Source organism: Trachypithecus francoisi, unplaced genomic scaffold (genome assembly GCF_009764315.1).
Source record: "Trachypithecus francoisi isolate TF-2019V2 unplaced genomic scaffold, Tfra_2.0 Lachesis_group3, whole genome shotgun sequence".
Taxonomy (NCBI): domain Eukaryota; kingdom Metazoa; phylum Chordata; class Mammalia; order Primates; family Cercopithecidae; genus Trachypithecus; species Trachypithecus francoisi.
The window spans coordinates 54,169,528-54,416,849 of record NW_022681468.1 but is presented as its reverse complement, the minus strand read 5'-3'; the positions used below and the strand labels follow the sequence as shown (position 1 = coordinate 54,416,849).

Here is a 247,322-nt window from a genome sequence, read left to right as displayed (position 1 = left end):
TTTTCCTTTTCTTTTTTTCTTTTCTTTCTTTCTTTCTTTCTTTCTTTTTTTTTTTTTTTTTTTTTTTTGAGATGGAGTCTCGCTCTCTCTCCCAGTCTGGAGTGCTGTGGCGAGATCTCCGCTCACTGCAAGCTCCGCCTCCCGGGTTCACGCCATTCTCCTGCCTCAGCCTCTCCCCAGGCGCCCGCCCCCTCGCCCAGCTAATTTTTTGTATTTTTAGTACAAACGGGGTTTCACCGTGTTAGCCAGGATGGTCTCGATCTCCTGACCTCGTGATCCGCCCGTTTCAGTCTCCCAAAGTGCTGGGATTACAGGCGTGAGCCACCGCGCCCCGCCAAGTTTTCTAGAAAAATCTTAGTATACCGATATTAATATGTTTTGCTTTTTATATTGAACCAAAGTTGATTATTTTGAATTCATACATGGTGGTGGGGAGGAGGTGATGGGTTAATTGATTCAGACCAAATGTGACCCTCACCATACAAGTGAAAGTTCAAATCTCATAGGTCTGACAAAATTTCCTGAATCCTTATCTTCCCAGATTCTGAAGTTTGGACTTGAGCCTTTGGGGCAGAGACTGAATCGGGCCTTATGCAACTCTTGCAATACCGATGACCTGCAAAGGAAAGTATTTATAGAAGAGATGAGCATGAGAATTTGGATCTGGATGGGGCCAGAAATACCCTGAATTAAGAGTGGGAAGGGGGGCCCATCAAAATCATTGATCTTAAAAATAAGTAAGGCCTGTGGGGTAAAATTTGAAATAAAGCAGAAAGATAAGTTTCTTTGATAATTATATAACTTTAAAAAGTGTTTATCAGCTTTGAATACCCCCAAGATGGTCACAGCATTAAGCCAGTTATGGGTCATTCGCACATAGGTGTGAAATTAGTCACTCAGCTTTAACAGCTGGATGAAAAAATAGGGTAGCGCCTGGGATGAGGGAATGCCAGGTCTGAGTAGGTCTTCCTCCCAAAAAGGTCTCTGAGCAGGAGAAGGCATCATAATGTCTGGGCACTGGGGAGTGAATAATTAGGGGGCACACAAGAAGGGATGAAAGACACCAAAAGCAAGCTCACTCGGTTTCTTAGTTTTGCTTAAGACAGTTTCAAATAGATGGCTCCCAGCTCCACTGCCTACTTTCCTGTACTAAATTCTTGTTGGAAACTCAGGGTAATGATGAACTAATGGACACATTATTTTCTTGATTCGCTATCCAGTCGATGAGCCTGCACCCCCAACTTGAACATTTCTCTAGGCAGAAAAATCATGAACTGTAGAATGCTCAGTATATAGAATATGGGGAAGAACCATACATCTCCATGTTAAAAAGAACATGATGGAACCAGGTGATTTAGGGTGCTCCATAGACCCAGTATTAAATGACAATAAATTACATTGCAAGACAGTTATTCCCCTTTCACTTTTCTTTAAGTCTTTCTGGAAAGTCTTTTGTGTCAACATGTTAGCATTTTTTAATCTATATATTTTTTAGTTTTTTTTATTTTTTATTTTTTTTGAGATGGAGTCTTGTTCTCTCTCCCAGGCTGGACTGCAGTGGCCTGATCTCAGCTCACTGCAAGCTCCGCCTCCCGGGTTTACGCCATTCTCCTGCCTCAGCCTCCCGAGTAGCTGGGACTACAGGCGCCTGCCACCTCGCCCGGCTAGTTTTTTTTTGTAATTTTTAGTAGAGACGAGGTTTCACCGTGTTAGCCAGGATGGTCTCGATCTCCTGACCTCGTGATCCGCCCGTCTCGGCCTCCCAAAGTGCTGGGATTACAGGCTTGAGCCACCATGCCCGCCCGAACAGAATGCAGGTCCAGACTCTAAACTTTCTTAAAGTTTTAGCATCTAACTAGAATTTAATACAATTATCTTCCATTTATGGTAAATGATACTTTTTCAGTTGACATTCTGATATAAATTTTGTTTCATCTGCTTGTTTTGTGCTAGTCTAGGACACTGAGGCCTTGAGAGGGTAAGTTACTTGACTAAGAAAATTACTATCTTTAAAAACCTTTCCTTTAGCCTCTCTTGACCAGAAAGAACCAGAAACTATGGATCCCTGAAAAAGTATCAGATTTCAGTGGCTCACATGTTTATAGCAGCCTTACTCACAATGGCCTATATTATTCCTGCTTCTCATCCACTGCTTCCCCATGGCTGCTGTAACGAAGTGGCATTTGTAGATAGCTGAACAAACTGTCCAGAATTCGCAGACAAGTGTAAATTTCCCACTGTTGGAAATACAAAAGAACATGAGAAAGTAGTGTGTTAGTTTGGGTCTTCAGAGAAGCAGAGGCTAAAGTGCGATTAAACATGTAATAGTTTTTATTGGGGTAAATACTTGTGGGAGGGAAAAATAGAGAGTGCTAGCCAGAGACAGCATTAGACTGTGATGCAAGTGTGACCCTGAGTGAAGGGGAGAGAGATGGAAGGGTAGAAGGGCATATCTCAGACAGCCCTGTAGTCCCAGGAAGATCCAGCAGTGCCACTGGGCAGTTCTGGAGCACATCCGCTGTCAGGAGACCATGGTACTCTGCTCAGTCACTGGTGAGAGCATTCCCCAGGAGGCATGGCCTTTGCAGGGCTATCTGGAGCCCCGGGTCGGTTATGCTTCCTGAAGCTTGGGGTGTCTGTGAGGTCCTTTCTAGTGACCACCACAGAAAGAGATGAGATAAACAAATATAGGTTAATATCCACTATGTTTCAAAGCAGGGCCTATTGTGGTGGCATACCACTTTCAGATTCATCAAAATGGCTACTAGCATTTTCCAAGGGCTCAGGCAAGGCTCGTAATGTGCATTACCTCATTTAATCTTCTCGTCAGCTCTGTGGGACAAGTTCTGTTTTTCTTTCCATTTCACAGATGAGGAAATCGAGGCTTAGAGAAGGTGAGTAGCTTGCTCAAGATCACCTCAGTAAGTGATGGAAGAGGTTTTCAAGTCCCTTAATGTTGTTTCTCCTCCCCGAAACAGGATTTGTGATCTGTTAAGTAAACCTCTGCCTCCCAGGTTCAAGTGATTCTCCTGCCCCAGCCTCTCGATTAGCTGGGATTACAGGTGTGTGCCACCATGCCTGGCTAATTTTTTGTATTTTTAGTAGAGATGGGGTTTCACCATGTTGGTCAGTCTGGTCTGAAACTCCTGACCTCAGGTAATTCACCCGCCTCGGCCTCCCAAAGTACTGGGATTATAGGCGTGAGCCACCATGCCTGGCCTGTTTTGTACTGTTTATTGGTTTTTGACCTTCTTCTAATCGGTTCTGCAATCCAGGGAAATGCCAGAGGTCCACAGTGGCCCCACGGAGAGGTCACTTACACTTTGTAGAGGGGTGGTGTAAAAAATGGGCTGAGCTTTACACTCAATGAGGGAATTTGAGTACACTGCACTCAGCATATTTAATGTATGAATCTGTTAACCAAGGTTGTTATCTAGGCTTCACTGTTTCAAATATTTAGAAAGATGACTGAGAACCCAGATTTATTTTACTTTTGAATTCCCTTAGTGTCTGCAGAAAATGTAGCCGACTGCATTGCCATCCCTATAACTGGCTGTGACAGTGACCATTTACTCGTTACCTGAGTATATTTGGCTTGTCTTGAAACAAGTGGATGTTCCTGACACTTTCAGGTCCTGTCATATTTGATTTGCTCATTGATCCAGTAGTTTGAATTCTTAGGCATAGTCCAGTGGGAGTTCCTGAACAGATGGAAATACTTCCAGCCTATTTACTTCCTCTCCCTCAAATCACTGACAGTCTTCATATGCCTATTGTAGAATATGCTGAGATTGGAGAATCACTTACTGCCTTGATTTCAACTTCTGCAAAGTAAGGACAAAGCTCTCTGTCCTTCTCACTCTGTAAAATGGCTAAGCTCGGCTGGGTGCAGTGGCACATTCCTGTAATCCCAGCACTTTGGGAGGCCAAAGCAGGCGAATCATGAGGTCAGGAGTTCGAGACCAGCCTGGCCAACATGGTGAAACCCCATCTCTACTACAAATACAAAAAGTTCATTGGGCATAGTGGTGGGTGCCTGTAATCCCAGCTACTCGGGAGGCTGGAGAATCGCTTGAACCCTGGAGGCGGAGGTTGCAGTGAGCCGAGATCGCACCACTGTACTCCAGCCCAGGCGATAGAGTAAGACTCCGTCTCAAAAAAAAAAAAAAAAAAGATGGTTAAGCTCAAAAAGATATGAGTGGAGAAGGTGGAGAAGTGCCAGGAAATGGAAAAAGCATTATTAAGATGGAAACTTCTGGGTTGGGATTATGTTTTGACATATTAACTAGTGTTTTGATTTTCTCCTGATAGTTTACTTTTTCACTATCTCCCTCCCACTTGAGGTGCTTATAATCTCTGAGGAAGATGTGAGCCTTCCTGGTTTTGAACTCCAAGTTAACATTCAGGAGACACATTAAGCAGTAATGGGAAGATGACATGGAGGCGTGGGGAGTAGAGACATCATTGGTCTTGGAGTCAGGATCCTGGAGCTGGCTTCCTCGATCAGGTAGCAGAAATCCCAGGCCGGCTGAGTATCTGAGAAGTGCGCAGGACTTTGCTCTGCTTCCTGAGAAGAGCCCAACGAGGAAGTGATTGCCTGGAGGGTCTCAGTAGTCAGGTCTTGGATAAGGTGCACAAAGGCTCCTCATCCCCGGGGAGGCACAGGGCAGCTATTGGCCGAATCCCCAGCGCTGAAGACTGATTCAGAGAACACCCAAGGGAGAGGTATCAAGGCTAGAGGCTTCCCTCCACCGGCTCCTGCCACCAGGGCCTTAGCACAGGGAACCCCTGCTGAGGGGTCCTCAGTTGAATAGACTGGTTGACTGAATTTGAGATCAAATTTCTTCCCTGGAGGAATGAGACCTTACATTAGAAGTTAAACTGAAACTGATACAGGCTAGGGCAAGGTGGCTCACAGCTGTAGTCCCAGCACTTTGGGAGGCTGAGGCCGGAGGATTGCTTGAGGCCAGGAGTTTGAGACCACCCTTGGCAACATGGCAAAACCCCATCTCTACTAAAAATACAAAAATTAGCTGGGTGTTTTGGTGCACGCCTGTAGTCCTAGCTATTTGGGAAGCTGAGGCATGAGAATTGCTTGAATCTGGGAGGCAGAGATTGTAGTGAGCCGAGACGGTGCCACTGCACTCACTCTAGCCTGGCAACAGAACAAGACTCTGCCTCAAAACAAAACAAAAAAGATGTTAAACTAATACAAAAAAAAAAATAAAGCTGCATTCCTTGCACATCTGAGCTTATACATTGTTTGTATTTGCTTTGCCCACTGGAGTTATTACTAATGCAATAAGACATGTTCCAGAAAAAGCTTTCACCTTTTTTTTTTTTTTTTTTGAGATGGAGTTTTGCTGTTGTCGCCCAGGCTGTAGTGCAATGGCACGATCTCGGCTCACTACAACCTCTGCCTCCCGGGTTCAAGTGATTCTCCTGCCTCAGCCTCCTGAGTAGCTGGGATTACAGGCACATGCCGTCACACCCAGCTAATTTTTGTATTTTTAGTAGAGATGGGGTTTCACCATGTTGGCCAGGCTAGTCTTGAACTCCTGACCTCAGATTATCCACCCACCTCAGCCTCCCAAAGTGCTGAGATTACAGGTGTGAGCCACCGTGCCTGGCCAAGCTTTCACCTCTGTATGGGAACAAATGAGGAGAGTAATTCTGCACAATTTTGCAAAGCGATATGAACAAATCCTGACCAAGGAAAGGAAGTGCAAAGTGTGCTAAGCACAGGGTTTCAGCAGATAACCATGATGCAATGTGCACAAGGGACAGCCTCTTTGCTGCCTTGTCTCAGGGCCTTTGTCATGCAAACTCTCCACTGAGCCCACATTTTGATGTGCCCTTTGTACATGATTGATTAATTGCAGGCGTTAAGTATATAAAACATATAGACTTCTATAAAAATATTATTGATTTTTAGAGTTTTGTTCTCTTATGGGGGTAAACCTAAGGAATCACAGACCCCAAGTTCTCAGATGCCAAATACTTGAACTTCTCTAAGCTGTTTATCCATCGTTAAAGTTCTAACTAGTAAGATGCTTAGATAGTGAAGGATAACATGTGTTAGCTTAAAATATACAGAAATACAGGAAGAAAATAAGTTTCCTTTCACTTAATATTTCCTAGGATGGACGCTGGGAGTCTGATGATATACTGAAGGCCGATCTCATATACAAATGAGGGCTTTTCTTTTTGCAGTTCTTGTTGTATTAAATAGATTATAGTTCATTGACATAGCTTTGCATAGCATAACCTACCTCTGTTTTTCAAATTCAATGTTTCTAATTTATTGATTTGTTAGGAAAATATTTGTTAAGTACCTACTATGAGTCCAGCATTGTGCTGGACACTTACAGTGAACTAAATTGACTGTAGAATAACAAAACACCTTGTCTTCCCAGGATCCTATCTTCTGAGAACCACCCTCTTCTCTTTATCTTCCTGCTTCTGGTCTTACCTTTAAGTACAAGCCCATATACTTACTGTGGGAATGGCTGTTTTACACCCTGACCCAGTTTTTACAACCATGACTATAAGACTCCTGTGGCGTCATGAAAGAAGAACTGGGTATTAGCCAACTTGGAATATCAACAATGTGATCATTGAATGGGTACTCACTGTATCCAAGGTACTGTGCTCGCTGCTAATGGTACAAAAAATTCAGTTCATGGCATCTGCCTTACCCAGACCTTTAAACTAGCTCAAGGCACCATATTTGCATGAAGTTACAAGGCAGACTATGCTAAAGAAAACACAAGTAGCCCAGATCTTAGATGGTAGCTGAGGTCACAGGAAGAAAAGAACGTCTTGCATTTGTCTAGAAGCCAAATGATAACAGCCATTTCTCTATCTTCCTAGAAGTTCCATTTCCTTCTCCACCTTATTGAATGATAGTTTCTCAGTCGTGGAGTCATCATACATTTCCAGCTTAAGATGAAAATGTAAAGTTTCTCCCCACTCAGAATTTTCATTTTATGTTTTTTAGGGAGTCGATGTGTGACCTGCAGAGACAGACTGATACCAGCAGGTGGAGGAATTCACCATTTGAACACATCACGGGCTAGTGAATGGTTCAGCAGGATGTGACTGCAATTTTAATCACTGCTTCATTTCCCTTTCTTTGTTCCAGATATTTATGCAGCAAAAACCTGTGAGAAGATGAGCCATAATCTGAAGAAGATAAATAAAAATGGATTATTTTTATCACTCTAGACAGCATAAACAGATGGCATTTTCTCCATTTTAAAATCTCAGATGTAAATACATTGAAATCTAAAGAAAAAAATTATTCTGATAGATTGGAGAAATTTAAAAATTATAAAAAAGTATGGAGTTTCAACATTCTTATGATAGATTTAAAGAACACTCAAAGTTTGATGTGCTAGAGACTTGGGCCTCCCAGTGAACTATGAGCTTACAGGATTAGGGTCGTGAAGTAGAGGGAGCTGCGCTGGGGTCCAGCACAGGGTTTCAGGCCTGTCTGGGCACATCTATGAACTGGTGAGACAGGCCTGGGTGAACTCTCTGTGCGTAGGGGAGGTGGAGCCATCTGGGAAAGATGTCAGGTCACACCCACTGCTGGGATTTAGATGTATGTGGGCATGTTTAGCAAGCTGTGAGCGCTGAGGAGCTTCCTGGGTGAGAACTCACCCTAAGGGCAGGAGTCTGCTGATTCACTTCACCCAGGAAGAAGCCTTAGTTGTCTTCCTGGGAGGAGTAAGTCTGACTATGGCATGGTAGCAGTTTCTGGATTCTGTTCCCTGGTCCAGCTACCTAGAAGCCTGTATACCCTGTGGATGTAGAGGGCTGTCAGCAAACCCTGAATTTTCTCACCAAGCTTTATAGAAAATACTCAGACTCAGAAACAGTGTCATACCTTCTAACTGGAAGAAGTGAGTCATTCTTTTGTATCTTAGAGGAGGATCTGGATGAACTGTGATGACCAGTGGGGCAGGGCGTAGCCAGCAGGACTGGGAGCAGCACATGGAGACACCTCCTGGAGACTCCCAGAAATACAGGACATTATATGCCAGGGTTGGAGGTTTGGTGAGACAAATGGGAGTGAGAACTGCTGGCATTTGCGTTGGAGTTAATGGAATGCCCTCTGATTCAAAGGCTCAGGGGAACTGGAGAAGTATGCATCTGTCTTTCACACATATGCACCACACACACACATCTCACATCTCATACATGTGTGCATATGTGTGTGTGTGTTGTGTGTGTGTGTGTATATATATGTTAGGTTATCAGAGTTGTCAAATATTTACTAAAAGAACTTTAATAAATGATGTCTTTTTATGTGTAAGCTCTTTGTAAACCCTCTTTTTTGGAGAGGGTAATTTTTTCTATCAGTAAAACAAACTTTTTTTTTTTTTTTTGGAGACAGTGTCTTGCTCTGTCACCCAGGCTGGAGTGCTGTGACCGGATCTCAGCTCATTGCAAGCTCCGCCTCCCGGGTTTATGCCATTCTCCTGCCTCAGCCTCCAGAGTAGCTGGGACTGCAGGTGCCAGCCACCTCGCCCGGCTAGTTTTTTTGTATTTTTTTAGTAAAGACGGGGTTTCACCGTGTGAGCCAGGATGGTCTCGATCTCCTGACCTCGTGATCCGCCCATCTCGGCCTAGGGATTACAGGCTTGAGCCACCGCGCCCGGCCTAACATATTTATTAAAATGTGTGGAAATCTTAAGTTTGCGTCGCAGTGAATTTCTCCAAATGGGAGACTCATGTTCCGCAGCTAGACTGAGCTACAGAACATTATGAGCAGCTCAGAAGCCCCTCCTGTGCCTGCTTCCTGTCACTCTCTCTCCTAAGGGTAATTGCTACCCTGATTTCCAATATGGCAGATTATTTTTTCCAGCTTTAGACTTTGTATAAATGAAATTATACAGTATGTCTCTATTGGTCTGACTTCATTTACTCAACATTGTATCTGTAAGTTTCATTTATGTTCTTGCCAAATTTCTTATGTTTCCATCATTGTGTAGTATTCCATTATATGAATGTAGCACAATTTTTTTTTTTTTTTGAGACGGAGTCTCGCTCTGTTGCCGAGGCTGGAGTGCCCTGGCACGATCTCGGCTCATTTCATTCTCTGCCTCCTGGGTTCAAGTGATTCTCTTACCTCAGCCTCCTGAGTAGCTGGGACTACAGGCGCCTGCCGCCATGCCCGGCTAATTTTTTATATTTTTGGTAGAGACGGGGTTTCACCGTGTTAGCCAAGATGGTCTCAACCTCCTGACCTCGTGATCTGCCTGTCTCGACCTCCCAAAGCACAATTTTATATATCCATTTTGCTGCTGATAGACATTTGGGTTGCACCCAGTTTGTGGTTATTATGAACAAAGCTGCCATAAACATATTTGTATGTGTTTTGTTTTGTTTCAAGACAGTCTCATTCTTTTGCCCAGGCTAGAGTACAGTGGTGTGATCTCAGCTCACTGCAACCTCCACCTCCCGGGTTCAAGCAATTCTCATGCCTGAGATTCCTCAGTAACTGAGATTATAGGCATGCACCACCACACCCAGCTAATTTTTTTGTATTTTTAGTGACAATGGGGTTTTACTGAATTGCCCAGGCTGGTCTTGAACTCCTGGGCTCAAGCAATCCACCCACCTTGGCCTCCCAAAGTGGCATGAGCTACCGTGCCCGGCCTGTATATGTTCTTTATTGCATGCATATCCTCATTTCTGTTGGAAATATAACTGCTAGATGTGACATATAAGTTTTAATGCATTTTCTTCTGTATGTGAAAAATGTTGTTTGGGTACAGATGTACCGTTCTTTGGAAGTAAAGTATTTGAAGCAATGAAGAAAGCAAATTTGACTAGAAATCCAGAAAGAAAGAGTTGACATTATTTAGAGTAGCTGGGTACTGATAATTTTATTTATGTATTTATGTTATTTATTAATGTCCAATCTTGATTAGTTATCATAAGTTATAATAAGTGGTAACAAGGTAAACCATTTCATTGCTCATGCCAGATTGAAAAACTTGCAGCGTAGTTTTGTACTGCTATCTAGAATCTTTTTAGAATGCCTCATCCTGCAAACTAATTATTAATATTAACCCCAGGACAATAGGCTTGGAAAGTAATTTTTAATTAAAAAAAATTCTTCCTATCTGTGCAGATGGTTAAAAGCTGATTGTGGCACTCATAGTTTGTAGCATTTACCACCAGAAACCAGGAAAAATCAGTGAATCTTCTAATTTTTTATTTTTAGCTAGTAAGTTGGCAAATTTATTGTAAGCATTGACTACTGTGTTTCATGAGCTTAAGCTATGAAGACTGTATGAAAAGGAGCAACACTAAGTCTGAGTCGTAAGAAACAAATGCTTTGTGATGTGGGCCTCACTCAGAATGTCTGTGGCTAAAAATATCCCTGCGGGGGTCAAAGTTATCCAGTGGATCTTGGATCAACCCTGCGGATTGGGCATCTAATCTACAGGAGCATCGTTTGGCAGATTTCTTGGAAACTACTATTTGTTTTATTTATTTTCTAATAATAAAAATAGAATGTGTTTATTCTAGAAAATTTGGAAAACGTGTACAAATAGAAATAAAAATTGTACGTAGTAACGTCATCCTTTGTTAATATTTTGGAGTTTTTCAGTTTTAAAAGTGCCTTTCTTTTTTTTCCGTAACATAGCTCATTTGTTCAACCCATATGTTTCTGAGAACTTCTTGTGTATAGATGGCAAAACTGAACAGAACCAGAAATTCTGCAATCCTTTATAGGATCTCCAAGACCATAACTTATACAACAGAATCCAGAACAACTCTAAGGTCAGTGGTGGTGATGGAGAAGCTGCAGAGGGGGGATCTCTGGGTGACTGTAACAAAAAAGTGCTAACATAGCAGCCCTGAGACAGCAGACCTTAGAAAGGCCTACTTGCAAGGTTGACCCATGGCCAGCATCTGGGAACTTGGCTTTCAGGAGTCTTCCTACCATTCTGAGATTGATAAGGATGGTTTACTGTGCCTAGACTATTTATACAAACCATATGGTTTATGCAGAATACCATTGTCTTGCTGGAAGTCTGAAATTTTATATGTGCTAGGCAGAGGGTTTCTATGACCAGTCCCCAGTAAAAACCGTAGGCTCTAAATCTAATGAGCTTCTCTAGTAGAGAGCACTTTGCATATGTTGCCACATGTTGTTGCTGGAGGAGTTAAGTGCATCCTGTGCCATTTTACTGGGAGGACCCTGGAAGCTTATGTCTGATTTCCTTTGAGCTTTGCCCCATGTGCTGATTTTGCTTTGTATTGAATTTTGCTTTTGCTGGTTTTGTTTTGTATCCTCTCACTGCAAGAAACTGTAACTGTGAATACATTTACTTCTGAGTCCTTTGAGTCCTTCTAGCAAATCATCAAACATGAGGGTGGTCTTGGGGGCCCTTGAAACAATGACCCACTAGGAAATTAAGTTGTCAGATGAGTCATTACCTCTACTTTAACAAAGGCTGATAAAGTAAACTTTTTTAGGATAAAGTTGGGCATACAACTCTGAGTAGAAGAAACATTAAAGGAAATGTGTTGTTTGGGCATTGGTTTATTCACAATCAACTCTGCCCATATTGGCTTACTCTCCAATCCCCAAATCGCTTACTCTCAATCATACAAGCACTTCTCACTTAAGACTGACATTAGTTTAGGCTGGGCGCAGTGGCTCACGCCTGTAATCCCAGCACTTTGGGAGGCCAAGGCTGGCAGATCATGAGGTCAGGAGTTCAAGACCAGCCTGGCCAACATGGGGAAACCCCGTCTCTACTAAAAATACAAAAATTAGCTGGACGTGGTGGTGGGCACCTGTAATCCTAGCTACTCAGGAGGCTGAGGCAGGAGAATCACTTGAACCCAGGAGGCGGAGATTGCAGTGAGCCGAGATTGCGCCACTGTACTCCAACCTGGGTGACAGAGCGAGATTCCATCTAAAAATAAATAAATAAAATTTAAAAAGACTGACATTGGTCTATATAAATTAAGGAAGCCCTTTCAAAAACTTGGCAGGGAGGGAGGTAATAGAACAGAATAATCTCACAGAGCAGGAAATGCCTTCAAACTGGATATCAGACATCATTGCAGCAAAAGTGCATTAGACAAACACTGTCCAAGGGAATTCGTTATTGGCTGTTTCTTTCCTTGGGTCTTATTCTGCTTCCATGTTTCTGGTGACCATTGTTTTGGAGCAGAATGGCTTTTACCATGTCCTATTGTCTTGAGAACTCCAACTGCAATCTCTGAGCTTGTCAGGAGCAAAAAGGAGTCTCTTAAAATGAAACCAACCAGGCCCAGCGCAGTGGCTCATGCCTGTAATCCCAGCACTTTGGGAGGCATAAGTGAGTGGTTCGCTTGAGCCCAGGAGTTCGAGACTAGCCTGGCCAACATGGTGAAACTCTGTCTCTACTAAATATACAAAAAAAATTAGCTTGGTGTGGTGGTGGATGCCTATAATCCCAGTTACTCGGGAGGTTGAGGTATCAGAATCACTTGTACCCGGGGGGCAGAGGTTGCAATGAGCCGAGATCGCACCACTGCACTCCAGCCTGGGTGACAGAGCAAGACTCTGTCTCAAAAAAAAAAAAAAAAAAAAAAAAAAAAGAAAAGAAAAGAAAAAAGAAAGAGAAAAGAGTAAAGAAAACAACCGGCCCCCATTCCCAGATGCTATCTGCACAAAGTTGAAATACTGCACAGAACAATTTAGTTCCACATTCTCTCAGTCATCTCTGCTGGGCTGGGCTAGGGTTTTCCTTTTGCATAATCAGAGGTTCCATGAAAGCATTTTAACAACAAAATCGGGTGGGGAGAAGAAAATAAGCAGTTTTTCTCCGAAAACACCCTTCTAGTGTCTTCAATGCAGCAATGGCTGGAGCTTAAAAATTCCCATCCTTCTAGCCATCTTACTCTCAGCTCCCTCTCTTTTGTTCTGCTACACTGAGAAGCATAATTTTTGTTCTCAAGAATGTGAACAAAATGCCCTGAACATGGCTGGCCTTTGAAGATCTTGCATTTCAGCCCTCAGATGCAGCATCACCTCCGCAGCATGGTGCATCCACTGCCTCCAGCTGTGGTGTCACTGAGAGGGACGGTCTTCACAGGATATGAAAAGAGAAGGCAGGGTGCCCTCTTAGCTGCAGCAGATATTCTCATAGCTGCCTGTGTATTATTTTGTGCAGGCTTACATTTCTGAGCTGGCTTCTGATACTGGAGTGACCCAAGCTCCCTTTTCTCTCCTTCCCAGGTGACCATGCTTCTCTGTCCCAGAGGGTGCAGCCTGTTTATTTCAACAAATTTCCTTTGCATCTTGGCCACAGTTGTGTTTCTCAGTCCAGCCTCCTTTATGCTGACATTGACTAAATGCTTTTTAGGCACTAGTAGGGACATAAGTGACTTTATTTTAAATGCTAGTCTGCTGACTAACCCCATGTCTGGGAATACCTCCAAAATGAATAGGTGATGTATTACTGTTTATGTAGGAACACTTATTCATTGTAAGTTTCCCCCAAAACAACCCTTGATAATGTTGCAGAAATCATAGGCTGTGATGCTCATAGCCACCTACACATTCCTTCTAGAGTACAGATACTTTTCCCTCAAGAAACACATCCTGGGTCTGGGCGGTTGCAGTGCAGAGATCTACCTGTCTTGTAGCCAGCTGCCTAAGACCAAGCTTCTGTTTATAAGTTCCCCCCAATAAATCAATTTATTTTATTTTTATTTTTTGAGACAGAGTCTCACTTCATCACCCAGGCTGGAGAGCAGTGGTGCGATCTCAGCTCACTGCCACCTCTGCCTCCTGGGTCCAAGCGATTCTCCTGCTTCAGCCTTCTGAGTAGCTGGGACTGCAGGCATGTGCCATCATGCCCGGCTAATTTTTTTATCTTTATAGAGTTGGGTTTCCTCATGTTGGCCAGGCTGGTCTCAAACTCCTGACCTCAAGTGATCCACCCACCTCGGCCTCCCAAAGTGCTGGGATCACAGGCATGAGCCACCATAACCAGTCCCCAGTAAATCACTTTATATCAACAGACTGAATTTGTCTGCCTCATTCTTTGGTGTCTTGGCTCCTTCGGCATTTGGGGTCCACTTTGCATTTATGACCCTTTCATATATGCACTGTCAAATGGTTGACAGGATTTCTAATGCTATTGAAACTTTTAAATTTTAAGAAGCTCTTATGGGTTTCTTAGTGAGAAGTTGTAAGAAATTGTATTAGAGATTATTACCTTGATCAGCAATGACTTGAACATTGAAGACTGGGAAATTTAATTGAGGAAACAGAAGAGATTGAGCTGAGGATGGCTCTGGAGGTGTGGGGTGAGTTGTAGTATCGGAAGCTTTCCACACTTCTGATACTGTATTCCTGGTGAGAATTGTTGGGCACAGAAAGTAAAGTGAGGGAGTGCCAGAGAGGCACCCGGCTTACTTGGGAGCTTTGCCTGAGGTTGGCCTTGTTCACTGTCCTCCAGGACATTTGGTGGGGACTAAGACCCTACCGAGAAGAGTCTCTTTTATACCATCTTGGTGATCCTCTGGGAGGATCACCAGGGCCAGGGCCAGCTTGCAGGGAGGCCAGTTCTCTATCAAAATTTCTCCAGGTCCTGGATATAAACCATTTCAATGTATTCCAGAAAATGGGGGAGAAAGGCTGATTTCCCTCTCCTCCAAAGCCACTCTTTGATCTCAGTTGATAACATCTTCTTTAAGCCATACATGCCAGCGTAGTGAGCAGATGGAGCTGAGAAACATTGCTCAGTATTAAGTATTAGAGGTGTGTGCATGGGCGGTTGTGGTTGGTTTGTTCATGTGCACATGGAACAGCTTACAGGGAACAATAGGTGCATGGAGTCATATGGAAGAGGACATGGTCTCTGCCTCCAGGTAATGCATATTCACAAAAAGGACTGCTAAACAAAATTTAAAACTTGAAAATCATTCAAATCTATGTTTGAGGATCCACAAAACACACATAAGACTGGAAGTCTAAATTGTTACTCCAAATCCCAAGTGGAACAACTTTGCATATGAGGACGGAAGGGAGTTGAGCAGCTCGCTGGGGAATGTGTGGATTTGTGCTTCTCTGCTATGTGGAAAGTATGGTTAAGAGTGAAGGCCCCAGGGCTGGGCATGGTGGCTCACTCCCGTAATCTCAGCACTCTGGGAGGCCGAGGTGGGCGGATCACCTGAGGTCAGGAGTTCGAGACCAGCCTGGCCAGCATGGCGAAACCCTGTCTCTACTAAAAATACAAAAATTAGTAGGGCATGGTGGCAGGTGTCTGTGGTCCCAGCTACTTGGTAGGCTGAGGCAGGAGAACTGCTTGACCCTGGGAGGCAGAGGTTGCAGTGAGCTGAGATCGTGCCACTGCACTCCAGCCTGGGCCATAGAGTAAGACTCTGTCTCAAAAAAAAAAAAAAAAAAAAAAGTGAAGGCCCTAGAACCAACATGTAAGGGTTTAAATCCCAGCTGTCAGTTACCAGCTGTGTGGCCTTGGGCAAATACAGAAACGTTAATTGCTATAGTTTCCTAATTTTTACAATGGGGGATAACAGTAATCCAACTACATGACGCTGCTGTATAAATTAAATGAGTTAATAAATATGAAATGCTTCAAATAGTGCCTGACACACTGAGCACTTCCATAACAGTGGCAGTTACTATTATTATCTGCCCTAAGAAGTATCGGTGGGAAGTATATTCAAGGACTATAAATCTTTTTAAGTTACTCAAAATCAAAACCCGTTGTAAATAATTTTAGCTCTCCACATCCTCACTGTGAACGTAATAGCAACGTATGTTTAATTATATACTGACCATTCTCCATTGCAAGGATAAACTTAACAGCTTAAACAAAAGGAATCTCCGTGAGCTCCTCCTGCACTAGACGCAGCATATTTTCTAACTTACTCCTCACAACCACCTTAGGATGTAGATATTATTATCTCCAATTTATGATAAACTAAAACTATTGTTTAAGGTTAATTAACTTGTCTCAGCTCACATCTAGTAAGTGATTGGTCTGGGCTGGGAACTGGGGTTTTGTGACCCCAGAGTCCACGAGACAGATTTTCAGGTGAATAAGATTCAAAGAATTAAAAAAATTTTAAAACCAGTTGTGTGGATCTTTATGTCAGAAAAAAATTCCCAGCTCAGTTTCTGGTAGCTTAGAGGCAATAATTTCTTGTGTTCGTTGCTTGGGAAAGATGTGTCAAGTACAATTGGCTGTGGTCCCAGTTTCTACTGAGTTGTGGAAGCTATGTTGTTTTTTGAGCTAGATCAGTTGTGAGCGTTTGACATTCTGAGACATAAAGTCAACATAGTAGAGAACCTCCCCCTCACTGTTTATTCTCTGCTACCATTGTAAATGTCTCCCAGCTTTCTGCCATTTCCAAAACATTTACTTTTGTTTAAAAAAAAAAATCCCAGAAATTAAAGGCCCAGACTAAACAGCATTCATTCATTTAAAACATGACATAGGCCGGGCGCGGTGGCTCAAGCCTGTAATCCTAGCACTTTGGGAGGCCGAGACGGGCGGATCACGAGGTCAGGAGATCGAGACCATCCTGACTAACACGGTGAAACCCCGTCTCTACTAAAAACTACAAAAAACTAGCCGGGCGAGGTGGCGGCGCCTGTAGTCCCAGCTACTCGGGAGGCTGAGGCAGGAGAATGGCGTGAACCCGGGAGGCAGAGCTTGCAGTGAGCTGAGATCCGGCCACAGCACTCCAGCCTGGGTGACAGCGCGAGATTCCGTCTCAAAAAAAAAAAATAAATAAATAAAACATGACATAGATATAACCTGTCACTTTACTTTGCTTAAACCCGATGGCTTCCTGCTACACTTGGAACAAGCCCAAATACTTCATCATGGTGCAGGGGACCTTGCTCATTTTGCTGCCAAGCATCCATCCCTACTTTTCTAGATATAGCACTCAAATTGGGTTCAGTGGCTGGAATTCTAAGCGGTGATGTCCTGCCCTCCCTCAGCTAGGAGGCAGACCCAGGACCCAAGCAAAATCAGACACCATCTTTCTGGAATTAAATCTTGAGCAGCGAGACAATAAAATGAGGATGAGCTGGAGCTTTTGCGCTCCCTTGGCAGTCTCTGATGAGACCCCATGTTCATCAGTTCCCACTCCCTTGATCCCCAGAGCTGCCCTGGTTCCCATCGTTCTGAGCTACCCCATGTCTTCCTCACATATTCCTTCTATGCCTTTAGGTCAGCCACAGTCAGGTTGGGTGTTTTTGTAGCTAAAGATCCCTACCTGGCACCCCTGCCTGGCAGGGCCTCCCTGCGATGGTCCCTCAGTGTCTGTGGGGGCATTGGTTCCAGGAACTCCTGAGATACTAAAATTCACAGATACTCAAGTCCCTGATATAAAATGGTGTAGCATTTGCATATAACCTCAGCAGGCTGGGCTCTCCACCCTCCTTTCTCTCACTGCACCTCACTCTCACTAACTCTTTGACTTACTGGGCTTGTTCCCGCCTCAAGGCCTTTACCCTTTTCCTTGGTCCTGGCTTCTTCAACCCAAATATCACCCCTTTAGAGAGGTAATGGCTGACTTTTCCATATCTCTCTATCTCATAGCCTGTTGGATTTCCTGTGTTGTATTTATTAATACTTAAAAAGATCTTGATCTTTGTTTATTTATTACTTGTATTTCCCTATTAGAATATCAGCTGTAAAAACATAGGGACCTTGTCTATTTTGTTCGCTGGTATTCCTAGTAATAGCATTGTTATAACAGTATTTAGCACTTAATAGGTGCTCATTAAATATTAATTGAATGAATGAGTGTGTTGTCTGTGGTACATCCTATATGTAGCAATCATATCTCATACAACCTACAGGTTAAGAGCCTATGTCTGGGAGTCAGACTGTTTGGGTTCAAATCCTGGCTGTCATACTTGTGTACTGTGTGACTTTGGGCAGTTGCTTAACCTCTTGTGCTTCAGTTTCTTCATTTCTAAAATGGTAATAATAAAAATGCGTAAGTAAGATGAAGAGTAAGTAAGATGAATCACTAAAAGCCCATGGTACATTGCCTGGAAAACAATAAGATTCAATATTTGACAACTTATTAGAGCACAGTCATCTCTCTGTATCCATGAAGCCTTGGTTTCAGGACCTCCCTGGGATACCAAAATTCACAGATAGTTAGGTCTCTGATATAAAATGGTATAGCATTTGCATATAACATATGCAGATCCTCCTATATACTTTGAATCTCTAGATTACTTATAATACCTAATGCAATGTAAATGCTTTGTAAATAGTAGTTATGCTGTATTGCTTTTATTTGTATTATTTTTCTTGTTTTTTTATTTCCTTCTCAGTATTTTCAACCCAAGCTTGTTTGAATGCACCCATGTGCAACCTGCGGATATGATGAGTGATTGGATTTCTCAATTGTAAGAAGTTCTAGTTAGAGATTGTACGATGCTCCACTGGTTTAATAATAGCTCTTTTGACAGGGTGCCGTGGCTCACACCTGTAATCCCAGCACTTTGGGAGGCCGAGGCAGGCAGACCACTTGAGGTCAAGAGTTCAAGACCAGCCTGGCCAACATGGTGAAACCCCATCTCCTAAAAATAAAAAACTTAGCCTGGCATGGTGGCACGCACCTGTAGTCCCAGCTCCTCAGGAGGCTGAGGCAGGAGAATTGCTTGAACCTGGGAGTTGGAGGTTGCAGTGAGCCAAGATCACACCACTACACTTCAGCCTGAGCAACAAGAGCGAAGCTCCTCAAAAAAAAAAAAAAAAAGTAGCTCTTTTGGAGAAAACCAAAGCCAAGTTCAATATTTAATGTATACCACTTTGAAAAACTCTACTTACAATAGCATGCATTATCTGCCAAAATACATGCCCCTTTGCTCTTCAGACTAACAAACACAATTGGGGACCCAAATACTTCTCTGTCAAGCAGGGCCACTGTCAGTTATATGTAATGTAATGATTACCCTTGCACGAGATCTGGACCTTGTTATCATATTTGTGAGGCTGCAGAATAATTTAAAGAACGCAGTGGGATTATGTGTGTTGTTTTTTCTTTTCTTTTCTTTTTTTTTTTGCATTTCTCTTTTGGCTATTTTGTTTGTATTGCTACTGTTAACTGAATTATAAATAATAGGAAGTAAAGAGCTTCTGGGAAGTAGCTGGAAGCTTTTGACAAATTTAGACATCTGAATGATAGTTCTTGACATATCAGTTGGCCCCAAAAACTTTTCCTGGATTTCAAAAATTTGTGATTTGTTGTCAGCATCTTGACAATTTTATTAATTATATTATCCAGTGTATAACTATTATTTCAATTGTATATTATCCAGTGAATAATTATTAATTTTATGCATGTACAATATATTTTTTCATTTCTATACTGCATTAAAATGGAATCTTTTAAAAGACCTTTTAAGTGATAATTAAGATGTGAATTTAAGTTTATCAGCTATCAAAGGAAATAACTCAACAGAAGTTAACAGAATGATGCAATTGTTAGCTGGTGTAATGCCTCTGTGACACAGCTAAATTTCTACTCTGCCCTAACACTGCTTTAATAAACAGGATGGGCCGGGCGCGGTGGCTCAAGCCTGTAATCCCAGCACTTTGGGAGGCCGAGACGGGCGGATCACGAGGTCAGGAGATCGAGACCATCCTGGCTAACACGGTGAAACCCCGTCTCTACTAAAAAATACAAAAAAAACTAGCCGGGCGAGGTGGTGGGCGCCTGTAGTCCCAGCTACTCGGGAGGCTGAGGCAGGAGAATGGCGTAAACCCGGGAGGCGGAGCTTGCAGTGAGCTGAGATCTGGCCACTGCACTCCAGCCCGGGCGACAGAGCGAGACTTCGTCTCCAAAAAAAAAAAAGAAACAGGATGCATGCAATAAAAAGTTCCCTTTGTAACCAGAACAGTTGAGACTGGTTAGAACCAAAATAGCTGAGCAAATGACTTCAAAAAGAACTCAGGCTTCATTATAATCTCATTTCCATGCTAAATGACACTCTGACCAGCACCATAACAGTGGACAATTGCTAGGACAATGACCAGAAGAAGTTATAAAAGGACAAAAAAGAAGGAAGGAACTCCAGTTCTGGGAAGTTCACTGGCCATTTCCAGAAAAGACCTGAATCTTCCTCTTTTCATTTTTCTTTTTCTTTCTTTCTTTTTTTTTTTTGAGACAGAGTATTGCTGTGTTGCCCAGGCTGGAGTGCAGTGGCTCCATCTCGGCTCACTGCAACCTCCTTCTCCTAGCTTCAAGTGATTCTTCTGCCCCAGCCCCCAGAGTAGCTGGGATTCCAGGTGCGCACCACCATGCCCGGCTAATTTTGTATTTTTAGTAGAGATGGGGTTTCACCATATTGGCCAGGCTGGTCTCAAACTCCTGACCTCGTGATCCATCTGCCTCGGCCTCCCAAAGTGCTGGGATTACAGGTGTGAGCCACCATGCCCGGTCCCTCTTTTCATTTTTAATGTCCATCCTCTTTGTTAGAGAAACTTTATTTTCACCCCTCACCCCTCACTAGACAAGAAGTTGATTTGTGAGCCATGCTTCCACTTCTTAATTCCAGGGCCATCGAATAAAGTCTGCTCTACTTGACAATTTTATTTTTGTGTATTGGCTTCATGACACTGAACATGGGAAGCTTCACATTTTGGGGCATCAACTTTGTTGGTTATAAGATGATGTCCCTCATCTTATTGTTTTTCCGAATGTGTAAGCAATAACAACTTTGCTGAGTATACACTACTCGCTCATTCCTTACCTCTGGGCTTTCAGCCCTAGGCACACATTCGAATCACCTTACAAAATTCCAGATTCTCAGGTTGCATCTTAGACCAATTAAATTAGTAACCTGGCATCAGTATTCTTAAAGTTCCCTAGATGATTTCAGTGTGCAAGGGAGGCTGAGAACCACCACTCTATCAATGGCTGATGAGTTTCTTTTGACATATGTTTTAAGATGTTTCTTGATTTGTGAGATGTTAAGGTGTAAAAAACAAAACAAAACAAAACAAAAAGGCTGCTGGACCTGGTGGTTCACGCCTTTAATCCCAGCATTTTGGAAGCCTGAGGTAGGAAGATTCCTTGAGACGAGGAGTTCAAGACCAGACTGGGCAACATAGCAAGATTCCATCCCCACAAAAAATTTTAAAAATTAGCCAGTAGTGGTGTGTGCCTGTATGTGCCAGGTATGTGCCTGTAGTCCCAGCTACTCAAGAGGCTGAGTCAGGAGGATGCCTTGAGCCCAGAAGTTTGAGGCTGCAGTGAACTATGATCATGCCACAGTGCCCCAGCCTGAGTGACAATGTGAGACCCTGTCTCTCAAAAGAAAAACACAAAACACAACGCTTGCATCTGAGAAATAAGAAAATTGTAATTGCTATTATTATTCTAGCTCTAGAAGGAGTCAGACCATGAAAAACATCAGATTGGGTCAGGTCAATTTTGTGGGACAACTGACGTTCCTTAGTTGTTCTCCTTTTACAGTGTCTTTGACATTGTTTACTAGGAACGTACCCCAGTTATTATAAAGCTTCCTTTGGTTACTGCCAGACACCCGGCAAGAGCTTAGAAATGAAGCTTGATGCCTAAAGGAAAAAAAAAAAAAAGGTAAAAAAGGGAAACAAAACAAAACAAAAAGCATGGTGTGTGATGCATGTGAATCGCCTGGTCACTGGGTGCACCTGTGTATCCTGTACTCTATTGGGCCCCTGATTTCACATCCCAAGTCCCCTTGGAGTTTGAGACCAGCCTGACCAACATGGAGACAATCCATCTCTATTAAAAATACAAAATTAGCTGGGCTTGGTGGCACATGCCTGTAGTCCCAGCTACTCGAGAGGCTGAGGCAGGAGAATCGCTTGAACCCCGGAGGCAGAGGTTGCAGTGAACCCAGATCGTGCCATTGCACTCCAGCCTGGGCAACAAGAATGAAACTGCATCTCAAAATAAAAAAGAAAAAAGGGGGGGGAAAAAAAGACTCAGTGTTTCATCTGATTCCTCGGGATTCTCTCTTTCCCCATCCCTAAGCAAGGAGGGCAGGTGCTCAGATTCTCTTAATATCAAAGCAAAGTGTCCCCTTAACTAGGATGATAGCTAGCTTAGCATCAGCATATGTGTTAATTCTTGGCATGCCTTGAAATCTTGAAGAAGTAGAATTTGATAGTGGCATGAAGGTTTGGCTGGACCTCAGAAATTTTAAAGACTGAGTGATTTCTTTCCTATAAAGAAATTTGTGGTTTTCTGCTAGTATATCAGGTCTTAGTACAACACTACACCTAGATAAAGCTTGCATATTCTTCAGAGCCTCTTATTTCTGCCAAAATGCCAACGATAAAATCAACCTCGTGAGAAGCTACAATTAACCTTCATCTAGTCATCATTTCAAGCCTGCCCAACCAATAAGCCTGCAGACTTAATTCTTTACATCTGACAGAAACTGTGCCCGCCAGGCAATTAGGAAAATATATTGCGATCACATATGAAAATCAGCATTACAAAAGGAACAATTAGGATCCTCATTTACTGCAGGTGATTTGGTCATTATAAACTAAACTACTAGGTTGAAAATGCAGTTCAGAAACAGAGAGTAGAGTAGTTCATATTTAATATCTCCATCTTTCCTTAAAAATTGTTTGTTAAATGGCAGCCTAACAGTAAATCAATAAAGTCCATAAATCTTTGGTACTAGAAGTGGGTTTAGATAAGATAAAGATGGGTCCATTTAATTAGGGAAGAAAACAGAAGACTATGAGGTATGAACAAGGATAATACAGGAGGGTTTAGAATATAAAATATAAGTTGGAGAGGAGCTTTAGAAAATTGAGAAGCTTATTGCATCTGGACAGGTTTAGGGAAATAGGAGCAGACTATTATGGGTAATTTGAGGGAGGCTGGAAGTAGAGAACTCATTAGACTCCCAGTCTCACATGGCCCCACAGTGACCGCATTACAACACAGTCCTGGCGAAGGGTGGCATCCTGCCTGATGGGGCCTGAGACAGCACTCCTGCACTGTCCATACACTTTGCTTCCCGCTGAGTGATACTTGAGTGTTGTCATGGAATTTTTCTTTTTGTATTAAGACATAATTTACATGTCATGTAATTCACCTTCTTAAAGTATATATTTCAGTGGTTTTTAGTAGAGTCACAAGATTATGCAACCACCACCACTATCTGATTCTGTACTGGAAATTTGATAAAATGTTGATCCTTTTTCTTTTTTCCCAGTGGTCCCCACATCTGTTTCTGTAGTTTCTCTTCACACAGCTATGGTAGGGTGAAGAAGTAACAAACTGAAAGGCCTACACTGAGGTTTCTGTATATCTATTTAGGTGCTTTTTTTGTTCACTCATATTCAGTACTCCAAATTCTGTGTTTATCCAAAAAGTTGGTTCTTCAGATAAACACATTTAGGTAGCCTCAGTTGTATGTGATGTATTATGCCAGATCCAAGCTTCCCTAAACACCAGACTTAGTGGAAATGGCTAGCACATATTTTGAGAAATACATACAGGTGTCTTTAGAGTGTTCATATAAATAATAAGGTCGTGTGACCAGAGAATTTGTTTATTATCGTTCCCTTGATTCATAGTCAGAAACCTGGATTCAATAGCAAGCCCTCCTTTCTTCTCAGTGAGTTGAGTAGATAGGCAAAAGATTAATGCCCACAATAGAGGGAGGAATAAAGGGACCTCATCTCTAGAAAATAAAATGATTTCTTGCAAATCACTTAATCACTCCTATAAGGAAATATGGGGAATCGGAAGTTCCATTAACTTTAGTACCATGAGAAGAGTAAAACATAACTAATGTATTCCATTAGGTAGTAAACAGAAGAGCAGAAAACCAGAAGAGAGATAGAGTGATGAGACCAACAGAGGAAGAAGAAAAAAGTATCATGGTAGAGTGGAAATGATGGTGTCAGCGGCCCACCTGGAGCCACTGCTGCAAAGGCTCTGGCTGCAGGGGCAAGGTGAGCCTGGGGCTGTGTGCTCGATGGAGCCAATAGGGGCCGGGAACAGGCGAGAGCCCTGCTCCCTACTGAGTTGGCAGGGCAAAAGCCCCATGCTACCAGGCGCAGCTACAGCAACCCAGCCATAACTCTGGACCTGGGCATCCCTGTGCGCTTGGGAGCCTGGGAAACTCCCCTCTCTCCATAGGCTTAGAAGTACCTGCTCCTTCTCCCTGGCCTCTCCTTGCTCCTGGTGCCCACTCTGGGCTGGAGCAAAGCTGTGGTCAAGCCCGGGTGCTGTTGGAACCGCCCCCAGGTGTGTGCGTGCTCAGGACAGCACTGTCACACCAGCCTTCTGACGCCTCAGCCCCCTCTGGACTTTGGGTGCTGATGAGCATGGGAGGGAGGCTGAGGTGGAGCTGAAGACAGCTCAGTGCAGGCTTGCAGGCAACCCTCAGCACGAACTTCCTGGGTACTGTGGAAGGCATGTTGATGGCGGCAGGAGACAGTCATGCTCCTGGACAGAAAAGGGCAGGTCCCCAGTGAAACTGCTACCTTTAAGCAAGGGATGGCCTCAAGCCTAGGGGCCAGGCTGCCAGTTCTGGGGCAAGTCCGTGGCCCAGAGTAAGAACTGATGATGCTTTTTCCAGGCCCATCCATTGCTGCCTATGGATCAATCAGTACACACTTCCTTCCTTCTGAGCCCATAAAAACTCTGGGCTCAGCCAGACGTTGACACTACCAGCAGAAAGGAGTTACCCACTCTGGGTCTCCTCTCTGCTGGGATCTGCACAAACATCAAGGTCACCTGTCTGTGGAGGGAGCTACCCACTTCAGGTCTCCTGAGAGCTGTTCTGTCACTCAGTGAAGCTCCTCTCTGCCTTGCTCACCTCCAGTTGTCCATGTACCTCATTCTTCCTGGATACAGGACAAGAACTTGGGACCTGCTGAATGGTGACACTGAAAGAGCTGTAACACAAACAGGGCTGAAACCCTCAGCCACCACCCTCAGCTTGCCATGTTGCAGGTGATGAGAAGGAGCGAAGAGGTGTGGCTCTTCTGGGAGCCCATACTTAGGGGCTCCTGGAGCCAGGGCTGTGACACCCTCTTTGGGGCTCTGTGGTTCCTGGTGTCTCCAAGCTTCTGGATGCCACCACATACCCTTCAGCCAGATGCGTGTTCCTGCAGTGGAAGTTGTGTGCAGTACATCTGGTCCAGCCATAGCCTCTTACAGAGCCAACACCTGTGCCAGAGCTTGGAGCTGCCTGCTCTCCCGCAGCAATCAGCATGCCTGGCTGTGCGTAGTGGCCAGACCCAAAGTTCACTTGCCCACACATCCCTTGCCATTCTGTGGCTGACTCACCCTTGGCAGGTGTGGGATCCAGGCCGGTAGTGTGAGCCGAGTGCAACCTGCCAGGTTGAGTGGGCAGAACGAGCCCAGCAGGTGCAGGCAGTACTCAGACAGAAGGCGCTGCCAGCCACAGAGGTTTTTGGCTGGTGAAGTGACACCCCAAGGATTCCATGACAGAAAGAGGAATGTGCAGAAACTGGAATGAACAGAGAGCAGTAGCAGCTACCAACTGTGTACTATTCTACTCTGTGAGGTTATAACTCAGACCATATATTTGTAGGTAATGTTTTACCTTTAATCAAGAAACAAAGCGTTCTTTTTAGTGGCTATCAATGTTAGGTAGATGAATAATGTTGTAATTATTTAAAAACAATGGTATTGTTTCACCATTCAAAGAAATGTTAAAGGAGCTAGGTTTGAAAGTTAGTGAAACTCTGTTTTGCAGTGCTATAAAACTGCAAGCCAAATTTGTGGCTTTTTAAAAATAAAGTAAGCCAGGCACGTTGGCTCACACCTGTAATCCCAGCACTTTGGGAGGCTGAGACGGGCAGATCACAAGGTCAAGAGATCAAGACCATCCTGGCCGACATGGTGAAACCCTATCTCTACTAAAAATACAGAAAAATTAGCTCGGCGTGGTGGCGTGTGCCTGTAGTCCCAGCTACTTGGGAGGCTGAGGCAGGAGAATTGCTTGAACCTGGGAGGGGAGATTGCAGTGAGCCAAGATTGTGCCACTGCACTCCAGCCTGGTGACAGAGCGAGATTCCATCTAAAAAAAAAAAAAAAAAAAAGAAGTAAATCCCCAATGTTTGGAGGCAGACCCCAAACATCTCCACTGGACATTTCACATGAGGTTAAATTTCAGATGAGTAAAACCAAAAAGCAGTGCCACATGCCCAAGGAAACAGGAGAAAGAACACAAGCCCCCCAGAGCTCTGGGGGCCTTTTCAATGAGACTGTGCTGAAGAAACATCGCTCTGACAAAGGTGAACTGTCATCCCCAGTAGAAAAAAAACTAAGACATTCTAGAGACATTTTGTTCTCTCATAAAAATCATTTATTGGCACACCAGAAATGACAATTTTTTCTAGTATAGTAGTTGTATGCATCTGTAATTGCAATTCAGTGTAAACTACATGTTACAAGTCACTAGAAATCTAATTAGCAGGATGAATTTAATAAAGAACAAGAGGAACTATGAGTCTACCACGGCCCAGCCATCGAGTCTCATTGGAGAGTAAATCAAATATCAAACTAGTGTTGTCCTGCAACAGTTTTTCTGTAGCCACAAGAAAAACCAAGACGCACATAAACAGGATAGCACCCATTCCATAAATTAGGTACACTTAACTAGAAAAAGATTGTAAGTGATAGAAATAATCTAAATAAAGTAAGCACAAAAGTAAATAATTAGCTATTTACATATATTCCTTTTTGCCAAAATTTTGTTAGCTTTCCCATCCTATCTCTTCCCTTCTATTTGTTATTCTTGTTTTTTCATGGTGAATTTCTTGGCTCACTGAAAAATATTTAGACAACTAATTAGAACTTCTTTCTGGGTCCTACCTTTCCTAAAACTTCATGTCAAACTAACGAATTTCAAGGGTAACCTATGTAAGTCTATCTCTATATAGAAGTAAGATGCATTATTATTCTGCTATCAGTCATAGTAATGACATACAATCCCACGTTTTTCCAAACATTATTTGGACTACTCCAGAAAATCAGGCTGTGAATGGCAGCAGAGTGGATGGATTTTTCATTCATAACAGGCACAGGTAGTCTAATGGAGACAAGCATGTTTATCCTGAGAATGTGAATGCTGTGGACTGCAACTCAAGATCCCCCATTACTGAGAATGGGTCCTTTGCCCTCTGGTCACTATTTTTTTCAACTATCAATTTTTAAGGCGTGGTATCATAGCAGCATCAGCAAATAAGAATGCTGACATCATTTCTACCAAGAAGGGCTCTGTGATGAGTGGCAGCAGGTACCATAATTAAATAGCGCAGCTGAAAAGGCATTGAGTTGGTACATTTCTGGTGCTATGCCCAGAATGTGTGGATTTTTAGCATCATTCTAGGAAGCCTGAAAGTTCTTGCCCATGAGCCTCTTTGACCCTTGCCCATTTCCCTTCTAGTACATATGACAATTTGTAATTATTTTATTTTTGCTTTCTCTCCTACTGGAATATAAGCTCTGAAGGGCAGAGACTATGCCTGTCTGTTCACCACTGTGTCCCCACAGTGTCTAGAACATAATGTTCTAGTGTCTTGAACAGTGCCTGGTCAATAGTAGGTTCTCAATTAAAAGCTTGTATTAAATAAACGAACCAAATCATTGAGTCCCCTGGTTTGCCTGTGTCTTAGAGACTTTCCAATTTTATACAATGGCCAGGGTTTCTGGCCTATCCTAATTACAGGGCCATCCTAATGATCCCACCCTGATGTGAACCTGTGTAGCAGATATTTTTGTGCTTCAATGAGTAGTAAAACTTCTCGGTGATAGATTCACTCTCCCAAAGCTGAGTTCTGCAGATCTAATGCTACAGGAGAGGTAACAGGGCAAGAACATTTTAGGAGGTAAGCTGTATGCTACAAATTCAGCTCATTCTTTTCTACCTCCCCCTATAACCTCATTGTTTGATAGAAAGCTTAAGAAAAAAAGTTAGCAGGAGAATTTTCTCCTGGCAGTGCATGTCCAGTAAGTCACCAAAAACCTGATCAGAAAAGAAAGAAAATATAACTCACCTACATAAAAAATTAAGTTAAATAAAAGCAAAATCTGGGAGTGGGAACCAAGTGACGTGGTGGACTGTCTAGGTCTTTTGTTGGTTAGAATTGTTGGACATGGAAGCGGAAGCAGGCATGACAGCAGAGGAGAGGTTGAAAGGGAAAAAGGCAGAGCTGTGGGTGTGAAGACTGCAGAGGACCAGCTTTTCTCTCCTCCTTCTCCCGCTCCTGCCAACTCTGCACCCCACCACGACTGGCTGAGCTCCTTGCTGTGGCTCTCGCAGGCGGAGGTAAGAACAGGCAGCTGGCGCCTCCACGGCACATCCTTAGGCTATTGATGCTCTGCTGGAGTAGAAGTCGGGGACTGGGAGCCCGGTGTGCAGCGTGACCTGGGGAATGAGACTGTGAGTCCTGAGATGCATCATGCATCCCCCTGTCCTTTTACACAGTGCACCGTGGGTGTGTCCCTAACTCAAAAAGTGTTCTGTTTGCTTCTCTTTAAACATCTAGGCTAGTAGGCATTAAAGGGAATTCAAGAAGAATCCTGCCTATGGTAACAGGCTGCTCACCATGGCGGGCTCTCAAATCCTGATGACATTTGATTATATGGTTCTCAGTCACCTGCCTCTTTTAAAGGATGCTGGGGAGATTGTGTTCCTTACAACTGAAGACATAAGCTGGGTTTTCAGGTAGCAGAGCCTGCTGGCCACACAACAGTGACCACTGCCAAATCCATGGATAGAGGACAGATTTGCGGAGACAGCCTTCCCTTCTTACTTGTCCACTAGTTATTCCAATTAGGGCAAACATTTCTTTCTGGGGTTGCACCGATGATTGCCAGTTGTGAAAAAACATGACATTATACTATTTCACCAATTTCTGTATATCCTCAAACCTCAGTGGATAGCTATGGATAAAACCAGAACCATTTCATGCAGTTCTTGTCCCTGTCTTCTCCAGCCCAAGAGTCTTTATCAATAGATAATCAAAAGGTCCTGAAAACCCCTGAAGAGCATCTAGTATAAAATTCTTTGAAAGGGAAATGGCTAATGTAAAAATCCCTGAATGAGGTTTTTCTGAGACTCGCTTCTAGGGTAATTTATGGTTTTTCTTAAAGTGTAGAGTCTGAACTCTGAAAGATTAGATTCCAGCCTTCCAGAAAACCCCATCTCCTTGCAGGAAGAGAGAAGGGCAGGGGCGCTAGTTTGCCATCAGTGTTACTGCACATACTGAAACACAACAACGAATTTTTATAAATAGTTTCCAAGGCTGGTTCTGGGTAGGGCAAAAGTCATCTGTAGTGTTGTAATTCTCAAGCCCTATCTTAAGACAACCATTTGTGGAATGAGGCTCATAGTTGCTAATTAGAGGCCCAGCTCAGGAGGGAAGTGAAACCCTAAGTTCTGACAGCGGCTGGCAGGGCACAGCTCTTCCTCCATGCATGGCTCCGGTCCCCCTCTGGCCCCAGGTCAAGAGTCTCTCCACCATTCCTTGCCCAGGCAAGGACCCTCATGCCTTAGAAACTGTGCACAGGCTGTTCCCTCTGTCTGGAAGGCTCTACGCAACTCACTCCCTCACTCCTTTAAGGCTCAGCTCACGGGTAATTGCAATAAGCCCCACCTACACTGACCATCCTATTTAAGACTGCGGCTGCCCTCCCCAACCCCAGCTCTCATGAACCTTTTACCCTACCATTGGTCTTTTCTCCACTGCACTAATCACCTTCCAACACACCATCTGATTAACATTTGTAATTATGCTGACTTTTTATTGTCTATCTCCTATCACTAGGATGTAAGTCTATGAAAGCAAGATTTTTATCTGTTTTTTTTTTTCACTGATGTATCCCAAACACTTATAACTGTGCCTGGCACATTAAAGGCATTCTATAGATATTTCCTGAATGAATGAGAAGCTGTTGTTTTATTCTATAATAAATAACAATTAACTAACTTGTAGGTAGGGACTATGTTTTCTACCCCTTAGGACCTAACAGAGCCAAATAAGAGTGCAGAGAAGATGCTCAGATTTTCAGATAATGATACTAAAGCATCAGTCTTACACCCTCACCTCTTCTCAGGCACTCCTGGAGCTTTGTTAAGTCATTCCATTTGTTTTCATGCCAGTTGGTTAAAGGCTTTCATATCTACTTAGAGGTGGAACTAGAGCTACAGGGATGATCATTAGCCAACCATGAAGAGAACTCCAGTTTCCTACGTGCTATTAACTACTCTGTGTCCAAGTATAAAGAAGATGATTATGCTTGGCGTGGAATAATAGCAGTTGTCAAGGCTGATCCCTTTCTCTCCTCCTCTCCTTCATGTCTTGGTCTGGGCCTTACGCTGTCAGGTTCCCTCTTTCCGGTTGGATTGAACGGCCCTGGGCGTCCTTTGAACCGGCAGCCAGCAACAGCTGTTTAACTTCAGGGGCAGGGTGCTTACCTGCACGTTCCTGTTCAGGCTGACCGCAGGGAAGAACAGGCCCTCCACGTTATCAAATGCTATGGGACCTTGTTGTTCATCGTTGATAAAAAATGTCAAGTTTTTTCTATTTAAGTCGAGGAGGACCCCAATTGTGGCCCCTTTTGTGATCCCTCCCTCAGTTCTGTAGGAAAAGAAAAAAAATTGGGGTTCACTTGCTTGTGGTCACTCTAGAAGCTCCCCGCTTTTGTGTGGTGAAACCAGTGTCTTGCAACCTGTTTATAATCATCACTACCCCAAAACCTTTTCCCTAATCATCCCTCGCACATAAATTTTAATATTGCAGATATACTGTATACCTGTTGGTACTGTGTGTATATCTGTGCTTTATATATAAAAAGAGTATGATTTTTTTGCTCCCTCCCGCCACCATCAATTTTCACTTCCTAGGGAGAGATATCCGCCCTTGTGAGTTGCTCTGCTGTTGCTGAGAGTGAACTCATTCATTAGGGTCTCTACTACTGAGTCACAGCAGTAGAAAACCGAACATTAAAGACCAGGAAAAAGTCGCCTTTGGGCTATCAGAGCTCTGACTCTAGGAAATGTTGCACACTTTGTATAAATGGTGTAAATTAAATATCATTCAGTACAAAGTGACTTAATTTGAAAGTCAAAATAAAGAAGCACTTTGGTTGCACCTAAACCACATGCATGAGAAATTGGATTTGGGGCCTTACGTTATCCATTAAACAGAAAAACTCATTCCAGAAGGATAGTAATTTTTTCGCTTGTTGCATTTGAATTAAGAACTTAGAGGCTGTCTGTGAAATGACAGCGCTGAAGAAGAGGCTTCTTCTCTGTACAGTGAAATAATTATACTCTGAGATGTAGTGATTTTAAGGAACCTGCATACAAATACCATTTTACAAAGAATTGTGTCTTATGCTTCAATTGATGGTTTCACAAAATGCCATTAAACATGGATGATCAGATTTGTCTTTTCTGTTTTTTTGAGATCTAGCTATATTGAACTTCATTCTCATCTCAGCAGAGCACAGGAATTTGTGTCATTCATTTCCTCTTGCATGCAGGATACAGACTGTACATAGTCATTAAAAGACAGGTTACAAATTGCCTCTTGTTAATTCACAGGTTTAACAATGAAAGCACAAGTGACAAGCAGTTTGCATGCAAGCAGATGTGTTTAGCATTAAGAATGTTTTTCTCTGCATAGTTTGATGGTTATGTCATTATTCACTCCTGCACTTCAAAATAAAGATGCTAAAAGGGAAAAAGTAAGTGTGGCATTTGGGTGATAGCACTGGAAATCTATTGACAGAGAGTTCCCCAAAATGCCAATCACTGAAGATAACCACTTATCTACATCCAGTAGGATTTGCTTTCATGGTGAAATGGTGTGTGTGTTCACTTCAAGTGACAGCGAATAATACACATTTGAATGCTATAGAAACTATCCAAGGGAAAAGAGGCTTTAGGAGTCTACAGGCTGGAGAAGGGTCAGTGATGAGCATACAGAAAAAGATAAAACAGTGGAGTCCAATTATCCTACCACTGTCTGACTTGCTTTCCCTTTGATCTGGTTGAACACTACTGTTATTATTTTTTTTTTTCAGAGACACTAATGAGAATGTATCTTGGAGCATAAGGTGGACCAGGGTCCACAGTAGAAATTTCTCTGCCTAGGAAATTTGTGAAAAATACATTTGAAGAACACAATCAAATGAGAAAGGAAATCCATTATAGTATGTGTTCAATTATAATGATCTATATTTTGGTGGTAGAAGAAAACCTCAAGGAGATTACTATCTTTCCTTTCCTTAGCAAACTGGGTGCTCTGAATTAACACAGTAATGAGAGTTCTCTTTAAAGTAAAAAGTCATTCAAATTGGCATCCATAAGCTTTAGTTTAATGAGTCGTAATAAGAACAATGGCTACTATTTTCAGGTGCTTCCAATGTAAGGCATTTTCACATATTTCATTTAGTCTTCAGAAGATTCCCACATGGAAAAATTTTATTATACTAATTTGATGGATTTGGAAACTGAGGTTCAAAAAAACGAAGTAATTTGTCCAAAAGTGCTTTTCTGATAAGTTGTAGGTCTGCCTGTTTCAGCATCCTGTATAGTTTTCTTATAATGAATATCTATTGGGATTCTTAGTTTCCAGCCACGGGTGAAATACAGTAATGAAGGGAGTAGGAAAGTACTCAAGTCTCTATCATTATACAAAAAGTAAACCACCAGCATGGACTCAGCTGAGGCTCATAGATTGCCTGTGCTACTTAATGTAGACCACCTGCTTGATTTCCTTAATATGGTCTATGTAATAGGTTTTTGAACTGGGGCTCTCACTCCTGATCAGAAGCCAACGTGAAGAAGGCTTGGTTTGGGGGCTGCAGGGTACCTGTTGGTGTGCGAGTTGTTGTGCATGAACCAGCTCCGGTTATTGTCCACATACATTGCCCAAGCTTTGTCGTCCTTTCCTAACATCACATCCTTCATCACGTCCATGCGAGCCACGCCAAAGGCAGGATCAGGGTGGTTGTCATAGCGATCCACCGTGAGCTCCCAGTAGTGGACGCCCTTGGAGAAGCCAGTCTTCCCTAGCACCACCCGGTCATCATAGCTACTGCAGGTCACCGTCAGGTTGTCATTGGAGAGGATGATGTCCGAGTGCGCCGAGCCAGGGTCGAAAGCAAACCAGGCCACTGGGAACAACAGAAGGGAATCAGGTTATTAAGACAGACCCAACAAGCTTAGCACCATAACATACTCCTGGGCGGGTGAGGAGCGTTGTGTAGCGTTTTCATGCTGCCATGCAGGAAGGAGGCGTCCAGGGCCAGGGCAGACAGGGGCACGTCCTGGGAGTTGGTACTCTCTGCACCAGAAGCAGACGGAGGACACACGACCGATTCAGCAGGGGTTACCTGGCTCAGACTGCACTCCCAACCAGGTGATCCGGGAGTGAAGTGGCATCGATTTTGGAAGGTGCAAGTCCCTTCACCTGGTGACTGGCAGAACAGTGCACCAGAGACATAAAGGGAGAGGGGATGCGCTAAGATGCCTGTGTAACCCCTGAGGCGGGGAGGCTAGGAGCTAGAGTCCTAGATGGAGGAGGGATAAAACACATGGAGTGAAATCAGGAAATATCCCTTCGGCAGAAGTGCTAACATCTAGTTGCTTTGAAGTTTTCCTTGGCTCTAGTGAAAGCTCACAAGCTGCGAAGCTATAAGCAACATAAACTAATTTTCGTAAGTGATTGTGACTCTATGTAGGACAGGTTGCTGTCTGCATAACTTAAAAAACACAGTTTGCGTGCTACTCCTGAAACTAACACGTCAGAAATTTTGCTGGAGCAGTAGGTATTTCGGACATTAGGTGCAGATAGAATGATGTCTTTGTACACATTGTTATGCCCCAAGTTCTAAATGCCACCTATACATATCACACTCGAGAGATGTCATTGCTGATTTATTGAATCTGTGAGACACCTCACATGCACTTTGATCTTTGCTATTGGGTAACAGAATAAGGTTATTCCATACCTGCCAACAGCTTTTTAATGTCAACTGTTGTCATTCCAAGTGAAAGGCATGGGGGAGAGAGATAGGAAGTAAAATTGACATGGATAAGAAAACGTGTCTCTCCTGAAAGACTAGTACCCCAGAAGGACTCAATTTAAAACGTCACATATACTAAACAGGTGCTCTCTGACTTGTACCTTTACCCACATTTAGTGCTCATAAAGAGTGCTTTGCATTGATGTATGAGAAAACCGGGGGAAAAGTAAGCTTTGAGGCATCACATTAAAAACTACAGGCATCTTTTCCATTTTTTTAAAGAGTTTGAGAAACTGCTATAATAGGGTTAGAATGACAACTAGACAATTTTATTGATATAAGACAAGCTGCCGCCATTTATTTTGTGAAGGAAATTGAGCACATCAATCACGTAAGTAAAAGATAACAATTACAATAGGTATACTTGCCTAATTGAGAGTAAGGTGCAGATTGTGTCTCAAAATTGCATCCTACAAAGAGATACTACACATCAACGCTATGAAACAACAACCAGGTTGATAAAAATTACTTGTATACACTTAAAAAGCACCAGTTGAATATAGATACCAGAGGCCTGATCCATGAAAAAACAAAGCCCTTTTTATATTACTTTACTTTGTTGGGTAAAAAACTGCCTCTCTGCTCTTCTAAAATGAAAAGCACATCCTTTTACCATTTAATAAATCCTTCTCCAGTTGATCCTGAACTCTGTAGCTGAATTTTTCATCTTTCCAAGTTCAATCTTTTCCTCTAAAGTTTCCACAGTAAGAAGGCTGGCTGTTTTAAAAATGAGGAAAATGTGCTTAATTGAAATGGAGAAATCACTGGATTTTGATAAAACTCTGCTCTCACTATTCTATGCACTTCTGACTCTGGTTATGCCAAAGGTCTTCATTGTGACTTGAGCCCAAATTAAATATAACTAAATGTGTAATGTAATCCATTTGTTAATATATACATTTTATTATTAATACTTATTAATAATGATATGACAAATGTGTTAAAACTGCCTCCTCGGCCTCGTAGAAGAGAGGATCCTTCTCACCTGAGGGAGAGGAGGAGGGCTGGTAGAAGTGGGTGTGGTCTCAGAGATATATTAGAATCCCCTGTGGAACCTTTTCAACCATCTCCCTTCCCTAAGATTTGGATACCTGTACCCCATGAGAAACTGTATTGGGTGGGGGAAGACTGCCTAGTCTTAAAATGTTCAAAGCTGTGTGATCTACAATTTCCAGTGGTGTCGAGGACTGATCTAGAAAACGTGGTTTTGATGAACACTGGGGGATAAAGGAAGGATCATTTATTTTTCTATTTAGTAAGGCTTTTATATGCTAATTCCTAAAACATTTGCAGGATAATGTGCTGACTTAAAAGAATTTTACAAGAATTAAAAAAGCAACTTATATAAAAAAGGACTAATGGTTGAGTTAAAAACAAAATACAAAAATTATGATCTTACTTTCGGTTAGTGTGTTTTTCCTCTGGGATGAATTCACATGGAAGAGAATCATTTCCTCCCATCTCATGGCTGATTTTTATGTTTCGTTTCTATCAATTATCACTTCAATTCCTATTCATGTGTTAAAGCACAGTGAGTATGGAACACCTGGAGTTTTAAAACCGACTCTCATATTCAACGTTGGAAATAAGTTTGTAGAATCTGAATTAGGGCTTTAAAAACTTTTAAATGAATCATGCCTTGTGCAACTCTTTTTTTCAAAACAAATATTCTGAAATCTTTTCACACTATTTTAAATACACTATCATACATTTAAGATTCAACAATACAACCAGAATAATGCTCTTAAATACACCCATCAAATATCCCAAAACTCACATTTCATTTTATTCTTGAGACAATATACATTACAAAGACTGTAACAATATTTCAGTACATTAGACACAAGGGAAAAGAGTTTCATAACAAAGCATGTTGGGAAGCCATAGTGCACAGAAAAACAATAAGAGACATAAAAGCACAAAGAAAAATGTCATTTTAAAGAGAGCTTGAAGTCCCTGCATCCTTTTTGCACTGTCATGCTGTGGCCTTCTTCATTCCAGAATGTGGGATGAGCAAAAAGAATAAAATAAAAAACAAAAGAAACCTTTGGAAATGTGAAATGTGCATCATGTGTATCCATGATTACAATATAGTCCTGAAGAGATCAAATAGGTCTGCATCTTAGATATTTTTTTTTTTTTTTGAGACGGAGTCTCGCTCTATCTCCCGGGCTGGAGTGCAGTGGCCGGATCTCAGCTCACTGCAAGCTCCGCCTCCCGGGTTTACGCCATTCTCCTGCCTCAGCCTCCCGAGTAGCTGGGACTACAGGCGCCCGCCACCTCGCCCGGCTAGTTTTTTGTAGTTTTTAGTAGAGACGGGGTTTCACCGTGTTCGCCAGGATGGTCTCGATCTCCTGACCTCGTGATCCGCCCGTCTCGGCCTCCCAAAGTGCTGGGATTACAGGCTTGAGCCACCGCGCCCGGCCGCATCTTAGATATTTTAAGATTCTACTTGCTAGGCAGTGTTCGCTACAAAGGAACACAAGTCTAGCTTTGCTGAAATCAGCCTTAGGCTCTGTCACAACTGGCTTGGCTGTGGGAAACTTCCAGGAGGCCAGACTTTTTGATTACTCAGATCTTTGGTCATTAGGCATTAGGAGTTAAGGGTTTCTAATTCAGCCAGCAGTGATCCCACCCCGTTGCTAGGAAAACACTCAGCCAGGAGCCCCACTGTCCCAGCAGTGAGCACAGGCTTTTGCAGAAAATGCTTTCACTTTCTGCTCTCTGGATTGCCTGCTTTATAGGATGCTTTCTGCTGTTGGTGTGTTTTTACTTTTATTTTACTTTGTCAATAAAGATCTCTTGAGTCTATGTTTAATCAGACCACTCCAGGCTGGATGCACTGATCCAGTCTCCCAGACACCGCTGGTTTCCTGGATACAGAAGGGCTGCAAACATTACTGCCACGGCCTCCACTCAGCCAGCACCTGTGCCGTGCTATGACACAGCATGTGATGACAGAGCGGGTTATCCATGGTGGTACCAGCTTGTGCAAAAAAGAGTAACTTCACTCATGACTTTCTGATGCCGTTATACATAGACCACAGCTCCATGGTTGCTCCTTGCACCACACAAACAAGAACACCACAAAGCTCCACCATCCCGAAGCTCCTCATACCGGAAGCAGGCCACAGACACAGAGACTAGCTCATCCCCCTCACCACACACATGAATGGCAAGAACAAAACACGCGTTTCAGAGATGCCTTCAAGGCACAGAGATCAAGGGGAAAGGTCTGAGGAGCTCAGCTCACCCGGTGCATTGAGAGACTGTAAAGAGGAATGCAAGCTCAGCTGATGGGGTGAGGATCGGAAATCAAAGTAGGATCTCCCGGGGAAGCTGGGTTGTAGATTAAGGGTGGAGGAGAAAGGACTCATTCTACGGAGCGGCAATCTTTCCGAAGGCACTGGAAAAGGGAGGGTCTGTTCTTCTGAATCTGTGTCTAAATGTAAGATCAATGCAAACTAGAGATCAGAAGTCTGCTATGTCCCCGTGCATGGTTCCCCAAGACCTGCCTTAACAATGCATTCATACAAAGCCTCATCTTTCCCACAGGGTGCCACACTCAGGCATTTACAAAGCCAATGTGCCTGGGGGCAGGGAGGGAAATTTTGGCAGATCAGGACCCAAGACCAGAGGACACCTTCAACATCATAGGCGATTGTTGTCATTTTCTCCCAATTTTTAGTGGTAGAAAATTGGAAGGTTTCCTTTTAATTAAATAAAATATTTTTAGTGAATGTACAAAATGTAAAGGCAAATTTTACCTATTGATGACCAAGAGGATATTATTTTACCTTCAGTTGTCCTGGGAGTTACTACCTATTCAACAATGGCCTCTTAAAAGGTTTCTATTTAAGAGATGGTGATTTTTTACAAACTGTTGCCTGTTCCATATTTTCCCCTTTCTCTCCTAATGTGTATTTTTCTATTAGATGGATGAGCTGCTTTTTCTACACTAGCACACTCCAGACTCTGTCTTCAAATAGGGGAGGAAATGTGGGGTGGTCTAAGAAAGACAGGGCTGAACAAGTAAGCAGGGAAGAAGCCTTACCTTCGTTTCTGAATTATGATCAGACTCTAGGGATGTCACTTGACCATCTTTGTTTCTCTAATGATAAACAGACTGTAGGCAGTGGTGAGGTGCATTGGTGGCAAAATGTCTGTTTCTGTTCAGATGGTCAGGTTTGGCCTGAGGATCATTATTATATCAGACTAAAGACTTAACAATTATTTGATCCGGTTTTAGAAGGGCATGAGTTAGTTTCTCTAAATTATTAAAATTGCTCCTTTCTATTTTGTCAAACAATAGCTGGTTCTATGCATGGTGTGGTCTAGTCAGAGGTGGATCTTTCACCAATTGAAGCCTTCTTAACATTCAGTCTAATAGCAATAATTTAGGAAATACAGATGGTAGGAAGGTAATATTCCATGTCCAAAATCACAAAGGAACTTTCTTCTCATTGAAATAATAATTTCGTTTTTGTGACCAGAGGGTATTTCTGTGAATGTTTTTCTGGTTTGAATCAGTTACCAGCAATTCTTTGCTGGACATACACTTCTATCAAAATGCTACTCTGCATGTTCAAGCAAAAATAACCAGAGTGTGTATGTGTGTAGAACATGATCCTATGTGAAGAACTCAGAACAAGGGCGATGGCAAGTTTTAATTTAATACCTCCAAGAGTCAGCCTCTGCACTCACAACACTAAAGTTAGCTTTTCAGGCTTTAGACTTATCTGTGGGGGGATGACTTTTAAAAAATAAAAGTATAAACCAGATCTCCGAGAAAAGGAATTGCTATTTATGGAGTTAAGACTTTGTGTTTCCACTAAGTATACATTTAAGTTTTCTTCTAACTAAACTTCGTACGGGTTGAATGACTTAATATCATGTATTATCATTTCTTTCTTCAGATATGATAAATCAAAAATTATTTGTTATAATCATCTTAAGGGGAAATTAGCCTTTGAGTGTAATAGAAAAATTCAAAATACAACACCCAAGCGCCACAAACCGGCATGGGCTTCTTTTAAGGAGCTAAGGCATTTACAACCATATTTATGTCAATGCAAGATTTTATCTATCTATTTATTTATTTATTTATTATGCATTATTTATTATTTTTTGAGACAGGGTCTCACTCTGTTGTCCAGGCAGGAATGCAATGCCACGATCTCAGCTCATTGCAACCTCTGCTTCCTGGATCAAGTGATTCTTCAACCTCAGCCTCCAGAGTAGCAGGGACTACAGGCGTGAGCCATCATACTCAGCTAATTTTTCTAGTTTTTGTAGAAATGGGGTTTTACCATGTTGTCCAGGCTGGTCTTGAACTCCTGAGTTCAAAGCGATCTGCTTGCCTCGGCCTCCCAAAGTGCTGAGATTATGGGCGTGAGCTACCACACCCGGCCTAAAAAATTTTTTTATTAACAAGAATTTGCTTGGAAATGTATTTTTCACTAGGTGTGACAGTCAATTCATTATATTGAAAATATTTTTTGCTTCAAAATTAATGGAAAGGACATATAAAATAAGATGAATTTCAGAGTGTACTGAATTCCCAAGCAGTTATCTGAAAACCAGTGAAGAGATGTTTACTGAACGCAGACCTTGGGGAGTGTGTCCAATCCCATCATAAATTGTACTCACCTTTTCTATTCTCAGCACCAAGAAGAACTTAGAGTAGGTGATGGCACCCCTTTGTAGGGTGGGGAGTGAGGGTAGCTATGGTTACTAATCACGGGATTAGTAACTTGACACTAAGATGGTTATGGCTCTTCCTATCCTTCCATTTGGATCCACTGTTTACTGATGACCCAATTTTCCTTGACTCCTCTCACTCTTGAATTATGCCCTCTAATCAGGCAAGTTTATTTAACATCCATATTGTACAACCATTTCATTTTTGTTTTTGAGTTTTTTCCCCATCTATGACCTCCCATTCCCTACCAGCTGGGCTTTTACCGTATTTTCTCTAAGTAGCTCTTAACAGCAACAAAAAATCCTACCTTGCAATGAGAACTTTCCAAATGAATTACAAGAGAGATACACTTTCCAACTGATCCCAGCTTGATTAAACAAGCAATTCTCCCCTCATACCCTTCCCCATGGGCGTGTAGTGCACACGCTGGGTCAGCTGCCTATAAGTCATCTATACCACTTCACATTACCTTAGATTTCAGAGTCTTAGAGAGAAGACACTTAACATCAGAGGAGCTGCCATCAAGCTTTCCCCTGAAGTTCCCTGGGATGAGGAACTCATTGCTTCCAGCCAGCTCCCTCTAGTTGGCAGTTACTGCTTATATTGATCTAGACATACCTCTTTGGGAGCTCCACTCTCCAATTGTAGCGTTACTATCTGGGGCCACATGGAACAGATCACTAGTTCTTCAAGTATTTGAGGCCAGTCACCAATCCTCTTTAAATCTTCCCTTTTCTGGGCTAAATAGAGTCAATGTCCAACCATTTCACTATGTATGGATTCCAAATCCTTTACTCTCCTGGTCATGCCCTCTGGACATGTTCAAAGGCATGAATCAAAGACAATATGACAACATTGAGAAGAGTATTGCCACTCCCTGGTTTAGCCAAATCACACTTAACTCACATTGAATGTGCACACACCTACTTAAGTGTGTATTCTGTGTTATGCCCATGGGATGCAGGAAGAATGCACACACTACTTCCTCACCTCCCCTTCAAAACACAACTATCACAATATGGAGAAGGCTTCTCAGCCATTCATATTCTATTAGTAAAGACAAAGAGGAATGAGGTTGTCATTTTTTTCCACAATACATGATACAAAGCTATGTTTCAGGTCACAGCTAATATGCAGGATAGTAATTATTATTAATTTTTAACTTTATAGTTCACTAGAGAAAAATGAGGAGCTCCTGAAGAGACTGTTAATATCACACCATGTTTCATCACATGCAGGGATCCCGTGTGGTTGCCGAGCTTTGCTGAGTGAAAGCAGTTCAGCAGGAAAGAGCAATAGAAAACAGTATGTCAGTGGCTGAATGTGGTGACTCTAGGCATAACTATAACTCTAGGATGGGACTGTGTTCATAACGAATACGTATCAAGATATGCTTTCCATCAACTCTGTCAATGACCATCGTTTTCCTCTTGCTCTTTCCTGGACTTCTCTCCCTTCCCCGCTAGGACTGGCTGGAGTCTGGAGTTAAGGTCTAGATAAGGGCAGAGACCTCTGCTTAAAAAAAGCAATCAAGAATCAACAAAGCAAAGATTGGCTGGGGCCCACTTGTATTATTGACTGAGAATATCTAGGTGATGTATTCCTGTTTGGCCACCATATATTTCTTTTGTTTCTTTATTTCTTTGTTAGAGACAGGGTCTCATTTGGTCACCCAGGCTAGAATGTAGTGGTGTTGATCATAGCTCACTGCAGCCTTGAACTCCTAGACCCAAGGGATCCTCCTCCCTCAGACTCCTGAGTAGCTGGAACTACAGGTGCATGCCACTGCACCTGGCCAATTTTAAATTTTTGTGTAGAGATGAGGTCTTTTTATGTTTCCCAGGCTGGTCTCAAATGACTGGCCTCAGGCAGTCCTCCCACCTCAGCCTCCCTAAAGTGTTGAGATTACAGGCATGAGCCATGGCACCCAGCCCGTATATTTCTTCTATTTGTTCATTAGCCAATGCTATTGAACACCTATCATGTGCCTGACAGTGTAGCAGAATTGAGCAGTTGGGAAACATAAAGTTGGCAGGAGACTCAACCATAAGAAAAATAATAATTTAGAGAAAATCAGTGTTATATATTATTGATTGCTTTTTACACTTCTGGGGGTGGAATTTCTTGACTGACTCCAAGTACAGAGTACTAAAGATTTTTGCAGATGTTGTAGAAGATTTGAAAAGGCAGTCTTTGGGGTGTTATTTTTGGAATCTAAAGAGGAAAAGCAAATAGATTGTGGTTCCTTATGATAGTGTATACTAATCCAGCATCCTTTGTATCTGGGAGAAGTCTGGGTTGTCCTCCTGTCTGGCAGTGAACAACTTTGTAATTTAAGCAGTCCTTGAGCCCAGGTCCAATAAGATGGTTGTATTTTGGAGCACAGTAAGGCAAGACATGTCACTAAGAATTGTACAGTGTTAAAAGATGAGTTTCAACTCAATTATAAACCAGCTATAAAATAATTTGCTTTTGTTGGGAAGATTTTAAAAGAGACAAAGAAATGAAGAATTAGGCTGTTTTTGTAAAGGGTCTTATAAGCAGCCAAAGTCACAATTATGTCCAACTGGTACATGATTTATAATAAAGGGTGGTATTTTAAGCTTTCTTAAGTGTGGCATTAATTGCAATTGAGAAGTGAGAAACAAATCTGTTTTGAAAACCATCTTTTAGAAGAATGAAACAGCCTTTGCCACCCCAAGGACAGCTGCATACGTCGTCACCAGGTTCTCCATTCCAATTTAGAATACAATGGCATTATTTATAAGGAACTATCATGAGGAGAACTGAAAATTCCTGTATTTCAATGAGATACAGAGGATTCCAAAGGACTAAACTGCTTTCTAGAGTATCAGTTGCAAAGCACACTTCCCAGAATCAAAAACGGGGTTCTGAATCTAATTCAGTCCTATGGAAAAGTGCAAGAAATTCCCTGGGATATCATGCATGTGTCAAAATTTAAAAGAACAAAGTATCTCTCTTTTCTGGGCTCTGAAACCTATCATTATGCCTCTCACCTTGGATTTTGTAAAATTTACCCAAATATGGTCAGGTATGGTTACCTACCTTGAGAACTTTGTCCTGGAAATGCATATTCTTCTAACTATTTTTGGAGAGGCCCAGATGCTCTGGGTCAGGAAAAGCAGAGACAGAAAACCATCTTTCAGTAGACCAGATACATTTCCTTATATGATCCTTTATCAATCATTTTCTATTAGTGTTGAATTTTCAGTATCATAGGCATAACTTTAAGACTCATTATGACCCTTGGAGGAGGCAGGAGGTATCTAATGCTGCTTCATAGCATTTTCTGAAACAACTTTCAACAGTAATTTTAGAGAGAGAAGCCACAGAGGTACTAATTGTAAAGACTCAGAGGTCCTCAGCGGTAAGTCCATGGTTTTAGAGATGACAAAACTGAAGTTCAGAGAGGCTAAGGGACATATCCAAGTTATACCACGGCTGTGGAGGGATACAACAGAGACTCAGGTAGGATCAATTCCTGGCGGATAAAATTTTGGGGTGATAAGACTACTGCTGCTCCTTTGTAACCCAGAAATATACAAAAGGTAAAGTTTATGCCACTGGCCCTAGAGCACATTCCTGTGGTCTCAGTGGGGATCACGGTTTGTGTAGAGGACCTAATAAACCTCAACTGTGTTAAGGATAAATCTTTTCTTCTCTAAACAGAGTGGTTAGTTTATGTAGTGGTTAGGGATTGGAAAGGCACACACATCACTGTCCTCCTTGTAATTTTGGCCAGAGGGATTAGATGGGCTGAGGTGTTGCCTGTTAGTTACTCTTCTGACAGGTTCTTTGTTGCTCACAAGGTCACAGCATTTCTGGAGGTCTCAGCACATCAGGGTGCAGTACTTATGCTGGATCAAAATCACTATTAAATATGGGCAAAGGAGCTGGGCACGGTGGCTCATGCCTGTAATCACAGCACTTTGGGAGGCCAAGGCATGAGGATCGCTTGAGGCCAGGAGTTTGAGACCAGGCTGGGCAACATAGTGAGACCCTGTCTCTATGGAAAAAGAAAAAAAAAAAAGCCAGGTGTGGTGGCGTGCCTATAGAGCCAGTTACTTGGGAGGCTGAGGCAGGAGGATCACTTGAGCCCAGGAGGTCAAGGTTACAGTGAGCTATGATCATGCCACTGCACTTCAGCTGGGTGACAGAGTGAGACTCTGTCTCTGGAAAGATAAATGAATGAATGAATAAATAAATAAATAATTGCAAAAAGAGTCTGGACAGATGCATCTGAGGCCAATTTGCATTCAGACAAATGGAAGCATACATAATTCTTTTTTTTTTTTTTTTTTTGAGATGGAGTCTCGCTCTGTCCCCCTGGCTGGAGTGCAGTGGTGCGATCTCGGCTCACTGCAAGCTCCGCCTCCCGGGATCATGCCATTCTCCTGCCTCAGCCTCCTGAGTAGCTGGGACTACAGGCGCCTGCCACCGCGCCCGGCTAATTTTTTGTATTTTTAGTAGAGACAGGGTTTCACTGTGGTCTCGATCTCCCGACCTTGTGATCTGCCCTCCTCGGCCTCCCAAAGTGCTGGGATTACAGGCTGGAAGCATAATTCTATATTCTGTCTGCACAATTAAATCTTTTCTGGTGCACAGAAGAAGGAGCCACCACACTGAAAGGGGCAGTGTGATGCTGAGAGTCTAATCGGGGAGAAAGACATTTTAATCTTTATGAGTAACATTGTCTAGGCCCACTTTTTAGAAAGCAGTTTTTAAGATGTAGTTTCAAGAATCCCAACCTATTTGTCATTAGATAAAACAATCCTGAAAAATGCTGAGTAGATGGCTTGAGAGCCAGCCTTCTTTTCTCGAATTATTGCTGATTACCTTCTCCCCACTTTCCCTCCCAGTTAGGACAGGCAGGGCTGGAAAGCTTCTGTGAATAAACGGCTCTGTGATGTCAACCCAAGCAGGGCTCTGAGTGCCAGACCTCATTTGGTAGTAACTTTCAAAGGCTTCAGAGATGTAGCTCTGATATTCCTTTTCCTTCCTGGGCAAATCTTGTCACTGCTAGCCAAGAGCATCCACTGGTACCAGTGGGGGAAGGGCCTCTCTAGGTGACCTGCTCACCTGGGATGGGAGGGAGCTGGAGGAAATTTCTGCAAAGACATGAAAATGGGCACAGGACCTGATAAAGAGCTTGGATATGATGCTAGAAATAAAGGCCACTCCCACATCTTCTTAAAGCTGGAATGCTACTCTTTTCAACAAAACTTTTTTTATTTTTTTGAGATGGAGTTTCACTTTTGTTGCCCAGGCTGGAGTGGAATGGTGTGATCTTGGCTCACCACAACCTTTGCCTCCCAGGTTCAAGCGATTCTCCTGCCTCAGCCTCCCAAGTAGCTGGGATTATAGGTGCCCACCACCACACCCAGCTAATTTTGTATTTTTAGTAGAGATGGGGTTTCTCCATGTTGGTTAGGCTGGTCTCGAACTCACCTCAGGAGATCCGCCCAACATGACTGCAAGTAGTAAAGTCCTGCTTCTAGCTGGGATTTCTGGATGAGCACTTGAGGCAGCTACACAGTGCTGCTTCATTTTGACAAGGTGTTTTCAGTCACCTTGCAGACAGACTTTGGATAGTTTTCCCTCTCTTTCTTTCCATTTGGATGAGTGCAAATAGCACTTTTCTAATGTTAGCATCACAGCGGACTGTGCTGAGCACTGGGGGCTTAAAGTCCTGGATCTAACATATTATTATATTTAATCTCTCAGCAGCTCAGTTTCCCATAAGTAGAGAAAGATGACAATAATAATACCTTCCTCATAAAGAAAGTACTAAGAATAATGGGCCATCTAAAAATGTTCACATCCGAATCCCCAGAACCTGTGAATATGTTATTATCCATGGCAAAGGGGACATTGCAGAGGTGATTACACTAAGGATCTTGAGATGGAGGGATTATACTGGATTATCCAGGTGGGCCCAAGGTAATCACAAGGGTCCTTATCAAAGGCAGGTAGGGGCTACATGGTGGCTCATGCCTGTTATCCCAGTACTTCGGGAGGCCAAGTGAGGAGGATCACTTGAGGCCAGGAGTTTGAGACCAACCCGGGCAACACAGCAAGACCCCACATCTACAGAAAATTTTAAAAATTAGCCAGACTTGGTGGCACATGCCTGTAGTCCTAACTACTCAGGAGGCTGAGATGGGAAGATCCCTTGAGCCCAGGTGTAGGAGGCTGTAGTGAGCTATGATTGTGCCACTGCACTGCAGCCTGGGTGACAGAGTGTGAACTTGTCTCAAAAAAGAAGGAAGGTAGAAAGGTAAGAAAGAGATTGGAAGATGCTACATGTCTGGCTTTGTAGCCACAAAGTCTATCTAAATAGACTAAATAGATAGACTTTGTCCTACAAAGTCAGATGTCTAGCCCCTACCTAAATAGACTTTGTAGGCAGAATCTATTTAGATAGGAAGAGGGAAACTAGAGAAAAATAAACAGAAAATGTTCTATCCTGTTCTCAACCCTGTATGATTTTTTAAAACAGGAGTACAGCTTGTCTCACACATAGCATAAACCTCAGAACTCTGTGTATTAAGATGGTCTTGTTGTATAATGTTTTCAACAGATGCTCTTTTGCAGATGGTTTCGAAGACTGTGGCACAGCCATGATGGCTATTAGATGAATTAATTTAAAGATATACATGGCCAAGTTTTGGGGCTTGAGGGCCTTATTTTAAAATTTCATTAAAATTCTTAATTGCTTACAGTTATATTTCATCTTAAGTCAGTGTAATTTGGTTTAGATATGCAACTTGCATTTTTTCCATGGGTGTCTTTGATACATCTCCAGGAACTTTGCTTTCAGAGAACTAACCACAGTTGAACTCATATAATAATACATTCTCCTTTCCTTTTCTCTCTCTCTCTCTCTCTTTTTTTTAAGATGGGGGTCTCACTATGTTGCCCAGGCTAGATTCAAACTCCTGGGCTCACAGGTTTCTCCCGTCTCAACCTCCCAAGTATCTGGGATTACAGGCATGAGCTATGGCACCTGACTCCTTTGCTTTTCTCTTAATAGTACGTTCTTTATAATTTCCATGGAATTTAATTTTTATTGTTTTCCTAATTCTCCTATAAAAGTTTTATCTTCCTGCTAATCCTTTTTCCCTTTTTTTTTTTTGGTGTTTATCACAATGTGTAAGAATGGAACTATTTATACATTTATTTCTCTAAGGCTTGTCTCTTTTTCTAGCTTGTAAACTCTGGGACAGCAGGGATAACATCTGTTCAACACTCTATACCCACAGCCTAGTGCACAGTGGTCACTTATCAAGCACTGCCCAATAAATAGACAGATAAATTTGCTTTTGAAGAAAAAAACCAATCAGAATTTATAGTAATGTAGACATTTGACCTCCCCTGCATAATGTTGCCTTTAGATCCATAGATTTTGTGAAAGCTCACAGAGTACAGAGTATAAATGATGAGCAATTTAAACCTCAGACTAAATGCATGTGATTACAAGTCAGACTTGTTACTGCATATGAGATTTTACCCTTCTGTGATACAGAATTTTTGTTTTGAAGTTTGAAAAGGGATTAACTCTTGCTAAGAAGAAGGTGACAGATTTTGTTACACTAGAAAGCCAGAATGCACCACCCCACCACCCCCAATACCAGCAAAGAAAAAAACAATCTCTAAAGCAAACCTTTCTGGAAACTGTAGGAAATAAGATTAATAAAGTGCAGTGAATGTACCAAAACTCTGTTAATAGCATTTTTCTCACTGATTTCTAAAAAGCAAACGAAAAAGAGATAATTATTTAATCCTATAGGCTTTCTCTATTGTTACAGATCGATCAAATCTTTTCTTTTTTTTAAAAAAATAAGCTATTCACTATGTTTTTTCTTGCTTTCTAAATCTTGTCTCACTGGATGTATTAGAATGAGGGAGAAACAAATAGAACAAACCAAAGTTATGGAGAAAGTATGTGTGTGAACTTTATTTCATTATGAGAAAATTACTTCTGTGCAGTAACAGAGAATACTGATATCTATATGATGATAGGCTTTTCTTTGTATTCAGATACATACCTTATATTTGTACACAATATATAAAATTCATGGAGGAAATTAATTTCTACAGTACAGTTTCTTTGTTGGAAGAGAACTTGTTCCGTTTGTTTCATCTAGAAAATGACCCCCAGTTCTGTGACTGTGGTACCAAGGATCGCAGTTCCAATCCTGTAATTTATTAAATTAGACACCATAATCTTATGAACATTAAGATAAACTGAGGCGCTACATCCTCCTGCAGGATGAAACGAGAGACATAAGTGCTCAGGCTGTTATGCTAATAACTGATTTTTAGCAGAATAGTATGATTCCCATGATGTATTATGAATAGAAATAGTTTTCCCGTAGATCTGATAACACATATTAGCAACATTGCTACAAATTTCTCTCTGCTCTGCAGGCATGCACTTCACTCTTCAATCAAACCACCTTGTACACACATGGGAAATGAGGCCATCACCAGCAAGGGCCTTCTGCATTGCATCTAGGAAAGACTCTTGGAGGGCTTTAGCAGTTAGCATGGTATTTTGAGAAAAGAGGCAACTGCTCTCAAACTGATAGGTCTTCCCTGAGAGAAGTTGCTAAAATGATAATTCTAAGGGAAGCTGTAGCTGCCACATCACTGTACTCCAAACAGGAACAGGTCATGTGGGCATTTTCCCTCAGCATATCCTTCTCTTGGAATAGCATCATTCAGACTGACAACTGCTCCCCAAAGCACTGTTTTCATGGCTAGGGGCCTTTCATCCTTGCTGTGGGATTTGAAATTGTGCTTGTTTTTAACCATGTGAAGCATTTTAGGGTGACTGGCACATGTTGAGGTTTGTAGGAAGTGGGAAAAAACACCACCATAGTTCTTTTAGCTAACATCTTGAACTTGAACAAAATCAACTTAATTAGTTCTGCGGAGGGAAGTTATGGAGAATCCTGGTGAGGTGGGGGGTGACTTCTTTGATTAAAATGACACCCCAAAGTGCCAGAATGCTTTGGCACCAGCCACAAATACCTCTTTGTAGGTTTAATTTCATGTGTCTTGCTTACTCTTAACATGAAAATGTTAAAAGCCTCAGAGGTTGTATCTGGTCATCAAATTCAAGCCTCTCATCTGAGACACATTACATGTCTCTGATGACCAAAATATTTAAAGTATAGCTAAGAAGCAAAAGTTCTCTAGAGATGAACTTTGTGCGGTGGCTCTAGGCAGCCTAGCCAAGACTGGAGGGGCTGGCAAAGATGAAAATGGCGGGTAATGCAAAGTCGTTGGTCTCTTCCTGTTTGGTGCCACAGGAAGTCTCAATCCTAGTGCTGACGGCCTCAGTTTTGGGTATGAAACGGAGGCGGTCTAATTGGGTAAGCCAGGAGCGGCCAACAGACTCTCTCTGAACAGCTCTAGCACCCCACACCCATTTGAAACACATTCAGTCATACAAATCCACAGCTGGAAAGAACCTAGGTCCCACCCTCAGAACAAGCAAGTACTACAGAGTAATCTAGAATAATCTGGGCAAAACTGGCACATGATGTGTATCGGTGGAGAATGGGAGCCTGCTCTAGAGCCTAGATACATTCGTCTTACACACGGGGGGCACATTCAGGCCTTCATTTTTCAGCTTCTTCAACTGCAGCTTAGTTAGAGTGTTATCAAAGGAAGCCGCCGGCCCAAGCCATTTGAACTGCCGATGTGGAATCTTTGGTTTGATCACATCCACATACCATAGGCTCTCTAAAGGCAGGAGAGGAACAGCGGCTCTGTGCAGAATGCAGAGCAAGTCATGGAAACACTGCAGGAATGTGGGCAGTGGTGGGGTTACCTCCGGGCTTGCCAGCCACTTTAGATGCCACGCAGTTCTCGCTCTGAGGGATACTGCTGAAGGGCCTTACCCTCAGACGTTTGGAGGACCAGGGTCTTGCTGTACGGGCTGACTCCTGTTTTGTTGAAGGCCTTGACCCGAGCGTTGTATGTGCTGTTGAAGTGAAGACCATCCACAGTGCACATCGTCTCCTTCCCCACATACACCTCCTGAGAGTCAGCAAAGAACAGGACAGCACTTAGCCTGCACCCTTTGGAGGGGCGAAGGAGGCAGTGTCGCTCAGTGGTTAGGAACAAGAGCTCTGGTGTCATTCTAATCTGGATTTGAATCCTGTGAGATATTGGGCCATTTAATTTATCCTTTTAGCCTCAGTTTCCTAATCTGTAAAATGAGATAATAATATCCACCTTATGAGGTTGGTGTGAGGATTACTTAATGTTGTATATGCAGATTAGCATCATGCCTTCTATTTAGCATGGGCCAGGCAGCTAAAGAATGGTAGTTATTAGCAGCTTGGGCTTAAAAAAAATAAAACTGAGAGTTTATAGTTCAGATTACACTTATTAACTTGGCATTGATACAGTATATGACCCCTACTGAGCTCCTTATCCATCTGTATGGTTTGTAAAAAACATGTTTGAAACCATGAAAACAGGAAGGTGGTCTCTACCCTATGTTTAGAACTCCTCTGATGACTTCAGAACTGTCACAAAGATTACACTCCAAGCCACAGGGGGACAGATTTTCATCACAGTACAGAGGGAAGGGGGAGGAAACAGGGAAAGGAGGAAGAATGACATTTCAAAGGCTTAAAATAAATCCTAGCATAACGTGTCTTTAGCATAGGTTAGGCATTTGCCTCCCTCTTCAGCTGTACACACTGCAAAATTATGCTGATGTAATGAATAAAAATAATTTGCATTCAAAGCACAGCCTTAAAATGGCAACTCTCTGGTAGGATACTAAGAAGACCGGGGTCTTGGATCGCCCATCAATTCATTACTCCTGCTGGAATAACAAAAATCAGAATATTATGCCCTCTCATTCCGTGCATCTCAAACTTTACGTGCATATGAATCACCTGAGGATCTTGTAAAAATGCAGTTGCTGATCCAGTAGGTGTCTGGGATTTTGCATTTTTAACAAGTTCCCAGGTGAAAGCAATGCTGCTGGGGGAGGACCGCACTTTGAGTGAAGAAAAAGTCAAGACAAAATAAGAGAATTAATTTATTTAAAGAATTGGGAAAACCAGGAGAGTTACTTTCCCAGGAGAAAAAAAAAAAAGATAATAAATGGCAAAGAAACGCCCTGAAAATGACACAGGAACTGAAAAGGCAAAGTCAGGAATGAGAAACTGACAAATAGACAGGATTTTACACACATACAACACACACTGCAAAAGACATGAAATGGAACCTGAGGCCCTTATCTTGGAAAGAAAGAAATTAGATTTTATCATGCCAATAAATCAACATATATGTAAATAAGGCTTCTCTATCAAAAGAGAAAACCTTTGTCCTTGAGAATTGTAGAAGACACGGTCCCTGCTCTCAAGTACTTAAACCTAGTGGGGATCAAAAACACATCCAGGAAAAGGGGCCCTTGAGAGGCTTTACTCTTGAAAGCTAGTGGCCCAGGTTTGGCCATTGGTGACCAGAAGAAAGCCTCATCCTCACGGGCCTGAGGTTTTTTTAGATAGGGGTCTCCCCTTCTTCAGTGCAGGAACTGGCCTCAGTCCCCAGAAGGGCTGCTCCCTTGGGAAGCTCCAAGCATCAGAACTTCCAGGCAAGACGAGGGTGGAGAGGATGGAAAGTAGGGTGGCAGGGAAAGGATGCATGAGAATGAAGCTCTGTATGAGAGAGAAGCAGACACATGCCAACAGGTGGTGGCACATGAATCATCAACCTGGAGGTACCACAGCCGTGTCTTACCAGGAGGCCATTCTGTCCTGCCTTCAGAGGGCAGCATGAGCTTCTCAATGGGGATAGGGCTCCCTTGCCTTGGGAAGGTAGCGATCTTCTGGTACCAGTTCTATCTGGTGAAAGGCCCAGAATAAAACTATAGAACTGGGAAAACCTTTGCTAGAAAGGCTTCTTAGAATAGAGAAGCTGTAACAGGAGATCATGTCAATTAAGAGGAATGCCAATCAAAGACATTAGAAGCTGTGGATTGTAGAAATAAACCTTGGACCATGGTTAATTATATTATTAGCAATAAGCAATGATGGTAATAATAATAGCTAATAATGCACGCTTGCCATGTTCTAGGCAGCCTGCTAGGAATTTTGTATGAATTATCTAATGGACTCTTAGCAACAAGGCATGAGATTCACGCTATTGTTATCATCCCTCTCATTAATAAATGAGGACCTGAAGACTCAAAGCGGTGATAATTAGGCATTGTCCACGTAGCTAGCGTGGAGGAGACCAACTTGAATGCAGGCAGTCTGACTCCAGTACTGCATGTCCTGTCTCTTAAGAAGGGTAGGGCAGTTTCAGAGACTGCTCCATCCACCTTCATGGTAGAGGGAGAAAGCAGGCTTCAGGTATGGCCTGTCCCCGCGAGAGACAGGGAAGCCTGAGACTCCCTGGCAGGTCCTCTGACAGAGTCACTGGTTTGGGTTAACAAGTACGTAGTGGGCTCTCTACTGACCCGGAACTGACCACCGTTGCCATCATCCAGCTCCAGAATGTATCCATCGGCAGGCACCGTGGACAGGGGTGGCTGTTTCCAGGACAATGTAGCGCTGTTGTTGTGGGTACAACATTCCTCCAGCTGTAGGATAGGGGTTGCTGGGACTGGAGAGGAAGCTAAACAGAAATTAGTATAACTGGCTTCTGTTAAGCTGCAGATATTCCAGTATCTTAGAATGACAAACATCCCCCTGATAAACACATGGTTAGAAGTAGCCAGCCTGGGGTGCACGAGGGAGCTGAACAGGATCCTTCACAGAGTCCCCAGGAGTCAGACTGGCTCCTGATTTGCGGTTAGGTCATTTCTTAAGCGCACAGTGGCCCTTCCCACCTTCATTGTGGCTGTTGGAGGGGAGACAGGCCGATTCACAGAACTGCTCTGTTCTCATCCCCTTGAGCACTGAAGACATTATCGCTAAAGGAAATGTTTACATGGAGGCTGGGTTTCCAGTCCAACTCACTAAAACCTATTTAACTCATAATGTGCCTGAAGCTGTGCTAATTATTTTATCATAAAACTTATTCTGAGATTCAAACCCAAGTTAATAAACCAGAGACTGCCTATTCTGAGAAACAGCTCTGAAACCACTACATTTCCAATATTCTATCATTTTTTTAAAACCAGTGATTCTACTCTAGCTCTTGTGCACAAAAGTAGCTACAACAGTGGATTTTTGAAAATTTGGTTCCCAGAGAGATCACAGTGATCTCTCCATTTCAAAACTTCTGAGGAACCTGACGTCATTATCTCAAGGTAGCTATACCTCAAAAACAGCACTAGGTCAAGTCGACTCATTTGCAGGTATAGTACGCCCTTTGTGGACCTGGTATGTGGACTAGGGGCCTGGGGCATGACGAGGAGGCTCAAGATGCCTTTGCAGCTGCGTGAGAGTCTGTCATGCTGTTACGAGTCATAACAGCCCCCTCCACATGTTATACTGTGACTCTTTTCTAGTACTTAAAACTGCAAATTAGTTGAGCCTTCAGACACACATAGAAATATTAGTTACTGAATAATCCCAGTTCTTCATATATAAACTTAATATATGCAGTTGGGAACCATGGTTTATTTTTATTTTTATTTATTTTATTTTATTTTTTTATTTATTTTGAGACAGAGTCTTGCTCTATTGCCCAGGCTGGAGGACAGTGGCGAGATCTCAGCTCACTGTAAGCTCCGCCTCCTGGGTTCACACCATTCTCCTGTCTCAGCCTCCTGGGTAGCTGGGACTACAGGCGCCCGCCACCATGCCTGGCAAATGTTTTTGTGTGTGTGTGTGTGGTGTGTGTGTGTGTGTGTGTATTTTTAGTAGAGACAGGGTTTCACTGTGTTAGCCTCAATCTCCTGACCTCGTGGTCTCAATCTCCTGACCTCGTGATCCACCCGCCTCAGCCTCCCAAAGTGCTGGGATTACAGGCGTGAGCCACTGCGCCTGGCTGGGAGCCATGTTTTTACTAACTGTTTAAAATTTTTTTTTCAGCACCAAAACATTGATTTATTATTGTTATTATGTTAGCACTTTAATAACAGGAGAGAACAGCTTGGACCATATCCAGGGACATTTAGATGAACAAATGTTCATCATGGAACACCTGGTATGCTGTATCAAAATTGGACTCTGTGTCTTGTGCACTGAATTAAATCTATGTCTTGTCAGTCATCCCAACCAAAACAGTGTTTAATTTTACAGCAGTTTAGAAAACAGGTTCTATGGTAGATAACCTAGAAAACAAAAGCAGTGACTGTAACATATGAAATGCAAAGGTGAAGCTGATCAGTTGTCTTATACTTAAGAAAAGACTGTAGGCATTACAATAAAATCATGTCTGAGCTACTAAATTAAACATAGCTAAATCAAAATTCGTGCCTGTTAAAACTGCAGGCAATCGGTTTAGGAGAAGAAATCATGTTTTAAGTTTCAATGGCACAGGATTTGGGTGAAATCTCATCAAAGAGCTACAGCTACTGCAGGCTTAGAAGCCCCAGAAATCCAGATTTGGAGGAAAGGAAGTAAATTCATTGTCTTGCTCACTAAATAAACTACAGGACTGGTTGGAAAGAGATGGACACAGAAGATGTAACTCCTTTTAATGAGAGTATCTAAATATAAATAGGCATCACCCAGGAGTTGTAACTACAGGATTAATTTTAGGTCGTTTTAACTACTAGGGACTTTCCTTTTTATTTAAAATTTGTTTCCTTTATTAAAATGCATTTTTAACATAGTTACTATGGAAGAAAAATGTAACAGGTTTAGGGAAACCATTCTTCAAAGGGCTTATGGAGACATGAATGATTCCCCCTGGGGGGTATTTATTCTTAACTGTCCTTATTAGTTAGTGCCCACCATGAAACAATTCCTTATGCTCTTATTTCATTAGCTCCATATTAGTCTTTCTTTTTCCCTTTGTTCATGTTTCAGGCAAGTCTACATTTCATCAATTACAAAAATCAAAGAATAAGATCACAGATGGTTTCAACTTAAATCATGCAAATGCTTACAACGTCTCTGATAAGAAACTCAAATGTACCTGTGTAGCCATAGGTATAATTAAAAGAGTAACTGAAATACATGATGTCATGTGTAATTAAAACATCAGAACTTAATTTATAAGTCCTTGGTGGATACAGTTTAAAAGACCAAAAGGATATAAAAAAAGGCTAGACTCAATAATCTTCAGATCTTGATATTGTCCCAGATTTAGACAAATTAGCAAATGGACAAAAAGGCAAAGGGAGTGGAGAGGAAAAAAAAAACACAGAACTAACCCAGAGATATTTGCATCTGTCTAAATTTATTCCTCCATGTGCTGAGAATTAGTTTTCCCTTTTCCTTATTTACCCCCAGTGATGCGGTACATAAAAGGTAAATGTGCTAAAATTACAGCCTCATTAGCAGAGACTCAGGCTGACATTCTAGAAAAATATATTTTATAGTGGGTGTTATGTTATCCTATTTAACTTCATTAGGCACAAAATAAATGGTCTACTAGAAATCCAAAGTACTTTCCAATTAATCTATCTTTTATGATTCGGAAAAGGATAGCGTTACAGTTTCTGCACTAAAATCTAAGGAAGAGCATTGTATTTTACTGAAACTCCTGTTATTGGGGCTTTCCTAGCTATCTTGATTTTTACACTTTCATGATCATTCTGGGGCAGCTGTTGTTCTTTCCTTAAGAATGAATTTCTCCTGTCCTGATCAGGGTTCTAGCATTTATCCTTCTTTTAGCCTGTAAAATCAAGCTTTAGGCTAAAAATTCTCCTCTTAAAATACAAGGGGGCAGCTATTCTTACTAACTTCCTTGAAGAGGTCTGGCAGAGCTGTGGTTCAAAATTAAATTTTCCAGCATCATCTTCTTATACCAATGTTTTCAAATGTCTTCCCTTTTTAAGGCCACTCTATTTCAAATTCTATCTCACGTTTTGTTTAATTTTTTTTCACGAATCCTTCAGATTGTGATCACTCACAACCATCCAGAATTCCTCTGTGAAAGTACACAGGAGTGTGGCGGGGAGAAGTGAGAAGAGAAGCTGGGCTCCCGACCTCAACAGGGAACACTAATCATCAGGGATGCTTTCAAGCACTTTACTGAATGCTAGAGAGTGTGGTGAGAGGTTTACAGGTATTCACTCATTTAATTTTCACAACAATCCTATAAAGAAGATATTGCTACTATCTTTATTGTGCAGCTGAGGAAATGGAAGCACAGTAAGGTTTTATAGCTAGTAAGTGGCAGGACTGGCACCTGAAACCAAGCAGCCTGGCTCTGGAGGCTGTGTGCTTAGCACTGCATCATACTGCCCCTCTCCAGTCTGGTGTCTAGAAATAGTGTACTGGAGGAAAGTCTCCACGACTAATTCCCAAAGTTTCTTTCTGTTTCCTATAATGTGAACAATAAAGATTCCCCAAATAAAGATTCTACCTTCACAACTATGGTGGTTGAGAATGCAATTTTACTGCGTTATCTTCTCTGAAGGCTCATTTGTAGACTGTCATTCCCCTTTACGTGGCTGAACAATACAAATGGCATCTGAGAAAAGTTAGACTTTAGAACAACTACAAGCTGTTTCTGGAAAGCTATTATCCGGACACTGTTAAAGATAACCCTGACCGCATGTTTTGAGTCCACGCATTTCAGGCTATCAGCATAAACAGATTACCTGCAAGCGTGTCTGCTCATTCCTTCCCTGCTAACCCTCTGGCAGCTTTCCCCCTATGATTTATAGGAGACTCTATTCAGATCACACTGTCCTTGCCCATGACCTTGGTGCATACTCAGGGCTTATATTCAACTTGTGTCAATAAAAATAAATACACCCGGTCGGGTGCGGTGGCTCAAGCCTGTAATCCCAGCACTTTGGGAGGCCGAGACGGGTGGATCACGAGGTCAGGAGATCCAGACCATCCTGGCTAACACGGTGAAACCCCGTCTCTACTAAAAAATACAAAAAACTAGCCGGGCGTGGTGGTGAGCACCTGTAGTCCCAGCTGCTCGGGAGGCTGAGGCAGGAGAATGGCGTGAACCCGGGAGGCGGAGCTTGCGGTGAGCCGAGATCCGGTCACTGCACTCCAGCCTGGGCGACAGAGCGAGACTCCATCTCAAAAAAAAATAAAAATAAAAATAAATAAATAAATAAATAAATAAATAAATAAAAAATAAATAAACAAGGCCGGGCGCGGTGGCTCAAGCCTGTAATCCCAGCACTTTGGGAGGCCGAGACGGGCGGATCACGAGGTCAGGAGATCGAGACCATCCTGGCTAACACGGTGAAACCTCGTCTCTACTAAAAAATACAAAAAACTAGCCGGGCGAGGTGGCGGGCGCCTGTAGTCCCAGCTACTCGGGAGGCTGAGGCAGGAGAATGGCATAAACCCGGGAGGCGGAGCTTGCAGTGAGCTGAGATCTGGCCACTGCACTCCAGCCTGGGTGACAGAGCGAGACTCCGTCAAAAAAAAAAAAAAAAAAATACACCCTTATGTGAGTAGAGACACTTAAAGGGATTAACAGCCAGTGGTCTATGTGCTAAAAAGGCTTGGTGAACTGTTAGGTCATTGTTTCATCCTGGTTCAGAATGAACAAACTGGCATTTCATTTCAGTACCATGACTCATGAATTTTGGGATTCTTTGTGTACTTAGACAATTTTGGGTTAATATTTATTGGGGGAGGAAGTAGGTATCTGAAATCTATTCCCAACCAAACAGTAAAGCCCTTGGCTGAATAGGAAGAGACTTAAAATTTCCTTCCTATAACCTGGAAAAGAGCTGATTATACAACCTTAGAATTAAGTGGAAAATGTTTTTTAAATTATTCTCTAATAAAAATAGAAGACAAAGCTTAATATGTTGTTTTCTATAAAAGAAAAGTCTAAAAGATCAAACGCCACTTCCAGTATTCTGGAAGGAGGGTAAGATGATTTTCTAATCAAAACAAAACCAGAAAATGTGCCATTACAATTTAGGGATATTTGAAAAAAGGTACCAAATAGATCTCCATTGCTTGAGGGTGGTGTGGAATCAGAATGGGCCAGTTAAATCCTTAGCTAACAAGAGAGTAAAACTTTAGATAGTGCATTCTTGCTGAATAGCAGCTGGTCTGAATGTAAATATGTAAAAGCCAACTGTAAACCTACTTTCTTTGGTATCAACAACAACAATGGCAACAACAATGGCATCTATGACGAGCTTTTGAAACCAGAGATGTTTGATAAAATTCTGAGTCAAGAAGTAAACAGATATTTTAGTTATCATTTTGAGTCAGATCTTTAAATGCATACTTTAAGTGAATTTGAAAATATTTTAACTTCCTCCTGTAATCAACTTAGTACAATTAGAAAATACATATTGAATTACACGTATTGTTAGTTTCACAAAGGACAGATTACTTTAACACGACTCCAAATGCTACGGTCTTTGAGGTGCAGTTTCTTGACATATTTTTTACTGACAAGTTGTGAAAGTGCAGTTTATTACACTGACTAAGAATATCTTTAAAAAATGAAAAGATTAACACCACAACAGGAAGAGTTGTGTATATATTAACAGATATTACAGAGGCCAATAGAAGTCTGAACTCCAGCCAATCAAGTTCTATTGTGTCATGACCTTTGGCTTTTTTTTCCATCACAAGCATCTGACAGATGAAAATTATTCAGCTTCTAAAGAAGACTAGGCTCTCACTGAATTAGTTAAACTCAATGAGCACAAAGCAAAGCATATAAATTAACCAGGCAGAGTGATAATAATCAGAAGTAAATTAAATTAGACAAAGTGTTAAAAAGAAAATGAAAATGGAAGACTATAATCCAGAATTATACCAAATGGCCTGTTAGGTTAACTTCATGAATCATTGTTCTGGTTGTTGTGTGGTTTCAGATGGATTTGTGCTGGGAGGGTGTTCCGTGTTTTGGCCCTGAGAGTACTTGGTATTCTCTGCTGTGTGTGCAGACTTGAACAGACTGGACAAACAGCCTTGTCCCTCTTACTTTTGTGTGCAGTCCTAAGTGGCCAAGTGACAGTGCTTTAGAAATGTGGTCTGTGATGCAGAGAGCATGAACTCGCAGTTCCCATACCCTGTGAAGGGCCTGTTCACTCCAGCTCAATCTTTACCATCCTGCCAACTGGCCTGGACTCCACCGTGGGCAGATGGACATGACTCAGGAGGGCAATGAATGGGGGAGGAGAGAGTTTTGACAGCTGATTAAAGCATTTCAAAGCCCTGAGGCTTTTACCCTCTAACTGCCCCCTCCTCCTGCCCCCTCACCAAGGCTAATTGGGTTAGCTCATTTTTTCCTCTACCACCAAAAGTCTTTCTATTGCTCTTTTGTGACATATTTTTTCCTCCAAGCTACTTGTGACATACCTTTCAGTGATTTTTATCTCACTGAAAGAATTGAGAACAGAGAGGCTGATCCAGGGGGATTTATCTGGGCTCTATATTTTATTAAGGATGGGTTTATTTTACAGGCTACCACATTGGTATTAAAAATATATTTTTTTAAACAGCAAGAAAGAATTGCTGCAACAAAAATGTAGATTTGTTAATATTAAGAGATGAATTCACTTATTCCTTGAAGAAGCTGCTCAGTGTGGCGCCAGCTTTACAGCACAAACTAGAAGTTGTAGGAGCTGGTTCTCTACCCATGCTCCCCTGACTTTGAATCCTGGCCTTGCCACTCACCAGCTGTGTGAGCTCAGACAGGTAACCCAGTCTTCCTGTGCCCCAGTTTCTTCAACTGTCTACTAGGGTTACGAGAATAAAATGAGCTATACGTAAAACACTTCGGAGAATGTCTGGTTTGGTTAGCACTCAATAAATGTTAAACATTTTTCTTACTGTAACAAAGCATACTTATTTCCAATCTATGCACTACTTCAAAAATTTATGAAGGCATCTTCCCAAAGCAATACATATTAAACCCCAAAAAAGGAGAAAGTTCAAAATAAAAGAGAGCAAAAATCCATTAAAAGGCTGAGAGACGTACACGTACCAAGTACAGGAACACATTTAACTGCCTGATGTGGACCCTAAGTAGACAGCCCTAAAACTTACTGATTTATATAATCTCTCTTTGATAAAAGGATGCAGGTATATTTTTCTTAAGAAATAGAACTTTTAAAGCACTGAATGCTAAGAGTCATTTACTATGTGGATGCTTAAATCAGGAGTTGCAAAGAGCAAATCAATTTCAATTTAAAAAATCAGCAAATGACAAAACTATAGAGATGGAGAAAAGATTAGGAGTTTCCAGAGATTAGAGGTGGTGGAGGGGAGGGGTATGACTTTCAAGGTGTGACAGGAGGGAGATCTTTGTGGTGATGAAATAGTTCTGTATCCCGATGCAGTGGTGATTATATGAATCTGTACATAGGATAAGATGGCATAGAACTATACACACACACTTTTCAGTCTCAACTTCCTGGCTTTGATATTATGTTATAGCTACAAGATGTAACCATCAACGGAAGCTGGGTAGAGGGTGAATAAAACTTCTTACTATTTTTGTAACTTCTTGTGTATTTCAAAACAAAAAGTTAAAAAGAAATATTTTTCAAATGGGTATTACTTACACTGCCATAAAAATGCTGTTGCATGGTTGGCTTGATTTGTTATTTTTCTTTGAAAGAGTTGTTTACCTTAAAATATTTTCAGCTCCCACCCAAAATCTCAAAGAGATCTTGCCATATCCCTTAATCATATAATCTAATTTTAAAGTTTATATCAAATTTCCATTTTCCTTCCAGGCTTGCATTTTTCTGCCAGTATTGGCAGGCTAACTGTGATCCTCTCAAATTCCCACTGATCCATGCTCAACCATTTGCTTACTATCTCATCCATGTGGAAGCAGTCACTTCAATTCTGGACTCCTCTGATTTATATCAATATTTCTGGATTCCTTTCTGTACCAAGATTTTATTTATGTATCGTGATGATCTCTTTCTCTCTCTGCCTTCCTCTTTTCATGTCAGCTGTTCTCTGGTGCTGAACACTTGAAATCTCTAAGACTCTCAAAGAGGCAAGCATTGAATTGATCTGAATTTATCCAGCTTGCTGAAAGGTAGGTCACACATTTATAAAGAGACATTTTCATTACATAAGTTAGGAGCCACTCCAGATTCTTGTAACATTAGCCAAAGGGGTACTGATCCTGCTTCAAGCACCAGCATCCACTCAGGATGTTGCTCTCTGATTTGGGCGATGCAAGGACATACCTTTCACCTGCACGAAGTCGAGCTGGTGGATGGATTGCAGCAGAGGGCTGTTGTCCAGACTCAAGTCAAAGTCCGTGGTCATCCTTGGAGTGAGTGTGCCTTTACCCCACTGATCCTCAGTCAGGTGCACTCTCCTTATGAGGGCGTCAGAAATCTAATCAGATAAAAAAGACCACAGCCTAAGAAATACACCACCACACTCGAAACACAACACTGCCCCTTGGCTCTCCAGGAGCGTTACTCCCAAAATGCCTTGAGAACTCATACCCTGACTGCTTCAGTGCAGTTGGTGAGGAACACCCCATTAGGACTAGGGTGACTCATAATTTATCAAGCAAATCTGAATACTTTTGTGAGTCAGGGGGCACTGTAAGAAATTAGAAGGTGTTAACTGATTTAATAGACAAATCTGAATATATGATCATGCTATTTATGGTAGATTTACTAAATGCCAACAATTTTAAAGGATGATATGTTGGAAACTAGTTAATTTCTATTAGAATCAGTAGCTCAACCCTTCTAATTTAAAGTGTGAGTATCCTATCAAGACTTGGAAATGAATTTCATAAAATAGTTTAGTGAGGGTGCAGATGGAATTTCTCACAATTTAAGCACATCATCTTCATGTGATTATCACTGTATTCTTTGGTAGAAAGCTCTTTCATTTCTTATATTCAATCTCTCTCTGTCACTCTTGGCCAGTTTAGTAGAGTATGACTTGGACGAGATCTACATGTTCCTTAACAAAACGTTGCTTATCATTGGGATCAAACCTTCAGTAAAATCCAGCTTACACCATAGCATCTCACTAAAACAATTAACACTGAAGAATGAGAAATCTCTGCATTTGAGAAATCACTGACTTTCTGGCCAGTAGAAGGTGTCAAGAAGGTAGACATCTTACAAACTTAGACACTTAGACATCTGACAAAACCGTCCAAGAGATATTAATGAATAAGGACCGAATTCTTGGGCAAGGCAATAACTCCACTTTAAAAGAACTTACAGATAATTATGTTTTCATGATTAAACACAAGAATAAAAAAAAAAAAAGAAAAAAAAGCCCATGCACCTCTCAAACTTGTAGTACATGGTAGCAGTGACTTCTGGGAAGTCAGTGGAGTTTATTTAGCAGGCACTTCCATGTACACTGCAGTGTGAAGGTAGGTTCTGTTACTGAGAGACCCAGGCCCAGCCAGGCTGTTGGAAGTCTGACTTAAGCATCCTAGACTATGTCCTATGGGACATTTAGAATCTGAAGCAGAAACTAGTTAACTCTTACCTGCAAAAAGCCACTAGGATCATTTTCCTTAATCACCTCCAAGCAGTACTCCATGAGACCTGTGGTCTGGCGCAATTTCACTGTGCAGTGAGAGATCTGATCTCGAACCACCTAGGATTAAAAAGACAACATAGCGGTCCAAGATGGCAGAGGGTAGAAGAGAAGCAAACTGGACCATTGGAAAGCTTCTTCAAACCAGAATCCATTCCATCCTGGAATGGAACTAAATTTATGAGAATATTTTCTGGGAATGTCTGCTGTGGATAAGGACTCTGGAAGACAGATGGGATAAGATTCTCAAAGGAAATTGGTAACAGGACCCATCAGAAGGGAAGGCAGGTAGATTTTGGAACCCTAGATCTGGTGACCTTGGTGCATCAACGAACACCTTCCAAAGGTCCCCCTGCCCTGCGCTTTTCTGTGAAGCTGACTCTCCCGTGCGGTTTGCTGGGGGTCTGTGGAGGAGCTATAGCTCCCCAAGATGTGGCTGCAGCTGTGCTTGGTGACACTGTCCACCTTCAGTGCCCTCTACGTTACTTTTAAAGAGCAGACATCACCATCTGAACCCAATTCCTTTCCCTTCCTGCCCCTCCACACAGCCAATTGTTCTGCATCTTTTTCCCTGCGTGGTTGGTGTGGGGACCTGGAGGGCCAAGGTGGAGCTTGGGAGAGATAATGAGCTAATGACAAGCTGGAGAAAGAAGACGGATGCATAATTAAGTTTTAAGAATAACCCACTGAAACCACTGCCTCTTTCAGAGGGCAATTGTAAAGGCTGCTCATTTGCCAAGCTGAGTCTGCTTTAACCTAAATAGGCATCTTTCTGAGCAAGCGGTTTCTGCTTCTAAGAAGCTGTCTGTGCTTAGCGATGAATGCATGACATTCCTTGAAAAGTTTTTTTCTTCAGAGGCATTTGTCATATGTGTCCGCTGCTCGGTAACCCAAATCTTGAATGCCTATATAGTTTTTTTTTATTTCCAAAGATGGGGTCCTGCCATGTTGCCCAAGCTGGTCTTGAATTCCTGGGCTCAAGCAATCCTCCTACCTTAGCCTCCAAGTAGCTGGGACTACACTGCACCTATCTTTGAATGGTTGTCGAAGTGTAAAATTGAAGAAGGGTTTTCCAGGAGCCATAATTACTCACATCCTCAATATTTAAACTACTTTGCAAAAGCCTAAAAAATATCTAGTATTTTGGATTGTATGGATAATAGCCAAAAGAGAATCTAATAATAATTATTTAAAAATGTTTCTTGTTCCTTCTTTTCATTTTTGGTTATAAATTTATTTTCCATTAAAGATTATTTCATCCACTTTCCAAAACAAACAGGAAATAGATGAGAAAAAGCAAATACTCTTATCATTCTAACATAAATTTTTAAAGTACTTTGACATTTCTTTTTAGTTTTTCTCTGGAATCAGACTTATCGTTGCAGTCATTGTATATGACAATTTTATCTTCCCTTTCCCCCAATTTAATACTGTAACACAGGCATTTTTCATGTTGCCACCATCAATGGTTACAAAAATATCCCATTGAATGGATGATCTTAATTTGCTTAATCATTCCTGTTCTCTTATTATTGGACATTTAATTTCTATCTAATATTTTGACAACTCATTCATTCATTATTTCTGATTTTTTTGTTCCTAATGTTTTACCATGGCAAAATATACACAGCATGACATTTTCCACTGTAACCACTTTCAAGTATGTAATTCTGTGGCATTAAGTACTTTCACACTATTGTGGAACTATCACCAACATCCATCTCCAGAACTTTTTCATCTTCCCAAATTGAAACTCTGAACCCATTAAGCAACATCCCCATTTCCCCTTCCTCCCAGCCCCTGGCAACCACCATTCTACTTCCTTTCTCTATGAATTTCACTATGCTAAGAACCCCTTACATAAGTGCAATCATATAATATTTGTCCTTTTGTGACTGGCTTATTTCACTTAGCATGATGTCTTTGAGATTCAACCATGTTGTAGCATGTGTCAAAATTTTCATCTTAAGAGCAAATAGCACTTCGATGTATGTATACCATATTTTCTTTATCCATTCACCCATTGATGAACACTTTTGGCTACTGTGAATAAAGTTATTATAAACACGAGTGTACAACTATCTTTGTAAATCTCTGCTTTCACTTCTTTGTGGTATTATACCCCGAGGTGGAGTTGCTGGATCATGTGGTAATGCTATGTTTAAGTTTTTGAGGAATCACCATACCGTTTTCCATGGCAGCTGTACCATTTTACATTCCCACAGCAACGCACAAGGATTTCAATTCTCCACATCCTCACACACCTTTATTATTTTCTGATTTTTTAAAAATACAGCCACCGTAAATGTGTAAAGTGGTATCTCATTGTGGTTTCGATTTGCATTTCCCTAATGACTGGTGATGCTGAGCATCTTTTCATATATTTATTGGCCATTTGTGTAGCCTCGCTGCTAATCAGGTCTTTGTACATTTTAAAAATTGGGTGTTGTTGTTGTTGAGTTGTAGGAGTTCTTTATATATTCTGGATATCAATCTCTTATCAGATATATGATTTTCAAATATTTCTTACTGTTGTGTGGGTTGCCTTTCCACTGCTTGTGTCCTGTGAGACATAAATATTTCCAACTTACTTATATTTTGTTTCCTTTGCTTTTGGTGTCATATCTGAGAAATCATTGCCAATTCCAGTGTCCCAAAGGTTTCCCCCTGTGTTTTCTCCCAAGAGTTTATAGTTTTAGGTTTTGTATTTAGTTCTTTGATCTACTATGAAGTAATTTTTGGATATGGAGTTAAGTAAGTGTCTAACTTCATTTTTTTTTTTTTTTTTGCATGTGGATATCCAATTTTCCCCACACCACTTATTAAAAACACTGCCTTTTTCCCATTGGCACCCTTGTGAAAAATTATTTGAGCCAGTATGTAAGAGTTTATTTCTGGATTCTATTCTATTATAGTGGGTCTATATATGTGTCTTTAGCCAGCATCCACTATTTTGATCATTGCAGCTTTATAATAAGTTTTGAAGTTAGGAAATGTAAGAACTTCAAGTTTGTCCTTTTTCAAGATTGTTTTGGCTATTTACATCGCCCAATTTTCTGATAGATGATTTGTTACTGCTTTTTAACTTTTAATAATAATTAAAAAGGAAAATAAAATGTAGGATTTAAAATCTCTTTATTGTCACTGGTGAAAGGAACCAACTTTGATGGAAAGATTATTTTTGTGAGTTTTGGGGGGATCAAATTTAAAATTCACTAGTTGATTTATTTTCTTCTGACATCCAGTATGCCTGACAACCACCACCACCATGGTCTGGGCTCAATAAATACAAATTATTTTATTTTTTTATTCAGAAAATAACAGGAAGATTAGGCTTCCATTTCTTGGGGAGGAAAACCCCACAAGTAAAACACTTAAAAATTAAAGAGAGGTGACCTACAGCTAATATGCTATTCCCCTCTGCTGTATGAGGCTGAACTAACTTGTTTCCAGGATGACATTTTTATATTTTGGTAGCCAGTGTATTGGTGCTGCTAGGTAGCAGATACCTCCACAGCCATCATTTCATTATCCAAATGACATCTGCCCTTGACTACTGCCCTGGAAGTCTGAATAACAAGGACAGATCGAATATGAGCACTATAACCCAGAGTCAGTCTGCTTTTGAGATAAAATAGACTGAATGGTTGTGTTTCCTTTCCAGAGGATTCAGTTCAATGATGTATTAATGTACTGAAATACATTACTCAGTCCTTATAAAATTCCATGTTTGCTTCTATAAATTTCCGTATCAAGTATGGTTTATTGGGTGCTGAAGGAGCTATCTCAGTGTTGGGGCTCTCTGCTGACTCTTAAGAAGCTTAATTGTTACACTGCCAAAGAGCCGGGGAGTTTCAGCAGGGGTTTGCCCTTGGCTCCTGCATTCTATGACTCAAGCTCCTTGGAAGGACTCAATATTCTTGAGTTCCTGGCTCTCAACCCCTCACTCTTGCTACAGTTGATTTTGGTCCACCTTTTTACATTTTAATCAACCATTCACAATGATCACAATAGCCTGTGATAAAATCACTGCTAAAAATTGAACTATGGGGTTCCCAAAGAAGCATTTTGGGTGCCCTGTAATTAACTTAGAGTTTCTGAATTAATTTAGCAAGATTTCCCACATTATAGAAATCAGCCGGATTATCTTAAATCAGATCTTTTAAGAGTATAAATACTTTCTCTCTAGCTGTCTTTATCAACTCTCTTACTTGCTACTTTCTTCAACCTGCGTTATTCATATCACATTTTGTGATCATTTATTTCTACATTGAGTTTTTCATAGAAAATGATTCCTGGAAGCCAGGCCACCTCACTGTTGTCTTTAAATGACACATTTCTGTGCTTTGGCTCTGACGTGCCAGCGAACCCCTTGGCATCATGTGTGCAGCGGGCTGGATTCAAGAGGTCCTTTTTTCAGGGACAGAGCAAGTTGCAGAAATGACACAAATAGGGCCTGGGAGAACAGTTTTCCCGTTTTCATCTGCACTAAAGCCTAAACCAGCTCCCAAAGGGCAGTGAATTAATCTGTAGTCCACAGTTTCAGAGAAGGCTTTTAAAATTTTATCAGCAGAGCCACCATCTGTTCTGGATGGCAAATGCCTATTGATCATTTGAACAGTTTTATTTTGTTAAGTGGCAAATTTATAAGGTCATTTCTTGGGTCAGGATATGACACTGATACTTATTTGTTAAAGGAGAGTCTGAAGGACTGTTGTGTCCCTTTGAATTCTCAGACATTGTCAGTAGCACAGAGCAACCCAGGAGAGAGTATACAACAAGTTTTGTCCTGCCTGTCCACAATTACATTCCCATCACTAACAGACCAATCTCCTTCTTCCAGGCAGTTCATGTGACACAACCAGAAGCAAGACCTGAGGTTAATTAAGGGGAATTTCATTCTTAACCCAATCATAACCTTCCTCCACCTCCATATACCTCTCCATTTTACATGTGGTTCTTTTAACATTTTTTTTATTTATCCTTTTTAAGTAAATGCTTTTTTCTTTCTTTCTTTTCTTTTCTTTCTTTTTTTTTTTTTTTTTTTTTTTTTTGAGATAGGGTCTCACTCTGTCACCCAGGCTGGAGTGCAGTGGCACACTCACAGTATACCACAGCCTCAACCTCCTGGGCTCAAGTGATCCTCCCACCTCAGTCTCCCTAGTAGCTGGGACTACAGGCACATACCATCACACCTGGCTAATGTGTATATTTTTGGTAGATATGGGGTTTTGCCATGTCATCCAGGCTGCTCTTGGGCTCAAGTGATCCTCTCGCCTTGGCCCCCCAAAGTGTTGGGATTACAGGCGTGAGCCACCGCACCTGGCCAATGCTTTTTCCTATAGTACTCTCTCTCATCATAGGTTTTGTTGGGATATCACTAATGAACTACAGCCTAAGTAAACACTAACATTCTTTCTCTATTTCAAAAAGTTCTTTCCTAAATATAAGCTATGCCTTCCCATTATAGTTTAAAACAATTTCCCCTAAGCATAAGGTAATCCTTTAATCCTTTTTGTTTAAGGTCCGGTACAGTTGTCTTCTCAGTATCTGTGGGGGATTGATTCCACGATTCCCTGAGGATGCCAAAATCCGCAGATGCTCAAGTCCCCGATATAAAATGGCATAGTATTGGCATATAACCTATGCATATCCTTCTCTACACTTTAACTCATCTCTAGATTATTTGTAATACCTAATACAATGTAAATAGGTATTATATTGTATTGTTTAGGGCAGGGGTCCCCGATCCCTGGGCCGTGGACTGGCACTGGTCTGTGGCCTGTTAGGAACTGGACTGCACAGCAGGAGGTGAGTGGCGGGCCACCTCCTTTCAGATCAGCAGCGGCATTAGATTCTCATAGGAGCAGGAACCCTACTGTGAACTGTGCATGCAAGGGATCTAGGTTGCCCACTCCTTATGAGAATCTAATGCCTAATGATCTGAGGTGAAACAGTTTCATCCCAAACCATTCCCCCCACCCCCCACCCCCTTGCAGCTCTCTCTCTAATAATATTAATAATAATATCATATTATTAATAACATTGTTAATTAACACAATATTAATTATATTATTACTAATAACATAACATTAATGATACTATGCCATTTTATATCAGGGACTTGAGTATCTGTGGATTTTGGTATCTGCAGGGAATCGTGGAATCAATCCCCTACAGATACTGAGGAGACAATTGTACTCCATGGAAGACAATTGTCTTCCATGAAACTGGTCCCTAGTGCTGAAGAGGTTGGGAACCACTGGTTTAAGGAATAATAAGGAAAAGTCTGTACATGTTCAGGAGAGACTTTTGTTTTCAAATATTTTCAATCCATTGTTGGTTGAATTCATGGATGCAAAATTCATGGATATGGAGGGCTGACTGTACTTTTAAGATGCAAGCTTGAAGAGTTTGTTCTCCATGGGTCCTTTTGATCAGGAGGGAGTTTCTATGTGTCCTGTCGTGTCCTAAAGCATGATGACCAACTGATGCTTTGAATTAACTGTGTGAATTAAAGGTGAAGTGCTTTGGCTATTAGATCTTTCCAGTAAAATAAAGAATTCTCCTGTTTTTTTCCAAGAGTAGAACATTATCTACCATATCATTGTCACATTCACTAAAACTTTTAACTTAAGAAAGAGCATCGTAAATTTCTCACATGCCACCACTCTTCCCCATAGTTTAAGGCAAATATTTTCCCCATTCTCTGGAAACCACCTTCTATACTAATGTTACTAATTTACCCACACTGGCAACTCATCATTTCAAAGGCAAGTCTGAGGCTTTGAGTTTTTAATCAAGAAAAGGATCATTTAGGCCTTTAAATAAAACACACACCTGTTTTTAGGAATTCTTGAGGTTTTTAACAGTAAAGCTGTGAAATTTCTGTTCTAGAAGTGTGAATATCACCAATGCTTTATCAATAAACACGGAGTGGAATATGCAAAGTATGCTCTTAATGTATAGAATACTGTATCCCCGTACAGAGAAGTTAATGAAAGAAGAAATTCAAGACATTGGGAGAGAGAAGCTATTGGGCAGTCCCAACCACACAGGAGAACATTTACCACTGACGGCGGGTTGCAATAAGAGTGAAGCAGTATGATGTGTTGTAGGATGTGAAGTGTAGCAAGGTATAGTGGATTACTCCATCCTCCTCAAAGTATGAGTTAGGTGCCTTCTGGAGGTAAGAGGTGTCACCTGCATCTAGGTTGAGGCAAAGAGTACTAAGGAAGTTCTGAGACTGACTTTGGTTGGCATTGCCAAAGTGAGTAGGGAGCTGTTCAGGGGTGTGACCCCTAACTGAGAGGAACTCCAGCTGTGTGTGTGGGGCTTCCTCGTGATTCCATGGGTAGCCTGGGCACCCTATCCCATACAGTCTCTCTTGTGATTTTTGCTCCTACATGGTGGGAAGCAGAGAACTGCAAAATAATGCCAAATGAAACTCTGAAAGGAATTCATCATTCATGATGGGCTTGTAATCAATCATAATTGTGGTTAAATAATTAGAATTAGTTTCTACAGACTTCTGCTGAGGGCAACTGAAGGCTTCAAGTTCTTCCAGTGTGCCTAATTTTTCCAAATGTCTTCATTGTAATGGAATAACTGAGTTATTTGCCATTAGTTTTACAGGGATTGAGGTAGTTCTTGGCTTGAATTAGTTCCTTTTTCTTTCTAGTAATGACTGTAGCCAGTCAAATGGCATATATTTTTAATTTTTTTGTGAGCTGGAATTGCCTGCCTGCCTGCCTTCCTGCCTTCCTGCTTTCCTTCTTTCTTTCCTTCCTTCCTTCCTTCCTTCCTTCCTTCCTCCTTCCTTCCTTCCTTCCTCCTTCCTTCCTTCCTTCCTTCCTTCCTTCCTTCCTTCCTTCCTTCCTCCCTCCCTCTCTCTTTCCCTCCCTCCCTTTTTTCTTTCCCTCTTTCTTTCCTTCTTTCCTTCCTCCCTCCCCCTTTCCCTTCCTTTCCTTCCTTTTCCTTTCCTTTCTTCCTTTCTCTCTCTCTCTTTCTTTCTTTCTGTCTCTTTCTCTCTTTCTTTCTTCTCTCTCATCTGAATCAAAGGATTATTTGCCTGTTATAAAACAATGACAAAATAGCTGCAGTAAGCAGTTCATATGCCAATAATATCCATAATGTAAATTTGTGTTCTTAATATGCAATATAATTAATTTTTGGCAAACATAAAGGGATCATAACAGGCAATACATGGTAAATAATAACAAAGATAATGGTGAAAATAATGATAATTATTCTAACAAAATGCAAAGGTTACACTAGGCCTCAAAATCAAGCATTCTACAGATAACTACAATTGGCACATGGAGGTCCTCAGTAAATATTAATATGAAGACTGTGTAACATGATAAGCTTTATCATCAGCCCTCAGCATCCTTGCTGAATAATTTTGTTGGTATGTTATATTTACCAACCGCATATGGTAACTGAAAACGAGAAATTTTCCCCAGAATCATTTGGAATAACTGTAACATTTTTTTCTTTCAGAGGATCTTAGAGTTCAAAGGTAATCAAGAAAATACATATCGCCTTTTACTGTTCAATGTGTGAATTCATTCTAAAATATTAGACAGCACACATTTAAGACAATTTCAGAGTTACGTCAAATTGTGAATGTTACATAAACAAAAATAATTTCTAGATATGTCTTTGGGCTTATCAAGAGAAAGTGGCATATGTAAAGTTTCTGAAGAAAGCACAGATCTCATTAATGGCACAATTTAGTTTAAGTGTTGTCATAAATCCCCTGCGAGGAGCACAGACAGGAAATTTAAGGCTTTCTTCAGCTACAGCAGACCTGGGAAGGATGTTAACACAATGGACAGACCAAGACAAAACACCCGGGGGTCCAGTGTGCGCTGCTGACTGTTGGAATATTGCCCAAGTAGCTCCAAATAAGAGTTAGTAATATTTTTCTTGGAAGCTCGAAAACACTTCTTCCCTCAGTAGCTTTCTGACATTTGCGTTAGTTCACCACATTCGGAAAACAGATATTTGGTTCCCAGCATTTTATCAAACCACAGAGTAGGATTAACTATAATTTATATTTCAAACAGTTTTCCTCAAACATGTCCACATCTGCATATGTCTCAGAAGCTGCTTTGCTTTTTTTAGCTCACCAAACTTTGTGAACTATTTTATACAATGATCAATTATGAATTCATGCCACTAAAGAATCTCCCAGATTCACGGATAATAACACCAGTGTATGGGCTAATTCTAGACTATGAACTATGGTATCATAGAAAACAAGCCCCTGGAAACAATTCTTCAGTGTGTTGAATGAAACCATATTTCCAGTCATTCTCTCTCGATCACAACATAATAGTTAATATACATTAAAGATTGTGCTAAGTGCTTTGCAATGCCCTGTGAGGTACCACTTCTGGCCTTATTTTACAGACAGAGGAAATAAATTTTTGAGTCACAGACTTGCTCAAGGTGAGAAACCTAGTAAGTGAGAAAGTGTGTCCTCTCACCCCAGCCTCTATGACACAGAACATGGGCTCTTCACCACTCAGTTCCGTCTTACTTCAGAACCAGAACTATTAAATCTGTTCAAGCAATCAGTGCTTTCAGAGAGGGACATGAGTAGATTATAAAGAATGTGTAAATACACACTCACTTTCCAGCATCCCCTGTTTTTTGGATTGCTCTAGGAGAGAGTTGCCAGAAAAATACACACACAACTCCTCTCTTTGTCAGCAAAAAGCAGGCCCTCAGAGAACTCAGCCAAAGGGAAGCGGAAGAACATAAGATTACCCCTGCAGGACAGTGAGTGACGGGTTAGCCAACAAAGATAGAAAGAAGTACTGTGCTTGGCAAGTGATGTCTATAAAAGGCCAGTCTTTTCTCACAAACCTGAGTAGCAACAAAAGTGACAAGAAAGGGAAAAGGCAGTGGGGGGAGAAGGAGAGCGAGCGAGCCGTGGAGGCCTGTATCAGTGGTCATGACGGTGTGAGTGGCACTGGTGGCTGTTTTTGGAAGCAATGACAGATATAATCAGCTGAAAACAGCAGAGAAACAAATCACTCGTGACAGAAGACAGAACAGCTTTGCTGCTGTGGGGGACAGCCAGCCACCTGTCTCTGGTTTCTGCAGTCCTTTGAGGTCTGGGCAGGAAACTCCAGCCTGGGCAGGGTGGAATGAGGGCAGGCAGCTGCCTCTGCTCAGCAACCCCCAAATGCATCCGCATGCCCTGCCGGGGCAGCCCAGCCACTACAGATGGACCATCAGAGGAGGGAAGAGGACATAGTCACACGATGTGGCATCCCAGCGATGCGTGAAAGCCATTCCTGGGCAATGACATCTACAGCCACAACACAGTCCTTAACTGATTTTCTCACAGTCCTGTTCTGCAGAGGCAGCATAGAGCAGGAGGGCAAGCGGGCTTCTCATGCCTTCTGCCATTCTTTGATAGGGATAAATGATGCATTCTCAATCATCAAAAAATTCCCCCTTCCCTTCAGATTGCTGCCTTTATGTCTCTCCCATATAGAAAAGCTGGAGTTGCCCTACCATCACCATGTGACTGTCACAAACTGTTCACCATATTCTTTTAAAAAGTACCGGGAAGTGTTTGCAATGTTTCAAAAAAGGTATTTCCATTAAGAAAAAAGTTAAAATGTTATGGCTAGGTACTTAAACAGTTGGTCCACTATTTAGTGGGGCAAACTGTTCAGTTTCATTTGTGGTTTTATTTTATACAGTTCTATGTGATTCAAATGATATTTTGAGGACTGCTACAACAATAAAAGTTATGGGTTTCTGAAGGGTGCTCAAATTGAAGGGCTATAGTGACAGTTTTTTAGCCATGTTAGGCCAGGTGCTGGATACAGAAAACATCCATTGGTCCTCAGGCCTAACCGGATGGACCAAGACCACAGTGCACATGTGCTAATCACCCTCTTCTTCCCTGACAGCTTTGCCGATTCCTGCAGGTAGGAATGTAAGTGGTCATTAACACACACTTCCTGTAATTTGGACTGCTCAGGTGCCAGCTCTTGAGGTACTCTGTGACCATTTTAGCTGCAAGTAGTTTTGCCCTGTCACAACTTCTGTGACATTGGGCACCTCTCTCCTGGAAACCCACTCTCTACCTGTGTTGGGGTCAGCTGTGGGTATAACTTATCTCTTCCATTGAACTGTAAACCCCATAAGGGCAGGACTCCTTCTGAGCCACCTTCATTTCCCTCCCTCCTCCTGCTCCCCTGCCCAGCACTGTGAGCATATAGTCAGACCTCATTTCCCCCTTCATCCTAAGCCATGCCAACACTGCATACTACATACCCACCACCCGCCAATAGCCACTCTGAGGCCTGCTGGCCACATGTGTGGGCCTCAGCTGATTGTCTACTGCTGGACCCCCTCTGGTTTGCTCTTCTCATCCACTCATCTTTCCTCTCACATCTTGTTGCCCTGCACCAATGGGGCGATAGATGGAATATTAGATGTCTCCTGGAGGACCAGTCCTGCCAATAGGGTCCCATTCTTATAGCCAATTGATTCCACCATGTCATGACAAAATTCTGTGCAGCTTCCAACTGTAAAGTTCACTTGAGAAGTTAAGACAAATCATGTTGATTTTCTAGAAAGTACAGATTCTATTTCTCAATTCAAAAGTACGTTTTTGCCTCTGTATGGCCACTCTATCTAAAATTTCCACCCCCATCCCCAGTACTCACTATCCTCTTACTCTACTTTTAAAATTGTTCTTAGCACTTTTTGGCTAATGTACTCCACATTTTACCTACTTATTGCTATGGTTTGAATATATCCTCCAAAACCCATGTTGAAATGTAATTGCCATTATAAAAGTATTAAGAGGTGGAGCCTTTAAGGAGTGATTAGGACATGAGGCCCCTGCCTTCATGAATGGATGAATGCTATTATCTTGGGAGAGGGTTAATTATCATGGGAGTGGGCTCCCACTAAAAGGTTGAAGTTTGGCCCTTATTCTCTTGTTTCCCATGCTCGCCTGTCCTTCTGCCTTATGCTATGGCATGATGCAGCATGAAGGCCCTCACCAGAAGCCAACACCATGCTTTTGGACTTCCCAGCCTCCAGAACCAAGAGCTAAATATAATTCAATTATTTATAATCACCCAGTCTGTGGGATTCTGTTATACCAACATAAAATGGAGGAAGACATTTATTTATTATTTATCCCTCCTGATAGAATGTAAGTTGCATAAAGGCAAGAATTTTGATTTATTTATTATTCCTATGTCCACAGCAGTTCCTGGCTGAGAAAAGTCACTCAACAAACATTATTTGGGTAAATGAAGGAGTAGGTAGTGAAGGAAGGGATGTGTCTGCTCCTTTCTGGCCAGACCACTGGCTCCCCAAGGCTGTGGGCATCCTCTCCTCCTGTCTATGGGAAGGAATTCTCCCAGCCTGTCCATCATGCCTCCCGGGAGCCTGGCTTGTTGGCTTTATGCTCTTCCCATGATGCAGGACTTACCTTCAGCTTGTGCTCATGCTCCTTGTTGACGCGGGCCAGCAGCTGGGCTTTTCTTCTGTTGAGGGCATCGATGAGGGCATCGCATTGGGCCACCAGACAGGCTTCAAACTCCACACTGTTCTCCTGTGTAATAGAGCACATTTCTCAACTGCAAGGTGCTGGGTGCCTCAGGCTGCCAGAGAAAACAGAGCTCCCCCATCCTGCTGAAGGGAATGAAAAGGAACTCTGTCCACAATGCACATTTGGAAATTTTAAAAAAATAACTGGATAAACTTTATTCTACACTGGTCATGTTTTGCTTTAAATTTAGATTAAAAGGATAAATATTTATTGCTTAAATTTATCAAAAGGAAATCATCTCCACAATTTGAATTATATTAAGTAAAACAAAGTTTAGTTTACAGAGTTGTGGATGAATGCTTTTGAAGGCCACATATGTCCAGCTATGTATGGTGGAAGCTGGCATTCAAAAAGGCAATGAGGAGGGAGTGGGGCATTGCTGAGGCATGAGAAATCATTAAATTCAAAGCAATAAAGAAGAAAAAGGATGGCACTGGTCTTCAATGTTAACAATAATCCAATGAGAACATAAGTTTATAAGATACTAGTGTAACGGGTAAAAGTACTTGCCCCTTTCATTAAGGAAAGCAAATAGTAGGCAGACAAAAACAATCAATGTGTGTAACAGGGATCACCCTGCCATAAAAATCAGATATGACCCAACACCTTGCAGGGGAAAGGCAACTTCATGCTAAATGAATTATAGCTTCCCTTTGATGTTTAAATTAAATGCTGGATATAACATTTTTATTTGATTTAAATCTGTACATGCCATAAACATTTATTTCAAGCAATTCTTTCAATGAGTTATACTCTGTTATTAAGGATAAGCCTTTCAATGAGTAACATATGCAATTGTGATTCTTAAACCATGATCTGAAAAAAAAGTAATTTACAGTAAATGAAAGCTAAATACTCACATATACATTAGTAGTACTTAAAAAAGCACCACCCAGTTGAGGAAACTGTAAACTTTTGGGGGCTGGCAAGGAAGGCACAATTTTAATTTATTTAAGGCACAAATTTTAATTTATTACCAAAGTCATAAAGAACTGTGTCTCTTTATATAATAATCAACTGGTAGGCATTTAGTAATTGTTTTCAAATGCAAGGTCTTCATGTAAAGAATGTGTTAGTAATTGCTTGAGCAATGCTAAATTTTGGCTTTCACAGCAATTGCTTTTGAACTCTCAGAGAAGGCCCTTGGAAAACATCATTTAAGAGCTCTCTGTGCCACATGAAGGGTAATATTGGAGGGTGGGGTGAGGGGAAATCTTCCCCTTGTAAGCTCTGTCACTGATTTAGAGCAGAAAGAAAGCTTTGCTCTGATGAAGAGGCCCGGGCAGAGGCAAGCCTGGGGCTGCACATTTTATGCCAGCAGAGTAAAGAAAGAACTGATTGATAAACTCTATTGCTTTGGAAAACAGAAGGAAGTATACAAAACTGCTAGGCTGTTAGGGAATCAAAAGTTTAACATGGGCATGTGTGCCAAAAAAAGGCAAAGAAATCAGTGTATAATTCTTTGAAAGGGTGGCTTACATTTAAAAATCCATTTCTGCCTTGACATGGTTAAATATGAACTTAGTCAACTTACTGGAGGCCAGAGCTGAGGTTATTTCTGTGAGGCAAACCTCAAAACATAAGAATGCTAAACAGTACACAGGGTCATTATTTTAGTGTCTCATACAGTCTATAGATTTTCTCCTTCAGCTATAGTGGAGAATTTATGAGCTCTTAAATGCTGGTTGAACTGCTGGTCATTGTGTCTAGATAAAGCAATCTGAAATTAGAGTTGCCAGGGGATCATGGTTGAAAAATATTTAAATGTCTAAGCAGAGGAGAAGCATTATTGTGTGTCAGGGAAGAAGAAAAGAAGAAAGAAAGGCAGAAAGGGAGGAAGAAAAAAGAGGAAGAAGGAACAAGGGAGGAATGAAAAAGAAAACAAAGGCAGGCAGGAAGGAAATAAAGGAAGGAAGAAAAGAGAAAACTGTGACCTGTTACCATTAAGTGATACAATTATTACAAGGTGTTTTGGAAACCTACAGGGCGTTACAAACTCAGCAATAAGGATCCTGAATTTACAAAGAAATAGGCCTCTTTCTGAATATTCAGTAGTAGAGAATTAGGACCTCAGTGTGGAAGACAGGAACCAGTTGGAAAATCAGGCTGTGTTTCCGGGTTATTGGCAAAAAGTAACTACCTTAAGAAAGGGTATCTTTGAAGCTGATCTCTACGTGTGTTTGTATGTAAAGAACAACAACAACAACAAAGTAGGAATTTTCCCACAACACATAAAAGTCAAAGAGGAGAAGGAAACTCTCCCGCCACACAGTTATATATTAACCCACGGGTTTCCTTGTGTCCCAGGTAACACCCGTACCTGGATCTGCTGAACCATGTTGCGGAGTTGTACCAGAAACTCCTTGGCTTCTTTGGCCCTGTCTGACAGTCCGTTCAGCGCCTGGGAGAGCTGGCTCTGCAAAGACAAAGAAGGAAGCCATGAAGCTGTAATCACAGGAAGCAGCAACAAGGCCACACAGGTGTTTTCAGTGAGACTCAAAACTGGAGAGTCATCAACCTCCTCAGATTCCTCTTATCTGAGGTTAGACCTTTTTGCTGGCATTTGTACGGGTAGATTCCGGTGTCCAAACTCCCTGGGCTCCTGAGTAGTTTCTCCTTGGAAGCAGTGAACACTTCTGGCCACAGCAGTCAAAAGCCCTCACCAGCCAATATCAACCTAGAATTTCTTCATCTCCTTCACTGATTAACTAAGCAATCATTTATTGAATACATATTATTTGCTAAGGACTAAAAAAGCAAAACAAAATAGTGAGTCAGATGATCTAATTCTTATCAACGTTACTTAGCACCAAGGGCTATTGGTCTGGGATTAGGGCAGAAAGAATGAAGACAGTCAATAACAGGATGAAGGAAGGGGTAGATATTGGTGTGATCCTCTGTGACCACTTAAATATAATCACAAATTCAAAGGGCAGGACGACATTCCACTCCCGCCTCATCCACGTCCTCTTCCTTCTCCCAAGTACAGCCCTGCTGCCCTAGCACATTTGTGTCCTTTCCACACTAGCCTCCTACACCAAGGCTTACTCACTTTCTTTCTTCCCACACCACCCCATCCATATGAGGAGGCAGTTCTGCTGGGTTGGCAAGGTGTCCAGGTAGGTACTTGCTCTTCCAGCCTCCTCATCTGTTGGGGTGGTGGTGGTACACAATCCTAATGGATGAGACCTAGGTGAAGTCTGCTGGGGACTGAAGAGGTCTAGGAAAGCTTTTGTGTTTCTGCTGATACGGAACCACTGTGATTGATGCAGCCTCTCCCCTGTGGTTCCTGACTTTAGGATGGATGTGATGTCTTCTGGCTCACATGAGGAGAAGGCCAATAAGGTATGGGTGGAGGGATGGGAGGGGAAGGAACCGGGTTCTGATGGCATCTTTGAGCAGCTGAGCCAGCACCTGAAACCTTCACCACTAGCTTTCTTGTTATGCGAGAACAATTAACTCCTATGTAAGTCACTGTTCTGGAGTTTTCTATTGCTAGCAGGAATTTATATCAAGTATCACTGTACTTGATACAAATTCCTTCCCCTCCTAGCAGTCTGGGTCTACCCTTCCGTACCTCAGGTACAAAGACAGACTCCCTTTCCTGCACTGCCTTCTTTGCAAACTAAAGCCTATTCTCCTTGCCAACACAATGATTCATCTACCCTTTCCTTTCTGTAAAAGGACAGAACCTTAAAATTATATCTCTTGGTGCCGTGAATGCTTTTCTCTTATATTTGTCTTTTAAATACAAAGTTGGACACTGACTGTCTAAAAATATGCACACCAAATGCTTGGTTGAGGCAATGTGGGATGGTAGAAAGAACATAGGCTTTGAAAGGTTGCAGATTCTCGCTCTGTCCCCTACTAAGTGTGACCTTGAGAAAGTTACCTTTGTCTGAATTACTCCAGTGGAAAAGGTGGAAAGAATTGTAATACTTTGTAGTTGGGTTATGGTGAGGGTTGAATGCATTAATCAATGTGAAAGCTCCTGCTAGTTAAAGGAATAATTCTGAATTCAGAAATGCCGCCAGTTACTGGCTGTTCAACTCTTTATACATAGTTTTACCTCATCCATAAAATGAGAGGAAGATTACTATTCTTGGGTTTTGTGGGCATTGCATAAGATACTATATCTAAAACCCAGAACCCTACTACCCTACTGGTGCACAATGCATGATGCTTGCTGATTGTTAACTCTTTTTTTTTTTTTTTTTTTTTTTTTTTGAGACAGAGTCTCACTCTCTCACCCAGGCTGAAGTGCAATTGTGCGATCTTGGCTCACTGCAATCTCTGCCTCCCAGGTTCAAGCAATTCTCCTACCTCAGCCTCCCGAATAGCTGGGATTACAGCAGTGCACCACCACACCGAGTGAATTTTTGTATTTTTAGTAGAGATGGGGTTTCTCCATGTTGGCCAGGCTGGTCTCGAACTCCTGACCTCAGGTGATCCGCCCATCTCGACCTCCCAAAATGCTGGGATTACAGGTGTGAACCACCGCGCCTGACCAGCTGTTAACTCTTATTTGCTTTCTTCATTCTTGCTCACACAAACACCTGCTGACTGGGGGGATTCACAGGACAGATTCCTGGAACATGGTCTGTTGGAGAACATTTTTGATCACCTGTACTTGGCTCTGTGTATTCAGGCTCCAAGAGGCAAGACCAACACAACTAAGATAAAGCTCAAAGTGAGCCTACAACTGCAAAATTCTTTATGATTGGGTCTCAGCTACAACACTATTTGGAGTAAAAGTTTCTTCTCAATAACTATTAATATTTCCAGGAGCCCAAGGGATAAAAGAGGGAAAAAAGGTCTCATTTGGAAGAGCAGGCAATAACATGAGATACATATTTTAAAGAAAAAATTTTTGTCATTGTTACTTTAGAACTCATATCTTTTTTTTTTCCTGAATGAGTAAAAGTTTGCTGGACTACCATAGTTTTCTTCCTCTTTTTATTATAACCTATGTTTAGTAACCACACTTAGATGTTTCAGTACAGAAGCAAAATTGACTTGGTTACACAGAAGCAAAGCTGCCTGGCATCTTGTATTCCAACCTTGCAATTAATTGTGTCTATATAAGTCAGACTTGATACCCATAAAGATTTTTTGACCAGGTGCTGCTGTATACTTAGAAAATCAATTATTCCTAGTAGTAGACAAAGAGTTCTGGTCCCATTTAGTCCCAGGATTTTATATGACAAAGCAATAAGTGAACTGCAAAAATCCATTTATTTCCAATTTCCTCTTTGTGTTTATGTTCAGTCCCAAGAATGCCTTCTACTTGGCTGTTGATTGTTCTGGTATTTGATAAACAATTGCATTATAAGACAAAGATCTATAAATCATTCTCTTAAGCTTTGTCCACTTATAGAAATTGAAGAGACAATGAAAAATCCTGGAAGACTATCAGTAGAAAGTGCTCTTATTGTAAGGATTTATATGCACATTGTTTTTATAGGATGGTATTTTGATCACATTTATAAGCTCCATCTGATGTAGAAGAACATTATTATTGACTGATTTTTTTTCCCAGATGCATTTAAATTCCTACTCTGTGCTAACAAAGATGTTCTGTATTCAGGACCACAGAGCAGTGCTGGAAATTTATGACCAGAACGATGAAGATGCAAATATGTAGTACGTGTTTTCATTATGGCATCTTTGGCGGTACAAGCAGTCATTTAAGGGAGAAAGGTACAGTTCTAAAGCTGTTTATAATGCCTAAGCAGTGACATTCAGATGTCTTGGATATTCGTTTTCTAGGTTACTGAAAAGGTGTCACGATCTGAAGGTGAGTGAGAGGAGGAAAATGACGCAGCTGAAGCCCTGATCTCGTCAAGTTGTTCTCGGCCGGGAGGATGCTGAGGATCACCGAGGTCTCCCAGAAAGATGACAAGTTGTTCAAGCCTGAAGGAGAGAAACAAAGAACTCTGCCTCCTCCTTCCCTCCTTGTGTGGCTTTCACTCTCAGCTTCCACCCTGACCCGGGCTCCCCTTGTCTCCCCAGGAGGGAGAGATCAGGCACTTACCCTGGGAGAGACTGTGGAGGATGTTTCAGGACCTACTTCTTACTCTCAGCAAATGGGTAATGCAATTCAATCCATCCCGCCCAACGCCTCACTTGCCCAAGCTGCTGAGCATGCTCAGGCAGAAGACAGTGTCTTCTTTCCATTTCCCACTGTAAACATTCTTCACCTGGCCTTTTCCCCTCAGTTCACCACGAATATTGGATAGAGATAACCTGGGACAAATGAAAAGAAGCTTTCTGGCTGTCTGGGATCTGAAGTTACAGGCTCAGGATGGGTCGAAGAGGGTCACTCGAAGAGTTGGTACAAAACAGATGAGGCAGCAAACAAGCACCGGCAGCTTGATGGCCCAGAAAACGACCCAGCTGCCTCCCTGGGCGTGGGGCACCTTCTGGTGCTGTTTCACAGTGCATGCCATTCAGGCACTGCAACACCGCTGGGCCCAGGAGCCAAAGCCCACTCCCGCTCCTTCCCAGGTTCAAAGGTAAACACAACACTCAGGAAAAAAGTGACCATTGATGTAGTGGGACTTTGAGGGAAGGCTGCCCAGGAGAATACCAGTTTTTCTAATGAAATATTGATCTCTGAGTCACATTACTCAGTGATTACTCATTGCCGGTTACTCAGTACATTACTGACATGGCACAATTAAAAAGTGTAAGAAAGAAATTCTAATAATTCTAATACATTGCTCATTTCTTATGAGCCAGAAACTCCGATGGGTGCTTTCAATGCAATCCCAATCACCTCCCTGTCATTTTGCAGAGGTACCAAGAGGTATCTACCCCTGAGTGAAGGTTTCACCATTCACTTACGGAACAGCTGGAACACAAACCCTCATGTGATGGCAAACTCACGCTCTTTGCTCCAGCCTCCCAAAAAAAGAGAATTCTCTCACCCTCACAGGCCAAAACAATTGTCTAATTGTTTAATCCATGGTGAGAGCATGTACAACCAGAGAAGGTGAGTGGATGACTATGATTGATTATGAGGGAGTCTGATTATGCTTAGCAGCCAGATAATATGTAAATTACAGCATGACTAGTTAACCTATGAAACGTTCAACTTTTTTCCTGCATGAAGTTTTCTGGTGAATTTGAAAAAGTCCCCTGACTAAGAGAGGAGTCTCATGGAGAAGGGAAAAAGCTTTGAATTCAGGTCCACTGTCAACTTTTTCAACTACTGGCCTAAGATCTTGGGCAGAAATTGGGTGAAGTGGGAATGAACTAAAGGAAGGAGACCTCACAGAGTGACTGGTACTTGGGGAACCATCAAGCTGAGCTGCCCAAGGGGCCTGATTCCCATTCTAGGAAAAATTTCTATTCCTCCTGCCTGCACCTTTAGTGCCTGCAAGAATGGATCTCTTCTCTGGTTTCTCTGGTGCTGGAAGATCCTGGATATATCCCAACCCCAGTTCACTACAGTCAGATGGACAGGAGTCCTCCAAGACCAGCTGGTCTGGAGATGTCAACTTATCTCTAAGCCCAGCAAAGAGCTGGGGCAGTGAACAGGCTATGATCTGCAAAAGAGTAGGTGGGCCTGGGAATGGAAGCATACAGTATAGGGACAAAAGGTGTGTGTGTGTATGAGTGTGCATATGCATGTGAGTGTGTGAAAGTCTATCTGTATGTGGGTAAGAATGTGAGTTTATGAGTGTATAAGTGTGTAAGAATGTGTATGCATATGTATGTGATTGTATGTGAGATACGCCATCAGTGGAGTATGGTGAGGCTCTTGGCTTTGGGCAAGGCTGGTATCAGAGGAATCTTATGGGTAGGGATTTGCTCCATTAAACTGCTGCTTATTGTTAATTGGTTGTAAGAAAGATTCAAGGCCGGCCGCGGTGGCTCATGCTTGTAATCCCAGCACTTTGGGAGGCAGAGACAAGCGGATCATTTGAGGCCAGGGGTTCAAGATCAGCCTGGCCAACATGGTGAAACCTTGTCTCTACTAAAAATACAAAAAATTATCCAGGCGTGGTGGCAGGCGCCTGTAATTCCAGCTACTCAGTAGGCCTAGGCTTGAGACTCACTTGAACCTGAGAGGCGGAAGTTGCAGTCAGCTGAGATTGCACCATTGCACTCCAGCCTGGGGAACAAGAATGAGACTGCTTCAAAAAAAAGAAAGGAAGGAAGGAAAGAAGATTCTATCCTTGACCAAGTTATAGCCAGGGTCCTCTGAGCCCTCTTCTCACCTAGGCCTCAACCTTGGCCTATAAAGACTTGAAGAAACACTAACACAGTTTCTAACAGCTCAAGGCTGAATTGCTAAGATGACCCCAGCCTCCCTTAAAGTACCTGCCTGAGAAAATCCAAGGCTGCCGAAAGAATTTGATGTCGTTCCATTGAACACCTGAAGAAAGGGACTCTATCTGCCAGTCTCTGTGAGGGGGTAGGGGTCTAACTTCAATAAGCACATGTTAGCAAACCCAGATGGATTTCATACAGACCAATTTTCTCCTTCCTCATTTTTGGAATTTTTTCACTTCTGTGACTCTGAGCCCCTGCCCAATCCCTTTCCTATTCCCTCATTCCTCTGTTAAAGTGCCCAGTTACCTCTGTACAAATCGAAGTTGAGTTCAGTTCACGATGTACTCTTTTCCCTGTTGCAACAGTATACTGATTAAAATCTGTCTTTTTGAGGCATTAAAATCTGTCCTTACCACTTTAACTAGTGCCCAGCTAGTTAGTGACAGTTGCTACCCCTGCCTCTGACCTAGGGAGAACGGGGCAATCTCTGGGCAATGAGCTGACCCTTAAGGAGGCAAAGGTTACCTTGAAGGATAAGTGAGGGAGCACATCACTAAGGATGCAGATTCCTCTGCCTAAGCCAGCACATCGCTCATACACTAAACAAATCTCACCATTTTTATTGTGAACCTGACTCTATGAGCTGTGTGGAGGGTAGAAAGGAGGAGGACTCTGCTTTTATTCCAACACGCTATTACATAGAATCCCCTCTCCCATTCTTCATTGTTAGACTTGCATGCCCAAGCACAGAAAAATTCACACCAAAAGCTAATGCATAGTGACATTTACCTCCTTTATAATAACAATTTAAGTGTAAACATACTGTGTCATTCTTTGAACCATAAAAAAATGTATCAGACATGCCATTATTCCATCAGATAGTAGCAACTGAGCCAGACAGAGCAATGGGGACCAACATGGCATTGGAATTAATAGGATAGACTTCAAAGTCAGATGGACTTGAGTTTCAATGGTGGCATTTCACTAGTTGTGTGATCATGGACCTATTACCTAACCGTAGTGAATACTGTGGTGCTCTACCCAGAATATTCTCTCAAAGACTATGCATCCTTCTCCCAGCTGCAGGGAATATCAGCTGTTGATAGATTACACTAGGAATTGCTCTTGGCCACAGGGAACTAACTGCCTTACTCAAAGCTACGTCCCTTTCTGGGGATGTCCCATGGCGAGTGAATGGCTGGGGCCCCCTTGCTTCAATTTTGGGACAACCCTGAAGAACCATCCCAGATCTAGAACTTCTAGTTGGATTGGTTGAGGTCATTGCAGGTTAGCTTTAGCCTCAGTTCAATCCTGGCTTCCTCACTTCCCGGTGACTCTACCAAGAGCACTCAACAACTAACCATCTCTCAAGAGTCTGTGTCCAGGGAACCCAATCTAAAATATTAAGTTTCAGTTTCCTGATCTGCAACATGGGGATAATAACAGAACCTACATCATAGGACTACCATGAGGATTACATGAAATCACATATATAAAGTTCTGCACAATGTCTAGCATATTGTTACAATTCAATAAGTAGTACAGGTTGAATATCCCTGTGTTGAAAATCCAAAATATGAAACATTTCAATGAACATTTCCTTTGAGCGTCTTGTCAGCGCTCAAAAAGTTGGGAATTTTGGAGCACTTCAGATTTTAGATTTTTGGATTAGTGATCTTCCACTGGTAAGTAAAATGTAAATATACCAGAATCTGCAAAACTCAAAATCTGAAACACTACTGGTCCTAATCATTTTGGATAAGAGATACTCAACCAATGTTACTTTTATTTATTTATTTTTTGAGATGGAGTCTTGCTCTCTCGCCCAGGCTGGAGTGCAGTGGTATGATCTCAGCTCACTGCAACCTCCGCCTCCCAGGTTCAAGCAATTCTCCTGCCTCAGCCTCCTGAGAAGCTGGGACTACAGGTGTGCACCACCACACCCAGCTAATTTTTGTATTTTTAGTAGAGACAAGGTTTCACCATATTGGTCATGCTGGTCTTGAACTCCTGACCTTGTGATCTGCCTGCCTCAGCCCCCCAAAGGGCTGGGATAACAGGTGTGAGCCACTGTACCTGGCCCAATGATATTTTTATAGTAAGAATAAAGTTAAAATATACATACATAAATCACTAAAACACTCTTGTCATACCACGTCTTGACTTAGGGTTTGGTCAACTACAATTATTCAAACAGTGAGGTAGACTGTAGTATTGTTCAGAACAATGTTCCCTGGCCCCATTTTGTCACATGATTTGCAGTGCCTCCTGCAGATGGAGCATGTGTCCCTACCCCCTTGTCATCCTTGGCCATATGGCTTGCTTTTTAGCCTAAAGAGGCACTGTGATTTTCTGCTAGCTCTTTTGCTCTTCCTCTTTGTCACAAGAATCAGTGGTGTGCTGATAAACCAGCTCTCAAAAAACAAAAATCAAAACAAATTTTTATTTGTAGAAATCATCTATTTATTTTAGAATATTATAGATCCAGCAGATAAATAATAAGCAAGAATACAGGTTATCTGAATAATCCAATTAACAAGTTCAGTTGTATTTATATGAATGTGTTCCAAAGGTTTATATTATGCATATTCTCTTTATATTATATATAGAAGAGAATATACCCCTTGAATGTTTACCAAAAGCTATCATACCTTGAATGTTTACCAAAAGCTATCATATACATGTATCTGTCCACAAAATAAGTATAAATGCTAAAGAATAGAGATTCTGTGAACTAGATGCTCTGACCATAATCTATTAAAACTGGTAATCCATGACTTTCTGAATTGTTTTCCAGTTTTTGGCTTCTCAGGCTTCTTGGTGGTAAAGTCCACCTTGATTACAAACAGTCATCAACAGTGAGAAAATCCACATTTGTTTAACACACACTTAGATAGCACTCTATGTGCCAGGACCACTTCTAAGTGCTTCACAAATAAACCCAGTGGGAATTTAGACCTTAATTAGGAAAAAAACAACAAGAAGTTTTTGAAAAAGGGTCCCTTCTCCCCCACATACTGATAATTTTAAGAGGTAAAATTTTAAACATGAGATTCCATTCTTTGCTTATCAGATTACAAAAACAAAATACAAATGAAAATATTTAGAGTGACACACAGGAAAGAAGTACTCTCATCACTTTCAGCAGGAGTGTGCATTGGATTGACCACTCAGAGGGGCATTTTGGGATTTTTAAAAATCCTCTATTTTGAAAGTTTAATGCAGTTTCACCTTGGGAAACAGGAAGAATCAAGAATGTTTGCAAATCTTTACTACATAATTTCATTTCAACTCTTTGCAACAAGAAGGAAACAAATTATTCTAAAATAGGAGATTAATTAAATAAATTATAGAGACCTATACAGTGACTTACACTACAGTTTAGCAGTTAATAGCATGGATTCTGGCCCCAAACTACCTAGGTCTGAATCTCCGCTGTGTTTCTCAACAGATTTGTGACTTTGGACCACTTAACTTTCCTTTCCTTAACTTTCCTTGTCCTATTCTATCACCTATAAAAATTTTGAATAATAATAGTACCCATCTTGCTGGATTGTATATGTATAAAGCCTGGCAGGCCGTCCTGGCATGTAGTAAGTGTTATCTGAGTATTATATAGCTATTGAAAAGGGGTAGTAACGTATTTAGTAATATGGGAAAATATTTATAACACATTAAGTGAAAAGAACAGATTTCAAGATAGCAATAGATATATGACATGACTCAAATTTTGTTGCCATATGTTATATAGAGACATGCATTATCTCCATATAAATGTATAAGATATTTCAAAGGATACACATTAAGGGTTAATTATCAAGGCTATTTGTAGTGTATCTCTGGTGAAATTGAGGGCTTTTTTTCTTCTTTTTAAGGTTCTTTTGATTTTCTGATTTTTCTGAAATGAGAATGTTCTGCTTGTGAAATAAAGAATAAAAAGTCATTTCTTAAATAAAAAAGCCTTATTGACTATACAGATCTAAGTGGAAACTTGAGGGGTGAATAAGTCTATCCTTTCTTAGCACTTTGAAGAGTGCAGTAAAATCATTTTACATGAAAAGTATCTGATTTTTCACTTTAATACACACATTTCTAATAGCGTGTTTTAAATTATTTAGTGAAAAAACACTACTTGTAGAACTGAAATTTTCTATCTAGAGAACTGAAAATAATTGGATCTCAAAACTGTTTTTCTTATCTTAAAACTGTTCCCTGGTAGTTTCAGATAAAGGAGAAAGCTATACCACCTGGAAGAACATGGTGGCCCAGAGTGGATGTGAAGGCATCCAGAGAGATGTGTAGAGAAAACAGCTTTCTAGAAAAAGGACTCATAGAGTGCTGGTTAGGGCTCCTCAAAAAGAGAGGGTAGCATGTGCAAAAAGGAGATCTATTCTGTAGTCCATCTCTGGAATGTAAAATCTAATATTTACACAAAGGCTTAGCCCAAGGAAGGCATATTTTTGATCCTCAGTTGTAAATTCTTGGTAACTGCCTAACAACGCACATAAAATGGTTTAGAATACCCACAGAAAAGCATGCCCTCTGACAGAGCCTTGCGCAGAGTGGTAGTGACTTCACAGCCTGTATCTTTGCCACTGTATTAAAGTTTCATGCCTTCAATCACAATTGCTTGCAAGAATTCTATTGCTTCCAGCACTCCAGGTAAAAGCCAGAGACTTGGCAAATCAATATTCCCCCAATAAATGATGAATATTGTGTGAGGCAATAGTTCCTTTTTGCCATGCCCTAAGGCAAAAGGTGGCTCTTCCATCTCATTGCAGTAAAAACCTGCCATGTTGATGAGCCAGCCCACAGCACAAAAGAGCCAACATCTCTTCCATGTTAGCAATGTCATGATGGTAGCATAAAATCAACTATGTATTTACACCATAGACATTGGCAAACATTACAAATAAAAATTTGTTTTTGCTTTTTTGAGAGCCAGTTTGTCAGCACACCACTGTATATACTTCATGCTTGTCTGATCCGCCTTATTTTGTTATTGTCTGTTTTGTTTTGTTTTAGGCTTTTAGCAGCTTGAAGCCATAGATTTTAGTTTCTGTCTCTAGTGATAAGTGGAAAAGGGGAATGGGGAAAGGGGCTTTACTGGCCCAACCAGAAGCAGAAACTAAGAACCCATGCCAGTATTCCCTTCCTTGGACACCCCTAAATCATCTCTGGATTACTTATAATACCTAATACAATGTAAGTACTATGTAAATAATTGCTATACTATACTATTTAGGGAATAACGACAAAGAAAAAAGTCTTGACATGATCAGTACAGGCTCAATTATTTTTTTCTCAAGTATTTTCGATCCAGTGTTGGTTGAATCTATCTATGCAGAACCGATGCATACAGAGGACTGACTGTGTATCCTCTCTCTCACTCTCTGGTATACCTTTGCCCATCATTTATTTTAAAACTAGATTTGTTTTTAACTTAATCTGACAGTTTTTCCCCTTATCACAGGGAAATTTGGACTATCTACATTTATTGTGTTAACTGACGTAGTTGGCTTTACTCCATCCACATTGTATATATTCCTAGTTGTAATAAATCATTTTTTTCTTTTTACCTTTTACAGATTTATCATATTTCCTTTAAAAGCTTAATCCCAAATCACCAGTTAATTTGGATATTTTGCTATGCTTCTCCATTTTGCAAACTGTTACCTTACTATCTTTCATCCCATGTAAACCAAGATTTGTCCCTGATTAAGTCAAAATTAAATAACTTTGATTCCCCATCACCTCATTACATTCCTCAAAATGCTTTACTTACTATTTACTATCTCTTGGAAATTAAGAAGCACCATTCTAAATAACTCCGAGATCAAATAGGAAATTAAATTTATAAATTATCTAGATATTAATACAGACAGCCACTTTATAAAAACATATTGCTTTTTAATATGATTGTGTAGGTCAGCTAGGAAACCCAAGCACTCTTTGTAACTTGGTTCTCACTAGGAATACTACTCTTAGATGGAACTTGGAAAAACAGGAAAAAATATTTCCCTTTTCCTTATCCTGCATGCATGACCTAAACCCCTGATAAAACAAAAACAAAAACAGAAAACCTCCCAACCTCTCATACACTTTAAAAGTTAACTCACAATGGTGATCAGATCAGAAAGGAAAGAGGGGGCTTTTTTTTGCACTTAAGTGCATACATCCAGGATGGCTCTGGTGGACTGTTGTGAAGTTCTGAATGTCCAATAATTTTAGGGTGTCTTTATTCCAGTATTAAGTTATAAATTTCATTTGGAAATTATTAATTAATAATGAAATTTATAACTTAACACTGGAACAAAGACACAGAGTCTCTTTGGCTATTTAAAAAAATTTTTTTCAAGAACATGAAAGCAACTCCTGTATCTAAGATTAAAGTCACAAGTTGCCTTTAAACTTTACTGGAAGGTGAATACAACCAGCAGCGTTACCATCTATTCCTTAGCCTGCAGGATGCCTCGGGAGGGTAAAAGCCGTACTTGTTACACGTACACCATTCAGCAGCATTAGTACATGTTCACTTCAAGGGAGCACCTGTGGCTCAGCTGAGAGTCAGGCTCACTGAGAGTCACTGAGAGTCAGGCTCAGCCAATGGAATCAGGGTGACGGGGTTCAATCACCCGCATGTGAATTCTGCTTCTTGATGCTGTAGACAAAATAATGGTCCCCTAGAATGTCCATGCCCGAATCCCCAGTACCGGTGATTTTGCAGATGAGATTAAAGTTATAGACCTTGAGATGGAGAGATTATCCTGGATTATCTAGGCGGGCCCAATTTAATGACATGAGTCCTTAAAAGCAGAGGAACTTTCCTGACTGTGGTCCAAGGGAGATGTGATGACAGAAGAGGGATCAGAGAGAAGCGACATTGCTAGTTTTGAAAATGGAAGGAAATGGATTTTCCTTTAAAGCATCCGGAAAGGAACTCAGCTCTGTTTGTTAGACTTCTGATCTATAGGAGTGTAAAATCTATGTTGTTTTAAGTTGCTAAGTTTTTGGTACTGTTTCATGGCAGCAATAGAAACCTAACACACCTGAGAAGGCAGTCGGGTAAGAGCTGAATGCTTACCACCTTTGGCGGTGGTCGGATTGCTTCACTTGATATTTTGTAAACCTGTTCTGAATATGCATCTCCTGGTCTCCTTTTGAGTTAGAGAGAGGAAAGCCTTAGAGGAAAGGCAAAATGACCACAAAGAATAAAAAGAATCTGGTCCACTGCAACAATGTGAACACATTTCAAGGTTAAGAAACAAGAATGGGGTATTCAGTCTTCTCATCCACATGTGAAGTATGTAAAGCATCTGACCACCTGATAAACTAGGAATTCTGTGAGACTGAGCTGGTTCAACAGCCCTTCCTGCCAATCACCAAGAGTGAAGCTTCTCTATCAGTCTGGAATAAACTACTAAGTTTTAGTAACGTCTTAAAAGTAGGGACAGGGAGGAGATTTTAAGTTTCTTCAGAGAAAGTGGCTATTGTTCAGTTCAGAAGCCTAAAGTGATGTATGTTTTGGATACTAAAGTGGTTCATTCCAGCTTAACTGTTCGGATCATCAGCTAATGTCTTCCCTGAAATATCAGCTTATTCAAACTTTTACTTACATTAGAAAAAACTACAGTTTTCTCAAAGGCAAGGGGTCATTAGAAATGACTAGGAAATGTTAATCATGAGATCTGAATTTAGAAGGCCTTACCAGGCCTTTACAACACCGATGCAAAGATTGGCACAGCTTCTTAAAAACAAAGGGGGCACAAGTGAGAGACCACTACCCAGTAGTGGACTGACAATTTGGAGTGCTGGTGAGGACATGGAACATCTGGAGCCTCACATGTTGCTAGTGAGAGAGTTAAAATGGTAAAACCAATTGGGAAAACTGGCTCTTCCCAATAAAGTTAAACATATCCCAACTCTATATGATAGCATATGTCCACAAAAGACTTGCATACAATGTTCATAATAGTTTTATTTATAATAGCCCCAAGCTGGAAACAGCTCAGATGTCTACCAACAGTAACATGCATAAATAAACCGTGTGTATTCATGCAATTCAATACTGCTCAGCAACAAAAAAGTGTGGAAGCTAATGATACATGCAAAACGTGAATGTTTTTCGCGGTGGCTCAAGCCTGTAATCCCAGCACTTTGGGAGGCTGAGACAGGCGGATCACGAGGTCAGGAGATCGAGACCATCCTGACTAACATGGTGAAACCCCGTCTCTACTAAAAAATGCAAAAAACTAGCCGGGCGAGGTGGCGGGCGCCTGTAGTCCCAGCTACTCCGGAGGCTGAGGCAGGAGAATGGTGTAAACCCGGGAGGCGGAGCTTGCAGTGAGCCAAGATCCGGTCACTGCACTCCAGCCTGGGCGACAGAGCAAGACTCCGCCTCAAAAAAAAAAAAAAAATAAAATAAAATAAAAACACTATGTTGAGCAAAAGAAGTCACACAGCCAAATAGTACATGCTGTATTTAAATGAAGTTCAAGAACAGTTTCATGGCGATGGAAGTCAGGAAAGTGGTGACCTTTGGAGGCAGCAGGTTGACTGGCAAGTGTCATGAAGGGATTCTCTGAGGTATGGAATGGCCTATCTCTTGATCTGAGCGGTGGTTACATGAATAATTTTTTTTAAGTTTATGTAACTGTAAACCTCAGAATTGTGTATTTTATTATAAATTATATTTTTAAATAAACTTTTAAATATGTAACAGGATCAAGTATACGAGGATAAAGTCTCTTTATTAAGACCTCAACTGTGTAAGAAAAAGTAAATATTTCCTCGGATGGTTTTATATTTTCAGTTGGACCTCTGAATTTAAACACATATCCACAAAATCCTGAAGCCACTTATAACTGACCAATAGAAATAGTTGACTGAATTTTTAAAATATTTGATACTGGGACGCCTCACTCAGAGGCTATTACTGCATTTGCTGAAGACTCTACCGTCTCTCATGCCCCTCTCCTCTGGTTATGTTGTCAGCTTTTCTTCTATTGCCTGTACCCGGCAGCACCCGACATCTAGTCCTATGATAACTGCTCACTCTGGTCTCTGTGCCCTCCCACCATAACACAATTTTATCTACGCCTACTTTGAGAAGTGGCAGTTCCTCAGAGGGAGTAGGAGTGACTGGAGCCCTAAAGTGAGGGATTGGACAACATGTACCCTCTGCTCATACTTTCACCCACTCTGAGAAGTGTCCTGCTTTTTAGAAAGGTTCAAACGCCATAAGGCTTGTAGTACACATCTCCCCTTTCTAGTCAACTTACGATGCCATAAGTTTTTAAGAACTTGTTAGTAGATGTGCGTGGTTACTTTGATTAAGAGTTTGAGAAGCGTGTAATCCTTTCATATTAATGATGAACCACAGATTCCTTCTCTGATAGTACTAAGGTTACATTTACAAAGCCTGAATTTAAATGACCCTTGACTCTTCTGCTTACTACCACTGCTTCAATTATTCTGAAAATAAAATACAATCTTATTCTAATATCTGATCATTTTCACTGGCAAAAGAGAAACTCCCTGAGAGATCTCAAATAGCTTCTATAATAGATTTAGGTTTTTTCATACCTAGTGTTGAAAGGCTTATTAGGATTCAGTATTTATAGGTCAATTTCCTTCCACTACAAAATTAGTAATGACTGTCAATATTATTCAGAAAAAAGAATTTAAGCCACATCTGATTTCTTTTCACTCTTTCCCTCAGCATCGTTGTCAATCCATTTCCACGCAGTGAATTGCAGCTCCAGCCTAGTGAAAATAGGAATGGTTTCCATGACAACAGTTTTCTCTCTGCTAGTTAGAATCTAAGATTTGACTCCCATGAAAATAAATCTCACCATGGGAATTAGTTGATTTTGTAAACGACAAAATAACTGTGAAATCATTTCCAAAGAAAAGGCTGTGATAAGCTTGCACATGCAAGGGCGGGTTACACAAGGTGATTGCTGAAGCTGCCGCTAACATCACACACCCAGAACAAAGTGCAGGGAAATGCCTGCTTTGAGCTGCAGCCCACTCTGCTCCTCACCCAAGTGTGAGCCCACAGCCTGGCCCTCTTATGAATGTCAATGATGTTTCAATCCCAGGTGTAGGGAATAGGTTTTAAAGCCTCTCATAGCAAATGACAAGGATTAACCCCCAACTGCCTTTCGTCTGATTTCCAGCGACATTAGTTCCTTGAAAAGATGACATTCCCAGAGCAGTTCTTAAGGCAGCCAGTATGGTATGAATTTAATTTCTCATTATTTATTTCTCCGTTAAGATTAGGTGCTGCTATTGTACAATAACACTTGTTTCTCTTTACTGTTATTTCTTCTTCTTAGTAATCTGTCTTATTTTATTGCTTAAAAATACATAGAACCATTTTGTCTTAAAAAATTTTAAAGCCTAATATGATGTTAAGTCTTTCAAATAATGTTTAATAAATATGTTTTCCCAATAACATTTATATAAAGAATAATGCCTACTTGTAAGAAAAAATTGCTATCAATCTAGTGGTATAAAATTAATAAACTGAATTCCATGTAACCTTGTATCCCCGAATCCATTAAGCCAAGGTTTTCTTCTGAACAATGTGGCTCACTCTGGAGCAGGAAGCTCTGTCGGAGAGAGGTGGCGTCCTCAGCACAGGTCTGAGAGGGGGATGAGTGCACAGTTTTCAATAAGGATGTGAATATTCAAGACCATGATGCAGACCCTCTGCAAAATGCAAACTTGATAGCTAAATCAACTCCCTCACTCCAGCATGATGATGCATTATGCTAAGTGAGCTGGTTTTTCAAAGCCGTTGCAAGTATGTGACAGAAATCCCTCAAGACCCAGCCTGTCATTGTCCCTACCCAACAGAAGATAGTTATGGCGAAATCTGGTAAAGCCTGCATCTCCGTTTTGTGTGCTTCCCTTGTGCCCTTAGCCTATCCTCTGGTGCCAGTCCCCTCTTCCTTCCTCCTCTCAAAGCTTAGGAAGGATCTGAAACCTGTCACTTAAGAATGATTGGCCAAATACCCCATTCTCCTTCCAGGGAAATTCATTCACATTAAAATTTTAGCTAAACCAAAGATTTCCATTTTAAATCTTCTATTTCTAGTTGTAAAGTGAAATACTTTGTCTGTAGTTAAAGAAGTAATTTTCCTTAATGCTGAGAAGAGTGGGAACAGTTTTGGTCAGGAAAGGGGACCTTAAAATGACATTAATTTTACCCTGATGGTTACAAAGGTAAACCCGATGTTATCTTTTTAAGATGAAGCCTCTCTTTTTCCATCCCTTACATTGAACATCTTCCTTGGGGCAAGAGCATCCCTCTAAGGTCACTGGAGGCTTAGTCCTATTTGCAGGTAGGGGTGGAGGAACTGGTGTCCCTTCTTCATGAGCTTTGCCCAGGACCCCAAGACTAACCTACTCTGGTACAGACCTGCCTCCTGGCAGTTCCTCTTATTGCAGATCCATTCTCAGCCTTCTCTGGGTAAACACAACCTCCCCTGCCTCCTTTAATCTTCGTTGTACTCTGTTCTAGGAATATAGGTATATAAATATACACATATACATACATGTCTCTACATATCTATTCCTAGCATAAAATGTTATCCAAGCTGGTGGTTAATAATGTTCATAGCATAACTTGCTTGTAAGAGGTCCTAAAATGTATACATAATATATCTTATAGTGTTTTTTCCTCTGAATTTCTAAGAATGGTGTTACTGGAGTGCTTCGGTTTTGTGACAATCATCTTCCCAAATGTCTTATACTTAGAATATCACCTTTTCCTCATTTCTGTCATATAGTTTGAATGACAGAACCCAGATATGCTAATGGCCAATTAACTGGAGTTACGTATAAAAAGAGGAGAAGAAGAAGGAAAAATGGGGAAGGAAAGAAAGCCCAGAGTGTATAGACTTTATGGCCTTGTGAGCAGAGGGTAGCTGAGACATGGAGCTGGAGGAAGGAGTTTCCAAAGGGGGTTGGCAGGGAATAGTGGGAACAATGGAAGGAAGAGAAAGGTCAAGAGATACATAGAGAATGGAGAACAAATTGGAATCAAGTATTAGGCCAGCTGGGGTAGTGCTGAAATGCCTGTTGGCCCCATAAACACACTTGAGCAGTTCTATCTAAGGCCTGTCTGTGGCCCAGAAAGCTAATTAGTGTGTCCTCACCTAGGGCCAACTCTGAGGGACTAGGGGAGAGTGATGCCACAGAAGTTTACATAAAATTTGAACAGGAAATCAAATATTAGGATTCATGACCTAGAGAACTTTTATCCCTTTTTATGGGATATGCATAAAGTTAACAGAACTCTGCAGCTCACTAATTATATGAATACTTTTTAGTTCTCTAGCAGCAGAATGAAACTGAGAAGAGGTGGTAGCTGAGATATATGTCAATGTAGGAATTTTCCAGAACTTCCTTTCCAAAGGCATAGGGCAGTGTTCTAACTTTGGTCCTGTTTGGTTTAACATTTTTATTTTAATGCAGTATAGAAAGCTTAAAGCTCAAGAGGCCAAATACATGTGCATATATTTAAATTATTATCATAATATTAAATCTGGTCATATTGATTCTTACTGAATCAATGCATATATTTAAGTTAAATGACATATTTAGGATCCAAAGAGATTCTGGTAGATTGCAGCAATGGTCTAAACTGAATCAGCTTACATGTTCTGTCCTTGAGGAAATTAAATTAAAAAATTTTTAAATTTGTTTTTAATTTTTTAAAAAATTAAAAAATATTTAATCTTTAAAAATTTAAAAAATCTGCACAACATGTGATTTTACAGAAACATGTAAGAAGATTTAGTGATTTCAGACAGCAGATTCAACAGGGGTCCACAGAGTGATATGGATGCAGAAAACAATGAGGTTGCACTGATGAAGGAAATATCCTTTGGAAGGGTCAACAACCCAAATTGTTCCAGGGGCTACCAAGTGCCTTCTAAATATCCAGGAAGAAAGGCTTCTCTTCTTCCATCCTAACCCATCCTATATTATTCCAAGCAGCAATGTACCTAGCTAAAAATAATTTCTGAACCTCCTCTGCAGCTAGGATTAGCCACTGAGATGTAGCTGAGGTTTTTGAGAGGGGTTTCTGAGAAAGTTCTTTAAAGGAAACTAACTCAGATGGGTGGTGTTGGTGCCATTTTGCCCTTTCCCCCATTTTGTTCTTTCTACTGTCTGGGTCATGGCCTTAACGACTGGAACTCAAGCAGCCATTTTGAACCATGAAGCAACTTAGAGTGGAAACTTCAGGCCAAGGATGGCGGACCAGAAAGAAGTAACCTAAGTCCTGAATGACAGTGCAGCCACTGTATGCTGACTGCCTTTCTTTGTATTTATATTATGTGAGTGAAGAATAAATCTTGATTTTAAGCCAACTTTGTTTTGTTATATGGCTAAACCTAATCTAACTTGTATGAGAGGCCAGTAAAAAAATGAGTGACATGGGCTAGATAAATAACTGTCACTACCACCACTCCCTATCATCTCCACTAAGTGAGAGTTTCTGTTGGTAGTCATTTTTGTTTTGTTTTGTTTTGTTTCTTTTAAGAAAGAACAATCCAGGCTATCCTAACATTAGCCTAATATTATAGCTGTAGTATATAGGGTTGGTGAGGATGGTGTTGAACTAGAAAGTGTATTTGTCTAAGAGGGCAGTTGGTTCTCAACTTCTGTTGATTATCATGTGAAAATATGGAAAAAAATTTAAATACTGCATAGTCTGACATTGTTGGGAGCTGTTCAAGACTCATCTGTGGGCTTGCTTCAGTCTGCAAGCCACCAGCAGCTCAGCTGGTGAGACTCCTTCCCCTGTGAGCATCACGTCTGGTCTTGGTGATCCTCCTCTGAGAGGAACTGAGAGATATGGGACAGAGTGAGATATCAGAGTCATCTCTAAATATTTGAAGAACACAAAATTTATCTTGTGTGTCCCTCAGACACATAAAACAATCTTTCTTATGACAAGACAGATTTCATTTTAGTGTAAAATAGAACTTTCACCTTTTAGAGCTACCAGGATGGACTGCCTGAAGAGGGGCTGAGTCACCTGACCCTGGAGGTTAGGGACAGGATGTCAAGTTTCAGCTGGAGCATTGTAGAGGGCATTTAAGACCTCACTGGTGTGGGTTACCTGGAAGGTCCCTTCCAACTGGATGTCCTATGATTCAAGGAACAATGTAGCAAAAATCCACATTGGTAAAGAGTAAATGTGAGGTTATTGTCATTATTGCTGCATTGTTTGCTTTGTCTTTTAATACCTTCATTAAAAGTGAAAGGGCAGATCTAGTAATTTGGATGTTTGTCAGAAAAAGGAAATTCAATGTCCCTGATCAGATTCTTCTGTGAGCTTGATTCTAACAAATAGGTCCATTATTTGTAATAAATAATTTTTTTCATTCACCTTTCTTTGGTCATTAAAGGCAGACCCCAATTCAAGTGCCAAGAAGCAACAGTATGCGCAAGGAGGCATGTTCATGGATTGTTTGTAATGGTGAAGAAAATCCACTTCAATTCCATCAACAGAAAAAAAAAAAGATAATAAATTGGAGAATACCCAAACAGCAGTTACAACAAATGAACCAGTGCAACACACAATGACATAATGTATAATACTTGAAAATATAAAGTTCATTGGAAAAAAAAAGCAAATTGCAATATGATAGAGAGGTAAAAATGCAGGCTTTGGAATGACCACATTTTAGAAATGGAGGAGACAGTTTAGTAGTAGCCAGGGATTAGGGATGGGGACAGTGGTGATGAGGTGGGGGCTGGACCAGGTTGGGTGGGCTAGAGAGAAGTAGGTGTGGTTACAATAGGGAAATACAAGGGATACTTATGGGGTTGGGCCTAGTTATCACCTTGACTGTGTGGTGGCTACACAAACTTACACAGGTGATAGAATCGTTTTGAACTCTCTCTCAACACACACATGCAAATGGGTACAAGGAAAATTGGGAAATGGGAATAAAATCAGTGTACTTTATCACTGTCAGTATCCGGCAATACTGTCATACTGTACTATGGTTTTGCAAAACGCTACCACTGGGAGAAACTGGGAAAAGTGTTGAAGGGATTTCTGTACATTAATTCTTACAATGGCATATGAATATACAGTCATCTGAATTCAAAAAGAAAGAAACACCACTTCAAATGTGAAAAGCCTGGAAAATATTCTTGGTCTTCCATTCTATAACAGAGAATTTAAAAAATTTCATTCTCACAGAAAAACAAGGTGAATTTCATTAATAAAATGACTTTAAAAGTCAAGGATAAAGAATGCAGACTTTGGAACCAGACTTCTGAAACTAAATTCTGGCTTTCCCATGTATTACCCGTGAAACCTTGGGCAAATTAAAAACTCTATACCTTTGTTTCCTTCTTAGTAAAATGGAACAACAATTTAGGACCCACATCATGGAGTTGTGAGGATTAACTGGCTCAATATATGTACGATGTTTTCAACAGTGCTTGGCACATCTTAAATGCCAGGAAAACCGTTGGCTCTTATTATATGAACATTATAAAGTTTGACACAGGTGATACTAGAATATGGAAACATGTATGTATAGTAAGACTATAAAGAAATGCATAGGAGTGATAAATATAAACTCAAGATAGAGTCACCTCTGAGGATGGGGACCGGGAGTGTCATTTGTCTTCACAGTGTATTGTTTCTCAAGTCCTGTGATGGTATGTGCCTCTGCTTGAGCTGGGGTTGGCACTTGTGTTTACTCTGAAGGTCCTATGTGGCTTTAAGTCTCTGGGCCTTTTCACATTCAGTCTCTTTTTTCCTAGAATTCCCTTTCTCTGTCTTCCCAGCAACTCCAATGTCATCTTTCAGGTCCTAGCTCAAGCATTACCTCCTCTGAAACTCTGCCCTTGACTTGCCCTGCCCCAGGTAAGACAGTCAGTTATCATGCTGACAGCATCTTCATCCACCTGGGCCACAGCATTCATTCCACCATGGCTGTTTCCCACTGGAGCTCCTTGAGGACAAGGACAGGTGTGTTGACCCATAGGTGACTTTTGAGGAATGAACACAGAGCTTAGAAAACCATTCAGTGCAGTGAGGACACTGTAGGACTGATTTGTTCCCAGAGATATTATAAAGTTAGAAACCAAGAGAGGACACTCTGCAGCAAGTTATTTGACTTACCTCTGATGCAAATGTTCATGATGCACCTAACACTTGCAAGGCAGTGATCCAGACTCTGCAGTACAAAGATAAGTAGGATAAGGGCACATATTCAAGGGAGGTTTGGTCTAGTGCAGGAAAGAAATGCATGTAACAATTTGTATCAAGTAAAAAAAAATGGCCAATGAAGAAGTGCCCACCCAATGCTATGGGCAATGCATCTTAGAAAACAAGAACAAAGCTTTCAATTGGGGGAACACACAACTTTTGACACAAATTTATACCTCATTCACATTAAAAGAACAATCCATTTTTAGTATATATATTCTCATATAGTTTATATTTTTAGAAATCTCCTTAGCAGTGAGCTGAGATTGCACCACTGCACTCCAGCCTGGGCGACACTGTGAGACCCTGTCTCAAAAAAAAAAAAAAAAAAAAAAAAAATTCCCTTACCAAATCTGTTAAGTGCATAGTGAATGCCCTCATTTAGGTACCTAAAAGTAATGTTTTTGTCTCTAATTAATAGCTTGCTCCAAGGTGCCATTTCTTAAATTTTACTCATGCAAGACTGTTCCTAATGTTAGAACAATGAATATACAGCTACACCAAGTTAAACCCCCACTGTCTGAAAGTGCAGAGGTTTTCAAGGTTAAACAGTTTCCTAGAAGCTTCGGGAAAACTCAGTGCATAGGCAATCTCTGCCTTGTGAATGTCTATCTGTATAGGCTTTAGAGGCTGTGCTGATACCATGCAGCTCTGTCCCTGAGACCAGTCCTGACAGTTCTCAGCTTACAGACCCTGTGGATAGGAGTCACATTCACTGTGACGGTCTAAGAAAAGACAGTGAGCATGGTATCAGGATGCTGAATGAGTGTTTCTTTATGCTTTCTTCCTGATGGAGCACAGTTAAGAAAGTTCATGAGTTTGTCTGCCTGTCCATCCATCAAATCCTGAATGTGTCCTAGTGAAAGTCATCGGTTACTAGGGACATAAAGGCCAATACGACCCAAACTCTGCCCTCAAGAAGCTGGGGATCCAGAAGAGGGGACGGGCACATAAACAAATAAAAGCGTTACTGTGCTTTGATAGGTGTGTGTCTAGGGTACTGTGTAATCAATGAAAGGAAGCACCTGGTTCTACTTTGGGTGAGGTGGTTTAACAAAACATCCCATCTTGGCCTTATCATTTACATGAACATAGTTTAGTGTAAGCACCATTGTGGGCTTTTCTTGTTCTTTTTGAGATGGAGTCTTGCTCGGTCACACAGGATGGAGTGCAGAAGCACGATCCCGGCTCACTGGAGCCTCTGTCTCCCAGGTTTAAGTGATTCTCTTGCCTCAGTCTCCTGAGTAGCTGGGACTACAGGCGTGCACCACCACACCTGGCTAATTTTTTTTGTATGTTTAGTAGAGACGGGGTTTCGCCATGTTGACCAGGCTGGTCTTACTTTGTTTTGCAGATTGAAAAGATTATACCAGGTCTCACTGTGACTTGCAGTACTGTGAATGCTTCTTAGCAGTTAGGGTCTGTGCGTGCTGTGGAGTCTTGCCCTACCTAATCCTTTCAGGCACATCTATTACAGGGCTGCCACAATTGCTCAGCACAATTTGGGAATGGCCTTCAGAAAGAGTTACCATCCATTTGTTTGTGCATTCCTTCATTCAACAAATATGTATGTGTAAGTGTAATAGTATATAATATAGGCTGGGCACGGTGGCTCATGCCTGTAATCCCAACACTTTAGGAGGCTGAGAAGGGTGGATCACAGGGTCAAGAGTTCAAGACCAGTCTGGTCAAAATGGTGAAAACCTGTCTCTACTAAAACTTCAAAAATTAGCCAGGTATGATGGTGGGAGCCTGTAATCCCAGCTACTTGGGAGGCTGAGGCAGAGAATTGTTTGAACCTGGGAAGCGGAGGTTGCAGTGAGCTGAGATTGCACAACTGTACTCCAGCTTGGGTGACAGCACAAGACTCTGTCTCAAAAAGAAAAGTGTATATATTTTATATATTGTACATATATTATATATTGTATATATAATATATAGTATATATGGTTAAATACAATTATATAATTATTTATAATAATCTGGGCAGAGGAAATGACTCTGGTATGTGTAAAAGATGACAAAAATGTGTGGCTGGAGGGGTTGGGTGCATTAAGAGTGGAAAGAAGGGAATTTACAGTGACAAGCTAAATCGCATAGGGATTTGTAGGCAAGAAATTTTGGAAATATGCAGAGCCGTGAGACAGTCTTTAGTAGGGGATTGATATTGATCTGATTTACTAGTTACATATAAAGAGTTATTAGATGACTACATGGCCATAGGACACCCTTCTTACAGAAGACTGTATTTTCCAAAGATGGCCATACCTATGTATTTATCCCTTTCCAAATGTGCCTGATATGGTTTGGCTGTGTCCCCACCCAAATCTCATCTTGGATTGTAGCTCCCACAATTCCCATGTGTTGTTGGAGGGACCCGGTGGGAGATAATTGAATCATGGAAGCAGTTTTCCTCGTACTGTTCTCATGATAGTGAATAAGTCTCACGAGATCTGATGGTCTTATAAGGGGAAACCCCTTTTGCTTGGTTCTCATTCTCTCTTTGCCTGCCACCATGTAAGACATGCCTTTCACCTTCCACCATGATTGAGAGGCCTCCTCAGCCACGTGGAACTCTGAGTCCATTAAACCCCTTTTTCTTTATAAATTACCCAGTCTTGTGTATGTCTTTATCAGCAGCGTGACAACAGACTAATACAATGTCTTTAAAAATGTGACCCTCCAACAGGAGAGGGTCTATGTTCCCTCTCTTTGAAACTGGGCAGGGGCTTGGGACGGTCCCAACCAAAAGAATATGACAGATATGATCCTATGTGCCTTCTGAAGCCAGGTCATACATAACAAGAATACAGCTTCTGGCTGTCTTCTTTTCCCTCACTCTCTGTTTTTCCCTCCATCCCCCCTCCACCACTCTTCTTTTCCCTCTCCTTTTCTCCCGTCCATTTTTTCTCCTTGGATGCTCCCCACTGGATCTCAGCCAGCACCAACCACCTTGTAGCCACATTAGTGAGCCACCTTGGAAAGGGATTCTACAACCCTACTCAAGCCTTCAGATAACTATAGTGGTGACTGATATCTGAATGCAACCTCACGGGGGACTCTGACAGAACCACCAAGCCAAGCCAAGCTGCTGCTGATTCCTGAGCGCAGAAACTGTGAGAGATAATGAGTTGTTTTTAGTTATTAAGTGTCTGAGATCTAGATTTCAGGAAGGCTTTGTAGCTCAGGGTAAGGATCTTAGATTTAACTCTAAGCATGATGGAAAGTCACTGGAGAGTTTTAGTAAGGAATTCATATGTTCTGGTTCACCAGTTACAAAAAAAATATTATCATACTCAGATAACTATAGGAAACCTTTGTTGTTCTGGAAAATTTCATATATATTTTGTCTTTGCAAGAAAGGAAGGGAACAGTGGGAGGGGGGAGAGAAAGAGAGCTCAAAAGACACAGATTGAAAAGAGAGCAAGGAAGGAAGAGATGAGACAAAGAAGCAGGAGCAGTTATTCTTCATTCCCTCTCTCTTTGGCCTGCCCAAGGACCTGCTGAAGGGAAGGGAAGGGAAGGGGAGAGGAGGGGAGGGGAGGGGAGGGGAAGGGAAGGGAAGGGAAGGGAAGGGAAGAGAAGAGAGAAAAGAGAAAAGAAAGGAATAGTCGAACCATCCAGACTTAGGGTCTTTTATATGACAGGCACAATGATTCAGCTACTGGATTCCATTAATATCATTATCTGACTTAACATTAAATTAATTGTCCCAATATATATTTTTCCAAAATCATTAATATGGGAAAAAAGACCTATAAAGAAATGTTGTAAAGCAAACTACTAACTCCCTATCACTTGAAGGGACTCCTTAAAAATAACAAAAGGGTCAAGGTCTGTGAACATAATAAGAAATTACTTTATAGTTAGTAACACCTCTTCAAAAACCTTTTACCTCCTATTGTATGTCTGCAGGAATTCCTCTTCTGCTGGGAATTAAATTTGATCATCAACAACCCCAGCCATTGAGTTATTTATTTTTGGCTATTGTTGCTATTAGCATCATTTAATTTATGTTTAACCCCTATGGATTTGATGCTAAGTGGGAAGGAGACAGTGATCCTGATTGCCTGAAGCAGCACAGTCTGCCTGACATTTCATCTTTTCAGTGATATGAGCCCCTGATTTAAAGTAGGAATTCTGATGCAGGTGATTTATGAGGTGGCCAAGATTCTGTAACATTCAGTTTAGCTGCTGGCACTCTGCATGCAGACCTCATGACTTACACAGATTCCTTGTTAGCCCCCTCTTTTTGACTCCAGATATAGACGTCATTGCCCATAAACCACTAGTTGTTGAGAGTTAGAGTTCAGTAGGTCTCCTCAATTTACTGGTGCACTCTACAAGCCCCATACCTCATTGCTGGCATTGATGGAGAAAATTTCCCATTAGGTCAAGCACGGTGGGAGGCTGCGGTGGGCAGATCACTTGAGCTCAGGAGTTTGAGACCAGCCTGGGCAACATGGTGAAACCCTATCTCTACAAAAACATACAAGGAAAACAGCCAGGTGTGGTGGTGGGCACCTGTAGTCTCAGCTACTCCAGAGGCTGAGGTGGGAAGATCATTTGAGTCCAGGAGGTGGAGATTACAGTGAGCTGAGATTGCACCACCACATTCCAGCCTGGGCAACAGAGAAAGAGATCCTGTCTCAAAAAAAAAAAAGAAAAAAGAAAAGGAAAACTTGTCATTTTACTATCTGCAGAGTAAAAACAAAAGAAAAACTCAAAAAGAATCTTAAAAAATGTCTTACACAGGGCACTTTTATTTCATATTTATGAAATGCTTTATTAATGATAATAAAATGAGTTTTATTTTAGGTCCTCTCACAGTATTTATCAAACCTTAAGAGTCCTAAGATCAATCAGTGCACGCTCGTGATAGGAGATGCTTCAACTCAAATGCAGAACAGTTCATTCAACACTAAGTTTGTATCAGTTTATAGTTCACACTCTGAGAATGTCTCAGACATACAAGCTCAACTATAAAACTGATCAGAACAGGTATTCTTATGGATGGTAAGAATTACAAATTATTGCCCAAAAGTAAAGACTAATTGACCATAAAATGAAAAGGAAATGTATTATGGGTAAGAGTGAATCTACAATGGTTTTGCTGTCTTAAAATCACTAATAAAGCATATTATCAGTTTAATCAGCTATCCTCTCTAAAGATAGATGAGTGGCCAACATTAACTTTTAAAATTGATTATCTTAAAACTTAGTAGCTGAAGTCCAGAGGCTATCACAGAATTAATCTTTCTCTAGAAATCATTTTGACATCATTAAAAAGTTTAAAAAATATTTTAGAGACAAGATGTCACCAGGTTGGCCTGGAGCTCCTGGGCTCAAACAATCCCCCTACCTCAGGCTCCCCAGTAGCTCGGACTATGGGTGTATAACGCCACGCCCAGTCATTGACATCATTTGACAGCATGATTTATGACTCATACAGAGGAGAAATAATTGAATCCTATTTATACTCATTTTGTTGTTGTTATTGTTGTCCAGGCTGGAGTATAGTGGCTCCATTTTGGTTCACTGCAATCTCTGCTTCTTGGGCTCAAGCCATACTCCCACCTCAGCCTGCCGAGTAGCTGGGACTACAGGCATGCGCCACTATGCCCAGCTATTTTTTGTAGTTTTTGGTTAAAGATGGGGTGTCATTATGTTGCCTAGGCTAGTCTTGAACTCCTGGACTCAAGTAATCCGCCTGCCTCAGCCTGCCAAAGTGCTGAGAGTGCAGGCATGAGCCATTGCAGCCTGCCAATACCCTTTTGTTTTGTTTTGTTTTGTTTTAAGAACGAGTCTCGCTCTGTAGCCAAGTTGGAGTGCAGTGGCGCGACCCACTGCAAGCTCCGCCTCCCGGGTTCAAACTATTCTCCTGCCTCAGTCTGCCGAGTAGCTGGGACTACAGGCGCATGCCACTACGCCCAGCTAATTTTTGTATTTTTGGTAGAGATGGGTCTTGATCTCGTGATCCACCCGCCTCGGCCTCCCAAAAAGCTGGGATTACAGGCGTGAGCCACTGTGGCCTCTTTTTGAGATGGAGTCTTGCCCTGTTGCCCAGGGTGGAATGCAGTGGTGCTATCTCGGATCACTGCAATCTCCGCTTCCCAGGTTCAAGTGATTCTCCTGCCTCAGCCTCCCGAGTAGCTGGGACTACAGGCGTGTGCCACCATGCCCAGCTAATTTTTGCATTTTTAGTAGAGACAGGTTTCATCATGATGGCCAGTATGGTCTTGATCTTGACCTCGTGATCCGTCCGCCTCGGCCTCCCAAAGTGCTGGGATTACAGGCTTAAGCCACTGCGCCTGGCTCCATACTCATTTTTATAGTCATTTGGTTTATTACTTTGAAGTTATGATATTGTTATTTCATTAAATCTAAAAGTCATCAACTGTAAGACACACCATTATTTTATATTCTAATAAGAAATAAAAGCACGACCAATTGAAGCATGAAACAGTGTTTTCTTATCACATTGATTACAAGAAATATCCTTGTATTCCACATTGATTGCAAAGTTTATAAAATGTATGTGGTATGTAGAATAATGTCACCCCAAACATCATGTGCACATCCTAATCCCTGGAACCCATAAACAGGTTACATGGCAAAAGAGAATCAAGGTTGCAAGTGGAATTAAGGTTGCTAACCAGTAAGGTTGCTAACCAGTAAACAGGGAGACTATCACAATGTAATCACAAGGCTCTTAAAAGTGGTAGAGGGAGGCAGAAGAGAGTCAGGAGGAGATGCGACTATGGAAGAATGGTCAGAGAGAAACAAGTTTGCTGGCTTTGAGGATGGAGGAAGAGGCTATGAGCCAAGAAATGTGGGTGCCTTCTAGAAGGTGGAAAAGGCAGGAAAATGGATTGTCTCCTAGAGCATTCACCTCTACTGACACCTCAATTTTAGCCCAGCAAGACCCATGTCAGCCTTCTAGCCTACAGAATTGTAAAACAGGATAAATTTGTGTTTGTTCAAGCTACTAAGTTTCTGTGATTTGTTATGACAGGCATAAGGAAACTAATACAATGTACATTTTAGAACCCACGAATACAATATAACTTGCACAAATTTGAAGTTACAATATTTATGTTTTACTAGATATATAAATTCATAACCTTTATTAAGCTATTATTCATATAAATGTTTTAGACAATCTTGAAAAATGTAATAATGCAATCCTCTGCCATAGTAGACAACCTTCATTGGAATATATAAATTCAGATAAGTATGTCCAAAAACTAACCTCACTACTCAACACTCCACCCATGTCTCTGATGTTTAGTTCACTTCTATTTATTACAAATGTACAAAAGCAAACCTCTATAATGGTACAAAAATTATGCATATGGATTAATAATCTTTGATAAGAAATTAGAATAATAAGAAATTTGAATATTCTAAAACTTTCAAAGCCTCTGTAATCAGACCAGAAATTAGTCTATAATCAGCAATTCTTTATCCTGCAAGATAATGAAAAATATTAATTGGTATTTATTTGTTTTTCGAATTAAAAAAATAAATTCATTGTGTTAGCCTTGGGTCCAACCCACTAGACAGTAAGTCTATACAAACATATAGTTTGCAACTATACTACTAAATACAAAGGTGAATTTCTAAAAACAAACAAATGAAAAAAGCAAATTCATCATGAAATAATCCCCAGTGGCAGATATGCTATACTCTAGATCCCAGATCTCATAATCTCAAATATAAAACCTGACATTCAACAAATGAGTCCAATATTTTCTAGGCTGTTTGGAAATGTCACTTCATATGTGCACAGTGAGCTATCCATCAGAGGGCACCCACTCTGAATACAAAATGAATGAACAAGGCAGGTGATTTGCATCAACAGCTCAGCAAATCATCTAAGAAAACTATTCTTTTGCTATTCTTAGGCCATTATCCTTATTCCCAGTTTCACAATTCCAGGATCATAATTGCAACTGGCCCAAGATCTTGATTTTTCTAACAGTTTTTCTTATATCTTTGTTTTCTCTATCATTGCTGTCTTGTCACACAAATACAATTTGCTGGAACCTTTCCCTTATCTTCCCTCAAATCAAAGGTCACTGTTTCCAGCTTTTGGAATCACAAGGCAGACATTTATTAAGGCAAAATAGAGATTTCAGGCAATATCTTGTACCAGTTAATATTCATCTGATTTGGTTTAGCTTCTACCCATAAGAAAAAAAGACTGAATAAATGAACCCATCTCCCATTCATTAACAAAATCATACTGGAGCCTTCTTTTCGAAGCATTCATTTGGGTAGCCAGCATAGGGCCTCAGACATATTATATCTGCATGGCCACAGATGCTGTGTTCTCAGCTCTCCAATTCTTATTTTCATCACCCTAAATCCCCACAATCCTTTGGTAGACATTGCTGCTCACCATTTCAATGAGAAGCAGATTATCTGAGTGGCTATTGAAACAAACAACTGAGCTAATGAATTGTTCTATTACTGCTATTAGCCTGATTATTATGAGTGCTGCTTTTTACAGAATTAAAATGCTGCTTTTGTCTTCTAAAATAATCCAAATTACCAAAGTAATTTACAGATATTTCCTTAATTTTCTTCAAGAAGGTTATAATGGAAGTAATATTATGTCCTCTTGTACATAAAAGGATTTGTTTTCTGGAAGTCACCATAATTAGTATTATTAAAACCTGAGTTTCCTATCTTTTATAGTATATTATATCTGCTAAAATAAAAGACACTAAATTGAAAATACTTTTTTGTCATTCAGCAATTTTCTAAAAATTTTTAATCTTTAAAATCTGCTTGCCAACTATTTATGGTCCACCCAAAATATGAAATACATGGGCAAAAATATTACTGTACATTATAAATTTCAGAAGCTATGAAAATCATGTTTTATTTTCTTCTCTATTTTTGTGGTAAAAATCAAAATCATGGCCTTTTAATCTGAATGTATTCATCTTTCTCTAGTAATGTAGCCTATTGACTAGAAAAGTAGGTCAAGCTTATAAAATCCGTATGTTTTGATTTTTGAGATGAAAACATTAAATAAGAAACAGTAGGTAAGTGGAATAGATGTCTACAGAACCAAGTCTATACACAAGTTTATCCGCTAAAGATCAATTAAAGACAATTTATTGAAAGGATAGACTTTTGGGCTCTTATTCCAAGTCAGTTTACTCTGATTTTAAATTAAATTCTAACAAACATCATTATTTAGCTTCTAAGTCTTCAACTATTGAAAATAGTACTTTCTATAAACAGATTATAGTAAGAACAACAACTGACAGTGTATCAGTAAAGAGATTGAAAAACAAATGAAAAATTAAAAGTCCATGGTAATCTAGCAGCCTAAGTCAGCATTAGTCAATCTCCCAGAGTAGTCCTGAGAGCCGCCCTGCATTACAGGATGGCACAATTGTGGAACTCAGAGCCAAAACCAAAGTTCATTCCAGACATGACCCCTTATTATCCAAACATCCTTGAGCTAGTTACTCAGGTGATGTGAGGCTCACATCTACAGAATACAAAGAGGTATTTCTGTCTTGCATACTCTAACGACATTCTTGGTTGGGAAGCCTAAATGAGATCTAGTAGATATTAGCTATTAGATATTAGATATTGATTAAGCTACTTGAGAATTGTCTTCACCCAGAATAAAGACTGCATTTCTTAGCTCCTCTTCAGCTGGATGTGGCCCTGAAACTGACTTCTGGCCATTGAGATGTGGAGTGGAGAGTGGTACACGCATCCTCCAGGCCATACCCTCCCATCACCTGTTCCCACTGTGGTAGTGAGAAGGCCACTGGGGTGGTACACTGGAGAGCTACCCTGGGCCAGAGGATGGCCCCAAGACCACAGCTGCCTAGACCTCCAAGGATGGCTTCAACAGAACAGATATACTCAGCTGTCTTTTATGTGAAAGAAAGAAATTTCTATTATGTTTAAGCCCCTTCAATTCAGCCGCATATGGTGTGACTCACTCTATCACACTAATTCAAAATGACAAACGCTCTGAAGATTATGGATGGGATTTGTTATGAGCTTTTGGAAGAATAAGAAAAATATTGCTGATTCTTAAACTTAATGAGTTATATTCTTAGCTCTCCACATACAAGCAAGAATTCTCATGCAATGTTTTGCATTTTTCTTCAGGGACTATAGAAGGAAAGAAGGGTTGTGGAATCTTGGGCTGCCTACACAGTTTCTCTGAGTTCTCTAGGGCAAGTTAGGGAACAAGCCTGTAAAGGAAGAGCTAATGAAAAGGAGGCTTAGTCTGCCAGGCCTATGACCAACCCCAATATCAGCACAAGCTTCCCTGCTTTGCCCACCTCCACAATGGTCCTGGGAAATCAGTTCTTTCCTCCAAGGAGGGAAACAGTGAAACACAGATCAGAAAACAGAGGAAGGGCAGAGATTTTTCATTCCCCCAAACAGCACTTTGATAACTTGCCCTCATGTTACTATGGTTACCACATGACTTCTGAATTAGTTTCTACAGAAACAGCAATTGTGGAAGCAGATAGGCCAGCATTTACCCAGGTGCCTTCATTAATAATAGGAAATGCAGGCCATCCATTAAAATATACAGATGATACGGTAGTCTGGTCTTTCAACATTTACTTTTTTTTTTCCTATTTGTTCACCAATTTTCAAATTGGAAGCATAGCATTGGAAGCACAATGAAGAGAATGAAAAAACAAACAAACAAACAAAAAAAACCCTGCTTGACCGGGCACAGTGGCTCACGCCTGTAATCCCAGCACTTTGGGAGGCCGAGGCAGGTGAATCATGAGGTCAGGAGTTCAAGACCAGACTGACCAATAGGGTGAAACCCTATCTCTACTAAAAGTACAAAAATTAGCCAGGCGTGTGGCGCACACCTGTAGTCCCAGCTACTCGGGAGGCTGAGGCAGGAAAATCGCTTGAACCTGGGAGGCGGAGGTTGCAGTGAGCCAAGATTGTGCCACTGCACTCCAGCCTGGGCGACAGAGCAAGACTCTGTCTCAAAAAACAAACAAACAAACAAAATAAAACAAACAAACAAAAAAACCCTAAAACAAAACAAAACAAAAGACCTGCTCTATTCTTCTACTAGGAATATCTGACCATCAGTGAAACTTCTTTAGAATACTGGCTACTACCAAGGCCCTAAAACCAGGTTCCAAATAATGCATTAAGTGGAAATATGATGCAAATTGTTTTTTAAAAAAGTGTTTTATCCTAATTTTAAGGTTTTTGTAGGTCATTCATTCCAAAAGTAGATTCCACAAAACTGGGAGTCACAGATGAATCACCTCTTACCTGGAATATTTCAGAATTTATAATGGGCTTTCTAGTTTCCTGGTGTTTCTTTCCACAAACTGTAGTTGGTTTCTAGGATAATATTTCAGAAACAGCATTTTCATCATCATATTATTTACCCGGTGAGAATCTAAATATTCTTATTTTGTAATTGGTCACTTCTTACCACCTTAGCCTAGCTGTCAAAGTCTTACTTCAGCCAATCTTCCTATGACCATTTAGCTAACCCTTTACTCCCTCAGTATTCCTTAGGGCAGCATCCTAACATTCTCTCTGTATGTCATAATTTTCTTATATTTATACAACCACACGGTATGTATTTTGTGTCAGCTGCTGTCATTCCACATAATGTATTTGAGACTCATTCTTATTCATTCTCTTATAAAAGCAGATTCATTCTAATATGATTACATATACCATGAGAGCATTTGTATTGCTGAATAGTATTCCATTAACTTTACAAAAAATTGTCAGTTTTCCAAAAATCATTTTATTCTCCCACTAGCAATGGCAGAAAATTCTACTTACTTCACGTCCTTTCTAACATTTGCTACTGTGAGTCTTTTTCATTTTAATAAGTTATATAAAATGGCATTGTATTATGGATCTAATTCACATTTACTTGATAAGCGATGATGCTGAGTACGTGTTCATGTCCTTAATAGCATTCCTACATTTTTGGTGAAGTGTCTGCTCAAGTGTTTTGTCATTTTAAAAAATTGGACTGTTGGCTGGGAGCGGTGGCTCACATCTGTAATCCCAGCACTTTGGGAGGCCACTGCAGGTGGATCACCTGAGGTCAGGAGTTTGAGACCAGCCTGGCCAACCTAGTGAAACCCTGTCTCTACTAAAAGTATAAAAATTAGCTGGGCGTGGTGGCAGGCACCTGTCATCCCAGTTACTCGGGACGCTGAGGCAGGAGAATCACTTGAACCCGGGAGGTGGAGGTTGCAGTGAGCAGAGATCGCACCATTGCATTCCAGCCTGGGCGACAGAGCGAGACTCTGTCCCCCCCCCAAAAAAAAAAAAAAGGATTGTTGGCTTTTTATTATAAGAATATACATATTGATTTTAAGTCCTCTGATACATGTAAAATTTTTTCTTAGTCTGTATCTTGATGCTTTTTAAGCTGTAATTTCTTTCTTTTGTGTGTGTGTGTGGTTAGCACTTTTTGTGTCCTGTAAGAAATTTTTGCTCATTCCAAACAGAAAATATATTCCCCTATATTTTCTTCTAGGAGCTTGATGGTTGTAGCTTATACTTTTAGGCCTATGATCCAATAAAAATTAATGTTTGTATATAAATTGATACAGTGGTTGAGGTTCTTTTGTTTTTTATTATGTATTTATTTATTTTCACAAACACAATGCAGTTGTTTTAGCAACACTTATCCTACTCAGGGTTCTGTAAGCTTTTTGGATCTGTGAGTTGAAGTAACTCGTCATCTTTGGAAAATTCCCAGGCATCATATCCTCAAATATTTCTTCTGTCTTATGCCCCCTCCCCCACTATTACGGGACTCCAGTGATATGTATGTTAGGCAATATGATATTATCCCACACACGTCAGACCCTCTATTCTGTTTGTCTTCACTTTTCTTTCCTCTTACTGCTTCAGATTATTTCTGAAGTGCTTTAGATTAATTCTTCTTCAAGTTCATTGATTCTTTCTGCTGCTATATCCAGTCTGCTATTAAGCCCAATAAATAAATTATTTATTTATGATATTGTGCTTTTCATTTCTAGTATTTACATTGGTTCTTTTTATGGTTCCTCTCTCTGATGAAATCACTCAACTGTTTATGTATGTTATCCAACTTTTCTACAAAGTCCTTTAATATGCTTACTATATTTATTTTGAAATCCCTGTCTGATAATACCAACATCTGGGCCATCTTTGGGCATGCTGTGTAGACTGCTTCGGTCTTGATGAGGTGGTCAAATTTTTCTCGAATTTTTGTATGTCTCACAACTTTTTATTGTATACCAGAAATTGCACCGTGAAGAACAATAAAAGTGCCAGTTTCACTCGTGGTGAAGTAGCCTTTATTGAAATTACCTTCATATAAGTATCAACTATAAACCCTGGGGAATATATGTAGAGATTTGAAAACTATTTGAAGGTATTGGAGAGCAACCCAAATCAGGCATAAATGGAAGAAATGATATGTAGATCTACATTTATAGGGATTTTTTTGGGAGGAGGGATATCAAGGATAGCCAGGAAAACCTGAAGATTTATTGGCCAGTGGTAAGGGAAGGCAGAATTTTAGCTGCAAGATTGGCTGGAAATTGAGAGGGGAATCCTTCAAATCTATATTTAAATTCCACCTGAAATGTTTGGCTAATCCCTGAACTGTGGATGCATGGGAGAGACTCCAAGGAGCTCAGCAGAAAGAAACAGCTGTTAACAGTAAAATAAATAAGCAGAGATATCTGCATCTGCCCAGTGAAGAGAAGTTAGAGTTTCAGTCCCATCAGTATGAATTACTTTATAGATACCTTAGAATTTCCAAAATTCACCTTAACAAAGTAGAACACTAAGCCACCATGAGATATGTGGAGAAATAGAAAATGAAATCCATAGTTTCAAAGAAAAAAGGAAGAAAAATCAAGCAAGAGGAACACGCTGAGATGAGCCAGATGTTGGAATTAGCAGGGAAAGGCTTCAAAACAGCTATGATAAAGATGTTCAATGACTTAAAGGAAAAAATGATCATCATGTATGAACAGATGGGGAATTTCAATGAAGAAATGAAAGCTATGAAAAAGGCATCAAATGGAGATACTAGAACAGAAAAGTATATCTACAATAAACATCAATTTAATGGGCTTAACAACATACTGGAGTAGGTAGAATAAAAAATTCTGAAGGCATCAAAAATAATTATTCAAACTGAAGAGAAAAAAAGTTTAAAAATGAACAGAGATCCAGTGGCCTGCAAAAAATAATTAATCAGTCTAATATACATTTAATTAGAGTAGAACAAGGAAAGGAAAGCAAGAATCATGCAGAAAAAAATTTGAAGATATTGTAGTAAAAATGTTCCCAAATTTGGTTAAAAATCATAAATCCAAGAAGTTCACTGAACTCCAAGCAGAACCAAATTTTCAAAAAGCAGCAGAACTACACACACATGACAGTCAGTCCTAAAAACTAAAGATAAAGATTATATTATGAACTTAGTCACAAAAAGACACATATACAGGAGAGTGACACTATAAGTAACAGCTGACTTCTCACCAAAAACAAAGAAGGAAAGTTGGTAATGGAATCAAATTTTTTAAATATTAAAATAAAAATAAAACTCAGAATTTTACATCCAAAAAAATCCTTCAAAAATTAAGGGAAAAGAAATACATTTTTAGATAAACAGAAGCTAAGACAATTTGTTTCCAGGAGACTTATACTACAGGAAATGTTAACAGGAGTATTTTTAGGGTCAAGTGGATTGAAACAAGATTGCAACTTGAAATCACAGAAAGGAATAAAGACCATCTGAAATGGTCATAAATATATATATGTGTGTGGTGTGTGTGTGTGTGTGTGTAATATATAAAAGATTGTATACTTTCCCTCCTTAATTTATTTAAAAGGCATATGATTATTAAAGGCAAAAATTATAGCACTATATTATGGAACTTATAACATATGAAGATTTAATATATATGATAATAATAGCACAAAGTTAAAGGTGGGAGAAAGAACTGAATGGTTGCAAGGTTCTGATATTTGATGTGAATGTTAGCTGTAGGCAGACTGTGATCAATTAAGAACATATAATAGACTGTGTATCTTGACTATGATCGATTAAGAACATATAATCTCAAGGGCAGCTAGAATAAATACTGTAATATGTAAAATACTGTAATATATAAAAGTTGTAACTAAAAACTCAATAGATAAATTATAATTAAATAGTAAAAATTACAAACAAGCAATAAGCAGGTGGAATAAATGGAAAAATGGTAGACTTAAATCCAACCTTAGCAATAATTATATTAAATTCAAAAGTCTAACTACCCCAATTAAAAGGTCAAGACTAGTAGACTGAATAAATAAGTCCCAACTATAATTACCTATAAAAAGTGTATTTTAAATATAAAGAATCAAAAGTTAAAAGTAAAGGGAAGAAAAAGGAAAGGATATAATAAAGACTAGAAATCAATGAAGTTGAGAACAACAGAGAAATATTTCAAAGTTGGTAGTAGGTTTTCTGAAAAATAGTAATCAAGAAACAAAAAGAAAATACACAAACTGCTAAAACAACAAGAATGGAAGAGAGGATATCACACACACACAAATCCTACAGATATTAAAAGGATAGTAATATTATTAATAGCTTTATTACAATGAAATCAACAACAGCCTAGATTTTAGAAAGGCCAAATTCTTGCAATATAATGAACCAAATGGAGACAAGAAGCAATACAACATCTGAATATCCGATATCTATTAAAATATTGAAATCATTATAAAAAGGCTTCTCATAAACAAAGCTTAAGGCACAGACGATTTTACTGGTGAACTCTGACTGGTCCCTCACTTTGGGCCACTGCAGCAGGCTTTATGATCCAGCCAGCTGGCTTTACAGTCCTTTGAAATCTAGGGTATCAAGAAGTTAAGAAATTCTTCTCAACAATATTAACAATACAAAAAATAGCTCAACATTTTGTGGGCTAGTTTCCTCAGAGCTTTGTGTTACAGTAGGATCCATAAATTTAATCCATAGGATTATGTATATGAATCCTTATGTATGTATGTACATGTGGGCACACGCATATTGCTTCAATATGTGTGAAATGTTCTAGGAAAATGAAATCAGCCTCTTTAAGAAGTCAACTTTGAAATGGTTGAATGTCAACAATGGTGGAAAAACTGGTGTTGACCACATTTTACTGGCTGCTTGGTAATTTCAGTTGCTCTTTAGAGAGAAGGCTTTGGTAAAACCAATAGTCCAGAAAACCCTCCTTGATGGATAATGGATGCTTAAGAGGGTCCAGAAAGTGCAGTGTATGGGGCAGTCACAATATGTCATCTTCCAGCCAAAATCTAGCTACATGGAACACAAAGTCAAGGTTCATTTCTGAAAAGGGACAGGGAAAAATAAAGACAAACCCTGAGCTAAGTGGAAGAAGTAAGGACATGCATTTCTGCCCTCCTCTGACAAGTGTAGACAGTCTAACTGCTGAGTTGAGATGAAGGCTAGATTTAAGCTGGTGAGGGCTTTTAACACCAAAGCTGCTGTAGAGACCTGGAGCTGGGATTCACTTCATGAGCATCAGATTTTAAGACAGCATTCAAACAAGTGGCTGCTATATTGTTCTGGCAGGGAAAACAGTTTGATTAAATAGCAATCATTTCGCATTAGCTTGGCTCCTTTAAGCTGCTATGCCTTTCAGAGTAACACATAAGGCCCATTTGAAGGGGTGCTTTGACATTTATAAGTGAGTTTACACAACCGAAATGATCCAAAGAGTTTGTTAAAGTGAAGGGTAAAGTATTTTGAATCTTTCCTGATTTTTCTGAGCCATTATCCCCAGCATCAAATATAGGGCCTGTGCCATCAACTTCTCTGTCACTTATTGATTCTTTTCATTGGCATGAAAGCAGTCTTGAGCATCTCTTTGTTTTAGAAGGAAGAAAGGCAGGAAGGAAGGGAGGGAGGGAGGGAGTGGAGGGGAGGGGGAGGGGGACAATTTTCCTTTTCACCATATCTCTTCCAGTTACTGCCCCATTTCTCTGTTCTTGATGGCAAAACACCTTTAAAGGCCTGACTAAACTTAGTCTCTGTGTTTCATTGTTCATTCTCTCTTCAACCAATTCCCATCAGGCTTTTCATCCCTGTTGCTTCACTGAACCACTCTTGGAAAGGTTCTCATTCATCTCCAACTTGGCAAACCCAAAGGTCAGTGCTTTGTCTTTGTCTCATACAACTTCCCAGCAGTCCTTTGCACAGAGAACATTCTGCTCTTCTTCAAACTCCTTCACTAGGTTCTGGAACACCACATTCCTGATTTTCCATCCTGTGTCACTGGCTGTCGCTTCTCAGTGTCTTTACTGGTTCCTCACTTGGCTCAACCTCTACCCTCTTTCCAGCATGCTCTTATCCCATGGCTTCAAATCATGTATATGAATTGTTAAAAGACAAAATTACAAATCTAGTTTAAAGATCTTAACTGGCTTTTAGTCACGATTCTGGAATTGAACAGCTCTCCAAACCAGAGCACGTTCAAAGCACTCCAGTCTGCTGCGTGGTCAGACAGCATTTATGGATAGAAAATGGAATGAGGTGCAGAAAACGGAAGTGAGGTACAGAGATAGCTCCACTGGTTGCAGCTTGGCATTTGCCTTATTTGAACACAGTTTGAACAGGTGGCCGCCTGCGATTGACTGAAGCTCTGCTGTTGTGATTGGCTGAGACTTAGCTATTTATTACAAAAGTATACTCTTAAATTAGGCTTTCAGTTAGTTTACATACTAAATTAGGCTGCAGTTCCTTACATAAGGACTCATGTATGGAGGCGTCCACGGGCCAAATTTAGTTTAATTTAACAGGACTGATGACTTCCAAATTTATCACCCACATCTGACTTCTTCCTTGAGCTGTAGACCAGGGCATTCGATTTTGTACTCTCCATCTTCACCTCTATGTCTATGAGCACCTCAAATTTAACTTGGACAAAAAGGAACTATTAATATTTCCTCCCCCACCATGTTAAATCAGTTCCCTCTCCAATATTCTTCATCTTAATACATAGTGCTATTATTTAGCCCGTTTCTGAGGCTCCCTCCTAGTAGTCATCCTTGATTTCTCTCTTTTGTACCATAAGTATCTTCCAAATATAAGAGTTTCTTACCATCTCCACTTCTAAAATCCTAGTCCTAGCCACCATCATCTCTCTCCTGGACCACTGCAACAGCCTAACTTCTACATTCTGTTACTGCCCTGACAGCCAGAGTACTCTTTTAAAAATGCAAATCAGATTACATCATTCTCCTGCTTAAGACACTCCCATGGCCTCCTACTACAACTAAAATAACATTCAAACCCTTTGCCAGGATGTACGTAATTAGACCCCCATCTACCTCTCTGGCCTTATCTCTTATCACATCTCCTACCTCCCACTTTGCTGTAGCCCACTGGGCTTCTTTCATTCCTGCCTAAGGATCTTTGCATGTGCTATTTCATCTGTCCGGCTGGCGCTTCCTGTAGCTCTTCACATAGGGCTGCCCCTTCTCATCACCATTTAGGTCTCAGTTCAGTGTTCCTTCTCAGAGAGGCTTCTCCTGACCACCTGAGAGAAAGCAACCTCCTTACCACCTCCTTCCAATCACTCTCCATTCCATTTTACCATTTACTTTTCCTCACAGCAGCAGCCCTTACCTGAACATCTTCTGTTTATTTTATTTTGTGTTATGTCTATTTCTTCCAACATAATTAAGCCCCAAGACAGCAGAGAAAGTCTTGTGTATTGTATGCCAAATTCCTAAAAATTACTGACACATGGCAGGCATTCAATTGACACTTGCTGAATACATGAATTAAAGTTTTTCAAACTTTAATGTGCATCAAAATCACCTAGAGAGCTTGTTAAAACACAGGTTGCTGGACCCCAAACCCAGAATTTCTGATTCATAGGTCTGGAGTGGCTCCCAAGTCTTCGTATTTTTAACAAGTTCCCAGGTAATGGTCTGCAGACCACATCTTGAGAACCACTGAACTAGTATTTATTAATTGCCAAGTATCTTCTTAACACTATGCCAGGACCATGGGGATGAAAAAGAAGTAAACACCTGTGTCTGGCCCCCAGTAAGCTCACACTCAAAGCAGAAAAATAAATAGTATATGTATATGGTGTGCACCAAAAACAAAAACAAAAAACAAACGAAAATCAATATATGTGAAGTGTCAAGTAGGCAGCACAGATGATAAGATCTGTAAGATCTCACAAGCGGAAGATACAATAAGAATAAATATCACATGACATTTATTAAGAGCTGCCTGAGTGCCTGCAATGTGCCAAGTACTTTATGTGGAAAACATCAGTTAATTCTCACCATAACCTTGTAGATGTTATTTTTATCCCCATTTTGCATACGACAAAAATAGGGCTCAGAAAGGTTAAGGAACTTCTTAGGAATTTTAATATCAGTGTGCATATCTTGGAGCCTAAGCTCTTGGCCAGACACTGTTTTGCCACTATGGGTGGGTTATAAGTTGAGAAGAATAAGGATGGAAAGTTGGGTAGAATTAGAAGAGGAGAGGTGATGAGACCAGTGCATGTTGCAGAACCAAGGTTTAAACCAGGCACCTGGCACTCTAGAGCACCTGTTTGTTCTACTGCCATGATGTCTCTTCTGATAAGCTCCTGCATGAACTGTTGGATGCTTAGCAATGATTTGTTAAGTGAAGCATTAATTAACATTTTTGAAAGAGAGTCGGGATGGTATGAGGTTAACAACATGATTTTTTAAAAGTGTCTTGAAATATCATTTGGCAATGATTGGTCTGATAGAATATAGAAGAGGGAGACGAGTGTGGGGTGCCAATTAGGAGGTTATTTCAATAGTATAGGTGAGAGGACATAGGGGACTATGGTAAGGCTTTTAATAAGAATAAAGGAAGAACTGAATGTGAGAACTGATGGACTCTAGAAATGGAATCGGTCTGAGAGAGTTAGGCTTTCTCCCAAGTGCGTGAATCGACCTTTCTTAGATCAATTCCATTTCCAGAGCCCATGCAGCAGTCTCCAGCAGTCCCAGGAACAGAGAAAGATGAGCCATAAGGTGCCCTTAAGTGGTTCATCTGTGTTAATCTAGATCACTGGTTCTCAACTGGAGGTGATTTTCCTCCTAGAGGACATTGACAATGTCTACAGGCATTTTTGGTTGTCACAACTCAGAGGTGAGTGGTGTGGTGGAGGGATGGATACACAGTTATCTAGAGGCCAGGGATACAGTTCAACATCCTACAATGCATAGGGTGGCTCCCTAGAACAAAGAATTGCCCATCCCCAAATGTCAACAGTGCTGAGATTGAGAAACCCTGCTGTAGGCCGCACCGAGAAACTGCAAACCTGAGGCCCTCAGGACAAGCCAGGCACAGTGAAGGCATGTGTTTGATTTGTTTCATGGCATTGCTGGTGTTTTTAATTTAAAGCAACACTTAAAATCAGGAGAGGTCATATTGGAATGATCCAAATGTCAGTTTTCTCTTGGAAGATCTGCCAACCCTATGCCTATATTGGACCAAGGCTACACTGGACTATAACTGACCCCATATTCCTTGGTTTGCCAGTCTATGCCATTTGCTGCCCAATTACCGACAGCAATCTTTAGCTGCCATTTATCTTTGTTCTTATCTTTCTCAAGGTAGGAAAATACAGTCAATCTCTATTACTTTTGTATTCTGTATCTGCAAATTCGCAAACTTGCTAAAATTTATTTGTAATTTCCAAATCAATACTCACTGCACTTTCATGGTCATTCACAGAATGGCAAAAAAATGAGTTGTCCAATACATACCTTCATAGCTGAGGTTGATCAGGGTGATGCTCCTTGTTTCAGCTCTAATTCAATAAACAAGCATACTTTTCATGGTATATTCGGTGCCATATTTTTGCATTTTGGTGCTTTTTGGTGGTGCATTTGCTGCTTAAATGGCCCCAAACACAATCCTTAAATGCTGTCTAGCATTCCTAAGTGCAAGAAGGCTGCAATGCTTGTGGAGAAAATACATGCATTAGATAAACATTGTTCAAGCATGAGTTATAGTGCTGATGGCTGTGAGTTCAATGGTAATGAATGAAGAACATATATTAAATAAGGTATCTTTAAACAGAAACACAGATAAAACAAGTTTATGCATTGATTGGCTGACAAAAATTTTGTGACCAGAGGCTCACAGGAAGCTAACCCTCTATTTCCCCTGGAAGCAATATTCAGTATTCATTAATTCAGTGTTCTTGGTGACTTAATAGAACATAACTACAGGTTGAGTATGCATTATCTAAAATGCTTGGGACTGACTGGAAGTGTTTCAGATTTCTTTTTTTCTTTTTTTTCTGGATTTTGGAATATTTGCATTATACTGGTTCGGCATCTCTAATCCGAAAATCTGAACTCTGAAATGCTTCAATGAGCATTATCTCTGAATGTCATTATTGGTGCTCAAAAAGTTCCAGATTTTGTAGCATTTTGGATTAAGAATACTCACCCTGTACTGGGAATATCAAAGATTGACTAAATGTCTTTTATAGAAGTGGATAAACCAAAGATAGACTGAGGGCCCCATGTTATTAGAAAAATGGCACAGTATATTTGTTTCTGAAGGTAAAAACTATTCCTGTTATTCCTGTGGACCAAATACACACACCTTACTTTTATCATCTGGCCCCTGTAGGCATTTGACTCACATTCCTAAACGTTTTATTTCTTTCTTTCTCTCTTTGTCTCTCTCTCTCTTTCTCTCTCTCTCTCCCTCCCTCTCTCCCTCGCTTTCTTTTTTTTTTTTTGGTGGAGATGGGAAGCATGCAGAACCAGACAAAACAATGAGTCAGAGATTCATCAGACCAGGGACTACCATATAAGATAATGTAAATGACCCTGGAAAAAGGAATACATTTACATTTCGGGGTTTTGGTGGACTGATTGGGAAGACAAAATAAGAATACTGTCGCCTAAGAAAGCGGAGGCGGCCAGGCATCCCAGCACTTTGGGAGGCCAAGGTGGGAGGATCACCTGAGGTCTGGAGTTCAAAACCAGCCTGGAAAACATGGCAAAACCCTATCGTTACTAAAAATAGAAAATTAGCCAGGCATGGTGGCATATGCCTGTAATCCCAGCTACTCAGGAGGCTGAGGCAGGAGAATTGCTTGAACCCGGGAGGCGGAGGCTGCAGTGAGCCGAGACCGCATCATTGCATTCCAGCCTGGGCAACAAGAGTGAAACTCCGTCTCAAAAAAAAATTAAAAAATAAAAGACAAGAAAAGAAAAGAAAGTGGAGACAAATCGATTTCATTTGAAATGCCAACTCTGATACCTAGGTACCAGTTGCTCAGTTTGCTGTGCTAAACATTCTGAGCTGCAGCAGGGTACGGCGGTTTACCCCTATAATCCCACCACTTTGGGAGGCCAAGGTGGTAGGATCACTTGAGTTCAGGAGTTCAGGGCCAGCCTGGGCAACATGGCGAGACTTTGTCTCTACTAAAAAAAAAAAAAAAAGATTTTAGCCAGGAGTGGTGGTGTTTGCCTGTAGTCCCAGCAACTCAGAAGGCTGAGGTGGGAGGATTGCTTGAGAGCGGGAGGTCAAGGCTGCAGTGAGCTGCGGTCACACCACTGCCCTCCAGCCTGGGTGACAGAGTGAGCCCCATCTCAATAAATAAATAAATAAACAAATAAATAAATAAATAATTTTTAAAAAAGAATTCTGAGCTGTATTTGGGTCACACCTGGAGTCAGGGGGAAAAGTGCCATGACTGACAGTGTTGTTTGCCATGGGCCCAGAAAAGAGGGGTGGTGAGGTGCTATACATTTGCCAATCCTGGACTCAGCAGCGTGAGGGAGCAGCATGAAGGGGCTGCACAAGGGAAGTAAAAGGAAGGGAAGGGAAGGGAAATTTTCCTTCCTTCCCAGTGTTTTCTGGGCTGCCCATGCTGCGGGCAGCGAAAAGGCACACATGGCAGGACTGCGCCACCTGGGCTTCAGGGAAATCTGTCAGAGCCTTCAGGAGGTTTCAGGAATAGCCTCAGTTCTTTCTGGAACATTCCAGGAAATTTATTACTTTTTGTTTCATAGGGATACTTAAGTCTGTCCCCTGAAATAGTAGTCTTAATACTTTATGTTATTATTTTATTACATTTAAAAAAAAACACTGAAGGAAGGGAAAGCAATTATTCTTCTGTGAAAATCCAGCCATCCAATGAGAGTTCCTAAACCTCTGAAATGTGAACTGTCCTTTAAAGTAGTCTACTTTCTTGCATAGAATCAGTTATGGATTAACAGACTGCATCCAGGTATCTAAATATGAATTTTTAAAGTAAGACAGCTTACACAATACATAGGGTGAATTCAATTTTAGTGGATAAGGTTTTTAAAAAGAGACTTACCAATAAAAAACAAGGTTTTTCTATTGAGAAAATGGAAAGGAAAAAGAATAATCACTCCTCGAAACTTTCTAAAATTCATATTTAATATGAAATCACAATTACTTTCTTGAGGTTATTGAGTTTCAATTTATTACTTTCTTTTTTTTTACTTAGAGACTATTTGAATAGCTCTTACTTTCATTTAAGAAAGAATTGTTCTCTTTTGAAAATCTATTTGCATTTGTACTGTTTGCACTTAAGAACCTCTCTCCCTAAAATGCTTTATAATATTTCTAAGTGAAGCTCTGAAATATGCACAATATCTTATAACAATTTGATAGAGAGCAATGTACAGTGTAGGAGACGATTTGCACTGAGAAAAAAATTATAAGGGAAAGCAGAAGTGATAAACTGTTTCTGATTAGTACCTCTGGTTCTCAAGACAAAACCACAAGGAAAAGGCAGCTTATTTCAGAATTAAGGTTGATTTTTGTTTTTTTTTGTTTTTGTTTTTTTTGTATTTGTGGATAAAGAAGAAATTTAAAAGACAGTGAGTTTAAAAGGGCAGGCAACTCAATGGAAAAGCGGGTAAATGACTTAGCAGATACCACACCAAAGATGATATTCAAATGACCAGAAAATATAAACACATGCTAAATACCATTAGTTATCACAACACTGTGATACCACTGTACACCCGCCAGGATAGGTAAAATGAAAAGGCAAATAATAGCAAGTGCTGGTGAGAATGAGGAGTACTACTGGGAGAGATGTACCATGGCACCACCATCATCTGCTAACTTTTGCAGCATATACTAACAGAGCATTTGTGTACCCGAGCACCCAGTGATTGCCCTCCTAGGGACACAACCAACAGAAATGTTTACATTTATGTACCAAAAGACAGGTGCTATAATGTTTATAGCTGCACTACTCTTAGTAGCTCAAACCTGGAAACTACCAAAAGCCTCACCAATGACAGAATGGATAAACTGTGAAACATTCATAAAAATGGAATATTATACAACAGTCAGAATGGTCTAAAGCTATATGCAATAATATGAGTGGATCCAAAAAACATATCTTTGAGCAAGAGAAGACATGCATAAAAGTGCATACTGTATGATGACATTTATATGAAATAGAAACACAGGCAAAGTTACCATGCTGCTAGAAGGCTATCCTTGGCAGGGGTGTGGTGTGGGTGCTGTGGACTGCAAGGGAGCATGCAGGGGGCTTCTGGAGGCTGATGATATTCTGATATTCTGTTTTTCTGATTTATTGCTAATTACACAGGTGTGGTCAGTTTGTGGAAACTCATTGAAGTGTACATTCATGATTTCTTCACTAAAAATTTCTGTAACATATCTTTTCTTGTTGTTTTTTGCAGCTGCAGGCTTACATCATTTTAGAAATAATTTTAGAAAACTTGCAATTTGGCAGTTCCTCCCATCGGATATAAAGCCAAAGAACTGACAACAAGCATTGGTATGCTGGCACTGGCTTGTACTGACGTCCAGACTTCAAGGTCAGCAACCTCAGGTAGGTAGCCTGAAGTCAGCCATGGAGAATGCTACAAATCAGAGCTTTCCAGGTTTGCCAGCACACCAGTGAATAGCGAGAGAGACAAAAACAAAACAACCACTAAATAATAGTAATGATCACAACAACGAAACCAAACATCTGCATTTAAAACTCTAATAGTTGGGTGCGGTGGCTCACATCTGTCATCCCAGCACTTTGGGAGGCTGAGGCAGGAGGATCACTTGAGCCCAGGAGTTCAAGACCAGCCTGGGCAACATAGCAAGACACCATCTCTACAAAAAAAAGTAATGGAAAAAAATTCAAATTCAAATAATAATAACAGTATGTAAATAATGCTATGTAAAAATCTAACAATCACTTGAAATTGAAGAATTTGGCATCTAAAATGAATAATACTTTCTTCCCCCAAGAAGTTTAGCACCAAACTGGCTCTTGCCCTGAGATAAGGAATTTCAGACCAGGCTGACAACCCAACTCAGTCCTCAAAATCTTTCTCTTGCAGAATGAGAAGGCACAAGCATATTTACCCATATTCGCCCATTTTGTTTTCACCTTTCATCTCTCTCAATCAAATCTTATTTCTCATTTTAGGAAGTAAATAGTCCAAAATGGCCTTTTAATTACTCCTTGACCCTTTCACCCCACCCTGCCCTTTTCTTTCCTGGCAAGGAAATGACAATGAATGTGGCCTATAGACGAGGGTGATTACAGACCCACCAGTGGGCTGTTCCACCCAGGATGGGGAGGCAGAGCTCAAAGCTGGTCAGTGTGTGTTCTCCTCTCTCCACTTAGCTGTCATTCCGCCCTGTGCTTTTCTGCCTCCCTCTTTCAAGGGGCCAAGAGGGCTGTGGAGCCCCCAGGGCACTTCCAAGGCCCAGGTAAAATAAGGGGAATGAAAGATGCTGCAGCTGCATGGTTCATCTCCTTTTGATCTCACAATGTTCAAGCCCCAACTGAGAAGCTTGAAAGAGGAGGGAATTTAAAGTGTCTCTTCACAAAGGCACAAGTAACAGGCAGCGGACATTTTTATCCAAAGAGACTCTTGTCAGGAACTGAGTCAGAGAAACATCAGTAAGTTTAGATCCTAATTAAATTTGCCGCTAACTGGGACCTTAGCTCTCATATGTAATCCTGCATTCTTATTTTATACACGAGAAGAGGAGTTAAGTGGGTCGCCCAAGGAGGTAGGCACAGGATCCAAACAGAGGCCTCAAACTCTGCATCTCCAAGTTTGTCTACCCTATTTGGCCACTACCATTTTAGGTTCCTTGATGGAGCCCCAACCCCACTCCTACTCCATGTTAATGTTTCTGAAATTGGGACATACTTTATAATTATTTCATGTAATTCTTTTTCTTGTTTATTGCTTTTTCTTAAAAAAATGTTTTAAAGCCTGTTAGTAACTCGTTGATGTACTGGAATCTAGGCAATGTGGATTTGCAACATGTATGCACATTTGAAAATTATATACCAAAGTTTTTTTTTATTAAAAACATCTCTAGGACATTTAAAATCCAATCTAGTTTACACAAAGTTTTCAGGAACTTATACCCACTGAGGGCTGCATTTTGGAAGCACTGCTGTGCAGTTTGTTGCTTGTCCACCATTTTTTCCCTATTTTTCCTGCTCTCCTTGAAGTTACGGGCTGAATTCTTTGCAGACTCCCAGAGGGGAGAGTCAGAAGGCCTTGAAATAAAATGGAATTAAAAGTGGCAGTGGGGATGCCTGAGCTACTTTACTTCTCAGAACTTCCCAAGGCAGGGAATGGGTTTGATCGATCTGAATTTCTCATTGCTCTTGGCCACCTTCTCACTAACCCAACTTCTGCCTTTGTTTGGTGTAAAACTCACTGAATGCAAAAAATCTGTTGTGGGTTCTCTGTGTCAGAGAACACAGGAATTCAACAAATGTTTCATTAAATACATTTTTACTTATTATTTAAAAATTTTTTCCACTGCTGTATTCCCAATACCTACAAGAGTACTGGAGCACCAATACAAATGGCTAAATGACTTTTGAATAATAAAAGCTATTGTTATTAAATACCTGTGAATGCTGGGCAACTTTTCAAAGACAATCTCATTGATTCTGCTCTATAACTATAGAAGGTGGTGTGTTGCCGGTTTCACAGATGAGGAAACCGAGGTACAGACGGGATAAATAACTGACCAAAGACACACTCAAAGGGAAGAAGTTGAGGTTTTCAGGCTCCAAAGCCTGGGTTCTTTCTCAGAATGTACTGGCCCCCCTTTTCCAAAGAATAATAAGTCCTCAAGTTGAGGGGTGACTCTAAGGGACTGTCAACCCCTTGCTAGAGATTTTGTCTCTCAGACTTCCTTTCCTCCATTCCTTCATCTTTGCCTGCTCTGTGAAAGGCACTGTGTCTTTGGCTGCTTGACTTTCCCTCGTTCCCAGGGGAGGGACCTACACGTGAGGTGAAGCAGCCATAAGCATTTCAGCCACTCTCTCCATGCTTTAGGTACCCTTCTGTCTGTATAGATACAGAATCATAGTAAAAACTTGGGTTTACTACAAAAGACTTTCTCATACATTCATTCTGCCATCCAGTCCTCATCACCACCCTGGGTCTAGTCAGAAATTGCTAGCGCCATTTAACATGTGCCAAAAACTCACATTAATTAGGAGGTTATTCTGACCAGGCTGTTTTAAGGGCTTTGTGTCTATCATTCCTTTCATCCTTGCAAAAATCCTTGATGGATGGTCTGATTATCTCAGTTTTCCAGATGAGAAAACTAAAGCACAGAGAGGTCAAGCAACTAACCCAAGTTCACAGCTTACCATCGTCTGTCCCCCTACGAGATACAGGTCCCTATTCCTAAGCCCTCAATTGTGTTGCCTGAATAGCAGTAGACCCTGGAACAGAATCTAGTTTTCCTGACCTTATAGCAATAAACTGCCAAATGCCATTTGAGCAGTCCCCACTATGGTTTTATTAGGAGATGGCCTCTTCAGAAGCACTCTAGTCCTTTGGCTCCAACTCTCATTTTAGCGCACGCTATAAATAGCTTAATAGAGACTGGTTAAGCCCTCTCTGCCATGCTCATTCTATTTCCTGTTTCTCCTATTTTATTGTCTGTTAACTTGAATTTCTGCTGTGCATCTTGAATTCTCCTAACTTGTGTACAGTGTCAAAATGCTTGTCATCATTTGCAGTCAGCCAACAAGCACTGATTTGGCTACAATGTAATGGCATATATATTCAACTGCTTTTAGGAGCTGGGAGGATGCAGCCTCATGTTTCCCACAGGTGACACAGTGGCCAAGATAGGGTGTTTTAAGGTTTGAGGTAAGGTGACCATGAGCTGTCAAACTTTAGTCCTGGCCCTCAGTCTCACCTCCAATTCTTTTTTTTTTTTTTTTTTTTTTTTTGAGACAGAGTCTTGCTCTGTTGCGGAGAGTGGAGTGCAGTGTTGCAGTCTTGGCTCACTGCAACCTCTGCCTCCTGGGTTCAAGCAATTCTCCTGCCTCAGCCTCCCCGAGTAGCTGGGATTACAGGTGCACACCACCATGCCCGGCTAATTTTTGTATATTTAGTAGAGACAGGGTTTCGCCACATTGACTAGGCTGGTCTCGAACTCCTGTCCTCAGGTGATCTGCCCGCCTCAGCCTTCCAAAGCTCTGGGATCAGAGGCATGAGTCACCACTCCCAGCTGTCCTAAACCAATTCCAATGAGTCTCCCTGTTAAATCAACATTCCTGGTGGAAAAGACACTGATATGAAATCACACCTCACAGCATAGTTCAAACAGGAAGCCTTCTTCCAGCAACAGCTGTTCCATACCTTGGTTTCAATACATTATAAAAACCAGTTCATCTCAGAGGCATCATGGAATTACAGTAGTCACATACCATTATCTGTGTAACGATTATCCATTCTTCTTTCTGGGCATATAAAAGCATTTTGGATATGCAATCAAACTAGAAATCTCCCTCACTGTGTGAACGTCCCAATTGAGCAACGAAGTAAACCTGAAGCTCTGTGCTGCTGAACAGCTCATGGTCTTATCAATGGTCTTATCAGATGAGCCAGTGGTCTAATCACCAGTATCCTGAACTTGAATCAGCAACAGTAAGGGCCTCACTCAGCCTATGTCAGGCCTTGAGATAGTTACAGTGAGGATGGAGCTCTAAACACGGATCTCCTAAATTCGTTAACATGGCTGGGAAGATAAAAGAACAGTAGGACAGGAAGGAATGTAGTGGGTATATTGTGCCACTGATAAATATGATTTAATACCTAAAGAAAATTATGAGATATGAACAAACACTAAATTAAATTAATTTTCAAATCCAATATTTATACAAATTTTATAGAAATCTTTTCAGATATAGTAATTAAATAATTTCTCCAAAAACACTCTTGGATTCACAATAGCCAAGATATGGAAACAACCTAAGTGTATACCAACAGACAAACAGATAAAGAAAATATGGTATGTATATATGTATAAATACATATATACACAATGGAATGTCATTCAGCCCTAAAAAAGAAGATCCTGCCACTTGCCACAACGTGGCTTATGCTAAGTAAATGAGGAAATTATGCTATGTGACGTAAGCCAGACACAGACAGAAAAATATTGTATGATATTTACTGTACAGCATACAATGATGTTGTATGATATTTTAAAGTATTACTTATGTGGAATCTAAAAAAGCCTAATATACAGAAATAGAGAATAAAATAGTGGTTACCACGGTGGGGAGAAAATGAGGGAGATGTAGGTCTGATAATTCAAAGGAGGAGATATGTAGGATAAACAGGCCTAGAGATCAAATGTATAACATGAGGACTGTAGTTAATAATATTATATTGTATTAGGGATTTTTGTTAAAGAAGTAGATTTTAGCCGCTCTTGTCACACACAAAAAAGTAACTATGTGAGATGACAGATATGTTAGTCTGCTTTACTATAGTAACCATTTTTCTATCTGTATCCCATAACATCATGTTATAAACCTCAAATATGCACAATACATTTTAAAGTAAAACAAAATAAAAATGCTCGTTTAATTTTTGATGGCACTTTCACAATAATCTTTTGTACATATAGTTTCAGAAAACTTAATAATAGGCACTAATCCAAAAGCCATCATAACATGCAAATTAAATAATGTGAATGGAAAATTGATGACTTTGTTCTCATAAAAGGGAATAGAGGACTGTAGAAAGTGAAACTGCAATAATAATTGAACTATTTGGCTCCACTCAGAAGAGAATAATTAGCCAATCTTTGGCTAGTCTCCAAATTGAATAATAATCTGTGACCTACTAATTCACTCCTTCCCTGTTTTACAGATGGAATTTATAAATTATTCTTTACTTCTGCCCTCAATGTAAGTAGAACTTCCAGGTTCTACTAAGTATCTGACCTATTTCATTTCCATATTGGCTATATGTCAATGGATTCTGTGTTTACATATAGTTTAATCATTTTATGGCATGTTTCAAAAGAAAAGAATTATGTGAGTGCATTTTTTATATAGCCCAGATGTGTATGTTGTAATCTTATTTTAACATTACAGGTTATTGGGCAAGTGCATTACAATAATCTATTGTTAGGATCAGTGCCAGCCCTAAAGCTGCTACACATGAGGTATATATAATTCAAGGAACTGTCAGCACTGGGATCTTCACTGGGAATGACGCCAGGGCTGGGCAAGTCAATGTCAGGCTGGAGTAAAGGGTGCACACACCAGGTGGGCTAGGTAGAGAGAGACTTCCTCAGTTTGTGGTCAACGACTTAGAGCTAGATGGTCAGAACAAGCCATAGAGATGACCAGGAGGGAAGGCACATACCTTGGAACCAAAGCCGTGCTTGCAGACAGGAAGGCAGAAACTAGAAGATACACAGGAGACTACGGAGGGAGAAGGAAGGAGTGGAGAGTGGTAGTGGTAAGATGCCAAAAAAGCTAGCAAGTAGTGCAAATGAATGGGGAGGAGAAAATTTTGCCTCATCCCAGAAACTTCTTTTGTGCTTTTTGCTAGGGCAGGAGCCGACCAGACAGCCAATCCAAGGGGACAGTCATACTGCTATGTGTTTTCTGTGTGAGAGGCATAGCAAAACCTAACATCAACAATTTTTTTTTCTTTTCTAGACACATGTGGGAACTTCTATCAACAGATTGATCTTTGGGGCAAAGGTAATCTCTATTGAAAGCCAATGTTAAAAAAGAGAATACATTACTTATAATAAGGGAAAATTCATGTAATAGTATACACAAATATAATGTTCCTTTAAAGAGAGAAAACAAAGTCAATGTAAACTTTGATAGTTGTAATGTGGAATATAGAAAAAAATGTGATTATGCGTATCTGAGGGCATGGAAGAGTCCCCAAAAGGGAGAACAGGTGTTTCAAATGAGCTTCATTGAACACACACACACACACACACAGACACATACATACACACACAGAGAAACAACTAAAAAACTGGTCTTTGGATGTTCAGAATTCTTAATGTAAATAATAATAAAAAAAGGTTTTTCGGCAATATATACTGTGTCATTTGGGTGATTTAATGTTCTGGGATTTTTCTAACTTTAAAGAGGGTTGAGCAAATGATCTTCAAGATCCAGTGTCCCAATTCTATCCATTTATAACTCTCAAACTTAGGGGAAGAACTCACCTTTTTGACACCTGGAAGTGACTTTTTGGAATACTGCCATGGTAACCCTTAGTAACAAGAGTCATAGACCACAAGAACCTCATGATATTATACTGAGGTAGACTCCATTTCCAAAGCCAGGAGAAGTGGAAGCTGGGTAAGGAGGATGAGGAACAGCTGCTATATCCAGGGACCCTGATAAAGAAATGATTTCCTCCTCCTGCTTTTGGACTTTTCCATGTTTCCTGTTTGTCAAAGCCAATCTAGATAGACTTTATCCAAGTTCTGTCTCAGAATTGGCTTATTTTGAGATATGATGCAAATAATTTGCAGTAGGTCCTCATAGGCCAGTCTTGATAAGATTTCCTCCCACGCAGGTCTATGTCTGCTTTTTCCCTCCTGTGAGTGTCTGAGAATTGAGAGGCTCATACCTATGTCTCTTCCATTTTAAAAGTGAATAAGTATCCAGCATAAAGAACTCTCATAACTCAACAATAAAAGAAAGACAACCCAATTAAATGACGGCAAAGACTTTAAATAGACATTTCTGTTAAAAAAGACATAAAATAGTCAATAAGCACATGAAAAGATTCTCAACATCACTAGTCATTAGAGAAATGCAAATCAAAACCACAAGACTTCACCTCACATCCACTAGAATGGCTATAATAAAAAGGACAGACAATTACAAGTGTTACTGAGGATGTGGAGAAATTGGAACACTCATACACTGCTGGTGGGGATGTAAGATGGTACAGCTTCTTTGGAAAACAGCTGGTCTCAAATTTTTAAACATGAAGTTAGTGTATGACTCAACAATTCCACTCCTAGATATGTATACTTCAGTGACTCCAATTCTCTGACACCAGTAGGCATCCTGCAATTCAATCCTATTCTGACACAAACTACCAGAGTTAGATTCCACAGCTTTAAAGGATCAGTCCCACAGGATTGCCCTCACTTCAGATTCCAGGTGCAAGTCCTGGGTCCCCAGGCTACCTGAACTTTTCTGACTTGATTGCAACCTTGGATCATCCCCTTCTCAGGTTTGATAATTCACTACAATGACTCACAGAACTCAGGAGAACACTGGTTTATCACAGAGGATACAACTCAGGAACAGCCAAATGGTAGAGATGCATAGAGTGAGGTACTGGGGGAAGGGTGGCACTTCCACACCCTCTCTGTGTGCCACTCTCCCAGCACCTCCACATGTTGTCTAACCTGGAAACTTTCCAAATCTTGTTGTTCAAGAGTTTTTATAGAACTCAATCTCCAGCCACCCTCGCTGCCCTAGGGGTCAGAGGTCAGTGGGTGCTGCTGAAAGTTCCCACCCCTAGAGCTCATATTTGGTCTTTCTGGTGACCAAAAGATTCTCAACATCATTAGCCATTAGAGAAATGCAGTTCACATTTGGACTTCCCAGTGACCAGCCCCCATCCTGAAGCGAGCTGGGGGCTGACCCTGATCACCTCTGGTCAAAAGACACTTCTAACTCAGGAAATTCTAAGGGTTTTAGGAGCTCTGAGCCAGGAACCAAGGACAAAGACCAAACATATTTTTTACTATATCACGATACTCAAGGTAATTGAAAACGTGACCACATAAAAACTTGTATGTGAATGTTCATAGCAGCATTATTAATAATAGCCAAAAAGTGGAAGTAACCCAAATGTCCATCAACTGATGAATGGATAAACAAAATGTGCTATATCCAATACAATAGGATATTATTATAGGATAATTAGTCATAAAAAAGAATGATGTACTGAGGCATGCTACAAGGTGGATGAACTTTAAAAACATTACATGAAGTAAAAGAAGCCAGATACAAAGGCCACATATTTTATGATTTCATTTATATGAAATACCCTGATTACACAAATCCACAGAGTCAGAAAGTACACTAGTGGTTGCCAGGGGTTGTGGGGGTTGAGTGGTGACTTAATAGTTGAGGTTTCTTTTTGGGATGATAAAAATATTTTGGAATTAGATTCTGTACTGGTTGCACAACTCCGTGAATGAATCTAATAAAAACTATTGAATTATACATTTTAAAAAGGTGAATTTTATGGTATGTGAGTTACATCTCCAAAAAAAAAAAAAAAGTGACATGCAGTCCCCATATAAGAGCAAGCAACCTCAACTTTGTCAGGAGGAGTGTGACCAAGCTATATGTAGCATCTCTTCTGTGCAGTAATGGTGGGTATAGTGGTTAAGACACAGAATATGGAGTCTGGCTCTTTAAGGGGAAAGCTTGGTCTTGGCACTTTGGAACTGTGACTTTGGGTTTCTTAGTTTCTTAGTCTCAGTTTCCTCATCTGTAAAATGAGAATAGTAATGGTTCTTGCCTCATAGAGTTGTGGGAATTCCCTCCCTTATCACATAGAAATTACTTAGATCAGCGCCTAGACCACTGTGTACTTGAAATATAACAGATTCCTACATCTTGCTTCCTTTGATAGACTAGAACTTGATACTTTTCTTCATGAAGTGAATCTTTGTCTAGTTTTCTAATACCTAGGTTTTGAAATATGTGTGGGGTTTATGTCGTTTATTTGAAATCCTTAGTTTTTAAAATTAATTAATTAATTAATTTATATAGAGACAGGGTCTCACTTTGTCACTCAGGCTGCAGTGCATTGGTGTAATCATGGCTCACTGTAATCTTGAACTCCTGGGCTCAAGTGATCCTCCTGCCTCAGGAGGATCCTCAGTAGCTGGGACTACAGGCATGCGCCACCATGCCCAGCAAATTAAAAAAAATTTTTTTTACAGACCAGGTCTCAGTATGTTGCCCAGGCTGGTCTCAAACTTCTTCCACCTCAGCCTCCCAAAGCACTGCGATTACAGGCGTAAGGTACCATGCCCAGCCAAGATCTCTAGTTTTAAAATACTTTGCAGCAACATTCTTCACACGTCTGTGGAGTTAAGATGCTTGCGTTCATTGATTCCTAGTCAAAAAGTAGGAGAAGGAAATCTTTGAGTTACAAAATGGGGAGAGATGATGAATTCAGATCTGGGCATCCTGAATGTGAGGGAGTTGTGAAACATATCCAAGTGGAGATGCCAGCGAGCTTTAGGGTTCAATGCAAAATATTTGATTAATGGCTATGACTTCAATAACAAAAAATGTGAACTTCTGACATTTTGAAATACATTTTAACCAAAATAGTATTTAGTGTGGTACAATGGACTTGAGAGTTAAACAGGGCCTAGGTTCAAGCCCTGCCTTTGTCAAGCTATATGATTCTAGGCCATCAATCAACCCCTTGAAAATAATAATAGTAATCTCAAAATGTTGTGTTAGTATCATATCAAATAATGGATGGCAAGTAAACAAGAATTGAGGATATTCTAAATGCTAGAAGCATTCATTTTCTTTTTAGCTTGATAGTATTTAAAAATATATGTGAAATATTTACGTACTGATTTGACCATTAATACCAACACTTTTAGTCAGAGTCTTTATATCTAAATAGCAAGAGCTTACTATCAATTCAAACTTTTCCACACTTTTTAAAATACGTAGTGACCAGAGCAACCAGAAATCCATGTCCTAGTTCAGGTGTAAATATGCCATTTTTGAATCCTTGCTTATTGAGCTTGGTGAGGCCAGTTTGGAAATTCAGTGTTCACACAAGTTTCTATATTCCATATTTCTTGATCCTTAAAGTAAAAAGTGGAGAAAATTCCATTTAATACTGAATAATGTTTTAGTTCCATCCATGATGGATTCACTTCCATAATGGCAGAAGGTAGCCGGATGACACAAGGTAGTATGTAAACATCATTCAGCTTCATACTGCATTGATTATGTGCTGAAAGCTGTTTATCATATTTCCTTGCTAAGTCTTGGCTAGATGACTGGTGGTCAATAAAATCAATAATAACTGTTAAAAGTACCATAGATTTATCTGTGCCATGTTAGACTTACTAGATTGGATGAATGTCCAGTTTTACATATGATTTTATGTGACTAATGCTCTTGGGATAACATTATTTCAAGATAATGGGACAGCATAAGTGACACCATTTTATTAGTTTTATGAATTGATGTGCTTCATGATTGCATAAATATCAGCAGTGCTAGGTAATGGACTATACATATCTGTAGTAAAATCTGTAGTAAAATACTCTGTTGAGTATTTGCACTGATGAAAAGAAACTAAAGTACAGATAATCAAAAGAGGTAGACTATGTCATAGAGTCACATGGCTTTGGATGAGTTGGGCTTACAGTTGAGCCTGTGTATATTTGACCATCCAAGAATTTGCTCCCTACAAAATCACAAAGCCTGTTATAAAGACCCGCTCTAGACAGAAAGTGTTTAATTCCCCATATTGCCATTTACTCCTCTCTGCAAACTGCTTTGTTCAGAGACTAATAATGCCTTAGATTGACAGAGAGTGCCGGCCAGAACAGTGTTATTCTCTCAGGCTCTCCTGGAGCATGGGAGTGAGTGATGAATATTTGGTGCTACACAGTTATTTCTTAAAGTGCAGGCTGCAAGCAAAGTAAGAGTGAGAGGAGATGAGCAAAAACCTCAATAAAGCTGAACTGATGCTACCCGGCTAGAAAGTCAGCGTCGCATGAATAAATCAGCGGTGGATGAGAATTAACCATCTACGTGTACTCCTGACAGAAGGTGGCTATTCCCACACCAAAGAACAATGTTTCTATTTCCAAAGCCAGCTCTTTAAAAGGAACAGTTTCTTCTTTGATCAGAACTGTTAGTATAAAACACACAGTTCTGCTTCTGTGCAAGGCGTATGAAAAACAATTTTATTTGGCAGTGTTTAAATCCATTCTTAAACAATATCCTCTTGTAGTTCACATATTCCTTTTTATACTTATGGTGAAAGCTGGATCAGCTTTCTATTCTGAACTGGAATACGCATATTTTCTCTTAATCACATAGGCGAATGGTACAAGAAAAAACTGAAAATAAACAGATACTTGCTTACAGATTTAAACATATTTTGTGTTTTCAAAAATGGACTTATAAATGTTTAGATCTGTAGAAATAAAGATACTTAATGCCTATGGACTTCTATTTTGAAAATCTACATATTAGTTTATGGGTTTTTTTTGTCTGTAATTATTAATATCTACTTATCTGTTTGTGGTTTTTATATCTGTAAATGTTGAGATGCATTATTTTGTTAGAAGAAGGACAATGCTCCATGGGTAAGCTGGTAGAATCTTACTGCCTACTTGCTACTTAGTTCTGACAGACAGGCAGGATGAACCCCCTACAAGGTAATTAGGCCTGTACCTCCGATGATCTGGTCTGTGGAATATTCAACATACTTGTCACCTCTTTCCTTCTGCACCAGAATTTATTTTCTAAATTTATTTTGTCACAAGGAATCTTGGGAGAAAAATGACTCAATTTCTCAATAATTTTCATACATGAGAACTGAAGGAGTCCAGCTATCTGTTATGTCATTGAAGTTTTTGTAAGTTCATAAAACTGTGCTTTATAGGTATACTTCTGGGGCTTATCAGAAAGTAGAACAGAACAGCAGTTAAACATGTGAGCTGTAGAGTCAGACAGCCAGGATTCAAACACTGACCCTGCCAATTACAATGGGTGTGACTTCATAATCTTCCGGTGTCCCAGTTTTCTCACAGGAAGATGTGTGGATTATGAAGATTAAATGAGAAAATGCTGTAAAAATCTTAGAGCAGTGCCTGGCATGTAGTAAGTGCCCAGTATATTTTAGCAAAAAGTATAAAATACAGGTTTTCAAATTTAATGATTACTGTCAGGCTAATTTGAGAAATTTGAAATACCAGGTTATATTGCTAGTTAATAGTTTTCCTCTACTGATTATTTTCTTCATTGAACCAACTTTTATTTAACTTCTACTAAGTACAGAAACAGAGTAAAAGAAGATAGATAAGAAACAGTCTATGGCATTGAGTTATTAGGGTTCAGTGGAAGATTTCTCACAGGAGCAGTTATAATACAGTGGCAGGGTGCTCAGGGTTAGAGCACAGATATGGCTGCTATGGAGGAGGGTGAGGAGAACAGGTGATAGGTCTGGGGAGAGAGTCTGGTACCAAACTGTGAAGAGGAAGGGGATTGAGATGAACAGACCTGTTTTAGATAATCAGGTACAAACAGGAATTGAAACCATGGAGTGGATGAGTTTCTTGAGACAGGTGTGTTGAGGACTGGCGGGGTGGGGGAGTAAATGATGTTTATTTATTCATGACTAGACACTCAAAAAAAGTTTTATTGCTTTTTCAGCTTAAACTGAATCAGCCAAAATGAAGAAAACTCCCTCTCTACAGTTATTTAATAAAAGAGTGTCTGCAATTAAACACAGCTAGGGTGGGGGGAGGTGACGGGCACTGCTGGTGTAGGTGTAATTCTGGTGGGTAGGGTAGCAGCATCAGATTCCCCATTGGCAGGCTGGTCTGGTCAGCTGTGGAAGCTGACTCATCTCAACTGGGTGTGGCCAAGTTAGTTGGTCTGGTGATCTGAAGGTCTGGTCTAAGAAACTGGGGGAGGGCAAGCCTAATGGACAGGAAGGGAGGGGCTCTATGGAGAAGGTCAGAGGATGTCAAGAAGGCAGCTAAGCAGGCAGATGGGACTGCGACTAGACCCATGGCCAACATGCTGCACTTTAGGCCTGGATAGTTTAAAAAGAAGGCAAAACCAGGGCCAAACAAAAGTGAAATGATGTCATGATGATTTTCCTGACACAGATGCAGTTAGAAAAAAAGAAAACCTGCTGTTAAATATATTTTGCTCGGGTTTTCTTGGGTAATCTCACTTGGAGTTAGTTCTCAGTTTAGGATAGGGGCCCAGTTTAGGGTTATGAGAACAGCACAGGGGAATGATTTTGGCTTTGAGATGTCCTTTGGGCTGAATTAGATATGCTGCTTAACAAAACCTAGACGGTCTCTGACAGTGTAGGTACACTGTGGTGGCCATTCTATAGATAACTCTTGTTCTAAGGTTAAAAATTGACCCCAAATGTCAATATAAAAATATTAGGAAAACCTGGAATGTATTAAACAAGCATTTACCTTCATAAGTTGTTATGCTATGTTGTCCCCAGAGCAATATTAAAGTTTTAAGCTTTTAATATTGTCTTTTTCTGCTTATCAAAAGTATCTTTAAAACAATCTATTTTTATCTACCACAGATTAATGAAAAACTCAATTAGACCAGTCATTTGGTATCATGTATACAAGACCTAATAGTAGTCTAAAGTAGAATGAAGTGATTTTTTTATTATATTACATTAATATTCCTCATGCCTAAAATCATTTTTTGTTATTTACAATAGAAAGGGGGACAACATGTATTCCAGTCCATACATATAAATACTACAAAACTTTTGTTAATTATTTTTACCCCTTTGATTTTCAATGTTTAAAAAATAAAATAAATTTAACTTTTAACATTCGCTTTAAGAATTAAAGCAAGATTTAAGATGTGAGGATAGGTTTGCTGCAGACATAGTTTTAGGTATTCTAATCTACACAGACAAGAAATGAATAACAATTACTTACTAACTTATTCACTAATAACTGCCTGAACTAGTGTTCTCCAAACTTGTGTGGCACTCTAAGGGAGTTTCCAAAGTTGGACAAATTTGGAAAATGCTACATTGAATCAAGTGGCTTTGTTTGCTGCAGGATGTATATATACAGGTATATTGATACAATGTACAATGTGAACTACCAGCAGCCTATTCAGAATGGAGTCTCAAACTTATTTAACTATGGAAAATTTGTGGAAGCAGAGTTTGAGAAATGCTGAACTAGAGTATAGATAAAACAAAAAGAATCGTGGAGTGCTCATACATATCTTCAGAGGTTTTCTTGCCTTTGAAAACAAACAAATCAATTATTGGCAGAAGTTCGATTTCAGAACCTCCCGGTGTGGCCTAATTTTCTTAAAAGTGTCATCACTACATACATGGAGTAATTTCGAGTTGGTTAAAAAAAAAATTCTCTTCAGCCTCTTTGTGAACAACCTCACAATAAAAATGGCTGAAGAAAACAACCAAACGGCTAATAAAAGCTACCCAGTGATGAATGGGTAGATAGCATTGAATATGATATGATTTTTGCTTCACCGAATCAAAAACTGCCCCTCTATTTGTATTTATGGCATCAGAATGCAGCCTTCTAAGCAAAATATTCTAAAGACAATATCTAGGATGAATAAAAATTAGAATCTTCAAATAAAGTATTTACATGTGTTAATTCATATGCTTTTATAAGTCAGGACTTCTTGGTTGCAAGTGGCAGGAAACCAACACAAACAAGTTAAAGCAAAAAAAAAAAAAAAAAAGACTCTCAGTGGACACTAACATGAGTAAGTAAGAAATTAGATGCTATTATAATTAACTGAGATTCAAAGATTTGTTACTGGAGCATAGTCCAACCTGACTGATACAGAGAGTGAACTTAGTTTCTAACTTTCTAGTTCCATTCTTCTGGTGAGCTGATTTTATTTCAGTTCCCATGAAATCCTCTGAGATTACCTAAGTGGGTTTCTGATCCTTTCAATGAATAATCCCTGATAAAACTGATAAAAAATGATATTTATTTATAACTATTTGGTTTCTTAAACATTTATCTTGTAATAGGTTCTTCTATCCTTCTCTATGCCAAAGTTAAGTTGTATATGCATATACACACTTTGAAAAGTCCATCAACTTGTTTAGGTGAGGAAAGTGCAATGTATTATACTGACGGTAAGGACAAATGTTCCCTGTACATTATTCTCATTACACAAGAACAGATGGCTGTGATAATTGTCTCTTGCTTTATGCAAACTGTGATTTGACCTGAAATTCCAATTAATAGCATCTTTTCATGGCATATACAGGAGAAACAATTTCTGCTACTTTAAACTGGCAACAATATCTTTATTAGAGAATATGAAAAAAACTAAGCCTTAACAGCTATTCTAGCTTTCTTATAGAGAAACAGAATACTTTTGCTTAATATATAAATCTTTGTATAGTATTCTTATTTCTCGAGCTTAATTCAACTGAATATTCTCTCTGGACCCATGAGGAAGAGGCTCACTCTTTTAGGCCACTTTTCAGAGCAGCTTTGGACTGTACACTATGCTCTGAAAGGATCCACAAAAGCACCCCAAGTTGGGGGATGAGATTTTTACGCAGTAATTGTTGACTGGTGAGACACTGACTTCTGTTTTACATGAATAGTTTATGGTTGTGTTGAACTGAAATAGTAAATTATAAACATTTAAATTACCTTATCAAAATCCTTTCACAAATATAGTTTTAACTCCCTTACATCTTTGTAGGTGGGAAGTACGGACAGGTGATGATACTTGCAAGAAGTTTCCTGCAAGTAAGTGACAGCATTGGTTCTAGAACCTGGATCTCCTGTTATCTAGTTATTTCCATCATGCCTGGGTACAAAAAGGAATAACTGTCTTCTCTGTAACTTTTTCCTTAATATCTGTAAAAATGTTTACATGGCACACAGAATGTTCTAATTGTACAAAAGAAATGTAAAAACATGAACATATGCTGCCTGTTACATTTACCACAGGAATATATAGACTATACTGTGTTTACTGCTGACATATAGTTAACTGAATATCATTTTAGTGGCATTATATAACACATTTTGCTACATAAATCTTTAATGAGATGCCACCATAAAGCTAAGCAGATATTTTTTTCCAGAATATTTTGGAATTGAAGACATATTAACTGACAGTTTATTTTAAAATACTGTTTAAATTGCACATTTTCATTTATAAAAACAAAGGTAAGAGAAAAATAACATCTGAGACAAGATTAAGAATGAATAGTGTTTAGAATAGAAAGGAAAACAAAATCTTTGCTCAGTAGCATGAACACAAAAGGATCATTACAATTATATTACTGATTCAGTGACTTCTTTTTTTTTTATTTTGAGACAGTCTCACTCTGTCACCTAGGCTAGAGAGCAGTGGTGAGATCTCGTCTCACTGCAACCTCCGCCTCCCAGGTTCAAGTAATTCTCCTGCCTCAGCCACCCAGGTAGCTAGGACTACAGGCATGCGCCACCACGCCCAGTTAATTTTTGTATTTTCAGTAGAGATGGGGTCTCAACATGCTGGCCAGGCTGGTCTTAAACTCCTGGCCTCAAGAGATCTGTCTGCCTCGGCCTCCCAAAATGCTGGGATTAAAGGCGTGATCCACTGCGCCTAGCCCTGATTCACTGACTATTGAAACTCCAGGAATTCAAGGATAATATCAGGATTTACGAATGTGAACTCCTTAAAATCACAAAGTAATGGTAGTGGTTTCAATTGTCCGTTTAAAGTATCTACAAAATCACTTTTTTGGTGTTATAATTCTTTTAACGAGTTAAGTTGAATAAAGGAATATAGCAAGTACTGATACTAAATAAAAACTGCTACCAAATATTTGACTTATAAGACCAGTATTATTATTATTATTCATGTGTTATTATTTTTCATGGATTTTTGAAGGCCACAAATATCTGAAAAACATTTTAATCTGGCCAGTTGAAAACTAGTGAATTTCAACCAGATGTTTTTAATACCACTTTAAAAATAAACTTCAGTCATTTTACTATATCTTGAGTGTGTAAGATGATGATTTACGCCTGTGGGAAATACTTCTCTGCAGGACTTGCTTTATCAGTGGAAATAACTAATACGATAGAATATGAATGAAAACTTCAGGTCTAGTAATAACCTGTGTTGATAACTAACTGCCCAACTTTGGGCAGTTAGTATAATTCTTTTCTGTCTTATTAGTATAGTTAGTATAATTCTTTGCTGTCCTCTTTTTGCAGGGCATAGAAATTCTGAACCGTGAGTTTTTGTGGAGATAGAAGTACCATTAACTAAAACATAAACTATATAAGAAAACTGGCTGCTAACACATTAACTTCCTTATTAAGTAAATAAGGTGGGGGAGTAATGTTTGTTGTTCATCTAACAGATGACAAGTGAATGTTAAAATATGTCATCCTTCTGTCTTATTTTTTTCTTGGCAGTTTAGTAATCCTCATATTGACTGAAAAAAAATTATGTGTACTTACTGTTTTGGAAAAAATGTGCAAAAGATCAGAGAATAAATGGTCTTCTAGCCTACTTACGTCATGTCTGAAGGGTTTTAACATTCTTTTTCGGTAGGTAGGTATCTAAATTTCAACTCAGGCAGCACCAGTGTCTGTCTACTCATAATTTCTATTGCCAATAAAACAAATGATTTAACATTTCAAATTGACAAGGGGCTTGACAGAGATTTAAATGTTTCTTTTGGTCTTAATAGATCAAGGATAGGCTCATCATAAAAAAAATAATGTTGTGGTTTACCCATTCTAATTAGCTTGTGACTCTAAATTCTTTTTCCAGACAGAGTGATTAGTTTTTTAGTTCCAAGGATACTTTGTAGGGCAATTTAACATGGACTATAATTAGCAGCTTAAAAGTGAAATCAAAATATGAATAAAAAACTGGCTGTGAACTCAAGTTTTGAAAACTTTTGAAATTAAATGTCATTTTCAAAAATTTAAATTCAACTGTTCTGAAAACAGTGGTGTGTGCCCAGTTAGGCTTCAATTTGTGCTAAATGAAATCTCCATCAGTAATAATATGATTTAATAGGTTATATGTGAGAATAGAATGACTGTAAACATGGATCATATTCAACTGGGTTAAGGAATTGAGAAAACTTTCACTGATTGCTGAAAATCAACGACTTTTTTCCTTGCTGTAAACAAAATATCAATGTTCCAGCCTTAACTCCAGGGTTGGCCACTTGCAAAAGCTACCCTTTCTAGTCTCCAAGGTATTTTGGGAGACCAAGCGAGGCCACAGCTGAGGCCTGGGCACCATCTTCACTGCTTTATCTCATCCTTGGGTATGCAACTCAGTGATGTAAAGAAAAGCTCCTTCCACATCCTGAATCCCTGCCCTGCACTCCACAGCCCCAACTAAATGGGTCATTTAAAAAAATGAAAAGCAAATTCATGCACATCTCTTCAAGAGTGGTTCCCTTCCTTCTAAGCAGTGTGGGCATATTATAAGGATCTTCCTCATGAGGCTTATTTCGTTTATGTCTGTGTGTGTACAGGCAGCAATAGATAAATACAAAAATAACATAATTAAAATATATAGCATGCCACACAGGGATAAATACTACTGAGGAAACCAAAGCTGAAAGGGAACTAGCGGGTGTCTGGGTGGGTGGCGCTGTAAAGATGATACCTGAGCAAAGAGCTGAAGGATGCAAGTAAGTGACTCATTCGGATGTCAGGTAACTGGGGAAGAGAGCTTCAGGCTGAATGAACACCAAATGCAAAGGCCCTGGGGTGGGGAGGTGCCTGGCGTCACTTGAGGAACAGTAAGAAGCAGTGTGGCTGGAGCAGAGGGAGTAAGTGGAAGGCAATGAGGTCGAGGGGGCCAAAATGGAAAAGAGGTCATGTAGGTCCTCATAGACCATTCCAAGGACAGGCTGAGAAGCGTAGGAACAATTGGAGGGTTTTGAGCAGAGGAGTGGCACGACCTAACATGTTGCTAAAGCCTCTTGGTGTCTAGCCACGTGGAAATATCATCAAAAGAGATTGGAAAGATAAATCTGGTAACAGGTGTCCCAAAGTTTGCACATATTTGCACATATAACTACTGAGAGGAAAGGGGTTGAATTCTGGAGAAGTGGGTGTGTGTGTAGTTGGGAGGAGGAGGTTTTCCTAGGAGATGCACCTTGGCTTCCAGTCCGCGACTGCGCAAATTCCGGTCCTGACACTCTAGTCCCAGGTCCCAACTCCAGAAGGGTTCCGGCCCAAGTCTGCACGTCGCGTTGCCATAGAGACCGCTGGCTGCCCTCTCCCCTCTGTCTTTTGAGCACGTGGCACCAGGACCCTGCGTTCTCTCCAGCTCCAGAGCCAGGTCTGGCCCACAGCCGGGCTCATTAGTAGTCCGCCCGCGGCGTCTCCCCTACCCTCCGCCGTGCCTCACCAGGTCCGCCTATCCAGCAGCGACAGACTCCCGCCGTCCGCGCAACCTCACCGCCCCCACCCCAGTCCCTCCCTGGGGGTTCGCAGCCCGCCCTGCCCTCGAGCGTGCCTAGCGGCCCCGGGCACTGGCGCGGCTCTACCCAGCTACGCAGTGCTTTCCAACACACTGGACGCGGCCACTGGCTACAGACCAGACGTGGAGAGGGGGCGTCCTGCGTCCCGCTCGCAGGCAGCGCGCCCCGAGAGACCCGCCCTAAGGCATCCCCGCAACAACTCTGTGGGGGCATTCAAGTCCCCCGTGCGCCGGTTAAGATTCCCCCATGCCTCCTGCAATGCACCAGACCAGGGAGGTAAACATCGAAGGCACCTGCATTGCGCCCCCACTGGGATGCGCTGTGCGCAAGAGACGGGGACCTTCTGCTGCAAAACCAGACGCAGGGAGTTAGAAGTGGGTTTTCTTAGGACTCACCTTATGTAGTTTCCACATGGCCCCCAGAGCCTTGACTTCGTGGCTGGAGTGTTTGCCCTCCTCCAAGCACTGGTAGCACACGGGCATCTTGCACTGCACGCAGTACATGCTGTGGTTCTCCAGCTCGTGATCTGTGCAGGTGGAGACCTTGCGCGGGCTCAGCCTTCGGCTCACACGACCCTGGGCCGGGGGCACCAGGCGGTGCTTGGCTAGGGGCCCCCGGGGCGGGTGGCAGCGCAGGCGGCACGGATCGCAGTAGAAGACATCACACTGTTCGCACATGACGGTGGCCTCCTTGGGCGCCTTCTCACAGAGCTGGCACTTGAGGGCCGCAGCTTTGCTCTGTTGGTAGCGGTCAATTACCCCTTCCAGTACGCGATTCTTGGGGAAGCCGCGGAGCCCCCGGTCATCCAGGATGAGGCTGCGGTGACACTGGGGGCAGGTGATACAGGAGTTGCGGGGCACCGGGGCCAGGGCCGGTGACAGGTGGGTGGCCGGTGGCGGCATAGCCGGGGGAAACACGCGGACGCCGTTGGGGGACTTCTGGCACGGGGTAGTGGGGGCGCTGGCGAAACCCCCGTAGGAGCCATAGCCGCTGTCCGCCTCGCTGTATAGGCTCATCTTGTCCAGGTCGAGATAGTCATAGTCGGAGACCCCGGAGCCCGAGGCCCGACGGCTCTGGGGGGACTCAGACTCCGGGGTCTGCACCAGGATGTTGCGGGCGCACGCCTGGCACAAATTGTGAGAGCAGGGCAGGATGATGGGCTCCCGATAGAAGGAGCCGCATACCGGGCATTTCAACTCCTCTTCCATCTCCTCCATGGGGACTGGTCTGGGAGGAGGCAGCGACGGCTGCAGCGGGTGCCTGAGCTGGCTAGGTGGCCGACGGGCCCGTCTTGTCCAGCACCCTGGCCGGCGGCGGCGGCGGCGGCGGTGGTGGCGCCTTCCCGCGCAGTGCTGGCGCGGACACCCGGAGAGGCGCTAGCTCTGTGAGCCGCTGCCGCGGAGCCGCCGCGCCGCGCGCCAGCCCGGACCGCCCCCTCCGGCCCTCCTAGTCCCGCCCCGGCCCACGAGCCGCGGCCCATTGGGCGGCGGGCAAGAGATCGAAGCTCTCATTGGCCACGAGACCCGTCCGTCTCCTCGTCTCCGCAGGCCGCAGGGTGTTCGGTAGAGTCTGAGTATAGGGGAGTCTTCGCTCGCGTTTGCATGATCTCTGGAGGGGGCCGGCGTGCGGAGGCAAGGGGACCGGGAAGGAGGAATTAGGCGGGATGACTCATCCTCGCCCCGCTTCCTTCCGACCTCCGGTGCAGTCTCCCAGGAGCTGGGGCGTGAGAAACCCCTCCCCGCAGCGAGTGGGCTGGCGGAGGGGGCTGGGGCTTCTCGCCAGCGTTTGCGTTTGGCTCCCAGCTCTCTGAGCTTCGCGCCCACCTACCGCGGGCGCATGCTGCGCAACACCGAGGACGCCCCTTCTCTTCCGCTGCTGGCAGCCTTCGCAGGCGCCTCACCCGGGCCTAGGCTTCTGCAAGGCAGTGGGGCTTTTCTCCCTCTCAGTAAATCCGCTGACGCCGTGCCCTGGAGCTCCCCCATCCCGGGAGTCTGACGGCGCTGGTGCAAGCCCTGGCGACACTCTTGGCTTCTTTCATCCTGTGTCCCTCGTTTCCTAAAGAGCATGTATAAAGTCTATTTCCTAGTGTCGCCATGAGATTCAACTGGGTAACCGCTGGAAATGGTCAGCATTAGTCAGAATCTATGACCCCTTCGTTTCATGCTTTAAATTATACCCAGAGGCCTCTGTGCCATGGTGTGAACGTGCTTCCTTCCACGGATCTCTCTTCCTCCTCCCGGCCTCCCAAAGCACCTGGCTGAGCTTTCACGAGGCCCGCAGGGCCTTTGGTTCCGTTGAGGCAAGAATAGTTTGTCTATTTCTGAGTGCCCATAGTTTAGTAAAGCTCTGTAAATGAATCACTGTGTGGCTGCGGAGTCTCAGTGTTTGACTCCAAACAGCATTATTCAACCCCACGTGCCCTGAGCATCTGCCATAGCTTACAGCATGGTGTGCCTTTCTGTTTCCTCCAGTGAGGGGAGTGGTGAGGCGGTGGTTCTAGTGTTAGTCCCTGTAAAAGGAGGGAGGGAGGAAGGAAGAGAGGGGAAAAAGGAAAGGCGGAAGGAAGGGAAGAAAGGGAGGGAGGAAGAAGAAAAGGAAAGGAAAATCTTTGAGTCAAGTGACAGTCTGAGGTAGTAACATTTGAAATAGTACATAGCTGGCTTTTGCTGAGTGATTCATGAAGTAAAGGACAAAAACTCTTTGCAAGTTCTAGAAATGTTCCAGTTTTCCACCTTCCAGACAGGAGATAACTTGATTATATGCGGCTATGTTGATAATTTTAAAGTGCTTTATTATCCAGAAAAAAAAAAAAGGACATTTCATAACACTGCCCTTGTAGAAATTGTCCCATAAACTAGGTTATCTTTTCAACATCTTTAGCTGCAATGAGAACAGTAGGATCATTGTGTGGGGGAATAAAGTCCCCATTGTTTTTTAAAGCCATGTTAATCATACATGTGATGTGATTTATTTTTAAGCTGGCTTTCAACTAGTGGAGACCAGAGCATCCAAAGGTGTATGTACTCTGTTTACAGACACAGATAAAATTTCTTCAGGTATGGTTGGGACATTAGATTCACTTGTAGGATACACTTAATTTATAGGTCTCAAGATAAATTACTTATACTTAATTTAATATAGTATAATTTAATTGAATTGTAATGAAAGTTAATTAATGAGAAAATATTAGAAAGGAGTGTCCTTTTATGGCTTTTGTATGCATTTGACCACAAATCACAATACCCTGGACCAGCAAAGTGAGCAGCTGTTACACTTTGTATGAGTTTGAACTCTGCTTATGATAGTATATCATCTAAGAGATCTTATTAGCAGAAAGTTTATGCTTAGTTCAAAGTAAAGGAGAATCTTAGAGGATGTCTCATGGTATAATGCAGTGTTGGGTTCACACACACAAAAAAACACAGATTTATAATATAGTCAGTATAGTAAGATTTGGTCTATTATGAAGTCGCTTGAGATGATTTTATTATTAGATCTGTTTGGTTAGGAATTAGCTAAATCAGTCAATCTTAGGAGAGCTCTTAAAATAACTCATTTGTTGAGAGTTCACCCTGTTCCAAACAGGGGGTTTATTTGTTTATATACATTACTTGGTTAAATCCCTATAATTACAAGAAGAGGTAGGCACAATTATTCCCATTTTACAGATAAATAAACTGAGGATATGCAAAGACACTTAAGTACTCAAGGTCAAATATGGTGAGGCTGGGATTGGAACCCAGGCACATGTAAGTTTGTTCCTTTGTTCATTCATTCATTCATTCAAGTGCTGAGTTCTACTCTCTTCAAGCTCTGAATGTGATAAGTACACAAAATGCTCTTTTTTAACTTCTATGATAGTCTGCTTACCTTCCCTGAAAGTTTACTTTTTTTTTCCTCTTTCTTTTTTTTCATTGAGATTGGAGTCTTGCTGTGTTCCTCAGGCGGGAGTGCAGTGGCACAATCTCGGCCCACTGCCACCTCCATCTCCCAGGTTTAAGCGTTTCTCATGCCTCAGCCTCCTAAGTAGCTGGGACTACAGGTGTGTACCACCATGCCTGGCTAATTTTTGTATTTTTTTAGTAGAGACAGGGTTTTACTATGTTGGCCAGGCTGGTCTCAAACTCCTGACCTCAAACGATCCACCTGCCTCAGCTTCCTGAAGTGCTGGGATTACAGGTGTGAGCCACCGCGCCCGGCCAAAAGTTTACTATTTTTCTTGAATTCATTTCTTTAAAATATTTTTGAAGGCCTTTGAAGATTTTACCTCATGTTGCACTATTTGGCCATAATGTGCTTTATAGCCTCCCAACGACTTGTTTAAAGGGAAATAAAAATTGAAATGTAATTGATAATATTATATAAATATTATACCATTGAGGGAATATCTTCTGTCTTCCAGCTGGTGATGAGTCCACGCCCTGAAGCACAAGGATTTATAACCCTGTAATTTCATCATTCCTGGGATGACTGCAGATGTTCTCTTTTGTGTAAAGTGCCTAATTATCCTCTGAAACTTCCTATTCATCCAAATTAATGTTCTTTAGCAATGAGAGCAATTACATTTAAAATGCAATAACAGCTTTTGCATTTTTTAAAAAAGATAAATGTTTTTCTTTTTTGATAAATGTTTTTCAATGAAAAATTGAGTTGCTTTCCTATTTGCTTTTGACTACAATACTTGATTATTAACAAAACAGTCTCTGTGAGTCTCAAGAATGAACTCAGAGAAGAAAGGTTTTTCTTTCCACATTCTCTCCTAGAGCAGTCTATCCTTAGTTGTGGGGGAGGCGGGCGGTAAATCAGGGGAAAGGAGCTGATCTTAGGCTCTAACATTTTAAGATTATCTGTCATGTATATACACATATTTTATTAACGTATTTGAATAAGGGCCTTGCTGCATGTGGTTTGTAAAAGTGCATCACCTGAAAAGTGATAAATGTGATGTTTCTATTCTCAATAGAAATTCTGAAGAAACTTCTTTTTATGGAATAATTTACCCCATTTAGTTCACTAATATTAAATTTTTTACTTGTAATTTTGTACTATTCTTTAATAACATATTTATTTATTGTTGATATCATTTGGTAATTTTAATTATGTGATTATTATAGTGAATTATGAGCTTTTTCCCATTTAGTACTACTGGAAGATGGCCATATTCAAATTCTGCAGTATTTCTTATTGTAAGTAATATATTACTGGTGCTTTGGGAAGGGTAGACTGGAGAATCGGAGAAAATGAAGATTTAATGAATTCTATATGGAGGTAAGAGAGCTGGAGGATAAATCCAGAAGACCTAACTTGTGAATAACAGAAATCTCAGAATGAGGAAATAACACAGGTGGAGGAAAAACCATAGTTGGAAAACATTTCCCTGAACCAAAAAAAGATACAAAATTACAGATTGAAAGGCTTTTAGAATTATAGATGACACTAATGAAAAAAGACCCCATTATATACGGACACAATTCTTAACTCAGAAGGGAAAAAAAAAAGATCATTTTACAAGCTCCCAGACAGAAAGAACAGCTTAATTGTAAAGAAAAAAGAATCAGATTGGCATTGGACTTCTTTCTACAACCTTATAGGTGAAAATAATGTGAAACAAATTCTACAGCCTACTAAAAGTAAAAGAAGTCACCCTGTCGTAGTCCATTTTTGCTGCTATAACAGAATACCACAGACCAGATAATTTATAAGGAACAGAAATATATTGGTTCATGGTTCTGGAGGCTGGGAAGGCCCAGATCAAGACAGTGGCATCTGGTGAGGGCCTTCTTGTTGCATCATCCCATGGTGGAAGGGCAGAGAGAGGGCAAGATAAGAGGGCAAGAGGGGGCTGAACTTGTCCTTTTATAAGAAACCCACTCCTGCAATAAGAAACCTGTTCCCATGGTAATGGCATTAATCTGCCCATGTGGGTGGTGCCCCTGTGACCTGAACACTTCTTTTTTTTTTAATTTTTTTTTATTTTTTTATTTTTTTTTTTTTTTTTATTTTTTTATTTTTTTATTTTTTCAATTCTTTTTTTTTTTTTATTATACTTTAAGTTCTAGGGTACATGTGCATGACGTTTATATCATGTATAACTCCCCAATGCAATCCCTCCCTCCTCCCCCCTCCCCATGATAGGCCCCAGTGTGTGATGTTCCCCTTCCCGAGTCCAAGTGATCTCATTGTTCAGTTCCCACCTATGAGTGAGAACATGCGGTGTTTGGTTTTCTCTTCTTGTGATAGTTTGCTAAGAATGATGGTTTCCAGCTGCATCCATGTCCCTACAAAGGACGCAAACTCATCCTTTTTTATGGCTGCATAGTATTCCATGGTGTATATGTGCCACATTTTCTTAATCCAGTCTGTCACAGATGGACACTTGGGTTGATTCCAAGTCTTTGCTATTGTGAATAGTGCCGCAATAAACATACGTGTGTATGTGTCTTTGTAGTAGAGTAATTTATAATCCTTTGGGTATATACCCAGTAGTGGGATGGCTGGGTCATATGGTACATCTAGTTCTAGATCCTTGAGGAATCGCCATACTGTTTTCCATAATGGTTGAACTAGTTTACAATCCCACCAACAGTGTAAAAGTGTTCCTATTTCTCCACATCCTCTCCAACACCTGTTGTTTCCTGACTTCTTAATGATTGCCATTCTAACTGGTGTGAGATGGTATCTCATTGTGGTTTTGATTTGCATTTCTCTGATGGCGAGTGATGATGAGCATTTTTTCATGTGTCTGTTGGCTGTATGAATGTCTTCTTTTGAGAAATGTCTGTTCATATCCTTTCCCCACTTTTTGATGGGGTTGTTTGTTTTTTTCTTGTATATTTGTTTGAGTTCTTTGTAGATTCTGGATATTAGCCCTTTGTCAGATGAGTAGGTTGCAAAAATTTTTTCCCATTCTGTAGGTTGCCTGTTCACTCTGATGGTAGTTTCTTTAGCTGTGCAAAAGCTCTTTAGTTTAATTAGATCCCATGTGTCAATTTTGGCTTTTGCTGCCGTTGCTTTTGGTGTTTTAGACATGAAGTCCTTGCCCATGCCTATGTCCTGAATGGTACTACCTAGATTTTCTTCTAGGGTTTTTATGGTATTAGGTCTAACATTTAAGTCTCTAATCCATCTTGAATTAATTTTCGTATAAGGGGTAAGGAAAGGATCCAGTTTCAGCTTTCTACTTATGGCTAGCCAATTTTCCCAGCACCATTTATTAAATAGGGAATCCTTTCCCCATTTCTTGTTTCTCTCAGGTTTGTCAAAGATCAGATGGCTGTAGATGTGTGGTATTATTTCTGAGGACTCTGTTCTGTTCCATTGGTCTATATCTCTGTTGTGGTACCAGTACCATGCTGTTTTGGTTACTGTAGCCTTGTAGTATAGTTTGAAGTCAGGTAGCGTGACGCCTCCAGCTTTGTCCTTTTGACTTAGGATTGTCTTGGCAATGCGGGCTCTTTTTTGGTTCCATATGAACTTTAAAGCCGTTTTTTCCAATTCTGTGAAGAAAGTCATTGGTAGCTTGATGGGGATGGCATTGAATCTATAAATAACCTTGGGCAGTATGTCCATTTTCACGATATTGATTCTTCCTATCCATGAGCATGGTATGTTCTTCCATTTGTTTGTGTCCTCTTTGATTTCACTGAGCAGTGGTTTGTAGTTCTCCTTGAAGAGGTCCTTGACATCCCTTGTAAGCTGGATTCCTAGGTATTTGATTCTCTTTGAAGCAATTGTGAATGGAAGTTGATTCCTGATTTGGCTCTCTGCTTGTCTGTTACTGGTGTATAAGAATGCTTGTGATTTTTGCACATTAATTTTGTATCCTGAGACTTTGCTGAAGTTGCTTATCAGCTTAAGGAGATTTTGGGCTGAGACAATGGGGTTTTCTAAATATACAATCATGTCATCTGCAAACAGGGACAATTTGACTTCTTCTTTTCCTAACTGGATACCCTTGATTTCTTTCTCTTGCCTGATTGCCCTAGCCAGAACTTCCAACACTATGTTGAATAGGAGTGGTGAGAGAGGGCATCCCTGTCTTGTGCCAGTTTTCAAAGGGAATTTTTCCAGTTTTTGCCCATTCAGTATGATATTAGCTGTGGGTTTGTCATAAATAGCTCTTATTATTTTGAGGTACGTTCCATCAATACCAATTTATTGAGCGTTTTTAGCATAAAGGGCTGTTGAATTTTGTCAAAAGCCTTTTCTGCATCTATTGAGATAATCATGTGGTTCTTGTCTTTGGTTCTGTTTATATGCTGGATTACGTTTATTGATTTGCGAATGTTGAACCAGCCTTGCATCCCAGGGATGAAGCCCACTTGATCATGGTGGATAAGCTTTTTGATGTGCTGCTGAATCCGGTTTGCCAGTATTTTATTGAGGATTTTTGCATCGATGTTCATCAGGGATATTGGTCTAAAATTCTCTTTTTTTGTTGTGTCTCTGCCAGGCTTTGGTATCAGGATGATGTTGGCCTCATAAAAAGAGTTAGGGAGGATTCCCTCTTTTTCTATTGATTGAAATAGTTTCAGAAGGAATGGTACCAGCTCCTCCTTGTACCTCTGGTAGAATTCAGCTGTGAATCCATCTGGTCCTGGACTTTTTTTGGTGGGTAGGCTATTAATTGTTGCCTCAATTTCAGAGCCTGCTATTGGTCTATTCAGGGATTCAACTTCTTCCTGGTTTAGTCTTGGAGAGTGTAAGTGTCCAGGAAATTATCCATTTCTTCTAGATTTTCTAGTTGATTTGCATAGAGGCATTTATAGTATTCTCTGATGGTTGTTTGTATTTCTGTGGGGTCGGTGGTGATATCCCCTTTATCATTTTTTATTGCGTCTATTTGATTCCTCTCTCTTTTCTTCTTTATTAGTCTAGCTAGCGGTCTGTCAATTTTGTTTATCTTTTCAAAAAACCAACTCCTGGATTCATTGATTTTTTGGAGGGTTTTTTGTGTCTCTATCTCCTTCAGTTCTGCTCTGATCTTAGTTATTTCTTGCCTTCTGCTAGCTTTTGAATGTGTTTGCTCTTGCCTCTCTAGTTCTTTTAATTGTGATGTTAGAGTGTCAATTTTAGATCTCTCCTGCTTTCTCTTGTGGGCATTTAGTGCTATAAATTTCCCTCTACACACTGCTTTAAATGTGTCCCAGAGATTCTGGTATGTTGTATCTTTGTTCTCATTGGTTTCAAAGAACATCTTTATTTCTGCTTTCATTTCGTTATGTACCCAGTAGTCATTCAGGAGCAGGTTGTTCAGTTTCCATGTAGTTGAGCGGTTTTGATTGAGTTTCTTAGTCCTGAGTTCTAGTTTGATTGCACTGTGGTCTGAGAGACAGTTTGTTATAATTTCTGTTCTTGTACATTTGCTGAGGAGTGCTTTACTTCCAATTATGTGGTCAATTTTGGAATAAGTGCGATGTGGTGCTGAGAAGAATGTATATTCTGTTGATTTGGGGTGGAGAGTTCTATAGATGTCTATTAGGTCCGCTTGGTGCAGAGATGAGTTCAATTCCTGGATATCCTTGTTAACTTTCTGTCTCGTTGATCTGTCTAATGTTGACAGTGGAGTGTTGAAGTCTCCCATTATTATTGTATGGGAGTCTAAGTCTCTTTGTAGGTCTCTAAGGACTTGCTTTATGAATCTGGGTGCTCCTGTATTGGGTGCATAGATATTTAGGAGAGTTAGCTCTTCCTGTTGAATTGATCCCTTTACCATTATGTAATGGCCTTCTTTGTCTCTTTTGATCTTTGATGGTTTAAAGTCTGTTTTATCAGAGACTAGGATTGCAACCCCTGCTTTTTTTTGTTCTCCATTTGCTTGGTAGATCTTCCTCCATCCCTTTATTTTGAGCCTATGTATGTCTCTGCATGTGAGATGGGTCTCCTGAATACAGCAGACTGATGGGTCTTGACTCTTTATCCAGTTTGCCAGTCTGTGTCTTTTAATTGGAGCATTTAGTCCATTGACATTTAAGGTTAATATTGTTATGTGTGAACTTGATCCTGTCATTATGATATTAACTGGTTATTTTGCTCGTTAGTTGATGCAGTTTCTTCCTAGCCTCGATGGTCTTTACATTTTGGCATGTTTTTGCAATGGCTGGTACCGGTTGTTCCTTTCCATGTTTAGGGCTTCCTTCAGGGTCTCTTGTAAGGCAGGCCTGGTGGTGACAAAATCTCTAAGCATTTGCTTATCTGTAAAGGATTTTATTTCTCCTTCACTGATGAAGCTTAGTTTGGCTGGATATGAAATTCTGGGTTGAAAATTCTTTTCTTTAAGAACGTTGAATATTGGCCCCCACTCTCTTCTGGCTTGTAGAGTTTCTGCCGAGAGGTCTGCTGTTATTCTGATGGGCTTCCCTTTGTGGGTAACCCGACCTTTCTCTCTGGCTGCCCTTAAGATTTTTTCCTTCATTTCAACTTTGGTGAATCTGGCAATTATGTGTCTTGGAGTTGCTCTTCTGGAGGAGTATCTTTGTGGCGTTCTCTGTATTTCCTGAATTTGAATGTTGGCCTGCCCTACTAGGTTGGGGAAGTTCTCCTGGATGATATCCTGAAGAGTGTTTTCCAACTTGGTTCCATTTTCCCCCTCACTTTCAGGCACCCCAATCAGACGTAGATTTGGTCTTTTTACATAATCCCATACTTCTTGCAGGCTTTGTTCATTTCTTTTTCTTCTTTTTTCTTTTGGTTTCTCTTCTCGCTTCATTTCATTCATTTGATCCTCAATCGCTGATACTCTTTCTTCCAGTTGATCGAGTCGGTTACTGAAGCTTGTGCATTTGTCACGTATTTCTCGTGTCATGGTTTTCATCTCTGTCATTTCGTTTATGATCTTCTCTGCATTAATTAGTCTAGCTGTCAATTCTTCCACTTTTTTTTCAAGATTTTTAGTTTCTTTGCGCTGGGTACGTAATTCCTCCTTTAGCTCTGAGAGGTTTGATGGACTGAAGCCTTCTTCTCTCATCTCGTCAAAGTCATTCTCTGACCAGCTTTGATCCGTTGCTGGCGATGGGCTGCGCTCCTTTGCAGGGGGAGATGCGCTCTTATTTTTTGAATTTCCAGCTTTTCTGCCCTGCTTCTTCCCCATCTTTGTGGTTTTATCTGTCTCTGGACTTTGATGATGGTGACGTACTGATGGGGTTTTGGTATAGGTGTCCTTCCTGTTTGATAGTTTTCCGTCTGACAGTCAGAAGGACTGTCTGTTGGTCTGTTGGAGATTGCTTGAGGTCCACTCCAGACCCTGTTTGCCTGGGTATCAGCAGCAGAGGTTGCCGAAGATAGAATATTGCTGAACAGCGAGTGTACCTGTCTGATTCTTTCTTTGGAAGTTTCCTCTCAGGGGTGACGCCACCCTGTGAGGTGTGGGGTGTCAGACTGCCCCTAGTGGGGGATGTCTCCCAGCTAGGCTACTCAGGGGTCAGGGACCCACCTGAGCAGGCAGTCTGTCCGTTCTCAGATCTCAACCTCCGCGTTAGGAGATCCACGGCTCTCCCCAAAGCTGTCAGACAGAGTCGTTCGCGTCTGCACCGGCCCCCGCTCTTTCCCCTAATGGACTGCAGCTGTGCGCTGTCCACAGAGGTAGAGTCTACAGAGACAGGCAGGCTTCCTTGAGCTGCTGTGAGCTCCACCCAGTTCGAGCTTCCCAGGGCTTTGTTTACCTACTTAAGCCTCAGCAATGGCGGGCGCCCCTCCCCCAGCCTCGCTGCTGCCTTGCGGATAGATCGCCGCAGACGGCTGTGTTAGCAGTGAGGGAGGCTCCGTGGGCGTGGGACCCTCCCGGCCAGGTGTGGGATATATTCTCCTGGTGTGCCTGTTTCCTTAAAGCGCAGTATTGGGGTGGGAGTTACCCGATTTTCCAGGTGTTGTGTGTCTCAGTTCCCCTGGCTAGGAAAAGGGATTCCCTTCCCCCTTGCGCTTGCAGGTGAGGCGATGCCTCGCCCTGCTTCAGCTCACGCTGGTCAGGCTGCAGCAGCTGACCAGCACCGATTGTCCGGCACTCCCTAGAGAGATGACCCCAGTACCTCAGTTGAAAATGCAGAAATCACCGGTCTTCTGTGTCGCTCGCGCTGGGAGTTGGAGACTGGAGCTGTTCCTATTCGGCCATCTCCTGAACACTTCTTAAAGGCCCCAATCCCTGACACCTTCTCACTGGGGATCAAGTTTCTAACACATGAACTTTGGGGGACACAGTCAAACCATAGCACAGCTTCAATAGCCTGCCAAAAGATCATTTGCTTGTCTAGTCAAAGAAGAATATTTGCAAGAATTTAAAGAATAGAGCACTCTCACATTCCATCTGAGAAAAATACTTGAGAAGACTTTTAAATAACAAATAAATCTTAACAGAGTCCTCAGAATGGGTTAGGAGTGAGTGGTGACCTGAAAGCATCCTAAGGACCTGATACTGGGGAGAAAGAAGAAATGAGAAAGGAAAGGTGGGGAATAAAATGTTTCTGTTGGAGGGATTACTTGGTATCCTTTTTTCTCACATAATATTAAACCATTACATGTATTATTACGCCTGGGAAAGGAATATAACTATTCCATGGAAAGTAAAATAGAACTTGCAAATTAACACACATTGGGAAAATATTCTGTGAAACTCTACGACAGTTTTTAAAACCTAAAGGAAAGGGATACTTTCTGGCAAAATTACATTAATTGAATTAATCCCTCAAAGTAGAAAGATTGAATAGACCAACCTCCATAAAAGAGATGTGAAAGATAATTTCAGATTTATCATTAAAAAGGAGAGGATGGTTGCACTGATGAGTTCTAGTTAATTTTTTTAAAACAAGCAACTTTAATGGTATTGAAATAATCAAAACTAAAGAAAAATATGGACTGTTTCCCAGTCTACTTGATGAAGTCATCATAACTTTAATAAAACATGATCATATAGTTAATAGAGAACACAATAAATCAAAAACTATGGTCCAAAAACTAAGTGTTAGATGTAAAAGTGCTAAATAGGATGTTGGCAAATAAATTTCAGATTTGTATAAAAAGATTAACAAACTATGACCAAGTAGGGTTTTTCCTAGGGCTGCAAATATAGTTGAGTGTCAGGAAAACTATCAACAGAATTTATTACATGAAAAATTAAAGGGGAAGAATTTCCTCTTTTGGCCATATGGGAGTAATCTTCCTTCCATCAATGACTAAAAAGCAGGAATAACTATAAGAAACAACCATTGTCAGACACTGGCAGGACGTGTAGGACTTTAATTCCTTGGAGAAGGCAACACAGAGATGAGCCCTACCTTCAGCCAGGATTTCTACCAGATGACAATTTCCAGACTTTGGAACACAGAAGAGGAACCCAAATGAAGCTCACCAGTCTGCCCTAGTCGAAGAGACAGAGAATTTTGGGAAGGCCAAGAGAACTAGAATTTGCAGAGAGTGAAGAGATAGAGTTTCAGGTATCTGTGTGAGGGTTTGCTTGGACTTTTGACTGAACACAATATGTGCATGTATAGGGTGAACCTCCACCAGATTGGACAGTAACAACTTCTGAGGAAAGAGCACTTATTGGAATTGTAATACAAACAATTCTAAGAGCACACACAGAACCAGGAATTATTCATATTCCCTTCAGCCAGAATGAAGATAACTCATTGAATGTACAAAAATCAACTGCATCTCTATGTACTAACCATGTACATTGAGCAGTTGATATTAAAAACTGTACCATTTACATTAAGAAAATTAACTCCACAAAATATGTGCAAGATTGTGGCACTGAAAACTATAAAACATTCCAGAGATAAATTAAAGATGACCTCAATAAGTGAAAAGATATACTATATTCAAAAAATGAAAAGATATATATAAATGGAAAGATATACACCCGAGCCCCTGTGGGGTCCCCACCCCAGCAGTGTGAATCTTCTCCCAAGGGGACCCTGAGGTGGGGGCATGCAGCATTCGTAGACCGGGGAGTCCCACACGTGCCCCAGAGACAGCTGTAGCAAACAAGCTGCCCTCCCCATTCCTGACAGCTTGGGCCTCAAGGGTGGCCAGGGGCAGATTTAGCTGTCACAATTCCTGTCAGTCCATTGTTGGGGTCCGCGTGTTTCCTAAACAAAGGAATGAACACACAAGACAAGACAAGACAAACATGGTGGTCGCCACTCTGAGCCAGGTGAGACAGAAACCAGTCCCTCAGGCAGCCCCCACACCCTCTGCAAGATGGAAAATTAGATGCACATTCCATACTTCTCTTTCAAGCCAAGAACTGAGCATCATCTCCTGATAGCACTGAGCTGTGCTGGCTTCTGACTGTGGTGCTGCAGATTCTCTCATGCTCCAGCAAAGGAAGTCACTTTTATTCTCTGAGTTCTATTTTATTCTCTGAGCTCCTAGGTATCTAGAGTATGCAGGTTTCATCAGGACTAAGTTAGGCAAGAAAGAAACCAGTCCCTTGACCAGCTTCTGAAAAGCTGGAACATTGTATGCATGTTCCACTCCCATATTCTCTCTCTCTCCTAAGGAGAAACCACAAATTGGACACTTTCTCCCAACTGTGCTGGGGTATGTCAAATTGGGTGAGGGGTAATTGCAGGTAGAAGGCAATGGCCTACCTTCATTTCAATGCAGCTGTTCTCAGCTTTGTGCTCACCTAGGGTACTCTGACTTCTTAAACAGTTCTTGGAGTTCCTGTAAAGACATTTTGGACTGTACATTCTTGTTAAGTCTCTTAACAAGGGTGTTATAACTGGAGCCTCCTACTCCACCATCTTGCTGATATCACCCTTCTTTTTTTTTTTTTTTTCCGATACAGAGTCTCACTCTGTTGCCCAGGCTGGAGTGCAGTGGCACAGTCTGGGCTCACTACAACCTCCGCCTCCCAGATTCAAGCTATTCTCCTGCCTCAGCCTCCTGAGTAGCTGGAACTATAGGCGCTCGCCACCATGCCCAGCTAATTTTTTAATTTTTAGTAGAGACAGGGTTTCACTATATTGGCCAGGCTGGTCTCGAACTCCTGACCTTGTGATCCACCCACCTCGGCCTCCCAAAGTGCTGGAATTACAGACGTGAGCCGCTGTACCCGGCCCACCCTTCCATTTTTAAATAGAATTCAGTTTATTGTATTTCTAGCATGTATAATATAATTTCCCATTTTAAACTTTAAAAACATTTTTGGACATCACAGGATATATAACAAGAGTGCCTGTGTTCATTCAGGACTGTATAATACATAGAAAATATGCCTATTCATTATCTAACCTGTTACAATGTGGGAGGTAATCAATGCAGGCATCTTAGTTTTACAGGTGCAAAAATCTTACGACTTCTCTAAGGTTACATAGTAACAAGCAGAGCCAGGTCCAAACCAGGACTTTTGACATGCAGTCCAGTTCTCTTTCTACTACACTGAGCTAGCAGAAAAGCAAGAATACATTTTTTTTTTTTTTTTTTTTTTTAAGACGGAGTCTCACTCTGTCGCCAGGCTGTAGTGCAGTGGTGTGATCTCGGCTTACTGCAACCTCTGCCTCCCAGGTTCAGGCGATCCTCGTGCCTCAGTCTCCCGAGGAGGTGGGACTACAGGCACCTGACACCATGCCTGGCTAATTTTTTGTATTTTTAGTAGAGAAGAGGTTTCAACATGTTAGCTAGGCTAGTCTCAATCTCCTGACCTCGTGATTCACTCGCCTAGGCCTCCCAAAGTGCTGGGATTACAGACATGAGCCACCGCGCCCGGCCTAAAATTATTATTTTTTAATGGTTAAAAAAAAAGTTCATGAGAGAAAGAATAAGGTAAGAGAATTTGTAAATATCTTGGACTTGAATATAAAGATTTATTATTTATTTATTTATTTTTGAGATGGAGGTCTTGCTCTGTCACCCGGGCTGGAGTGCGGTGGCACAATACTGGCTCACTGCAGCTTCAACCTCCTAGGCTCAAGGGATCCCACCTCAGCCTCCCACGTAGCTAAGACTACAGGCATTTGACACAAGGCCTAGCTAGTTCTTTGTATTTTTTGTAGAGACAAGGTATCCCTATATTGCCCAGGCTGGTCTAAAACTCCTAGGCTCAACTCATCTTCTTTCCTTGGCCTCCCAAAGTGCTAGGATTACAGGCATGAGCCTAAAGATCTTGAATGGACTGATTCTTTTAACTTGGCCATTCCTTCAACAGGGAAAGCACCGATTATGCTTCTAAAACTAGATTTCTCATAATCATATGAGCTGAATAATCTTGTGCAAGTCCTGTACCTTTTGAGTCTTAAGTTTCTAAGTCTTAAGAGTAGCTAGATGGTTCCCCAGGTCCCTTGAAGCTTTGTCAATCTCTGACTTTAGTACGCACATTGTATTTTCTGGGAATAAGGAGGAAGAGGAAGAGGAGAAGGAGGAAAATGAAGGAATGAAGAGGGAGGAGGAGGACAAGGAAGAAGAGGAGAAAGAGAATCTGCTCTGTAGTCTCCAAGGAAAAAATGTTCAGATTATTTTTCCTCCAGCCTGATGAGAGTGAGGATGGGCTCTGGGGTCCACCTAGTGCTTGAAACATCTTGGGTATATTCTTGCACAGATGAATGGTCAGATTTACTTGCTAAGTGACATATACATAGTATAAAATAGAGTTCAAGCTCATTCAGGAGAGGAAAATTGCTAAAAAAAAAAAAAAAAATATGGCTATAGTATTACTAGCCATTTTATTATTACTTTCTGTTCTTTGCTATAAATTTGTATTCAATTTGTCAAGCAGTGAATATCTATTTATGGTTAAAAATAAAACCCAAGTTTAATGTAATAAAATATTAGCTTGATAATGCAGGCAGATACAAAAAACATTAAAATACTTTTGGTATGGTACCTAATTTTTCAGTAACACTTATGTATTAGATCTCATTTGGTCCTCACTAGGCTGGCAGTAAGTGACATTAAAGAAATAGAGGCTCTGACAAGTTACATAGTGTGTTCAGGGTCATGCAGACAACAGTGGAGGAGCCAAATCAAATTTGTAAGATAATTTTTATTGTCATATTTTTTAGAAGTGGCATTCTACTATGTAACATTTTCTCAGCTTCAGCAATATGTATAGGTAGTTATATAGTAAAATGAAATGCCAAATTTTATGAGATGGCTAATATTTACTGTTCCATATTTCTCTTCCATGATACCACTAATAAACATTATACTAGAATGCCTTTATGTAGATTTTTGGATAGTTTCATTTCGTTGCTGGTTTTGGAACTCCTAGCTTTTTAAATTTTACTAACCTTCTAATTTTACTTCTGATGAGAACCTGAATGAGAATGATCATTTTTCTTGCCCCAAATCCACAATTTAAATCTCTTTGAGTTGCTGACAGTCATCTCTTAATTAATTCACTGCTGAATTATTTTATACCACCTCACAAATTTGGCTGTACATTTGGTTCTTAACTGTGACCCTCAATTCTCCTTGACTAACTCCTTGCACAGTATAGGTAATAAATAATTATTTATGGGTCAAACTAACATCCTCTTTTATATTCTTACAGATTCAAATTAACTGCAACATAGGGCTTTTATGCAAGTTTCTTTGTGGTTTTGAAAATAGCTGGTTCTCTAAAAGAGCAGTTCAAAACACCCAAGTAAAGATAATTGTGGCCTTAATTTTTTTAAATAACACAATTCAATTTAAAAATATTTATTGCTCACTTTTTGATTGTGAGATACATAATGAAGTCACCCTGCCCTGTCAGAATTGCTTTATTAGAGAGTGTAAGACCACGAGTGCCAGGAAAGGGGTCCAGAGTGTGGCAGGAGCCAGAAGAGGGAAAGCAGCACATGTGGAGGAGGTTCGCAGTCTTCATGGGTAGGATTCAAAAGAAGGAGCTGGGGAAGGGAAAATTGTCTAGTAGGGCATGCAGTAAGCAGAGAAACTGCAGCTTGGGGTGTTTGACCATGTAATGTAGTAAAGGGGCATCAGCCCTGAGTTATTATTTTGGTCGTATATGGCATGAGATCATAGGGATGGTAGAAGGAGCTGGACTTCAGGGCAGAAACATTTCTGTGAGTTTTAGCATCCTCTGACAGACTTGGAGTAACTCCTTGCTAACTAGTGAAAATCTGATACTCTCCAGGATCTAAAGAGGGAAAAGGGGCTGGATGTGGTGGCTCACACCTGTACTTTCAGCATTTTGGGAGGCCAAGGCAGGAGGATCACCTGAGGCCAGGAGTTCAAGATCATCCTGGAAAACATAGGGAGACTCCAACTCTACAAAGAATAATAATAATAAAATTGTCCAAGTATAGGTGGCACATGCTTGTGGACCTAGCTACTTGGGAGGCTGAGGCAAGAGGATCACCTGAGCTCAGGAGGCTGGGGCTACAGTGAACTGTGATCGCACCACTGCACTCCAGCCTGGGTGACAGAGCAAGATCCTGTCTCAAACAAAAGCAACCACACACATACACAAAAAAACCAAAAGAAAAAAAAAAATGAAAACAAAAAAACCACCACGAAAACAATAACAAAAATAAACAGGAAAAAATGATCTTTAACAGTATGCTTTTTAATGACTAAAATAATATACATTCATTGTTTAAAAAGACAAAACAATTTAGAATCAAGAACTAAAGTATTTTCACTTTTTTGGTACTATTTTCCTTGGTGAAGAGGGCAGCTGAGGCGGGGCCAGATAGCATCTAGTCAGGTTACTCAAATATTGCAGTCTTCTTTGTTTGAGATCCTCCATTCCAGTTACCACATGTAGTGAAAAAAGCATGAATACTGAGATCTGGTAGATCTGGATGTAAATCCACTAACTAGCCACATAAACATAGGTATAAATTTCATGAGGATTTTGTTTCATTTGCTACTATATTCCCAGTAACTAGAACAGTGCCAGGAACTTACCATTCTCAGATAAAGATTACACTTAACTACATATTTCAATAATTAATTCCTTTTTTGTTTTTATGACTATTGTGTCAGTCTGTTTGCATTGCTATAAAGGAATATCTGAGACTGGGTTATTTATAAAGAAAAGAGGTTTACTTTGGCTTATTCTTCTGCAGGCTGTACAAGAAGCATGGCACCAGCATCTGCTCCTGGTGAGGGCCTCAGGAAGCTTCCAGTCATGGCAGAAGGCAAAGGGGGAGCAGAGACATCACATGGTGACAGTGGGAGCAAGAAAGGCATGAGGAAGAGCAAGAGACAGGGGAGGAGGAGCCAGGCTCCTTTAACAACCATCTCTCACATGAACTAATAGAGTGAGAACTCATTACCATAGGGAGTGCACCAAGACATTCGTGAGGAATCCACTCCCATGACCCAAACACCTCCCACCAGGCTCCACCTCCAGCATTGGGGATCACATTTCAGCATGAGATTTGGAAGAGACAAGTATCCAAACCATAACAACTATATATTTGGCTTTTAAAAACTATGTGATTTAGTATCTGTAGAGCTGTTGCACAACATGGCTTGGAAAAACAAACCAATATTCGCTTTGACGCTTTTTTTTTTTTTTTTTTTAGACAGAATCTTGCTCTGTCACCCAGGCTGGAGTGCAGTGGTGTGATCTTGGCTCACTGCAACCTCTGCCTCCCGAGTTAAAGCAATTCTCCTGCCTCAGCCTCCCAAGTAGCTGGGATTACAGGCTTGCACCACCACGCCTGGCTAATTTTTGTATTTTTAGTAGAGACGGGGTTTCATCATGTTGGTCAGGCTGGTCTCAAACTCCTGACCTCATGATCTGTCTGCCTTGGCCTCCCAAAGTACTGGGATTACAGACGTCAGCCACCGCACCCAGCCAGCTTTGATGCTTTTTGCTAGCTCAGCTGAAGCCTGCCCTGTGTGAAATGGAGACAGGGCATGGAATGAATGGTGGGATGATGCAGTGACGTGCTCCTTGGTGTTTCTCTGGGAACACTAATGGGTTCACCTGTTTTCAATGACTTGACCAACAAATTCAGTTTACAGAGTGAAAACAGAATAGTTGAACAGGACCTTGTCCATAGATATAGCTCAAGTTAGAAATCTAAGTCACACAAAGGCTAGCTTCCTTTATTCAAGATAGGTAAATTTCCTATACTGGTAATTCCATAGAATTTTATAAAAATTCAATCCAGGCCAGCATGGTTGCTCATGCCTATAATCCCAGTGCTTTCAGAAGCTGAGAAGGGAGGATCACCTGAGGCCAGGAATTTGAGACCAACATAGTGAGAGGTTTTCTGTACAAAAGAAGAAGAGGAGGAGGAGGAGGAAGAAGAAGAAGGAGGAGGAGGAGGGGGGAGGAGGAGGAAGCAGAGGAGGAGAAGGAGGAGGAGGAGGGAAAGAAAAGAAAAGCAGAGGAGGGGAGGGGAGGGGGAGGGAAAGAAAAGAAAAGAAAAGGAAAGAAAAGAAAAGAAAAAGAAAAGAAAAATTATCTGGGCATGGTAATCCTACCTACTTGGGAGGCTGAAACTGGACAATCACTTGAGCCCAAAAGTTTGAGGTTGCAGTAAGCTATGATCATGCTACTACATGCCAGCCTAAGACACAGAGTGACACCCTGAATATTAAAAAATTCAATCCAACAAAATGTGTACAAAGAACTGTGCTAGATGCTAGGGATACAAAGGTGAATAAGAAATTTCATTTCTTATTTCATTTCAGAAATTTCATTCTGTTTTTAGATTCAGAATAGGATTTGCAAGTGACAAAGAAGATAGTGTACTGCCTCGTGTGTGTCACTTGGCTTTTGAGACTAGCTTAGATATGGCATGCAAAGTGGTACTCTTAGGCTCATAACTAAATAGGCTTCTAAGTAGTAGAGGTTGGCTCAAACTCAAAAAAAAAAAACAAAAAACAAAAAAACTCCACCAGAAATACCATTTGACCCAGCAATCCCATTACTGGGTATATACCCAAAAGATTATAAGTCATTCTATAATAAAGACACATGCACATGTATGTTTTGTTTATTGCAGCAGTACTTACAATAGCAAATACTTGGAACCAACCCAAATGCCCATAAATGATAGACTGGATAAAGAAAGTGTGACACATATACACCATGGAATACTATGCAGCCATAAAAATGAATGAGTTCATGTCCTTTGCAGGGACATGGATGAAGCTGGAAGCCATCATTCTCAGCAAACTAACACAGGAACAGAAAACCAAACACCACACATTCTCACTCATAAGTGGGAGGTGAACAATGAGAACACATGGACAGAGGAAGGGGAACACCACATACCGAGGCTTGTCAGGGAATGGAGGGCAAGTTGAGGGAGAGCATTAGGACAAATACCTAATGCATGCGGGGCTTAAAATCTAGGTGATGGGTTGATAGGTGCAGCAGACCACTATGGCACATATATACCTATGTAAGAAACCTGCACATTCTGCACATGTATCTCGCAACTTAAAATAAAATTTAAAAACAAAAACAAAAACAAAATTGGCAATGACCAATAAAAACATTTCCTCTTTGAATAAATAAATAAATAAAATCGCCAACCACTGTCATATCTTAGATAGCCAGTATAACCTCTGACCCTCGAGGAAGAGAAAAGTCCTGCCTCATGGTCATTGCAAGGCCCACCTCCATTCCCATTCAGAGATGATTGGCAGGAGTTTGTCCTTTCTTCTCCCCAGAGATTGACAGGGGAAACATCCATTCCTTTTAGGAGTGAGTCCACATCAGTCAGTGCTTTTAGAGAGTCCAGATAGTTGATGGTACCTTTCCTAAAGTCTGGCTTATTCAGTTTTACAATATTTTTCAAAGACAGTACAGACTGGGGCTAAACTTAGTTTAAAATTTTCTTCTACTTAAAAGGGCAGACAAAGACCCAATACATTATGGAACAGAATGCTGAACATCTCAACTGGAAATGTGTGCATTGTTGTTAACAATGACCAGGTACAGTTTTCCACCAAACAATAGGTGAGAATTTCTTTAGTCAGGTGATTTTCACTAAACAAAAGAAAGCTGATTTATTGATATTACCACTGCTAAGGACAAAATCTGTTCCCTTTTAAATGACACTTACCTCCATGAAAGTTCACCATCACCTGCTTCAGGGACTGATGAAGCCTCACATCGTGAGCATCTGTGATTTGTCAGTGACTACAGCCACTGACAGTGTAGACCTGAGTTACATTTTGGTATCTTCTTTGTCTCTTAGTCTGTTAATAAGTATCTACCAAATGCTTATGGGGAACAATGCTGCTCTTTGTATTTGCTGCTTAAAATTTCATTTTTAATCTCTTCTTTTATTCTTTTATTTACTATTCTTGGGGAATTCTGTGATTAAGCTAATCATAAATATATGGTCTAGTATGTTCTTTTGCATATACCATGCATAGTTCTGTTCATGAGAGCATATGAAGATTTTATCAGGTTCTGCAAGTGACATCACAGAACATTCATGGAAGCTAGCATGCCAGTAGTATTAATCCAAATTCTTATGTGAACCACTAGAAAAAAAAAAAACTGGGAGGATTAAAACATCATCAGCTTGGCCGGGCGCGGTGGCTCAAGCCTGTAATCCCAGCACTTTGGGAGGCCAAGACGGGCGGATCACAAGGTCAGGAGATCGAGACCATCCTGGTGAACACAGTGAAACCCCATCTCTACTAAAAATACAAAAAACTAGCCGGGCGAGGTGGTGGGCGCCTGTAGTCCCAGCTACTCGGGAGGCTGAGGCAGGAGAATGGCGTAAACCCGGGAGGCGGAGCTTGCAGTGAGCTGAGATCCGGCCACTGCACTCCAGCCTGGGCGACAGAGCAAGACTCCGCCTCAAAAAAAAAAAAAAAATCATCAGCTTTTGTCTTCTTTTATCAGTACAGATTAAAATAATTTTAAAAAGAAAAACACACTGATTTGTTGATAAAATTGATTGACAAATTACAATGTGATGAAAGGAGAGACAGTCAGTATACTCAACTCAGTGATGTTGGGAATCACTGCATCAAAGACTATGGGTGTACACTTGCAAACCAAGTTTACCTGTGATTAGCTAAGGAGTCTAGGGAGTGAGGTCATCTTAACAGTCAGGAAAGCTTCTTGGAGATTGAAGGATGTCATACAAAGGAACCAAGTGTGGTCCTGTCTTCCACTTCCATGATTTACCATGAGACGTAAATGTCAAGAGGCTCAGCTGAATGAACGAATTGATTTGTCATTAGTTATGAAAATTGGAAAACAAATACTGACATCTTTGCTGGGTTCAAATATTTCATGAGCAAAAATATATATGCAACCAAGATTTAGTTATATCATTTACAAAAACCACAAATCAGCCTTTACTCTCTCCTGCTGGACAATGGGGTGATGTCTAACAGGAGCTAAGGGAACATGTCATGGTGGTCATTCCTGTTCGGATGCAGATGTTGAGAAATGGTTTTCTGCAAGTCTCATGTAAATAAGCATTTACTACAGAGAATTTCACTTCAAAGGCAATTATCTTGTTTATATTCTTTTTGAAGAGGTCATTAATTACAAAATAAGTCTAGAAAAATCAAACCTTTGTCTGATTTTTTTTGTTAGACTACATCTCCAAAGATTTTAATGCATATTCATTAAATTCATCATTGGGTCAATTCTAGATTTGGGGAGATGTTGAATTATCAGGCTAATGATAATTTTTTTTTAAGAGAGATGGTCTTGCTCTGTAGCCCAGGCTGGTATGCAGCGTGACTATAGGCACGTGCTACCACACCCAGCTAATTTTACTAATTTTTGTAAAGATGTGGTCTAGCTATGTTGCCCAGGCTGCTCTTTAACTTCTGGAATCAAGCAATCTGCCTGCCTCAGCCTCCCAAAGTGCTGGGATTAGAGGAATGAGCCACCGTGCCTGGCCTAATGATATACTCTTAATAGCTATGCTCCAGAAACTCCTAGAAGCCTGATAGGAGAATAGGAGCCAGTTTTCCCCTCCTCTAAGCCTCTTTGCTCAAGATTCCTTGATCTGTGGCACCATGCTAGCAGCTGTATTACAAAGGATATAGACAAGGGGGAGATCTTGAGAAGAGGAGGCATAGTGGGCTCTGAGTACCAGAGAGTAGAGGAAAGGGCCTGGCAAGAGGGACAACAAGTGCAGAATAGAATGTATAGCTACAGAACAGGTAACATTATGGACTCAAGATTAATGAATGGAGATATCTCTTGCCAGAGCTCGGAGAGACAAAGAAGAGACAGCTCATTGCCACTGGGAAGGAATGGCCAGGCACAGGCTGTCTGTGCACATCAATGATGTGACTCGGAAGGAAAGCTGTATCCAGTTTTATATTTCGATGTTGTGTGCCTGGCTGGTTTAACCTCAGCTTTATGTTCATTTGTTGATAAAACCATGAGAAAAGTCTTAAAACATGCAGTGGGTGTTAATGTACTCACTTCTAAAATTCCAGAGCCCAGAGGCCAAAGCTGTTCGGTTCCTGCTTCCTGGGAGTGGGGGAGGGGGATAAGGGAACATGACATATTTATAATGATTGTGTATAATCCCTGGTGGGTTACTAGCTTTGAATAATCCATTTCATAATGTTGTTGTAAAACAGTGGTGTAGGAGAAATACTGTAAGTTTTAGTGATGTATTCCCTTCCCAAGTTGAAAGTTTTGTTTGCTAGGGAAATGATTTATTAGTAAAAGTAATTTAAATATCTAAATTCAAAGTATTTGAAATTTAATGTACCTGACCTGAAGCCATAATTATTGGACACCTTTTCTCCAAATTAAGACATTTACCTGAGAGCCTATGTTTAACTGCCTTTCCCAGAAAATTAATTAGAAACAAACTACTTCCTTATTAGTGTGAATTGTTTAATAAGCTCTTTTTAAACTATAATCATTCATAGTTCGATAAGTTTAAAATTCTTCTGTTGGTGCAGGCATTTTCTCACAGATTAGACTCTTCTCTGCCTCTTTTATTTATTACTGGGCTTTGCTTCTATTCTTTCACTATTCTTGTCTACATTCTGGATACCAAGGCCATACCTGTAGCTTTTGATAGCACCTGTATAGGAACTAAGGGCCCCTTAGGAGTAAAAAGCCATCAGCGAATTTGTTCATAACAGTAATTTGTTAATAAATATCTTTTAGTTTCTACTGTGTGAAGATAAGTGATGGTGCAGAAGTACTGATTTCACCCATTTGTATCCAGCTAAAATTCTAACATAATAGTAATAGCAGTAGTAATGACGGTACTTTATGAAGAGCTAAGTGTCAGGTGCCATGCAGGCACTGTGCTAACCAATAACATGCATTGCCTCATTTAATCCTCACAGCCTCCTCATGAGGTAGACATTACTGTTTCCATTTATAGTTCAGGAAACTGAAGTTCAGATAGTTAACTGACTGAGATCTCACAGTTACTAAATGGAAGAGTTGGGATTCTAATGTTAAGTTAACGACTTGTTTTAGTTGGCTAAAGCTGCCATAACAAAGTACCAAAAACTGGGTTCTTAAACAACAGAAACTTATTTCCTTGCAGTTCTAGAGACTAGAAGTTCAAGATCAAAGTATCAGCAGGGTGGGTTTTTTTCTGAGGCCTCTCTCCTTGGTTTGTACATGGCCATCTTCTCCCTGTGTCTTCACATGAGCTTTCTTCTGGGCCTGTGTATGTCCTGATCTGCTCTTCTTATGATGACAACACTTATTTTGGATCAGGGCCCACCCTAATGAATTTATTTAAACTTGATTATCTCTTTAAAAACTTTATTCCCAAATATAGTCACATTCTGCAGTAGAGAAGGTTAGGACTTCAACATATGAATTTGGGGGGAACACAGTTCAACCCATAAAAGTCCTGAAACCATGAAGTCTGTGTATTACCAGTAAGAGGAAATATCAAGTCAGCTAGACATTTCCACTCCGGTATAAATTAGTTTTCCCCCAACTAATTTCCTACAGGAAGATTTGGATGGTGAAACTTATTGAGAAACTTGTGGGCTCTGGGTCCTTTAGGGAATGAAGAAAAGTCATCAAAAGTGGGAACAAGGAAGGAAACTAGAAGGACAGAATCTCCTAATTTGCTGTTTTGGGTAGGACCAAACTTCTGAAAGTAAATTAAGCACAGCATCATTTTCTAATTTTGCTTCTATATTTCATCTTTCTAGCTTCTCATTTTTGTTCTGAAAGCATCATTGCTCTCCAATCAAGCTGGCAGGCTCCTCATCTCTTGGAAAAGGTCCTAAACAAATCCCATTGTCACTTTTGAAATAGGACCAAAAAAATAAAAGAAAGTAATAATCTGCTAGATTCTCTATCATTTAAAAATATTATTAAAAATTATAGACATCTGTTAATATAGATTGGAATCCAGAAATTATTAGTGGGTATGTGAAAAGTTTAATAAGAATTCACAGGAAGCCAATCAACATCAGGAATGGTTTTTCCTGGTGAACTCCCAATTTCCATCATAGCTATTTCATCTAAAGATGTATATCAGAAAGTAAACCACAGCACTGCTCACATCCTGCCTTCCAAGAGTTCTTATTTCTATAACCTCTTGGGAGCCAAAGCTAATGAAGAAAGCAGGGCCTTCCTTCTGCCCTCATCTATCAAGAGTCAGATTCTCCCATTACTTTTTCTCTTCCTATGCCAGTGAGTTTGTCCATGGGGCATACTGCAGAATTTGCCACTTGTCTAGAGGCAAAATTAACTACCAAGTTACTTTTGGACACTCAGCTCATTGTGAATAATCCTGCTTGACAGCCTGTGAAGTGCCTTCTGAGTCAGGAAGGGCTAATAAGTTTTAGTTTGTACACCAACTCCAAATGACTGCTGGGTAGTGACTGTCTAGGTAAGGGCAGTGTTGAGAAGGTTGTGAGGCCATTTTTTAAAAAAGAAAAAAAAAATGCCATAATCAATTAGTGTGGTCTACCATGGGAGAGGGACTAGTGGCACAAATATAAATGATCTTTCATCAGTAATAAATTCAAAGCTACAATTTATAGTGAGCTTACCCTGTGTCAGGCACTGGGCCAAGCCTGGTACATGCATTAATTCAGCAAATGTTCACAACTCTCCAGTTTAAGTGTTATATATCTCTATTGCAAGGAGAAAGAAACTTGCAAGGATAAAGAAACTTGGGCACAGTGGGTTTAAATAGACAGCTCAAGGTTATCCATCTAGTAAGATTCAGAGCAGGGCAATCATGATATAGATTCTAGGAAAAAATGCACTGAATATGTGGATTAGGATTTGAGCGAAGGCTGCTGCAGGCAAAGCTACAGTGCTGGTATCACTGTGAGACTGCAGGGCATCACCAAGGACCCAGGAGGGGAACTTCCTTAGATGTGTCCTCAATATAGCCTTCCTAACTTGGAGCTGGCAGGCTTGTATTCTCATTATTGAGTCCACAGATACTTACTGAGCATCTAGACTGTGCCAAACATCCGGGAATGCAGCGAGCACAATAGGGTTCCCTGTCCTGGAGGAGCTTATGCTCAAGTTGAAAGAGGCAGACAACAAACACATTAACAAATAAGATCACTTCAGGCCTAGAAAAATGCTGCAGAGTTGCTTAAAGAGGGTTACTGGATGGAACCATGTGGGAAGAACTACTTTAGCCAGGGATGAAGATCTCTCTGAGAAAGGGATCTGAAAGGTGAGAAGAAGGCAGTGTGGGGAAAATATGGGACAGAGAGAAGGAGGAGCAAATGCAAACACCCTGACACATTAGGACCTTGTCATATTTGCAGGAAAAGGCTCGGTTATTGGCCATTCCCTCACTGTTATTTGAAGACTAAAAATCATGGCCATGCTTCTGTGATTGTCTGAATTTCAGTTCCCCTGCACAAACTTACTTGGTGGGGAAAATAGAATAAAGTGATCTTCCTTCTGTTTTTCTTTTCTTTCTTCTGCCCTCTAAATGTTTATGTCAATAAGTCAGTAAGGAGTTACACACATGACCAAACCTTCAGCATTTTGAAGAATTAATTTGCTTAGGGAAGAATATGAACTTACAGCATGTCTTATAGAGAATGTCTATTGATAATATACATAATAGTCACACATCAAACAAACTAATATTAGGGAGAATCCTTTCATTAACTTAATCTAGAGAGTTTATCTTTGAACACTAAAAATATGTTAAAAAACTCAAGAAAAAGTAAAATCATTTTCATGAGTTTTGATACAATCATCATGTATTTCCCGCAGAGTGGACTCTCCTTGTTCTAATCACATGATCCTTTGGGACAGCTGTTGTGGAGAGGACACCTCAGAATAAGGGGTATCGTGCCATGACACTGTTTTTTTTTTTTTTTTTCTTGGAGTTTTTTCTGACATTGATTTGAGATGGATTTACATTAGTTTATGTAATATTTTAAATGAAAATAATGGGCATGCATTTCATGGTTATTACAATATAAATAGGACAACTATTAGCTAAAAGCCTGAATTAACCTTTGCAAAGTGGCCCAACAAAGCTTCCTCCTGAGACAAAACCTCTGGCATTTCTGTCTCACATATCTATACTTATTTAATAAACATTTATCAAGTGTACCCAGAAAGTGCCAAATTCTATGAGAGGTAAATAAAAAGCAGAGAAATCATTGTTTCTACCCTTGAGAAACTTGTATTTCATTGGGGCTAAATATTTGAAAGAGCTAAGGAATAAAGCTAGAGCAACTCAGAAAAAAAAATAGGTAATTAAGATTTGCACAGAGCATCATAGATCATCTTTATATGCCTTTCTTTGTTTTGCTTGCACAATGGTCTTTTGAGATAGTTATTGATATTATCCCCATTTCCCAGATGAAGAAACTGAAGCTTAGAGAGGTAAAATACACATGACAACTAGTAAAGGTCAGGAGCAGGCACTGTAGTAGTTAAGAGCAAGGGCTCTGGGGTCAGACAAACTGAATTAGCTTTACAAACTCCGGCAAATTTTTTACCCTCAGCCTCAGTTTCCCCATTTTAAAGGATAATAATGGTATTCACTTTCTCCACTGTTGTATTGAATGAGAAATCTATTGAAGCTGCCTAGCACACAGCTGGGACCACAGCATCCACTCAGTGAATGCAACCTTTGTTATGAGGAAGTGGCAGAGCCAAGATTGGATTCCAGCATCTCTGCTGTCCAAATACAAGACCCTGCATGTTATGTGGGCCCTAGCACTCTCTGCCTAGGTTAAAAACGTGGCTCAACCACTTACAAGCATGACCATGGGTAAGTTCCTTGATGGCTCTGTGTCTCTGTTTCCTCATTTGTGAAATGGAGATGATACAGTCGCTACCTCACAGGCTATGTGAAGATACAGTGCTTTACCACACATAGAGCACTTAGAACAGTGCTTGGCCACATTAAGCTCCCTAAAGAACTTTACCATCAAGGATCAAAGATGCAGGTGGGGTGTGTTTAGGAAGGCTTCTTCCAGGCAGAGCTTGTCACTTATATCCTGATGGAACAAATGCCAACAGGAATTGAATCGGCACACCTTGCTGACTGATCATCACCCTCACACAGTTGGAGGAGGCATCATGGCTAGATTTGAAAACCTACCTTCACCACCTCTCTTGCACCTGTCAGAATTGCAGGGGCTGCTCAGCAACACATGAGAAATCCAATGTGCAATAAAATCATTTTTTTCCAAATACATCTGTCTACAGTTGAAGGCGGCAAAACACATTTGAGAATTTGCAATCCTGCATAGAGGATATGAACTTGTCAACTTGTTCTGTCAACAGGCTTGATGTCTGAGTATTGTTGTCATCACAGAACTGCTTGCTATCTGCTAAGCTTGATTGTTTCCCTCTCAAGTGGGAATCGGAAGGTTCTCTAACAGAAGAAAGCTTTACAAGCCCCACATATAATGCAAAGCCACAGCCCTTGACTTTGTAAAGTGTAAGGTTTAGTCTCTGTGTGCTTTTAGCTGCGTTTTGCTCCATGGCCCTGAGAACCTTCCCCTTTTCCCTCTTCCCCTCCCCTTCACCTTTTATTCCCTTTCTCCCCTTCTATGAACCAGTGTTTCTAATGGGGGCAGGAATAGGTCAGCTATGTTTGCCACTCTGGAAACATTCCTTAAATTAAGTTACCATTTAGAGTTTGTCTATCAGGTGCTTACTACATGCATGACCTTGTTTAGTCCTCAAACAAGCCCCTGGAGGATTTGAACATAGGCTTACTTGATGAGAGAGCCAGGACTTTAAAGCATGATGCTTCCTCTGAGTATATGCAAAGAGTTTGTCTTTCTTGCCTGTGAGTCAAGGGAACTTTGGTTTTTGCCATAGGGAACTGTATTTTAATTGTATTACTTACATTTTTGACAATTAAAAAGGGTAAAACATAAGAAAGTTGTAGATTAAATTAAAAAGATGAGGAAATAATCCTAGCTCCAGAAATTAAATCATTTGAATCTTGGTGAATTTATAAGTGCCATTCCAATAAGTTCCATTAAAATCCAGTGGGGAAAGAAGAAGTGAACAGATCACTGACTTTGGAGTCAGATTCCATGTGGGACCAAATTCTGATTCCATATATGGCCTTGGGCAAGTAATTTACTATCCTTAAGAGAGGGCAAGCCTGGTGGCTCACGCCTTTAATCACAGCACTCTGGGAAGCCGAGGCAAGAGGACGGCTTGAGCCCAGGAGTTCAGGCCAACCTGGACAACATAATGAGACCCTATCTCTTTAGAAAACACACACAAAAAAACTCTCTCTCTCTCGCTCTCTCAAAGCCCCTTGATTTTCTTGACTATAAAACAGGAATGATAATACCTCGATTACAGAGTGGGCAGCTAACATATATGAAGCACTTGGTTCACAGTTAGTAGTAAGTTAGTCTTTATTTCCCTCTCTTTAAGTTGTACCTCTCTTTAGCAGAAATAGAAGGAGGAATTTCTCAGCAACTTGAAGAACCACAATATAAATGCAGTTTTATTATAAAAGAAACAACAGTCTTGCCATGTTTTCCCCAGACAAGTTAAAAAAAAAAAAACTATTAAAAAAATCGAGACAAAGGAGACTAGGAAGGCAAAAATATAAATATTTAATAGTTACATTCTGCCATTAAGAAACGTGATTTTTGCCTGTCATTACAGCCTTTTTCAATTTTGGGGGCAAACATTGCCAAATAAGAAAAAAATCCATCTATGGCCTCGGGCAAGTGAAATGAATAGAATTTTTCAACTGCTTAGAGAAAGCTCCTTTGACATGCAGTATAATTGCCAGAGGATGTGAGTGCATGTTTTGAATACTGGTAATGACCTTAGTAAACCAGGTTGGACCTAAAGAAAGCAAGTTGAGCTTCCGTCAATTTGCTCCAGAGGATTCTAGTTTCCGGTTCAACTGATGGTGTTCAGTGTTAAGGCAGACTATTTATCTTAGCAAATAAATGGTGCAGATTCAGGCATTTTTTGTTGCTTTGTTAGAAATAAACAGGCCATACTCACAAACCATTCGCTGGTATCCTAAATATCATAAAAAGTTACTTGGGAATGTTGCTTTTTCCATAGACTAGCTTTGGGAATAGTTATTCTGAAAACTACTCTCTTAACGTTGTTTAATTATAGGCATAGGTATAAGTGAAATAGCAATTAATTTCATGGTGGACACAGAACCAAACTTTAAGACAAAGAAACATTTAATGAAAGCTCAAGAACTATTTTTCTTTCTTTAGAGTACTGTGTAGCCCTTCTTGGCAACTTCTGCCTTGTCAGTTTTGGTAGTAACATATGGAGAAATTATCAAGTTCCATCCATTAGGTAAACGTGATTTATTAACCAAATGGCTTGGTGGTTTTCACAAAGGGAGATGTTTTGCTTGTGTTAAATGACTAATGGTACAATTTGTTTTACATTATCAAAAAAAAAAAAAAAAGAAACTGACTTAAGAACTTGTTTGGAAAGGATTATTGAAGAAGGAATCCATCTTCATAGAAAGGAGTGCCTAAAGCATGTGAATGAAAGTCCTAATCAATCTCCCTTTGTTTTGGGAAATTAAAGACTATTTTTTAAAAAACAAAACAAACAAATGAATAAACAAACAAAAAAACAGAATACAAGGAAAAGACGGTTTCCAGACAGGGCACTAAGCAGAAGGAAAAGCTGATGGATGTAAAAGTTAGGGATTTAAAATAATAATGTTTGCATCTTTCTTTTTGTCACATCTTTCTTCCACAGGCTTTTAAAAGGTAAAAGTGAGGACAGTGGGTTAAATTAATTTGTGTTTATAGCATTGTAAAAACGACTGAAGTTTTTTCAAGATGAAAACAAAGGCATATTCATCTTGATCTGAACAGCTCCTGCTTGTTTTTTTTTTTTTTTTTTTTAATTATCTTACCACTGGTAATTGATGGTGGGTTCACATCTTTTTCCTGTACTTGAAACCAGTTGTGTCAACTGAGGTCCTGAGTCACTGATGAAACTAGGATAGGATGGAAGAAAAAAAAAGCCAAAACTGGTGACCTTAGGATATCCTCTCCAAAGGTTTTTCTCTTTATTTTGCTCATAATCACTATCCTCTTGATTCACACACTATTGAAAATAATGTAACTTGACTTAAAACCACCCAAAAAATTCCAACCACTAAATTCAGTCATCTCATAAAACATGTAATATTTGAATCCTTTATTCTTCAAAGGGATATATATATATGTGTGTGTGTATATATACAGTCAGCCCTTTGTATCCATGGGCTCTGCATCCATAAAGTCAACCAACCACAGAGCATAAGTATTTGGGGAAAAAAAATTATACAAAGTTTGAAAAAACTAAACTTGAATTTACCATGCACTGAGTACTACATTGAATCCAGGCAAGTGAGGTGATGTGTATGCATTGTATTAGGTATTATAAGTAATCTAGATATTATTTAAAGTTATACAGGAAGGTGTGTAATAGGTTACATGCAAATACTATGTCATTTTATATAAGGGACTTGGGCATCCTCAGGTTTTGGTATTCATAGGGGTCCTGAAACTAATCTCCCATGGATAATGAGGAATGATTGTGTGTGTGTGTGTGTGTGTGTGTGTGTGTGTATTTGGTTCTCTGTTGCAAATAATGGAGGTAGATGAAAGAAAACTAAAATAAACAACTAAATTCTTTTTTTAAAATCTAGGTTTATAGAAGCTATAATAATTAAACTGCCATAAGGACAGTAGAATATCCTGAATTAACAACAGATTATATTTTAAAAATATTTTAAAAGATAGATAGTGAATGTCATTTAATTAGCTCAAGTAGCTTGGAAATACATTTTTTAAAAAGGTAAATTGAAGTTATATCAGTTAGTTATTGCTGCGTAGCAAACAACTCCAAAATATAGCAGCTTAAAACAACAACCATTTATTATTTCCCATGAATCGACATATCAGTCGGGTGGGTCCTGCTGATCTTCACTGGGTTTGGCTGGGCAGTGTTTTGATCTCAGCTGGGGCTTATGCACTGGCTTGACAATTAGTTGGAAGTTTGCTGATCTATTACTAGATTCAGCTAGGATGGCTGAACTCCACTCCACATATCTCATTCTCCAGAAGGCTTGCGTAGGCATGTTTTTGTGGTAATCACATGATTGTCATAGAGAGGAAGTAGAAATGTGCAAACTCTTCCTTCAAGCCTCTGTGTATGTGTGTGTGTGTGTGTGTGTGTGTGTGAAATTTGCTACTTTCCTTCTGGTCAAAACAGGCTACACAGCCAAGCCCAGATTCAAATTGGGTAGGAACTACAAAGTTTCTAGGCAAAGTTACAAGGCCAATAATACAATCAATCAATCTACCACTGCAGGGTAGTTGAAGCGAGTGAAAATTGATATGGTGGGGAATACCTTAGCATCCACTAAAGAAATCATCATGAAGATATAGAATGTCCTGAGAAGGCTTCCCAAAGGAAGAAAATGAAGGGAAGACCATTTCAGGTGGGAGAAAGATATATTATGGGAATAAGTCATTTTACTGGAGGTATAATCACTTATGTAACCAATTCCCAATTGATGGACATGTAGGTTGTTCTAAATTTTCTCCATTACAATCAATGCTGATCTATGCATCTAGCTAGCTAGTTTGCATATAAGATATATGAAACATTTGCACATACACACAGATATATCACACGCACATGATATGCAAATATAAATTATTAGAAATGGAATTGCTAATTTAAGTAGCTCGTAAATTTTTATAGATGTCAAATTGTCAAATTGCCATCTAAACAGACCATACAAATTTACACTTCTACCAACAGTGTATGAGATTTGTTTTCCTTACATTTATATTAGATTTTTATCAAACTTTTTAAACTTTGCCAGTCTGATAGGTAAGAAGTAGTGTTGTGATTTTTATAAATATCTCTTCAGTTATAAGGGAGGTTAAACTATAATATTTTTGGCTAGGCATGGTGGATCATGCCTGTAATCCCAGCATTTTGGGAGGCTGAGGTGGGCAGATCGCTTGAGCTCAGGAGTTGGAGACCAGCCTAGGCAATATGGCAAAATCCCATCTCTACAAAAAATACAAAAATTAGTCAGGAATGGTGGCATGGGCTTGTAGTCCCAGCTACTAGGGAGTCTGACGTGGGAGGATGGCTTGAGACCAGGGGGTGGACATTGCAGTTAGCTGAGATGGTGCCACTGCACTCTGGCCTGGGTGACAGGGCTAGACCCTGACTCAAAATAAATAAATAAATAAAATAAAAATAAACTACAGGCTGGGCATGGTGACTCACGCCTGTAATCCCAGCACTTTGGGAGGTGGAGGCAGGTGGATCACGAGGTCAGGAGATGGAGACCATCCTGGCTAACACGGTGAAACCTTGTCTTCTACTTAAAAATACAAAAAATGAGCCAGGCATGGTGGGGGGTGCCTGTAGTCCCAGCTACTTGGTAGGCTGAGGCAGGAGAATGGCGTGAACCCGGGAGGTGGAGCTTGCAGTGAGCCCAGATCACGCCACTGCACTCCAGCCTGGGCGACAGAGTGAGACTCCATCTCAAAAAACAAACAAACAAACAAAAAACTATAATATTTTCACATATAGGGGACATCCGTTTCTTACGAATTGTCAGCTTATCTCTTCACTCATCCTTTAAAAAGATTAAGCCTAGCTTTTACAGTTATTTTGACTTTTATTTTATTTTTTAATCTATTTTTTATTTCAATAGGTTTTTGGGGAACAGGTGGTGTTTGGTTACGTGGATAAGTTCTTTCGTGGTGATTTCTGAGATTTTGGTGCACCCATCACCTGAGCAGTGTACACTGTACCCACTGTATAGTCTTTTATCCCTCACCTCCCTCCCACCTTTTCCCTCAAGTCCCCCAAATCCATTGTATCATTCTTACGGCTTTGCGTTCTCATGGCTTAGCTCCCAGTTACGAGTGAGAACACACAACATTTGGGTTTCCATTCCTGAGTTACTTCACTTAGAGTAATAGTCTCTAATTCCACCAGGTTGCTGTAAATGCCATTATTTCATTCCTTTCTATGGTTGAGTAGTATTCCATGGTACATATAGACCACACTTTCTTTATTCACTAGTTGATTGATGGGCATTTGGGCTGGTTCCACACTTTTGCAATTGCAAATTGTGCTGCTATAAACATGCATGTGCAAGTATCCTTTTTGTATAATGACTTCTTTTCCTCTGGGTAGATACCTAGTAGTGGGATTCCTGGATCAAATGATAGATCTACTTTTAGTACTTTAAGGAACCTCCACACTGTTTTCCATATTGGTTGTACTAGTTTTACATTCCCATCAACAGTGTAAAAGTGTTGCCTTTTCACGGCATCCACGCCAACATCTATTTAAAACAAATTTTTTTTATTATAGCCATTCTTGCAGGAGTGGGGTGGTATCACCTTGTGGTTTTAATTTGCATTTCCCTGATCACTAGTGATGTTGAGCATTTTTCTATATGCTTGCTGGCCATTTGCATATCTTCTTTTGAGAATCGGCTATTCATGTCTGTAGCCCACTTTTTGATGGGATTTTTTTTTTTTCTTGCTAAATTGTTTTTGAGTTCTTTGTAGATTCTGGATATTAGTCCTTTATCAGATGTAAAGATTGTGAAGATTTTCTCCCACTCTGTGGGTTGTCTGTTAACTATGTTGATTATTTATCTTGTTATGCAGACGTTTTTAGTTTAATTATGTCCCATCTATTTATCTTCGTTTTCATTGCAGTTGCTGTTGGGTTCTTGGTCATGAAATCCTTGCCTAAGCCAATGTCTAGAAGGGTTTTTCCGGTGTTATCTTCTAGAATTCTTATGGTTTCAGATCTTAGGTTTAAGTCTTTGATCCATTTTGAGTTGATTTTAAGGTGAGAGGTGAGGATCCAGTTTCTTTCTCCTACATGTGGCTTACCAATTATCCCAGCACCATTTGTTGAAAAGGGTGTCCTCTCCCCACTTTATGTTTTTGTTTGCTGTAAGTATTTGGGTTTATTTCTGGGTTCTCTATTCTGTTCCATTGGTCTATGTGCCTATTTTTTATACCAGTACCAGGCTGTTTTGGTGACTATGGCCTTACAGTACAGTTTGAAGTCAGGTAATGTGATGCTTCCAGATTTGTTCTTTTTGCTTAGTCTTGATTTGGCTATGTGGCTCTTTTTTGGTTCCATATGAATTCCAGGATTGTTTTTTCTAGTTCTGTGCACCCATACTGATGGTGGTTATTTTAATGAGAATTCCATTGAATTTGTAGATTGCTTTTGGCAGTATGGTCATTTTCACAATATTGATTCTACCCATCCATGAGCATGGGATTGTTTCCTTTGGTTTGTGTCATCTATTATTTCTTTCAGGAGTGCTTTGTAGTTTTGCTTATAGAGGACTTTCACCCCCTTGGTTGAGTATAGTTCTAAGTATTTTATTTTATTTTTTTTTGCAGCTATTGTAAAAAGGGTTGAGTTATTGATTTGATTCTCAGCTTGGTCACTGCTGGTGTATAGCAGAGCTACTGATTCGTGTACATTAATTTTGTATCTTGAAACTTTGCGGAATTCATTTACCAGCTCTAGGAGCTTTCTGGATGAGTCTTTAGGGTTTTCTAGGTATATGATGATATCATTAGCAAACAGTGACAGTTTGACTTTCTCTTTACCAGTCTGGATACCCTTTATTTCTTTCTCTTGTCTGATTGCTCTGGCTAGGACTTACAGTACTATGTTGAATAGAAGTGGTGAAAGTGGGCATCCTTGTCTTGTTCCAGTTTTCAGGGGGAATGCTTTCAACTTTTCCCCCGTTCAGTATAATGTTGGCTGTAAGTTTGTCACAGATGGCTTTTATTACCTTAAGGTATGTCCCCTCTATGCCAGTTTTGCTGAGGGTTTTCATCATAAAGAGATGCTGGATTTTGTTGAATGCTTTTTCTGCATCTATTGAGATAATCATGTAATTTTTGTTTTTAATTATGTTTATGTGGTGTATCACATTTATAGACTTGCAGATGTTAAGCCATCCCGGCATCCTTGGTATGAAAACCACTTGATCATGGTGGATTATCTTTTTGATATGCTGTTGGATTTTGTTAGCCAGTATTTTGCTAAGGATTTTTGCATCGATGTTCATCAAGGATATTGGTTTGTAGTTTTCTTTTTTTGTTTTGTCCCTTCCTGGTTTTGGTATCAGTGTGATACTGGCTTCATAGAATGATTTACGGAGGATTCCCTCTTTCTCTATCCTGTGGAATAGTATCAATAGGATTGGTATCAGTTCTTCTTTGAATTTCTGGTGGAATTCAGCTGTGAATCCATCTGGTCCTGGACTCTTTTTTGTTGGCAAGTTTTAAATTACCATTTCAATTTCACTGCTTGTTATTGGTCTGCTCAGAGTTTCTATATCTTCCTGGTTTAATCTAGGAGGGTTGTATATTTCCAGGAATTTATCCATCTTCTCTAGGTTTTCTAGTTTATGTTTTGACTTTTAATTGTTTTCATTATGACCTTTATTTACTTTTATGTTTTTCATATTTTATTAATATTTTTCCTCTTTACTTCCAACTAACTAATCTATTGGTTTTATACTATGTAAATTGCTTTATTTTATTCCTTTTAATTTTCTTATTTTATAATTATCCTCTTGGTTTTAATGTCTCCTCCACCTATCTTTGAACTTTTACTATTTGAGCCTGGGCACAAAAGCACAGGCTGGAGGCTGCCTCTGTGCAGTGGCCCTGTTTTCACCTCTTTTCCCCCTTACTGAATCTCTTATCTGTTTATCTTCATTTTAGCTGCCTCAGAAAACTAAATAACTGACTTGGCCTAGGAGAACTACTGTTTTTGCTTGTATGGATGGTGCTCTTGTTATACTGAAATGGTGATAATCTTGATAATTTGCACTATCCAGAAACCATTTCCAAAGATTACTCATGAGAAGTAGAACCAGGTGACTGTGAATGAGAAAAGACATAGAGAATCTTTACTTTATACTTATACCTATCTGTACTGTTTGGAATGTTTCCATAGTCATGTAGTACTTTTATAAAATACACAAGTGAAAACTAGTAAGTTTTATGTTCTCCAATATTTATAGGCAATGGCTATGGGGCAAATCGTATCAACAGCATGCCAAAGGTGAGATGGGAAGTTGTCACCATGCTCTGGCATGGGTGAGGAAGCTGTTAATAAATAGTCCCAGGATAGCAATGCAGAATGTCTGTATCCAGATGGTGGTCAGCAGTGGATAGACCCTAAGGTTACTCCCAATGACCCCTGCCTTCTAATATTCAAATCCCCTCCCTTTGAGAGTGAGTAGGATCTGCAACCTACTTCTTTTTTTAATTATTATTTTTTATTTTTTTGAGACAGGGTCTCGCTGTGTTGCCTGGGCTGGAGTGCAGTGGCACGATCTCAGCTCACTGCAAGCTCCACCTCCCAGGTTCACGCCATTCTCCTTCCTCAGCCTCCCGAGTAGCTGGGACTACAGGCACTTGCCACCACGCCCGGGTAATTTTTTGTATTTTTAGTAGAGACAGGGTTTCTCTGTGTTAGCCAGGATGGTCTCGATCTCCTGACCTCGTGATCCGCCCACCGCGGCCTCCCAAAGTGCTAAAATTACAGGCGTGAGCCACCGCGCCTGGCCGGATCTGCAACCTACTTCTAGATGGGATATCACCCCTATGATTATGTTATAATACATTAGAGAAGACTCCATGCTACTGGCACTCACTATTGCTCTCCTGCTGGCTCTGTAGAAGCAAGTGGCCATGATGTGACCTGGATGTGAAGAGGGCTGTGTGCTGGGAGCTGCAGGCAGCCTCTAGGGGCTGAGGGTGGTCTCTAGCCAATTCAGTGAGAAACCAAAGCTCTCAGAAATACACATGCAAGAAGGTGAATTCTGCTAACAACCTGAGTGACACTGGAAGCAAATTTTCCCTAACTGAGCCTCTAGATGAGAACATACCCAGATTACACCTTGATTGCAACCATTTGAGAGCAGAGGACCCAGCTAAATGGTTCCTGGAATCATGACCCATGGAAACTGTGACATGATAATGTGTGTATGTATGTGTTAGTGTGCATGTTTAATTGCTTTATTGAGGTATAATTTGTATACTATATAATTCACCTATTTAAAATGTACAATTCAATGAATTTTAGTATATTCACTGAGTTTGCAAGCATTACCACAATCTTAGAACATTTCATCTCCTCCCAAAAAACCTCAGCCAATGTTAGTAGTTACTCCCCAACCCCTCAGCCCTAGACAATTTCTAAAACTATTGACTGTCTCTATAAATTTGCCTTTTCAAGATATTTCACATGAATGAACTTGCATAATATGCAGTCTTTTTTGATTGACTTCTTTCACTTAGTGTTGTTTTAAGCCACTAAATATGTGGTAATTTATTACATAGCATAGAAAACTAATACACATTCACAGCAGTTTAACTCTAATATTTATTTCTCAATTGCTCCTCTTCCCTTCTAATCAGGGTCAAAAGAATCCTCATCCATTGTGTCCCTCGTGAGAGCTGCTCATTTGTTAGAACTTTTATTCATCATTCAGGATTCACATAAAAGGTAAGATCCCACACAGGAGGGAAGCACTCTTCACTTCCATATCATGGATCTTTGTTCCTTTTGAGAAAGTGCTTCAAGGGTTTAGGCTGTGGCTGAGGATCCTGTAATGTTTGTTTGGTTTCCCCAAGGACAAGTAGAATGTTAACTATGATATTCAAATCTAAACCTTGACTTTTTGTCTGCTTGAACTATCAGTAACAGAGAGGTGTGTTACAGTCTCACTATGATTGTGAATTTCTTGATTCCTCCTTGTAAACTTCCCCTTCACTATCCATCTGCATCCCTTATCCCCGAACTACCCTGGCCTATGGTTTCAGGTCACTTCTGCGGTTTCCAGTGACCCATTTTCTGGCACTTGGAGATGTTTCCTGTTTTAAGTATGTATGAATTTGGCTTTGCATTTAAAATAATTTGTATTATATTTTATAAATCTTTTCTAGGCATTGCAGTGGGAGGGTTTTTACATTTCTCAGTCTGCCATATTGCTGAAATTGGATCAATCAAAAGTTGATTTTTCTAAAGTCCTAAATGGGACATATTTCCTATCCCCAGGTGTCTTATAATTTTGTTTATTAACAATCATCTCAATGCCTCAGGGAGTCAGATGTCACCCTGCAATCCCCTTCCTAACACAGCATCACTAGGCTCCCACATTTGACCACAACTCACAAGATTCCAGACACTGCCTTGTGAAATGCCACCACTTCCTACCCTCAGATTCAAGTGCAGAGATGAACACATGCTTACACACACGCATGTCTTCCTGCCCTCTCCACAGAGTTTCTAAGGGGGTACCAATAGGCCAGAAACCAGGCAGTAAGCTCTGGCCACAATGAACCATGCTCAGTTCCCTGAAAGTGCGATGTTCCCGTGGATATGCTTTGCACTTACTTTTCCCTTCTTGTGCTATTTTCCTTATTCCCACCTGGCAAACTCCTGTCCATCATTCAAAATGCACCTCAATCCATTCCTTTTGCAAAGCTTTCCCTGCCCTTTTATTGCTTTGCACATCCTTCTACTATTGGATTCATTATATTATATTTTTGCATTTAAATGTCTGTCCACCTCACCAGCCTACGAGCTCTTTTTATCTCTAATGCCTGGCATGTTGCCTGATTCATACCAGGTACTCAACTAAGGTTTATTGACTTTAACTTAACAGGATTTCAGGGTGATATCAGGGAAATGTACTGACACTGACTCCCAGAATTGGGTTTATTGGCAGTCTACCCCTGGACCTTGAAATTTGAGAAACTGACACAGGTCATACCTTCTCAAAGGCATTTAAAGGGGGAACTTGGACCAGGAGTGGTGGCCCATGCCTGCAATCCAGCACTTTGGGAGGCCGAGGCGGGCAGATCACTTGAAGTTAGGAGTTTCAGACCAGCCTAGCCAACATGGTGAAACCTTGTCTCTACTACAAGCCTCTTCAGCGTAACCCTGACCCATCCTTCCTTAGTGGGTGGGGCTTCCTTGCAGGATCTCCAATAACTCCAGCCAGAGGCTCAGGGACAGAATTCAGATCTCCCTGGGCCTGAGCCTCTAGGGGGAAGGGTGGGTGCATTCTCTGCAGACCAGCAGACTTAGCCACTCCTCCTGGTAGTTCTGAGGAATCTGGGCAGCCCAGATAAGTGGGTTTCCCCCCAGTGAAACATACCATCTCCACCAAGGGACAAAGTGTTTCGTTAAATGGGTCCTGTTCCCCCTCCCACCCAACTGGGTGAGACCCTTCAACATGGGTTGTCAGACACCATATACAGGAGCAATCCTACTCGCATCAGGTTGGTGTCCTTCAAGGTCAGAGGTCCCAGAAGGAGGATCAGGTACCCATTTTGCTGCTCTCCAGCCTCCTTGAATGACATCTCCAGGCACAGAGCAAATCAGATTAATAGGGCCTGAAGTGAACCCCTAACACACAGCAGCAGCCCTACAGAAGAGGGACAGAACTATTGAAAGAAAAACAAGCAGAAAGCAACAACAATAGCATCATCAACAATCACGAAAACAACAAAAAGGCCCCCACAAAAACCCCATCCAAGGGTCAGCAGCCTCAAAGACCGAAACTAGAAAAACTCACAAAGATAAGAAATAATCAACAACAACAAAAAATGCTGAAAACCCAAAAGGCCAGAGTGTCTCTTCTCCAAATGAACACAATGTCTCTCCATCAAGGTCACAGAACTGGATGGAGGATCAGATGAACGAATTGACAGAAGTAAGCTTGAGAAGATGAATAGTAAAAAACTATGATGTGCTAAAGAAGCACGTTCTAACCCAATGCAAAGAAGCTAAGAAGCTTGATAGAAGGTCAGAGGAATTGCTAACTAGAATAACCAGTTTAGAGAGGAACACAAATGACCTGAGGGAGCTGAAAAACACAGCACAAGAACTTCATGAAGCATACACAAGTATCAACAGCTGAATTGACCAAGTGGAAGAAAGGATATCATAGTTTTAAGACCACCTTACTGAAATAAGACATGCAGACAAGAACAGAGAAGAAAGAATGAAAAGGAATGAGCAAAACCTTTAAGAAATATGGGACCTCATAAAAAGACCGAACCTACGATTGACTGGAGTACCAGAGGAGGTGGGGAGAATGGAAACAAGCTGGAAAACACACTTCAGGATATTATCCAGGAGAACTTCTCCAACCTAGCAAGACAGGCCAACACGCAAATTCAGGAAATACAGAGAACACCGTTAAGATATTCCATGAGAAGATCAACCCCAAGACACACAATCGTCAGATTCTCCAAGGTTGAAATGAAGGAAAAAATGTTAAGGGCAGCCAGAGAGAAAGACCAGGTCACCTACAAAGGAAAACCCATCAGACTAACAGTAGACCTATCAGCAGAAACTCTATAAGCCAGAAGAGAGTGGGGGCCAATATTCAACATTCTTAAAATAATTTTCAACCCAGAATTTCATATCCAGCCAAACTAAGCTTCATAATCTAAGGAGAAATAAAATCCTTTACAGACAAGCAAATGCTGAAGGATTTCATTACCACCAGGCCTGCCCTGCAAGAGCTCCTGAAAGCAGCACTAAATATGGAAAAGAAAAACTGGTACCAACCACTGCAAAAACACAACAAAATATAAAGACCAATGACACTACGAAGAAACTCCATCAACTAGTGTGCAAAATAACCAAATGGCATCATGATGACGGGATCAAATTCACACATAACAATACTAACCTTAAATATAAATGGACTAAATGCCCCAATTACAAGACACAGACTGGCAAACTGGATCAAGAGTCAAGACCTATCGATGTACTGTATTAGGGAGACCCAACTTATGTGCAAAGACACACACAGCTCCAAATAAAAGGTTGGAGGAAAATTTACCAATCAAATGGAAAGCAAAAAAAAGCAGGGGTAGCCAGGCATGGTCGCTCACACCTGTAATCCCAGCACCTTGGGAGGCTGAGTGGGGCAGATCACCAGCGTTCAGGAGTTCAGCTCATGACCAGGCTGGTCAACATGGTGAAACCCTGTCTCTACTAAAAATACAAAAATTAGCTGGGCACGGTGGCAGGCCCCTGTAATCCCAGATACTAGGGAAGCTGAGGCAGGAGAATCACTTGAACCTGGAGGCAGAGGTTGCAGTGAGCTAAGTTCGTGCCCCTGCATTCCAGCCTGGGTGATAGAGCAAGATTCTACTAAAAAAAAAAAAAAAGCAGGGTTGCAATCCTTGGCTCTGACAAAACAGACTTTAAACCAACAAAGATATAAAAAAAAAAAAAAAGGACAAAGAAGGGCATTACATAATGGTAAAAGGAACAATTCAAGAAGAAGAGCTAACTATTATAAATATATGCACCCAATATAGGGGCACTCAATAAGACAAGTTCTTAGAGACCTACAAAGAGACAGACTTCCACACAATGATAGTGGGAGCCTTTAACACCCCAGTCAGTATTAGATGGATAAATGAGACAGAAAATTAACAAGGATATTCAGGACTTGAACTCAGCTCTGGATCAAGTGTACCTGGTAGACATCTACAGAACTCTCTACCCAGATCAACAGAATATACATTCTTCTCAGTGCTCATGGCACTTATTCTAAAATCAACCATACAATTGGAAGTAAAATACTCCTCAAAAAATGCAAAATAACTGAAATCATAACAGCTCTCTCAGACCATAATGCAATCAAATTTGAACTCAAGATAAAGAAACTCACTCAAAAGCACACAATTTCATGGAAATTGAACAACCTCCTCCTGAATGACTCCTGTGTAAATAATGAAATGAAGGCAGAAATCAAGAAGTTCTTTGAAACCAATGAGAACAAAGAGACAACACAGCAGAATCCCTGAGACACAACTAAAGCAGTGTTAAGAGGAATATTTGTAGCACTAAATGCCTACATCAGAAAGCTAGAAAGATCTCACATTGACACTTTAACATCACAAGTAAAAGAGCTAGAGAGGCAAGAGCAAACTAATCCAAAAGCTAGCAGAAGACAAGAAATAGTGAACTAAGATCAGAGAAGAATTGAATGAGATAGAGACATGAAAAACCCTCCAAAAATTAAATGAATCCAGGAGCAGGTTTTTTTAAAACATTAGCAAAACAGATAGACTGTTAGCTAGACTAATAAAGAAGAAGACAGAGAAGAATCAAATAGACACAATAAAAGATGATAAAGAGTATATCACCACTGACTCCACAGAAATACAAACTACCATCAGAGAATATTATAAACACCTCTATGCAAATAAACTAGAAAATCTAGAAGAAATGGATAAATTCCTGGATGCATACACCCTACCAAGACTAAATCAAGAGGAAGTTGAATCCCTGAATAGACCAACAACAAGCTCTGAATTTGAGGCAGTAATTAATAGCCTACTAACCAAAAACCAAAAAAAAAAAAAAAAAAAAGATGGATTCATAGCTGAATTCCACCAGAAATACAAAGAGAAGCTGGTACCATTCCTTCTGAAACTATTCCAAACAATTGAAAAGGAGGGACTCCTCTCTAACTCAGTTTATGAAGCCAGCATCATCCTGATACCAAAACCAGGAAAAGGCACAAGAAAGAAAGAAAGCATTAGGCCAATATCCCTGATGAACATAGATGCAAAAATTCTCAATAAAATACTGGCAAACAAAAATCCAGTAGCACATCAAAAAACTTATCCATCATGATCTATTTGGCTTCATCCTTGGGATGCAAGGCTGTTTCAACATATGCAAATCAATAAGTGTAATCCATCACAGAAATAGAACCAAAGACTAAACCACATGATTATCTAATAGATACAGAAAAGGCCTTTGAAAAAATTCAATATCCCTTCATGTTAAAAACTCTCAATAAACTAGGTATTGATGGAACATATCTCAAAATAATAAGAACTATTTATGACAAACCCATAGCCACTATCATATTGAATGGGGAAAAGCTGGAAGCATTCCATTTGAAAACCAGTACAAGAGAAGGATGCTCTCTCTCACCACTCCTATTTGACACAGGATTAGAATTTCTGGCCAGGAAATCAGGCAAGAGAAAGAAATAAAGGGTATTCAAATAGGAAGAGAGGAAGTCAAATTGTCTCTGTTTGCAGACGACATGATTTTATATTTAGAAAACTCCATCATCTCAGCCCCAACACTTCTTGAATTGATAAGCAACTTCAGCAAAGTCTCAGGATACAAAGCCAAAGTGCAAAAATCACAAGCATTCCTTTACACCAACAATAGACAAGCACACAGCCAAATCATTAATGAAGTCCCATTCACAAGTGCTACAAAGAGAATAAAATACCTAGGAATACAGCTAACAAAAGATGTGAAGGACCTCTTCAAGGAGAACTACAAACCACTGCTCAAGGAAATAAGAGAGGGCACAAACAAATGGAAAAATATTCCATCCTCATGGATAGGAAGAATCAATACTGTGAAAATGGCCATACTGCCCGAAGTAATTTATATATTCAATGCTATTGCCATCAAACTACCACTGACATTCTTCACAGAATTAGAAAAAACAATTTTAAATTTCATATGGAATCAAAGAAGACCCCATATAGCTAAGACAATACTAAGTCAAAAGGGCAAAGCTGGAAGCATCACACTACCTGACTTCAAACTATAGTAGAAGGCTACAGTAACCAAAACAGCATGGTACTGGTACCAAAATAGACATGTACACCAATGGAGCAGAACCGAGACCTCAGAAATAACACCACACATCGACAATCATCTGATGTTCGACAAACCTGATGAAAACAAGGAATGGGGAAAGGATCTCCTATTCAGTAAATGGTGCTGGAAAAACTGGCTAGCCATATGCAGAAAACTGAAACTGACCCCTTCCTTACACCTTGTACAAAAATTAACTCAAGATGGATTAAAGACTTAAATGTAAATCCACAAACCATACAGACCCTAGAAGAAAACCTAGGCAATACCATTCAGGACATAGGCATGGCCAATGACTTCATGATAAAAACACCAAAAGCAATTGTAACAAAAGCCAAAATTGACAACTGGGATATAATTAAACTAAAGAGCTTCTCCAGAGCAAAAAAAAAAAAAACTGTCATCAGAGTGAACAGGCAAACTACAGAATGAGAGAAAATTTTTGCAATTTATCCATCTGACAAAGGGCTAATATCTGGAATCTACAAGGAACTTAAACATATTTACAAGAAAAAAATACAACTCTATCAAAAAGTGGGCAAAAGATATGAAAACATTCCTCAAAAGAAGACATTTACGCTGCCAACAAACATATGAAAAAAAAACTCAAAATAAAATAAAATAAAAATAAATTAAAAATTTATTAAAAAAAGAAAAAAAACCCCTCAACATCACTGATCATCAGAGAAATGCAAATCAAAACCACAATGAGCTACCATTTCACACCAGTCAGAATGGCAATTATTAAAAAGTCAGGAAACAATAGATGCTGGCGAGGCTGTGGAGAAATAGGAATGCCTTTACAATGTTGGTGGGAATGTAAATTAGTTCAACCATTGTGGAAGACAGTATGGTGATTCCTCAAGGATCTAGAACCAGAAATACCATTTGACCCAGCAATCCCATTACTGGGTATATACCCAAAAGATGATAAATCATTCTACTATAAAAATGCATGCACATGTATGTTTATTGCAGCACTATTTACAATAGCAAAGACATGGAACCAACCCAAATGCTCATCAATGATAGACTGGATAAAGAAAATGTGGTACATATACACCATGGAATACTATGCAGCCATAAAAAGGAATGAGATCATGTCCTTTGCAGGGACATGGATGAAGTTGGAAGCCATCATCGTCAGCAAACTAATGCAGAAACAGAAAACCAAACACCACATGTTCTCACCTATATGTGGGACTTGAACAATGAGAACATGGACACAGGGAACAACACACACCAGAGTCTGTTGGAGGGTGGGGGTTAAAGGGAGTGAACATAGAGGACAGGTCAGTAGGTGCAGCAAGCCACCATGGTACACGTGTACTTATGTAACAAACCTGCATGTTCTGCACATGTATCCTGTTTTTTTTTTTTTTTTTAAGAAGAAATAAATTTTAAAAGAGGGGGTGCCGGAGGACTTGGTAGGAATGTAAAATATCATGCAGCCATGGTGTAGGAAAGTTTGACGGCTCCTCAAAAAGTTAAATAGAATTACCACATGACCCAATAATTCTGTTCCTGGATATATACACAATAGAATTGAAAGCAGGTACTCAAACAGATACTTGTACACCAATGTTCACAGCAACATTATCCACAGTCACCAAAAGACTGAAACAATTCAAATGTCCTTCAATAGATGAATGAATAAACAAAATGTGGTATATCCATATAATAGAATATTATTCAGCTTTAGAAAGGTCTAAGATTTTTACACATACTACAACATGGATGAACCTTGAACAGGAGAATAGGACACACACACACACACACACACACACACACACACACACGGACATTTATTGGAGGAAGTGGCACATGTGATTATGGAGGCTAAATCCCATGATCTGCCATCTGCAAGCTGGAGACTGAATAAAGCCAGTGGTGTAATTCAACCTGAGTCCAAATTCCTGAGAACCAGGGAGCTGACCAGTGGAGCAATCCCAGGGCAGAAGAGGTTAGATGTCTCAGCTCAAGCAGTGAGGTAGGAATAAAAGGGTGAATTCTCCCTTCTTCGACCTTTTGCTCCATTCAGGCCCTCAATGGACTGGGTGATGCCCACTCACATTGAGGAAGGCAAACTACTCTGCTGAGTCCAACAATAGACTCAATTCAAATGCTAACCTCAGCCAGAAATACCTTTGCCACACATCCAGAAACAACGTTTAATCTGGGTAACCTGTGGCCTGCTCAAATTGACACATAAAATAAACCATCACAGGAATCGAGAGAAAAATAAATGTCCTCTTGTTGCTTTTTCTAAAACAAATTCAGAGTCAAAGAAGGAACATTCCCTTGTGGCATCTGGATTAGCTTAGTATTTCCAAATAGTATAATAATAATTGAATCTGTTTTGTGATTAAATCAGCCACTCTGCATTTAGAGGCTGGTAAAGGTTACAGTACAACCAGACATTTCAGCCAACTGAGCTAAACATACATCAGTGATGGCTCATGCCTGCATTTCCTGCACAAGCTGGAAAGAAAGGGCCTAAGCCTTCTTTGTTACAGTAACTTGAAGACCTGTGTCTGGGAACTGCCTCATGGACTTGCCTCTCCAGAATTTCACCAGATAATGCAAACTGATGGAGGGAGTCGGAAAACAGACTGAATCTGTCTTCATTCTGCATGTGTTAGACAGAGACAGCATATGGTTGCATTATAAACTCTTGAGACAGACTTGCTTCTGGAAACCTTTCATTGCCCTATTGCTGTTGCCGTGGCAACTGCTAGGACTTTTGATTCTGTCTTGGTCCTTCCTTCAGCACTTGGCCACTGGGGTGTGACTTCTGTTGAGCACTCTAGGAAAGCTCAGCTGTGACTGCAAAGACTGCATTGCAATTTATGAGTGTCATAGGGGAATTGTATCCTCTTTTTCTGCTCAGGGCAAAGTTACTATTTTGGGGCTGAACCTTCTCTCTGTGGGTGCTGCTCAGAGGATCTGGGTTGTTCCTTTTGGGCTGGGTGATTATGTAACCTGGAGGTGTGATGGGAACTGCTCCTCTTCCATTGTGTGACTCTTACAGTGGAAACATAATTACAGTCATGGCGGTGAGTAAGTAGGGGGCAAGGCAAAGAACTGAATGATATGCAACTACTTGCTGCTCTGGTGTCATGTGACAGTCTTGTTTTCAGGGGGAGGATCTCAAGCAGTGGTGTCTTCCAATGCTTCAGGATAGAAGCAACCACCAACACTGAAGAATATCAGGCAGCAATACAGAAAATTTTGCTTTCAATTTCCAATTGCATTAACCTAATTGTCTAGGTTAGTGGATTAAATAGACAGGCTAACAAATCTATTTAAAAACTTTGTTACGCTTTAATACGAGACATTTTTAGATCATTGAATTATGTGATTCTGACAATGTTTCATGCTGGAGAACTACTGTTCACCAGCTCTTCTTTATAAACAGAGATAATTTTGTGAGAAATTAGAAATAAATCCTTATATTTAAAATGACTCTTTTCCTCATATTTTAATTATTTACATAATGAAAATTCATAGAATTACATAAAAGGCACTGGGTCTGTGGCTGGTCAGATCTCAATGTAGTAAGAACAAATTCGTTTTCTGCATAATAAAGGCTTAGGAATTTGTAATGCATGGCCATTATCACTCTGCTGGCCTTCATATTTTTGCATTGCTTATTGCAGTATATTAACAAATATTCATTAAATCCCTGTGAGCAAAATCCAGTAAAAGATTGATATCATCACTATCTTACCCATTTTGTCAGAGGAGAGAAATGAAGATGAATTGAGTTTATTCTTTCCTTCCTAGAGGAATTTGGCTAGAATAATAATTCACTTGGCTAAAACTGGCTTGAAAACATGGGAGGGAGAAGAAAAAGAGGCTGGAGGGGAAGAATAAAGCATATATATTTTTAAATTTTAGTTATATTCCAATATGCTAGAGCTTTGAAGGCAAGGCTCTTGGCTTCATCTTGACTTTAGATCACGTTCTTCCTCTGGTGACTATGTAAATGAATTCATAATATTTAACACATCTCAACACACGTGCCCCTTCTGTTTTCTTTGCACCACGTTGTAGATCTGCTTGTTTGTGTTCTCTCAGTCTCTCTGAGGCATTTGCCTCAAATGCCATAACACCAATGAGTCCTTTGATCAGAATGGAAGAAGAGGGGACCCAGAGGCACAGACATCCTGGCTGCAGGGAATGCTCAGCAAGGACTTCCCAGAGTCCCTGTTCCCAGTCCAGAGGTCACTTCACCTACTCCATAATGGACCTTCCATCATGTGGTCCCTGGAAACCAAGGCAATGCCCTTTAAAGCAGCTGCCGTCATTTACCAATTCACCAAACCCTCTAAAGTCACCATGGTTCTCCCTGGTTGGCCTTCTTCTTTGAATTCAACTTTTTGTTGCTGCCGTTGTTCAGTAAGCCTTTATTAAAGATGTTTTTATTATAGTCTGTATTTGAGTAGAATATCTGTTTTGAAATTGAAGTTCAATTTCACACTTTTCTTAAAACATATATTGATACAGAAAAGATATGTATAGATGCATGCGCATATGTAGCAGGAAGAGCATTTGCTATTTTGAGGCTTGACAGAGAAATTAAGGAGGTGAAGGGAAAAGAGAAGGGAAGAGGTCTCTTTATAAAGAGTGGGGAGAAAGCAATCAGGCCTGTCAAGGATGGCTGGTGACTTCAGAACCAGTGATGTCTGAGATATATATATATATATATATATATATAATCATTCACATGGTTCAAAAATTAAGAATTGAAATCTTCCTCCCACTCTTATCCCCAATTCATACAGACCACCTCTCCAGTTTTCCCTACTCTATCAACAAATGTTATTATTTTCTCAAGAAGGTTTCCAGAGTTTCTCTGTGCATACACAAATATGAATAAATCTATTTATATATTTGTTCACTCAACCAATTAACAATTGTTTCAGGCACAAAACAAAGCTCTCTGACCCCAAAAGATTACATTCTAGCTGGAAGAGACAGATGATATACAATAAATATAATAAATTTGAAAATAATAGTTTCCATTAGATCAGTGGGTCTCAGGAAGAAAAAAACAGAAAACGTAAGGAAACAGAATCAGGATGAGGAGACTGGTTGCTGTTTTCAAGATGGTGGTCAAATGAGGCCTCACTGAAGAGGTAATATGTGAGCAATGACTTCAGTTGGGAAATGACCATGGGGTGGAGAAAGTTTTTTTTTTTTTTTTTTGGAGATGGGAGTCTCACTCTGTCACCCAGGCTGGGGTGCAGTGGTGCCATCTTGGCTCACTGCAACCTTCCCCTTCTGCGTTCAAGAGATTCTCGTGCCTTGGCCTTCGCCAGTAGCTGGGACTACAGGTGCTCACCACCATGCCCAGCTAATTTTTTTGTAGTTTAGTAAAGACTGGGTTTCACAATGTTGGCCAGGCTGGTGTCGAACTCCTGGCCTCAAGTGATCTGCCCACCCTCAGGTGATCTGCCCACCTCGGCCTCCCAAAGTGCTGGGATTACAGGTGTGAGCCACCACACCTGGCTGGGGTGGGGAAAGTTTAACCCCACTTATAACAAGGAAAATGGTTTTCACCTGTGTTTTCTATGGGCACAGTGGTATTGATGAAAAAAGCCTAACTCTGTAAAACATTTAAAGAGATTTATTCTGAGCCAAATATGAGTGACATGGCCTGAGGCACAGTCTCAAGAGGTCCTGAGAGGAGGTTGGGTTACAGCTTGGTTTTATATGTTTTAGGGAGACATAAGATATCAATCAACACATGTGAGGTATATATTGATTCTGCCTGGAAAGGCGGGACAACTCAAAGGGAGGAGGTGCAGGATGTAGTGCTTATAGGTCATGGGAGCATGCAAAGATTTTCTGATTGGCTTAATTTTTCTGTTGAAACAGTTAAGTTATTATCTAAAAACCTGGAATCAACAGAAAGGAGCGTCTGGGTTAAGAAAAGTGGTTGTGGAAACCAAGGTTTTTATTATGTAGATGAAGTCTCATAGGTGGCTGCCCTTAAAAATAATAGATGGCAAATGTGTCCTATTTAGACTTTTAAAAGGTGGTAGACTCTGAATTAACCTCTTCAGGACTGGGAGGGACTAGGAGGGGAAAGATCTATGTTATTACAGATTCTTTACAGATGCAAATTTTCCCCTGTAAAAGATGGCTTTGCAGTGCCATTTCAAAATATGCAAAGAAACATATTTTGGGGTAATATATTTTTATTTCTTTCTGTATCTGCCATGTGATACTAGAGGCAGGTTGGAACTTGGTATCTTATTGCTACAAAGAGTCTACTTTGTCAGTCTGAAGATCTGTTTTTAATGTTAATGCTGGTCAGTTGTGTCTGAATTCCAAAAGGAGGAGATCCCCCTTCCTTCTCATCATGGCATAAACTAGGTTTTTTCAGGTTTCCTTGGGTCCCTTTGATCAAGAGGAGGGGGTCCATTCACAGTCAGTTGGGGGGGTTGGAAATTTATTTTTGGTTTATAGTGGCATTACAAATTACATTGGATGGCCCCAACACAGAAGTGGTTACACATATGCCCCTCCATCAGTCCTCCTCAGGAAAACAACCTCTCTGTCAGCATCTCATCAATGTCAGCAAGGGGGACTCACATACATTATGTCATTAAATGTATAATTTTCGTCCTCTAGGAAGAAACCAGAAGCTGCTGTAGTTCTACTTTGGTGACATTTGTTAGGCAAAGACAAAGAAGCATCTAGAAGGGGCAGCTCGTTCCTTTGCTTCCAGCAGCAGTGGAGGGTGGGGGAGACACTCTAACTCCTCTCATTTATTGGGCACTTAATATCTACTGGCACACTGCTAAGGATATGATCTCATTTGACCCTACAACAACAAACCCTGTGTTGTTGTGGGATAAGTATTTTTATTCCATTTTGACAGATAATAATTTATTAATGTTATAGGTAAAATGTTAGACTCAGGTTATGGAAACTGGCCAAGGTCATATAGATCCTAAGTATCCAGTTCTGAAGCCTGCGGTTCTGGAGTGGGATAGACTCACTGCAGTCCTTGCCTTTCAAAGCAAATACCAGGCAGTGGGGTATCATCTACCTTCTGCTGTTCACGACTGGAGCAGCTTGTAGTGGCTTTGAGCAGTGCAGGTAAATATATATGCTATCTCCCTGCAGGTCATTCTGTGGTTTCTTACAGAATCCATGATACTTGTCATTCGGCTTGATTTTTTTCCTCTTCTATAATAAAATACCATATCAAGTCCACTCCTATCAAATGTCCTCATTGGTTTCACATCTTTAAGTCTACCTGTAGATTACTAAGGCAGTTTCAAAATTAATCACAGGATTCTCATATAAAACTCACAGTCATTGTTTCATCACTGTTTATAAAATGGTGCAGTGTCTCTTATCATTTAAAACTTAATGGTAACTCTGTGCAGTCTTAACAATATATCTCACATGGCTTCCAGAACACTTGTTCAGGTTACCAAATTCCTTGGCTTGTTGCTGACAGAGTTTACAGAAAAAGGAATAAGTTTTTAGTTGAGCTGATCTATTTTAGGACAAAAGGGAGTGGATCTTACATACACTAATGTTTACTTAAAATTATATCTCTATCCAGGTGGGTGGTGGCATGTGCCTATAATCCCAGCTACTTGGGCAGCTGAGGTGGAAGGACTTCTTGAGTACAGGAGTTCAAGGCTGCAGTGAGCTATGATCACATCATTGTACTCCAGCCTGGGAGACAGAGTGGAAGACCCTGACTCAAAAAAAAAAATCACATATTCATATATATATGTATAGGTGTATATATATGTGTGTGTGTGTGTGTATATATATATAAGACTATCAGCTATATAGAGTCTCAATCTCAATCTGAATTCTAAGTATTCACTAAAAGTAAAAAGTACATCACTTTTTTGGGATAAAACCCATTCCTATGCCAATGCCAGAGTGAGTGTCACTGCAGCTGGATTGTCAATTCTATAATTAAAACGTCAATTTTGGCCCTTCAAAAATGTGGCTCTATTTCTATTCTTCTATTATTCTCTTTGATTCTCAGAAAGCAAGAACAAAAATAAACTTAAAGTTTGTACGCTTGATGAAGAATTGACCCAAACACTTCTTTCTGTTGCAGATGAAATGTGTGATTTGTATTTTAGTTAGTGAAGTGTCAGCCTTAGAAGTATTCTATTTTGTAGTAATTAAAGTCTCAGAAGTTGCTCAGTTAGGATCCTTTTATTTGTAACTGATTTATTGATCAATTACAAATGTGATTTAAAAGACATACTTTTGAGATCTATTAATTTGTTATTTATCAATATACTTCATATTTACTTTTCATTTTAAGATGTTTTAACCATAAGTGATGCTGACATAGGAATGATATAGGGGAGACAGGGATAGAAAATAAATTTCTGACATTCTGATGTGTTTTTAAAATTAATTGGAAGCAGTATTCAGAAATATTCTCTAATTAGCTGTCAGCTTTCAGCCTGCATTCTGTAACAATCTTTAATTTGACATCCAAAGATACTTCTTTATAGAAGAAAAACACAAATCATAAGTATAGATCTACCTGGCACTTTCTGGAAATTCTTGTAAGCTGCCAAATGGTTCTATTCTGGAACACAAGAAACAAAACAGCAGAAATCAGTTACGTCACTGCAAAAACAAAAAATGTCTTTGTTTTACTATCATCATCATCATCATCATCATCACTATGATCATTAACTCTGAGTTTAGGAAAACTTTGGTTTCCATTGGCTTTAGGTGTATCTTTTGCCACATGTCCATAGTAGATGCTTGATAACCATTTTTTGAATGAATGAATGAATGAGATGTTTATGTTTATGGCTGCAGTGGGGCAAGAGTTGGAAGATCTTAAACATTTCTGAGCTGTTACATGAGTCAGCACTGCAATACTTGTGCTAAAGAGAATCTTTCAGAGTTCATCTTTTCCTAAGTTGTTTTCTGCATGAATTGTCCTGAAGTTCTTCCAGACACACTGGGACTCCCAAATGCCTATGATGTAAGGCCTCTGCAATGTGTGAATGTGTAGGAAGTGTTTTTAAGATTTTCTTTCCCAATCAACTTGCTTTTTGGCAGATGACACAATTAAGGTGCAATATGTAGGTGGACATTTGCTAAATTATAAAATAAAGGAGGCTAGTGGGTGAGTGCTGAGGCAATGACATTAATAAAGTGGAGAAGATAAGAATCAGATAATTAGAAAAGGCAATTTTTTTTAAACAATTTATGAAGAGCCATGAAATATTATACTAACAGAAAGAATTAAGGAACTAAAAACATGTACCAGCCCTCTGCAGGAAGGGGACACTACAAAGACAAAGATTTTATTATTTTATTTTATTTTTAATTTTTTGAGATGGAGTCTTGCTCTGTTGCCCAGACTGGGGAGTGCAATGGTGCAATCTTGGCTCACTACAACCTCTGCCTCCCCGGTTCAAGTGATTCTCCTGCCTTGGCCTCCAGAGTAGCTGAGATTACAGGTGCACACCACCATGCCCAGCTAATCTTTTTGTATTTTCAGTAGAGACAGGGTATCACTATGTTAGCCAGGCTAGTCTCAAACTCCTGACCTCAGGCAATCCACCTGCTTCGGCCTCCCAAAGTGCTGGGATTATAGGCATGAGTCATTGTGCCTGGCCAATAATTTTATTTTTGACCTGAAATTTTTATATGCTCTTCTACCAACTTAATCTCTCATTTTCTGATTTTTAAACACACACACACACATCCCTACATATAAAAGTATAATGTTGTAAAGCAAATGTGATTTATAAAACAAAATCAGTGCATGAAATACCCTCTGAATACAGAAATACAGTTTAGAAAAGTTCAGTTTGTAGAGGATTTCATATGGTGACATTCGGCAGTTCAGTGCCAAGTCATTTTACCAGGGAGCACAATCACTGTGAATTTAGCAGCAACTACACTGCTGTTTTGACTCTCAGCCTTGAAGACCAGTGCTTGGTTTTGTGCACACGCCAAGAATGAATCCATCTCTTGAAGGCTGGCTTACTGGAGACTGATCAGTAAAATCAAATTGCCAGTTTGTTTGTATAGTTTTATGGCACATAAAACTGTTACATCGGCAAGAGTCCTCACATCAACATGACTAGCACATTCTCTTGCTATAGAAGACCAAGAAAAGAAGTCAGGCCAGCCCTAGAAGGCTGTATGATGAACATGGACTCAGGATACAGGAAGTGAGAGTAGCTGAGTGGCTGAAGGTATCAAGCCTGAAGTGTCCAGCAGATGCTCACAGGAGCCAGACAGGTAGGAGAAGTGGGTGAAGGTAACCTCTGAGGGCTTTGGACAGGCAGAGAGCAGTCTGCAAGGGACAACTCTTATTAATTCTGATTGTTGCTACATGGGAATAAGAGTTTTTTCAAGTAAAGTAATAAATGGGGAATCTGACATAAAACGTTTTTATTTAAAAAACATTTCCAGTGTGGCTGGGCACCTTGGCTCACACCTGTAATCTCAGCACTTTGGGAGGCCAAGGCAAGCGGATCACTTAAGGTAAGGAGTTGGAGACCAGCCTGGCCAACATGGTGAAACCCCGTCTCTACTAAAAATACAAAAACGAAAAAAGAAAAATTAGCCAGCCATGGTGCCACGTGCCTGTAATCCCAGCTACTTGGGAGACTCAGGCATAAGAATTGCTTGAAACTGGGAGGGGGAGGTTGCAGTGAGCCGAGACTGCACCACTGCACTCCAGCCTGGGTGACAGAGCAAGACTGTGTCAAAAACAAACAAACAAAAAATGTCCAGTGTGAAAGAAGATAAAGAAACCAAGGCTACAGCTTTCCAAAGTAGAGGCAGGAGACTGTGCAATCCTTTCACAAAGGTCAAACCACAAAATGTTCTAATAGATTTGAATAAACAACCAAAGTCAGTATCCACTGGCTTTCAATATCTATCAGCTGGAGTGCCTTCATTAACTAACCAATCGGAACTGGTTTGCAATTTAGGATTTCTGCCTAGCCAATGAATTGCCTATGTAAACAACTTTTCATGGAAATCCCCTATAGAAAAACCTCTCCTGCATTTGCCTTACAAGATGCTATTGGGGGCTGCCCTGATTCAGTGTACCTGAATTGCAATTCTTGGTTTCTCAAATAAATGTTATTTATTTTGACCTCATGTTGATCTTTTGTTTTTTTAGTTTTTTTTTTTTTTTTTTTTTTTTAAGCTAATGTCAGAAGTGGGACCTGAAGTGATCTTACCCAGTGGTCCACAGACCAGCGTTCTTTGGAGTACGGTAAAGTCCACACAACAAAGAGCCACTTGTACTCTCTGCTTCCTCGGATCATAGGCCCCCTTGCTCACGAGTCCTCTCAGACTCTGGCCTCCTTCCCTTTGGTTTTGGTCAATGTCTTTATTTGGGAATTTGAGAATGGTTGTCCCATCTGTGCCCACAAAGACTTTTAGCCTGTGCAAGAGTTTTCCTAGTTTATCAAGAGTTTGCCAATGTTTATGTTTTCCTATTAGTGAGTATTATTACTAGTGTTATCAGTATGGGATTCTTTAATTCTAAACCTTGTAATGATTGTTCCCCTTCTGGAACTCCTGATGGTTTTATGTTAAAAAAAAAAAAATTATTAGCCCTGCACCTGCATTTATCTAGAATCCTGGAGCTTCTATACAAAAGATACTTTCAAATTACAACAGCCAAAGAACAGTTCTTTGATATATCAAAACTAGATTGTCTCCTAACTAAATTAGAAGACCAGTGTTCTAAAACAAAATAATCTGAATGGGGTGCATATTTTAATTGACATTTAGAGGTGTCCAAACACATTCAGGACTCTAAAAATTGCCTCTCTCCAAAACACAGTCTCTAAACTCACAGAGGCTAATAAAAATTTTAAAAAGAAAGAAAATGTCTTCGAGGTTCAGATTTCTTCCTTCAACTCTCATTCCCTGACTTCTTTCTCTATATACTGGACTTGTTGAACTTCCTTTCTACTTTTCTGACACTGAAGCTTCTCTTGATTCCCTTGTTTATGTTAAACCTGTTCAAATTCATCATTTCAATCTCCATCCACATAATGAAAGCACTCATAAATATTTCTTACATACCCTGGACAAAAGTCAAACTTAGGGATACGCCTAAAGAGTTTTCCAAGGCTTCTGAGGGAATTTGCTAAAGAATTTCAAATTGTTATCCATACTTATGAACCTAGTTTCTCTGACATTTGTCAATTAATACATATGCTTGTTGAAGAAAGTCAGGCACAACATTGAATAGCAAAAGCAGGCTGGAACAATCTTCTAAGAGACCTCCAATGCAGTATGCCTCCTGATAAGGAAAAAGCCCATGAAAGAATCAAAACTTTACACCAAGCCATTTTTTAACTATTCCCTAAACCAATAGATTGTAACAAGAGTCAGGCCTACACCCAAAAGGAAAGTAGGGCAGTACATGACTATTACAATAGATTTGAAATAGTCTTCAAGAAAATCTGAATGCTCCCCTTGGATGCTGAATCTACCAAACTGGCTTTTAATTATATGTTCACAAGTGACTTAGATGAAGATCTTGCAATTCTAGTTAAACAGCGTTGACTTAATTGGAAACAATGCTCACCTCTGATTTAGTTAACCTGTACAACCAATTATCCCCCAAAATTTCTAAGATCAATAGTGTGAGGCAAATAAGATAATGATGCTACAGCTTTAGCAACTTTCTACCTTCATAATAAAAGATAGTAGTCTAACACCAGAAAATCAAATCTTAAAGGGGTCTGTCACTGTTACAAAAAGCCTGGACATTTGGAAAAAAAACATGTACAATGAAAACCTGTTGAACAACCCCTTAATAAGTTGGCTTCTATGTCCCTTATGGACTGAGGGTACTCCCAGGAAACAAGGTGATCTTTCAGATCTTGCTTCTTTATCATTCGGGTGAAACTTTCCTGATGATTGGAAAGGAGGTTCTCACTGTCCTTTCTGACCCTGGAGCAACCTTCTCTGTGCTTACCCCCACCAGTCTCAAGCAGCCCCTTCCTTGAGTACTGAGTACTGAAAAAATTCAAATGGCGGGAGTTTCTAATGACCATTAACACTTTGCAAATATTTACCCTTGCTTTTTCAATTGGATCCTCTCTGGGACAGTCATTATTTTACACTAGTTCCCTCAGACACAGTTCACTTACTTGGAAGGGACTTAGAAAGTTTCATGCTGCCATTTCCTTTTCTGAAAAGGGGGAGGTAATTTTTGAAAACCACTCAACCCCCTCTTTATTTATTAATTTAATTTAATTTTTTTAGAGACAACATCTCACTCTGTTGTCCAGGCTGGAGTGCAGTGGCGTGATCATTGCCCACTCCAGCCTCAAGCTCCTGTGCTCAAGCAGTCCTCCCACCTCAGCCTCCTGAGTAGTTGGGACAACAGGCACGCACTACCACACCTGTCTAATTTTTAAATTTTTGTAGAGATGGGGGCTTGCTATGTTGCCCAGGTTGGTCTTGAACTCCTGGCCCAAGTGATCCTCCTGCCTTGGCTTCCCAAAGTGCTGGAATTACAGACATGAGCCACTATAACAGTAAGAATTCTTCAACATCTTGGGGAATTTCTGCCCTTAACTTAAATAATGAAGATGCTGAGTTTTACAAAAGAGTTTCCTGAGGAACTGTGGGCTAAGTCAGTAACAAACATTGGATGAATCCATTTGGCTCCCACATTAAAGATTAAAATGGACCCAAAGAAACCCCCAACTAACCAGACAATACTCCCTAGGCCTTGAAGCTCTTGCAAGAAAATAAACCAATTATAAAAGAAAATAAAGCCAATAATCTTATAATGCCTTGTACTAGTCTTGTAATACTTCTATCCTTCCTGTAAAGAAACCTCACAAATGACGATGAATATTTGTACAAAACCGAAGAGCCATTAATAACAATGTCATTCCTTGACACCACGTTGTTCCAAATCTGCATACCCTCCTGGCTTGACTTTCATCCCCACAGATGGTTAGTTTCTTCACAGTGATAGACCTTTGTAGTGCTTTTTTCCCTTTAGCATTCCTGTGTGTGCTGATCATAATTCTAAAACACACAATCTCAAATGCCATAGCCTGAATGTTGAAATTCTGAAAGATCAAAATCCCTAAAGTTTAAAATCCTGAATGTATAAGATCCTGCCAAAAAAAAAAAAATCCTGAATGTTGAAATCTTGAAAGCCGAATTCTGGGGAAGATATTAGTGCTTTTCTGGTTGTACACACTATGTTAATTGTGTCATATTAGGTGAAACTATTTCCTTGTTATTGTCTTTATTTGGAAATTAGGTATGGTTTAAGGAGATACATATGGGTGCCAAGTTGACAAGGGGTAGACTTGTGGACTTAATTTTAAGTGTCAACTTGACTGGATTAATGAATATTTAGAAACCTGGTAAAGCATTATTTTGGATGTGTCTGTGAGGGTGTTTCCAGCAGAGATGAGTGTGTGAGTGTGAGTGGACTAGGTGGGGAAAATCTGTCCCCAGTGTTGATGGGCACCATCCAACTGACTGAGGGCTCAGAGAGAACAAATACAGAAGGTGAATTGGTCTCTCTCTCTCTCTGAAAGCTAGGACAGACTTTTTTTTCTGCTGCCTTGCACATCAGAATTCCAGGTTCCAGGATTTACACCAGTACCCCCTTAGGTCTTGAGGCTTTTGGCCTTGAACTGAGTTATACCATCAGCTTCCCTGGTTCTGAGGCCTTTGGACTTGGACTGAGCCACACTAATGACATTCTAGGGTCTCCAGCTTTCAGATAGCCTGTCGTGGGACTTTTCAGCTACCATAATTACACGAGCCAATGCTCCTAATAAATCTCCTCTCATATGTCTATATATACATATCCTATTGGTTCTGTCTTTCTGGAGAACACTGACTAATACAGATTTGATGTTGGGGAAACAAATATCATTCCTTCTTACTGTGTATGCAAGAAATCTGTGAAATTATTCCCTTGCCAAAAAGCTATGATAAGTTTAGTGTATGAGTCTACTTCATGGTGAAAGGTAAAGTTTAAAAGCTAATTATTATTGGTGTTGCAAAATCAGAAAGTCATTTAGTTGTAATAGCCAAGCAAAAACGAGACTTTCAAATTTGTACAACCACTCTCCAAATACAAGTGCAGCAAGTGTTTTGAAGATCATAGAAGATGTACAAACACAGGGAAAATTACAAGAAATTTCCCGTCAAATTACTCAAGCATGTGCAAATTCTGACCCTTCTCATATAGTGCCAATTTGTTATGCTATATATTTCATCTTCACATCACTTTTAATACTGGAGATATAAATGGTGTAAAGACTTTTAGAGCATTCTAATTTGTTTTATTCACTTTTTGCAAATTTGACTCCATAAACATGTATTATCACAATGTTGTGCATGTATATAAAAATGTTGAAACTTCCTCAATAAATAAGGAGATGTCATTTTGGTACACCTGCACTTATGAAAGGTTAAATTTATTGATCTTGACTCTCTGGACAACAATCTTTGTTTCTGATTGATCTCATCAAAAAACTTAGGTTGTCTCATCACAGTATTTCAGATGACTACAGTTATAAAATTGAGTGCACACAGTTACCAACCATAGTGATATGTATTTATACATTTTGCCTTTTGATCTTTTTTTAATGAATATGGTTCATCTTCTTATAACTATTATACCCACGCAATTGTTATTAGTGTACTTGCTCATGCTTGGAAAATATGTATATTATTATATGATTGCTATTTTATTGTGTTAACTAGCCTATGAAGTGTTCTGTCATGGTTTTATGTTTCTCAAATAAACCCCCTTTTGGATGCCCCATTCTCCATGATGTGCTTATTTCACATTGCATGCTTGTATCAAAACATCTCATGTACCCCTAAAATATATACACCTACTATTTACCCACAAAAATAGAAAATTAAGGCTGGGTGTGGTGGCTCACGCCTGTAATCCCAGCACTTTGGGAGGACGAGGCGGGTGGATCACGAGGTCAGGAGATCAAGACCATCCCGACTAACACGGTGAAACCCCATTTGTACTAAAAATACAAAAAATTAGCTGGGTGTGGTGGCAGGTGCTTGTAGTCCCAGCTACTCAGGAGGCTGAGGCAGAAGAATGATGTGAACCCAGGAGGCAGAGCTTGCAGTGAGCTGAGAACATGCCACTGTACTCCAGCCCGGGCAACAGAGTGAGACTCCATCTCAAAAAATAATAATAAATAAATAAATAAATAAATAAATAAATAAAATCTAATTTAAAAAGTACATAAATGTATTTTTAAAAATTTTTAAATTTATTTCTTCCAGAATTATATTTTTGGGATTTTGATCTTTCAGTATTTCAACATTTAGGATTATGACATTTGGGATTGTCTTTTGGGATTATGAACCAAACCCTTCCTTTTATTTGCCTTCATGTGTGAAGGACAACAATATACCTGGAAAATAATGCCATAAGAATATACTGAAAACCTCTCTTTTTTTTCACAGAGACTGAAGGCAGATTTAACAGACATGTCTTTCCCTCAAGGTGTGACTCTCTTGCAGTATGTTGATGATGTTGTTTCCCTTCTAAGGAGGCTTATGAACATGATAGTGTTCATTCCTTAACCTACTAGCAGACAAAGGCCATAAAGTTTCTAGAGAAAAGACTCCAGGTTCATGTTAAATATTTAGGATTTTTAAGATCAAAGATATTCTCTTGAATATCAAGAATTTCTCTTATATCCTGACAGACTAAAGGGTATTTTAAACTTTCCTCAACCTCAGACTAATATACAATTTATGGGCCAGGCGTGGTGGCTCACGCCTGTAATCCCAGCACTTTGGGAGGACGAGGCGGGGGATCACGAGGTCAGGAGATCAAGACCATCCCGACTAACACGGTGAAACCCCATTTGTACTAAAAATACAAAAAAATTAGCTGGGTGTGGTGGCAGGTGCTTGTAGTCCCAGCTACTCAGGAGGCTGAGGCAGAAGAATGATGTGAACCCAGGAGGCAGAGCTTGCAGTGAGCTGAGAACATGCCACTGTACTCCAGCCCGGGCAACAGAGTGAGACTCCATCTCAAAAAATAATAATAAATAAATAAATAATAAATAAATAAATAAATAAAATCTAATTTAAAAAGTACATAAATGTATTTTTAAAAATTTTTAAATTTATTTCTTCCAGAATTATATTTTTGGGATTTTGATCTTTCAGTATTTCAACATTTAGGATTATGACATTGGGATTGTCTTTTGGGATTATGAACCAAACCCTTCCTTTTATTTGCCTTCATGTGTGAAGGACAACAATATACCTGGAAAATAATGCCATAAGAATATACTGAAAACCTCTCTTTTTTTTCACAGAGACTGAAGGCAGATTTAACAGACATGTCTTTCCCTCAAGGTGTGACTCTCTTGCAGTATGTTGATGATGTTGTTTCCCTTCTAAGGAGGCTTATGAACATGATAGTGTTCATTCCTTAACCTACTAGCAGACAAAGGCCATAAAGTTTCTAGAGAAAAGACTCCAGGTTCATGTTAAATATTTAGGATTTTTAAGATCAAAGATATTCTCTTGAATATCAAGAATTTCTCTTATATCCTGACAGACTAAAGGGTATTTTAAACTTTCCTCAACCTCAGACTAATATACAATTTATGGGCCAGGCGTGGTGGCTCACGCCTGTAATCCCAGCACTTTGGGAGGCCGAGGTGGGTGGATCACTAGGTCAGGAGATCGAGACCATCCTGGCTAATATGGTGAAACCCCGTCCCTACTAAAAATACAAAAAAATTAGCTGGGCGTAGTGGCGGATGCCTGTAGTCCCAGCTACTCGGGAGGCTGAAGCAGGAGAATGGCGTGAACCTGGGAGGCAGAGGTTGCAGTGAACCGACATTGCGCCACTGCACTCCAGCCTGGGTGACTGAGTGAGATTCTGTCTCAAAAAAACAAAACAAAACAAAACAACAACAACAACAAAAACAATTTACAAGAGTTTTGGGGCCTGGCAGGTACTGTTGAAACTAGATGCTTAATTTTTCCTTGATAGGACAGCCCTTATATGCCCTTCTAAAATTTGACAAACTAGATCTCCCAGACTGTGAAGAGAATGCTTGAATAGCATTCTATTAATTAAAAGAACTCCTAAGTCCTCCTGCCTAGGGCACCTCAATTACCAGCTCTTATTCTCTCTTTTTGTGCATGAAAGATGTCAACCTAAATAACAGACAGAGAGAGACTCTTTAAGAGAAATTGATATTTATTTGAGAATGGGCATTGCAACGAAAATACAAGCTATAGTAAACTATACCCTGGGGGCAAGGAGAAGTTTTTAAAGGCAAAATGAGTAGAGTTACAAAAATTGTTTTGAAATAACAGTCCTTGGGTAACCAGAGTCCAAGGTTGGACAGGCAGTTGCTGGCTAGATATCCTTGCGGAAGTAATTTTCTGTGTGTGAAACTGCACACACAATGCGATGAGATTTGGAGGGAAGAAAACAAGGTTGTAGTGTTTGTAGAGTCTTTTATGATAGTTCTTGTTATCAAGCATTCATGCATGTGAGCTCTTCATGGCCTTCCCTGACTTCATTTGTCAGAGTTTTAACACAAGTTACTATATTTTGATTGTGATTTTACATTTTACACTTCCCCTTTAGATCGAGATCTTTTTCCAAAAGCACCACTGATGAATCATTTTGTAGTTAGATTTCCATTATCCTTTGGTGCTGGAATATATCAGTCCCAGTTTGTTGATCTGGTCCTACATTAGAGGGAGTGACTGGTAACATGGAGTCAATGTCAAAACCCTTCTAGCCACATTTGAGCAACAAAGTAGGTTTGGAGGGAGTGGCTTTCAGGCTCAGTCTACCTAGAGTCCATTGTTAAGTTCAATTTTGTCTCTTCTGTAGGCACTGGCTAGCATCTCAAATTGCTGGTCCAACATTATTCTGTTAGGAGCTGTACTTCTGAAGAAATTTAACAAGGGTAGTGTTATGGTTTGGATGTTTTGTTCTCTCCAAATCTCATGTTGAAATACAGTCCCCAATGTTGGAGTTGGGGCAGGATGGCAGGTATTTGAAACGGGGTGGATCCCTCATGGACAGCTTGGTGCCATCCTCACACTACTGAGTCTTACTCTATGAGTTCACACGATTTCTGGTTGTTTAAAAGAGCCTGGAACCTCCTCCTCACTCTCTTGTTCCCTCTCTCAGCATGTGACATGCTGGCTCCCCTTCACCTTCTGCCATGATTGTAAACTTCATGAGGCCCTCACCAGAAGCAGATGCTGAAGCCATGCTTGCACAGCCTGTAGAACTGAGCCAATTAAACCTCTTTTCTTTATAAATTACTCAGCCTCTGGTATTCCTTTATAGCAATGCAAATGGACTAACATAAACAGGTTTTCTTAAAAAGAAAACATAAAGTAAAATTACTAGTAATATGAAAATCTCAGTTCGCATAGTGGTTTTTAGCCACGAACCTCCGCTTAAAGGCAATTGAATGCATAAATCAAATAACCGTGGGTAACTAGGTGAGACCTGTTGTAATTATATGACCTGTTTTCTTATTTTGTGTATGTGGGTCACAGCTTCTCCAGAGAATTTATCCAGGTACAGCATGTAATATTAGCTGTATCATAGACATTTTCTTATTTAACAAACAGATAATATGGAACAATTTTATCCTCCAGTATCCCATGACTGGGTTGAATTAAAGCAGAGAGTGAGCAACAGTCCCATTAGGGATATTGCCAAAGTTACCCACTAGGTGGCCTAAAAGATCTCTTAGGTCAAGGTCTGTCAAATGTCCAGTAGAAGATACTGAGTGAGAAATTTCTGTTACATTATTCTCCTGCCAAGTGGACAAAGTCCTACTTTTTACCATTAAAAGGGATAAGAGTCTCATCATAATATGGTGTCTTGTTCCAATGTTTTAGGAAAACCTGTTTACGGCATAAAGCTATCAACTTCTTGTTCCCGTTTGCATGTCTCTGGTTATGGCATTGGGTCTCTAGTTATGGCATTGGGTAGTTTGAACTTCCTATGTGGCCCATATATCAGATGAGATTTGTTTATTAAAAGTTATCTAGTCTCAGCCTATAGGACTCCAGGAACAGGGAATATTTCCATTTTTAGTGGTATTATGGAAGAAAGTCGGATTGGAGGAACATAGAAGAATTCAGGATCCAGTCTAACCTACAGGTAGATAATGAAAAAAGCAATACAGAGGGCTACAGTCTAATAATGGGTGTATTGTAGCTTTTTGGAGAAACATATAACTTTTCTCTCCACAGTCTTTTTAATTTCTACCAAAGACAATAAGAGTGAGGAAAAATTGTTTGTAAAATAAGTTTAGTCTCACCGATTTTGGTCTGATTATTTCACAAGTACAGCAGGACTAGTAATTCATTACATAATAATTTTAGATTTAAAAATGTCTCAAGGCTAAGAAGACAAATCAAAGCAGACTTCATATTTTACCTGCTGTCTTGAGTTTCCTGAGCCTGTTAGAAAGTGACCATTTTTACTCACTCACCGTAAGGCTGAGAACCCTTGAAGCCAGGCATTCTACGTACATTCTCAAGTATGACATTTCAGTGAAAACCTGGGTAATATAAGCAATGTTTCCAATGGTAGGGAGGAGACTTTTATTGAAATTACGGAGACAGTTGTATTACTATAAAAATAAGAATACTCATGAATAGTATCCAGACTTTGGAGGGATCAAGTAGGAGAAGAAGTAAATGCTTATACTTTTGTTCATATAAGTATACTTCACCAAATTACTATAAACTATAAATAGCTTAAGATAAAAAGTTTTCTTACGCCTGAAAAACACTTAGTAAAGATCAACAATGTCTCAAATAAAAGTCATAAAACATTATCTTTATCAGTTATTCAATCTCATGTAATTTTTTGTTTTGCTTGATCCTGATGAGCAGCTTTATAAATTCATCAGTTTCTTCACCAGAGCTCTGGAAATTTGTTTTAGTCCACTGATCTTAAAATTACTAGAAACCTGAATTTAAGAATACTTGTTAGAGCCTTTTCCATGAATCTGATTAAAAGTGCTTTTAGAGAAGAATCAAAACTGTGAATGACAGAGACTTAGAATAGCCATGATTAAAAATTTGATAAAAGTGTATTATAATCAGCAATTGATATAGAAATTTGGTTATTTCTGTGGTATACAACATTTTAACATAACAACTGAAATTATGACTGATACCATTAGATTTCTATGAATCTATACAATTTTTGAAATAATATACCTATAAATGTAACTGAAAAAAGATCTAGCATCATTGATCATTTGACAAGGCTTTCAATATAATTCAACATCCCAAATAAGCCTGATTTAGTACAATCTCTCTCCTTTTTTTTTTTTTTGACACAGTCTTGCTCTCTCACCTAGGCTAGTGTGCAGTGGTGCGATGTTGGCTCACTGCAACCTCTGCCTCCTGGGTTCAAGTGATTCTTCTGCCTCAGCCTCCCCAGTAGCTGGGATTACTGGCATAAGTCACCAAGCTTGGCTAATTTTTGTATTTCAGTAGAGACAGGGTTTTACCGTGTTGGCCAGGCTGGTCTCAAACTCCTGGCCTCAAGTGATCTGTCTGCTTTGGCTTTACAAAGTGCTGGGATTACAAGCTTGCGTGAGCCACTGTGCCTGGTCCAGTATCTCACTTTTATGAGCTTTTAAGAAGTTCTGGGGCCTCTGGAACATCCCAAAATTAGTTCAAGGTCAAAAAAGACTTAATTTAGAACTTGATTCTTGGGAAGTCTAGCAAGGATATCAAAAGGTTCAAAACATTTGATCAAAATAGGAACACAGGTCACTGTGAAATAATTGTCATTTACTTAACAGAGTGGTAATCAAAGGCTTCAAAAGTAATACAGAAAGTTACATAGATGTAAAAACAAAACAAAACCCCTTAACTCTTTCAAAACTCAGTTTTCCTAAGTAATCACAAAACTAATAAAGACAACATGAAACACAGGAAATTATCTTGATAAAATGTAAAATTTTTGTTTCTTAGACCAGTTACTAAAAAGGTAAAGAAAGCCTCCTGCAGTGTGATGGTTTCTCCTAATGGAAAGCCCATTTAGCTAACCTGGAAGTTGAACCTGATGAGAAAGCAATTGAATTTAATCAAACACAGGAAGAATATGTGTTCAAGGCTATGAGTGTACCCCATATTACAGAGGAATGTAAACAAGAAAACTAGTACCTCCATCAGGAAAATACATGGCTTTTAGTAAGAGCATGGGAAATTTCCTGGTTACACGGAACAACTTGGACACATCAGGAAAAGCCAAGAGTGCAGAATCAAGTTATATTGGAGGAAAATATTGTTCTAAATTGTAAATCTCAGTTCAGATGATTGAAAATGTAAAGAAACAGATTTCAGAATTAAATCAAAACCTCTTGCAAATTTTACCAAGAACAGATCAATTCTTCAAGGAAATCAAGGACATCTTCTTGTAACATGGAGAACCACATTTTAGTTTCATACCAGTATATTTTTAATATCAAAGCTCAATCTTTTTTTTCTTTTTTTTTTTTTTGAGATAAGTTCTTGCTCTGTTGCCTAGGCTGGAGTGCAGTGGCATGATCTTGACTTACTGCAACCTCCACCTCCCAGGCCTGAAGCGAAAGTGATCCTTTCACCTCAGCCTCCCAAATATCTGGGACTACAGGCATATGCCACCATACTGAGCTCCATTTTTTTTTTTTTTTTTTTTTTTTGAGACGGAGTCTTGCTCTGTCACCCAGGCTGGAGTGCAGTGGCCGGATCTCAGCTCACTGCAAGCTCCGCCTCCCGGGTTCCCGCCATTCTCCTGCCTCAGCCTCCCGAGTAGCTGGGACTATAGGCGCCCGCCACCTCGCCCGGCTAGTTTTTTGTATTTTTTAGTAGAGACGGGGTTTCACCGTCTTAGCCAGGATGTTCTCGATCTCCTGACCTCGTGATTCGCCCATCTCGGCCTCCCAAAGTGCTGGGATTACAGGCTTGAGCCACCGCGCCCGGCCCCGAGCTACTTTTTTAATGTTTTCGTAAAGATGGGGTCTCACTGTCTGGTCCAGGTTGGTCTTGAACTCCTGGGCTCAAGTGATTCTCCTACCTCAGGCTCCCAAAGTGCTTGGATTACAGGTGTGTAATCTCCACCCAGCCTCAAAGATCAATTTTTAGAAAGACATAAATAATTCCCTTCTAATTATAGTTAACTTGATCATGCACAAAACTCCTTTCATAAATTAATGTTTCACAGGCCTTTCATGGCTTACTCAGCCCTTCCACAACCTACTTAGGCCTTCTGCCTTGTCCTAAACTTCCCCTTTCTGAAATAATCAGTCATTTTACTTTAGGAGAAAAAAATTACTTTCTTTTTCCTCATCGTTTTGAAAACTATTCTCTTTTTAACCTTCCTCATCAAAAATACATGTTCATACTTAATAACTTACTTTGCAATACTCTTTCCTACTTACTGATTCCTTTCTATCTTGTTTCTCTTTTCTTCCTGTTGTAGTTTGAATGTTTGTCCCCTCTAAAACTCATGTTAAAACTTAATCCCTATGTGTTCCTATTGAGAGGTGGGGCCTTTAAGAGGTGATTGAGTCATGAGGGCTCTTCATCCATTCATGGATTCATGGATTCATAGATTGATGGATTCATGGATTCATGGGTTAAGTATGGGAGTGGACTTTATTAGAGAGAACTGAGACAGCATGCTTGGTCTCCTCACCATGTGCTACACAGCACTGCTTTGGGACTTTCCAGAGGGTCCCTACCAGCAAGTAGATACTGAAGTAGATGTGACCCCATGACTTTGGGCTTCTTGGGAGTAAACTTATTTTCTTTATTAATTACCTAGTTTCATGCATTCTGTAATAAAGCAATAGAAAATGATACTAAGGCTCTGTAGACTCCACCTCTGGGGATAGGGCATAGCTAAACAAAAAGCAGCAGAAACTTCTGCAGATGTAAATGTCCCTGTCTGACAGCTTTGAAGAGAGCAGTGGTTCTCGCAGCATGGAGGTTGAGATCTGAGAACAGACAGACTGCCTGCTCAAGTGGGTCCCTGACCCCTGAGTAGCCTAACTGGGAGATATGCCCCACTAGGCACAGACTGACACCTAACACCTCGCACGGCTGGGTACACCTCTGAGACAAAGCTTCCAGAGCAAGAATCAGACAGCAACACTTGCTGTTCAGCGAGTGTTGAGAGTGGGGGTCAATATTCAACATTCTTAAAGAAAAGAATTTTAAACCCAGAATTTCATATCCAGCCAAACTAAGTTTCATAAGTGAAGGAGAAATAAAATCCTTTACAGACAAGCAAATGCTTAGAAATTTTGTCACCACCAGGCCTGCCCTACAAGAGATCCTGAAGGAAGCATTAAACATGGAAAGGAACAACTGGTACCAGCCATTGCAAAAACATGCCAAAATGTAAAAACCATCGATGCTAGGAAGAAACTGCATCAACTAACGAGCAAAATAACCAGCTAAAATCATAAGGACAGGATCAAGTTCACACATAGCAATATTAACCTTAAATGTAAAGGGACTAAACGGTCCAGTTAAAAGACACAGACTGGCAAATTGGATAAAGAGTCAAGACCCATCAGTCTGCTGTATTCAGGAGACCCATTTCACATGCAGAGACACACATAGGCTCAAAATAAAGGGATGGAGGAAGATCTACCAAGCAAATGGAAAACAACAAAAGGCAGGGGTTACAATTGAAGTCTTTGATAAAACAGACTTTAAACCAACAAAGATCAAAAGAGACTAAGAAGGCCATTACACACTGGTAAAGGGATCAATTAAACAAGAAGAGCTAACTATCCTAAACATATATGCACCCAATACAGGAGCACCCAGATTCATAAAGAAAGTCCTTAGAGATTTACAAAGAGACTTAGACTCCTATACAATAATAACGGGAGACTTTAACACCCCACAGTCAACATTAGATGGATCAACGAGACAGAAAGTTAACAAGGATATTCAGGAATTGAACTCAACTCTGCACCAAGCGGACCTAATAGACATCTACAGAACTCTCCACCCCAAATCAACAGAATATACATTCTTCTCAGCACCACATTGCACTTATTCCAAAATTGACTACATAGTTGGAAGTAAAGCACTCTTCAGCAAATGTAAAAGAACAGAAATTATAACAAACTATCTCTCAGACCACAGTGCAATCAAACTAGAACTCAGGACTCAGAAACTCAACCAAAACTGCTCAACTACACGGAAACTGAACAACCTGCTCCTGAATGACTACTGGCTACATAACAAAATGAAGGCAGAAATAAAGATGTTCTTTGAAACCAATGAGAACAAAGATATACCAGAATCTCTGGGACACATTTAAAGCAGTGTGTAGAGGGAAATTTACAGCACTAAATGCCCACAAGTGAAAGCAGGAAAGATCTAAAATTGACACCCTAACATCACAATTAAAAGAACTAGAGAAGCAAGAGCAAACACATTCAAAAGCTAGCAGAAGGCAAGAAATAACTAAGATCAGAGCAGAACTGAAGGAGATAGAGACACAGAAAACCTTTCAAAAAATCAGTGAATCCAGGAGCTGGTTTTTTGAAATCATCAACAAAATTGATAGACCACTAGCAAGACTAATAAAGAAGAAAAGAGAGAAGAATCAATTAGATGCAATAAAAAATCATAAAGGGGATATCACCACTGACCCCATAAAAATACAAACTACCATCAGAGAATACTATAAACACTCTACACAAATAAACTACAAAACCTAGAAGAAATGGATAAATTCCTGAACACATACACTCTCCCAAGACTAAACCAGGAAGAAGTTGAATCCCTGAATAGACCAATAGCAGGCTCTGAAATTGAGGCAATAATTAATAGTGTACCAGCCAAAAAATGTCCAGGATCAGATGGATTTACAGCTGAATTCTACCAGAGGTACAAGGAGGAGCTGGTACCATTCCTTCTGAAACTAGTCCAATCAATAGAAAAAGAAGGAATTCTCCCTAACTCATTTTATGAGGCCAGCATCATCCTGATACCAAAGCCTGGCAGAGACACAACAAAAAAAGAGAATTTTAGACCAACATCCTTGATGAACATCGATGCAAAAATCCTCAATAAAATACTGGCAAACTGAAAACAGCAGCACATGAAAAAGTTTATCCACCATGATCAAAGTGGGCTTCATCTCTGGGATGCAAGGCTGGTTCAACATTCGCAAATCAATAAACGTAATCCAGCATATAAACAGAACCAAAGACAAAAACCACATGATTATCTCAATAGATGCAGAAAAGGTCTTTGACAAAATTTAACAGCCCTTCATGCTAAAAACTCTCAATAAATTTGGTATTGATGGAACGTACCTCAAAATAATAAGAGCTATTTATGACAAACCCACAGCCAATATCATACTGAATGGGCAAAAACTGGAAGCATTCCCTTTGAAAACTGGCACAAGACAGGGATGCCCTCTCTCACCACTCCTATTCAACATAGTGTTGGAAGTTCTGGCTAGGGCAATCAGGCAAGAGAAAGAAATCAAGGGTATTCAATTAGGAAAAGAAGAAGTCAAATTGTCCCTGTTTGCAGATGACATGATTGTATATTTAGAAAACCCCATCATCTCAGCCCAAAATCTCCTTAAGCTGATAAGCAACTTCACCAAAGTCTCAGGATACAAAATCAATGTGCAAAAATCATAAGCATTCTTATACACCAATAACAGACAAATTAGAGCCAAATCATGAATGAACTCCCATTCAAAATTACTTCAAAGAGAATAAAACACCTAGGAATCCAACTTATAAGGGATGTGAAGGACCTCTTCAAGGAGAACTACAAACCACTGCTCAGTTAAATAAAAGAGGACACAAACAAATGGAAGAACATTCCATGCTCATAGATAGGAAGAATCAATATCATGAAAATGGCCATACTGCCCAAGGTAATTTATGGATTCAATGCCATCCCCATCAAACTACCAATGACTTTCTTCACAGAATTGGAAAAAACTGCTTTAAAGTTCATATGGAACCAAAAAAGAGCCCGCATTGCCAAGACAATCCTAAGCCAAAAGAACAAAGCTGGAGGCATCACGCTACCTGACTTCAAACTATACTACAAGGCTACAGTAACCAAAATAGCATGGTACTGGTACCAAAACAGATATATACCAATGGAACAGAACAGAGCCCTCAGAAATAATACCACACATCTACAGCCGTCTGATCTTTGACACACCGGACAAAAACAAGAAATGGGGAAAGGATTCCCTATTTAATAAGTGGTGCTGGGAAAATTGGCTAGCCATAAGTAGAAACCTGAAACTGGATCCTTTCCTTACTCCTTATATGAAAATTAATTCGAGATGGATTAGAGACTTAAATGTTAGACCTAATACCATAAAAACCCTAGAAGAAAACCTAGGTAATACCATTCAGGACACAGGCATGGGCAAGGACTTCATGTCTAAAACACCAAAAGCAATGGCAACAAAAGCCAAAATTGACAAATGGGATCTAATTAAACTAAAGAGCTTCTGCACAGCAAAAGAAACTACCATCAGAGTGAACAGGCAACCTACAGAATGGGAGAAAATTTTTGCAATCTACTCATCTGACAAAGGGCTAATTTCCAGAACCTACAAAGAACTCAAACAAATTTACAAGAAAAAAACAAACAACCCCATCAAAAAGTGGGCAAAGGATATGAACAGACACTTCTCAAAAGGAGACATTTATACAACCAACAGAGACACGAAAAAATGCTCATCATCACTCACCATCAGAGAAATGCAAATCAAAACCACAATGAGATACCATCTCACACCAGTTAGAACAGCAATCACTAAAAAGTCAGGAAACAACAGGTGCTGGAGAGGATGTGGAGAAATAGGAATACTTTTACACTGTTGGTGGGACTGTAAACTAGTTCAACCATTGTGGAAGACAGTGTGGCGATTCCTCAAGGATCTACAACTAGAAATACCATTTGACCCAGCCATCCCATTACTGGGTATATACCCAAAGGATTATAAATCATGCTGCTATAAAGACACAAGCACACATATGTTTATTGTGGCACTATTCACAATAGCAAAGACTTGGAATCAACCCAAATGTCCATCAGTGACAGACTGGATTAACAAAATGTGGCACATATACACCATGGAATACTATGCAGCCATAAAAAAGGATGAGTTTGTGTCCTTTGTAGGGACATGGATGCAGCTGGAAACCATCATTCTCAGCAAACTATCACAAGGACAGAAAACCAAACACCACATGTTCTCACTCATAGGTGGCAACTGAACAATGAGATCACTTGGACACAGGAAGGGGAACATCACACATCGGGGCCTATTGTGGGGAGGGGTGAGGGGGAAGGGATAGCATTAGGAGATATACCTAACGTAAATGACGAGTTAATGGGTGCAGCACACCAACATGGCACATATATACATATGTAAGAAACCTGCACGTTGTGCACATGTACCTACCCTAGAACTTAAAGTATAATAAAAAAAAAAAGAAAAAGAAAATCTCATAAAAAAAGATACTAAGATACTTTGTAAATTTACTCTTTTCAAACAAATTCAAACCTTAAATAATGTCTGAATTTAGAGAAAATTATACTTCTCAATACAGAACACATTTTTATGCCTTTCTTACAATTTTTCTTACCAAAAACACATCTTATTTTGGGGACATATTTTGTACATAGAATTATATACATTAATTAGAACTTTTAATTCTTAGTTACCTTAATTTCTAGCAAAAACTTAGGAACTAAGCAGTTCTGAACTATCTATTACATATCAGTATTTTATAGACGAGAACCATTTAATAATTTTTAGAAACATGTTTCACATAATGTAATTTTTATATGTATTAATATGCCAGAATACATTAAATTTTTCTATGAAATTCAAGAAGCCAAGAACGAACTTACATTTATGTCCAGCAATTTGTTTCAGTATTTTATCTTAGTTGAAAGTTATCCATATATTTAATGAGTATCTATTACTTAATTTAATATCACGTAATTTTAGGACTTCAAATTATGTGAAAAGTTTATTTATAAACATTTATTACATGTACAGTTATCTAATTTATTCATTTTTAATAATTATACCTAGATTATGAAAATTGAGCTATTAGATAAAGCTAGTCATGATTTCAAGTTATTTCCCAGTTAACCATTTTTACAGCATGTGACTGTCAGGTGAATCACCTAAGCAAGAACCTTAAAATTAAATATATAGGTATCTTGCTGATAACTCGGAAAATACAGCTGTGTTCATTATACCAACAATATTAAATTAGTCTTATCAAAGACTCACACAAAGATCGTTCTGTTTTTAGGTTGGGTTTATAGTTTTAAGACCTTAAAACATCCAGCAGAGACAAATATGATCTCACCAGTAAACCTAGGTGAAAATGTATGCTGACAATTCCGAAGACATTTCTATTTTTATTTTATCAACACATTTAAAACCAGATTATTTATCAAAGATTTACTTAAGTCACATGAACTAAAATGCATTTGGGTTAATTACTATATATTTTAGCAATTTATATGAGGACTCACTTATTTAAGCCAATCCGAATAGAATTCTGTAAAGGGATTTCTGGCTGACTACACCAGATTCTACCATATAGACACATCATACAACATAATACATATACATATGTGTAAACACAGCTAAACACATATACACACAAAGATTATATAGTTTTCCTTTTAGAATTTTAGTCATGATACAGTACAACATGGTAATATAAACTCACTAGTATAAAAGGAGAGTTAGATCCAAATTGTGTTTTTGACAAAATGGGATCCCTTCACATGGCTAAACTTTACTTGATCTGATAGGTAATCTTATGAAGACTGTGGACCAAAATGTTGGGTAAAGTAGTTTGATCAAAAAAATATATATTTTACCCTCCCCACTCCCCTTTAGTTTTAAATGAGAGTAAGGGTTAAATTTTCAAATGTTAACATTTTCTCTAGCTCTGGCTGAACTGTATTAATTAAAAAAACAAAAGCCCCAAGTAGCCTTGAATTTTTGTTATGAATTTATATTTCATTTGCTGAGTTGGTTTACTTGATTAGTCAATGAAGGCATGGAAGCATTTTAGAAAGGTATTTGCAGTTTTTCTTTTTGGCTTTTTCTGGCTTCTGCATGACAGGCAAAGTAGTTTTTATGCTGGACAAAGATACCTTATATTATTGTTCTAAGCACAAGATTTTGATGTGTTTTTCTGACAGCCTAACTTTTATAAACATTTACCAAGTTATTTTCTTTTACACTACCATTCCTTCAATTAACTGTTCTATCACCCTAACCAACTGTCAGCCAGGCAAACCTACATTTACATTTCCAAAAGAATGACTCAGGTTTCTAGGATGTTGGTTACTAGGGAGTTTTTGTAAATTATAAAGCCATTAATTTGAAAGTCATTTAAGATTTTATTTTTCTATCTTGCCTGGAATGCCATAGCATATCTTGATACTAGCAGAAAAGTCATCAGATTCAAAGTCGGTAGAAAAAAAAAATAGAGAACTTAGAGGGTTCTACATGTTAGCTCTAAAATTGAAGTTTCTAATCCAATTCTAAGAAAAACAGGCCTCGGGAGTTCAAATGATCTCCATAATGGCCACTGATTTAAAAATATGCCTGAAGAAAAGTCATGTAGATGTCCCAGAAAGCTTGGCATGCCTTAATGTTTGAAAATCCCATTCTGTTTCTTATTAATCTCTTAGGAACAATGAAAATCCTATAAATCCTGTCAGAGAATGTCAAAAGTTTGGACCAGTGTCTTAGATGGTGACAACCATCCTAGTGGCTTTTAGCCAGCCATCCTGTGCCCATCATTTAGAAGGCTTTCCCCCTGCCCTCTTTCAGCAGACATCTGTCAGAAACAAGCAAGGGAAAACATAGTAAAAGAGCAAATCATTTACAGCTGCAAGTAACTAAACCAAAATGAAATAAAAATAAGACTGCTCACAAAAACTTTAATTCAGACATGCAGGCCAAACAAAATATTAAACTACATGCACAGAAAAAACCAAAAATGAATTGGCCCGAAAGACATGCCTCACAGACGGAATGTAAATTCTGCAGAAACCAGAAGGGCACTTGTCTCTACACTAGAAAGGGCTTGTCAGAAAAAACCTTTACAGTCCCAAGAAGAAGGCATGGTCCTTTATTTAAGAAGGCAGCCTTAAAACCAAATCGGGTCCTGAATAAAGTCAAAAGAACTCACCAAAAAGGAGTCTGAGAATCTGAGAGGAGATTCACAGGGGCAGAAAAAGCAACTTCATGGAAGCAGAGAATGCAGAGGGTTCAGTAAGTAGTGCACTGGATTACAGGGGCCACTGATTTGTACAAGGTGAGCTTACTTTGGCTCCACTTCTGAACACAAAATGATGTCAACCTAAATAACAGAGAGAGGCTCTTCAGACCTCATGACTATCTAAATCTAACTGACCAGCTACTAAAACCTAGAGTTGACTTACAAGAAACCCTTATACCAAATGCAAAACTTTCATGGTTTAAGATGGATCATTTATGACAGGCATCTTGCTGAATATATTATTATCACCTTATTCTGAAGTAGTTGAAGCAGCCCCACTGCAAATGATTAGTTTGGCCCAACAAGAAAAACTTTACGCCTTAACCAGGCCTTGTATTCTGGTGAAAGATAAAACTGCAGATATTTACTCCCACAGCCATTATGCCTTTGTGGTTGTTCATGATTTTAGTATGCTTTGGAAACAGGATTTTTAACCTCCAAAGGAAACAAAATTTAAAATGAAATTTTTATCAATTTTATCAAATTTTTATCAAATTTTATTAGATTCAATTCAATCTCCCTCTTCCTTGGCCATAATGAAAATTTCTGGGCCCTCAAGATTGGATTCTGATAAAGCTAAAATGAAAAATTTTATTGGACTCATAATGGTTGCATTTTTTGCCCAGCATGAAATATATGTGGTGTGGTCTCAATAATAAAGTGGTATTGCCAGAATCAATGAAAAAAAAAATCCCCACTCAAAATGACACATTAGATGATTCACTGGGCAACTGATAAACTTGTAAGTTTTATAACATAGTATTGGTGGGGAAATATTTCAATGACAGCCAAAAGGGCACAACTCTCTTGTGTTGTTTGTCCAAAATTCAACCACAAAAAGACAAGTCAGACAGTTCCAGGTCATTTTGGCATGCCTAATGGACCCTTTGAAGTTTGGCAAATAGATTTCATCCAGCCACCTCTCTCTCAAGATTCTAAATAGGATTTTATTTTATTTTATTTGAGAACGGAGTCTTGCTCTGTAACCCAGGCTGGAGTGCAGTGGCACCATCTCGGCTCACTGCAAGCTCTGCCTCCTGGGTTTACGCCATTCTCCCGCCTCAGCCTCCCAAGTAGCTGGGACTACAGGCACCCGCCACCACACCTGGCGAATTTTTTGTATTTTTTAGTAGAGACGGGCTTTCACCATGTTAGCCAGGATGGTCTCAATCTCCTGACCTCGCGATCTGCCCACCTTGGCCTCCCAAAGTGCTGGGATTACAAGCGAGAGCCACCGTGCCAGCCAATATGTTTTTGTTATGATTTGTATGTCTTCCTATTGGGTAGAAGCATTCCCTTGTCAATGTGCCACTGCCTCAGCCATTTCAAGACTATTAGAAAAGATTATTCCTCCATAGGGCATACCTTCAGAGTTACATAGTGACTGAGGAGCTTATTTCACTGGCCATGTCATAAAACAAATCTGTGAACTCTGGTCCATATTACAACACTTTCATTGTATCTACCAGTTCCAATCTTCAGGATTGGTTGAAGGAACAAATAGCATTATCAAAACTCAGCTGGTAAAATTTGTGGAAGCACTGAAGTTATCTTGGCCAGTGGTACCTCCTCTGGTCCTATTAAGTCTAAGGTCCATACCTTTTGGAAAACGTAAGTTGTCACCTTTTAAAATTATCACTGCACAGCTGATGCATTTAGCCCACTCTGCTTTTAATGTTAAATTGATTAAAGGAGGCATTCTCCAATATTATAAGGGAATAAGTAAGGCTATAGACATAAGCCATACCCTGGTAGAACAATATTTCCATAGTGAACTCCCAGGAGACAAAGGCACCAGACATCATACCCTTCAGCCTGGTGATTTGTCTATTAAAATAGGTATTTATAAAATAACTTCCTTCAATCTTGATGGGAATCCATATCAGGTACTCCTTACCAATTCCTGCATTGTCAAACTGGAAGTCACAGACTCTTAGATTCATGTTCCTCATTTAAAGAAAGCTCCTACCCCTGCTGGAATTCGGAAACAACCAGAAATTTGAAGCTAAAACTGACCCCAAATGAAGCAGATGACAGCTGAAGTTGACTGCTTATCCAAGACACCTGGACCAGGCCTCTGTATTATTAAGCTCCCTGAAATATTTGGCCTTTCATTTGTTGCTGTCTCTATACTCTTGGTTTTTGCCTTTTAATCCCTTGCACAACAGAGTTACACTGAATTATATCTTGGCTGAGCAAGGAGGTGTTTAGATTGCAGCCAATATCTTCTGTTACACCTGGATAAATACTTCTAACAAAGTAGAAACCATGTTGGAAAGATCTGTGCACATGTTAATTAATTAGCTAGAGTACCCACCATTAAAGTGTTTGGCTTTTTATCTCTTCAGTTGACTACCTTCTAAAGTCAGAAGTGGATAAATTTCAGTCTTCAACTTTTGCTACTCACTATTGTGGTTATTGTTGCTATTGTAATATTTAAGTTACTTATGTAACTTCTTACCCAGGTTTGCTTAGATATAAAAGTTTAAACAAAATAATAGTTGTTTAGAAGCTCAACATGATCAATTAAGCCTATAATTGAGAAAAGACAGCCAACGTGACAACTTTTTGGGGGAACCTAAGAAGTCTGGAGAGCTCTCCTCTCAAAATCTCCTTGTTACTCAGATGTGGCCCACTGTAGCCTTACACTCCCTTAGGATGTGAATCTCTCCCAGGGAGAGACATGATTCCTGGGACAGGTTATCCCAGTGACAAAGAACAAAATTAAACTTGCCAACTGATCTGTAATGCTTTCTGTAGAAATATCTTGATCAAAAGGAGGACATGTGAAAGAAAACGAAGTAACTAAGGCTAAGGCTTTCTAAAGTGCAGTTGGCAGATTGTGAGAGGACTGCACTCATACTTGCTAAAGGTCAAACCACAAGATGTTCCAATAGACTCAGATTAACACTGGCCTTCAACATCTCTCAGCTGGGAGTACACTGGCTAACCAATCAAAACAGATTTGGGATTTAGTATTTCTGTGCCTCTGAAAACAACTTTTAGTGAAAATCCCCTATTTAAAAACCTCTCCTGTTCTTGTTTTATGAGATATTGTTCAGGGCTGCCCTGTTTCAGTGTACCTGAATTACAATGCTTTGTTTCCCAAATAAATGCTGTTTCCTTTGACTTCCGTGTCAATCTTCTTAGCTAACACCAGTTAATTTGATTATTAAAAAGAAAACCTACAAGAGTCAGACAAATCCATCTGTGAACTAGGTTAGGTATACAGTGCTCCAGTTTGTAACTTTTGCCTTGAGTTTCCGTAGCTTGATGCCTCTGGCTCAGATTAAAAAAAAAAAAAAAAAAGTCTTGCTACAATACTGTGAGCAGCCTTTAAAGCTCCTTGGCCCCTTAACAATGTTTAAATGCACACAGCCAACACTTCCTTAGTGACACTCATTTTCCTATGTTTCTATGTTTTTATGACAGATTAACATACTTTGGATGAACACACTCTTTAGATATTATATTTATTATTTTATTGTCCATCTTGCTGGCCCAACAGCTGTTTTATTCTATCTCTAAATAGATGTGCATTCTCGGCTCTGATTTTTATCTATTGATTTCATGGTTTAACTCTCATTTCTCTTGCTTTTAAGTTCCAGGGGGACAAATCACTGTACCTCCATGAACTGACCATATTGCCTGGGAAAATGTAAGCCTTTTTGTCAACATCATAATTTATTTTCAGTTCTGCCCGTTTGACCTGGAATAAACTATTTTTCCTACATTTTTATAAAAACAATAATCTCCCAGTTGGCCTGTTTAAAATAGAACCTATTAAATGGGCCATCTGTATGATATCTGTATTACAGTTTTGAAAAAAATAATGTTTGAGAACTGTTTAGGATGAAATAAACTGCAGAAATGATTCTTAATGCTTTTCTGTCTAATCACAGCTGGTTCATTAGATATGTTATTTTTAAAATCAGCAGCATGATCTTCTTAATTGGCCACACCAGTAGGCATATGGTGCTGATGTCAGCATGAAATTGAGGCAGTGAAGCCTTGAAAAAACCCCATAACATTATGTTTTACTTTGGGTACTAACTTGAGATTAAGCAGCTGTTGAATAAGTGAAGGGGGCATTTTAGAGACAAATTTTACGGTCTGGACTTTAAACTCCACATAATGGAATGGAAGGTTGTGTCCTATAAAGTGCACCTATTGGGGCATCAGGTCTGGATGGAACACTCACTGCAGCCAACATAGCCTGTGCTTCATGGCTCCAAAGAGAAGCCAGCTCTCCAAAGAGGAATCAGAGCATGTTTTATTTTGTCAGTCTGATCTTAAAGAGGCACTGAAATAGTTGGTATTCAGGAACATTATATCTGGCACCTGGCCCTGAAGTTTCGGTTTACTTAAACAAATGTATGATAATGAATTTTTATAAAGGTGAACACTTTTATAATGACCACCCATATCAAAAAACAAAACATTGCCTTTCCTTCAGAAGCCCTTCCCATGTGCACCTATCCCAATGATGATTATTACTTTCTTTCTCCAGTGACCTTTATAGTAATTGCTGCTTTAAAAATACTTTTATCATCCAATAGTGTATCCCTGAATATTATGGTTTCAGTCTGCTCATTTTTTAAAAAAATATGTCTTTTAGTTTTAATCTGATCATCCACTTCTTTTCCTCATATATATATGTATATATACACACACAATTATATATATATTTTTATATTTATATATACACACATATATATACACGTGTATATATACACACACAAATACATATGAATTTTCACTAAAAGTTGTTTTCAGAGGCACAGAAATACTAAATCCCAAATCTGTGGGATTTTTTTTTTTTTTTTTGAGATGGAGTCTAGCTCTGTTGCCCAGGCTGGAGTGCAGTGGCATGATCTCAGCTCACTGCAACCTCCACTTCCCGGGTTCAAACAATTCTCTGCCTCAGCCTTCTCAGTAGCTGGGATTACATATCCAGCTAATTTTTTGTATTTTTAGTAGAGATGGGGTTTCACGCTCTTGGCCAGGCTGGTCTTGAACTCCTGACCTTGTGATCCACCCACCTCGGCCTCCCAAAGTGCTGGGATTACAGGCATGAGCTACCGCGCTTGGCCCTTTTCCTCATATTTTATCTGGGTGCTTGAACCTATAGAGTTTCTCACAGTCTGGATTTTGCTGATTGCTGATTGCACAACTCAGGATGCAGTTCTGTCCCTCTGTCCTCTGGTATTTCCTGAAGGAATCAATGAATTGGTACACTGTAACATTCTGAAGGTAATCAGTTATTTTGTAGATATATCATATGAGCTCATAGATTTAAGCATATTTGATTAGCTTCAATTCATCAAAATTACTATTACCATTGTTGATCTCCAGTTGTACCATCTTTGGCCAACAGGAGCTTAAGTTGGCTCCTGAGTCATTTTAATGTGACTCTAGTAGTCTTTGATAACTTGTTTGGTACTTGGTACACAATATATTCCAGGCTCATTTTATCACTTTCTGCCTCAGGCCTGGAATCTGCCATTTCTTCTAGAAGCTCTGGTTTCCTTTAGTGAGAAATAGTATTTTAAGACCACAATTTGGGTACTGGGGATGCCCTTCCTACTAGGTTGGTCATTGTCTCTAGGCGTTCTCTGTCTCTACTTGTCTGTCTCTATGCATTTATATTTATCTATGAATACAATCTCTATATGTTACATATATGTAAAAATATATATTTCTTTTTTTTTTTTTTTTTTGAGGCGGAGTCTCGCTCTGTCGCCCAGACTGGAGTGCAGTGGCCAGATCTCACCTCACTGCAAGCTCCGCCTCCCGGGTTTACGCCATTCTCCTGCCTCAGCCTCCCGAGTAGCTGGGACTACAAGCGCCCGCCACCTGACCCGGCTAGTTTTTGTATTTTTAGTAGAGACGGGGTTTCACCGTGTTAGCCAGGATGGTCTCGATCTCCTGACCTCGTGATCCGCCCGTCTCGGCCTCCCAAAGTGCTGGGATTACAGGCTTGAGCCACCGCGCCCGGCCCCAAAATATATATTTCTAAATCATTTAAAAAATAACTTGCAAACATCATGACACTTCATCCCAAATGACGTTCTTACTGAAATTTCACCCCGTTATCATTTATAAGAAATTTAACATCATCTGATAATATAACCATTTATATTTAAAGATCAATATTTAAATCTCCATTATCCCCAAAATGGCCTTTACATGTATTTTTTAAATCCAAGATTAAATCCAGGCTTGTGCATTACATTTCATTGTTATACTCTTTTATTTCTCTTTAATTTAGAATAGTATCCACCCCTCCCCACCACACACCCTTTATCTTCTCTGACACTGACATTTTGAGGAGCTTCAGCTGTTGTCTTTCAGAATGTGCCACAATTCTGGACTGGCCCTTATGATTACATTCAAATTAAACATTTTGACAAGAATAATACATAGGTGATATTTTGTATTTCCCCTTTGTAGTATATAAGGAGAAGGTAGAGAATATCAATTTATTCTTTTATTAGTGAGAAACAGTTTGATCCCTTAAATAATGTGTCTGCCTGATATAGTCATTGTAAACCTCTTTTTCTTTTTTAATTAAAAAAGAATCTATGTGATGATAGTTTCAGATAATGTAACGACCTTATTTTTCAAACTTTCACCCAATGGTTTTAGTATCGTTTCCTAATCCTTACCTAAATCAATATTCTATAAATGCTGTAAAATGATTTTCTAATTAAATCATTTCTTCTATCTTAATTAGCTTTCATTTTTATGTAAAGAAGATCTTTTCCTCTTTTCCCTTTTTCTGTCTCTCCAAGTATCACTGTGGGTATCACAGATTTTAAAATTTATTATATTACTTCAAGCTGGCTCCTTTAAAGAAAAGGAAATATTTTGTGTACTTAGGTTCCTCATCACAATCAGAAGGGCATTTTATAAAATCTATGGGAATACGTACTGTAAGGTCACACACCACATACCGGTTTCCAGGACAGTGACCAGCATCCTGTCACTTTTGTTGAAATGAACTTAACTCGCATGTGCCTGAACCATGTCCCCTCTTGGTGGAAGTCTGGCCAGCAAAGAGCCTTGCAAGTGGTTATCTGATAAAAGAGAGGGTGGTATAGTGATTCTCAAATCAGGCACAGCCTGGTCCAAATGCTGCTTCTATCTTATTAGTAACTTTTTGGACCCATGATATGATACAACTTCTCTGAGTCTCAGTTTATTAATTGGTTAAAAAAAAAAAGACATGCGATAGGAGTGACTGTGAGGTTTCTAGATCAACCCGTTCACTGGAGGCATTCGTATATGATAGCAAACACAGAGCAGCCAGAGTTTGAAAAGATGCAATGGCATGAAAATCTAATTTATACTCCTGGTTTTTTTTTTTTTTTTAATCTTCTATGCAAGGAGAAAAGACTCACTAGGGAAGAAGCCTGCTCTGGGGTGCTTCAGAATATAAACTTGGGTGAAATCCATCTTGTTTTATCCCATCAATGACTGAAGGAAGGGGTTCTGATTCGTGAGTGGGATATTTTTCTTTCCAAAAGAAAATGCTTGTCTTATCTCTGGGTTTTTATTATTATGATAAGATATATGTCACATAAAATTTTCCATTTTAACCATTTAAAAAGATATAGCTCAGTGGCATTAAGTACGTTCACACTGTTGTGCAACTATCACCACCATATATCTCCAGAACTTTTTCACTTCCCCCAACTAAAACTCTGTACCCATTAAACAGTAACTCCTGATTCCCACCTCCCTCCAGCCCCTTGCCACCATCATTCTCCTTTCTATCTCTGTGAACTGACTACTCTAGGTAACTCATATAAGAAGAATCATAAAGTATTTGTCTTTTTGTGACTGGCTTATTTCACTTAGCATGTTGTTAAGGTCATACATGTGGTAGCATGCATCAGAATTTCTTTTATATTGTGGTAAAAAACAACATAAATTTTTCCATTGTAACCATTTTTGGGGTGTACATTTCAGTAGTGTTAAGTGTATTTACATTGTTGGGGAACAGATATCTAGAAGCTTTCCATTTAGCAAAACTTAAACTCTATATCTACTAAACAACTCTTATTTTCCTTCTTCGTCCAGCCCAATAACCACCATTCTACTTTCTGTTCTTATGAATTTGACTACTTTAGATACTTGCTATAAGTGGAATCATACAGTCTTTGTTGTCTGTGACTAATTTATTTCATTTAGTAAGTTCAGTCTATGTCGTAGCATGTGATAAGATGTCCTTTCTTTTGAAGGCTGAACAATATTCCATTGTATGTACATACTACCTTTTGTTTATCCATTCATCTGTTGATAAACATTTAGGTTGCTTCTAACTCTTGACTATTGTGAATAGTAGTGCTATGAACATGGATGTACAAATATCTCTTCAAGGACCTGCTTTCAATTCTTTGGGATATATACCCAGAATTGGGATTACTGGATCATTTTTAAGGCTGAATAATATTCCATTATATGTATATATCATATTTTGTTTATCCATTCATCCATCAATGAATATTTGTGTTATTTCTACCTCTTGCCTGCTGTGAATAATGCTGCTGCTATGAATATGGGTGTACAAATACGTTTCTGGATTATTTTTTGATGACTGCCTGTGGCTCCCTGTTCATTCATTCATCATATCCATATTGGCCTATCCTAATACTTATCCTATCCTAACACATAGTTGAACTCAGCTAGAAGCTATTTCCTTTCAAGTTTCACATAAAGCAAACATTCTAGATTGAGTCCTAATTAGATAGCTCCGTTGGAAAGGTGCTGTTGCTGCTTTTCTTTGACAACTTTCTGCTACTACCACCTGAGGTTTGCTGGCAGCAAGAGAACGAGGCCTTCTTTATTGTGAAAAAGACCCTAGATTCACAGCTGTTTGATGCTGTGAATGCTTTACTCCTCTGCAAAAAGCCTCCCATACACAGTACCACAAGCCCTATATTCTCCCGAGTTGGGAGAAGCAATCTCCTCTACCTTGCGAAAGAAGAGTAGCCTTCTTTGCCAATAGATGACATGAAGACCTGAGATGTAAGATGATGCTTGTCCTTTTCCAGATCGACCCCCACCTTCTATCATTACCACTGGATTAACAATTAGAATCATCTCTCAGCACAGCCCAAGCAGTCCCTGCTGCAGGAGCAGCCAACTTTCTTCTGAAAGAACTATAGGATCTTACCAATATGTACTGGCAGGAACCTGAGAACATATGTGGGACTGGATCTTGACATTGTTGGACAGAGTACGGTGGAATGTAAAGTTGTATAGAGGGGCATTTATTGACCTGGGAGCAGCACCCTCCCATGACTCAGGATTTCACTCTCTGGCAAGGACATTTAATAGGTTGCTGGCCAGGTTCTCTGGTGCTTGGACATGACAATTTACAGTAAAGGAGACAAAGTATGGAGAGAAGAGTAAAAGGGCACATCAGAATTGCTCTATTGCATGATATCAGAGAACTTAACAGATACCCATGTTCCCCAGGAAGGCCCAGAAGACAGTCCTTTTACTAAGACAACAAGGAATGCCCCAGTGAGGGAGGCACTGACATCTCTGAGTAGTCAATGGTGGCTGTCTCCTGTAGGTTTAAGGACCACACCCCTTTAGCCCATCTGATTCCAGCACAGATTCAGTATTTTTGCCTTAGGACATTCTCCAAAATTTGCTCATCCTGCATAGATGAAATCTAGAAGCGTGGGGAGCTTAGTGTCTCAGGGGACTGTGATGGTTAATATTATGTCTCAATTTGACTGGGCTAAGGGATGCCCAGATAGCTGGATAAACATTATTTCTAGGTGTCTCTGTGAGGGTATTTCCAGAAAAAATATAGCATTTGAACCAGTAGACTGAGTAAAAAGATCCACCCTCACCAATGTAGGTGGGCATCATCCAACGCATTGAGAGCCCAGATAGAACAAAAAGGCAGAGGAAGGGTGAATTTTCTGTCTCTCCTTGAGCTGAGGCATCTTCTTCTGTCCTTGGACATTGGAGTGCTTGGTTCTGAAGCCTTCAGACTTCAATTACATTACACTATCAGCTTTCTTGGTTCTCTAGCTTACAGACAGCAGATCATGGGACTTCTCAGCCTCTATAACTGTGTGAGCCAATTCTCATAATAAACCTCCTTTTAAAAGCATGCGTGTGTGTGTGTATATATATTTATATGTGTGTGTATATATATTTATATACACTATATACAAGCTATATATAAATATATGTATATTTATATACAAACTATATGTGTGTATGCATGTATATATATATAGTTTGAATATTTGTCCCCTTTAAATCATGTTGAAATTTGATCCCTAATGTTGGAGGTAGAACCTGGTGTGAGGTATTTGGGTCATGAGGGCGGATCCTTCATAAATAGCTTGGTGCTGTCCTCATGATAATGAATGAGTTCTTCCTCTATTAGTTCCCAAGATAACTGATTGTTAAAGAGCCTGGCATCTCCTTCCCTCTCTTGCTCCCTTTCTCACCATGTGACACACTTTCTACCTCTTTACTTTCCACCATGACTGGAAGCTTCCTGAGTCTCTCCCCAGAAGCAGATGTTGGTGGCACGCTAGTTGTACAGCCTGCAGAACCATAAGCCAAATAAAACTCTTTTCTTGTAATTTACCCAGCCTCAGATATTCCTTTATAGCAACACAAATGAACTAAGAACACATACAACACACACAAACAACATATAAACACACACAGATGCACAGAGACGTAATATTTCCCCCTCTGTTTGTTCTGTTTCTCTGGAGAATCCTGAGTAATACAGGGGCTAACTTCAGTCTTCAATGAATGAGTAACAGAAGTTAGCAAATAACTCCCCAGTTTCTCTGTTCTTCAGTGGAACATTCTGAGGCACATTCTCCACAGTTCTTTTAAGGGTCTGTGGTGGGACTGAGTCCCTGATGTCCACAGCAGTAACAAGTCACCCTACCTTGGCCTTTCTCCTGTTCTGTCTCACACTCTTAGTGACCTCACTCCTTTTCCCTGGGATCTCCTCCCAATTTAACTACCACAGCCCAGTCCTTGTCTAGGTTTTGCTGTCAGGAGAGCCCAAACTAAGGCTCTTCTGAACTAGAATTTCAAGTTACTAAAATTCATGTCTGGATAGCATGGTATGCTGAATACCCATTAGTCTATAAAGATATGCTCATTCAGAAAACACATCCTAGCCCAGTGTCAACTGATTAACATTAACATTTTCACAACTCTACAACCCACTCCCTCTACTTCAAATCCATTTAGAGGAGAGGCTGAATTTTTCCCATATTTTCCCAAAGTTCTGATGGAGTACTCGATGGCAAAGCCAGGTAAAGCTTACAATAGGTGTGAGCAAACAGCCAGAACTACAGTATTTCATAAGGAGTGACTGTTATTAAAAGCAATAAGGGGGGCCTAATTAGAGATCTAGGGCAACTGGCAGTAACTATTTTCTCACGTAAGCATCTTAGCACGTCTAAGTGCTTAGCCTTAATTCTCCACACTAACTCCCATTAAATGTTTGTACTGTCCTTTGCTAAGATCCGCCTTTCCTAAGTGACTGTCATGCTTATTCTGTAGCTCTTTTTTCATTCTGTGAAACATTAGCTGGCTCTTTCCCCCCCATTTATCAGGGAGACATTTTCGTATATTTAGGTCCCAGATCTTGAAATGTTCTTTCTCTGGTAGACGCTAAGCCTTGCTACTTCATTTGAAAAGCTTCCAAATCCCAGTTTCTTCACAGGTCTTCTCTCTGAGGAGCATGATATTGCACCAACTCCAGCCTCTTTAAATTCAGAATTCCTCAGAGATCTTCTTTCCCGACCTCCCACGCGGGGAGCCCTTGGCAGGCACTGAGGTTCAGACTGGTTCCTCAGATCCTTCTTTGTCCTTTACACCTCTCCACAAAACACTGTGGCTCTTCAGTTGGAAATTCCTTGACATCAAAAAATAATGGCTTTGTAATTCAATTCCTGGCACAAGAACATGCATGGAGAAACACTTATAGAGTCGTTTTACAATGATTGAGCCAGATGTAAATGCAGGGAACACAGTTATTTTGCTTTGAGTTAATATTAGAAGGCTCAGTGAGCAGGTTCACAAGGCTATAATATAAGTGCTATACTTCACAGCACTTAGGAGTCAATGGCAATTTAAAAACACACAGACAATAAGTTATATGAGGTGGAGAGTCACAGAACCAACCACATTCCAATATAACGTTGAGTGTTCTTTGGGGCCTAAAGCATAGTAATATCCTAGTTCCATTACCAGTGGTATTCCTTGTGTCTATGTAGCCCTAAGGGTATATAAAAATGATGGCACTGGGTGGGAGACAGGTCCACTATGCAAGTCCAAGAATATTAAACATGGACAGGATGATAGGGATTATCTGATTCAGCCCTCTGATTGTGCACTTGTGAACACTGTCATAAAGAGGCTTGCTTAATGCACACAGGTAGTTAGTGGAACAGTGAATCTTCTGACTCCTAAGTCTGTGTCTTTCTAACAACACGCTATGTGGATGTGGGGAGTGAGCCTGTTGATTCTTTTCAAACTGCAGCCTTATCAGGAAGCCAGGAAGCACTTCTAATCTAAGGACCTATATAAAGGAAAAAATTACAAAATGAAGAGTAAAGTTTTATATATAAGGATATTCAGGCCAGGCATGGTGGCTCATATCTGTAATCCCAGCACTTTGGGAGGCCAAGGTAGGCAGATCCCTTGAGGTCAGGAGTTCGAGACCAGCCTGGCCAACATGGTGAAACCCTGTCTGTACTAAAAATACAAAATATTAGCCAGGTTTGATGGTGCACACCTGTAACCCCAGCTACTCCAGAGGCTGAGCCAGTAGGATTGCTTGAACCCAGGAGGCGGAGGTTGCAGTGAGCCAAGATCGCGCCATTGTACTCCAGCCTGGGTGACAGAGCAAGACTCCATCTTAAAAAAAAAAAAAAAAAAAATCATTATGGGCTGTTTTCAATAGCTGGAAATTATCTAAATGTAGATAATAAAGTAATAGTTAATAATGGGATAATTATACAATAAAATAGTGTGCAATCATATAAAGTGCTCTACTAAAAAATCTTAATGCCATAGGGAAAGCAGAATACCAAATTTGTATATGTCGTATTACTTTAACTGTGTAAACATATATATACATACATAGGAGAAAACAGACAGAAGCATACTGTTTTCAGTATGCTTACTGAAATGGTAACTGTGATAATTATGTATCTTTGAGGGCTGAAACTAGGTGGTGATTTTTATGTTTAAAATAACATTCACACAGTTATTATAATGATTTCCCTACAGGAAAAAGAAGTAAGTAAGATAACCTAAAATATACTAGTAAGAGTAATCAAATGTTATAAATTTTTACGTGACAGACAGTTTTCAATGACTATCAATCTCTGAATAGGGGGAGATGCATTATCAGGACAAGCCAGACTCAATGCGCTACCTTAGATTTTTGACATGTCAAGTACAAATGATATAACATCAGAAAACATCAACTGTATTTAATTTGTGTCTCTGACAAGAAAGCTATTAAACTTTCAAATTTTCCTTTTTTCTTTACTTTATGACCAGCACTATTTTTCCTGTTACTTAAAATTTATTTATAAACTAAAGGTTATCTTAAACTATAAACTATCTATCTATATCTATATCTATATCTATCTAAAGGTTATCTATAAACTAAAGGTTATCTTAATTTTGTTTTTTGTGCTGCTATAAAAATCATGGTCATTGTGTTCGTTTGAATCTTTTGAGATGCAGGTGTCAAGATTAGATGTGCAAGATATTTATTGAGGTAATGCAGGCAAACAATAAATGGAGAGAGCAGGAGTGGGTAGAAAGTGCCTTCAGACAGAAACAAAAGTCTGACCCCCTGTGGCAGCAAGGCCATTGGGCAGTTCTTAAACCAAAGTACCCACTGAAAGACAGACTTAGTCCATTTGTGCTGCTATAACAGAACATCTGAGATTGGGTAATTTATAAAAAAGGAAATTTATTTCCTCATGGTTCTGGAAGATGGAAAGTCCAAGATTAAGGCACCAGCATCTGGTGTCTTGTGAGGACCTTCTTGCTGTGTCCTCACATGGCAGAAGAGCAAAAGGGAGCAAACCCACTCCACAAGCCCTTTTTATATGGCCCTAATCCAACCACAAGGGAAGAGTCCCTCATGACATAATCATCTTGCAGAGGCCCCATCTTCCAATACCATCATCTTGGTGATTACGTTTCAACATTAATTTTCCAGGGGGCAGCACATTCAAACCATATCAAGAACACTGTGTCTCACAGGAATGGAATTGTATTTGTGTCTTCATTGTGGTCAATCATTGGCTCAGGGCAGCCATGGGAATTGTCCTCTTGGTACAAATGATGGTGGTGCATTCAGAAGGTCATCCATTAGGGCCACAATTAATTATGCCCATTACATTAGGATATATGAGTGGCACAAGTTCAGGGTTATCATAGTCATAAGGTGCATATTACAAGAAGACAGATAGATGGGTAGTTCCATAAGCCTTTGAAACACAGAATGAGTGACCTTGACATTTTCTTCAAGTTCATTGCCATATGCTGCAGTGCCAAGAGGCAATGCCTAGAATAACTTGGAAGCATGTTTGAATTTGTAGGCTGATAATGTATATCATTTTAAAATCACCTCACAGATACAGAAATTGTTATTGTGTGCATATTTAATCTCTAGATGAACTTTGGCTGGGGACAGGCAACTCACAACTCATCTACTCTAATGTACTTTTGTTTTTGCTAATTCCCTATTTCAGATAAATATAATGAAGACAATAATATATTGTAAATGAGATATCAATTCAGAACATTTCACAGTACTTCCTTTGAAAGTACTGGCTCAACAGAAACTATAATTACTGGAAAGCAAAAAATGTAAAGCTGTCATACAAACTGAAGTGTTTCTACTATTTCTCTGGGGAATTCAATCAATTCAGCCAAAGCAATCAACAAAATCAGTTGTTTATTATTAAACATTCCAAATCATTTAATGACTAACTAGGTTTCTTCAGATTTAATTGACTAGATGTTGAACTGCTGGGATAACATAAACCAACATGCCCAAAAGGCTCTTCAGGTGGCAAGATTTCAGAAAATTCACTAGAGCTATTAGTGAGTAAAACCCCATCTTCTCTCAATTATTTTACACTTGAAACAAAAACACTCTTGAATTGTTAAATGGTCAAACCAACCAGGGAGCCTGGATAATATCATACATTCTTATTGATTTTTTTGAAAATTATCTTGCTCTGAGGGGTGAATATATTTTTAAATTTTGCCTCTGGGATCCACTTTATTAGAGTGTCTTTGTGTTTCTGGGACAGAACAGACCCTGTATGCCCTGCTCGTGGGATAAGCTCACGACTACTTCTTGATTTGATTTGTGTTACTCTAGAAAGACAAATGAGGAACCAGACTATTTCAGTCTGTGATTCATTCTCAAGTCAAGTGTGGTTCCTGAACCTAGCAGCAGCAGCAGGCGCCCAGGAACGTGTTGGAAATGCAAATCCACAAGCCCACCTCAGACCTACCGAAACTGGCACTCTGGGGATGAGGCCAGCAATGTGAGTTCTAACAATCCACCCAGGTGACTCTGATGCACGCTAGGAGGAGGTCAGGCTGACACCACTCCCCATGGTATATTCTTCAGAAGGGTATTCTGTGGCATATTAACACGTGTCACACAATGAAGGGGTTCCTCATTTGAATAATTTTGGGAAATTCTGAGATAAAAAAATTAAATAGAGCAAATGTACCACACTCCTCCACAGTTTCCCCATGGGTTATCATATGCAGATACCTGCTTAATGTCCCACAAATAGGATATCCCATGCTCTTTCTCCCAAGAGCCTAGTTCTCCATCCCTCTCAGCCATTCAGAGAGAGAAAGAATTCTCCTTCTTTCAGTACAAAGTCCACCTTTTTTCTACCCAAACATGACTGACAGGGGAAAATTCAGTGTGGTTTGATGCCTCATTCCCTCTACTGCAAAGGAATCATGATAAATGGGTGACATGCTAAACAAAGTCTGAGTTATTCGGTCTTAAATAATTACCCCTTTGGGACAATGTTCAATTTAGTCCACATATGTATTTGGAGAAAAGACACTTCTTCAAGGTCAAAGTCTTGCTAAAAACATAGCAAATTCCTATTACTAAACTGAATGAAAACATTTTGGTCTGAATCATCTATATTTGTATTATTTCAGTGGTTCGGGGCTTTCTCAAAATTAATGTGGGGTCATTTGCTTTCCATCTATCTTCAGTGTAAAACCTAACAAGGACTTGCCTACAGAATGGATTCTAGTTTCCACTTTAGCACACAGAAATAGGTGATGAACCCCAGGGTGGTAGTTTTTCAGTTTCAGTAATTTGCACTGCAAACGCTACCACTAACAGGAAGAAGCTGCAGGCAACTTAAATTATACTGGTTTTCACTGACACAGGGGCTACTAAATAAGACTTAAATGAGAGAGTTCAAATTACTTCTTCACTTAAAAAAATTTGATATACTCCAATGCTATAAAATTTTAGTTTAATTTAATAATGAAAAATAGAGAATTTAAAAAGTTCATTGTTGGTTCAATATTGTATGCCAGAGAGCAGGAGGACAAGTATGCAAAGGAGATTACTCTGGCCTTTACAGAAAAAACATTGCATTTTTTGGTTGCCTTTGCTTGAGTCAAGATAGATTCCCACACAGCCAACTACAAACATCTAATGGCCATGTAGAGAAGAAGCTTTCCAAAAACTCAGACCCTAATGAAAGCTGATAAAATCTGGGTGAGACAAAGCTTAGAGAATAACTCAAGCATGACTTCAGACTTAAAACCTCTTAAAGGAACACATCAAATTATGCCAGGTTGCTTGTGCCCAGTTGTAATGAGAACAATTCAGTGCTGTAGGAGAAAGGGTACTAATTTAAGAGTTGTTGGCATGGCAAACAATAGATGACGTCTCATCCCTTTATATCCTATAATAAGTGTGTGTCATCCCAGCCTTTCCTCTAGTTCCTCTGACTCAAATTCATGTATTGTTAAAAAACTTACTAAAATGCACTGAATCAGAGCACTGCAGACAATAAAAATAGAGGCAGTTTTTGATGCCAAGCCAAATAATTTTGGCATTTATTCTCAATATGCATGTAAACAAACTGTCAGGCACCCTTACGTACGAAAGGAAAATTATTCATAAAGGGGAATGATGACTGAGGTTCTGAGAACAGTTACCACTGCAGGGAATTAATTCACTGACACATGTTGTCTGTGGAGGGCTGTTCCTTCATTTAGTGTCATGTCACATCAGCAAACATTTTATTTCATGTTGTATACCACTAAACACAAAACTCTATGTAAACCACCATAATTAAAACCCAAGTCTTTCAAAACAAAAACGTTAAGGCTCTCTAATGTTCTGTTTTTCCTTTCTCCATAAAAAAGGAGGGAAAGAGGTAGGATTACTAAACTGAAAGCTGAAAGGTCAGACCTTAAAAAATGGCCATCAATAAGGCCATCTCTTAAATAAGGGGTGTAATGGAGAGATAAAAGCAGTACAAATGGAACTGGATTTTAAATGTGCTAATATAGGCTAACAGTTTTGTTTTGCTTGGATGAGGGGTCATAGATTCTGATTAATTCTTACAGAAAATCATAAAATCAAAGTTTTAGTTGTAGCAGAGACTGCTAGATACCCACAACTATTTATCCTCCCCATTCTATAGTCATATGATTTGTAACTGGGTACATGGCCTTCAAATTTCTCTACATATTCCAGGATCCCTTATAAGCCAAGTGTGGCCTATGACTAACTTCTTGCTGCAGGGAAGGATATAGAAATGATTTGTGCATCTTCCAGGGTGTGCCTCTAAAGAGAAGGGGCATGCTCTCCACTTCCCCTTCTTCCTTTTCACTGACTGAAATGTGGATGAAGATGTAGATATAGGTGAAGGCAGTACCTTAGTGACCAGGACCAAGAAGAAAGGATCCTGGGTCCCAGGACCATTGTGTTGCCATAGCAACCTTGACCACTCACACATAATTTTAAAAACCTATTTTTATAAAGTCATAGTATTCGATTATCTGTTATTGAAGTTCAGTGTATATTCTAATAAATACAATATATGTTTGTTAAAAATGAAGGATGTAAGTCTTCTAGTCCTGTATAGCAATTGTTCGTAAATTATAGCCATAGGTCAAATCTGGCCCAATGCTTGCTTTTGTAAGCAAAGTTTTACTGAAACACAGCTATGTTCATTCACTTATGTGTTGGCTGTTTTCCCACTATAATATCAGAGTTGAGGTGTATGACAGTGACTGTATGACCCACGAAGGCTAAAATCTTTATTATCTGGCCCATAACACAAAAGACATCGCTGCTATAGAGAGAAAGAAAAAGAAAAAGTGGTTCATCCAGTAAAAGAAAAGAGAGAGAAACAACAGCAAATAGGAAATAATAAAAAATGGCGGGAATTTAAAATAAAAAGTCAAGAATATGACTAAATATATCAGTAATTGAAATAAACATGAGTGGACTAAGTTCCCCCATCAATATGTTAACATTATTCAGGTAAGACAATGAGTCAAGCCTGGAATTATTGTCATGTTTAGATAAAGAATAAGAACTTTGGAGGGGCAACAACAGAAGGGATTTGGTGTGAGTAGAATTTTCCTAGAAAACGAGGAACTTTACTTTCAAGAAATTCTGTGTGTAAAATTCTAGGTAACTCTTAGTAAGCTGACTAAGAGAATCAGTAATCATTTCTGCAAAAAAAGCGGAGACTGAGAAAAGCCAGACTTGCTCCTTGAATGATCCTAGGAACTCTTGGTGAAGTATTCTCAGGGAAGTGTGGCTATAGGAGAGGCAGGAGTGACATAAAAGTCAATTCTGGCTGGATGTCCTGGTTCACGTCTGTAATCCCAATGCTTTGGGAGACTGAGGCAGGGGGGTCACTTGAGCATAGGAATTTGAGACTATCCTAGGAAACATACTGAGACCCTGTCTCTACTAACTAACCAACCAATTAACTGAATTAATTAATTAATTAATTAGTCAATTCTACTGTTCTTGTGTTGTTCTGGTGGTCTTGGGCTGTTTTGTGTTGCTATAAAGAAATACCCTGCCAGGTGTTGATGACTCATGCCCAACTGTTCAAGACCAGCCTGGGCAACATAGTGAGACTCTGCCTCTAGAAAAACATAAAAAATAAAGAAAGAAATACCTGACACTGGATAATTTATAAAGAAAAGAGGTTTCATTGGCTAATTCACAAAAGAGGCTTAGTTGGCTCACAGTTCTGCAGGCTGTACAGGAAGCATGGCACAGGCATCTGCTGGGCTTCTGGTGAGCCTCAGGAAGCTTTCAATCATGGTGGAATGCAAAGCAGGACCCAGTGTCTCACATGGTGAGAAGGCGAGCAAGAGAGAGAGTTGTGGGGAGGTGCCACACACCTTTAAATGACAGGATCTCAGGAGAACACACTTACTATTATGAGGATGGCACTAAGCCATAAGGAATCCACCCTTATGACCCAAACACCTCCCACCAGGTCCCACCACCAACATTGGGGATTACAATTCCACATGAGATTTGATGGGGACATATATTCAAACTATATCATCTACCAAAGAACACAGGCCAAGTTCAATTGAATAAGATCAAGTGTTTGGAAATCACCTAATTAGTATATGGTGTCTACGGTACTCTTACATTTGTTAAACAAAAATTAACTATATGCCTAAGTATCTTGTGAAAGTCTTACCACTGGAGAAATAGAGAAGAGCCCATGATTCCAGTTGTGTGTAAAGGAGAAACACTTATCCTTTGGGGCTACCCAAGGACAGAAACAGTGAAGAGATCTTTAGTCTTTGGGCTTCTCTGTGCGTATTCTGTTTGTGTGGAGTCCAAGGGAGCCTACTATCTTTTTATTACTCACTCCAGTCTTGGTCATACCTTCTTTCTGGGGCATTTGGTGGACTGTCTCTCATTGCCAGCACCTGTTATGATGTCATGCACCTCAGCCTCAACTACTTTTCCAGAAGACTACACAAACCCTTCAATTATCTACAGAGCCTACTAAGAGAAGGCTGACATGAACTGAGCAAGTGCTGGGCAGGCACAATGAGGGGGATGAAGATGCAGAAATGATACACTGACTCTTCTCATATCCCCATAGAATTAGAAATATTTCTTTTCACTTCCAAAATTGTGAATAGAGTACCACTCTTTTAAAATTATTATTATTAAAAAAAAAATTTAGAGACAGGGTCTCCCTCTGTGGCACAATCACAGCTCATTATAACCTCAAACTCCTAGGCTCAAGTGATCCTCCCACCTCAGCCTCCCAAGTAGCTAGAACTATAGATACATGCACCATGCCTGGCTAATTTTTTAAATAATTTTTTGTAGAGACAGGGTCTCACTATGTTGCCTAGGCTGATCTCAAACGCCTGACCTCAAGTGGTTTTCCTGCTTTGGCCTCCCAAAGCTCTGGGATTACAGGCAAGAGCCATCTCGCCCAACCAAGTAACATTCTTTAAATCTAGAACCAGGGTTAATCCAGAGCCGGATTTTTTTTTTTTTTTTTTTCTGGGATGTTATAGGCTATACTTTGAGTAACTGGTCTTATTAACAGTTCATTAAATAAATATTTCCTGTCACCTGTATGTAAGGTATTGTTTTAGGTACTCTGGATTCCAGGATAGATAATAATGTGTCCTCTGCCTTTGATGAATTTACATCCAAAAAGAAGGAAAAATTCAATGATAAACTACCCTCATTTCTCCCCTTACCACTTTCCCCTAATACACTAATATAGACAAATACTATGCAAAATGGTATGCCAACTATTGGTCATCAAATTTAGTTCTACAGCTATTACAATACTTATATTGGAGTGGACCCTAGAGACTATGGGTTCATTTCTGCTCCTAAAATCAACTGCCTTTGAAAGCAAAAGGACAGAAAATAAAGGTCTGTATTAGTTTGTTCCCACATTGCTAAAAAGAACTACCTGAGACTGGGCAATTTATAAAGAGGAGAGGTTTAATTGACTCACAGTTCTGCATGGCTAAAGAGGTCTCAAGAAACTTATAATCATGGCGGAAGGCAAAGGGGAAGCGAGGCACACGGTGGCAGGAGAGAGTGAGCAAGGAGGGGAACTGTCAAACACTTTTAAACCATCAGATCTCATGAGAACTCACTATCACGAGAACAGTATGGGGGAAACCGGCCCCATGATGCAATCACCTCCCACCAGGTATCTCCCTTAACATGTGGGGATTACAATTCAAGATGAGATTTGGGTGGGGATATAGAACCAAACCACATTAAGGTTTTTTGCTGATATAGGCTAAATCCATTTTGCTGATATCTGAGTATTACCAAAATTTGGGGGTAAAGAGAAAATTTAGGCTGAGTTTTTTAAAAACTCATTTTGTAGATGTGTCTCCTAAAATTAGTATTTAATTTGTGCTGGTCTTTTGAAACAGGTCTAATATTTTCTGCAGCCCAACACATACTGCCTGAGTAATGCACGAATGAAAAACTGCAACACTGCAGTATGGAAGTGACTCAAACTCAGTTTTCAGGTATTTGTTTCTGGACTACTAATGGCTTTCTGAAACCAAACCAAAACAAAAACACTCTATTTTTAAACTTCCAATGAAAGCAAGGACGGTTAAGAAGTTTGGGGACAAATTTTCTTGTCCTAGAGAGGCAATTTTGAGACCACAGTTTTCATTTACCACTTTCAGAGACATTTTACCACAACAAATGTGTTTTGTGTGTAATAGAACCACATGAAAGTCACTGGAGTTGTGGTTGTCCCTTTGCTGGTAACTGCCAAATCTGGTCATCAAAGAGTTGCATGTTCTAGGACCAGCCTTAGGCAAAATTACCAAGTAGGTATAGTTGTCTTTGACACCTCTCACTTCCTATTTTCAGGCCTCCTTCTACCCTTTCTGTAATTACCCTTCTACCTTCTTTAAACAATCAGTTCCTCATGCTCAATTCTCAGCCTCATTCCCACTACATTTTATGATCCTATAATGCAGGGGTCCCCAACCCCTGGGCCATGGACTGGTATTAGTCCATGGCCTTTTAGGAACTGAGCCACATAGTAGAATGCAAGTGATGGGCAAGCAAGCAAGGCTTTATTTGTATTTACAGCCTCTCCCCATCACTCGCATTACTGCCTGAGCTCCGCCTCCTGTCACATCAGCAGTGTCATTAGATTCTCATAGAAGTGCCTGTTGTGAACTGTGCATGTGAGGGATCTAGGTTGCATGCTCCTTATGAGAATCCAATGCCTGATGATCTGTCACTGTCTCTCATAACCCCCAAATGAGACCATCTAGTTGCAGGGAAACAAGCTCAGGGTTCCCACTGATTCTACATTATGGTAAGTTGAATATTATGTCATTATATATTATGTAATAATAACAGAAATAAAGTACACAATAAATGTAATGTACTTGAATCATTTTGAAACCATCTCCTTCCCCACAGTCTGTGGATAAATTATCTTCCGTGAAACTGGTTTCTGTTGCCAAAAAGGTTGGGGTGATGTGATGGTTAGTGTATATATCAGCTTGACTGGGCTAAGGGATGTCCAAATAGCTGGTAAAATTATTTCTTGGTTTGCCTGTGAGGGTGTTTTTGGAAAAGATTAGCATTTGAATCAGCAGACTGAGTAAAGAAAATGCCCTCACCAGTGTGAGTGGGCATCATCCAATCTACCAAGGGCCCAAAGAGAACAAAAAAGAAGAGGAAGGGTAAATTATTTCTCTCTTCTTGAGCTGAGACATCCATCTTCTCCTACCCACAGATGTTAGAGGTTCTAGGGTTTTCAGACTCCAGGACTTACATTAGCACCCAACACCCCAATCCCAGCCCAGGTTCTTAGGGCTTAGACTTGGACTGAATTACATCACCAGCATTCCTACTTCTCCAGCTTGCAGACAGATCATGTGACACATGTTGGCTTCCATAATCATGTAAGTCAATTCCCATAATAAATTACCTATTTATCTACCTACCTACCTATCCATCCATGTGTGTGTATCCTATTGACTCTGTTTCTCTGATGAATCTGTAATACAGACCTCATAGGTTGACAATCATTGCCACTTGTTACTATCAAAATCTAGCTTTTTATGTCACATTCCCTTAGACTCTTTTTTCCTTCAAAACATTCCTGGAGCTAATCTGCTTAAGTAGATTGAGTTAATGTATTTGACTGTTAAATGTTTTTTTGTTTGTTTTTTTTTTTGAGACGGAGTCTCGCTCTGTCGCCCAGGCTGGAGTGCAGCGACGCGATCTCGGCTCACTGCAAGCTCCGCCTCCCGGGTTTACGCCATTCTCCTGCCTCAGCCTCCCGAGTAGCTGGGACTACAGGCGCCCGCCATCTCGCCGGCTAGTTTTTTTTTTTTTGTATTTTTTAGTAGAGACGGGGGTTTCACCGTGTAGACCAGGATGGTCTCGATCTCCTGACCTCGTGATCCACCCGTCTCGGCCTCCCAAAGTGCTGGGATTACAGGCTTGAGCCACCGCGCCCGGCCTGTTAAATGTTTTAATGAATTACACTGGTGGCTTCACTGTGTGTTATTTTGAGGTTATAATTTCAGATTTCTCAAAAGTTAATACAATAGCTGGCCATATGAAGAATAATTTTCATCTTTTCTTGACTGTTGAACAAAAGTTTATTATTTTGTTACCTACATACAATAATCTCTTTTAAGAATTTAGTACTGGAAAAATCTCTTTTTCCTAGGACTAGCCTTAAGCAAAATTACCAAGTAGGTATAGTAGATACAGACAAACTGATGTCTTTTCTTTTTTTTTTTTTTTTTGAGGCGGAGTCTCGCTCTGTCGCCCGGACTGGAGTGCAGTGGCCAGATCTCAGCTGACTGCAAGCTCCGCCTCCCGGGTTTACGCCATTCTCCTGCCTCAGCCTCCCGAGTAGCTGGGACTACAGGCGCCCGCCACCTCGCCCGGCTAGTTTTTGTATTTTTAGTAGAGACGGGGTTTCACCGTGTTAGCCAGGATGGTCTCGATCTCCTGACCTCGTGATCCGCCCGTCTCGGCCTCCCAAAGTGCTGGGATTACAGGCTTGAGCCACCGCGCCCGGCCGTCTTTTCTTTTAATAGACATGATGTCTTTTCTTTTAATAGTGATAACTGTATAATAAATTCTAATAATAATTTTATTTGGCCAGCTTCAGGAAACTTAGGGCTCAATTAATGTTTAAGCATAGTAATAACATTAGTATGGGTTCAAGGCATATTTAACTCTTTCTGTGGTCTCTATACTAATGGTCTAAGGGTAAAGATCTTTTTAAATATGGGCTACCTCATGTTTTCTTAGAAGCAAACAAAAATAAATATAGATTTGATTCTAAAATCTTACTCCTTGCAGAAGCATATTCACAATTTCCTAGAATCGTACAGAAGCAAATCAGACGGTTACAATGATAACAGACATGACAAGGCCTTGGGGGGATTATTTTCATAGTCAGTTGGTGTCTGCCAAATCACACTCTTCGGGAGTTGCTTTTATAGGCCCACCTTTAGGCCTGGCTCAGGAAGACAATCCCTGTGTTGGCTGTGCTAGGAAGAGGGAGTTGGGTGAGCTCCTCCTAGTAGCTGGCATAGTAGCTTGAAAGAGCTATTCAAGAGAAGATGAGAAGCATGTCAATTTGTAATCTGGCCTAGCCTAGAGCTTTATGCAAGAAGACCCCATGAAGGGAGGGGATGAGAGGGTACTTATCAACAAACTCTTCTGATATAAATATTCAAACCTAGTTTTCATTGGTCTAAATGCTATTTTTGTTTCTGAAATGATGTCCTGTGGAAAAAAATCAGGGCAACTAGGGCATGCCTGTGCACACCTGGGATTTTATAAGAGTTCAAGTTCTAAGTAAAGGTTCCATTTCTTTTATTCAACCACCCACCCCCCAACCTAATTCCCATCTAGTTTCCTCTTAACTTAGAAGAACACCTTCATCTAAAGAGAACCTTCACTGTGGATCTCCTTTACATGATGTAAAATGGCCTCTTTTAGAATTTAATTCTGCACAGCTGGACAAGCAAGGGGGGCGATGCAGGTTGCCACAGAAACTGCTGTTGGTGCTGGGATTCTTTATACTTTGTTCCTAAAAATAAGATGTGAAATGTACCGAGGGTGTGATTAGCGCAGCACAGAAGGGAATTTCTAAAAGGAGAGCCAAGCCTCCCGCCCCCATAGGAACGGGGGTGTTCTTCATAGCTGGAGGACAGGACATAAATCTGGGAGCAGATGCTCAACATGGTTCCTCCCTCAAAGGTGCAGGGAAAGACAAGTGGGAAAAGTGGCTTTTAAAGAGGAAAACCATCTTCCATCAAGCAAAATTCATATAAATTTGGGTGGTTGAGATGTCCTGAAATTACCCAGGAAGTAAATAGAACTGTTCTCCCCAGCCTACAAAAAAACCATAGAAATTTGGCAAGGACACTAGATCAGATTATTGTAGTCCAATATCCAGCCCAGCACAGGATCCTGTCACATCCCACCTTGGCCAGATGGCTCCCTGGTCAGCCTGGACATATTCAGTGATCTTCGCTTTTTTGGGGAACATGTGACAACTAGAATGTCTCTCTAAATATTGTTGGAGTCTGCCTTTCTGTAATTTCCACTTATTTGCCCTTGTTTACCTTCTGGGGCAACAAAGAAAAGTCAACTGT

At 40.1% G+C, this 247,322-nt stretch overlaps 1 protein-coding gene across 8 annotated transcripts; it reads right to left on the bottom strand.

Annotated features, from left to right (window-relative positions):
- Positions 1-26,354: 26,354 nt before the first annotated feature.
- On the bottom strand, positions 26,355-146,505 carry TRIM9 (tripartite motif containing 9). Of its 8 annotated transcripts, none has more exons than XM_033188059.1 (13): positions 144,569-145,672; positions 77,337-77,432; positions 74,897-75,019; positions 62,368-62,478; positions 61,086-61,239; positions 52,329-52,486; positions 49,747-49,885; positions 37,367-37,555; positions 34,482-34,523; positions 34,039-34,062; positions 32,898-33,201; positions 30,494-30,656; positions 26,355-28,441 (listed from the first exon to the last, which is right to left on the bottom strand). In XM_033188059.1, the coding sequence occupies exons 1-13, from the start codon at positions 145,388-145,390 to the stop codon at positions 28,379-28,381; spliced, it is 2,388 nt and encodes a 795-aa protein (XP_033043950.1). In that variant the 5' UTR covers positions 145,391-145,672; the 3' UTR covers positions 26,355-28,378. The 8 variants fall into 8 exon arrangements, 5 of the variants coding, with proteins under 5 accessions (XP_033043950.1, XP_033043953.1, XP_033043949.1 ...); XM_033188062.1 differs by having other exon boundaries at positions 32,952-33,201; XM_033188058.1 differs by having other exon boundaries at positions 26,355-30,656; positions 52,329-52,474; positions 144,569-145,783.
- Between the last annotated feature and the right edge of the window lie 100,817 nt (positions 146,506-247,322).

Bases quoted from the DNA above. Each gene is read 5' to 3' on its own strand.
- TRIM9 (XM_033188058.1), bottom strand. From the start codon at position 145,390: ATGGAGGAGATGGAAGAGGAGTTGAAATGCCCGGTATGCGGCTCCTTC. The intron at 62,479-74,896 runs GTAAGTCCTGCA...TTTTAATCCTAG, and splicing joins AGCATGAGCACAAGCTGAAG to GTGGTTCGAGATCAGATCTC. The intron at 61,240-62,367 runs GTAAGAGTTAAC...TTATCTGATTAG, and splicing joins ATCCTAGTGGCTTTTTGCAG to ATTTCTGACGCCCTCATAAG.